Here is a 275,699-nt window from a genome sequence, read left to right on the forward strand (position 1 = left end):
GCAAGTAATTTGACTCTTTTTCCTTTTTCTGTTGTCTTTTTTATTTGCATTTTAAAATCACCCATTGCAGAAAGTTTGCTTAACCTGTCATCATTAGCAGAAGCAATTGCAGCTCGATTAGAATCTTTCAAACAAATGTCTACATATGGACTGCGAACATTACAAATTTTCCAAAATTCGACAACTTCGGAGATGAAAATACTCTTCCCTTCATTTTCATGCAGGTCTGGATGACTTTTTAATGCTGACAATGTTTCATCGCAAAACACTTACAGACAAGTGATAACATTTTGTCTTTCAATTGGCTTCGGATAAACAGAAACTTCCGTTAATTTAGACATTTAAACAATGTTTTTTGTTTCAAGCTTGTACAAATTAATAATATCAACCTACCTTGCTGTTTTTTTTCTCCATCAATATAGAATTCAAGTTCTTGAGTTTTTTCTGTGATCCAGTTATTACGTATACTTTTTAATAAATGAACATAATCAAATAAAAAAAAATACTGTCCTTAGTACACCATGCTTTTTTTTTTCTAAAAAAGTTATAAAACTTCTGATTGACTCTGTCACCATCACAGACAATAGCAACATGTATTGATAACAGACAATTGTACCATGACACTGTAACATTGGTTTAACATAAACCTCATCAAGAAGTAAAATACATGTTTTTTGTCTATCATCTCTAAGATTAGAGAAAATATGTCTGATATAATGATATCATCTAAAGATTTACATTTAGATGTAATTCTTCCTAAAGTACGTAAACTTGGCAGTTCAAAATCTTCTCTGATGCGATTGTAGGCTGATCGTGAAGAGAAAAATATTCAAATGCTCGCACCATTGTACCAATTGAATACTTTTTTTCCTTAATTCATGTTTTATTCATTAACAAAATTTGTTTAAATGCAACTTCTTTTTTGGGTGTTATTTCACAACAATTTAAAAATCTTAATGTTTTTTGGATATGAGAAACTTTTTTCATAATATAAACTCGGATAGGTGATAAAGCCATAACACTAATTTTAACTCCACAATGAAATGTTTCAAAAGCGAGATCTTTATTTATGCAAAGAAGTCTAGGAATAGCACTTTTCTTTAAAAATTCTGAAGACTAAATATATAATATATCAATGCATAAATGATTAATAATAACAAAATGAATTTCATTATTTTTTTAACTTTTCATATAAAACATTAACACCTTCTACTTTTTCTTGTGAATTAAATATCGCTAACTCATTGTCTTCTTGCCAGCAAACACTATTAAGACTTTTTGATGTTTCTCTAACTGGCATGGGTACAGTAGGAACTAAGCATGGCTTTATACAATCAAGTATTGAAGGAGCACCACGATGTCTCAGCTTCCCATAATCAGAAGCAGTTGAATAGTTTTTAGGCCAATGTCTTTTACATACGACGGTGTTATTAGTATCAGGAACATGATCTCTTGGTATTATAGCAATCCAACGTTTTCGTTCTTTAATGTTTCTTGGAAGTCTAAATGTTTTAACTTTATTCTGAGAATTATAATTCCCTTCGCTATTTGTTACACAACATCGACGAACCATTTTCTAAATACTAAATTAAATCCTTTGCTTAATCCTTCACCTCTCCACTAACTTTTTTATTTAATTTTGAAGTTTGTTAAAATAATGACGGGTGCTTGGTTATTGTAAATTTTATGCAAATATTAAATTTATGTATACATATATATATATATATATATATATATATATATATATATATATATATATATATATATATATATATATATATATATATATATATATATACACTTTTGCATCCCCTCCCTCTTTTTTTTTATTGCAGATTATGAAAGGTCGTTGTGTAAAAAGAAAGAAAATGGTATCCATTTTTATTTTTGACCAACTCAAAGTTCTCTAAATCTATATGGAAAGTTGAAAAAATTATCATTAAAACACTAATATTCGCTAATTTTTTTTACTTAAAAGTTTTTTTTAACTATGACTAATATTCTACGCAAATTGACATGGTTTACACATAAGCCAAAAAGATAAAAAAAAATGCAAGAAAATTTTAAAATCCGTGGAAATTCTTAAATCATTTTCTGATTGATCTCTGGCCCAACCCCTAACCCTGTCCCAAATCATATACGTTTAATCGCGTCAATCTCTATTTATCAGTCGATGCATATACACTTAATTGTGCAATCCCTAGTTGTCAGTTGATTTATGTACATCTAAAAAGCAATATTTTAAATTAATTATTGAAAAATTAATTAAGAATATGTATAATATATATTTATAAAAGCATTTAATTTAAATCAAGTTTAATTTTGACGACAATAAAAACGGGTCGCATGGGTTAAAAAAAGATTTTTTAAACAATCGACTTCAAATTATTAACTTTGATGTAAATCGTTTTTAAAAAATGGCCAATATTAACGTTTTTAAGTGTAATTTTTTAAACTTCAACATTAAACTAGAGCACTTTCTGTTGATTTTTAGACCTATGTTTAAAAATCAACAGAAACTCTCTATCATAATCTTCTGCAATAAAATAAAAAAAAAAGAACGGGGGTGCGAAAGTGCACAAGCGTCATATATATATATATATATATATATATATATATATATATATATATATATATATATATATATATATATATATATATATATATATATATATATATATATATATATATATATATATATATATATATATATATATATATATATATATATATATATATATATATATATATATATATATACATATATATATATATATATATATATATATATATATATATATATATATATATATATATATATATATATATATATATATAATTAATTCTATTAAATCAAATTTTAAATGAAATTTATTTTGTTAATTTTGTCATAACTGTTTATATATGTTATATAATTATTATTGTTACAAAAAAATCACCCCGTATTTATTTTGTAAAACTTCTTTCTAGTTTTTCAAATATAAAACTATTTTGCCTCCAGTTTTTTACGCAAGCAGCGCTTTGGCAAGGCCTGTTTAATAGTAAACCAAGTTCTGTACGCAAAAATGTCGATCAATAACGGACGCTACTTTGGATTAGTCTTAATGACTATTTGTGGCTGTTCCTATGCTAAGCCAACAATATCTTTGGATATGACATTGTATAGAAAAATATAGCATGAAAATTCAAATCAATGAAACAATAAAAAAAAATTTAAAAATGACTAATATTTGATAAAAATATTTCTTTCTTTTTTCTAATATCGATTTTTCTTCATTATCACTGACTCTATGTTCATATATGACAGTATATTCTAATAAACCTGAATAGAAAAGAATATCTTTCCGAAAGTTATAAAACAATAAATTCCAAAAAGGGGTCGTCAATAAAGTACATACGCTTTTATTTCGTCTACCCCCCTCCCCCTCCTTGCATTTTGCAATACGCTTTTTTGAGTACCCACCACCTCCCTAAAAGTACCTATGCTTTTAACCTATTTATCTAACATTTTGTGGTATTTTTTTTAATTTAGCCTTTCCTTTCTTTTATAATTGACCCACTTCCCTCCCATCTCATACACGCCATTTGCAGACCCCCTCTTCTCCTCCGAGAGTACGTACTTTATCAACGATCCCGAATTGAATAACAAGTTTATAGAACATTCTGAGATAATATTCTATTATCTTAGAACTTCAATAGGATACAGCAAAACATTCAGTAGGATATAGTAGAACATTCAATAGGATATAATAGAGCATTCAATAGGATGTAGTAGAAAATTCAATAGGATATCTTAGAACATTCAATAGGATGTTTTAGAGCATTCAATAGGATATAGTAGAACATTTAATAGGAAATAGTAGAAAGATATGATAAGTAATTAAAGAAATACAGGAAAAAAACAGTTATAAAAAACGTTTTGAGTTAACTAAAATTACCCGACTGACTTTTTAGTCTTACTAAAATTAGTCGACTTACTTTTTAGTCTAACTAAAAATAGTCTACTAACTTTTTAGTTAATTCAAATTAGTAGACTAAATTTTTTAGTTTGAATAATACTAGAAAGGGTGCCAATAGCCTTAACGCCGCCTGGGACAGAAAACCAGGTCGGCGCCCCTATTTCTCAAAATTTCGCTATATTTTCAGTAAAAGACCTTTTTGCCTTTTTTTTAGATACCTTCTTTTTCTTTGGCTCCCCTTGGACATCTGCCGCATTGGATAAACTGTCCCTTTTGCCAAACTTGTCCCTTTAATAATTTATTTTATATATTAATAATATGTAACACATATTATTAATATATTAATAAATAAATAATATAATTAATTTATATAATCAAGTTATTAATAACTATATTATATAAATAATTATATTATATATAAAACTAATATATTAATAATATAGTTTTAGCTAAATAAAAAGTCAACTAGTATTCAGGGAAGCCAAAAGGAAAATGGGGGGAAGAGAAAGGGACAGTTTGTCGCAGGTGGCAGATGTCCAAGGGGCGCCAAAGAAAAAGAATTTTTTTCAAAAATTCTGTGTCACCCCATCATTTGACTTTTAGTTCATTAAGTTGGCAAATTTGACTTTTTTTTTGATAAGTCAGTGAGAAAATCACGGCGTTAATTTTTGTTCAAAAATCTCCCGATTGCCAGAATGTGCGTGTTTTCACATTTACAGTCATAGTAAGTGGAAATCATGTAAAAATAACAGTTAAACTTTTGTAGACCAACCAATATCAAAAAATTTTGCGAGTGGTTTCTATCGGTACAGACATTTTGCGGTAAATTTGAATTTTATTTATAAGAAAAGAAAGCGTATGTTTATGTACCTCATCCTACTGTTTTTTAAATTATATCTCGAGATTATACTTCCGTATTGATAACATAATATCAAATTGATATTTGCAGAAAAAATATAACAAAAATTGGACACTCCAATTATAATTGTACTTCTGAATAAAAATTAATAATTAAAAAAGTTTAAATCTATAAGTAAAATAATTTTTAAAACTTAAAATTTTGTAAAACACCAGAATTAAACAATCTCCATAAATAATTTTAAAAAATTATAAAATATAAGTAATCTGATTAGTAAATAAAATAAGGGGAAAGTTCTTCTTAGAAAATGCTGCTATAAAAATTATTTTAAATTGGTTTGTAGTTGAAGGTGCTTTAGATTTTGTTGCAGGAAAGTAAGTCGTCGATTGCAGCCTGCCAATATCTAAAAAACAATAATAAAAAATTACTACTGTCCTTCCAATTAATCATACATGTTCCATTTTCATTCAATTTGTACATTCAATTTCATAAATCTACACACACTGTAATTTGCATAGCTTGTTGAACAGCCTATGTTCAACAAGCTATGATATGTTGTGGATTAAATAGCTAACCTTAACTTAATCTTAAACTAATAAAATAATTTATTCTTAAACCGATATAATAACTTAACCTTAAACCAATGTACATCTACTCCTTATTTAAAAAAAAAACAACATAACATTAGGAAAGGTTCATCTTATTGATATTTTTACAACAGGTAATATTTATAAAAACTAATAAAAATAAATTATTTTCATATTTTGAAGGTTTACTTATTATAATTTATATTTATAAATTATTTTCATATTTTATGAAGGTTATATGAAAATATCTTTAAATGATATAAATAAAATCCAAGTCTTAAAAAATTTATTAACTAATTTGAACAAATATAATTTCTGAAATCAAGATATAATTAAAATGCAAAAGGATTTTTAGAAATAAAATAAAACCATAAAATTTGTTGCCTGTACTTTCTTTTTGATGTTTGCTAGCAATAATTTTTTAATAAAAACCATAAAACTGAACAGCCTTGCAAGTCATTACATCTGTGATACCTATTTTGAAATTCACAATACTTGAAGTAATCTTTTTGCGTCATACAAATCTGGAGTCCTTTGGGACTCTGCATCACTGCTTGGATCATGGCTTTACTTAGATAACCTTAACACAAACATTAAGGTTTTTTGATAACCTGATACCTTGTATCAGATTACTATAACTTCTTACAAAGTATATCTGATACCTTGTATCAGGTGTTTATCAACGTTGAAAAACAAACTGTTTATCAACGTTGAAAAACAAACTTTGTTATTGAACATGCAAAATATAAATGGATATTAATGAATATAAATGAAAGAAACACAGTTTTTTAAGATATACACCAACATTTGTATGAAAAATAATTAATATAAAACATTTAAATATGTAAAAAAAGAATAATTGTGAAAAACTTCAGTTTTTCACAAAATTTATTTTTAACAATAAAAGCATTTTTAAATACTTTTATTGTGAAAAATAAAATTATTAAAAATGCTGAATAAAATCCCGACAATTTTAAAGTTTATTGAACATAACTTTGAAATTTATATATTTCGTATTCATAAAACAGAAAACAAAGCAAAAATATAAGTAATAAAGTGAAAAGAATAATTAATATAAACAATGTTCTAAGTCAATTCATTATTTTAGGTTTTAAGACTTTTTGAAAATCAAAAATGTCAATTTTTACAAAAAAAAATAAGATACCTCAAGATGTATTTATTAACTTTCGAAATCTCTAGCTGAAAAGAAAGATATTAATGCAAGTATTAATTTCAAGTTATAACTGTGTGTATAGAAGAGGTAATATAGTGGTTTATCGAACATCTTTTTGTAGACTTATTTATTATGGTTAAAATAATACGAAGAATGTGTAACAATACATACATTCTTCCATGAACAAAAAACATAACTCATATTTCAACATATTAACACATTAAAACAATTAACTTTTGACCAATTAAGCCATGATCCTTGGTTACTTAACTACATATTTTAAAATTTAGATCTCTGTAAAATTTAGATCAAGTATATACTTATAGTATATACTTAAGTATACATACATAAGTATTTACTTATGTATGTCCTTGTGTTTTAAATTTTTCCATTACAACTTATATAAATAATAACTTTTCCACAATTTAAATGGTCATTTAAATTATTAAGAATGAACCAAGCATTAAAATATCAATACTTATTTATAATGATTGTTTATAATTTACATTATTTTAGAGTTTGTTAACAAACTCTAAAAAATATAAATTATAAACAATAAAAATTATAAATAAATCAAAAAAAAAAAAATCTATAAATTAAATCTATTGTAAACACATCCGGGAGAAATCTGGGGTCAATTCGGGCTAAAGAAAAAAGCAGCCGAAAAGTTTTTCGTTTTTTTTTATTCTGCCCATATGGTTCCCGTGTAGATCCCGCGGCCAAATCCCGTACGGTTCCCGTTTGACATCCCAGATCGTTCCCGTGTGGGTCCCGTATGGTTGTGCTTGCTGGGTACATAAACTCCCTAATTATGACTATTACACAAAAATAATTTTTATAAATCTTGTTATGCGTTAGTTGTGAAGAGGTTAGATCTCCAAGTATTTATCTATTTGCCTTTACGAATTGCTGTAACTTACAATTTACAGTTGTAATTTACTAAAGCGCATGAATTTAAAGGTTTGCTTTTCAGAGTTTTTCAGGTTTTTCAAGAGAAATAGTTTTCAATTTATAATTAAACTATACGTAGTAATAAAAATATTTACGTGAAACAAATTTATAAAAAATAGATAATGCAATATTTTCAAAAGCCGTGCTTTGTGCCAAGGACTATAATCGGATTTCAATCATTTTTTGATGTTAGAACTCGTAAATTAGTTAGTTCGACGTTCTTAAAACGCTAATATATTCATTTACGACAATTAGATTGTAAAGTTTTAACAATTAAAGTTTTTTTTTAAATTTATAGTTTAATTAATTATCATGTTGAACTATTTACTTTTATTTTAAATATTGTAAAAAATAAATTAACTAATTATGTATTTGGTATAGTGGCGGTATTTATTCGGTATAGTGGCGGTAATTAAGTAAATGAGGCAGTTGCTTACCCAGTAAACACACGTCGTCTTAAAGACGTTTAAAAAACGTCTTTTAAATGTCTAGTGGTCTTTAAGACGTGTTTTAGTCGTCTTTAAGACGTCGTGTGTATACTTGGTAAGGCCTGCTTAAAAAAGAATCTCATAATTTTAATCTGAAACAAATGTATAAAATATACAAATATATACTGTATTAAATTAATTAAAAAAAAAATTAAATAGCATATATTAGTTAAATATTTTTGTCACTAATATTTTTTAATATAAGTAATTTTATGATTTAATTTAAACAGAAAAAATGATTTATCATTCTAAAACTTACAAAAAACAACATCTATAACTTTATTTTAAGAAATTAAATTATTAAACAATAATACGTTTTCTCCACATTAAAACGGTGGCGTAACCAGTTTAAGTTTTTCATCCAGTCAAAAAGAAATTGAAATTGATACACAGTCCATTTAGGAAACTACTAAAACGACATACAAATGTTACTCAATTGAGGAGAAAAAATCAACAGGGTATGCAATAAATGAAGCAATAACAGATCTAAAAAGTAGTCAACTAAAACATCAAAAAGTATACTAGATTACCATCTTAAACATGATCACGAAATTATAACGCCGAAAAAGAAACGAAACATGAGTGGTATGTCAAAAGAAAATAGCGATAAGATTGATAAAAGTGTTTTGATATTCATTATTGCATGTTGTCTTCCATTTATATTGGTAGAAACAAATGCCTTTAAAGAATTTGTTTTTTTCTAAAATCCAAAGTGCAAAGTGCCTTGCCGAAAAATGTTAAGATCTCTTTTAACAGATTTATATCGAGAAAAAGTTGATCTTTTGAAGTCTAAATTATGTTCAATTAAAGTTTTATGTATTACTTCTGATGAGTGGACGTCCTGTCAAAACTATAGTTACATATCTGCAACAACACATTTCATTTCTGACAAAACCACTTTCATCAGTTTTTGTTTGGGATTCGCATACCTTAATGGGTGACATGAAGCCGATAATTTAAAAGACGCTTTACTGAAAACTTTAGAAAAATTCAAGGTAGATGATAAAATAATGAGTGCAGTATCCGACAACGCCAGTAAAGTATGCAACTGTTTTAATTCTTTAAAAGTTAGTGTAAACATTCAACCAATAAGATGCATGAGGCATAATTTGCAATTAGTAATAAAAAATGTCATATATTTAGTTGAAGAAGGCGAAAATGATAGTTCATCTAAATTCTTTTATTATTGCAAAAGCATTAACTAATGACTTATTAGAATAAAGTCAAATGCGACAGGTGTTGAAAGAAATCACGCACTTCATTTGATTAAAGATGTGAAAACTCGTTGACACTCCACGTTTCTCATGGCAGAAAGTATGCTTAAGCTTCACTCATTCATAAAAGATATCTTAAATTCTAAACAGCAATACAAAGATGTGAGAAAACGTTTGCTCGACAAAGATGAAATAATTAACTTAAAAGAAACGGTAAAAGCATTAGCAAGCTTTAATCTAGTAAGCGTTTTACTTTAAGGCGATACTTATGCAACATGATCTTTAATTATTCCAAGTATAATGTACCTTGAGAAGCAACTAAATAAGGAAAAAAGTGAAACCCCTCCTTTAATTATGCTTTCAAAAATACATTTATTAGAATCTTTAAAAACTTACAAACGCTCAAATGATTTAGAGAACAATTCGTTTTATTATGTACCGCTTGTTTGGATCCAAACTATAAAAGTTTTCAATTCTTTGAAAACTATGAGAAAAAAAAATACTTAAAATGCGTTAAGTAATTTTTGTCGAATTTTCACCTGTCAAAAAAAGTTTGTGAAATAATTCCAGTTAAAAAGGTGACAATCAAATCAAAAAAATTTAAGTTATCGTTTGACGATGAAGATGATGATTCAGGAAATGATAGTGACAAAACAATAAGTTTAGATATAAAAATAGAAATTAGTGGTTATATAAAATTGTCAGTACATGATCAAAATGTTTTACACTTTTGGCATCAAAATCAACATATGTTTCCAATATTGTGTTGTATTTTAACAATGATTTTATGTACACCTGCTACCAGTGCACCAAGTGAGCGCCTTTTCTCTGACGCATTGAATAATTTGTATAAAACAATACAAACACATAATTTTCTTGCTGTTTGAGTAATAATTTGGTAATTGCTACGTAATAAACTACGTGCATAAACGAAAGGAAAATATACGTCGCTAAAATGACGAAATAATGGGTCATTAAAAATCAGCTCTAGGCAACTTCTAGACCAGCACTGCACTATGAGATAAAATAATAAAAATTGATCACAAAAATCATAAATCACAATTTTTTAATTTTCAATTTAGATTTGATTTTTTATTAACTAGGGATTATAGAGATTTGTAGCTAAACGAACTTTGAAAATATCTCTCGCGGTATTGATATTGTAAGTTATTGAAATCGGTATTTATTAATTTTTTAAAAAAATGAAAATTTTTGATTTTTCTTGCAAAAAATTTGTGCAAGCAAGTAAAAGCGTTTCCCACAACACACATTTAATAGTTACAAATGTGATTCTTAGCGATTGATTGCAACTGATCAGATCTATATTTCTCCACGTATAAAACATTTTAAGAAATATTTAGAGATACGGAATTTTGGGCTATTATCATATTTTTGGCTTTGCAAGACCCACATTCTTTATAGTATTAAAAAGTATCAATTATTTTGGTACCAAATGAAAGGTGAATATTCCAGGTTTCAAAAAGGTTAAAGTTAAATACCCCTCAAAATCCCCGTTTGAGAGTTATAGAATTTCAAACAGAATGATGAAACTTCACAAAAACTTCTAATACATACATGCGATCATCTTTATAATATGCATTAAATATTATTTCAGAAAGTTTAAATGCACAAAATATTTATTTAAGTATAACTCGTTTTTAAGTAAAACTAAGTCATTATGCGTTTTGGGTAGAATTCTTGGTAACGTATGCGTATGTAGCCATGCGCATAGTAAAGGTCAATTAGTATGAGTAAGCAGTAAATTATCTTCTGACATTTTTTATCAATTAAATTCATCTAAACCGATTTTATTAAAGGATCATATAATTAATTTTTATTGCGCATTTCATAACAGTTATTAATGATGACCGAAAATAGTGAAAATACAGCAGCAGTCTGTTGTAATTTGAGTTTAGAAAATTGTTAGTTAAAGAAAATTTTGAAATCAGTTTTTCAAAATGCATTACAAAGATTGAATCATTTTACAATAAAAAAATAATAGAAAGTGGAATTACTGCATTAAAAGAAGATTTGAATAATCTTAAAAGTAATTTCTTTCTTTTAATTCAATCATAATTCCTTAATCTCAAGACATTGGAGATTAAGGAATTATGATTCTACAAATCTAATGCGCCATCATCCCACTTACTTTGAACAATTTGTCATCTCTCATGAGTATTTTGTTCAACCATCCCGAACATCACCATTAAGAAAAAGAGGATGACCATCAAAATCATTGGAAGAATTGTGCGAAAGGAGGCTAAATCAGGCAGCAACTCAAAAAGCCGAAGATTCTGAAGAATGCATTTATGTATTACTAAAAGCTGTTTAAACAGTATCACATAGAAAAGGATGTAAATTCCTGAAACAATTGATTAAGATAGTCATCGATAATATTGATAATGCAGAGGAGCTTCTTAGTAAAATCAGTATACAGAAACCAATTAAGATGACGCCAGATGAGGCATTAAATCTTCTTATTGATAATTCATTATCGAAAAAACATACCAAAATTTACGAGCTGAAATGAAAAGTAGAAATGCCAACATCCTTCCAACATATTTTGAAGTCTCTCTATCATCTGATGTGAAAGCGTCAACTTCAATAAAATCACTATCGCGTCACACAACTTTGAGGATTGTACTATTAGAAAAAGGTCAAATTTTGAATTATATGAAGAAGGTAAATAAAAGTGTTATTAATGCTGAAACGATTTTCGCATACGGTGCTGATGGAACAACTGGTCAAATTGAATATCACCAGGCGTCATCATCTGGTTCAGTAATAGATGACCACTCGTTATTTACAGTTACCATGACACCATTACAGCTAAGAAGTTAGTTAGATGGAGAAATTTCATGGAAAAATCCTACTCCTCAATCTTTTCGATTTGTGTGCCCCTTGTCTCTGGAATTTACTAAAGAAACAATGGAAAATGTTAAGGTAACCTTCCAACGAATTGAAGAGGACATCAAAAACTTGGCTCCATATCAAACAAATACTGGAGAAGAGTGGAAAGTTAATATATCATTGTCGTTCTTTCCAATTTAAATTGATGGGAAAATTTAAAATTTTTTACTTGACAATAAATCTTCTCGAAGCTGCTCTATTTGTAAATCAACACCAAAGCATTTTAACAACTTGCTAAACTTTGATAATGATCAATTTAAGCTTAAAGGTTATTCGTCCCTTATTTATGGTTTCCAGCCTTTGCATGCTACCATCAATACTCTCAATTGTTTGCTTATTTTATCATGCAGAAAAAAGTTAGAATTATGGCAAGTTAAAGGTGAGGAAAATAAAAAAGCTTAAGCTGAAGAGAAGGACAGAGTTCAACATAAAGTAGAGAACTTCTTTAAGATCAAAATTGGTAGACCATGTCAAAGCCGACAGAGAAATACAACAACTGGTAATTTATGTTGCAGACTTTTCAGGAAACCTTATGATCTCGCTAAAATTTTAGAACTAGATGATGAACTTGTATCAAATTTAAGCACCATTCTTGCTGACCTTAATTGTCACGAACATTAGGACTTTGAAAAATTTGGGTCCCTCTGCCATGATACATATTCCTTATTTATTAATAAGTATAAATGGTTCAACATGCCTGCCTCTCTTCATAAAATTATTTATCATTCAAAAACATTATTATGACACTATCATTATCACCTGGATTTTTTGGTGAAGAGGGATCTGAATCTTGTAATAAGTACTATAGGCAGAATCGAAGATATGATTCTCGAAAGTGTTTTCGTAAAAGTAAAATGTTCGATGTGTTTAATCGAGCATTAGATTCATCGGACCTTATAGTGTCTTCAGCAAAACTGGATATGAGAATGAAAAGGATTAAACATCAGGTACCAGGTGCTGTCGAAAATTTCCTATTATTTAAAAATTATGAACAAGTAGCAGAAAGGAACCAACCCACAAAATCCTTTGTCAGGACTAAGTCCAATCTTCATATCTCTAATTTTGGAAATATTCTGATGAAAACCAATATGGAGTTTATGTACTGATATTTACAGGCATAAACAAACAAAATAATTGTCTCAAATATTTTTGTGCAAAATTTGTATACTTTTATCCCATAGTGCGCCGGCCAGAATTTTAGGCGCGATAGCCGCATTTATATAATGACGTGTGCCGAAGAGCCGCAATAAATATGTTGCTATGCCAACTTCATCTTTAAACAAAATAATCAGCGAATGTAAATTTAGATTTTTAAACAACGAAATTTTGATTTTTTAAATGGAAATTTTACTTTTATAAATGAACTTAGTATGTACACAATTTATATTTAGTATTTAGTTTTTTTTCCAATAAAGAAATTAAAAGCTATTCTTTAAATGTAAACTTGGCTACATAAAATCGGATTCCTTTTTCTTCACACTAGAAAACCATTTGTAGAAAAGATTGAGAAAGCATCTCTAAGTCATTATTTTTTTTGGAATTAACACAATTACAACAACCACAAATTTCCTTATAAAAATAATTGTAAGCAAGATATAAAAATCTAAAGATAAAAAGGTTTCTTTGAGAAAAAAAATTATTTTAATGTATTTGAATTAAACTTGCTTTCATTCGAATTGAACTTGCTTATAACCACTTAATAGCATAAAGTACTAAAAACTGCAAAATATCAAATAAATAAACGACTAAACAATAAAAAATTTCAATGAACTTCAATTAAGTTCAAATTACTTTTATTTTTACAATTGAAAAATATCTTTTCATCATTCAGCAAAAAATTAGACATAACAGAGAGAATTCTTTTTACAACAACAATTATTTTTTGTAAAAGACCATTAGAAAATTCTTCTTGTATAATAACTTGCATAATTTACTATAAATTTATTAGGCACTAGAATTTTCAACACTACTGGTAAGTAAATATCTGGTTTCAAGCTTATAGTTGATATTCTAAGCAACTGTAACAAATGTTCACTAGTTAGATTGGTACGATACTTTGATTTAATAAAGTATCGTTTTTCATAGTCAAAAATAAAGATTCACATGTATATGTTAAACCAAAAATTGAAACAAGATTTATACCAATACTTTTTAGTTGAGGATACTTAACTTCAGGAACCATTTTCCAAAAATCTAATAATGCCAGTGTTTTATGCAGCATTTGAAGCTTTTGATCTTCTTGGAGATCTAGTAACTCAATTTCAAATTGATATGTTTCTTCAAGTATATATTCTGGTATTGGACAACCATCACTAATAATATCAATTAAAAAAGGGTTTACTAAAAATGCTAATATTGATTTAAGGGCATACAAATCTTTAAACCAGTTTTGAAAGTCTTCGAAAAAATTCTGTAGTTTTTCCCGGTATGATTCAATCTTATGATCGTCACTAAAAATATTCTTGAATATTTAAAAAAAAAAACAACAGCTTAAAATGCAAACCCATAATAGTTGTAAAGATATATATACATTTTATAAAAGCTACATCTTTAAGATACAAAATTGTGTGGTTAAATGTCATGTTTGAATTTTTTTTTTTTACTTTTGTCCACCACATGGCCGGGCTTGCCAGATTCTTTTCGGTATGCGGTAGCCATATATACATAATGAAGCGAGCGTCAAAACAATAAGGATCGCTTTAATAGGCTATAAAGTAAAAGAGCCTTTCATCAGAAATACCAGAAGTTACGTGGATTATCTTAATTTACCATTTAATCTTTTACAGCAGCTTTGTAGAGTTTTGTGGATGCGCATAAGAGATATTACGTTATTATGTATTTTTTGAAAAACTAGTAAAAGGTTGTAGAATACCAAATGTTTCTGCTGCATTGTTTCTGTTTTTCATATTTTAGAGTATTTTTCACCATACTTTATTTTGCCTAATTTTTTCGGTTATTATTCTTTTTTTTTTATGCGTGTATTTTAGGATTTTGGGGTGGTTATAAATTGTTCGGAGGGGTTGGTGTTTCGGGGGAAAAAGCGTATATTGGGTGGAAAGAAAATAATTGAAATCGAAGAGATTTTCGGTAAAAATTAGAGGTTTATTCCAACCTTGCAAAAAGCCAGGGGAGACTAGTCATGATGTGCGATTATTATTGTACACTACCTATAGAACGTAGCACATAAAAAAATAAGTAAATTAGACGGTAAATAAACGTACCAAATTTAATTTAATTGTCTAAATGGCGTCTTATTTACATTCCGCGCCGATTGGGTGTTTTTAAACACAGTTGCAACAACCTCATGGGCATTTATCTCCGAGGTGGGGAAAAATTCAAATATTCAAATTTAGTTTAAAACGATTTATTTTAATAACAATTTTATTTGACAAAAATTTTATTTGAACTAAAATGTTAGTCGGGTAATTTAAGTTAACTGAAAAGTTAGTCGGGTAATTTTAGTTAAACTAAAAAGTTAGTTGACTAATTTTAGTTAGAATAAAACTAACCTTAACTCCCACCCCCACTAAAACCTTTTTTTTTTTGATGTTATTAAATTACGTTTTGTTTTTATAATCAATCTTTCACTAAGAACTGATATTTTTCCTTGTCAATTAAAAAAAGGAGCAGTAGTCCCTGTATACAAAAATGGCAATGATTCTATACCATATAACTGCACACCTATATCTATTCTTTCCTGTTTTTAAAAGTTGCTCAAGCGTATACTTTATAACAGGCTATATAACTTTCCTAACAAAAATTATACTTTTGGTTTTTTCATCGACTTGTCAAAAGCTTTTGTCACTGTTGATTATGAAATCCTCCTGCATAAACCATAAACATATAGAGTAGAAAAAAGCAACCTAAACTGGCAACAAAGTTATCTTAAAAATAGAAGACATGGAACATCTTATTATTCAACATGTACTAAGTTAGAAACAATAACCTGTGGAGTTCTTCAAGGCTCTTTTCTTGAACCCTTACTGGTTCCGATACATGGAAATGATATCTACCTATCAGTGGCAGATTAAGACTTTTTGGGGCATGGGGCTATTTTAAAGCAGAAAACTATTTTCCATGTCATTATTCAAAGAATTTATTTCTTTCTTTTTTTTTTTTTTTTTTTGTTATGTATTTTTTGTTCCATAATATACATTTTTGTGATTACATAATAAAGATTCGTTAAGATTGAATATACATATAAATATAAAAAAAATAAAAAATAAAATCACAAACATAAATAATAAACAAACTTCTGTAATACGAACTGTAAGAAGAACGCGGGAAACTTGCAGAAGACCAAAAGGTCTTATCATCAAGAACCGCTTTACATTGTCATACATATATATATATATACGTATAGAAAAACTAAAATATTTACAAAATTTTTACGTTAAATTGTTACATTATAATTTTATTAAAGTGTAAGATAACAATTATACAAACATGTATCGTTACTTTTTCTTAATATTACCACGTTTATTGCTAACGCAATGTTTGAAATATATATTAAAGTATATTAAAAAATAAGAGTTTATATAAGAAGCTAGCAGTGAACAAATTTAGAAAAAATCAGTAAGTAAATTTTTATACTTTAAAATACTCTTTTTAATAGTTTTTTTAAAGCCATTTAAGTTTTCAAGGTTAATAATATTTTGATTAAGTAATAAAAACTTATTCCAGATATGAGGTGCACGATAAGTAATTTTAAATTGCACAAGCTTAGTTTTGCATGAAGGCTCAAAAAGGGTACTATTTGTGCGCAACAGGTATTTGTACTCGGGCTTTTGTTTATAAAGACTATAGAAAATTGAAGGAGTTTTTTGCATTTTACTATTATACATAAGACTTAGAACATTATATATATTTAGTTCAAACAATGTTAGTAAAGACATCTGTTCAAAAAGAGGCTTTGTGTGTTCGTTTTTATTTTTAAAATTAATTACTCGTATAGCATGCTTCTGTTTACGATAGAGAGGTTCTAGTTTGCTTTTATAGGTACTACCCCATGCTGTATTACCGTAATTTAAATAACTTTGAACAAAGCTATAGTAGATTTGTTTGAGTAGCGGCTTTTTCAATAAATGGCGTGATCGGTATATTATTCCGATACTTTTAGATATTTTACGACTTAAATAGGCGATATGTTTATTCCAATTTAGATTTTCGTCAATAAAAACACCTAAAAATTTAGTAACATTATCCCTACTTATTTCTCTATTTTCAATAAACAATTTTGGACGAGAAAATTCAACTTCTTTTTTTTTATAAGAAGGATGAAATAAAGAAAACTTCGTTTTACTAAAGTTAATAGAAAGTTTATTTGCCCTAAACCATCCAGAAATTTTTTCTTATTCTTGATTCATTTCTACGCACAGTTCGTTTGTAATTTTTCCGGAGATAAAAAAGTTGCTATCATCAGCGAACATTGTAGTTGAAATTCTTTTTGATGCCCGATAGAGATCGTTAACGTAGATTAAAAAAAGCAAAGGCCCAAGTATTGAACCCTGAGGAACACCACACTTTAATATGGAAGGATTAGAGAGTTTATTATCTCCATAGTATATAGATTGCACACGTTTATCTAAGTAGCTTTCTATCCATTTGTTCGTTCTACCCCTTATGCCATATATGTTAAGCTTTGATAATAATATTTTGTGGTCGACTGTATCAAAAGCCTTAGAGAGATCTATGAATACACCTAATGTAACTTCTCCGTTTGTAAAAGAGTTTTTTATTTCATCAACTAGGTGAAGGATTGCGTGTTCAGCTGATGTATTTTTTTGAAAGCCGAATTGCTTGGAGTAAATAAAATTATTTTCTTTAAAAAAAGTATGTACTCTATTGTGCATAATTCTCTCAAGTATCTTAGAGAATGTAGAAAGTATTGATATTGGTCTGTAATTGCCTATTTCACTTGTATCTCCTGATTTAAAAATAGGTTTTACTTTCGCAGTTTTCAGTTTTTCAGGAAAGATACCTTCCTCTAAGGAGTGTTTAAATATTTTAAATAAAGGAACTTTAAGCTCGTTTTGGCAATTAATTATAATGTTGCTATTGATGTCGTCGATTCCGGTTGCTTTGTTTCTTTTTAGGCTTTTAAAAGCATTGTTGAACACGATCTAAATATTTATCAAAAGATTTATTTGCACTAGGAACTTGGGAAGCAAGTTTAGATCCTATATTAACAAAGAAGTTGTTAAACTCATTTGCAATGACGTTTTCATCATCAATTGTTTTGTGGTTGATTTTTATAGTTTTAGGAAAGCACGGTTTATTAATTTTTGGTTTACCAATAATTTCATTTAATAATTGCCATGTTTTCCTAGAATCTGTTTGACACTTATCAAGTAGTTTATTATAATAATTAGCTTTAGCGGTTTTTTTAATTTTCTCAAAGAGACTTGCATAACTCTTGTATTCCGATTTTGTTTTACCGCATTTTTTTTTTAAGGTACTTTATATATAATCGTTGTTTCCGCTTAGATGATTTTTTAAGACCTTTACTTAACCAAGGTGAATTTATGTCTTTAAATTTAATTGTTTTTACTACTTTGGGGAAGTGTTTATCATAAAGAAATACAAAAACATCTATAAACGTATCATACATTAAATTAGTATCATTTGAGGATTCTAAATTTGACCAATCAATATTGGCTAACTCATTTTTAAAGTTAACCTGGCTATCCAAAGAAAATTGTCGCCTTGTGATTGTTTTTTTTTTCATTTATTTTAATTTTATTTGAGGTACTTATTGAAATAAATATCGGAAAGTGATCCGATATAGATGTTTTAATTACTCCTTTCTTTAAGGAGATTTCAAATAAAGAATTTGTTAGTATATTATCTATTAGTGTTGCCGAATTTTTTGTAATTCGGGTTGGTTTATTGATAAGAGGAATTACACCAAATTGAAATAAATTATTGTAAAAACTTTGTGTTTCTATATTATTTTCATAATTTAGAGCATTAAGATTAAAATCTCCTAGGATAAATAAATTTTTTTTTTTTTGTAAGCTTTTCAAAATAATATTTTGAAGATGATTTGAGAATATTTCTGTTGATGTTTGTGGCGGTTTATAACAGCATGATATTAAGGTATTTTTAGAGTCATTTTTAATGATTTCAATAGAAACAAATTCCCTGTCGTAATCAGATGTGCATAGGTCGTTTCGTAATTTATACCGGAAACTATTTTTGATGTAAATTACAACACCCCCGCCTCTTTTTTTCGATTTGCTCTGCAAATGCACTCCTTCATAGTTATTTAATTGAATAAGCGTGCTTTCGTTAAATTCGTCATCAGTTAACCATTAAACAAATAATATTAAAAATAAAATTGCTTTCCTCTAAGAATATTTTAAAGTTTTCAAAATTTGCTTTAGCACTTCTAATATTAAGATGAACAAGAGAAAGGCTCTCATAAGGTTTAACATCTTTTAAATACTTATTTATTTCATCTGGAAACATGTAAGCTGTTTCCATATTCATTAATGAAAAGTTATCAATAAAGGTTTTGTCAAGGTCATATTTATTAAAAGTATTTTGATCATTTATTTTAAAAACCTTATCTGAAATGTTTTCAAAAAGACTTTCGAATTCAAACGTTTTCGGATTCATTTTAAAGGGTTTCGTTATTGATATATTATTAATAAAAATATCCAAAAAAATAAATAAGAATTAAATAAACCTTAAATAAAATAAGTAAAAAATTACTTTTTATTTGTCTTCTACTCGCGTACAATAAGCTTGTCGTATGATATGTAAGCAAATTTTCCCAACTTTCTTTCAATTTTCATTTTTTCACGCAATTCCTTTCTTATTTTATTCGTTTCCATGCAGTAATCTTCGTTAATATATATATTTTTTCCTTTTAACTTTGAGGCATTTTTTAAAATTTCCTCCTTATCTTTAAAGTCCAATAATTTCAGAACAATTGTTCTGTTCTCTTTTACACCTTTTTTACCAGCTCTATGTGCTCTTTCAATTTTTACATTTTCTACACCCAAATACTCATTAAATATTTCTTTTACTTTTTGTTCGCTTTCCAGCCAGGTTTCATAATCATCTTCTTTAATTCCGTCAACTCTTAGATTGTTCCTCCTTGTTCTATCTTCAATTTCTCTTAGCTTACTGTTAATTTTTTTGAGGTCAGTGATGTTATTTTGTATTTCATTATGGTTAGATTTATTTTTTATGAAAATATCTAACGAATTTTTTTTTTTTTTATCAATAAATTTCTCATGAAAATTTAGACTAACCTTTATTTCTTCAACTTCTGCTCCCAGTGTTAAAATTATTTTAGCGTTCTCTTAAATATTTTTTTCTACTTTGTCTAATCTTTCGTTTAAGATTTTGGTATTTGAACTAACGATACTTATAAAGTTGCATTCTTGTTGCTTTAGCGCTGCTTCCGTCTCCACTTTGTAGTTTGTAAACAAGTCTTTAATCATTTTTTTAATTTCAACAAGTGTAACTGCCATAATATCAATAATATTTATTACCACTTTTAATTTAAAAGTTTTTTGTTAATATATATAAAACAATTTATTGTCCGAAGTTATTATTACTTTTTTTTTTTTTTTTGAAAAATAAAGACTTCAAAACTCGATGTAAAGTCATGAAGTTAACTACTCTTGAATACAGACGGAAAAGCGGTGATCTTATTCAACTATATAAGCTTCTCAACAATTAAAACCTAAATTATTGGCAAGAAAAGCTTTAAGCATAGCATCCAGAGCTCAATATCAAATCAGATTTCATTGCGAGATTGTCAGGAACTGCGAAGTTAGGTATAAGTTTTTCAACAACCGTATAATCAATGACTAGAATGTTTTGCCAGATAATGTCATCGAGGCAACATTATTTGATAAATTTAAACAACTACTGGAAACTTTTAAGTCATCGTAGTTACTACAGCTAATCATTTACGGTTCCACACATAAATGGCCGACATACGAGTTGGGTATAGACGCGTATACTCAGCTGATGATGAGTTTAAAAGCCTGTGGCTTTGTGTAACTTAATTAACTAACAACATAAACTACGAAAAGGAAAAAGAAAAAAAGATATCTAAAATTTTAAACACTTTTATTTAATTGATCCATTCTTAAATATAGCAAACAATATTTATTTATTTTGTTAAAAAAAAATGAAATAACAAATTTGTAGGAAAAATAGTTATAAACCAATAAATATATAAAAATAAATTTGTACAACATATAACTTGCAATAAAATACGTTCAAACTTTTCTTTTGAAAAAATAAAATAAAAAGTTACAAAATAAAATAAAATTAAAATGTCGATGAAATAAAAAAAATACTAATTAAAATTATTAGTCAAAAGCAAAATTGACAAGGACCTTAATCTCACGATATAATATATATATATATATGTATATATATGTATATATATATATATATATATATATATATATATATATATATATATATAATATATATATATATCATTTTTTTCAAGCAATCGCAATTTGTATTCTTTATTTGATGGTATAGGTATATTTTTTATTGAATAATTGAAGTTAACTTTCTACATTTTTAACGACTTGAGAAGAGTGCTCAACAGGAGGAGCAATAAATTGATTGATAAATGTTGTATACTGCTGGAAATATAACTCTCGTCTGTTTAAGAGCGATCAATATCTTTTAGAAAAAAATAGTTCAAATAATATTAAAATATTTTAAATGAAAAAATACAACTTTATAATGGAACTTGAAGTTTCATGCTATTCGGCAATCATCAGCCATATTATTCAAATATAAAATAAAACCGTTATAAAAAATACAAATTTAGCGTTGCAACGGCGTCTGACGTCAAGTGAACTTGTTTCGATATTTGCTAGTCTTTAAAAATGGAGAAAGTTAACTTCAGTTATTCAATAAAAAATATACCTATACCATCAAATAAAGAATATATATATATATATATATATATATATATATATATATATATATATATATATATATATATATATATATATTAAAGCATGATTCAACAAAAGGGACACGAGGTTGATAAAGACAAACATTAAAATAAATAAAAAAGGTTATCTGCACCACCCAAATAAATTCAGAATAAGTCTGGGGCTCCGTCACTAACCAGAAGCATTTGCTTTAATTTTGCTTTGAGTTCGTTAAGAGTTTCAAGAGTTTTAAGTTTTTTAGGTAGAATTTTATTCTATATTATTGGTCCCCATATAGATATTAAAAACCGGAAAACTTTTGGGCTGATTATAATTGTTGTTTGAGTATCTGGTTAAGTATCTGTGCTTATTTATTATGAATAACGAATTAAAAATGTTAACTGTTATTTTTGTATTAATTTTAGACATAAAAACTAAAAGATGATAAATGTTTGGTTCGTGGACATTGAGTATATTTAGCTTTATAAATAGTTCTATGGAGTGTGTAAAACGGCCTACATTAGATAATATTCTAACAGCATGTTTTTGTTTATTAAAGAGTTTTTTAATTTTGATTTTATTTTTTCTACACCAAGCTGTGTTTGCCTAATTCAGATAACAATGAATAAACGAGAAATATAGCAATGTTAAACGAGTTTGGTTTAATAAAGGTCTTGCTTTATAAAATACGCCAATATTTCTTGAGTTTTTAGGGTCAAGATAATGTACATGATCTGTCCAAGTTTTGTTTTTGTCCAGGAGTATGCCAAGGATTTTTAATGAGTGTTCTCTTTTTATAGCTTGACTGCCAATACAAAGTATTAAAAGTTTTAAGAGTATTTTACCTCGTTCCTGAAAGCGATGAAAAAGTATATTTTATTTTAGTTAAATTAATTAATAACTTATTTGCATAAAATCATTCTGTAAGCTTTAAGAGTTTCATGTTAACTGAATTAAGTAACATTTTTATATTATGATGAAGATGAAACAAATTTGTATCATCAGCGTACAAAATTATGTCTAATAAATTACAATAAGATTTGCTTAAATCATCAATATAAATTAATAATAAGAAAGATCCTAAAATTGATCCTTGGGGAACCCCGCTATTGTATTAGGAGTTTTTTGAGGAGATTTTTGTAAAATCTAAAGCTTTCTCCGTAATAACGTGTTCACCAATTGGTATATTTTATTCACGTGCGTTCATAAACCATTTATAGCTTTATCAACGGAATTATGCTTTCCAAAGCATATCTTTTGCCTCTTTACTCCAAATCTACTAGATTTTTAATGATTATGTATTCTTTATGCTTAATCCAGTAAGTTAAAATGTTTGGAGGAGCACTAAACTTTTTGGCTGCATTTTTTTCAGTTTGACATTTTTCCAAATCATTATAATCAAGACATTTATCTTGGATTGTCAGTACTTCCTTCTTTCGCGTCTTTCGCGCTATGCACAGTGCGCCATATTATAACAAAAATTAGCAAAAATAGAAAATGTCTAAATATAGTCGTATGTGGTCAGGGGGAATCCATTTTTGACATCAAAATTACGTTTTGACCACTCCAAACAACGGGCTGTTTAGTGGGGCAAATTTGATTTTTTGGTTTTGCAGATTTGACACTTTCAGACTTTATGCAAACTCCAAACATAAGTATAATAAGTTTATTTTTATGTCAAATAATAACCTTTTGCAAGAAATTGCGTTGGTTGGAACCTGGGAACAAAAATACCGTAAAAAGTTATTCCTCTCACCCCAAAAGTGAGGGCAATGAGTTAACGATTTAATTTTTCATTATGCTAGATTTAACTAAATTAGCAGGTTTTAAACCTCATGGAATAATCTTTCAGAGATAAAAGTTTTGACCGTATAAAATTTACAACCCCCTCACTATGGAGAGGGTTAAAAAATTATTTAGTCATAACTTTCAAAATCTAAAATATTATTCCATGAAATATAAAACATACCAACGTAGTCAAGTTTAGTATAATAAAATTAACAAACTCATTCATTAAGTAATTGCCCTCACTGTTGAGGTAAGGGGAATAACATTTTGGGGTATTTTTGTACCCAGGCTCCAATCACCGCAATATTTGGAAAGTATTATCATTTGACATTAGCATAAATATACTAAAGTTTGGAGTTTGCGCAACGTTTGAAAATAAGCACAGCAAGTTCATACAAACTACAAGTTTTCTGCAAGTAGAAGTTTAACTTCTTCGGGAAGAAGCAATTCCACTTTCTTTCTGTTTTGCAGCAAGCTGATCACTAGTGTGATCAATGAAAATTAATAAGGCATTAAAAAAATATATCTAATTCTTTCTAGAAGAGCATAATATCTTCATGATTAGACACTCAGTTATAATTTCTTGGGTAGGAGTTGCCGGAGGTGGGACATCATTTTAATACATATCATAATAATCATGGCACTTGATCTTATGCAGTTATTTAATACTCTCGACTTTAAAAGAATTTTAATAACTATTATACAGTCTTGCTAAAAAAGAGCTTGTGGGTAAAAAAGAGGGTTTGTTGGTAAAAAAGAGGGTTTGTGGGTAAAATGTAATACTTTTGAGGATGCGTAATTTCATACGTCTTCCAATCCATTCATGTTAAAGAAAACTGTAAACATTTAGTTATTGACATAATAAAGGCAACATTCAAATACTGGCGTTGATAACATTACATTTGCATAGAAGACATATAACACTAAGCGATTATTATATACATTTATTATTATTTAATAACCAGGATTAACAGGTGGATCTGAAGTCAACATTTTCTACAGGCTGGACATTGCCATCTAACCAGTTCTGGTTCTAAGCCTCAAACCGTGCACTAGTTCTGTTTTTCTTCTTCCATTTCCTTCTAAGATCGTTTATAAAATCCCTTTCAATCTCATCCGATATATTCAAATCCTTCAAAATTATGCGATAATTAAAATTCAATATTAATTATTAAAAGTGGGTTTTGTAGTTTATTTATTTTGATCACAAAGCGTTACAGCGTGCTGAAACGGTTTATGGTCAACGCTGCAACGACTTGAGGTCAATTAAAATTAGTTGATCATCGCGTTAGTAGCGGTATTTATTATTTATTAAATTTCTAAAAACAATGACTATAATGAATATAACATTTTTAGCACATTATTCATACATTTGTAAAGTAATTTTTTTGTTAAATTTTCAAAATTTGGTCAAATCAACATTTGACAACATAAGGTGACAGGGGGGCAAATGGTGATAGAAAATCTCTTGTGTTGGTTAAAGGAATAAAGTATGCATTTAAATTAATTTTATCTTAATGTATTATAACGTGTGGTGAATCTATTACCGCAAATTTTAATTACATGAAAAATTGTAAAAAATTATGTTCTAATAATGTATGAAAACCTGCTAAAAAGTTAAAAAATTCTGTTATTTTAAATAACAGAAGTTTTTGATTAACAAATAAAATTTTATTGTGCAAATCTTGTTAACTAGGTGGTTTTTTAAAACAAATTAAATATGCTGATTTCAAATATGCAAACCATTTTTCACCATCACGTTAAGTTGTAAAGATATTTGGGTTCAAATCTTTAGTATTTAAGGTAAAGTCCCTAATATTGTCGAAAAAAAAGTTATTCAAAAGTATGTCAAACCTGGCTCTCAAAAGAAGCGTATTTTCATAGAGATTTTAAAAATGGTATTTGTTTGTAATAAAAATAAATACTTTTTGTATTATTGCTGAGAAACATTTTGTTAAAATTTTTTTTAAAGTCTTTAGCATTTTTTCACATAATTTTTTTTGTCAATAAATTTTAAGTAAAAATATTTATCTATTCTAAAATCTCTATGAAAGTACGCTTTTTTTGAGACCCAGGTTGACATACTTTTGAATAACTTTTTTTTCGGCAATATTAGGGACTTTACCTTAAATACTAAAGATTTGAACCCAAATATCTTTACAACTTAACGTGATGATGAAAAATGGTTTGCATATTTGAAATCAGCATATTTAATTTGTTTTAAAAAACCACCTAGTTAACAAGATTTGCACTATAAAATTTTATTTGTTTATCAGTGTAAATATAGAATCAGTGTAAATATAGAAATATAGTTTATAATATATATATATATATATATATATATATATATAAATATTATATATATAATATTAAATATATATATAATATTAAATATTAAATATATATATAAATATTATATATATAATATTATATATATAAATATAGTTTATCAGTGTAAATATAGAAATATAGTTTATCAGTGTAAATATAGAATCATAGGTAAATATGTATAAATAATTTCAAATTCCATAAGGATAGATTATTTCTAAATGTCACATATGTATTTAAATTTTTCTCATTTTAACAACTTTTTGACTTTGAAGCATCCTAAAGGGTTTACAAAATTGATCAAGTGCATTATAGAATAAATATTTATTGACAATAACATAAGCATGTTAATTGCAAATGATTAAAAAAAGTCAATTTACGACATTTCGTTTTGACCTTTTTGCTAAACTCTGGCCCAATGTGCATGTTAAAATTTTCGATGCGCTACGTTTAATGTGTTTAACTTTTTTTTTTTTTTTGATAACGTTATTTTTTTTACATGTATATACTTTGATTACATTTGATAGAGTTAAATTAAGTTAAAACATCTGCTTTTAGTATATAAACTTATCTTTATAAAAATGTTTTTAATCAATACATTATTTCTAAGGGTTATATATACCTTCTTTATTCAACTCGATTACTTAAATAACTAGAGTATATATAATCCCTAAAATATTGTATTAAATTAAAAGAATTTTATATGGATAAGTTTATATACAATAAAGAGATGATTTAACCTAATTCCACTCTATCGAATGTAATCAAAATATTTTTATGTATATTTTTATGTAAAAAAGTACTTTTAAGTCATTGCTGGAAAGGTTTAAAAGTGGAGATATCAGCTAGTCTAAATATTTTGATCTTCCAAAGGAAAGTTCCATTGACTACACTTTTTGTATTATCAACAATCAATAAATTATACAAAAATCTTTTTACAATTGTCGTGAACTACTTATAGTTTTAACTTATAACAATGAACATTTATTTACTCTTTCACTATTCTAGGTTCAAGAAACGTTTCCCTCAATTGTCATCAGATCAACAAGCAAGGTATTATACCCTCATATGATGTCTATAGAAGAAAAACGTCTGCAAGAGATGGCTGAATTATTTTGTGACTCTCTTACTCAATAATTCACACGATGTGTTCATAAAGAGCTGGTTTAGCTTTGTTTGCTCTTAATAACTAAAGAACCTGAACCAAATGACTTCAAGGTGCTTTTTCCTGGTGCCCTTTGCAATGTAAGGTGGATGCGTACACTGCTTTATACTCTAGTGATTGTGCTTAGACAGATCAAAGAACATTTTCCCAAAGCTGAAATTGTAACCAACAACTAAATAAAATAATTGGAACGATTTGTTGCGTTTTCAGTTTCAGTTTATGTGTAGTGGTGGTTTGTTTGTCTTGTCCCAATAGCACACCAATGAATGACTTGACTTTCGTGGAAAACCTGACGAAATTTGCAGAGCGTGACCCAATTTTAGTTGAAAATGCTCCCATGGCATTCAGTTGGTACATTTGGTTCTTATCTGAGGAATCGATTCTGTAAGTTCTGTTCTTATCTATGATAGCAGTAAAACCGAAGAGGAAAGTGAGGAAATTGACTTTTACCTTTGTAAAAAAACACTTTTGTTACAAAGAGAGTTGGACTAAACCTTAGGTAATATGGCAAGCCCTACCTTCCTCCTACAACAAAATATAGTACCTCTAGTTGACCTAATTTAGACAGATTTATTCTGATTTTTATTATATTAAAGGGCATACATTTTTGAAATACCCTATAAATTCTTCCAAATTTACCGCATGATTAGATTAATAGGCAAAACTATCAAAACATTAAACTGCTTGTTGACAAACTTCAGATGGTAAATTAGGCAACAGAGCGTGGTGTGAAGGTTTACCACAACTTTCTAGGTACAACTAGGGCTGAGAAGTATTTTTGAGATGTTCTCTAAGACAACGGATTCTAAATAAGCTCAAGCCATTTGGGGCACAAAAAGAAAAATCATGTTTTCAATTTCTAAAAAACAAGTAATTTCATTTGGCACTATTATACTCTATTACACACTGGGAATAAAATTTTTCTTATTTATATATTATCTTGTACTCTAGATGGCTGTATTTAGTAAAATAAACTTAATAAAAGAAATCAGCTTGTTATAGCGCAAGTAATTTTAAGACTAATTTTTGTATTTTCAATTTGCTGGTGCAATTGTGGATGAATCTTCAAGAAAACTTTCTTAATTTTATTTTTATGTCTAAATACAATGACAAAAGTATGAACAGCATCATACAACAAAGTTGGGGCAAATGTCACAACCTAATATATATATATATATATATATATATATATATATATATATATATATATATATATATATATATATATATATATATATATATATATATATATATATATATATATATATATATATAAATATATATATACAACCGTAGTACAATACGCAAGTAAGAAAAACCGTTTAGGTTTGTTTTATATTCAATTTATATGAAAATTCAGACTTAAAATTTACCGATTTCTTTTAAATAACAACTATTATTAGATTTATTATATTAATATCAGTTTTATTTAATTTACTGAAAAGGATAAATTTTGTTTAAAACACATTTAAAGAAATTTTGTTACTTACAAACCACTCATTAAATATATCATGTGGTTTATCAGCGATTATTGAGAAGACGGGATAACAGAGCTCGAGACTCCGCAGTTGTTGGGGGAGCTCCAATTCAAAACAAAAGATTTTTTTAAAAGCGAAATAAATTTTTTTTTTAATTTCTTATTTTAGGTGCCTCAAAAAGACTTTGTGGTCTTATCACAGAGCACCGCGGAGAGCATTTGAAAGGAAATTCACGCCAACTTCCTTACCGATGTTATTAAACTTGCCCAGAGGTGAAACCTCTTCTTACTGACAGTGAAAGCTGCTTACTGACAGTGAAAGGAGCTTTTTGCTTTAAAATTGAGGCGTGCCTCGAAAAGTTTTCATCTGCTTTTGTTGTTCATTAACAAATATGATAATTTTTTAATTTAATATTTAACTGTACTTAACAAATTCTTTTTAATCATTGCACATTGCTTTCTGTTTATTAGTTTATTCCAAATTAAACATTAATCAAAAGTAAACTCTTATCTTTAACACAAAAAGTTCATTTTTATTTAGCAGTATATCATTTTATTTTTATAACAAATAATCGGCATATTTGATATTTAATCTATAGGTGGAAAGTCATGGTAGAAAACATTTTCACTGCTTGATGATAGCAAATCATTGGGGATTCCTCATAAATTATTCATACTTCCAAAAAGCCATTCATTATGTACACTGACAAATAGTAAGAACTCAAGAGAAACGTATTATATAACATAGAAACGTATTATCCAACTCTATAAAAACGTATTGCAATACGTTTCTTTACCATTAATAATGTTAATTAGGATATTAATAATAATTAAGTTAGTACAACTGTGTTAATCTAATTAATAGAATATAGAATCTTACTCGGACTTTGAACAAAATAAAAATATCCTGTTAAACTATTAAATGAATGGGACTTTTTACATTTTGACATTAAAAAATACATAAACAGAATTAATATACACTTGTGGCAGAATTAATATACACTATAATTTTTACCATTTTTCTTAGAAAAGTTGACATATCATGTATTTTTTGGATCTAATTATTTCTTTTTATATTCAAACCAGGTCATCTATTATTTGACTTATAGGAAATCACAAATTTAAATCGTTTATATGAATTTTAAACATAATTATGGAACATTAATTTAATTGCCGTCAAAAATGAGTCATTGCTATGCTAATGGGTTTCTCTGGTAAAAGGTGAATGTCTCATTATTTTTGTGCTTTTATGAAAATTATTCTATTTATTGTGATGACTAATAGTTAATTACGTTATTATTTAACATTTTTATCGATATATCTTTTAAGCTATAAATACAAGATCATCATTTGGTAGTCATTTAGTTGAGTTTTAACAATTGCTAGTGAAAAGTCGACAGAGCTCTTAAAAATTTGGTGTGTTTTTTAAAATTGTACTTTTATTTACAATAGCGAAAGAATATTGGTTATCTACAAAGCGATGCAAAGCTGTTACATTACGTGGAGAAGGTTATTCGTACATGGAAATCACCAAAAAGTTGGGAAATGGAGCGACAAAATCTGGAGTGAGAAAGGTGTGCGAAAGGTTTTAAGGCAACCAATACCTTCAAAAATATGCCAAAAAATGGAAAAATTAAGAAGACAATTGCCAACGATGACAGAATGATAATGAGACTTGCACTTAAGAACCGAAGAGCAACTTCAGCTGAAATTAAAAATGATTTAGATGAGTTTTAGTTAGTTCAAAAACAATTCGCCAAAGGCTTTTTGAAAATGGTTTAAAAGCAAGAAGACCCAGAAAAAAACCATATTTAAACAAAAAACAACGAAAGAATTGTTTGATTTGGGCAAAAGAACACAAGGAGTGGACAAAGGAAGACTGGGCAAGAGTTATTTGGAGTGATGAAAGCAAGATTTCCATTTTGGAAGTGATGGAATCAATTATGTGAGAAGAAGGTACGGTGAAGATCTTTTTCCTGAGTGCACATAGGTTACAATGAAGCATCCCATAAGTGCAATAGTGTATGGATGTGGGTCGTATCCACATTGGGGACGGTATTTTAAATGCCAAAAAATACCAAGAAAACATATTATAAGCCAAATTACTCCCATTGATTTATGATTTGTTTGAGGGCAAAACAGAAACCTGTGTGTTCTAGCAGGACAGTGCTACATGCTACACCGCAAAAACTGTCAAATATTGGTTTAAAGCCAAAAAGATAAACGTTTTAAAGTGGCCTGGAAACAGTCCGGACCTGAATCCGATAGATAATCTGTGGTTTTGAACGAAAAAACTTGTAAGGAAAGAAAAACCTGGGAACAAGCAACAATTAATAGATGCCATAATCAAGTCCTGGTTTCACGTAATCAGCACTAAAGATTTGGGCAATTTAGTGAACTCAATGCCTCGTAGGATTGCTGCAGTAATAAAAAATAACGGAAATCCAACAAAATATTAAGTTTTTTTTTTATTGTAGTAATATAAGTATTGTAGTTTAATATAAGCCATATTTTTAATAACATTTTTGTAAGCTGTAAAACGTAAATTTACCATAATTTGCCACTTTAACATTGAATTGTTATATTTTTATATTAAAAGTCTGAATTTTAATCGAAATTTTAGTTTTTTTTTATCTAAACACATCAAAAAATAATAATCAATAAAGAAAACCGCATAAATATGGTTATTTTCTATTAAAAAACACACATTAAAGTGAAGTTTTCATATATTTTGAAGGGGTGTCCATTCCTATAGCAATTAGTGTAACAATGGAAACATTTGAATAATGCTTTACTTACAAAAAGAACTTCTTTATTAAGTCATTTATAAACTTTGAAAGATGTTTAAAAAAAAAAATTTTATCTCAAAAGTGATTAAAATATCTTGAATATTTTTTTAAAATAACAAGTTTAGACCAACTTTGCGCAAAATTATTTAAAAATAGCACAATATTTAAATATTTTAAAATCACAAAACTTTAACACTGTCTCTATGATTACTATAACAAAAATTATTTTTCAAAGCCGTTGTTTGCGTACACCATTGAGTTTGCAACTTTAGGATTTTGTGAGGTATTATGTATTACTGATGTATTGCTTTGTCAGTATACGATTTTTTTTATTTTCTTCAACGTGTTTTTGCCACTGCTGCGCGCTATTTTTTAACACATTTTTCTGTTTTTCCTTCCACCCTCTGAATTTATAATAAAGGACTTCAAATATAACAATGATTAAACCTCCTCCAATTCCAACAGCAACCATTATAAACACACCTGTTTATTGTAAAAACAGGTTGAACTTAAACATGAACAAAAATATCATTCTTGCTGTATTCATTTTATAATTTAACTAAAATGTTAAAAACAAAAATTAATAACTAAAATAAACCTAGTATGTGACTAAGCTCTAATGTGGTTGGTTTACTGATATCATCAATGCTGCCACATGTTCCAAAGTTTATCCATCTTGTTTCGAGTTCTTCCATTATACCGCGCTCTTGGAAGTAAAGAATGGATAACGATATATCATCACTCCAAGGAGAACCTTTTGGTATACCAATACCATAACCTGAACGACCAAATTGATCACCCACTGTAAGTAGATTGCTATCTTTAGATGTCTCGTGATATAATACAGGACTGTTCCATATAAAAGCATCTAATTCTCTAAGTAAAACAAAGAATAAGCTAATCTAACAATGAAAAAGTATTACAACATTAAATTCAAGTTGAATTCTATTAACATTATTTACATTATTAAACTACAAATTACCCGCTTTTAACTTTTAAAATACCATCGCCTTCAGATTGAACATTGTAGTTTTTCATAAAATTGTACATACTCGACATTTCCACTTGACGCCGAAAATATGCTTCAACACTACTGTCCTTGACAGTGCCGTATTTAAAGCTTGATGATGGATTTCGAAGCTATACAATAAAGTGATTTATGATTTTTATTTTGTTTTTATATCTCATTTTAACAAAAAATTTTAAAAATTTACAGGCTTGACCAAAAGAAAACCTACCACTGGATCATTAATTCCTTAAATTTTATTTTTTGGTTTATCAAGAACTAAAAATGCGACCAGCATTTTTAGTTTTAGGTTAGCAGTATAACTTGCAATTATCATAAAAAAGCCAGCCCACACCATAGCAAGAATTCGGGCGCTTCTAGGAATACCTAAAATAATAATATTTTGAAATATATTGTATCATTAATAACGTATCCTAATTATTTATATAATTTTATAAATATTGTAAACCTAATTGAGTTTAATAGTTCAAAATTTTAGTCTTAAATATGTAAACACTTCTTTTTAAAGTTAATGTAGTAATCTTCTCCTACTCCAATATTTATTAAAACTCCCCATGCAAACCACATTGTGGAGAATAGGTCTAAAGGGCGTTCGTTATTGAAATCCTTTTCGCCAAATGGACTGAACTTGTCAAATAGGTAGAGTGTTACAGCACCTACATGCACTGACAATAAAACTAACCACCAAAGTTCTGGTTTAAATGGTCTTAGGCATGAGAGGAGATCATCAACTGGCATTGTCTTTTTAATAAGAATAGATATCGCTAAAATAAATTATTAAAATTTATACAAACATTTTAATTATATAATAGTTATACAATTTTATTAATATAAAAACAGTTTTGAAGCTCCTGAATAAACAATATTTAAATTACCTTAAACTTACCTTGATATTTGAAAGGTTTTAAAAACTCAATATACTGAGCTCTTTCATTATTTATAGTTAATGATGCGACAGCGATATCTGCTTTCCCCTCAACAATTTCTCCTATAATACCATTCTATCTTTTAAAATTGGAACCATTTTCCTATTAAAAAAAATAACTTTTTGAGGTTCAATAATGTTTGGCGTTGTTAAGTCTCAAATGTTCTGCAAAAATGTTTTTTTTAAGCGTATTTAAATTTTATTGTATTGGATTTAATATATTTATGAAAACAATTGAACTTATAACATTGCAATTTTATTACGACATGTAGCTATCTGAATCTTGCACTAATAGCTTGTAAATATGTATAACAATAATAACAACAATAATAATATTAGGGTAGATTAGGGTAATATGACCACCTTAAGCGAAAATTGGAATATTTTCAAAAATAATTATGCTGGATCCCAATTTTTTGCAAATAAACAATTTTTAGGGATTCCTACTCATGATCCGCCTAGATATTTGGGCACCCGTTATTTTTTCATACAAACACAGGGGTTTTCAAAAAGTAGCAAAAGTGCTCATATTACCCAGATCACTTGGTAATATGAGCACTTTAAATTAGCTCAAAAAAAAAAACATTAAGTAAAAAAATACCAACCTGACAATTAGAACTAGTTTTTGGATCTAATGATTCGTTATTAACAAAACTTTTAACATTAAAGATCAAATTTTAAGCCAGTTTTTGTTGAAACAATACTATTATGTTTTCCGCAACAAAAAAATTTTTCGATTTTATTAACTCAAACCTTAGAACAATAAAAATCAAAATTTTTTGAATTTAAATTACAGAAAAATACTTAGTATTGTTGAAATATTACCATTTTTTACTGTTTCGTTTTAATTCAAAAAGCAACAAACCACTGCTATTTTAAGACTTTAATCTAGGTAATTCCTAGAAAAACACTGGGTAAATTTAAGCATGCTCATATTAAACAAAAAAGGCAGCTTTAATGAAAGTCAAAACTAAATGATTCCATGCATTGTCTTTCAAACAAAAATGGAACGAATTATTAGCTTACATATTTTCCTTTATGAAAAGGTTAAGGTGGCCATGCACTATAATTCTGAAAATAACTATATTTTTTTCTATTGTCTACCAAATCTTTAACAATATGTTTAAGACAATGAAATTTTCAGAGATGATTTAAAAATATTTGAATTATAATTATTTAAAGAAAAATTTTAAATTGAACCAGGGGGTCGCTTAAAAAAGTAAATCCTTAAAGTATAGTGCAGAACATTGGTTAAAATTGGCTGTGATTATCTTCAAAATAATTGTATACAGCAATCAATAATGTGGTTATAAATGAGATGTAGGACTATTTTTTTGAATATTTATGTTTCACGTGGTAATATCTTAAAAAGTGGTTTTTTATGAATAAATTCATTTATTACAGAAAAATAAAAATCTGCTTCCTATATCCCATGCTATATATCTATGTGGATGTAAGTTCAAAATTTCAATCAAAAGGGGAAAATACTTTAGTCAGGGTCTTCTGCACAGTGATGCTACGCACAAAAATTTTTTAAATTGAGAAAAACAGTGTTTTATTTTTAAAAACTTGCAAAAACATCCTTCCCCCACTGAAACTTAATTAAAATTTTGACAGCATACTTATTGATTCATGCTTCATTAAAAAAGCAATCAAGAACATAACATATATGATTAACAGCTCAAAAATGTAGAGTGTGGCATACACCTTTAGTATGCAATAGCTTATAACATTGGAATTTTTTTTTTTTTGATAATTTCTACATAAAAAAAAAAAGTATATTGAAATATAGATGTACGAGGGTGGTCTGAAAAGTATCCGACCTCGACGTGAAAATGGCAGCACTCGTGAATAAAAACAATTGAATTTTGTTTGTTTATATGTTGATAGTTATTCACTAAAGTTTGAGCCATTTTGAACGCGCAGTTATTATGTAACAGTCGTTTGAGTGAGTTGATGTGAGTAATTTTGTGAAAATGGACAAAATCGATGATCGAGCTGTCATTAAATATTTGTTTTTGAAAAACAATACCCTACGCAAATCAAAGATGAGATGGATTCTATGTATGGGGACTCTGCACCATCATTTACCACATTGAAATATTGGGCAGCTGAATTCAAACGTTGCCGTCAGAGCTTTGGAGACGATGAACGTTCAGGACGTCCAAAATCTGCAACTACCGATGAAAATATCAAAGTTTATCAAATGGTACTAAACAATCGCCGAATTAAAATGAGAGAGATAGCAGATGTTATGAACATATCAAAAGAAAGGGCATGAGAAAGTGTCCGCCCATTGGATGCCGCGCTTGCTCACGTTGGATCAAAAACGTGTTCGAATGAACATTTCCAACGCTTTGTTGGCGCTATTTAGGCGCGATAAATCCAAGTTTTGGCTACGATTAATTACTATAGATGAGACTTGGATACACCAATATACGCCCGAAACAAAAATACAGTCCAAGCAGTGGGTTGCAAATGGGAACTGGCTCAAAAAAAACAAAAAAAAATTTTTGCTGGAAAAGTGATGGCAACTCTTTGGGATAGTCGTGGAGTTATTTTAATCGATTATCTTCAAAAAAGAAAAACCATTAAAGAAGCATACTACGCATCATTGCTTGACAAGCTAAAGGAACATCTTGCGGAAAAACGGCCACATTTGGAGAAAAAGAAAATCCTGTTTCACCAAGACAACGCACTGTCTTACGCCTCAGCGGTTGCCATAGCGAAAATCCACAAATAACGGTTTGAACGGTTTGACCATCCGCCTTACTCACCAGATCTGGCCCCAAGCGACTACTTTTTGCTTCCTTATTTAAAAATTGCGCTCGGAGGTCAGAGATTTTGATCAAATGAAGAGGCAATCACCTTCGTGAACAATTATTTTGCAGAGAAAATCGCCAAGCACTATTTGAACGGGTTACAGAGATGACAGCATCACTGGAAAAATTGTGTAGAGATACAAGGAGATTATGTTGAAAGATAAAAAATTAAATTTTGAAAAAATGACTTTTATCTTTGTTAGGTCGGAAACTTTTCAGACCACCCTCGTATATATGTTATATAGAAGATATATATACTAATGATTTCTTTTTGAATATATTATTACCACCAAAAATATTTATAAATTTATCAAGGTACAAATTAAAATACATTTGCAAAACAAACTTTATCTTTTTAAGCACCTTTTTAATAATAAATAAAAAAATTTAAATTTTGTTTATATACACTATATAACATTTGTATGTAAACACTTTATCACACCCAAAGCAAAATGAAAACTCTTTGAAATGTTAAATGCCTTTGAAAACAAACTCAATGGCATTTTCATCAACAAACACTACGTTAACATTTCCTTATGTTAAAACAGGAGCACCTGATAAAAACAAAGGGGTTGTTTGTCTTTTGACAGCTTTCTTTTTACTAATTGTTACTGACAAATCTTCTGGCTCCGTAGACAATCCAAAACTACCTGCAAGATAAACTGTTTCATCAATTTAAATTTTTTTTGAGCTCGCAGCTTACATCGCCTAATTCTAGTTTTTTCAAGTATTTTTTTGGCTGCAAAATTAATCCAAATACTATCATATCGCCGGACAACAATAGCCATATTTCTGAAAAATGGTAATCCAATAAATTTTAAAAGTTCAAAACTTGACTTTGCTCTAGCATTATACTGCTGCACTGTTTCTGAAATTGCAATTTCAACTTTGGTTCGCCCGCAAAACTTAGTTTTAGAACATTTGGACCAAAGAACCCCATTCACAGATTCATTTTAATTTTGTGTCAGGCTTTGCAAACAGCGATTAAGAAGCTCACTGTTTGTAAGATTTGTCTTAAAAGGTCAACAAATGAATTTGGAAGTTGTTTAATACTACATGGAAGTTAATTAATACTACAAAACTGTAATTTGTTTCTCCAATATGTACACCAAGTATCAATATGCTTAGGACAGAGAGAATTTTGTTCATCTAAAGATTTTGAATTGTCTTCAATCATATGTTCAAAAATAGCCCACACTGCTTTTTGCATTAAATCAAGATTCCCACTGTTGTTACGGATAGCTTCCCCATAATAATTTTGCATTTAATCAATCATTTTGTCTGTAAACCTATTGCAACCTCAACTGTCCTTTGTTCTTTGCTACCTTTTTAATTCCCAAAGGCCTTTGTCCTTCCTTTTTAATTCCCTTAGACCAGTACCCATTCTCTTCTGAACATGTCCAACACATTCCTTATTTTAAACTTCATATCTGTTTCTGAAAACTTCACTACATCGATTTTTAACTTTTCCAAAACTGCCTGTGTCTCCGTCTCCAACAAACTTAACATACTTAAGTGCTCCTACTTCCACTGACCGCAAAAAAATCTCATAAGCACCATTGTTCTCCATGCTATTTGCTGAACCTTTGTGGTTAACCAAGCAAACACTTTTGTGTATTACATACCACTCATTAAAAAACTCCGTACCAACGCCAAATTTGTTTTTTTGTTTCATGCATGTATGACGTACCAAACTCTTGGTAATAGCATCAAGGATTTCGTCTGTCCATACAAAAATAACTAAGATAACATCAAGTTTTGAAGTATGTCCGCGACGTTGCCATGTTCCATCAACTGTAACAGCTACTCAAGCAATAATTCCACTTAAAACATTGTTTATTAGCTCAATATTTTCAGGATTTTCACGTTGTGTAAGTTTTAGCAAACATTGACATGCTTGATTCATTATTTCCTCCACTTTTTTTTTTGATTTAGCATGGAGATATTTTAAAATTTTGTTGTATGGTGAAGTATTTATAGGAGTTGATAAATCTAAATCAGCACAAAATTTTTTAAGACCAGCATGACCAATAGTTAAACTGGCTTATGCAGAGCCAGCATTGACAGCAAACGGTTTTTTAGATTTTGAAGGGTGCAATTTGACAAATGAACTAGTTTCAAATGAACTTTCTTTTAAACAACTTGAGCATTTAAAAATAAATGTTTCGGCAAGTCCATATTTATGTGACGGCTTTTCTAGAAGACTAATAGAAGATTTATTTCAAAGACTACTCAGTGAAACATCTTTAAGTTTTTCATGTAAGAATTTTCTGTCAACTAATTTATAACCACTTGCAGCTATATGTACTCTTTGAGTTACAGGAAATAAACCGAGATGGATAGCAGAGTTTCTTGTAACAGGATTATTTCTAATTAAACTTGGATTGGCCTTTGTTTTGTCAGCACTTGTATTGTCAATGTTTTATAAATTTTGATTGGAGCAACCTGTTGCTCCAATCAAATTTTATTAAATCGAATTTTATTTTTTTAAAACAGTCATTAGAAGATTCAAAAAACACTGTTTCACTACTAGATATCCGATCACAAAAAGCTGTTGTTGTAAACTGAGTTGAAACTGGCTGTAAAACTGAGAAACTAGACAAAGATTGGTTAGAATCTTTGGGTTTTGATATAGTTAGAGAATTACATTAAAAGTTATTTGTACAATTTTTCTTTGATTTTTGATATCGAAGTTGAGTAGATCTTTTTTTCATGTTATTCTTTTAATAAAACCTTTTAAACATACTTTAAATACAATAAGAAAGAAATAATACGCGACAATAATATCAATAACGTTATAAAAGATAAATTAATGTAAGGAAATGGTAAAATATTATAATTTACAAAAGCGATGATTAAAGGTTAAAAACTTGTATTAATCATATTATACGATCATATAAAATCATATTTTATCCTGTTTTTTAAACATCTTTATGATAAGTATGATATTGATGGTGATTTCTGCTCATTATATTATTAAAAACTCAATTTTTTAAACAAAACTTTTATAGAACTACTTTTGAACTACTAGGTAGTCTTTCTAACTTAAGCGCGTTGTGTAACAAGAGTTTACGTTTTAACCTTAAATCCTAACCTTTTAAGAATATAGCAAAAAGCCAATTTGTCATGTACATGATTTTACATGATAAGAAAGCTTTCAGGGGAAGAAAGTAACTGTATAATAGATCAAATAAAAAATAAATACCCTTAGTAACTAAAACATAAAATGGTAATTAAGAAGAAAAAAATATAGGAAAAATAGGCTCCCAAAAATATTACATGCTGTTAAAATTTCAACAAAAAAAATTTACATGTTTCCTCCTTAATAGTTTGACTAAATATACGCTAATTGTACTGATTCCTGATATCAACACATAAAGTCGATTCAAAAAATACAAACCAAGTTTAACTTCACTGCTTACATCTAAGAAATCTTTATGTATGCTCATGTTACCATGGTGCTCATATTACCATGGTGCTCATATAACCCTAATTACCCTAATAGTAGTTTAGCATTATATGAACAAGTAATTCAATAATGTGATAAAAGTTTTTTCTAGCTTATTTTGCTAGCGATCCTCGAGGCTAAATTTTCATGTTTTTATCGCTACTAATATTGCTAGCTAGTCGCTACCCATTTTCTACGCCGGCGTACTACAAATATAGTTGACATATTACTAACGTTTACTAAAAATTTTGTTGACGCACTCACGTGCTACAAATATATTACTAATGTTTACTAAAAATGTAGTTTACATGCTACTGTTGTTGCTCAATATTTTTTTCCTAAATGTTTTTAAAATATTTTTTTATATAAATAGCAATGAAGTTAGCAAAAATGGAATCTTCTTTAATTTCTACCCGATCAATAAAAACTTTAGAAAATTTTTTTGGTAAAAGACGTTTTTTTGTTGAGAAATGGAAATGCAATAAGTTAACCTTAAATTTTGAACATTTTGTTTTGTTAATATTTAAAGTTAATTTATTGCATTTGAGCAAAACTTCGATAAAAACACGAGTACTGCGATTTACCAAGAGAGTTTGAATCTTCACAGGTAGTTGTATGTCTTGTCATTCAATTTTTTCTAAACTTTTTTGAATAGTAGAGATAAGGCAATAATTAAATACATTTGATTTTTAACCGTCTTTGTGAATTGGGATAGCATTGATGATTATTAGTTGGCCAGGAAAAAACCCTTGTTGTAGGGTAGAGCGAGGCATATCGGGACTGTAGGGCATAATGGGACAGTTATGTTTGAAGTCTTAATTCTCAGCAAAAAAGTTATTTTTTTAAAAATGTTTGTAGATAAAACTTTTTAAATTATTACGCTTCATTATGGTAAAAAACCTAATTTTAGAAATATCAAAATACAATAAAAGTACCAAAATGCATCAGCAAGTTTGCAAAAAACAAAATTTGCGTATTTTCAACGATGCAACGACAAGATTTATCTTGAACTAATGCTAATCCCAGCCGGCATCTCTACGTTGTTTCAACGTTAAAATTTGGTTGAAGCGTTGTTTCAACGTTGTTAAACTATGTCTCAACATTAAAACAACGTTACGATTTAAACGTAGTTTATTTTACGTTGTTTCAACGTTAAATCAACGTTGACAAAAAAAACTTAATTATAAAGAAACCGTCCGTTGAATTGGTGCTTAAAGTAAAAATAGTTAAAGCAAAAAAGTAATAAAGCTATATTTTAGTATAATGTGCAAAACAGAGGTGTTTATGTGTGAAATTTTGAATTTTCAAAAACGTTTTATTTAGTATTCAAATTTCTACTTGTTCTTACGACAAAAGAAATTAATGGCTTATTTAAGAAAATGCCAATCTAATGTTGTAGCTCTGGCAGAATCATCTTCTAGTAGTGAAGAAGAGAAAGTCGACAAATATAATGACAATTCAAAATTTACGCAAAATATCAGTTAAGTAGAAGAAGACAAAAATTCGGAAAACGATTTTGAAAGTGAAGAATTTCTTTATGATTATTTGTCTCAAAGTGACAATGACATTGTGTTTTTTTCAGAAGAAATTGAAAAAAACGATGTTTCTTTTAATCATAAACTGGCAAAATAGTAGTAGAGAACTGCTTTTCACGTGAATAAATAAACGAGCTGTTAGCTATACTGATAGCAGAAGCCTTTAGCTATCTGCAGAAACAGCTTTTTGTATACCAGTCTCAAGACCAAAATAACAGTGTTGACCACCACACTTACTTTCGACAGTAACTGATTTTGGAGCCTGAAGCAAAGATCTTTTATCTTTTAGTGAAGATAAGAAAAAAGGAAATAAAGTACGAAATTTAGATAACGTTGATAAGTTCTCGATGGCTGAAGGCAGTATGTTATTTATTATTTTTTCGTGAATTTTTGTTTAGTTTTATTAGATTTGTAAAAGTATTCAACAAAAGTTGTTTTGTGAAACTATTTTAAATTATAGAGTTTCTAAAGAGAGTGTTATATTTTCATACTGATATAAGAAATCCCAAAACACAATAACAAAGCCTGATTATAATAATGAATTTATAAGCCAAATAAGTTTTATTTTATTTTAATAGACGGCATTTTGTCTGACGATATATATATATATATATATATATATAATATATATATATATATATATATATATATATATATATATAAATATATATATATATATATATGCATATATACATATATATATGTATATGTATATATATATACATATATATATATATGTATATATATATATACATATATATATGTATATATATACATATATATATACATATATATATGTATATATATATACATATATATATGTATATAAATATGTATATATATATATATATATATATATATATATATATATATTTATATATATATATATATATATATAGATATATATATATATATATATATATATATATATATATATATATATATATGTATATATATATATATATATTTACCTATTGATTTGATCAATGAACAACTGGAGGTCAGGTGCATTGACACTTCATCTAAATCTTTGATAACTGAACCTGTAAAATATAATTACTAATTTATGGTATAAATTACAAAATCATTTTTATTTTTAGGTATAAAAATTGAAATTTATAAAATCCAAGCACATAAAGCTAATACCTACATGGGAAATTCTCTTTGTTTATGTTTTCTTTTTCGTAAATAGACATTCTCATTATAACATTTTTTTTTTGTAGTTTTAAATTCAAATTTTTCACAATCCTGTTTGCTTTCTGTGGAATTGAAATAGTTATATGAATAGTTATATATTTTGTATCAACAAAATAACTCTTTCTAACAAAGTTATTTAAAAAATAGTAATTATAATATATAGATATAATACCTGAAGAGAATTTAGGTTTAATTTGTGAAAACTTAAGCCGATTCTTTTCAGCATTTTAGTGCAGTCAATGCTTTGGTACCTTGAGGGCAATAAACAGTTTTATTAGAAATCCAATTAGATGGAATTACACCTTCTTCTCCTTGTAAATCTTCATTCCAAACAGCTCCTTTCCACATATTTGATTTTGAAAATATTATATGAACTAATAAAAAAATGAAAAAACATAATACAAGTGTACTAACAGGCCTAGTTAAACTAGCTAAATCTTGACATTTTATAACCATGATACTTGCTAAACAATAATATTAGTAGACATTATTAGCAAAGATAAGATTTTTTTTATTTTATAAATTTATTATATTTTAAATTCATTTTTATTGATATATTTATTATTCTATTAAACTGCATAGTTCTGAATATATTATTTTTAAATAACTCAAGGCATCAAAAGAAAATAATGAAAGAATCCCAGGTTGCTAAAACATAATTAACTACGTAAGAGTAATATGGAATATTGAACAAAAATACATAATATTCATTATTAATACAAAATATAATATAAAGTTTATTATAAAATATCCCGCAACAAAAGCTTAGTTTGACCGATAATATAAAAGCAACAAAAATTGAAAAAGAAAACATCTCAATAAATAATAAACTATCATTCAAACAATTTTAAAAACCAAATAATAACTTGTAACTTATTTTTTACACATCTTGATCTAATAAACATTAATATTAATACCAATTTTTAATACCACATCATTATTATTTTGTTTTTATTAAAAATAAAAATATTATATCAGTTAAGCTTTTTATATTTTACTTAAAACATCAACTCAATCCAACGTTTTTTCATAACTGAAAAATTTTTTTGGCAATGTTGAATTAACACTGTAAACAAAATATTAGTAGACAACAAGAAAATATTTCTTTATTGAAATATATGTAAATATTTATAACAATCAATCTAATTTCCTTTCTTTTCCACCACCTTTTCGAAATGGAGAGTATTTTAAGAAGTCAGACAAAATGCCGTCAATTAAAGTTTCAGTCGCTTCATCGTATTCAATAGAAGAGTCTGTAAATAAAAATAAAAAAAGTTTTATATATCTTATAAAGGTATACCTTTCATAACACTATATAGCCTGGTAAACTTCTGTTAGTATAATAAGAAAAAAATAATCAGTCCTGATCTGAATAACAAGTTAGCACCAGGAATAGCATCTGGTTGTAAAAATTGCCTAACCTCGCTCATAATGTATTATACTCATATTAATGAAAATAAAACTATAGACATTAAACATTAATTGTCCTTAAACCATCGAAATTATACTACCAAATAAGAAGCCATTGTTTTAATATATACACTTATAAGTTTTTATAAGTTTTGACATAAAGCTGTAGACATAAAATAAAAAAAAGTTCTGAAACTAAATGATATAACTATTTAATAAAATACTTATTAAAACTCACCTTTGATGATTGTGTTTTTATGTCATCTAATATCTTGTCCACTTCAACAAATTTAGCTACTGACAAAATAAAACTTATTTGGCTTATAAATTCATTATTATAATCAGGCTTTGTCACTGGGTAAGTTATTTATTAAAAAATCTTGAATAGAGATATCAGTTGAAGAAATCCTATTAGCATGATTACTTCCGATATCAGTAAAGTATTTAAAATATTTATTTGCTAATACATTCGGTTTACATATACGTACGTTGTTTGATTTTAATTATTTTTGGTAGGATGTTGGAGCAGATTTTCTGTTTTCTGATTAGATTAGATTATTTTACGAGTTTATACAAATTACGAACTTTAAATAGAAGTTTGTGGCTTTAGATTTGTATTGGATTTTGTTTTTAAGTATTTTGTATATAATTTGTTCTATAATAATATATAAATTGTTTTATGTAATAATATACAACTAGTTCTTGGAGGACAAAGTCCCTTTGTTCTCCAACTAAATATGCATCGTACACAGTGTAGAATGTATTAAAGAATTCAATATAGATAATATTTATATCATCACTAAAGTTTATATGCTTAATTAATTTCTTCTTCTTCTTCTTCTTCTTGTTTTTTTTTCTTCTTTTTGTTCTGCTTCTTTTTGTTCTGTTTCTTCTTCTTTTTCTTTTACTGCTTCTTCTTGTGCTTCTTCTCCCTCTTCTTTTGCTTTTACTTTTTCTCCTTCTTCTTCTCCTTTTTTTCTTAATTTTAATTCTATGTGCAGCAGAATTTTTTGCTTCTGATGTAATCTAAGCAAAGTTTGAGCCATTTGAAGGTGGAGGATGTTTTTTCAGCAAGAAAGGGAAACAACTTGTTCCTAAAAAACATCTATAGCCACTTGTTTTACGAGCTAAAGCAGGTCGTAAATTAGTTAAAACAAGTTTAAACTAAAACAAGTTTAGCTGGTAAATCAAGTTAGTCCAATAAAGTACTGGAATCTTTTTACAGCTCTGCAACTATGGAGTTTGATTTAACAAATGGCAACACACATAATAGAGGTATTTAGAATTCTTCATTTTTTAATTGCTTTAATTTTTTTGATCAGTAAAATAATTTTATTATTTAAATTTGTTTTATTAACAAAGTGCATCAAATGTGATTTTCCGTGAGATTAATGTAAGATCAAAGCAGACATTAATTGAGGCAATGAGTTTCTAAAAGTCTCTTTCAGCTATACTTACTTTGGGCCAACGTCGCAAAAACTTTAAAAGTGTTGGACAATTTTATTAAAGCACCAACGTCAAACTATAGACTGGACAAATCCAACGGCACCGTTTTTTGAATTGGGAGGAATGAGAGGAGGAAGGGGAAGGGGGGGAGCTTAAACGTAAACTTTCTAAAAAAGTCTTTTAAATTTTGAAATATAAAAAAAGTCCTTTAGTATAATAATATGTATAAAGGTGGGTGGGGGTCATTGGGAGAGCGGAGAATATGTCTACTGCCCGCCCCCTTGCTTAACTTCCTCCCGTCCCTCCGCGTTGTTACACCACGATTAATTTTGTGCATTTGCAAATGTGTACAGCGTTACAGGTTTTTGTTACAGTTGAAAAATTTTCCGACCAACTTAGAAGTTGTTGAAGCGCAACTTTATATTTAAAGATTTAAATGCTTTAAATTTTAAATTATTATTATTAATTTAGGATGTAACAAATTATGTTAGAAACATGCAGCAGACATGTTGAGTTTCTTATATTGTTAAATAAAATAGTTGAAGTTTTGGAAAAATTAATTAATTTTCTTTTTTTATACAAAAAGTTTTAAGCATTTCTTACATTCGAAGAAACTATTTATTATCTTTTTTCTACATTTTTAATCTACTGTTTTAATCTAGTGTTTTAAATTGTCTCATTATTTCCATGATGTATGACATAACCGTTTAGTTTCTGTAATTATCTTTTAGTATTTATTTTTTAATTTTTTTTCTTTAAATAAGGGAAAAGTTGCCTAACTAAAGAATTAAGTTAAGAGAAGTTTTCAAAGTTATATTTTAAAGAAACCAAAAATAAAACTAATGTACGTCAAAATAAACATATTCATTAATATTATAAAAAAATGTTTAACTGGTAATATATATGTATACATATATATAATAAAAGTATACCTTAATCTTATATATTATTTAAGAAAGTGATACAACTATTCCAAGTTTGGCATACACATAGATATGTGTATGGCAAAGAATTCTGAATTCAGAATAGTATCAAAATTTTGTGTCACTTTCTTTTAAATCTTGCATTTGTTGTACTGCATAAAAACAGTTCCATAAAAAATTTTTAAAACAGTAGATAATTTTTGCTATTGTGTATTTCAAAGCTGAAAGTTTAGTTTTAGGCAGAATCCAAGATATGTTTCTGACCACCATATATTGCATCAAGACTAAAGCGGTTAAAGAAAGACAAAAATTAACAATTGATTGGGTGTGTATTGATAATGTTTATCTGTTGACACGTGTTGACTACCAAACTTTTATCATTTTATCATGTTGATATTTAACATTTACCATACCATTTTATCATAGTAGAATTGTCGTCATGTAGTAGCTAGCGATAAAGCGATGACATGTAACTATCAATATGTTGTAGCAACATCGCTAGCTAAAATACAGCAAAAAAAAACAATAACCATAATCTAAACTAATGTAACCATTTATTAGTTTATCGTTATGCTTTAGTTAGCAACACATCTACAATCTGTACCTATCAATATATTGTAATAATGTCGCTGGCTGCGTAAGTGCAATATGCAGCAAACTACTAGCAACAGATTTGGCATTATGTTGTAGCTAACTATAATGCTACGATTTGTAGCTAACGATATATTGTTGTAATATTGTTAGTTACGAAGCTGCGATATCTAGATATCGACATTTCGTAACAAAATCGCAACGTTATAAGTTATCTTATTATCATAAATAATAGATCCAGTACAAACAACTTTTTTTTTTATATATTGGATCTATTATTCTTTTGTATTGGATCTATTATTTATAAGGACTTCTTGGGCGCCCCAAGAAGTCCTTACGGTCTTATCACAGAGCACTGCGAATGAGCATTTAATTGAAAGTTCACGCCTCCTTCCTAACCAATGTCGTAAAACTTGCACAGAGGTAGGTTTGAACCACGGATCTTTTGTTTCTGAGGTAAGTGCGTTACCACTGCGCTACGGCTGCTCAAATAGAAACTTTTAGGACGTAAAAGACGAAATGAAACAATGTGTGAAAAAAAAAATCGTTTTGTTACTACTTACAATGCTTAAATATTGCTCAATCGTTATAAATCTAGCTGTTTGTTAGGCGATATTTTATCTGACTTTAAATGGGCTTAGTATTGGAATTCAAAAGAGAATACTTTGGTTAAGGAACCATGCAGTAAAATGATTGTCAAACATTTTTAATGATAGGGGTACTAAACTGCATTTTTAAAAAGTTAAATAAAATGTAGGAATAAAAAAAAACTTAATTTATTTCCTTCTCTAAAACATCTTTCTTTTTATTATAACAAAACTGCAAAAACCTTATTTAAACTAAATCTAAATTTTTTATAAAAAGTAGAAAACAAATAAAAAAAAACCCCTAAAACTACGCAATTTCCATTCTTATTTTCTAACATCAATGTAAAGCCGGAGAAATGTATTTGTTCCGGGAGATTGTATAATGCAATAGCGCTAAAACCAAAGTTCTCATCTGACTTTTCAAAGTTCCCCAAGTTTAATACATGACATGTAAAATACGTGTTAACAGTTCGTCTTCTATAAGCCTAAAACCTATGTAGGTACAAACTTTCGTGCTAGGAAAAAGAGTTAAAAATTTAATTAATATGTTGTCTTATTAAACTAAGATATATTGTTCATAAATAATGATTAATTGAACTTGATAATATGCTTAGAAGTTTAATCAACCAATATTGCTTTCTTTAAAACGCCAAAGTTTCATATTTTTAGCTTGTTAATACTAATGATCAGGATAAACTAAGATCAAGTTAAGTTAAAATTCTTTTTTGACAACAATAAAATCTTTATTAAAAATAAATTGTAAAAAGTTAATGATTGCACTGAAATTTTGCGTCAGCTATTATGTCCAGCTTAACTTGAGTCCAATAAGTGAAAACTATAAAAAATAAAAGATGCTAAAACAAAAATTTCTTTTGACTTACGAAAGAGAGGTTGGAAGAGAGGTTGGAAGAGAGGTTGGAAGATTTAAACTGTGAAGAAAATTTGAAGCTAAGCTTAAATGTAGCAACAAAAAAAATGTTACGCAATTAGTTATTTTATTTGTTTATTAACGTTATATCACAATTGGCCAGTTTATTCAAATTAAACGAGGTTGTTTTAGCTAGCCAATCCTATGCTTTACTCCAAATCAATTTATTTCTTCGTTGTCGTTTCACCGTTATAACGCTAACATGCATATATCAATTATTATTATATTAAATATATTTCAAATGACACTTCAAAAATAACACTTCAAAATTCTAACTGTTTTCAAAAAAAATTATTAAAAAAAAGTTAAACCTGAAAAAAAAATCTTATACGAATTAGTGAACCAAAGTTTCCATCATCAACTAAATGTAAGCTATATGTGATATTTAGTCTTTCTGAGATACGCTTTAATAAATCAATGCAATATCCTTTTAAGAAAAGGTTGTTTCGTTTAAATCGTAAAACGATTTCAAAGAAACTTAAAATATATTTTATATTTTGATACACAATTTTTAAGAAATTGTGTATCAAAATATAAAATATTTTGATACACAATTTCTTAAAAAATTAATAAAAATATTTGTAAATACTTTTGTTAAATAAATAAATTTGTAAAATAATATTGTGAAAGATAGTATATATATACACATATATATATATATATATATATATATATATATATATATATATATATATATATATATATATATATATATATATATATATATATATATATATATATATATATATATATATATATATATATATATATATATATATATATATATATATATATATATAAATATCGGTCGGATAATTTTTTGGATAATCCAATTCAAATCCTATAATATATATTATTACAAAAGAAAACTTGCTGTGATAAAAATTAAAAATGGCAAATTTTGTTTGAAAGCATTTCAAAATTAGTTATAGCTGTGGTTCCACAGCAAAATGCATTTTATGTGGAAAGCAGATAAGTAGAAGATGTAATTGATATAGTCAGAAGTCATTTTTTGCAACTCCACTGCATATTCACCCAAAAAAAAATTTATTATCAATTCTATCGAGAGGAACAAAAAATTAATATTGGATCTTCTTCAGCTGCACAAGAGAGTTCAAAATTGAATTCGGATAAAGTCTTCCTTTTAATAGCTGCTCAAGAGATTTTTTCTTTAATCAATCGATTATAGAAAAAAATAATGACGTTTTAAATTATCGAAAACACGAAGAGAAGTTTCCACGGCAAAAGAGTTTGCATTTAAGTTACTCCCACCACCTGCATCCAATGTATTTTTGGAAAGATTATTTTCAGAATATAGAAATATTTATGAGAAAAAGCAATCACGGCTGTAAATTCAACGTGGAAAAATGTTATTATTTATACATCATAATGCAAATAATTTTATAAATGAGTGATAAACTAATACGTTTTTTGCGCATTATAATTTTAATAGTGTTTTAAAAATAATAATAATAACAATATCGAATAGAAACCATTAACATTAGACTATTTAAAAGTATAACATTTCTAGAGTTTTTAAACCTTTCAATTTTCAAACGACATTAACATGAAATATCCGTTATATCAAAAACCACATAAAGTTATTGTCCGGCCTGGATATCAAATAATTGCAGGATATCAAATAATGATTCTATCCGATTATTAATCAATAGACATAGCCAGGTCACCCCTACATATAATAATCAGATTAGTTACTTAGTTGATTAAATATAATAACCTTTTTTTACTTAGTTTAAAAAAAAGTGAATTTCTTTAAACAAATAAGTAGAATTTCTTACGATTAATTATCACCAGTATCAAATATTTTTACTAATAAGTAATCAAAATAAATTGACTCATTATTCGGATAGATAGAAGTAAATTTATTTTAAAATTATCAAACTAGAATTAGCATTAAAGTAAACATTATTTATATCAAGTAATTCATAAGTGAGATTATTTTCTAGATACAGCAAAACTAGATTTTTTTAAACTCAGTAAAACTTTTTTGTATAAAACAAAATTTAGAATAATAACACTATTAACAATAAACGTTTAAGTTTCTTGAAATAACAAGACTTTTGGGGACTTGCGTTTGATTTCCTGCCCAAACAATCTTAGACATATTTATTTTAACACTTGAACCAGTGACACAGCCAACATTTGTTAATGTGCTCTTATCATAAGTATTAGTTAATAAGTATTATTTAGTATTATTTGCTGTTTTTTCGATTACCGTACCAATCAAAATTCACTATCCCAGTGTAGCAAACAAGCGACGTATTTACCAAAGTCCTTCAAAAATATTTAGATATATAATAAATATCAGTAAATCTCATTACTTAGTGGAGTTGTTTTGATGTGGTGTCATTGTGTCATGTATATAAGACGTTGTTTATGTATATTTGTGGTTTAATACATGCATTGTCAATTTTAATTCTACACTCTTTAAAATCTTAAATTAAATAATATCTCAAGCTAAAAAAATAACTTCACGTAAATAGAAACTCCACAAGAATACAAACTTTAAACAAATACAAACCTTAACCAAATTTCTCACAATACGTAACTTAAAAAGACTTGAAACTGTTCAATCCTATTCTGATAGAAAGTACCCAGGTTGTCCAACATTCTGGATTGGAGAAAAGGAAGCCAAATTAACGAGACTTTTCAATATTTGAAAAGGAGTCAGTCAGAGAAAAATAGGTCTTAAACTCGGTGACAAATCAATTGAAAAGTTGTGAACTAAAAAAATGAATATTAAATATAGAAAGCGTGAAAAGACTCTATATTACACAATTGAATAACAATAAAAGGCAATAAAAAGAAGCAGGAAACTTGTTAACAAGCTGTATAACACGAAATCATTTTTGGTCATCGATGATGAAAAATACTTTTGTTTTGCAGGTGAAAACATGCCTGGAAATTATAGCTATTACACAATCAACAAAAAAAATGCCCAGTAAGTGTTCGTTTTATATTAGTATTTTAATTTATTGTGTTTTTATGTTTTCTTTCGGTGGAATGGTAAGTGATTTATTTAGGTGTTTTAATTTTCGTTTGTTTTGAAGATCTATACTTTTTATATCATATCATCAAAATAATATTAGTGTTTTATAAATTTAGTTATGGTTAGGTTTTGGCTATTTGTAGTGATACCTTCTTTACTCCAGTATGGATTAAGCGTAAGTCGTGGGGTAAAGCATTAGTGGTGATGACATTTGTCTGATGGGATAAACTAGTTATTAGTGCTGACCCTCATCGAAACCCCAGTAATATTAGATGCGACTCTGAGGAGATGTTTTTTACTTCATCATTACACAAGTTGTATTTACAGAATAGCATTAATGTTTTTTTTTCATTCTGAGGCCTTTCATCGTTGTATGCATACTTTTTATTTTTGTAACCAATCATTTGCTTTATTTATTTTCTGTTCGGTGATATATATTTTTTGTATATTTTCGATCATATTAGTGTTTATAAATCAATTTATTGTTTATTTATTTTTGAAATATTTCTCGATTAATCTTTATTTTTGCTTTGATAACTGTCAAAATATGCTTTGTTTGAAAAATAATTCTCCTTTATTCTAATGTACTCCATTTCTTCCCTTTGGCATTCACTTCTCGCATGTGACCATTCGGCAAATTTTTTTTTATTTTTTTATTTTTTTTTTTTTTATTTTTTTTATGTATATATTTCGCCGTTTAAAAAAATGCTACAATACCAAAATGTATAAATAAATAGTTCATGGCCGGGGCAAGATGAAGACAAAAATAGTCTTATCACTAAGCCCCGTAGTTTACATCGTATTTTTACATTATAAAGCAGTAGTTTTATAGGATAAATATTTTATTATACCGTTAAAAATTAATTGAAATATATTTTTATTTAATTAACAAAAACCAAAAAACAAAAATAAAAATAAAAATAAAAAAAATATGACACGATTTGATAAGAGACAATAAAAACCTCAAGGTGTACAAAAAACAAAACAAAACAAAATTATGTATAAGAGCTGATTTGAAATAAAGTTATAAAAAGAATTATTCATTGAAAAACCTTATTGATTGTTAATCAATAATTATTAATAGGATTAAATGTTATTTTTTACACTGTTTAAGTTAATAATATCAAGAACCGAAAAAAGCAAACCAGGTGGCTTGTTCGCATAAGGAAATTAAAAAGATAAATAAAGAAAATAAAAAGCAGAAAATAATAAAAAAGAAGATAAAAATAAAGTTAAAAAAAAAAATTAAAAAATAAAAAATTTTAGAAATAGCTTCATTCATTTTCAATAGTAAGAAATTTTTGCCTAAGTTTTATTTTTAAATTTGTGAAAAGAAGTAATAGTTTTGATGTCGTTTTTAAATTTAGAATTCCATAACTTGGGTCCTCTATTTGCAATAAAGAATTTGGTGGCCGTATAATAGGTTTTGGGTTGAATGAGGTTTTGATTTGAAAATCAAAATGTGTAAACATGATTTATTTTGTTTAAAAAGGTATTAAATATTAGAGTTGTCATTTTATTATTAATTTTGTACATAAAAGTAAGTATCTGATAAATGTTTAGTTGATAAAAATTGAGTATATTTAGTTTATTAAATAAACCTTTTGAGGGCGTTAAACTGTTTACGTTTGAAATAGTTCGTATAGCATGTTTTTGTCTACTGAGTAGTTTTTTTATCTTGGTTGCGTTGGTGCTGCACCAAGCAATGTTCCCATAATTAAAGTATCTGTGAATAAAAGTAATATATATGTTTTTTAAACAGTTTTGGTCAAAAAATCTTTTAGCTTTATATAATGAGCCAATATTTTTTGATATTTTGTTTTCTATTATACTTATGTGTTCACGTTATGAAAGATTTTCGTCTAGAAGTACTCCTAAGAACGAGCACGAGTGCTCTCTTTTTATAATATAATTATCAACGCAAAGATAGGGAAGTTTTAATGGAATAATTTTTTTTTCGTGGAAAAAGAGTGTATTTGGTTTTAATTATATTTAAGGATAGTTTATTCGACTTGAACCATTCAGTTTAAATTTGTGAATTTTATATGCCAAAGTTTTTAAATAACATTCAGGTCAATAACTGGGCTTTTGTTACTGATATGGAAAAAAAATATTATAAAAGTTTATAGGCTGTGGAATAGTAATTTATTAACGTGTATTTTCGGCTGCGTGTTTAAACACCACAATTAAGTAATTTAAAAAAAAAAAAAAATAGTAAATATAACACAAGAGAAGCAGGAATCTTCATTACATGATGCAAAAAAATTCTCCATTTTCTTTTTCATATAGTAACATCTACTTATATAACACATATAACAATATATACTTATATGATAATAACTGGCAAAAAACTGAACGAAAAATAGAAAACAAAAGTCACGAGCGGCGACCTTTAAAATATTTTTCTCTAAATTATTTTCTTACGGCAGCTTCTAATGGCTTCCATTTCCTAATTTTGGACAAAGCATTCTTCCTCTGCTATTTCTCATGTACATAAATATAAATGGTATCCATTTATCCTTTAAATGGTATTCATTTATCTTCTAAACGATATCTATTTATTCTCTAAATTCGTAGACTTTATTCTTTTTGCAGATGATACTAGTGTTTTCTTTTCTGGTAATTATTTAAAAGTCAATTTTTCTACTATTAAAACTGAACTAATAAATCTCAACGACTAGTTTACAGCTAATAAACTTTCCTTAACAAAAATCTTTCCGTTCACAAAATCTTCAAAATGTGATATCTAACCCCTTAAATTCCAGATTTAATAATAACCAATAATAAAATAAAAAAGTCAATTCAAAGAAAATTTAAGGTATATTATTTGATGAACACTTAAATTGGAAAAATCATATTTAATTATTAGAAAAAAAATCTCTTAACCCTAGTATGCCGTCGCTAGTTGACTTGTAATTGTAACGTAGGGGTCCATACGGACCCCAACTAAATAATTATGCTTTTAATAAAATAATTCGTTGTTTAAAAAGATTACCCAAGATAGTTTTATTCTGTTTTACCAAGAATAATACATTACTTTGTTATTAAAAAAAAATCTAAACAAATATATATATATATATATATATATAAATGCATGTATGGTTTACTTTGCACAGTGTTCACAAAGAATTTTGCTGTGTGTACAGCATACAAAATTGTTACATTTATCACACTTACTTTCTTATCAAGTGATATAACACAGAACTTGCATCTACCTCGTTTTCTTTTCACACTATAATTACTATTATATTTTGCTTTATTTTCATCATTGCTCCTTTTTGTGTTATTTTGTCGATCGTTGAACGACATAGAAGAACTTAATTCAACATTTCGTGATGAAATATTTGCAAGTGATTCACAAATAGAATCATGTAGCTTTAAAGATAAATTTGAAAGTAACAGTCTTTGAATGGAGTTGGTTTACTACCAGAGATTTACCGAGCTCTTTTAAAAACAATCTTCTGCAATGCGTCTTCTGTTTATTCCATGTATGATTTAAATGCATCCAAATTACAAAAGTATTAACAGCAGATATGTCTAAGATGTTGTAAAAGATTACCCTAGGTCACCTGAATTATAAAAAATAGACTAATAAATAATAGATTTCATAAACTAATTTGGAGTATTGCTTTATTTATAATGTGCTGATCGGTAAACACCTGCTAAAAAAAAAAGTTTAAGAAACCCATTTAGTTCATCCTCAGATATTGGTGCCCACTTCTCTTTAAAAACAATTTCACCTTCTTTGTTTGAATTAGTTAGAACTATCTTGAAGATCTTTGGGATAAAAAAAAGTTGAAAAGCATCATTTATTGAATTTGTCATACGTATTGCATATGGTGTTAATCCTGGTTTTAATTTCATAACATTTTGTGCTGCAAATTTTTTAGAATTGTTTACTCTTTGTTTTTGCCATATTTCATTACTTTTTGGGCACTTATAAACGTTTGTTGTACAGCTAACTTCCACTTCAGTTTCAACTATTTCATTAGTTTTACCTGGACTTATTTCCTCAGCTCAATCATTATGTATATTTCCTCTATCTAACACCTAATTTGCATAACTAATTCTCCTTTAACTATTTAAGCCATAAATACTGCTAGTGTCTCTGACTCCACCACGAATTCTACATCTTCTAGCTCCTAATACTGGTGTTGACCGATTCTCTACTTTTGAAATTGCAGGAGTATCTACTTCAAAATCAGCATCATCTGACTCAGTATATTCTGAGCTGTCTGTTGTTACTTCAATATCTTCTTCTTCCTCTTCATCATCATCAGATGTTAGCTCTTCTTCACTTGATGGATCTCTATCAAGCGATGCAAACAATAGTTCCTGAGCCTGTTCAGCAGTGTATCTAATACAAACTCTTTATTTTCAGCCATAATTTTTAATACTTTAATGAAATCTATATTTATCTAATTTATCTAAAAATATCAAAGAAAAAAGTTGAGTCACAAATAAAAAAATAAAAACAGTTTTTAAAAGCATAAGTTATGAAAAACAACTAACTTTATAAGAGAACTATGTTGGGGTCCATATGGACCCCATCATCATTGATGTATATTTTGAAAATAACTAAAAAAAGGAAGCAATTTTTAGAAAATATTTTTTTGGTCTTTGTACACTTTGTGATATTTAACAGATACATAAAATTTTGAAAAAAAATACTAGCTACATAAATATATAATGCATAAACAAACTACTCGTGGGGTCCGTTTGGACCCCAACATAATAGTAGGGTTAAACTCTTTGAATCATGTTCAAAAAGAGGTACCTTTTGAATAATACGTGGTTAAAAAGTACTTTTAATAAATCCATATCTATATTGATTATTGAAATATAGCTTGGACAAGTAACCACTCATCTTCATATCAATTTATATTTATAAATTAAAGTGCTAGGTGCTTCGTTGTAGTTCCACTGTGAAATAAATAAAGAAATTGGTCGATTTCTGAATTACGGAGCCAGTGACTACACAGCCACGCTGCATCATTTCAATGTAGATGAAATAAACATTTTGAAATGCTTTGTACATTAAATTCTGGACGGGGATGTGAGCAAACATGTGAACAAGTTTTGAAATCGGAGCAAAAAGTCGGTGTGCAGAAACTAATATATTTATATTAATACAGTGAACGCTCTAAATAAGCAACCTCTCTATAAGCAATATTCTTCATAAGCAACCTCTATACAACCAACTTTTTTTAGTTCAAGTTTTCTGTATCAGCAACTTATTTTTTAAAGCTAGATATTTGAGTTAAGTTTAGGCTAGCTCAGAAGTAAAACCAGCTGTTCACAACAACATAACCTCATATTGTAATAAACTCTGTTATTGGAATATGTTTGTGTTTTGTGCTACCAGTAATGAAGTGAATTTCTGTTAAATAGAATTGTTTCTTGAATTCTTTTAGTTTCTGTTAATTAATAAATAAATTAATTGATATTTTTGTGTTTTAACTTTAAGCATGAAATATGAATCAGAAAAAAGAAAGACGTTCAATTTCGTTAAAAGATAAATTATCCATTTTAAAGGACATTGAAAATGGTAAGAAAACAAAGGACATTTGTAATGAATATAATGTTGCTAAATCTACAATAAGTAGAGTAAAAGAAAATAAAGAAAATTTAGAAGAATATGCAACCAGAACGAATGCCAATCAGAGAATGGGTAAGCGAATGAAGACAATAAAATATAGTAAAATCGAAGATACAGTGTTTTCTTAGTTCTACGAGGGGCTACAATTAAACTATTTCGTTTAAAATAAAATGATAAAATTAGAAGCACTCGAAGTAAATAGAATAATAATGGACCTGAAACATTTTTAGCAAGTGCGGACTTCTGTTTGTGGAGAGAGAATGTCTTGCAATGTGGATCTAGCTAAATCATTTTAAAATAAACTTAAAAAATATATTGCTGAAAATGGCTTTTTTGCTAAACAAATATATAATTGCGATGAAACTGGTATCGTCTATAAAAACTCGCCCATCAAAACTAACGTTACAAATTTTGAAAAATCCGCTGCTGGAAGAAAAGCAATGAAGGAAAGAGTAACAATTATGCCATGCGTAAACGCATTATACCGACTGGTATAATAATATATTCATACCTTCAGTAACTCGATATTTGGAATCTAACTACCTTCCCATAACAGCCCTTCTCTTAGAAGATCATGCAACTTGCCATGAGTCCGAGAATAATTTTACTGGTAACCCGAATTTTAAAGTTATGTTTTTTCCCCCTAATAACACACCATTATTGCAGGCACTAAATCAAAATATGATCAAATCCCATTAAAAAAAATAAAATCACAACGCTATCGCAAACATTTACTTGTATGTCTCGCAGCCTTAGGTGCAGAATATGGAATAGTTTCAGCACTGAAAAATATAAATTTGAAAGATGGTGTCTATTTAGTGGTGCAGGCATAGAATGAAATTCCCGTGTCAGTTATACAAAACTCAATTAAACATCTTTTTCCGTCAAGTGATGAAATTCAATACAATATTCCTTTCGATCACTTTTCAGAAGAACATGATATTTCCTTGGGAAGATTTCATAATTCGATATTTAATGATTCTAATTAAGCAGATACTGAAATTATGGATTGGGCAAGTGGAACAAGCGAGGCAAATAATCCATTTAACCTTTAAGAAAGTTCTAAGAAAAAAGTAGAAAGTAAAACTACTCCTGTTGAAGAAAATGAAAAAACGTTGGATGACTCCAATAAAAATATCAATGACGTTATGAATTCTTTTAATTTGGTGATAGAATGGGCCAGGGCCGTGCAGAGGGCGAGTCATCCGAGCAAATTGCTCGGGGCCCCGGCTCCAATGGGGCCCCCACCAGTGGTTGACTTTAAATTTACCCGCAGAAATACAACAAACTTCCGGGGTTTTTTTTTCCATCCCTTTATCCTTACGCCCCAAACCAAATAAATTATAACTTTTCACACAAATATGCAGCACAAACGTTCAATGCCGCCATCAATAAAGCAAGCAAGTTTTATCATAGCCAATAGAAATAACCCTGGTCTTAAAAAGCTATTGTTTAAATTTTATTTCTAAGCTGATCTTGAATATTAAGAAAATGTTGTCATGCGATCAAACCCACCACGCCCCTGGTAGTACCGCGCTCAACTTGTTTCTCCGCGCAGCGGCCTTGTTCGTCGAGGTTCGTGTTTCGGAGTTATAGAGTTGAGAGAGGATTATAACCACTATTGAGTAGCCTCCTCATCTGTAGTAGCCTTCATGGCCTTGAGGAGGTGATTAACAATAAAAAAAAAATAAAAAAATAAAAAAAAAAAACCTTGTGCTAGACAAACTAAAAAGTGACGTATTATGAAAAGTTGTTTTTAGGCGATTTGCTTGATTATATAATTTAATTCAATTTATAAATTAATAATGATAAACACGCTATATTATATGTAATATATCATATTGATATATTACATATAGCATGCTAATATATTATATATAATATAAAAATAACAAATGGCTGCTTTTCTGCAGCCATTTGACATTGGTGACTATAAAATAAAATTTTTTCCTTTTTTTTTTACTTAGCTGGATAGGTTTGTCAGGCCTGGTTACGTTCCCTTTCCACTGGATATGCCAAAAGATATTTGAAATCATATATTTCTAATGTCTGTTTTAAAAATTAGAATGCTAAATGAAGAATCCTTTTCACGAGACTGGCTTGTATTTAGCCCAGCAAAGACAGCAGTACTTTGTTTTCTAATTCAATTGTTTTCACCTGGAAATGAAGTTTCACATTTTCACATTTTTTGAATCGCCAAGTCCTCAATGAATGGAGAAAAACTATTGAACAAGTCTTGGATGTGATAGTTTTTCTATGTGAACGTGGATTGGCTTTTTGTGGAAAATCTAACCTAATTGGAGATTCTCAAATGGAAACTTCTTAGGGTTGCTGAAACTAATTTCACATTATGACCAATTCTCAAAAAACATGTGATGAAAGTTAAACAATCACGGGAAGAGGGTCAATGGTTTCAGGTGCATTAAATCAGTCATTGTTTTCAAAATGAATTTATTGGTCTTTTTGCAGCTGAGGTTCGCAGGCGAATTGTATAAGAATGCAAGTCTAAGAAAGTATTTTTCAATTATGGTTAATGCTTTTACTGATGTAAGCCTTACTGAACATACTACGTTTATCATTCGAAATGTACATGAAGAAGAACCTGGAAAATTTTCAATTGAAGAACGGTTTTTTATCTTTGAAGACTGTCCAAAGAAGAATGAATCTGATTTTGCAGGATTATTTCTGGAAATTTAGGAAACTTTAGAAATTTATTTTGAAAACTGCCGTGACCAAGACTATGGCAATGGGGCCAACATGTTAAGGGTGTTCAAGCAATCCTACAAATAAAGAACCCATTGTCTATATTCTCAAACTGTTGTTGTCATTAATTGAATTTATTTGAACAGAATGCTGCCTCAAGCTGTACAGATGCTGAAACTTTTTTTAAAACTGTTTAAAATTTATTTGCCTAAAACAAAAACTGAGATAAGAGGTACCTTGAGATATTTTATATCTCACGGGGCCCCCAAAATCTGTGCACGGCCCTGGAATGGGCAAAAGAAAATAATTTACCCTACAATGAGGTTCTTTTATTACTAAAAATAAGAGAAAAAGCTATCATGAACAAATATATTTAACTGTTTTTGCTTGTTTTAGCAATTAGCAATTTCAAAACTAATTCAAATTTGATTACTTAATTTTTTTTTTTTTATAAAATTAATAACTACGCTTATATATGCATAATAAAATTAAAATATTTTCTTTTTTAAAATAAAACTGAATTTAGTATTTTTAAGGTAAGTATTTTTGTACTCCTTTTTTCCCTATAAGCAACTTTTCCTAATAAGAAACTTTTTTATTGAAATTGGTTTAAATGAGTTGTTTATATAGAGCGTTCACTGTATTTACATTAGTATCTGTATTAATATAATACGTTATATTAATATAGTTGGTATATTAATATATCTGTTTAAATATATTACTATAATTCTTAGTTAATATTTATATTAATATAGTACATTAAAAATGACCGTTTATAGACGGCTCCGTCTTTACTGGGATACATACATACATTCCCAGTGGGCATGAGACAAGTTTTAGACACATAAAACTTGTTAATACGTTATAATACGTGTTTACATACATGTAAACGTTTTTACATACATACAAACACGCATACAAACATACATACATACATACATACATACATACATACATACATACATACATACATACATACATACATACATACATACATACATACCTACATACATACATACATACATACATACATACAGACATACATACATACATACATACATACATACATACATACATACATACATACATACATACATACATACATACATACATACATACATACATACATACATACATACATACATACATACATACATACATACATACATACATACATACATACATACATACCAGTAGCGTAGAGACGGGCCGCAGCCGCAGGAGGGCCCAGAATTATTAAGAGCCCAAACAAATTTTTCAAATTTTTTATTTAAAATTTTTCATTCTTAAAAATAATACGCATGTATATAAACATAGGAGCATTAGCAGTTTTTGCTATTATTATATAGCTAAGAACTAAAAACTCTTCAGACCATTTTTTTAGCTTTAATAACAATCTTGACTAATACTTCAAATAGCGAGCTTTTTATTTATATCTAAAAAATTAAAACAAACTGTATTAACTCATAAATATACAATTTAGTGGTAAGTATGATGTCGTAAGGATTTAAAGCAAAGTACAATAGTGAAGCTATTGTATTAAAACAATAAATCACTTAAAAAAAGATTGATAAGACGGATGTCGAGGAGGCAGTGTGGCTATCTTCTTACTGATGTATTTATCTCTTATGAGGTTAATTAGTTCTATTAAACTTTTCTCAAACAAGTTTTGGTATCTATAAAAATACCAATAAACATTTATCTAGGTTATACATAGATCAAATGGTGCTAATTTAATATAATAAGACATGTACCAGAAAAAATCTGCGCAGACTTTTTAAAGAATATTTATTTAACTATTGTATTTCTATATTAAATGCTATATATATTTCGAAAGTACATACATTAATATTCTTAAATTTCACTTGAGAAAGTTTGTGAAGTTTTGTACGTGAGAACGCACGCACTTTGCGTTTCACACTCGACATAAGCTTTTGCAAAGCCTTCGGCTGAACTTTCTTGGTAGTTTCATTTATTTTTGAAATCTTTTATGTTTTGACTTTTATGTTTTGACTTTTCATTGAACCTTAGTTTTCTTTTGACAAGAGCCCAATATCTTTTGATTGGACGTGGTTCGGGGTAATTTAGTGGATTGCAGTGTTTTTCAACGAAACATACTTTATGTTCTCAAAGCCAGTTTAAAGTTGTCCCAGAATAGTGACATGATGCTAAACTGGACCAAAATGACGGTTTACGCGAGCGCGTTCTTAAAAACGGTACGTTTCTTGAGGCACTCTTTTATGTATATTTTGGTGTTAATTGTTCTCATAGTCACAAAACAAGAGTTTCTTTCACTATATTTACAAATTGCTTGCCAAACTAAGAATTTTTTTGAAAATTTTTGAATTCCAATGCATTTATAATCGGAATTCAGTTTCTTGCGATTAATGGCTAAATAATATTGGTGTCTTGGAACAGTTCGGAAATATGCAGCAGAATAAGTTTCATCCTCAATAATCAGACAAGATTTTTTGACACATAACTTTTTATAGAGCAGTTTTGAACAACAGTTGCGACATTTTCTTGCTTATTTTTACAACGAGTAACTTTTTTCTTTTTATAAGATTTATAGCCACAATTTCTCTTCACTCTTTATATAGTCGAAGCGCTGGTTTTAAATTTATTCGCTAAAGTTCGAACAGAAATCTCCGGTTTTCATTCTAAGGCAATTTTCACTTTCTTACCAAGATCTTGTCTAACAAAACCTTTTTTTCTTTCACTTCCTGATTTTCCTTTTGATTGTACTAGTGTCCTGATATCGTTTCACAACGCTCTACATTGTTCTCAAAGCAATCTGCAACTCTTTAAAAATTGTTTTGTTTGATACATCATTTTTTCAACAAGAAAAGGCAAAATTTTTTCTCGCTTCTTATCTTGATTTGATGACATTTCAATTAAAACTAATTGTTTTGATAACAGAGTTGTTTAAATTTTTAAAAACACTAATACAATGACATTTTAAAACAATTAGCTATTTAAAATGATGCACATCACATCAGAACATGCGCAGACTTTTTCTGGTACATGCCTTATATCGCTGAACTCCTCGAATTAGCTCAAAGCTTAATTAGGGAGCTATATGATAGCTCTTTTGTTGTCGGTAATTTTAACATATCCCATTTCCTAACGCTACATTAGATAATAATACTGAGGGCAACTTTAGTATCGCTTGAGGAATTTTTGCTTCAAACCTTTTTCCGAAAGTGAATTTTAATTTTTTATTTGCAGCAAAGGTGATTACAATTCAATACTAAACTTTATTGTATCAATCAAGAGGAATATTTTATTTCTGCATAAAACCGTGGAACAATTGTTCAATTGTTCAATTTTTACAATTGTAGTGTTTGCGAATATTTTATCCCCAAGATTAACAAAATAAAAAAAAGTATGATCCTTGGGTTTCTCCACATATTAAAAACCTAATCCGAGCAAAAAAATCAGCTTGGTAACTGCTCAACTAAATGAAAGAATAATAATCTTAAAATAAACTGCTATCTTCTAAATTGATCTGTAAAAGCTGAAATATTAAAAGCAAAAAGAGCACATAAAAAAGAAAAATTTTGACATCCCTCTGAATTATTTCCATCGTTAAAAAAGTGATACTAACCTGAATGTACTTATAATGATAACTTGGGTTTTTATATTTCAAACATTATTAACTTAACAATCTAAACCCCTATAGATATAAATTTTTCCATTTACAAAACGCTTTCATAAATTTTTCAATTCTGGAATACTAGTCACTATCTAGAAATTAGCAAATTTAGATAGTTTAAGATAAATTACTTGGTGAAAACTATCGACCTATTTTCCTAAACTCTGTTACCTTCAAAATAGTCAAAATACTTGTTGAGAACAAAGTCTTTAAGCACATAACGATAACAAATTGCTCTCTGCAAATCAACATGGTTTTCTTAGGCATAAATTATGCGTGACTAATTTAATAGAGACTTTTAATATTTTTTCATCTTCTATAACATTTCACCAGTTTATTGATGTAATCTCAATTTCGCCAAAGCGTTGATTCTCTACCTCAAAACAGACTTATGTTAAAATTAAGATATTTTAGAATAAATGGGAAACAAAGTAAAAAGATATAATAAATTAATCCCTAAAAAGCTCTACTAAAATGCGTAATTTAGGAGTCATTATTATAGACAAATTCTTGGTATGCAAAAAGAAATTTACTTTCATTTAATAAAATATGACTTTCAAGTTATATAAAGTGTTTGACCACACCATAATTATATAGTGTCTATTTGGGCTTCTTATTTAAAAACAGATAAAACCTTGGTTGAATCTATTCAATGCAAAGCAACAAAATGGACTTCCAGCTTAAGACATCTTTAATACTGCGAACGACTAAGAAGATTGAATTTAATATCATAGACTAAGTGTTTTGGTTGGGACAGCAATTTTCGGCACTTTTTTCCCGCATTTTAGACATTGAAAATTTCCGCATTTTTGCATTTTAACCGCCTCCACAATAACATACTATGATATAAGTTGCTCATTTACAAATATAATAGCAGCGTTTATATTTGACATTACCCATTAGCGTAGGAACTGCAAAAAGATCCTTAAGCACATTAAAACCCATTTAAGGACAACAAGGGTGAAAATCATTTTGTCTGCACTAGACCTAATAGCTACTGAAGCAGAAATAGCAGCTCAATTAAATTTAAAAGGTGTTATACACCAATTTGCAGCCATAAAGACAAGAAAAAAACTTTAATTAGATTTTCTACTTCATTAATAGCTACTACCTCATTTTTTACATCATTTTCTACTTACTAGATTTGCATTCTGGTTTCTATTTAATTAAATCAAAATTTTTTTTAAAAATAAGTTTTTCATTTTCATTTATAATTTTAGTCAAGAAACGGTAAGGAATGGGGGAAGCGGAAAAGTAATTTAAGGGCCTGGATTAAAATTTTGCGAGGAGGCCTACATTTTGTCGCTAATCTACTGATACATATATACATATATACATACATTTTTATTTTCTGTTTTCACTTTAACTATGCTACAGTTATTGTTTATATTTATGCAATATATAAAATATATACAATTGAATATATCAATAAAAATAAGGAATAGAGAATACGGAAACTCAAAGAAGACCGTGATGTCTTGTCGCAGAGAACCGTTTGGATTTGAAATTTTAATATTAAACTTTTTTAAATTTTTTGTATTTGGGTGTTTATGGTGATATAGGTGCTTGGAATAATCTAATGGTTGAGTTTATTCTATTGATTTTCTTGTTTAGTTATAAGAAGTTTATTTCTTTGACTATATATCCATGTCCATAGTTTTTTAAATACATATTTTTTCTTCTTTACTTTTTATTCATTTATTCCGTATTACAGAATTTTCATTTTTTCTGTCATAATACCTTCGCTTTTTTTTTCTTTATTGTTGGCACACTCTTTCTTCTTTCATATTACACACTTATGCATACAGTCGTTCTATTTTGTGGGTAAACATTTTCAATATCGCAAATTGAATTTCATATAAATAAAAGTATTTGTCTGTTTGAACTGATTTGGTTTGTCGTAAAAGTACTTTCTTGTCTTTCATTTCGTTTTCGACTTAGTAATATGTAAATGCATGTATATGTGAGTATATGTTGCATATACTCACATATACATGCATATACATACTCATACATACAAAAATACAGGTACACACACGCATATATATACGTACACGCATTTACATAGACTTACGTACAAGCATATGCGATACAGTATAAATTGTACACGTAATTTTTTTTTTTTTTTATTAATACTATATTATTTTTCGTTTTACAATTGAAATATAAGTTAAAAAACAGTATTATAATAATAAATATTAAGCATGATATATGCTTTCATGAGAAAGTAAAAATCTACAACGAAAAAAATATAAAACATTCAGTCTGAATGATTCATGATATATATAAAAACTCGTGTGGGTAGAAAAACTATTTTTTAATAAGTAAAAATATAAAAGTATATTATCAATATATAAAATGATTTTCTTAAGTTTTTTTTTTAAATGAATTAAAATTCTATTCATGAGAAAAGTCAAAATATTTCAAAACTATTTTATTCGAAAGAAAAGCTCCTCGAAATGAAACACAAGATTTGCCAAATTTAAGAAAAATCAAGAAGTTTCTTAAATGTTTATTTAAGAAACTTCTTGATTTGTATAATATTTTATAGTTCTAGCAATTTTGTTATTTAGATTTTTAACGTGATTTTTTCCTTTTTTTTCCAATTTTAATCATTATAAATGCCTATAGTTTTGTAATTTTTGTTCGCTTTATTTCGATATTGTCAACAAAAATAAGAGGCGTAATACTTGGAATTAATTTTTTTTGAAGTTGAGTAGCAAAGCATCCATGAAGTTTTTTATATATTAATCGATAGTTTGTTTGATGTAAACCGGTTAGAAACTTTTATAAGCTCAACTTTCATATTGCTAAATAATGTTGTAAGGTCATTGCTTGTTAAAAAAAGATTAGTGTCATGGGCAAACATAATTTTTATTAGGTTCGAGGCCTGGTAGAGATCATTGATATATATTAGGAAAAGTAAAGGGCCTAGTATTGAGCCTTGTGGCACTCCACAAGTTATATCTAATAGTTTTGATGATAATAATGAGTCTATTTGAATAAACTGTTTACGATTAATTAAATAGTTCTTTAGTAATAATAAAATATTTCCACTGATTCCATAATGCTCTAGTTTGTTATAAAGAATTTCATGAGTTTCTATAGTATCGAAAGTTTTCGATAAATCTATGAAAATACCTAATGTGTATTGCGATGTTACAAATGAATCAGCAATATTTCTTGTTAGTTGAAGAGTTACATGTTCAGCATACATACATACATACATACATACAATACATACATACATACATACATACATACATACATACATACATACATACATACATACATACATACATACATACATACATACATACATACATACATACATACATACATACATACATACATACATACATACATACATACATACATACATACATACATACATACATACATACATACATACATACATACATACATACATACATACATACATACATACATACATACATACATACATACATACATACATACATACATACATACATACATACATACATACATACATACATACATACATACATACATACATACATACATACATACATACATACATACATACATACATACATACATACATACATACATACATACATACATACATACATACATACATACATACATACACACATACATACATAAATACACACTGTGGAACCCGCGATACTCTTTATTTTACTTGGTATATGTATATTAATTTATTTTACTTAGTATATGTATATATTATAACAACAAAGAAATAGACAAAATATTTTTAAAAATCTTATGCAGTAAGTAACACCTGTTACAAAACGTCTTTTGTAATTTTATATAAAATTCAAAGATATATTTTATCTTTTTTTAAAAAAAACGTATTCAAAGAAATGCACAATCAGTAAATGTTAATCAATAAATTGTAAAAAAGAATAATATTTTAAAAGTAGCGGTTTTAAGAAAAGTAAAATTACACATCGGAATGGAATTAACTTTTATATTTCTGCTTGTTGTTTTTATTTTTATTCCATCTACTTCAAAAGTAGTAAATATTGGTTTTCTTTTTGACGATTTTAATTTAGAGAGAATAGCAAAGAATGAAATCGAGTCAATAAATTTAATCGAGCCAAAAAATTTAAATCTTCAAAATGAGATTTTTCTAAATTATACATGGCACAAAGCTGTGCCAAATCCAACACAAATGTTTCGTGAAATCTGCTTTAATATCATTTCTAATAATATCTTCGTTATTGTAAGTGCTGATTCAAAAACGAATGCGCCACAAATAGTCTCTTGTTTCGGATCTTTATACAATATACCAGTAATTGGTTTACAGACAAGAAATATTGAGTTCTCCGACATGGTAGGACCAAATTAATTTTTATTACCAAATATTTTAATTACAGTTTTGACTTAAGTCTTTTTTGGAGAAAAAGTCCCAAGTCCTGATGACATAGAACTTTATATTTTTAACAACAAAATTAATGTCAATAAAAAAATGTCTATAGAGGTAATTCAATTTATTTGAAACTCCAACAAAACTTATAAGCATTTTAAAGAATCAAGTTTTTTTTAAAAAAAGAAAACAATCCAGTTGTTTCTTTTTAAAAAAAAGCGACCTAATTTAAAAAAAAAAAAAATTCACAAACAATGCGCAAGCAAGTAATCGGGATGGTATTTTTAATTTACCGAATACCATCCATTTACTTTTTTTTTTCCACTTCGAGCACTGCCGCTGATTTAATTCTCAAGCATATATTACTAAACTACTTCAGCGATCTACAGTCGTCTCGAATGGAGACTTAAAAAAATCTAAGTTTAAACTCAAAATATTTTATATTTCGTTAAGTAACTTGTTTTACATTAGCCATTAGTAAACCAAAAATTTAGACAAAATGCTAGCATTTTTTGATGTTTGAGATTTTTTTTGAGCTTTCAGACACGGAGCAAACTCCAAACACTTATATGTTTATACTTTTGTCAAATAAAAATGCTTTACAAAAAATTGCGATGATTCGAGCCTGAGAACTAAAAACCTTGAGATTTTGGGTACAACTGGCCCAAACCTGAAAGCAACAAATTGATAAACTAAGTTTATATTTACCGATAATTTTTACACAGTAATTTTTTAGTTTTCAAAAAGTTATGAACTTATAAAACTTGTAACCTTCTCAAATGGGGTTTTTATATCTTTAAATTTAGAAACCGGTAAATTTCAAAATTCTTAAAAAAAAAATTTTATCTCACCAAACCGAAAAAAACATTATTTTTTTATGTAAGTGGACTTTTGAAATTGATGTCGGCAGTTTTTTTGGCCCTAGTCACAAATGTTTCACGGCGTATTTTATTTTAAGTACCAACCTTTTACCTCTAATGATTACATGGTCTAGTCAGTTACACGGGCAGTACAAAGATAAGAGGTTTATGAAGGTTTCCGCTTGCTTACGCAGCTGATTAGAGTTCATTTTGTGTGCTATTCAAAACGCCGAGCTTTGAACTTTTCTCCATATTCTGCCGGCGGGCATATTTACATACTCCACAAGGCGATAGCACACATGCGTAAAAATCAAAATGCAAGACCGGAATTTTTTTTTTTTAATAATGATAGACTGCCTGCCCCAACCAAACCCTCAGTCGATGTAGCAGCACTCCCTTGCGGGTCAGGCTATTTGTCAGTCGATGTAGCAGCACTCCCTTGCGGGTCAGGCTATTTGTCAGTCGATGTAGCAGCACTCCCTTTCGAGTCATTTGTTCCATTTTTCGTACTTTTTTATAAAGAAACATATTTTTAAATTTGAGCCTGACTCGAAAGGGAGTGCTGCTACATCGACTGACAAATAGCCTGACCCGCAAGGGAGTGCTGCTACATCGACTGAGGGTTTGGTTGGGGCAGGCAGTCTATCATTATTAAAAAAAAAAAATTCCGGTCTTGCATTTTGATTTTTACGCATGTGTGCTATCGCCTTGTGGAGTATGTAAATATGCTGCCGGCGGTATTCTATAGTACAACGTTTGCATCCAAAATTTATTTGTTAAGTAGCGCATATTTAATCTCGAATTGCTTTTGATTAGATACTCTTGCATTGTTTTTCAAAATATAAGTTGATTTCACTTTATACACCGAACTCTGACCTTTATTATTTTTAATAAATTTTAATTTATTATTAGGACTAAATTCACTTAATTTAACAGGTTATTTTTTTATATTGTTGCTATGGATATCTAACTATGCTTAGCAACAACCTTGTTTTGGCATTTGCAGATACGAGTGTTCTATTCACTAAATTTGGCATGAGTAACAATATTATATTATATATTTATTATATTAGCTTCCGTATTTTTTCGTTTATTTTGTTCTATAATTGACGCGTTTAGGTTGATTAGTTGTGTTTCACTTTTTTCCACGAACAATAACACCTGCCCACGAGGGGGCAGAAATTGTTTTTGCCTCCAATGCCTCAATTCTATTTAATAACTTTTCTGTTATTTCTTGTTGAGCACACACTATTACGGTTAGATCAATAGTTTTTAAAGTTTCATTTCTTTTTAATTTATCCATTGTTGTTAAAAATAGTTGAAAATATTAACGATGCAAACGGTTTTAACGATGTACTCTGACGTAAATAACAAGTTTTAGTTTCAATAATGTAAATTTTTTAACTTAATTTTTAAGATTCCCACTTAAAAAAATTGTATTTTGTAATTTTTTCCACCACCAAAAACAATTTAAAAAAAAAAAGTGTATATTAAGTTAAATTAGGCACCACCGATTCGGTTCGTAAAATCCGCAAAAAGTCAATCCGACTTATTTTGCGGATTAAAACAATCCGATCGTTAAATATTTTACATCGCATAATCCGAAAATTAATTTACATCCCATCAACATTTACGTTAAATATTTTACATCCCATAATCCGAAAATTAATTTACGAACTGATTGCAATTTTTTTTTATTCAATCATCCGATTGAACCCATGCATGGAGACTGAAATCATATTTGAATTCTCTGTGAGTATAATCTGTATTAAGAATATCAGCACTATTCATATTTTTTGGAGAAACACCACACCTTGAACAACATTTGAATGTTCCAGATAATATCCTTTGAACCTTCCCATCAATCATTGTATGTTCAATAATGCAATTCACTTCATTATAAAACCTACAAGCGTCTAATAAAACCATATCCAAGCTTTCTATCTCACTTTTAATGAACTGATCTCGTTTGAGCACAAATTCCTTGGACTCATTTTTGAATGCAAAATCTTAAGGGTCGGCAGCAGGCTGTTTATGATGACTTTTGATTTTTCTAAATAGACATTTTGTTATTACTGTTGTTAAATCCAATCAAATCCAATTAAAAAATAATAATTCTTCACGTTTTTAATTTCTGTTCATTTCAGCTTATGATAAAACTTGTTTATATATTCTTTGACCTGTAGCAACATCAAAACCAACCTTGTGAGACACACGTGAGAATTATTATTTATATTGTTTTTTATTCCAATACCAAGTGCCTCAGCACAGGTTCCTGAACTGCATAGATTCTTTATAAAGTATGAATTATAAAATCTTTTAAAGGAACTGAAGCTGAACAGTTCTCCTCTATTCTATTTACAAGATAAAGTTTTAACTTTGCATCCCTGAAATCATTGTAAGTGCAGTAAATTTAAAACTATTTCTCCAAGGCTCCGCTTCGAATCAATTAATAGAAAGCTTTTGTTAAAAAATAAAAAGCGTGAATCTCATTTTAATACACAAGCCCTATATAGTGTACATAGCGCCAATAAAAAACTGTTTAAATAACGTCAATGTTGAAATAGGTTATTGGAATGCAAAATTAGGTACCATAGCAACCATATTGAAACATATATTAATTCAGAACAGTGAATTAAGAAAACATGCGATCAATGGAAACTTGATTAAAACATTAGCTCAAATAAATATTAGACAGCACATCGCAAACTGTGTCAATTATTAGTTATAGTGCAGCAAAAAAATATTTTTTAAATACGTTTTTTTTAAACCTGTTTACTTATATATCATCATAATATATATAAATAAAACGCCAATAAGTTTCTCTTATATAAACAGAAACTAAAATTAAATAAATTTTATAGATTAGAGGACTAAAATTTTTTCCATGTGCTGGTCACTGTGTACTAGATTGTTCGTACTTTTGATCTTTTGCTACATCCTTTTTTGCTACTATCTTTGTCACACCCTTTTTGCAATGATCTTTTGCTATACCCTTTTAGTATTTCTTCCATTTTTATACTAAACTACTTAATTAGTTCTTTATTATACTGATAAGTTTAATAGTTCATTAAGTTTGCTACCGCTTATCACTTATCACTTATCACCGCTTATCACTTTGCTGTTGAATCAAATTAAAAAAACTACGTTCATTTTTTTTTTTGATTTATTGAAACAAATTGCTATAATAATAAACAAATTTAATGCATAAATCATAATTTTTTTTAATTCAAACTTTCAAAGTTTGTGACTATTTTGTTCTATTTTAAAAAACTACTTTGTTCATCTTTTAAACAAACTACCTATTTTTTTCTAAACCACCGACAGAAAAACGTTTATTTCATTATTAAAATCATTAATGATATGACAATATTTTAACTTTCTCTCAAAACATCGTTCTCAAAACTTCACTGGGTCTCAAAACGCTGCTTTAATTATTAGGGAGATAAATCGATGAATTTAATTTTTTTGGTGCAGGTGAATTTTTACAAGAAAAGTTAAGTTTTAAAAAGATGTTTATCTCTTCTGAGGAGATCCTGTACATCAGGATCAAAGTTAGGACCAGAAAATATCTTGGGGTTCCTGAAAGCAATCGAAGAGATTGCACAGGATCGCTCATAATAAGTAGATAATGGAAGTGGTTCTGCACCACATTAATTCTAGATATTTTGCATGTATAATTGAGTCTTGCATTTTTTATATGGCTTTAATTTGTGCTTCCTGAGCTTCCACAGAATAAGCTCCAATCAGGGCGGCCAAGAGGGGGACGAAAATGAGAGCTTGTCCTGGGCGCAGATATCCAAAGGGCGTCAAACAAAAAAAGGTATCTAAAAGGAAAAATTAAAAAAAAAATGATCCTTTATCTATAATATAGGAAAAATTTGATAAATAAGGGCGCCAATTAGGGTTGCTGTCCCAAGCGGCGTGACGGTTCTCGCGGCCTGGCTCCAATAGAATGACTTAAATGCTCAGTTATTAAAAATCCTTGCTCCAGAACTTTGTGAAGTGTAGGTGGCATAATGTACCAAGGATAAGTTTCCGCTATCAGCTCTGAGGTTTTATTGCAGTGTGCTTTAAAAGCATAGAAGTTCAGGTAGAATTCAATGCAAATGGCACGTAAAGTTTACAAACCCTCATTTAGGGGTATATATATTTTACAAGGATTTATATTTTTTATACTTATGCCCTTAGGCCCACAAATCCAATTCGGATAATTTGGGGCAGCTGATTTTTTTTTGGTTATCCATGACAACATCTCCAAGGATAAGAAATTCATTTTTATTTATTTTTATATTATTTAATTGCTGCGGTGAGCAATTGCTCACTGAGTGGTAATCTCTTCTCATAGATAAGTTTGATAAAAATTAAGTCTATTTAATCTTAAAGAAGCTCTGAATATCCTGGAATTAGTCTTGTTGCTCTATGTTGTACTCCTTCAACAAGATTAATGTCTTTTTTAAAAATGGCATCCAAATAGAAGACGCATATTCTAGATGAGGTCGTGCTAGCAAAACATATAACAATTTAAGTATATCAGCATTTAAAAACAAAAATGTATGTCGGATAAGACCTAAAATCCTTTTTGCTTCAGAAACACACACAGATATATGATGAACATATTTCAGATTGCTTTTAAAGATGATACCAAGATCATTTACACAATCCACAGTACTCAATTGATAACCAGAAATGTAATATTTATTGATATTTTAATTTAATTTATTACTTTTATTGACATTCATTATTTTATATTTTCTTATATTTAGTTGCATACTCCAGTCATTGGACCAATTAAAAATAGAATTTATGTCATCGGGTAGATCATAACTACTGTTATAACGGATTATGTGGAAAACCTTTTAATCATCAGCATATAGCTTGCATTTATTTTTTAGTTTATCTAGAAGATCATTGATATAAATTGAAAATAAAATTGCAAAAAATTGTAAAGCAAGATTTACCTGGTAAAAAACCACTGATTCTTATTTACCAAATTTATTTTCTAAAAAATGCTGATTAATAGTTTCTTTTAATATCTTTTTTAAAATTTTGCATATAACTGACGAAAGAGAAACAGGTCTATAACTGGAAGGATCAAGCTTATCGCAATTTTTCAAAATTGTAACTATGAGTCTTTCCATGCTTTTAGTACCACTACCGATTTAAGTGATAGCTTAAAAATGTGTTCAATAGGAATACTCAGACTTAAAGAACAGGTACTCAGTACATACGGATGTACTCCATTGTTCCCACAGGATTTGTATTTATCCAATGATTTTAATTGTACAAGAATGTTTTTAAACTGATTATTTTGTTTATATCATTTTCCCAGTGAACATGAGTAACAGGATCAAAGTTCGGTAAGGCTTTGTTGTCGTCTTCAGTAAATACAGATTGAAAATATGTGTTTAACAAATTTGTAATATCTAAAAGGTTATCACTCACAGTTTCATGTGGAAACCTTAAAGTGCGAATTCCTTCTTTATACTTATGTTTGCTGTTCACGGGTGCATAAAATCTCTAGGATCTGATTTAGAACTTTTAGCTAAGTCAAGTTCAAATTGTTTCAAAGCTAATTCAATAGAATGGCGAGTCTTAGTTTTAATAAGTTTATATTTTGCTAATAGTATTATAATAATATTTTAAGGTGGAACTCTGCGGAACTTTTGAGATATTATATTTTCAAAAACAATATTTATCGAAAAATTTTCGCTTGATATTTTATTAACTCATTTGGCAATATTCAAAATTTCAAAAAAAAAAACAGCAAAATTAAAAAGTATTAAAAGTGCGCGAATTTCAGCAAACTTTTTTTTACCCTCTACCAGGAAAAATGTTTCTCTGAGTAGAACACTGGGCATGAGAGAACATCCATTTTTTTTCTAAAAAAAGATTGATTTCTAAATAAAGATTGATTTCTAAAAATTGATGAGAACGGTGCATTAAAAGAAAATCCACTTATGGCCACTATTTGAACTTCCAGTGCATATTTTGACAGAACTATTTAATTTCAATGATATTGAGAAGTTATTTTTATCCAACAATTGCATCTTGTTATTTGTGTGGACAATTTATAAAGATAAGCTTGCAAAATTGTTGCGTAGAAGCAAATCGTAAAATGTATGAGAACTGCATGTTGGGGATCAGGGCAAAACTAGAGTGCAGTAATTCACTTGCAAATACTGCATAAGAACTCTTTAATAATTTGCTTAGACGTATTTTTTATTTTTTTGTAAAGTTTTAATAATTTAGATACATGTGGTTTATTTAAGAAGTTACAAAAATCAATTCTTAAATATTTGTACAAAATTAGAAAGCATGTTGTATGTTAATATTAATGCAAAATTTCTTGCATTCCAATTTATACAATTAATAAATTGTTATAGGTTACAGGTTGATACAGGGAGAAAAAAGCGCCATGAAGTTTGATACTTAGCAGCAACTGATAGAACACTCAAAAACTACTTTTTTTGAACCCACAAAACGTTTATTAGGTGCCTCAAATTGTTTATCCATACAATCCTTCGTTGCCACGTACCACACAGATCCATGTAGCATTGCCACATACCACACATATCCATGCTCTCTGTTCCAACTCCGACTAAAAATGATCATTTATTTTTAAAAGAAAGCAACAAGTTACGCAGCAAGGAAGTAATTGAAATAAAAGTTGTAGTTTTGAAAGTGCAGTTAAATAGAGGAGGCCAATCGAAAAAACGTAATGACTCTAATCAAAGACCTAGAACTTACCAACTTATAGTATAGAGGCTCAAACAGCTGAGTTAGTTCAATAAATACGAGCAAATTACAGGTAATAGAAATCGTCACCAAATATTTTCCAGCTTCGTCAGTCAGAAAAATGTTAGAAAGCGCTGTTCTACGACAATGTGGCCAGTCTTTTTGAGCCTATTGGTATCATATGTTCACCTTTTCAGTTGTGTAGGTTTTAGCCAAACTAAAATAACACGTTATCGGAAAAATCTTTTTCAACCTATTTTAATTAGTATAAAGTTATTTAAAAAATGTTAAAAAAGTTTTTTGTTGAACATTTTTATAGTTCCGCACTTGTTTTCCTTAACAATATTTCAATAATACAGTTTTCCTTAACAATATTTCTTTAATAAAAAGATACTGCATAAAATGTGTAGCAAACTTTCAGAACTGGATGCTTTTTCACAAAAAAGTAATAGTTTCACAATAAAATACTTTCACGTTGGTAAGCCGACTTACATCGAAGAAAAAGTTTTACTTTTTCTAAGTGACTTGCCGTCGCCACAGCAAACAGTCTTTTTTGTTGCAAGTTTCTTTATTAAACTTGTATTTAAAATCAATGGTTTCAAAAATATATATAAATTATTATTTTTAAATGAAAAACTCAACACTTTTTCTTTTTTGTTCCTAATGACTACTCCATTGATTTTTTTCTGTTCTTCCGCTCATTGTCAAAATAAAAGTATTGTACCGCCAGGTACAATACTTTTATTTTAACTTTCAACTTTTTGTTTAGTACGTATTGAAATTTTAGTAAATTGTTTTAGTAAGTAATTTAAGTAAGTATTGTTACTAACTTATTAACTTTCTCGTAAGTATTGAAAAATTACAAATATCCTAAGCTTATTTAGTTCTAAATTTATTAATAAAATATGTAATTTTTCTGAAAGTTCTACATTAGACAGTTTTTCGTTGGTAAGCATTTGTGTCTAAAATGACTTAAACACATGCATGAATAATACCAACATCAGTAATTAGCATGGTTGTTATCGACTTCAGTAATTATATTTCTACGTCTATATCTTTATATACTTAATGAAAAACAAATAGGATACTTGTATTATTTTAAAGATGCACTCTTATTAATAAAAATGTTCTGAATGCAATCCAGTTTTTTTTGACTTCTTTTTTCCTTCTTTTAAAAGTTTTGTGTTTTTTTTTTGTGCGTGTTTTTGTTTCTTAATTGAAAAGTTAAAAGTATTAAAATGATAAAACTTTTGTTATTCTACGTTATTTCATTTTCGTTATTTCATTACACTTGAAAATAAAATAATGAAATAGAAACACAAACGTTTCATGATTTTTACTATATATGTATATAAATTATTCAATGTTTGTAAAGTAAAAATATTTCCATAAGACTATATGTTTTTTTTTCTAAGCATTCTATTAATACTCGAATGGTCAAAAAATATTAAAACTTCATTTTCCAAAAAGTACTAATTTGTAAAGGTGGATAAATTTTGTCGCTAAAGAATATTAGGTTTCATAAAAATACTCAGCTATTTCTATAACTATAAAAGATTTAACAAATGTGAAAATAGGAAGCTCCATACAATTAAATCTTGGGAAAAAAAAGTGGATCATCAACCAATGTTGCTCAATGATCAAAGTGTACCAATGATAACCCAAAAACAAGCAACTTTAGTATCTTTTGAAAAATGTCAAAAAAACTTTCCAAACGTTGGTAAAACAATTTTAATCAAAAGTTTATTAAAAAACAGATAGTTTCAAAGTGTTCAAAATCACCAATCGTCAAATGATAAATATTAGTATATTATAAAAATTTTCCGGTCTCTGTAAGCAATAAAGCAAAAAAATATTTTTGACATAATGAAATTAAATGGCATATACTAAACATCATAGTAGAACTCCTCCATCTAGAACTTTCACAATTTTGCTGTAAAAAGCTCTAACAAACCCATATTTTACATAGATAGTTGAATACGTGAGCTTTACATTAATCAAATAAACTTTTTATACTTTAATCATTAGGTTTTAATGTTGTTATGACAGCATTATAAACAATTGTATCTTTTAGAGGTAACTTTTTTAAAGAAGGCATTTTACATTTGTTCTTTTACGTAAAAAAAATTTGCTAATTTGTAAAAGAGAAAATTTTCAAAAAGAATTTATAAATTTTTTTAGCTTTGTATCTTTTTGTTAAACAATATAGGTGTCAACTAATGAAAGCCTTATAGGAGATCGTATTTAATAAAACAGAAAACTAGTCATGCAACGGACCATAGTTCTTTCATTACCTAAATTGTTTATTTTATCATGTAGAAGTTTTTTTTATAGTATATTGTAGAATGAGGAAATAGTCTTAATGATGTATTGTTTCTGATTTGTGAATGTGATCAATTTTTGGTTGTCCCCCAATATAAACTAGAGTCACTGTGGTTTAAATGGTAAGATTAGCTGGCCTGTTGCTTTATGCTCTGTAGGATTTAGTCACATGCTTATCTCAAAGAATGAGCAATTAATTTCTAAGTATAGGCACTTATACTGTGAAACTTCGAATGGCTCATGAAATCAGTTTTTTTTTATTTTGTTTGTGCCTTAATACATGAGTATCAGCGGTAATAGGGTGGTCCAAAATTAAGTTAAACTTTTTTCAGAATAGAGTCATAAGATGCGCAGACCCTTGCTTTATTTACAAGTTTTTTTTTTCAACAAAAATTAAAAAACGTAACACAATATAAAACGTTTTTCTGAAGACTTCATAAAATAAAAATCACAGGTTTATTCATGAATAAAACATTTTTTTTTTTAATATTAAACGATATTTTATATTCTTGACATGTTTCGTAATATAATTATGTTTGATTAGTAGTATCTAAATTTTCAAACGAATTACAATTAGACAGTTTTTAACAATTAATCGATGCATTTAAATGTTTATATACATTTGAAAAACATCAATTAAAGCGTTCCACATTAAATGGGAAAACTTCCCATTACACACTTAACATATTTATTTAATTAAAATAACAGTTTACTTTATTTTTATTAATTTAATTAATTAAATTAAGGTTAATTACTGAGTCATTTTTGTAATTGTGTTTATTGGTTTAACTTTTTGTTTTTGTGTTTGTTAATAAAAATTCAAAAAAAAGAAAAAAAAAGTAACTTTTACAAAGAAACTATATTACTAAAAAGCATGCAAGCAAATATGCATAATCCTGAAGCTTTCCTTTTAGACCAGCATATACACCATGAAATATGTGAATAATTCTTTTAAACCATAATTTTTTATATATTAAAAAAAAAAATAAAAATAAAATAAAAAAGAATTGAAGTAATAACAAGTGGTACAATCTTTTTCTAAAATCGTCAAGCCGATAATGACAAACCTCCAATTGTTGGGTAAGTTTAACAATCGCAATCATTAAAACTTCAGAAAAAGTTGAGCTCTACGTCGTACATCAGTAGTTTTTGCTTCAATTTGTTCTTAAACTCATTAAGCGTAACAATTGTTTTAAGTTTATAAGTTATTCTTAAGTTATTATTAAGTTTATATTTTATTCCATAATTTTGGTCCTCTAGTAGAAATTGAAAATTCAGTCGCCGCAAAAAAACCATTGATTTATTTTGAATAATGGGTAAAATATTTTAGGAGATATATGTTTATTAATTTTGAACATAAATATAAGAATTTGATAGACATTTAATTGATAAACATTCATTATAATTGAATTAACAAATAATATCTTGGGAGGGTTTATAAGGACATTGGAAATGATTCTGATTGAATGTTTGATTTAACAATTCAGCATGTCAGACTCAACTGATGCTCTTACTAGAGTAGGATTGGAAGCATTTGATTTTTCCAGCGATTCTACCGAAAGTTTTCGACATTTAAATAAAGAAGGCACTGTAATTATTTCTTCATCGACTTCAACGGGGCTTCAACCGTTATGCAGGTATTGCAGAAGTCCACTCATATCGGTTCGGCGTTCATGCATGCAAGTCATTAAAGATCTACGCATTTCTTTACTTGTATTATTGTCAGCATCTTTTAATTTTGTAAGCATGAAATTAATAGCAATTTTGGCTGTAATCAGGTCAGAACCTCGACGACATATTGCTTCAACCGTTGCTTTAATGGGAACTAAAGTTGTAATAATCTCTGATAATATTGTCACTTCATTGTGTGACAGAGCTATGGAATTATCCTGCACTGTCTAAATATCAATTAATGATTTTTGTATACAATTTTTTACTTTGTAAAATTTTTTAAGCATTAACAGAAGGCTGCTCCATCGTGTCTTGCTGTCCATTATTAAAGATGTCGTTCTTAGTAGACGATCGTCTAAATTTTAGTATTAGTTTGCGTACTTTTTTAATGACTGGCCCATAATGAACTTCATTTAGTTCAATTTTAGGTCTTACATTTTCATGATTTTAGTCCAACAAATCTTCCTCAATGTCCTCATTCTCGGATGAATCACTGCCAGAAAATTCATCATTAAAATCTGGCTGATTTGCATCGAATTCTCTCTTTTTATAAAGAACATCAATTAAAGCAAGTTTTAAGGGGTTTAGATTTCTTTTTTGGTGGTTTTTCTGGTGTGTATTCTCCGGTAATATTAGGTTGGGTTGGAATTTCGACCTTTACATTATGCACCAACAACATATGTGTATGGAGTCCTTTTTTTGAGCCACCACTAATTTTTAAAATCTTCTTGTAGTTTGGCAATTTACTCATCGCTGTTTCGCCTTTTTCATCCCGTAGAAAATATATCCAAACAGCTGACTTACTTTTAATTGTAAAATCCACATAAGGGTCATCCATAAAGGACGTCACTTTAAGTTTAACTAATGGCAAGAAGTAGGAGAACGTTGGCTCTAGTGCGCAGAGACTTTAGGAGTAAGATGGCGTCATATGTTCAATGAAAATCTCTGCGGAAGGGACCTAATAAACTTCTACTTCTGGTTAATAATTAAATTCTGAATGACGTCCTTTATGGACTAACCCATACGATATGTCGATTTAATTTTTAATTTTAAGGTTCTACGTTATAAGAAAAGCGCTATTTTTCAGTTTGAAAAAACTGACAATAGTAACTAAACTATTAAAATTACTAGCAATAGCAATTAAGGTATTAAAAAATCTAACTAATTTAACGCTAATAATTTAAAAGTGTTTACGTAAATAACTTTTTAGAAACAACGTAAATTTGTATTATACACATATATATACATATATATATATATATATATATATATATATATATATATATATATATATATATATATATATATATATATATATATATATATATATATAGACGTTACATATATATATATATATATATATATATATATATATATATATATATATATATATATATATATATATATATATATATATATATATATATATATATATATATAGACGTTACATATATATATATATATATATATATATATATATATAAACATATATATATATATATATATAACGAATTATTATAAAATAAATATAAACCGTAATATATAATGATACAAAGTGTGGGTATCGCAAGCAATCATATTATAACAATATTTTTCATTCCTTACAAATCTATTATTTAAATCAGATCGTATTCATTTTTTAAATAGTGTATATGCTAACCAACATGATATAGTACGAAGATTTTCACTTTTGCTCTTCTCTAAATCAATCCTTTACGATATCGTACTTTATTTTACAACTGAAAGTACAATACCTTTTACAATTTTATACCAAATAAAAATTATTTTATTGATACGCAAAAATTTTTGTTATTTTTATATATTTTTTCATTACGCTTTGTTTTGTTTGATCTTATAGGGAATCCCGGGATTGATGTTAGACAATCCCGGGATTTCGGGCTTATAAAAAAGGCCGGGATCCCGGAATTGCAATCACTATTTTAGACACTTTTTCAGTCAAGTTTTTCAAAATTATTTAGTTTGAAAAGTTATTAGGGGAGGGGGGAAATGCCCCTGCTGCCAACCCGGTTGCTACGGGCCTGACATATATATATATATATATATATATATATATATATATATATATATATATATATATATATATATATATATATATATATATATATATATATATATATATATACGCAAAAATCCGCGGTGTTCTGTGACAAAACCGTAAGGACTTCTTGGGGCATCTAAAAAAAAAAAAAAAGAATATATATATATATTTATATATATAGATATTTATATATTTATACATACATACATTCATACATACATACATACATACATACATACATACATACATACATACATACATACATACATACATACATACATACATACATACATACATACATACATACATACATACATACATACATACATACATACATACATACATACATACATACATACATACATACATACATACATACATACATATATATATATATATATATATATATATATATATATATAGATAGATATATATATATATATATATATATATATATATATATATATATATATATATATATATATATATATATATATATATATATATATATATATATATATATATATATATATATATATATATATAGATAGATAGATATATAGATATATATATATATATAGATAGATAGATTGATAGATAGATAGATAGATATGGCCTTACCATTTATTGTAAAATGTTGACATATATATATTAACTTTTTACAATAAATGGTAAAGCCATATGAATTTTAAATGTGTTGGCCCTTATGTAAAACTTTTTTAGGTTTTCAAATTTGAAACTCAAAAACCGAGGTTTTGGATAAAAAATGCGATATACGTGGTTTGCCGCAACTTTTAACCGGTTATTCCGATTGACTCAAAAATATCTTCAATTTAGTCCTCGATCCCAAATACCCATTTTAAGGCACCTTGACAGTCATTTTAGGTTAAAAACTTATGATTTTTAAAGTTTACAAAGACCCTTATATTTGCCATGCTTTGCTTTAGTATATTGCGTTGTTACGAAAAAATATTTTATTTAATGTTGAATTTATTTAATTAGTAATATGAAATAACTTAAGAAATATCATTCATAAGAAGATGCATTTGAAATTCACAACAAATATTGTTTTTAAACTAGTGTTAACATTGAGTTCTTTATTGATGGCTAAACGAACTCATAAAAATGTTGCAAATTAAGTGTTATGATTGGTTTTGCAAGTGAGTTTTTAAATTCTGAATTACCAACATTAAGGGATGTTATTAAATACGGTCTGCTTCTAAGAAGAGATGATAACTGTAAAGCAAATGTAAAACTTAAAGATACATACAAAAAAACTAAAGTGCCAATTGAAAATAGTGAGAATACTGACGATGAAGATGTTGTTTCCAAAAAAAGTTCTAAGTACATAAGCAGGCAAGTTCCTAAAAAGTCATTGAATTTGAAAGAAGTTGCATTAGCATCATTAAGATATGGTGTATCAAATAGAGCAACTGCTGCAATTTTAACATCAACACTGAAAGCAGCTAAAGAGGCGGGCTTTTTTAAAACGAATGTGACTTGCAGTAAAACAGTGACAGATCACAAGAAAATTGAACGCTCTAAATTGAATGTGATTAAACAGTTAAAATCTGAAAATGATGGTAAAAAGAAGTGGACTTGAAGATGGAAATCTTCACCACAGACTTAAGACGACCATTATTTGATTTGTGCAGAGCCAGGTGGTTTACATCTGTACCATTTTACAAATGACAAAGAAAACATATCTGAGTTTATTACCCCAGCAGAGCATGTAGCTGAACATATATATAAATAGATTATAGAACATGGTTTAGAATCCACTCTAGTTGCTATTGGCTGTGATTCAACCAATCTTAATACAGGTAAATGTTTGATAATAAATACCGGTAAGTATTTAATGTTAAATTTATATGAGTAGTTTTGAGAATGGAAAGGAATTAAATAGAAAAAGTTCTAAATAAAAACAATGCTGAGAGTTTAAAACACCTTTTACAGTTCTGTGTTGGTGTATACTCTGTATAATGGTTTGAAATTAAGGTAAGAACTTTTTTTATTTATTTTGATAACTTATATTTGTGTGTGTATGGATAATTTTATTAATAAAAATTGTTTAGGTAAAACAAAAAATAGACTTACGGACCATACCATATTATCAAGCAGCTGGAACTTGTCCAAAAAAAGAACTTAAACATTCAAAAACTGTTTTACCCTATATTTGTTGCTCTGTCTGGAATGTTCACAGAGAATCCATGCTTCAAGCACTCTTTTTTTAGCAAAGATAAAGAAGATAGAATGTTTGCAGTGAAGAAAATACTTTCAATAAAAAATTTAAGTTCTCTGGAAAATACTGCTGTTAGATCAAGAAAAATTCCAAAAATTAACACCGATGCTGAAACTATCGAATTGATTGATTGGAGTACTGATACTTACGAACCTTTGCTCACATGCAAGATTAGTAAAGAAGAACTTATTAAGTTGTTAGAAACGGAAGATCCAGAGTTTTTTAAACACGGGCAATCCATGGAAAGAATTGTGAAGGAAGTTACAAGAGCTTTTGGCATAGTTTTTACGGACTAGAAAGACGGGATGGGTTTATGAAAGACGAGAAGGGCAACAATGAAAGACGAGATGGGCAACAATGGCTCACAGAGAACTTCTTCCTGTATTAGAATCTAAACAAAATTGGCTTGAGCTTTTTTAAGTAATAAGTTCTAACTTTGTTGTATTATTAATATAATCGAGTAAGTTCATAAAAATTACTTATAAATGTTTTTTTATGTTTCTAATTGGTAGTATTTGGGGTGTTGGTTGAGGAATCTTTTAAAAATTTATTTTCTACATTACAGTCCTATTTTATTGTTATGCAAGATATTACAGCAAATTATAACGAAAATAACGATCTTCGTAAACTTTTAAATTAATAAATTTTTCAGCCAAAATGACTGTCTAAGGTATTTGGGATTAAGGATTTGATTAAAGATGTTTTTGAGTCAATCGGAATAACCGTTTATAAGCTGCGGTAAACCGCGTGTATCGCATTTTTATCCAAAATTTGACCTCAAAAAACTTTGGTTTTTGAGGTCAAAATTTGAAAACCTAAAAATTAAAATTTTTCATTGTTTTTTTTTTTTGTATTAGTTTTACATAAAGACCAACCCATTTAAAATTCAAATGGCCAAAGCATTTATTGTTAAAAGATGAAAAATTACCCGCCCTAATATATTTACAAACATTATTAATATTTACTCTACAACATTTTAAACTAATAAAATTAACACTCGTTGATTCAAAGCTAAATATTAATAAGAGTTGCAATTGAACGGTTTTAGATTGAAAACTCTTTGGTATTTCCAAGTGGCACTATAAATGTATTTCCCTACATAAATCTTTTAAATGGTACTCAATCCCGAGTACTCTACGTGATTTGCAGGTGATAATCATGTTTAGCATTTGTAGTACTTTTGGGCTCATTTAGTATTTTATCTATTTTCTTCTATTTTATTATCTATTATCTATATCATTATCTTTTATCACAGTGCGTATGATGCAAAAAATGCTTTTGTACGTGCAAAAAAGCTTCAGTTAACCGGTGAAGGATACACTTGGTTGACTAACGAAGAAACTGTAGATGAAAATACTCTCAAATATGTACCTCAAGGTAAACATTATAATTGGTTTAATTAGTTTTGTTTATAAATCTTAAATATAATTTTATAAAGTTAAAATCAAACAATTGATTTGTAGGTACCCTTTCTAATAGATTATCAACAAATTTCCAGAAAGAAGTTTATTTAAAAGATGTAATAATTGTTATAATGAATGCTTTAAATAAAATGGAAAAACTGAATACTTCGCGACCAAGCTCATGCAGTGAACCGTTAGGAAACTGGATCACAGGAAAAAAATTTTACAAGTATAATTTTAAGGCATACTAACAATGAAATAATATAAAAGCTACACACACATGCATAGATAGAACCGTGCGGCCCGGGTCTGAATATTATTTATATTTTTTATATTATTTCAACATTATCATACTTTTTATTCATAAATATTTATACATGTATTATATTCACAATTCAAACCCAAACAACAATATAGTTTTTATTTTAACTTTGAAAACAAGTTTAAAGAAATAATAAAATAGACTACTTGAATTAAAACTAACTTTTTTAACAAGAGTCGGTGATTAGTTTTTTTAAACTTTTGTATAGTTCTTTAAAAAATCATTTTCGATTGAACTCTTTTGTATACCTAGGGCCTCCTTGTACCTAGAGGCACCTCACGTTATTTGAAAACTTCTAAGTAATGCTTCTCAGTCAGATGATTAGTTATAAAAAATTTTATATTTCAATCCTATTTTGATTTTCAGAGAGCATTGCTACGGCAAGTTATAATCGGAAAACCCTTTTTGATGGTCTAAAGTAAGTTTTTGCCAATGGAATCTTAGATTTACAATACTGGAGGATATGCTTTTCTATAAGTTCTTGTATATTATATTGTTTGTTACTTAAGTACTAGATGCGATGTTCAATAGGTTTCCTCTCAACCAGGGTTTGTTAATAGATGACGTTTTGAAGGTACATGAAATGAAGCTATCATTTCATGTACCTAGGGCTATATTGTTTGCTTGTACCTTGGGCTTTATGTGCGTAGAGAATTTTCTTGATAAGTAGATATAAATTATGATTGGTGTAGTATTTTATTTTCTCGTGGATGTTTTCGGACTACCATTTTACGTTTGGACTTATTTGTCAATTCAGTCATTTATTTAAGTATTGCAATTAAGTTAATACTGGATAAATTTTTTGAAAATAATCTAGGATTAATCAAAATTTTAAATTAAGTTCAATTTTACGGAGATAAACCTAATTTAAAACAGCTAGTGGCTCTAGGTACATTAAAATAAAAGCTTATTGTATCTAGGGCCACTAGTTTTTAAACATTTTTACATAACTTTTATAGTTTAAGTCACACCTCTGACTACAAAACAGCTAAAAGTAAGACAAAAATTTTTTTAAAAAATTATTTAGACGTGACAGATTTTAGATTTTAATAATAATTAAAGGAAGTGCACTTCTTTTAGCCTTTGTTTAGAAAAAAATCCCACATGGCAGCAGGATATGGTAAAGGTTGCACTGGACTACATGTTACAGTAGCAGAGTGATTATAATGATCATACGCCTGAACTGACACTAAATAGTGTCACTAATATTTGTATGTCTGACCTGACACTTTCACATAATAGACATATTTACGCTTATAAAATTGTTTTTATAAACTAAATACCTATAAAAAATATTTTCAATTAGCAAAAAAGTTAAAGGCTTAAACAATACTAAAATAAATAACAAAATAATTAAATAAATAACAATTAAAAAATAAATTACATTGCAATGACTGGCAAGAAAATACTTAAAATAATGTGTTAAAAGCACAGCTTTAATAGCCAAAGACCTAGAACTTACTAAAACTTACTTAGTAAAAAATTAGAAAAATTTATGAGAAAAAATAAAATATACAAAACACCAGCATACTTTATTTTACACAATAAAACTTAGAGTGTAAGCTGTAGCTGTACACAATAAATGCATAGAACAACTAAAGTCTAAAGTGTAGAACAGTTCAAAAGACGAACAACACAACAACGTTACATAAACAACGTAAAAAGATATTCCCATATTAAATATTACAATAGTTTAATGCAAATAGATAGAAAAATATTTTAAAAAGTTGCAATAAGGTTGCATAAGGGTTGCAAATTCTCTTATTTAAATTGAAACAAAAAAAAAATTAAAGCAACGACAAAAAGCTTTCTATTAAAATTTTGCTGCAAGTATTCCATAATCTATTTTATTATTATAAATTGCTATCTAATATAGTACCTAAAAATACAAACTTACTTAAGAGAAGTGGTTGGCCTAAAAATCTAACTCAAGAATGGAATAGTGCAATCGATTAGTGCAATTTTTGCGACCTCAAAATAAATAAAGGATTTGCAGTAAAATGTTTTTTTTTAATGATTATTGGTCTCTCATCTATCGTATTTAAAAAAATAAAAAATTCCTATGAGATATTGCAATACTAAGAAAAAATAGATTTAACATTAATTTTATTTATAGAAAAAATAGAAACATTAATTTAACGTTAATTTCTTTTTTGATTGAGAGCCCTCATCTTAAAGGAATTAGGCAGAGTTAATTAGTGACCTCTCTTCAAAAAATTTAATATGTTGTTGCTATTTGTACTAGAAAATCAATTTCAAACTATATTTCAAAAAAAATGATTATTTAAATATTGCACTTTCTAAATTTGGCAAATATTTTCGGATTTTTGACCCAATGGTGTCAAACTCATTTTCAAACTTAAAATTAAAACAAACACACTTTCCTAGTGTTTACTGTTACTGTTATCTTTCCTACTGTTATCTTTCCTACTGTTATTTTTCCTATTGTTATTTTATTTCATTATTATGTACTAGCTAGTTGAGACCAATAAAAAGAATAAAATATATATGACAGACATATTGTTTCTATAAGTACATGCTCTTCAAAAATACGTAATAGTTGATTTTTTAATTGTTTATAATTTTAATTTTCATATCGAACCTCGTATATAGAAGGTTCTTAAGTTATATAAGGATATAAATTGTTTTTAATTATAATTCTTCATCTAGTAAGTTAGCTAAATATGTAAACATAACGTAATTTATGAGCAGCCTTTTAGTTTCAAAATCCAAATGATTAATAAATAAATTCGGCAAATATTATTTTTAATCTAATAGTAAAAAGAACTATGCTCAGGTTTTTCTTATATAACAATTTTTAAAAACTAAGGACTCAAAACTCAGGGTTTATATTATATCACGCTTTGTTTAGAGCTATTTGAACCCTTCCCCTTTCTGTCACAAAGCGTCGTAAAACACCTGCGCCCTTCCCCCTCCCTCATCCTTCCACAGTGTGACGTAAATAAAAATGCATTTTCTTTTTTGTTTATCTTAAAAACAATAGGTTTTTTATGATTTTTTATTTAAAAATGTAAAATGCAATATTATGAATTTACGTACTAGCCAATTAAAAGTTTGAAGTTATTCCACCTTTAATTTTAATTTAAGCATACTATTAATCTATATTCAAAATAAGCCTAGAACATACAACGTCCGCATCTCTTTTTTTGAAAAGAATAGTAGTTTTGTAACGTTTGTGTAAAAATAATCAAAAATTAAACTAATGACGTTTGGTTGTAAAGAGTTTAGGCTTGTATTTAGAAATGAGAGATCAGATCCACTACCTTTTTATTAGATCAGATCCTTATAGATCAAGCATTTCGTTTGTAAAGCATAAGAAATATCAAAGAAAAAGCATTGCCAACAACTGCGCTTAACTTGTTAGTATCTTAAGATGTAAAAAACATTTAATACCTAACTTTTTTTTTTTGCGAGTTAAAATGGTTTTACGCGTGCAAACGTGCACATTTGGCGCGCAGAATTACACCATTATTAATGATGATATATTTTGGTTCATAAAACCTTAACTTTAAAATATAAATAGTGGTTACAGTTGTTAAAGTTATTGAAAGCGCCTTTAAACGCGTAAGTGCGCGATATGCGTATGTTAATTGCATGCGACAAACAAAATTTCACTTCTGTATTTAAATTTCTTGGCCCAAAAGACTTTTTTTTATGTAAAATATCTATTTAACTCACGCTTATCCAAAATATTTAATAGTTTGGCATTTTTTTTCGTTTTTAACTTAATCAACCTCACTGTGTGTTGGGTTAAGATTGTAACAAACAATTCCGAAATTGTCCTGACATTCGCCCGACGTAATTTGGTGCTCGTGTTGATTCGCCCGACGTAATGTGATGCTCATGTTGATTCGCCCGACGTAATTTGATGCTTGTGTTGATTTTAATAGTTGCTACTTTAGTAGTTTTTCAGTGTACACCAAAGGTTGTTTAAAGTTTTTTAGTCTCTTATTTTTTCAGTGTACACCAAAGGTTGTTTAAAGTTTTTTAGTCTCTTATTTTTTCAGTGTACACCAAAGGTTGTTTAAAGTTTTTTAGTCTCTTATCCTTTCAGTGTTCACCAAAGGTTGTTTACAGTTTTTTAGTCTCTTATTTTTTCAGTGAACACCAAAGGTTGTTTACAGTTTTTTAGTCTCTTATTTAGTAACTTATTTCTTTAATTTGTCAATGATTTTAATAAAATAATTGTTGAAGTTATACAAAATATTATAAAGTTTTTTTGAAAACATGCATTCGTTTAGAAAAGTTGTCTCTTGAATTTGCAAAAAAAGAGGGCAACGTCATTATTAAACAACATTAAAAAAAAAATGCTCATTTTTTGGATAACTTAATATTGGTAATTTTTACTTTTGTGAAATTCAAAGATAATTTTAAGATAAATTTACTTATATATGAAGGTGGTAACGGGTGATACGTAAGTTATCGGACAAAATAAAAACGACAATATTTTATTTATAAATGTAGCAAAACTGTTCGTTTTTTTTTAGATAAAATATTTATCTTTTAATGAAAATCAGTTATTTGTTATATGAAAAAAACTTTCATGTGTAGTTGAAAACACCTTTAGGTGCAACTGAAAACACCTCTATGTGCGGTTGAAAACACCTTCATGTGCGGTTGAAAACACCTTCATGTGCAGTTAGTTTTGTTTTGACACTTTTTTATAAGAGGCTATAGCAAATTTGAGTAATATTCTTATAGTTTTAGTTTAATGCGATCAAAACTTGCTCTGTTGAATCCAATCTCCTTAATAAACCTTTTGTGCCCCCAAAAAACTATTTCCCAAAAGTTATCAATTGGTCATGCTTGAAGCACTTTTGGAAAGTATGATTCTTTATCAATATAATTGCCATATTCATCCATTTCATCTAGAAAATCTTTATAATTATGAGAACTTGCTAAATCTGTCCAATATAAATAGTTAAAGTCACCGTGATACTTGTGAATGAACGGAAGAAGTCGTTTTTCTAAACATTCATTAATAAAAATTAATGTATCAATTGCTACAACCTTGGAAGAACGAAACAATGGTTCGGACATACCTAGCTTATCTAGCTATGGCTATCCTCATTAAAAATTTTTTTCCAAATTTCTCTTTTTCTATAAAACGAACACTTACTGGGCATTTTTTTTGTTGATTGTGTAATACCCAGAATATCCAGGCATGTTGTCACCTGCAAAACAAAAGTATTTTCATCATTGATGACCAAAACTGATTTCGTGTTATACAGCTTGTTAACAAGTTTCCTGCTTCTTTTTATTGCCTTTTATTGTTATTCAATTGTGTAATTTAGTCTTTTCACGTTTTCTATATTTAATATTCATTTTTTCAATTCACAACTTTTCAATAGATTTGTCACCGAATTTAAGACCTATTTTTCTCTGACTGACCCCTTTTCAAATATTGAAAAGTCTCATTAATTTGGCTTTCTTTTCTCCAATCCAGAATGTTGGACAACCTGGGTACTTTCTATCAGAATAGGATTGAACAGTTTCAAGTCTTTTTAAGTTACGTATTGTGAGAAATTTGGTTAAGGTTTGTATTTGTTTAAAGTTTGTATTCTTGTGGAGTTTCTATTTATGTGAAGTTATTTTTTCAGCCTACGATATTATTTAATTTAAGATTTTAAAGAGTGTAGAATTAAAATTGACAATGCATGTATTAAACCACAAATATACATAAACAACGTCTTATATACATGACACAATGACACCACATCAAAACAACTCCACTAAGTAATGAGATTTACTGATATTTATTATATATCTAAATATTTTTGAAGGACTTTGGTAAATACGTCGCTTGTTGGCTACACTGGGATAGTGAATTTTGATTGGTACGGTAATCGAAAAAACAGCAAATAATACTAAATAATACTTATTAACTAATACTTATGATAAGAGCACATTAACAAATGTTGGCTGTGTCACTGGTTCAAGTGTTAAAATAAATATGTCTAAGATTGTTTGGGCAGGAAATCAAACGCAAGTCCCCAAAAGTCTTGTTATTTCAAGAAACTTAAAGGTTTATTGTTAATAGTGTTATTATTCTAAATTTTGTTTTATACAAAAAAGTTTTACTGAGTTTAAAAAAATCTAGTTTTGCTGTATCTAGAAAATAATCTCACTTATGAAGTACTTGATATAAATAATGTTTACTTTAATGCTAATTCTAGTTTGATAATTTTAAAATAAATTTACTTCTATCTATCCGAATAATGAGTCAATTTATTTTGATTACTTATTAGTAAAAATACTTAATACTGGTGATTTTTAATCGTAAGAAATTCATATAATTTGTTTAAAGAAATTCTCTTATTTTTTAACTAAGTAAAAAAAGATAATTATATTTAATTAACTAAGTAACTAATCTGATTATTATATTTAGGGGTGTCCTGGATATGCTTTCCGACCGGATATCCGGGTCGGATAGGATCATTATTTGATATCCTCTAATTATTTAATATCCTAGCCGGACAATAACTTTATCCGGTTTTTGATATAACGGATATTTCATGTTAATGTCGTTTGAAAATTGAAAGGTTTAAAAACTCTAGAAATGTTGTACTTTCAAATAGTCTAATGTTAATGGTTTCTATTCAATATCGTTAATATTCAATATCGTTAATATTATTATTATTAAAATACTAGTAAAGTTATATATTATATATAAAATCAATTATAAATTATCTACTTATCTGCTTTCCACATGAAATACTAATTGCTGTGGAACAACAGCTATAACTAACTTTGAAAAGCTTTCAAACAAAATTCGCCATTTTGAAGGTTTATCACGGCAATATTTTTTTGTAATAATATATATTATAAGATTTGAATTGGATTATCCAAAAAATTATCCGACCGGATTTCCAAATAATTTGAATACTTGAATAATTTTTAAATATCCGGGTATTCGATATCCGGTTGGATACTTAAAAAATGTTATCCAGGACACCTCTAGTTATATTTAACTAAGTAACTAATGTGATTATTATATTTAATTAACTAAGTAACTAACGTGATTGTTACTTTTAATTAACTAAGTAACCAACTGCCGTGATTATTATATTTGATTAACTAAGTAAACAACGCAATTGTTATATTCAACTCAGTAACTAACGGGATAATTATACTTAATTGGTCGGTATTGTAGATTAATTTTTTTAAGGTGGTAAGTATCGAAAGTAATCCTTTTGTAATTATAAAAGAAATGCATCCATCAAACAATTGTTCTAATTACAACGACGGAAGTTATTATCTATTATGCACTATACCTACGCTATATGATAAAGATAAAAAAAGATCATTGCTGCCAAGGTAAACTGTTTTTATATATTTAATTTAAAATCATTTATTTAAAACTTAAAATATTATTTTAGAGCAATCAAAAACCTTATGTATATCAAAAACCTTATATATATATATATATATATATATATATATATAATATATATATATATATATATATATATATATATATATATATATATATATATATATATATATATATATATATGTATATATATATATATATATATATATATATATATATATATTTATATATATATATATATATATATTTATATATATATATATGTATATATATATATATATATATATGTATATATATATAATATATATGTGTATATATATATATATATATATATATATATATATATATATATGTATATATATATATATATATATATATATATATATGTGTGTATATATATATAATATATATGTGTATATATATATGTGTGTGTGTGTGTGTGTGTGTGTGTGTGTGTGTGTGTGTGTGTGTGTGTGTGTGTGTGTGTGTGTGTGTGTGTGTGTGTGTGTGTGTGTGTGTGTGTGTGTGTGTGTGTATATAGATATACATGTATATATACAGCGGTGGCCAAAAATTAAAAACCACTCATTTTTTAGTTGGTTTCTTAATCCTTAAATTAAAATTAAGAAGATTTTAATTGACATATTAAATTTTTTTTTTAAATATCTTGTTAATTAAAACATACGGATTAAAGTGGTATAATTTTTTTAATCTAATTCTAGCTAAATAGCGTTTAACTTATTAAAAAACTGATAAGTACTTATAAATCTTCATTAAATAAATTGGACAAAATTTAACGACCACTTTCAAAATCTTTAATTTGCACTTATTAAAAATAATAATCCTTTTTTTTTTTAACTGTCTTAATTGCTTATTACGTTGGGTATAAAATAAGATGTCGAAACCTGAGTTTCGATATCAAATAAACATTTATTTTTTGAATTGCAATAAGGATATAAAAATATTGCAAAAATGCGTGCAAAGATCGAAGAAAAAAACAGATACGCGGCTGTTGTATTAAAAGAAGAAGGCTATAGCATCAGACAAATAACAGAAAAGCTCGGAAGGTCTCACTCTTGCATTATTAACATAATTCAACGATACAAAGAGACCCGGTCAATTAATGATCGTCATAGGACTGGACGCAATAAAATTTCAAATGACAGTGATGTTCGCTCGTTAGTGAGATTAATGAAAGAAAACAGACAAGCATCATCTACAGACTTGTCTACGAAATGGACACTGTCAAATGGTCTGAAATCAAGCCCTAGAACTGTGCAAAGGGTCCTCCATAATTTAAATTATTTATGGCGTGCTGCTGCAAAAAAAGGCAGTGGTTCAATAGGCATTTGAGCCTGTATGAGTGCCAGTGAAGTTGGCGTTTTTCATTTATTCGATAGTAGACAACAAAGAAAGGTACATCAAAATTTTGGAAAACTCGCTTATTTCTAGCATTGATTTATGACAGTTGCAAGATGGATTTATTTTCCAGCAAGATAATGCGCCGTGTCATAAAGCGCATGTTGTTAGCGATTGGTTCAATTCTAATAAAATTCAAGTGCTTCCATGGCCTGCCAATAGTCCAGACTTGAATCCAATAGAGAATTTATGGTCGTGGCTTGATCACAAGCTTGGTAAAGAACAACTTTACATTTGGAAGATTTGAAATCTTCTATCTCTCATCATTGAAAAATGTGCCTGATGAAGTAATCAAAACTTTAATGAATTCAATGCCAGAACGAGTACAAGAGTGCTTGAAAACAAATGAAGGAACAACACGTTTCTAAATTATTTTTTTATTGCTTTTTGAAATATTTTTGAAACTGGTCTTTTGTCCAGTTTCAAATATAAATGGGAAAAAAAATTTTGTCCAATTTTTTTTCCCATTTATATTTTTTACTAGTCAGTTTTTTAATTTTTTAACATTTTTTTGTAAAAAAATTATAAATTCTTTTATAATAAATATGAAATACAATAAAAATTCTTTCTAAAAATGTTTTTCTTTTTTTGATACTTTTTTCCAAAATAAAATTATACTAAGGTTAAAAAAAAATTTTGAAAAAAAAATGAGTCGTCTTTAATTTTTGGCCACCGCTGTATATATATATATATATATATATATATATATATATATATATATATATAATATATATATATATATATATATATATATATATATATATATATATATATATATATATATATATATATATATATATTATCTTTTACAATATTATTTTACAAAGTTATTCATTTAACAAAGGTATTTACAAATATTTTTTTTTATTTTTTAAGAAATTGTGTATCAAAATATTTTATATTGTTTTACGATTTAAGATGGTAGCAGGGGAAAAACACTTTTTTTTCAAAAAACTAAACAAAGTAAAAATATTTTATTTTAATGGTATATACTATTAAAAAAAAAAGCAATTAACACTGGTTGCATAAAAATTTAATGATGACGTCATTAACTATACACGTCATAAATAGATTTTTGACCTATTTTGATATGTTTATTTCAACAAGGATAACTTAGTGAAAAATAATCAGAATTTCTTAAAATTTTAAAATTGCAATCTTTATTAGTAATGTTCTGAGCAGCTAGAAAATAATAATTATTTTTCAATCGCGCCAGGTTCACTGTCAAACTTTAAATTTCATATAAAAGAAATATATTTTTATGTAAAAGTCATATTGCTGGCCTTGTTTTTATAAAATTTTAATATCCTTGTTGAGAGACCACAAGCATCGTAAAAAATTAAAGTCAAGAAAAACCTAATCAAAAAATCAAATAAAAGAAAATAAAACATTAAAACTCAAGAAAACAAACTAAAATGCTCCACTAGCATATGTCTCTCCTTTCTCAAGTTCATTTTTATCATTAAAACCTTTTCTGATGACAAGAAGTTTTTTTCTTCTTTGTTTTACTGAGCTGGTTGACTTTTTTTCAAACTGCTTGACACGCTAAATATCAGATTCTCTTAAACCTTCTATAGTAAAATATCTATTTTTTATGCCTAGTTTTTTAAAAACTGGAAGCAATCCTTGGGCACAATCATTGTATGCAATTACTGCAGGTGCAACTGCAGTTTTAAAAACATCATTTCCAATGTATACTCTTGTTGGGCACCGTGTTCATATCAAATTGTTCAAGGACTCATTGACATTCTGTGTCTCACCGTGTAAACATTTTGTCATCACTACCAAGACCTCTGTGAGAAAATATTGGAGCAATAACATGTGAAACAGCTTTATGAATATTAATTTTTTCTTTATATATTTTTGCTCCTGTAATTTTATTACTTTGGTATTTGCACCAAGAATCAGAGCTTCGTGGACAGAATTGATGTTGGATTTCTAAATTTGGCTCATCTGTTGTATGATGTAAAACTGCAGCAACAGCCTTTTTCATCCCATAAAGATTGCTGCTATTTTGTCGTATGGCCATTCCAACATAGTTTTGAAGAGTTTCATCACTTTATTAGTTAAACGACCTTTCCCTCCCCCAATGCTTTTACCATCCATCAACTTTTTACCCTTGCAATCGGCTTTAAGTTTACGAAGACGCGTTCCAACACGCTTTTGGGGATGTCCTATACATTCTCCATTGGTGATAGTATAACCTGGATATGGATCTGATTTACAAATTTCATCAAAAGATTTTGTATCACCATCTCCAATAAAGAATGTGTATCTTAGGCAATAAAGACGTACAGATCGAGCAAACATTTTTTTCATTCCAACAACTTCCATATATTCAGCACTTCCAACATGATATATTGAGCAAACGTGAGTTTCTTTCCAGTTGTTATATGCATCTTAATTACCGTTTTTCAGTTCCCACATTTCACACTGTTTACATTTTTTAGATAAAACTTCTGTGTCAATGCATTTTCCTTCTGAAATTAGCGTAACAACACCATTCAAGAAAGAGTACCCTCTTTTTTGCCAAGCACCATCACCACTAACTTTAGCATCAATAACAACAGAGTCATCTACAGTTTTATTATTATGTATTTGCTTGGCAGCTTCTTTCATTGACTCTTGTGCTGTTTGCACATAAGCATTGTGCAACTCACTATTAATTTCATTATATGTTGTTTTGGCCATCGGTGGTGGCATATTCATGCAAGAACAAAATCTTTTTACTGCACTAAAACCTTGACCAATTTCTCTAAATCCAGCAATTGTTTGAATATTTATTTCAAAACTCTTTCTCCCTGAAGTAGACTGCAGTCTACTGCATTCTTTTGAAGAACAAAATGTTATTTTGCAATCACATTCAGTGCATGAAACATTAAAAAACGAGGCAAGATCCATTTTCTTTGATAAGAGATGTTCAATGTTTATAGCTGCAATACAAACTGGGCATCCTCCAACTATATTTATAAGAGATAAAAAAAGATCACTGTTTATAAAAAAATTGCATCCAGGGGTAAAAATCGGAGGGTCACTTTTAGAAAATGAAAGATTTAATTTTTTTCAGAAGCTGATTTGTTTTGACTCAATTCATTGTTTACTATTGTTGATGTATTGGCATTTAAAGGTTTTGTAGCAAACTCTTTTCTTTTCCGTGATCGTAATTTATTTGATCTTTTTTCAGAACCCATTTCAAGTAATGATAGCTTTATTAATTGAAAATATTCTGGTTTTTTTAACTGAAGAAAAATAAGAATCAATAACACAACCTTTATTTAGAAGCTCTGAATTTAGAACGGTTTTAGGGGCTTCAGTGTAGAGCTTACAGACTGAATAAAGAAAAAACGTTTAAAAAAACAAAAAGAAGCTTTAAGGTGAATACTAGATGTCTAAATCTGGTTTCCATCCTGAAATACATCAAAAATTGTTGTTGCTAAGGTGGTTGCTATGGCGATAGAACTTAAACAGTGTTATCTAGAAGGGCAAGTTTTGCTTGAATGCATAAGATTTTTTATATGACACCAAGTTTCCATGAAAAAAGACAGCCTAATGTTTTCAAAATTATAATTTTTGAAATTTTCAAAAAATTTCAAAAATGCCTCTTTTTTCCCCTACTTTTCCCCTACTTTTCCTCTACTTTTCCCCTACTTTTCCCCTACTTTTCCCCTACCACCTTAAAAGAAACAACCTTTTCTTTAAAGGATATTGCATCGATTTAGCGCCTCTCAGAAAGACAAAATATCACATATAGTTTACATTTAGTTGATGATGGAAACTTTAACTTACTAATTCGTGTAAGATTTTTTTTTCAGGTTTTACTTGTTTTCAGTAATTTTTTTTTTAAATAGTTAGAATTTTAAAGTGTTATTTTTGAAGTGTCATTTGAAATATATTTAATATAATAATAATTGATATATGCATGTTAGCGTTGTAACGCTGAAACGACAACAAAGAAATAAATTGATTTGGAGTAAAGCTTAGGATTGGCTAGCTAAAACTACTTCGTTTATTTCGAATAAACTCGCTAATTGTGCATTAACGTTAATAAACAAATAAAATAACTAATTGCGTATCTTATTTTTTGTTGCTACATTAAAGCTTGACTTCAAATTTTCTTTACGACTAAAATTTTCCAATCTCTCTTTCGTAAGTCAAAAGAAATTTTTGTTTGAGCATCTTTTAATTTTTGATAGAATTCACTTATTGGGCACAAGTTAAGATGGACATAATAGCAGGCACAAAAATATCGGTACAATCATAAACTTCTTGCAATTTACTTTTAATAAAGATTTTAATGTTGTCAAAAAAGAATTTAACTTAACCTGATCTTAGTTTATCCTGATCATTAGTATTAACAAGCTAAAAATATGAAACTTTGGCATTTTAAAGAAAACAATATTGGTTGATTTAACTTCTAACCATTTTATCAAGTGCAATTAATCATTATTTATGAATAATATACTTAAGTTTAATATGACAACATATTTAACTTAAGTATATTTTTACATTAAATTTTTAACTCTTTTTCCTAGCACGAAAGTTTGTACCTACATAGGCTTTAGGCTTATAGAAAACGAACTGTTAACACGTATTTTACATGTCATGTATTAAACTTGGGGAACTTTGAAAAGTCAGATGAGAACTTTGGTTTTAGCGCTATTGCATTTTACAATCTACCGGAGCAAATACATTTCTGCGGCTTTGCACTGATGTTAAAAAATAACAATGAATATTGCGTAGTTTTAGGGGGTTTTTTAATATTATTTGTTTTCTAGTTTTTATAAAAAATTTAGATTTAGTTCAAATAGATTTTTGCAGTTTTGTTATAATAAAAAGAAAGATGTTTTAGAGTAAGAAAGAAATATTGTAATAAAATGTAGGAATAAATTTTTTTTTTATTCCTACATTTTATTTAACTTTTTACAAATGCGGTTTAGTACCCCTATCATTAAAAATGTTTGATAATTATTTTTCTGCATGATTCCTTAACCAAAGTATTCTCTTTCGAATTCCAATACTAAGCCCATTTAAAATCAGACAAAATATCGTCTAACGAACAGCTAGATTTATAACGATTGAGCAATATTTAAGCATTGTAAGTAGTAACAAAACGATTTTTTTTCATCGTTTCATTTCGTCTTTTAGGTCCTAAAAGTTTCTATTTGAGCAGCCGTAGCGCAGTGGTAGTTCACTTGCCTCAGAAACAAAAGATCCGTGGTTCAAACCCGCCTTTGTGCAAATATTGCGACATCGGTTAGGAAGGAGGCGTGAACTTCCAATTAAATGCTCATTCGCAGTGCTCTGTGATAAGACCGTAAGGACTTCTTGGGGCGCCCAAGAAGTCCTTATAAATAATAGATCCAATACAAAAGAATAATAGATCCAATATATAAAAAAAAAAGTTGTTTGTACTGGATCTATTATTTATGATAATAAGATAACTTATAACGTTGCGATTTTGTTACGAAATGTCGATATCTAGATATCGCAGCTTCGTAACTAACAATATTACAACAATATATCGTTAGCTACAAATCGTAGCATTATAGTTAGCTACAACATAATGCCAAATCTGTTGCTAGTAGTTTGCTGCATATTGCACTTACGCAGCCAGCGACATTATTACAATATATTGATAGGTACAGATTGTAGATGTGTTGCTAACTAAAGCATAACGATAAACTAATAAATGGTTACTTTAGTTTAGATTATGGTTATTGTTTTTTTTGCTGTATTTTAGCTAGCAATGTTGCTACAACATATTGATAGTTACATGTCATCGCTTTATCGCTTGCTACTACATGACGACAATTCTACTATGATAAAATGGTATGGTAAATGTTAAATATCAACATGATAAAATGATAAAAGTTTGGTAGTCAACACGTGTCAACAGATAAACATTATCAATACACTCCTAATCAATTGTTAATTTTTCTCTTTCTTTAACCGCTTTAGTCTTGATGCAATATATGGTGGTCAGAAACATATCTTGGATTCTGCCTAAAACTAAACTTTCAGCTTTGAAATACACAATAGCAAAAATCATCTACTGTTTTTTAAAATTTTTTATGGAACTGTTTTTATGCAGTACAACAAATACAAGATTTAAAAGAAAGTGACACAGATTTTTGATATTATTCTGAATTCAGAATTCTTTGCCATAGGCTTATCTATGTGTATGCCAAACTTGGAATAGTTGTATCACTTTCTTAAATAATATATGGGATAAAGGTATACATTTTTTTGTGGTGGTGTATACTAGAAAAGAAATAATATTCTCTACCTTTAAATGGCTCAAATTGTGCTTAAATTACATCAAAAGCAAAAACTTCATAGAATTAAAATTAAAAAAAAAAAGGAGACGAAGAATGAGAAAAAGAAGTAGTAACAAAAGAAGAGGAAGAAGCAGAGCAAGAAGAGGAAGCAGAAGAAGAAGAAGAAGAAGAAGAAGAAGAAGAAGAAGAAGAAGAAGAAGAAGAAGAAGAAGAACAAGAAGAACAAGAAGAACAAGAAGAACAAGAAGAACAAGAAGTACAAGAAGAACAAGAAGAACAAGAAGAAGAAGAAGAAGAAGAAGAAGAAGAAGAAGAAGAAGAAGAAGAAGAAGAAGAAGAAGAAGAACAAGAACAAGAAGAACAAGAAGAAGAAGAAGAACAAGAAGAACAAGAAGAACAAGAAGAACAAGAAGAAGAAGAAGAAGAAGAAGAAGAAGAAGAAGAAGAAGAAGAAGAAGAAGAAGAAGAACAAGAACAAGAACAAGAACAAGAACAAGAACAAGAAGAAGAAGAAGAAGAAGAAGAAGAAGAAGAAGAAGAAGAAGAAGAAGAAGAAGAAGAAGAAGAAGAAGAAGAACAAGAACAAGAACAAGAAGAAGAACAAGAAGAAGAAGAAGAACAAGAACAAGAAGAAGAACAAGAAGAAGAAGAAGAACAAGAAGAAGAAGAACAAGAACAAGAACAAGAACAAGAACAAGAACAAGAACAAGAACAAGAACAAGAACAAGAACAAGAAGAAGAACAAGAACAAGAACAAGAAGAAGAACAAGAAGAAGAACAAGAAGAAGAACAAGAAGAAGAACAAGAAGAAGAACAAGAAGAAGAAGAAGAAGAAGAAGAAGAAGAAGAAGAAGAAGAAGAAGAAGAAGAAGAAGAAGAAGAAGAAGAAGAAGAAGAAGAAGAAGAAGAAGAAGAAGAAGAAGAAGAAGAAGAAGAAGAAGAAGAAGAAGAAGAAGAAGAAGAAGAAGAAGAAGAAGAAGAACAAGAACAAGAACAAGAAGAAGAACAAGAAGAAGAAGAAGAACAAGAACAAGAAGAAGAACAAGAAGAAGAAGAAGAACAAGAAGAAGAAGAACAAGAACAAGAACAAGAACAAGAACAAGAACAAGAACAAGAACAAGAACAAGAACAAGAACAAGAAGAAGAACAAGAAGAAGAACAAGAAGAAGAACAAGAAGAAGAACAAGAAGAAGAACAAGAAGAAGAACAAGAAGAAGAACAAGAAGAAGAAGAAGAAGAAGAAGAAGAAGAAGAAGAAGAAGAAGAAGAAGAAGAAGAAGAAGAAGAAGAAGAAGAAGAAGAAGAAGAAGAAGAAGAAGAAGAAGAAGAAGAAGAAGAAGAAGAAGAAGAAGAAGAAGAAGAAGAAGAAGAAGAAGAACAAGAACAAGAAGAAGAAGGAGAAATTAGTTAAGCATATCAAAAAATTTATATATTATTATAGAAAAATTAAATTCAAAGAACTTAAAAGCAAAATCCAATGCAAATCTAAAGCCACAAACTTTTATTTAAAGTTCGTAATTCGTATAAATTCTTAAAATAATGTAATCTAATCAGAAAACAGTAAATCTGCTCCAATATCTTACCAAAAATGATTAAAATTAAACAACGTATTTATACGTGAACCGAATGAATTAGCAAATGAATATATTAAATACTTTACTGATATCGGAAGTAAACATGCTAATAGGATTTCTTCAACTGATATCTAATTCATTAAAATACTAATAAACTAAAAAAGAGTCTATAAAACGATATTTTAAAGAAAATATTTTGTCAAAGTTATTTTATGTTAACTTATATAATTTCCGAAAAAAAAAACGCTACACACCTGTCCGTTAATCAAGAAAAATAAAAAAAGAACCAATAAGTAATTTTTTTTTTTTTAATAAACATTTCAAACTTTTGTTAATATTGTTTGTACAATTTTTATGTTTGTGCTAACTTCATTGTTATTTATATAAAAAAATGTTTTAAAAACATTTAGGAAAAAAACATTGAGCAACAACAGTAGTATATAAACAACATTTTTAGTAAACATTAGTAATATATTTTTAGTACGTGAGTGCATCAACAAAACTTTTAGTAAACGTTAGTATAATGTCAACTACATTTGTAGTACGCCGGTGTAGAAATTGGGTAGCAACTAGCTAGCAATATTCGTAGCGGTAAAAACATGAAGATTTGACCTCGAGGATTGCTAGCAAAATAAGCTGGGAAAAACTTTTATCACATTATTGAATTACTTGTTCATATTATGCTAAACTACTATTAGGGTAGATTAGGGTAATATGAGCACCATGGTAATATGAGCACCATGGTAAGATAAACATACATAAAGATTTCTTAGACGTAAGCAGTGAAGTTAAAGTTACTTTGTATTTTTTGAATCGACTTTATGTGTTGATAACAGGAATCAGTACAATTAGCGTATATTTACATGCAGTAATTAGCGGCTATCATCTAATTAAAACGCTGTTAAATTTTTTGCGTTGTTAAAATAATATCATCGCGCATGAATAAATCGGTGGCGCGAAATTTCGCTGCGAAAACAATGAAATTAAGGTGGTAATCGTTTTATAAAAAGTAAAAAAAAAGATTTGTTTTTGGCTTTAAATTTAGTCAAACTATTCAGGAGGAAACATGTAAATTTTTTTGTTTTGAAATTCTAACAGCAAGTAATATTTTTGTGAGTTTTTTGGGAGCCTGTTTTTCCTATACTTTTTTCCTTAGTTACCATTTTGTATTTTAGTTACTAAGGGTATTTATTTTTTTATTTGACATGTTATACAGATGCTTTCTTCCCCTAAAAGCTTTCTTATTATGTAAAATCAAGTTTATGACGGATTGGTTTTTTGTTATATTCTTAAAAGGTTAGGATTTAAGGTAATAACGTAAACTTGTTGTACAACATGCTTAAGTTAATTAGACTACCTAATAGTTCAAAAGTAGTTCTATAAAAGTTTTGTTTAAAAAAATTGAGTTTTTGATAATATAATGAGCAGAAATCACCATCAATATCATACTTATCATAAAGATGTTTAAAAAACAGGATAAAATATGGTTTTACATGATCGTATAATATGATTAATTCAACAAACAGGATAAAATATGATTTTATATGATCGTATAATATGATTATTACAAGTTTTTAACCTTTAATCATCGCTTTTGTAAATTATAATGCTTTACTATTTCCTAACATTAATTTATCTTTTATTATGTTATTGATATTATTGTCGCGTATTATTTCTTTCTTATTGTATTTAAAGTATGTTTAAAAGGTTTTATTAAAAGAACAACATGAAAAAAAGATCTACTCAACTTCGATATCAAAAATCAAAGAAAAATTGTACAAATAACTTTTAATGTAATTCTCTAACTATATCAAAACCCAAAGACTCTAACCAATCTTTGTCTAGTTTCTCAGTTTTACAGCCAGTTTCAACTCAGTTCACAACAACAGCTTTTTGTGATCGAATTGCTCTTGCTCCAATCAAAATTTATAAAACATTGACAAATATAAGTGCTGACAAAATAAATGCCAATCCAAATTTAATTAGTAATAATCCTGTTACAAGAAACTCTGCTATCCATCTTGGTTTATCTCCTGTAACTCAAGGAGTACATTTAGCTGCAAGCGGTTATAAATTAATTGACAGAAAGTTGTTACATGAAAAACTTAAAGATGTTTCACTGTGTAGTCTTTGTAAAAAATTTTCTCTTAGTCTTCTAGAAAAGCCGTCACACAAATATGGACTTGCTGAAACATTTATTTTTAAATGCTTAAGCTAATTAAAAGAAAGTTCATTTGAAACTAGTTCACGTGTCAAATTGGACCCTTCAAAATCTAAAAAACCATTTGCTGTCAATGCTCGCTCTGTATATGACAGTTTAACTATTGTTCATGCTGGTCTTAAAAAATTTTGTGCTGATATGGGTTTATCATCTCCTATAAATACTTCACCATACAACAAAATTTTAAAATATCTCCATGCTAAATCAAAAGAAAAAGTGGAGGAAATAATGAATCAAGCACGTCAACGTTTGCTAAAAATTACGCAAATTGAAGATCCTGAAAATACGGAGCTAATAAACGATGTTTTAAGTTATTGCTTGAGTAGCTGTTACAGTTGATGGAACATGGCAACATCACGGACATACTTTAAAAATTGGTATTGTCTTTGTTATTTTTGTATGGACAGGCGAAATCCTTGATGCTATTACCAAGAGTTTGGTATGTCATACATGCATGAAACAAAAAAACAAATTTGGCGTTGGTACTGAGTTTTCTAATGAGTGGTATGTAATACACAAAAGTGTTTCCTTAGTTAACCACAAAGGTTCAGCAGATAGCATGGAGAACAATGGTGCATATGAGATTTTTTTGCTGTCAGTGGAAGTAGGAGTACTTAAGTATGTTAAGTTTGTTGGAGACGGAGACACAGGCAGTTTTGGAAAAGTTAAAAATCGATGTAGTGAAGTTTTCAGAAACAGATATGAAGTTGAAATGGAGAAATGTGTTGGACATGTTCAGAAGAGGATGGGTACTGGTCAAAAAGCTGTATGGGCTATTTTTAAACATATGATTGAAGACCATTCAAAATCTTTAGATGAACAACATTCTCTCTGTCCTAAGTATATTGATACTTGGTATACATTTGGAGAAACAAATCACAGTTTTGTAGTATTAAACAACTTCCATGTAGTATTAAACAACTTCCAAATACATTTTTTGACCTTTTGTGGGCAAACCAAAGTTGAAGTTTTGCGGGCGAACCAAAGTTGAAATTGCAATTTCAGAAACAGTGCAGCAGTTTAATGCTGGAGCAAAGTCAAGCTTAGAACTTTTAAAATTTATTGGATTACCATTTTTCAGAAATATGGCTATTGTTGTCCGGCGACAAGATAGTATTTGGATTAATTTTGCAGCCAAAAAAATATTTGAAAAAACTAGAATTAGGCAATGTAAGCTGCAAGCTCAAAAAAAATTTAAGATTGATGAAACACTTTATCTTGCAGGTAGTTTTGGATTGTTTACGGAGCCAGAAGATTTGTCAGTAACAATTAATAAAAGGAAAACTGTCAAAAGACAAACAACCCCTTTGTTTTTATCTGGTGCTCCTATTTTTACATGTGGAAATGTTAACGTAGTGTTTGTTGATGAAAATGCCATTGAGTTGGTTTTCAAAGGCGTTTAACATTTTTAGGAGTTTTCACTTTGCTTTGGTTGTGAAAGTGTTTATATACAAATGTTATATAGTGTATATAGACAAAATTTAAATTTCTTTATTTATTCTTAAAAAGGTGCTTAAAAAGATAAAATTTGTTTTGCAAATTTATTTTAATTCGTACCTTGATAAATTTATGAATATTTTTGGTGGTTATTATATATTCAAAAAGAAATCAATAGTATATATATCTTCTAATAACATATATACGAGGGTGGTCTAAAAAGTTCCCGATCTAACAAAGATATAAGACATTTTTTCGAAATTTTATTTTTTATTTTTCAACATAATTTCCTTGTAACTCTACACTTTTCCCAGCGATGCTCCCTCTTTATAACCCGTCCAAACAGTACTCGGCAATTTTCTGAAAATTGAATGAAAACCTCTGACCTCCGATCGCAATTTTTAAATGAGGAAACAAAAAGTAGTCGCTTGGGGCCAGATCTGGTGAGTAAGGCGGATGGTCAAACCGTTCAAAACGTAATTTCTGGATTTTCGCCATGGCAACCGCTGAGGTGTGAGACAGTGCGTTGTTTTGGTGAAATAAGATTTTTTTTTTTTTTCTGCAAATGTGGCCGTTTTTCCGCAAGTTGTTCCTTTAGCAAGTCAAGCAATGATGCGTAGTATGCTCCTGTAATGGTTTTTCCTTTTTGAAGATAATCGATTAAAATAACTCCACGACTCAAAAAAAAGTTGCCATCACTTTTCCAGCCGAAAAAACAGTTTTTGCTTTTTTTGGAGCCAGTTTCCCATTTGCAACTCACTGTTTGGACTGTATATTTGTTTCAGGCGTATAATGGTGTATCCAAGTTTCATCTACAGTAATTAATCGTCGCCAAAACTCGGATTCATTGCGCCTAAACAGCGCCAACAGAGAGTTGGAAATGTTTATTCGAACTCGTTTTTGATCCAACGTGAACTAATGCAACACCCTATGCGCGGACAGCTTTCTCATGTCTAAAATTTCATGTAATGTATGACAAACACGTTCTTTTGATATGTTCATAACCTCTGCTATCTCTCGTTTTATTTTGGCGATCCGCTAGCACCATTTGGTGAACTTTGGCTATGTTTTCATTGGTAGTTGCAGTTTTTGGACGTCCTGAACGTTCATCGTCTCCCAAGCTCTGACAACCACGTTTGAATTCAGCTGCCCAAAATTTCACAGTGGTAAATGATGGTGCAGAGTCCCCATACACAGAATCCATTTCATCTTTGATTTCCGTTGGCGTATTGACGTTCAAAATTTCAATAAAGTTTCAGTGGTGGAAAGATATTTTTGCAAGTTTTTAAAAGTAAAACACTGTTTTTTTCAATTTAAACATTTTTGTGCGTAGCATCACTGTGCAGAAGACCCTGACTAAAGTATTTTCCCCTTTTGATTGAAATTTTGAACATACATCCACATAGATATTTAGCATGGGGTATTGGAAGCAGATTTTTATTTTTTTGTAATAAATGATATTTATTTATAAAAAACCACTTTTTAAGATATTACCCCCTGGAACATAAGTATTCAAAAAAATAATCCTACATCCCATTTATAACCACATTATTGACTGCTTTATACAATTATTTTGAAGATAATCATAGCCAATTTTAACTAATATTAAAAGAATTAATATATAAATGAAATGCTGTTTTCTTGTTTTACCAAGAAAAATTAGTCTAACGACAGTAGATGTGAGACTATAACAGCCGTTTTTCATTAAAACGTTTTAGTTTGTTTTTAAAATCATTTACAGAAGTTGCATTAATAACATCTTGATCAAGGATATTCCAAGCTTCTACAACACGGTTAGTGAAGAAATTATGCCTAGAAAGTGAGTTTCTTACATATTGTCTTCTTAATTTCTGATCATGCTCTCTCGTAGTATTAGTTATTCTTTCAGGTTCGTTATGCCAGTTTATTTTATCTATATTGTTTTGAAATCTAAACATCTGAATTAGTTCACCTCGCAACCTTCTATCAACCAATTTTGAAAGTTCCATATTTTGTAACCTATGTTCATAGTTAATATCTTTTGAGAAACAAATTTTAGTTGCTCGTTTTTGGACTCTTCCTATAAGAATAATATCTTTAGCGTAGTATGGGTTCCATATTTGAAATGCATACTCTAAGTGAGGTCGCACGAGTGATATTTATAATAGTTTCATAGTATTTTTGTTGATATAGTTGAACGCGAGTTTTATTAACCCCAACTTACTATTAGCTTTGTTAACAATATACTCAATATGATGTTCCCATTTTAAATCATTTGTAATATATACACCTTAGTCTCGTTCTAACGATGTCTGTTTAAGATTTTTTTCAGAGGTTCCTCATTCTTCAGTATTGCATTTTAGTGTGCATTTATTTTTTGGGTTATTATGACCTATGTGCATATTTCTTGCATTTATCACTATTAAAACTTAATAGTAGTTTAATAGTAAAACTTAATTTAGTTGACCATTCTAAAAGTTAAGCCAAGTCATCTTGAAGGGTAGTAGTATGCGAATTTTTATCATTTTAATCTATTTTTGCTATCACTTTTGTGTCATCTGCATATAATTTAGCTTTGTTATTTAAATCCTGTGTTAAATCATTGATGAAAATTACAAAAAGTAAAGGACCAAGAACTGATCCTTGCGGTACTCCACTTTTTACAGTTTCCCATTCTGATACATATTTCCCTAGAATTACTCTCTGTTTTCTGTTATTCAAAAACGACACGCACCAATTAAGTAATAACCCCTTTATACCACTTGACTCCAATTTTAGAATTAATCTTCTATGTGCAACCGAGTCAAAAGCTTTTGCGAAATCTAAGAAGGCAATATCAGCACAGATACCTTTTTCTTTAAGATCAGTAAGCATATCTAAGGTTTCTAGCAGGTTTGTAATGCAGCTTTTTGTTTTTATAAAACCATGTTGATCTTTGGTTATTAAAATGTTATCAACAAGGTGTTTCATTATTGTATCTCTGACAAAACTTTCCATTAGCTTGCATACTATTGAGGTTAAAGAGATGGGTGTGTAGTTATCAGCCTTTAGGCGACCTCCAATTTTAAACAACGGTGTAATGTTTGCTTTGAGCCAAAGTTCTGGTAGTGTTCCCAATTCTAGCAATCGATTGAAAATAATGCATAACTCGTTTTTATTGGTAATAAGTTCAGGCGTATAATGGTGTATCCAAGTTTCATCTACAGTAATTAATCGTCGCCAAAACTCAGATTTATTGCGCCTAAACAGCGCCAACAGAGCGTTGGAAATGTTCATTCGAACACGTTTTTGATCCGACGTGAGCAAACGCGGCAGCCAATGCGCGGACAGCTGTCTGATGCCTAAATTTTCAAAATGGCTGAAACTTTGATGAATAATTATCAACATATGAACAAACAAAATTTAATTGTTTTTTTACGAGTGCTGCCATCTTCACGTCAAGGTCGGAAACTTTTTAGACCACCCTCGTACATCTATATTTCAATATACTTTTATTTTTATGGAAAAACTATTAAAAAAAAAATTCAAATATTATATGCTCTTGCATACTAAAGGTGTATGCCAAACTCTATGCTTTTGAGCACTTAATCATATATATTATGTTCTTTTTTAATAAAGCATGTATCAATAAGTATTCTGTCAAAGTTTCAATTAAGTTTCAGTGGGGGAAGGATGTTTTTGCAAGTTTTTAAAAATAAAACACTGTTTTTCTCAATTTAAACATTCTTGTGCGTAGCATCACTGTGCAGAAGACCCTGACTAAAGTATTTTCCCCTTTTGATTGAAATTTCGAACATACATCCACATATATATTTAGCATAAGATGTAGGAAGCAGCTTTTTATTTTTTTTAATAAATGATATTTATTTATAAAAAACCACTTTTTAAGATATTACCACCTGGAACATAAATATTTAAAAAAAATAATCCTACATCCTGTTAATAACCACATTATTGATTGCTGTGTACAATTATTTTGAAGATAATCATTGCCAATTTTAACCAATATTCTGCACTATATTTTGAGCATTTACTTTTCGTAAAACATATTGTAAAAGATTTGCTAAACAATAAAAAAAAATATAGTTATTTTCAGAATTATAGTGCATGGCCACCTTAACTTTTTCATAAAGAAAAATATGTTAGCTAATAATCCGTTCCATTTTTGTTTGAAAGGCAATGCATAAAAACATTTAGTTTTGACTTTATTAAAAGCTGCCATTATTGTTTAATATGAGCATGCTTAAATTTACTTAGTGTTTTTCTTGAAATTACCTAGATTAAAGTCTTAAAATAGCAGTGGTTTGTTGCTTTTTGAATTAAAACGAAACAGTAAAAAATGGTAATATTCAACAATACTAAGTATTTTTCTGTAACTTAAATTAAAAAAATTTTGATTTTTATTGTTCTAAGGTTTGAGTTGATAAAATTGAAAAAATAACAAACCAATTTTTTTTTGGCGGAAAACATAGTAGTATTGTTTCAACAAAAACTGGCTTAAAATTTGATCTTTTAATGTTAAGTTTTGTTAATAACGAATCATTAGATCCAAAAACTAGTTCTAATTGTCAGGTTGGTATTTTTTTACTTAATGTTAGTTTTTTTGAGCTAATTTAAAGTGCTTATATTACCAAGTGGTCTGGGTAATATGAGCACTTTTGCTACTTTTTTAAAACCGCTGTGTTTTTATGAAAAAATAACGGGTGTCCAAATATCTGGGCGGATCATGAGTAGGGATCCCTAAAAATTGCTTATTTGCAAAAAATTGGGATCCAGCATAATTATTTTTGAAAATATTCCAATTTTCGCTTAAGGTGGTCATATTACCCTAATCTACCCTAATATTATTATTGTTGTTATTATTGTTATACATATTTACAAGTTATTAGTGCAAGATTCAGATAGCCACATGTTGTAATAAAATTGCAATGTTATAAGTTTAATTGTTTTCATAAATATATTAGATCCAATACAATAAAATTTAAATAGGTTTAAAAAAAAACATTTTTGCAGAACATTTGAGACTTAACAACGCCAAACATTATTGAACCTCAAAAAGTTATTTTTTTGATTAGGAAAATGGTTCCAATTTTATAAGATGGAATGGTATTATAGGAGAAATTGTTGAGGGGAAAGCAAATATCGCTGTCGCGTTATTAACTATAAATAGTGAAAGAGCTCAGTATATTTAGTTTTCAAAATCTTTAAAATATCAAGGTAAGTTAAGGTAATTTAAATATTGTTTATTCAGGAGCTATAAAAATTGTTTTTTATAATAATATAATGATATAACTATCATATAATTAAATTAAAAAGTTTGTATCATTTTTAAAAATTTTAGGGATATCTATTCTTTTTAAAAAGACAATGCCAGATGATGATCTCCTCTCATTCTTAAGACTATTTAAACCAGAACTTTGGTGGTTAGTTTTATTATCAGTGCATGTAGTTGCTGTATTACTCTACCTATTTGACAAGTTCAGTCCATTTGGCGAAAAAGATTCCAATAACGAACACCCTGTAAACCTATTCTCTACAATGTGGTTTGCATGGGGAGTTTTAATAAATAGTGGAGTAGGAGAAGGTTACTACGTTAGCTTTAAAAAGAAGTGTTTACCATTTTAAGACTAAAACTTTGAACTATTAAACTCAATTAGGTTTACAATATTTATAAAATTATATAAATAATTAAGATACGTTATTAATGATGCAATATATTTCAAAATATTATTATTTTAGGTATTCCTAGAAGCGCCCGAATTCTTGCTATGGTGTGGGCTGGCTTTTTTATGATAATTGCAAGTTATACTGCTAACCTAAAACTATAAAAATATATATAAAAACAAAATAAAAATCATAAATCACTTTATTGTATAGCTTGGAAATCCATCATTAAGCCATAAATATCGCACTGTCAAGGACAGTAGTGTTGAAGCATATTTTCGCCGTCAAGTGGAAATGTCGAGTACGTACAATTTTATGAAAAACTACAATGTTTAATATGAAGGCGAAGGTATTTCAAAAGTTAAAACCGGGTAAGTTGTAGTTTAATAATGTAAATAATGTTAATATAATTCATCATGAATTAATGTTGTAATTATTTTTCATTGTTAGATTAGGTTATTCTTTGTTTTACTTAGGGAATTAGATGCTTTTATATCGGACAGTCCTGTATTATACCACGAGACATCTAAAGATAGCAATCTACTTACAGTGGGTGATCAGTTTGGTCGCTCAGATTACCGCATTGGTATACCAAAAGGTTCTCCTAGGAGTGATGATATATCGTTATCCATTCTTTACTTCCAAGAGCGCGGTATTATGGAAGAACTCGAAACAAGATGGATAAACTTTGGAACATGTGGCAGCATTGATGATATCAGTAAACCAACCACATTAGAGCTTAGTCACATGCTAGGTTTATTTTAATTAATAATTTTTGTTTTTAACATTTATTTAAATTGTTAAATGAATACAACAAGATTAATAATTTTGTTCATGTTTGAGTTCAACCTGTTTTTACAATAAACAGGTGTGTTTATAATGGTAGCAACTGGAACTGAAGGAGATTGAATCATTGTTATATTTGAAGTCATTTATTATAAATACAGAGGGTGGAAGGAAAAACAGAAAAATGTGTTTAAAAAAATTACACAACATTGGCAAAAACACGTTGAAGAAAATAAAAAAAATCGTATACTGACAAAGCAATACATAAGTTCATCACAAAATCCTACAATTGCAAACTCAATGGTGAACAAAAACAACGGCTTTGAAAAATAATTTTTGTTATAGTAATCATAGAGACTGTACGTGTTAAAGTTTTGTGATTTTAAAATATTTAAATATTGTGCTATTTTTAAATAACTTTGCACAAAGTTGCTCTAAACTTTTTATTTTAAAAAATTACTCAAGGTTTATCACTTTTTAATCACTTTTATGAGATAAAATTTTTTTTTGTAAAACATCTTTTAAAGTTTTCAAATCACTTAATAAAGAAATTCTTTTTGTAAGTAAAGCTTTATTCAAGTGTTTCCATTGCTATATTAATACTGTTTATGCATTTTTTATTGTCAAAATGTAAAAAGTCACATTCATTTAATAGTTTAACAGGATATTTTTATTTTGTTCAAAGTCCGAGCAAGATTCTATATACTATTAATTAGATTAACACAGTTGTGCTAACCTAATTAATAGTAATATCCTAATTAATAGTAACCTAACTAATGGTAAACAAACGTATTGCAATACATTTTTATAGAGTTGGAAAATACGTTTTTATGTTATATAATTCGTTTCTCTTGAGTTCTTACTATTTTTCAGTGTACATAATGAATGGCTTTTTGGAAGTATGAATAAATTATGAGGAATTCCCAATGATTTGCAATCATCAAACGGTGAATATGTTTTCTACCATAACTTTCCACCTATAGATTAAGTATCAAATATGCCGATTATTTGTTAAAAAAAAATTAAATGATATACTGCTAAATAAAAATGAATTTTTTGTGTTAAAGATAAGAGTTTACTTTCGATTAATGTTTAATTTGGATTAAACTAACAAACAGAAAGCAATATGCAATGATTAAAAAGAATTCGTTAAGTACAGTTAAAAATTATATTAAAAAATTTTCATATTTGTTAATGAACAACAGTGGCAGATGAAAACTTTTCGAGGCACTCCACAATTTTAAAGCAAAAAGCTCCTTTTACTGTCAGTAAGCAGCTTTCACTGTCAGTAAGAAGAGGTTTCACCTCTGGGCAAGTTTAATAACATCGGTAAGGAAGTTGGCGTGAATTTCCTTTCAAATGCTCTCCGCGGTGCTCTGTGATAAGACCACAAAGTCTTTTTGAGGCACCTAAAATAAGAAATTAAAAAAAAAATTTATTTCGCTTTTAAAAAAATCTTTTGTTTTGAATTGGAGCCCCCCACAACTTCGGAATCTCGGGCTATGTCATCCCGTCTATATATATATATATATATATATATATATATATATATATATATATATATATATATAGTTCTATAGTTTGTTGGCTTTAGGAAGAGCGGAAGGAAAAAAGTGATTCTTACGCCAACACATACGTCACTTTTAATTACTTTTGACTTTCGTCCAACATTTCCGTGTTGGACGAAAGTAAAAACCATTAATTTAATTACAAATTAATCGTTTTTTAAAAAAACCACAAAAACGCAAATTTAATTGACCAGAATGTTTTTAAAAACATTCTGAATGTTTTTATAACATTTTGAATGTTTTTAACAATATAAACAATGTTTTTATTTTTATTTTTTTTAATAAAATGTTTTTATTTTTATTTTTTTTAATAAAATGTTTTTATTTTTATTTTTTTTACTGTAAATCATGCGCGGAGTGTTGCTACATCGACTATCTTATAGCCTGACTCGCAAGGGAGTGCTGCTACATGGACTGACAAATAGCCTGACTCGCAAGGGAGTGCTGCTACATCGACTGACAAATAGCCTGACTCGCTAGGGAGTGCTGCTACATCGACTGAGGGTTTGGTTGGGGCAGGCAGTCTATCATTATTAAAAAAAAAAAAATTCCGGTCTTGCATTTTAATTTTTACTTTTTGTCAACAAAATATCGAAAAAACTTTCGGACAACATCTAAGGGTTCTATATATATATATATATATATATATATATATATATAGAACCCTTAGATGTTGTCCGAAAGTTTTTTCGATATTTTGTTGACAAAAAGTAAAAATTAAAATGCAAGACCGGAATTTTTTTTTTTTAATAATGATAGACTGCCTGCCCCAACCAAACCCTCAGTCGATGTAGCAGCACTCCCTTGCGGGTCAGGCTATTTGTCAGTCGATGTAGCAGCACTCCCTTGCGAGTCAGGCTATTTGTCAGTCGATGTAGCAGCACTCCCTTGCGAGTCAGGCTATTTGTCAGTCGATGTAGCAGCACTCCCTTGCGAGTCAGGCTATAAGATAGTCGATGTAGCAACACTCCGCGCATGATTTACAGTAAAAAAAATAAAAATAAAAACGTTTTATTAAAAAAAATAAAAATAAAAACATTTTATTAAAAAAAATAAAAATAAAAACATTGTTTATATTGTTAAAAACATTCAAAATGTTATAAAAACATTCAGAATGTTTTTAAAAACATTCTGGTCAATTAAATTTGCGTTTTTGTGGTTTTTTTAAAAAACGATTAATTTGTAATTAAATTAATGGTTTTTACTTTCGTCCAACACGGAAATGTTGGACGAAAGTCAAAAGTAATTAAAAGTGACGGCGTAAGAATCACTTTTTTCCTTCCGCTCTTCCTAAAGCCAACAAACTATAGAACTATATATATATATATATATATATATATATATATATATATATATATATATATATATTAGGTTATGACATTTGCCCTAACTTTGTTGTATGATGCTGTTCATAATTTTGGTATTTTATTTAGACATAAAAATGAAACTAACAAAGGTTTCTTGATCCACAATTGAATGAGCACCGGTATATTGAAAATACAAAATTTAGTCGTAAAACTACTTGCGTTACAACGGCTGATTTCTTTTATTAAATTTATTTTACAAAATACAGCAATCTAGTGTACAAGATAATATATAGATAAGAAAAATTTTATTCCCAGTGTGTAATAGAGTATAATAGTGCCAAATGAAATTACTTGTTTTTCAGGAACTGAAAACATGATTTCTTTTTTTGTGCCTCAAATGGCTTGAGCTTATTTAGAATTTGTAGTCTGCTACTTAGAGAACATCTCAAAAATACTTCTCAGCCCTAGTTGCACCTAAAAAGTTGTGGTAAATCTTCACACCCCGTTCTGTTGCCTAATTTACCACCTGAAGTTTGTCAACAAGCAGTTTCATGTTTTGATAGTTTTCCCTATTAATCTAATCATGCGCTAAAATTTGGAAGAATTTATAGGGCATTACAATAATGTATGCCCCATAATATAATAAAAATCTGAATAAATCTGTCTTAATTAGGTCAACTAAAGGTACTATATTTTGTTTTAGTAGGAAGATACTTTGTTACAAAGAGACTATACCTTAGGTAATATTACCATATTACCTAAGGTATAGTCTCTTGGTAACAAAAGTGTGTTTTTACAAAGATAAGAATCAATTTCCTCACTTTCCTCTTCGGTTTTACTGCTATCATAGATAAGAACAGACTTACAGAATCGATTCCTCAGATAAGAACCAAATGTACCAACTGAATGCCATGGGAGCATTTTCAACTAATGTTGGGTCACGCTCTGCAAATTTTGTCAGTTTTTCCACTAAAGTCAAGTCATTCAATAGTATGTTAACTGGTATAAGACAAACAAACCACCACTTCACATAAACTGAAACTGTAAAAACAGCAAATCGTTCCAATTTTTTTATTTAGTTGTTGGTAATAATTTCAGCGTTTGGAAAATGTTCTTTGATCTGTCTAAGCACAATCACTAGAGTAAAAAGTAGTTTACACATCCACCTTGCATTGCAAAGGGCACCAGGAAAAAGCACTTTAAGTTTTTTGGTTCAGATTCTTTAGTTATTACAAGCAAACAAAGCAAAACCAGCTCTTTGCAAACACCATCAAAATGGATTTCGATCTTCTCAATCTACAGCTGATTTGTAAACAGTAATAACCGATAGGTTTTATCGTGCATTAGATGAAGGTGGAGAGGTTAAGGTCATTGCTGTTAACATTTCAAAAGCTTTTGATAAAGTTAGGCATCCTGGTCTTCTCCATAAGCTTTCTTCTTATGGTGTATCTGGCAACATCTTTAAGATTATTGAATCCTTCCTTTCCAATCGTATAATAAAAGTTGTCCTCGATGGACAGCACTCTTCTTCTTATTCTATAACTTCAGGGGTTCCTCAAGGTTCTATCATTGGCCCTATACTATTTTTAATTTACATTAATGTCTTCCAGATATTCTCGCATCTAAGGTGGCATTGTTTGCTTATGATACTACCATTTATTCTTATCGTGATAAGAAACCAACACTCTCTGATTGCTTGGAGGGGGCATTTGAGCTTGAAAAGGATCTCACTTCTGCTAAAGCATGGGGCTCACAGTGGCTGGTGAACTTCAATACAGATAAAACTCAATTTTTTACAGCCAATCGTTATCGCAATAATTTAGATCTTCGTATATTTATGAACTGTGATGTACTCGATGAGTCATCTACTCTTCATCTTCTAGGATTAACTCTTTCTTCCGATCTTTCTTGGAAACCATATACCAAATCAGTTGCAAAATTAGCATCTGTTAAGTTTGCATCTCTTTATCAAGCTCGACACTTTTTTACTTCGGATTCTATTTTCTATCTCTATAAATCTCAAACCCGGCCTTGTATGGAATACTGTTGCCAAATCTGGGGCGGATCTTCTAATGATGTCCTTTCTCTTTTAGACAAGGTGCAAAAACGCATTGTAAACACAGTTGGACCTGCTCTTGCAGCCAAACTCCAACGATTATCACATTATCATAATGTTGCTTCTCTTTCTCTTTTCTACAAATACTATAATGGGCACTGCTCTAAAGAGCTAGCGTCTCTTGTGTCATCTACTAAATTTCATTCTCGTCTTACTTGTCATTCAATTAAGTGTCATCTTTTTTCTGTGACTGTTCCTAAGTACTCCAAAAACTCTTATTTTTCTAGTTTTTTCCTCGAACATCAGCTCTTTAGAATTCGCTTCCTTCATCTTGCTCTCCTAATTCATATAATTTGCAATCCTTTAAGTTGTCCGTCAATCTTTATCTTGCTCTACAATCTTTATCTGTTCTCTTCCAGCAACTTCCAACTTTAATTAGTGGTTGCTAGCAGCCTTGTTGAAAGCAAAGATGTTTAAAAAAAAAGTTAAAACTATAAGTAGTTCACGACAATTGTAAAAAGATTTTTGGATAATTTATTGATTGTTGATAATACAAAAAGTATTGCCAATTGAACTTTCCTTCGGAAGATCAAAATATTTCGACAAGCTGATATCTCCACTTTTAAACCTTTCCAGCATTGACTCAAAAATTTTTTTTTACATAAAAATATTTTGATTACATTCGATCGAGTTAAATTAGGTTAAAATATCTCTTTATTGTATATAAACTTATCCTTGTAAAATTCTTTTAATTTAATACAATATTTCTAGGGATTATATACTCTTTATATATATCTATTTAATTATATATATTTATTTATTATATACATTTATTTAAGTAATCAAGTTACTTGAATAAAGAGGGTATATATAACCCTTAGAAATAATGTATTGATCAAAAACAATTTTGTAAGGATAATTTTATATACTAAAAGCAGATGTTTTAACTCAATTTAACTCCATCAAATTTAATCAAAGTATATACATGCAAATAAAAATGACGTTATCAAAAAAATAAAAAAATTAAACACATTAAACGTAGCGCATCGAAAATTTCAACATGCAAAGTGGGCCAGAGTTTAACAAAAAGGTCAAAGCGAAATGTCGTAAATTGGCTTTTTCAATCATATACAATTAACATGCTTATGTTATTGGCAATAAATATTTATTTTATAATGCAGTTGATCAATTTTGTAAACCCTTAAGGATGCTTCAAAGTCAAAAAGTTATTAAAATGTGAAAAATATGAATACATCTGTGACATTTAGAAATAATCTTTCCTTATGGAATTTGAAATTATTTATACATATTTACCTATGATTTTATAATTATTTAGAAAAACAGATATTTTTAATTTTTTAGCATGTTTTCTTACATTATTAGAACATAAATTTTACGATTTTTCATGTAAAAAAAACTTTGCGGTAATCGATTTACAACACGTTATAAAACGTTAAGATGAAATTGATTTAAATGCATACTTTATTCCTTTAACCAACACTTCATATAAAGATTTTCTACCCCCACTTGCCCCCCGGTCGCCTTAAGTTGTCAAATGTTGATTTGACCAAATTTTAAAAATTTAACAAAAAAATTACTTTCCAAAAATGTATATGAATAATGTGCCTAAAATTTTATATTCATTATAGTCATTGTTTTTAGAAATTTAATAAATAATAAACACCGCTATCAACGCGATGATCAATTAATTTTAATTGACCTCAAGTTGTTGCAACGTTAACCATAAACCGTTTCAGCGCGATGTCACGGTTTGTGATCAAAATAAATAAACTACAAAACCCACTTTTAATAATTAATATTGAATTTTAATTGTCACATAATTTTGAAGGGTTTGAATATATCGGATGAGATTAAAAGGGATTTTATGAACAATCTTAGAAGGAAATGGAAGAAGAAAAAAAGAACTAGGACACGGTTTGAGGCTTAGAACCAGAACTGGTTAGATAGCAATGTCAAGCCTGTAGAGAATGTTCAACCTTCAGATCCACCTGTTAATCCTGGTTATTAAATAATAATAAATGTATATAATAATCGCTTAGTGTTATATGTCTTCTATGCAAATGTAATGTTGTCAACGCCAGTATTTGAATGTTGCCTATATTATGTCAATATTTAAATGTTTACAGTTTTCTTTAACATGAATGGATTGGAAAACGTATGAAATTACGCATCCTCAAAAGTATTATATTTTAGATTTCAAAGACTGCCAACCCTCTTTTTTACCCACAAACCCTCTTTTTTTACCCACAAACCCACTTTTTTACCCAAAAACTGTTTTTTACCCACAAACTCTTTTTTACCCACAAACTCTTTTTTACCCACAAACCCTCTTTTTTTACCCATAAACTCCTTTTTAGCAAGACTGTATAATAGTTATTAAAATTCTTTTAAAGTCGAGAGTATTAAAGAATTGCATAAGATCAAGTGCCATGATTATTATCATATGTATAAAAATGATGTCTCACCTGCGGCAACTCCTACCCAAGAATATATAGCTGAGTGTCTAATCATGAATGTATTATGCTTTTCTAGTAAGAATTAGATAAACTACCTAATGCCTCATTAATTTTCATTGATCACTGCAGTGATCAGCTTGGTGCAAAACAGAAAGAAAGTGGAATTGCTTCTTCCCGAAGAAGTTAAACTTTTACTTGCAGAAAACTTGTAACTTGTATGAACTTGCTTTGCTTATATGATTTCACAATTCAAAACATTTTTATTTTTTATATGGGATGCTAATTAAATGTAATTTGACCCTTAAAAATAATATAGTTCCAGCGCAAAATGGATTTTTTTGTTGTTACAGATTTAACACTTTCAAACGTTGCGCAAATTCCAAACTTAAGTATGCTTATGCTAATGTCAAATGATAATACTTTCGAAAAAATTGCGGTGATTGGAGCCTGGGTACAAAAATACCCCAAAATGTTATTCCCTTTACCTCAACAGTGAGGGCAATGACTTAATGAATGAGTTTGTTAATTGTATTATACTAAGTTTGACTACGTTCGCATGTTTTAAATTTCATGGAATAATATTTTAGAATAATAATTTTTCCAAAGTGAGGGGGTTGTAAATTTTATATGGTCATAACTTTTTATCTCTGAAAGATTATTCCATGAAAATTAAAACCTGCTAATTTAGTTAAATTTAGTATAAAGTTATAAGAAAAATTAAATCATTAACTCATTGCTCTCACTTTTGGGGAAAAAGGAATAACTTTTTATGGTATTTTTGTTCCGAGGCTCCAATCAACGCAATTTTTTGCAAAAGGTTGTTATTTGACATAACCATACACATACATAAGTTTGCATAAAGTCTGGAAGTGCCGATTCTGCAAAACCAAAAAATCAAATTTGCCCCACTAAACAGCCTGTTGATTAGAGTAGACAAAACCTAATTTTGATGTCAAAAATGGATTCCCCCTGACCCCATATGATTATATTTACACGTTTTCTATTTTTCCTAATTTTTGTTATAGACTGGCGCACTGAGCATGGCGCAAAAAGACGCCAAAGAAGGCAGTACTGACAATCCAAGATAAATATTTTGATTTTAAAGATTTGGAAAAATGTCAAACTAAAAAAAATGCAGCGAAAAGGTTTAGTGCTCCAAACATTTTAACTTACTGTATTAAGCATAAAGAATACATAATTATTAAATGTCTAGTCAATTTGGAGTAAAGAGGCAAAAGTTAACCTTTGGAAAGCATAATTCTGTTGATAAAACTATAAATGGTTTATGAACGCACGTGAATAAAATATACCAATTAGTGAACACGTCATTAGGGAGAATGCTTTAGATTTTACAAAAGAACTCAACATAACGAATTTTAAGACATCAAAAGGGTGGCTAGATTGATGGAAAAATGACAAAATGTTATTTTTCGAACCTTTTCTGGCAAGAAAAGGTTGTGCACAGAGAAAATGACAGCAAGCATACCAATGCTCCTAATACATATGCGGGGTTCCCCAAGGATCAATTTTACCTTTATTAAATCAAACTCGTTCAACATTGCTATATTTCTCCTTTATTCATTGTATCTGAATTAGGCAAATTTAGCTTGGTGTAGAAAAAATCAAATCAAAATTAAAGAACTCTTTAATTAACAAAAACATGCTGTTAGAATATTATCTAATGTAGGCCGTTTTACACACTCCAAAAAACTATTTATAAAACTAAATATACTCAATGTCTACCAACGAAACATTTATCATCTTTTTTGTGTCTAAAGTTAATACAAAAATAACGCTTAACATTTTTAACTCGTTATTCATAATAAATAAGCACAGATACTTAACCAGATACTCAAATAGCACTTATAATCAGTCCATAAGTTTTCTGGTTTTCAATATCTATTTGGGGACCAAAAGTATAGAATAAAATTTTACCTAAAAAACTTAAAACTCTTGAAACTCTTAACGAATTCAAAGCAAAATTAAAGCAAATGCTTCTGGTTAGTGACGGAGTCCGTGACTTCATCTGAATTTATCTTGGTGGTACAGATAAGCTTTTTCATTTGTTTTAAAGTTTGCCTTTGTCAACCTGGTGTCCCTTTAGTTGAATCATGCTTTAATATATATATATATATATATATATATATATATATATATATATATATATATATATATATATATATATATATATATATATATATATATATATATATATATATATATATATATATATATATATATATAAGGGTAGGTTGATTTTGGAATGTAAGTACCGTTAAACAATATAAAGTTGGATATTTATTCGTAAGTAACAAAAATAGCAAACTTAAGTCTTTTAACTGAATATTTTTTTGCGGAACTTCGATGGAGTTAATGGATTTGCATACTTGCAACTTTTATTTTTCTTCGTTTCTTTAAGCACGCATGTATAGACGGGTTGCTTTGTTTACATTTTTAAGCGCACGCGCAAAAAACGACAGGCAAAACATGTTCAAATTTAACTTAAATTCCTGCGTATTTCCAAAACAATGCAGTTACTTTCTCTAAATATAAGTTCCCTTTTTCAAATCATGCCTGATAATAAATTTTACATAAATAAATAAATATATATATATTTGTTTATAAAATTATACATAATAAACCAATATATTTATTACAAAATAACTCGGTAAATAACCAATAAAAATAACCAACTGTCAAAAAAAAAAAAGGTATATATATATAAATAAACTGACAGTAAAATTAAATAGATAAGTTTATAGTATAATGTAAAGCTTGTTTATTAAGTGAGGGACTTTCCCATTTAATGTGGAGGGCTTCTTTTATCTTTAGTTTGTGTTTGTTTGGGGTATTATCCAAAATCTCAAAAGAATCACAGTTAGCCAAATTTTTGCAATTAAGAGATAAATTTAAGTGTTTAAATATATGAGATTGTTTATCAAGTAATTAGTAAAAAGTATTTAGTAATAAGACTAAATTTAAAGAATTAAAAGAGGATCCAACTATAAAAAGAGAAATATCTTTATAAGGGTATCTTAGAAAACTTTATAAGCTTAAATGTTTTGAAAAAGGCATTTACACTAAAATCTATCCTGTAGGATCTCAACCTGCAAGAGCTTACGCGTTACCTAAGATGCACAATGTTAGTAAAGATAGTTCTCTTCCAACATTTCGACCTATCATCTCAACAATCGGAACATATAACTACAACCTTGCCAAACATCTCTCTCATTTATTGTCTCCATATATACATAAACAATTTTGCACTTTAGACTCATTTTCTTTTGTTGAAGAATTAAAACAAATTAATGTAACTAATAAATTTATTGTTTCATATGATGTTGAAAGTTTGTTCACGAGTATTCCTCTTAAAGAAACCATCAACATTGCAACTGATTTATTTTTTAAAGATAAAACTAACTCAAAACGTTTTTCAAAAGTTCAATTTAAAAAATTACTTCAGATTTCCACATCCGGTTCACATTTTCTATTTGGCGGTAAATATTACGATCAAACAGATGGCGTTGCTATGGGTTCTCCTTTAGCGCCCATCTTAGCTAATATTTTCGTCGTTTATCATGAACAAACATGGGTCAATAACTGCTCTTTTACAGCACTATTTTTTTATAAACGGTATGTCGATGACATAATTGCTATTTTTAATTCTGAATATGAAGCTCAAGAATTTTTCAAACACCTCAATAAACAACATAAAAATCTGAAATTTACTATGAAAAAAGAAGAAGATAACCAGATTGCTTTTTTAGATGTACTTATTAAAAAATCTAACTCGTTTACGACTTCAGTTTATCACAAAAAAACGTATACAGGTCTTTTACAAAAATTTTTTAGTTTTATTCCCTCTTGCTTCAAATTTGGACTTGTTCGGTGTTTGATTGATCGTACATTTAAAATTAATAATTCTTGGTTTGGTTTTGATAAAGATATTAAGAATCTATCATTAATTTTACAAAATAATAAATTTCCACAAAAAATTATTGACTATGAAATTAAATCTATATATTATATAGATTTATATAAATAAATATATTGGTTTATTATGTATAATTTTTTGTCCGTTAATATTTCTCTGTAAAGACTTCTATTTTTTAATATATATTTCAGAGTTTTTTATTACTGTAAAATAATCTTTTGAAAATGTAAATAAAATTTTACGAAACATGTCAAGAATAAAAAACATCGTGTTATTTTTAAAAATAGTTATATATATATATATATATATATATATATATATATATATATATATATATATATATATATATATATATGTATATATATATATATATATATATATATATATATATATATATATATATATATTATATACTAAGTAGTATAATATTTATTTAAATAATAATTATTTGTGTATACACAAAATATATATATATAAAAATATATATATTATATACTACTACATATTTATATATATATATATATATTATATACTACTGTATATTTATATACACATATAAACAATATTTATATGTAAATATAAATATACAGTACTGTATATTTATATACACATTTAAATATTGTTTATATGTGTATATAAATATAAAGTAGTATATAGTATATATATAAATATGTAGTAGTATATAATATATATATATTTATATATATATTTTGTATATACACAAATAAATATTATTTATATGTGTATACATATATATATATATATATATATATTATATATATACGTAAATATATATATATTTATATATATATATATATATATATATATATATATATATATATATATATATATATATATATATATATATATTTATATACATTAATGGATCAGAAAAAATAATCTACAATATTTTAAAAATTTTGGATATTTATTAGGTTTATAAAATGTTTTATGAAATAAATTTTGTCAATGAATCATTTTGGTCATCTTTCCACAACTCTAAGCTGTTTCTATATTTATAGAGAATTTCATTTAAAAAATACCCATTCCATAACAATTTTATTTTTTAATTCCATCTGGATTTGCACTTAGGATAATCAACATCAATGTACAAATCTGAGACAGAAATGGAAAGATTTATTTGTTGTAGAGACATCGCATTCAAAAATTTATATTTTGCAATTACTTTCCATTTTAAGAATATAGTCTGTTGGAATATAGCAAACAATTTCAGAATATTACACTATTTGATTTATAAAGACTTGTGAGGGGTTATCAATATTTGCATTGTACCCCATTATATGAACAGTTTCAGTATTTTATAAACAGATGCAGTCCAGCCCTGTGGATTTTTCAAGAGTGTTTTTCCTTTAAGTTTTAGAAAAAAATTAGTATTAAGTTGATTTTGATGAGATTTCATAAACAATTTGAATAAAACTTTTGATTCTTCTGTAATTTTATCTTGGCTTTCGTTAATAAGCAATGGCTCATAATGAGCAGAAATTGGTTTAGCCTGAACTTTAGAAGCAAAGTAAAGCTCATTTTCATATGCAGCGTCTGTTTCATTACAGTCTCTGTTTCATCAATTTACCAACTAATAATTTTAAAAACAACAGCTTTCAATGCTAATTTATGTAAACTTTTTTTTACAATTTTTTTCTATAACTTAGCTGGGACCCAGCCTGGGTTGATAGAAGTATAAATTATTAGAAGTATATCTTGTTAATTTTAAATTTATTTTACTTTTAAAAATTGGAAAAGTATTTTTTGATACTCGTTAACAAAATTTAACACATTTTAACGCGCTAGTTCCACTATAGTGCGAGACTTTTTCTATTCACATAGTTTACTTGTACAAACTTCACTCTATAACTTTTGCTTACTTTGCTTTAGCTCCAATGTTTTGCCTGTCGTTTTTTGCGCACGCGCTTTAGAATATAAACAAAGCAACCCGTCTATTGTATTTTGTTTTTAAACAACAATTAACTTCGTAGTTTCAAGTAGTCTTTCGTAAAGTCTCTGACTGCTTTTAACTTCGCGTCAAAAATCAAATTTATAGGCGGCTAATAAATATTTCTTAAAATATACCTTTTAATTCTCCAGAGAACTAGATTTACATGCTTAACTGGTTTATATTTTATAAATGTTACTTTTGCAGAATGATATAATGTAGTTATAATAGATTAAAGTGAACAATAAGCACGTTTTACTAGTAAATTAGTAAACTAATTGAAAAAAAAATTATTATCAAGTAAGTTATTATTTTTTGCAAAATTTAAATAGTTTAGTACTTTAATAAAGTGTTACTAATTTATTGCAAACAATTTATGTCTCTTAAAATTTTAATTTTCTTAGTATATATTTAACGCTTATTTATAATAAAATAACTCATCATAAGTATTTTAAATTTTTTACTTAAGCAACAGGATGAATGGAAAACAAGTAAAAGAACTCAGGCAGATAGTATTCAAAAGTTTCCATGATATGCAATGGAGCTGGTCAGAGGCGGATGTTCTTCAAATCTCGGCGCTGCTCTTGGAAACGCTTTACTCCATGATATCAAGCATCTATTGCTACCGGAAGTTGACATCAATAATATTCTAATGGATAAGTGTAAATTAGACAGAGCTAAAAGTAAAACTAATTTCAAAAAACGCAATAACAGAAGAGAAGACACAACTATTTTGCATTGGTTTAGATGAAAAGATAGATAAAAACACGAAAATGTACTTTAATACAAATAGTTCTGAAGGAAAAAATTTCATAACAAAATGTGTTGCTTCACCTTACTTTTACACATGAGGATGGTAAATTTTACGGGATCTACTTGACACACTGAACAATACCCGTTGTTAGTGCTACTGGAGATGTTCTTGCTCTTGAGACATTTAGTGTACTTAAAGAATATAACAGACTGGTGAGCATCCGTGCTATTCTTTTAGACAATACTGCATCAAACACAGGTTGGATGAGAGGCTTGGTGGTTAATTTAGAAGATTTAATAGGAAGGAAACTTCACACAATAGGTTGTAGTCTTCATCAGAATGAACTCCCACTAATAGCCTTTTTTTAAAAGTTAGATGGAAAAACAACCGGTCCACAAAATTTGAGTGAACCGATTGGGAAAATATGCTCTGAAGGCATTCATAGACAACCTCAAGTAGAGTTTGAAGCAATTCAAACTTCTATCACTGAAGTATATATTTCGCATGAGATTTTAAAAGATATTAGTCATGATCAAAGGCTTCTTTACAAATATTCTAAAGGTATTGGATTAGGTAAAGTAGACGACAAATGGGCTAATTGTAAAATAGGTCCAATGTATCAAGCTCGATGGTTAACCCTTTCTATATGAGTTCTTTGTTTATACACTTGAGATATTTCTCCAAACGCAAGTCTGAAAAAGTTTACCCATTATATTGTTAAAGTTTATGCTCTATCGTGGTTTCAAATAAAGAAGTCTTCCAAATTGCAAGATTCCCCCAGATTCTGTTTTTCACTATTAATCAATTGAATCTTTTTAAGTTTGATGATGTAAAAAGAATTGCAAAAAAAAACATTCAAGATAATGCTTTCTGTTTGATACCTGCAAATTTTCTCTATCCAATGGTTAAAAATAATGGTGAACAGATCAGGACTCTCGGATTTGAGACAGTACTCACTCTCAGGAAACAATAAACTTTTTAAAATTAGTTTTTCTATTTATAATTTATCAGGCATCTGTATACAAAGCTTTTTTAAAAATGTATTGTGCTTTATTTTATAATATTAGGTTTTTATTAGGGTTATTAATTTTTTTTGTTTTTCGCAAGTTTTTTAAAAGTAGCGATGTTTTTATTTTCTGAAACAAAAGCAGTTATGGAATAGAAAAGAAAATCCCTCAACTAAATTAGAGCTGGATATCTCTTATTGATATTGCTGATCTGCTTATATCGAAATTGAGCCACCAACTACAAAATAGTTTTTTGATGAAGATATCTACACGCTCAATAAAAATAAAATAAAGCCTAATATTCAAGACCTTCCCTCTCATTCCCAGAGCGTTGAGAGCCTTCCTTCTCATTCCCAGAGCGTCAAATTAGTTTCTGAAGCTTTTAAGACCGTATATGAATTTGAAGCCAGACATAAATCCATACTAACAAAACTACTTAGCAGAAAAATGCGTCAAAGGTTTTTTTGTCAAAAGGACATTATTCTTAGTCTTACGATGATTTATATGCTTAACTTGCTTGTTACATTCTTGAAATAAATTTTAATAATAGTTTAATATTGCTTTTTAAATAACTTATTAAACTAATAATGATTATTTATTGGATTTTATTGAGCGTTTAATTAGATAATCGATGTAATACAACAAGTAAAAAATTCATACTTAAATGTGAATTGGAATTGTAACATTTTTGCTGAATAAAACGAAACAATATAAATGATTTTAAATACAAATATTTGAGTTATTCATTGGTGTATCAAACTTTTTTGATTGAAATTATGTCTGAACGTATTGAAAAGTATGAAACTGCAAGCAAAAAGTTAATACTTTTATACCAAATGTTGATGAGGGTACGTTTAAATTTTGATCGCAAATCCGCAAGCCCCCGTTTGACTAAACACCTTTCATTCTTTATTTTTTTTGTTTTATATATATAAATACAACTTTCAGTATCTTAGCCGTTACGGTTTAAAAAAAAAAGTGAAAAATCGACCTACCCTAATATATATATATATATATATATATATATATATATATATATATATATATATATATAGATACATATATATATATATATATAGATACATATATATATATATATATATATATATATATATATATATATATATATATATATATATATATATATATATATATATATATATATATATATATATATATATATATATATATATATATATATATATATATATATATGCGGTGAGATTAAGGTCCTTGTCAATTTTGCTTTTGACTAATAATTTTAATTAGTATTTTTTTTTTTTAATTCATCGACATTTTAATTTTTTTTTTTATTTGTAACTGTTTATTTTTTCAAAAGAAAAGTTTGAACATATAAGTTTTATTGCAAGTTATATGTAGTACAAATTTATTTTTATATATTTATTGGTTTATTACTATTTTTCCTTCAAATTTGTTATTTCATTTTTTTTTAACAAAATAAATAAATATTGTTTGCTATATTTAAGAATGGATCAATTAAATAAAAGTGTTTAAAATTTTTGATATTTACATAGTCTTAACCTTAATTTTTCTTTAACTTCTTCTTTTCTTTTTCCTTTTCGTAGTTTATGTTGTTAGTTAATCAAGTTACACAAACCCACAGGCTTTTAAACTCATCATCAGCTGAGTATACGCGTCTATACCCAACTCGTATGTCGGCCATTTATGTGTGGCACGGTAAATGATTAGCTGTAGTAACTACGATGACTTAAAAGTTTCCAGTAGTTGTTTAAATTTATCAAATAATGTTGCCTCGATGACATTATCTGGCAAAACATTCCAGTCATTGATTATACAGTTGTTGAAAAACTTATACCTCATGACAATCTCGCAATGAAATCTGATTTGATATTGAGCTCTGGATGCTATGCTTAAAGCTTTTCTTGCCAATCATTTAGGTTTTAATTGTTGAGAAGCTTATATAGTTGAATAAGATCACCGCTTTTCCGTCTGTATTCAAGAGTAGTTAACTTTATGACTTTACATCGAGTTTTGAAGTCTTTATTTTTCAAAGCCTGAGGAACTTTTGTGGTGTTACCTTTTCAATTTTTTTATGTCACTAACAAGGTAAGGGTTCCAAGCTTGTATGGCAAACTCCAGATGTGGTCTCAATATTTTTCCAAATGTCAGTGTCTCTTGATATGAATGTAACTTCTTTTACTGAAACATACTTTATGCTTTTGTTAAAATAACGGTGTATATTTAATGTTTATACTTTAGAATTGAATCAAGAAGAATTGCCTTTACAGCGCCGACAACACGGGTTTCAAAGTGGAAGGGGGTGGGGGGCATACTTTAAAATTTTAAAAAAAGTCCTATATATTATGAAATTTCTAATAAAAATAAAGTTCAACTTAATGGAAATTCGCTTTAATCAGACATTCGACGTCGAACCATGTACCTTAGTCCCAAAGAGGTTTGATTTATCGGGAATTAACTGCATAATTCTACTGACTTGCTTTTGTTTGATATATACATTTTTTAATGCTGAAGAGTATCCACTTGCTCAAGCAATATTGCTATAGCTAATGTAGCAACGGATAATAGAGTATAATATAAATCTTTTAAAAACTGTGTTTCTTTCATTTATATTCATTAATATCCATTTATTTTTCATACAAGTGTTGGTGTATATCTTAAAAAACTGTGTTTCTTTCATTTATATTCATTAATATCCATTTATTTTTCATACAAGTGTTGGTGTATATCTTAAAAAACTGTGTTTCTTTCATTTATATTCATTAATATCCATTTATTTTTCATACAAGTGTTGGTGTATATCTTAAAAAACTGTGTTTCTTTTATTTATATTAATTAATATCCATTTATTTTTCATACAAATGTTGGTGTATATCTTAAAAAACTGTGTTTCTTTCATTTATATTCATTAATATCCATTTATATTTTGCATGTTCAATAACAAAAACAATTTGTAGTTTGTTTTTCAAAGTTGATAAAAATCTGATACAAGGTATCAGATATACTTTGTATGAAGTTATAGTAATCTGATACAAGGTGTCAGATTATTAAAAACCTTAATGTTTGTGTTAAGGTTATCTAAGTAAAGCCATGATCCAAGCAGTGATGCGGAGTCCCAAAAGGACTCCAGATTTGTATGTCAAAAAAAGATTACTTCAAGTATTGTGAATTTCAAAATAGGTATCACAGATGTAATGACTTGCAAGGCTGTTCAGTTTATGGTTTTTTATTAAAAAATTTGTGCTAGCAAACATCAAAAAGAATGTACAAGCAACAAATTTTTTGGTTTTATTTTATTTCTGAAAATCCTTTTGCATTTTGATAATATCTTAATTTCAGAAATTATATTTTTTCAAATTAATTAATATATTTATTTAGACTTGGATTTTATTTATATCATTTCACGATATTTTCATATAACCTTCATAAAATATGAAAATAATTTATAAATATAAGTTATAATAAATAAACCTTCAAAATATGAAAATAATTTTTTTTCTACTAGTTTTTATAAATACTACCTATTATAAAAATATCAATAAGATGAACCTTTCTTAATGTTATGTTGTTTTTTTTTTAAATAAATTAAGGTGTAGATGTATATTGGTTTATGGTTAAGTTATTATATTGGTTTAAGAATAAATTATTCTATTGGTTTAAGATTAAGTTAAGGTTAACAATTTAATCCACAACATATCATAGCTTGTTGAACATAGGCTGTTCAACAAGCTATGCAAATTACAGTGTGTGTAGATTTATGAAATAGAATGTACAAATTGAATGAAAATAGAACATGTATGATAAATTGGAAGGACAGTAGTAGTTTTTTATTTTTGTTTTTTAGGTATTGGCAGGCTGCACTCGACGACTTACTTTCCTGCAACAATATCTAAAGAACCTTTAACTACAAACCAATTTAAAATAATTTTTATAGCAGCATTTTCTAAGAAGAATTTTCCCTTTATTTTATTTACTAATTAGATTACTTATATTATATAATTTATTTAAATTATTTTTGGAGATTGTTTAATTCTAGTGTTTGAAAAATTTTAAGTTTAAAAAATTATTTTACATATAATTTTAAAGTTTTTTGATATTATATTATCAATGCGGAAGTATAATCCCGAGATATAATTTAAAACGGTAGGATAAGGTACATAAACACGCGCTTTGTTTTCTTAAAAATAAAATTCAAGTTTAGCGCAAAATGTCTGTACTCGCAAAAATTTTTGATATTGATTGGTCTACTAATATTTAACTGTTAATTTTACATGCTTTCCGCTTACTATGACTGTAAGTGTGAAAACACGCGCAAACTGGCAATCGGGAGATTTTTGAACAAAAATTTACGCCGTGATTTCCTGACCGTCAAATTTGCCAACTAAATGAACTAAAAGTTAAACGATGGGGTGTCACACACCTTCACAACCAACCACCCCACTTCTTCACGCTGGCATCTCGTTAAATTTCTGGAACCGAAAAAAAAGTATTTTGATATTTTTTTATTTTTGCGGTATTTTGCGGTACAACGATTATTGTATTAACAAACTTTTTTGGAAAATTTTGATAGAATTCTAATTATAGTTCATGATGTCGTTTCGTAACTTCTTTAATTACTTATCATATCTTTCTACTATTTCCTATTAAATGTTTTAAGATATCCTATTGAATGCTCTAAAATATCATACTGAATGTTCTACTATATCCTATTAAATGTTCTAAGATATTAGAATATTATCTCAGAGTATTGTATAAACTTGTTATTCAAGTTATTGGAATTGATTGTTTTATAACTCTCGGAAAGATATTTTTTGTATTCAGGTTTATCAGAACATACTTTCATATATGAACATAGAGTCAGTGATAATGAAGAAAAATTTATATTAGAAAAAACAGAGAAATGTTTTAAGCAAATATTTTAATTTTTTAATTTCTATTGTTTTATTGATTTGAATTTTCATGCTATATTTTTCTATACAGAGTTAAATCCAAAGATATTGTTGGCTTAATATAGGAACAGCCACAAATAGTCAGAACGACTAATCTAAAGTAGTGTCCGTTATTGATCAACATTTTAGCGTACAGAAATAAGCGCTGTGTTGACAGTGGCAAGATTTAAATCTGTATCGTACAAAAGTCCGGGTTTCGACTTTTTTTGTTTGACGCTCTAACCAACTAAGCTATCCAGCCACACTGAGCAACTGAGCTATCCAGTAATGTTGCCACTGTCAAATTTAGTGTGTCATGGACCGTAACTGGTACTGTTATTTATAGTCTGCAACAAATAACAAGGCAACAAAACATGTTGAAGATTAAAAAAAAACTTATTTGTGAAAATATGAAATTTTTTCGTGCCATAAAGTGCGCTATGATATACCCGTATAACTTAATTTATTTTTACCTAATTTATTAAGAAATAAATTATATATATTTATTTTATATACATTTTCCCCCGACTTCACTTTACTTTTCAATATAATAGTATTAGTATAGTTCTGAGTATAATAGTACAAAAGTTCTCAAAAGTGAAATCAAAAGTACAGAATTTTCTCAAAATAAATAAAATTTATATTTGGTTGCTTTTAACGAGCGCTACGGCCGCCCGTATATCAGCAACAAAGTTATATCAACAACATATATTGAATACTTTATATTAAAATATTATTCAATGTTGAAAATGTTATATACCTATATTATAAAATATTATGTTAAAACTTGCTTAACATCTGAAGAGTATTATAACGTATTTGTAATTTTTTAATGTACGAATTTTTTGTATATAGATTGTAAAGGGCTTCATGATAAGATCATGTGATCTTCTGGAAGTCCTACCAGTAATATATTCATTGTAAATTTACCTTGTTCGTATTATTCTGGAAAATGAATTACAAAAAAAAAAAAAAATATTAATGATATGTAAAAACGGGCACCACGACCATTTGAATATCATCAACAAAATTATGACGTGTACCACACATTTGACGCAAGTTTTGTTTTATACGTTGCCATGACTGTTTAAACCTTATGTTTTTTGCAAGTGCTTTAACTTTAAATTTTTATTTATTTTTTCTTAGCCTTATAAGAATATGAAATCGACAAGTGAAACTTTTCTAGGTTGCTTGTAAAAGTTAGATTTAATTTTTGGCAGAAATATATGTTTATGTTTCGGCTACACATCTATACCTTCAATAGTAAATACTAGAATGTGAACATGGCTCAAAAATCTCTGAAGAATAGTCAAATGACCAGACTGCAAAATTTTGAAGAACCATTAGATTATACATTTATGTGTCTCACTACAATCGGTGGTAAGTAGCATTTTTTTTTTTAATAATATATTTTTCCACTTAAGTGCTTGATATTCTTAAAAGACCAAAACAATTATAAATAAGTAGTTATCCAAATTAGCATGTTGTTCTTATTAAGGCGTAAACACTGCACTATGAATAGGAACACTAAATAAAAAAAATTTTATGAAAAAGAATTGTGATACTCAGTGTATAATAATTAATACACAAATTTGTCGTACAACACTTAGCCAATATTATTGGTTTTTGTTATTGATTATAATAGTAACTTATAAGTATTTTGGCAATAGTTTATTAGAGTGTTAATGCGATTTGTAAAATTTTTTCCTGTAAATTGCAATCAAGTAAAGTGATAGATTGGATTAATACGGTATTTTCAAGGTTAGTTAATTACAGATGCATCATTTTTGTAAGCAGACTTTAGTTTTTTATAAAGTAAAAGAGATGAATGGCTTTGTTGACCTTAAATAGTTAAATAATTTCCAAATATGATGGTAAACTTTAACACATAATGGATCCTTAGCACACACGCTAAAAAAGGAAGAATTGGTGGCAAAAGTCAGCGCATTTATGTTAAACTTAAAATTCCAAATTTATATATGATAAAAATATAAAGTAACTATTTTTTTAAATCTTGCTCAAAAAGACAAGATAACTCAAGAGTGTATTAAATTACTAGGAAACCATTCCTAGCAGTTCAAATGCTAGTATTTATGTAAGACATTGGCTTAAAGGCTATATACCAGTTATCGTTTATCAACATAAAACATTTATTGTTTATAGACCAAAATTTAATAAAGTTTGTCTTGATTGTTACAACTAAATTCAGATAACAAATCAGGATTATTTTGTGAATTTATTAGAAACTGAAATAAATTTCAAATAAAATTGATTAAAATCCTGACAATTGAATTTTGAAACACATTTAAAAAATAAATAAAGTAATGACAAGTTTAAAATGTCCAATTATTTTTACTGGTTTTGATAAAAAATTACTTTATTTTGTGAAGGTATAGCAAACTTTTTATTGAAGATTTAAAAATATTTCTTTGTTTTACTCATTATAATAAGTGTAATGTTGATATTAAATGCACGATTTAAACATTGAAAAAATACAATTTTTTTACTAAAAGTCACATCAAAAATTTACTTACAATGTTCTATTCCTGGTCATAAAGATCCATGCTGGGACACAAGACTTTCAGAAGAAAAATAATTTATGCGTGGGTTCCTCTTTTTTAATTATTTAAATGTTATTAAACATTTATATGTTGTGCAACAACAACAACCATTGTAGTTGTAGTACAAACATTTAAATATTTAATCTATTTACACATATATGTGCAGTATATTTGTATATATACACACATATATTTATATTTTAAAACTTATTATAATTATATTTATAAAATGTTTTTTGTTTGTTTTTGTTATATTCAAGTGCTTTGTTATTATTTTATTCTAACTTTATTTTTATCACTGTATCTTGTATTATATAAGACACAGTTATATATTAGGCTGTGAACCATGATGCATATATATATATATATATATATATATATATATATATATATATATATATATATATATATATATATATATATTCCTACAGTTAGACATCTAAACTCACCAATTGTGGTAATAAATAGCTCTTAACGACTCTGTGTTATAAGAAGACAAACTCAAGTACACTTTATGTAAAAACCATTAAATTTAAAAGAGGAAACTAAATAAATTTTATCAATTTTTTAAGAAATTGCAAGAAGTTAACCCTATAGACTGTAACGCTTTTTATTTATTTAATAAAAGTTCTGAAAAATACTCTAAATGTTTTTGTTTCTATTTTTTACTGCTTATATGCATCGATTTGATTCCCATCACATCCACCATGCTCAACTTTTTTCTCCGTACAGCAGCCTTGCTTGTCAAGGTTTGCACTTAAGGGTTGTAACCATAACTAATGTTTCCTCCTCAATTGAATGGCCTTCGTGGCCTTGGAGAGATGAATTAAATTAAAATTAAATAAATCACCTAAATACTTAAAGTTGTTGGTTGTATGAGTAAGGAAAACATAAAGATTGGTGAGAGTTTTAAAATTTTGTTGATGTGCGAGGAAAAAAACTAGACAGATAACAAATTTTTATATCATGGAGGAAAAAGTCAAGCAACAATGAGTTTTGGTTAAATTTTTTGATTGAACTTTGGATAATTATTTCTACCAATCATGATTCAAGCTCATTTGAGCAGCAATCATGATTGGTAGAGAAAAAAAAGAAAAGAAAAAGAGAAGAAAAAGATACAACCTTATGATGATGATAGAGTGGCTCAAGTTTGGCCTTGTCTGAGAGTGAGAGGGTTGTTATATATAAGAATTTCAACAATATTGTGATACATTTAATTCTGGTAAGTTGAATATCTGGTAATTTGAGCTTTTGTTATCTTGAACTGTATTATTTGGTCTCTTGAAATCATTTTATTGGTTATTAATAAAAATCTTTTATTGGTTGTTAATAAAAATCTGGTGAAGTCAAACCTTGGATAACTTGAACTTTGTTTAGTGGAACCATTTTTTCATCCTCCTTCAGCAAATTTCTTCTGTTGACTCAAACTTTTTGTATGTGAAATTAAGATATCAAAATAACTTGATTAAATTTATTATTAAGTCATTATTTTTAAGTCATTTTTAAGTCATTAAAACATCAATAAAAGTAGCCAAATTTTTTTTATATTTTTTGATTGCATTTAGATCTGAATAGAATAGTAATAAGATCTGAATAGAATAGATTGTTATCTGCTAAAAAATAGTGTTAAAATAAAACTGTAACAAAATAAATCAAAATAGAATGATTTAAAAAAAAAATTACTTTAATGTTCCAATAAATTATTTGCCAGTTTTTTGACACAGTTTTATGACCAAATAGTAAGGAAGTCATAGTGTTGCTAAACTTTTTTCAATGTTATCTTTCAAGAGCAAAGAGTAAATACAATACGCAACATCTTTTACTGAAACATTTACGTTTTTGTTGGTATAATGGTAGATATTTAATGTTTATACTTTAGCATTGAATAAGGAAAAATCACTTTAACTTGAACTAATACCTCAAATCAGCCAAAGTTCAACTTAATAGAAGTTTGCTTTAGTTACATTCGTTTTCTTGAAAAGTTTAAGCATTTTCAATTTGTTTGCAGTAAATAACTGAGTTATTTAGAATTAAAACCATAAGCTACTACAAAAAAGTGATCAGAGTAAAGATCGGCTGATTCTAAACAATCAATAGGAGAAGACTTTTTGTCAAGACAAGAGTAGAAAGTTGAGTTGTCAGCAAATAGAGCTACTTTTGATGTAAGATTGTCAGAGAGATTGTTATTGTATATAAGAAACAAAACAGGAGCATAGATAGAACGTTGAGATTGTAACCATCCTCTTTTCCAGTAATTTTTAAAGTTACTTTTCTTTGTTTCTAGTAACCCTTAAAGTTACTGGAAATAAAGACAAGCTGAAGCTTTTGAGAATGAAATTGAAGGAAATTTGGATAGGTCAGTGTGCTTTCTCGAGTTTTTTAAAATTGAAATAACTTATTATTTATTATTATTTATATGTTATTATTTAGCACTTGTTAATAGTTTAATTGAAAAAAGTTCTGAAGAACACTTTTGACTGTTATGGAAATGTTATGTGAACCGCAAACCATACAAATGATTAACTAAGTTTTGACATTGGAAGCCAAAGTGATTTGGATGTCTAACAATGGGTTAGTCTGTTTAACTGAAATACCAGGAAGAATATGGCCATTAGATTCAATAGTTAAATTAGTGGAAAAGTTCCTTGCAAATAACTCTGCTTTATTTTGGGGAGAAGTAACAAGATCATACCCATGAATTAGAGATAGAATGTTAGACTTACTTTAGTTAATGACACTGTTGAAGAATTGCCTTGTCTTTAGAATCTAACATCTAAAAATAGATACAAAATTTAGTAAATTGAGAAAAATGGAGCTTAACATAAGACATCGTATAATAAAAATGACTCATATAATAAAAAGACATTTGTTCTCAAGAGAGATGTTCTTGTAAAAAAGATTTAAAAAAATGATTATGGTTTAATATAGCAACTGCTCAAGAAGTTGAAAAATGTGGAGTTGCAAGCTTGACTTGAAATCAACAAGAAAGTATAAGAGCTTAAATACCTGCTTGGATCCAGTTGAATCGGTAAGAGGCGTATTTATGCATACATAATATGAATATATATAGACATTAGAAAAAAACTTATATCAAACAATAATTTTCAGAGAAGATTAAAATGATTTGGGTATTAGCATGTAGAGAGGTAGCAGTTTCAGGAGAAAATAGTAGATGTAGAAGTAGAAAACCTATAGAGAATGCATTACATATGGTATGAACAAAATTTAGTAAAGGAAAAAAGATTCGTTTATATTTGAAAAATAGCATAAAAGGAAGGCTAAAACCTGATGATGATTATGATAGTCATGTTGATCATAATGATGTTATATATAAATATAAATGAATATATCTATATATATATATATATATATATATATATATATATATATATATATATATATATATATATATATATATATATATATATATATATATATATGTATGTATATATATATATATATATATATATATATATATATATATATATATATATATATATATATATATATATATATATATATATATATATAACATAAAATAAATTTCAAATAAAAAAAAAATTAGGATGTATTGAAGTTTATACAGGCCTTTTAATTTTTTACAAAAACTGTAAAAAATTAAAATTTTCATTCATAAAAAATAACTGTTATAAATAAAAGTTAATTTTTTTTAAATGCTGTTAATGTGGGAAATAGCCATTAATGGCCAATTTGTTTCATACAAAATTTTCTTCAATATCTTTAAATTTTTGTATTTTTCAGACTTAATTTTTTTTCAATTTCTATACAAGGTTTTTTTTATCTATCAGTTTGAATAGTTTGTATTATATAGTTTTTGCAGGAAGACAAGAAAATTATAAACATCATCTACAAATGGATTGCTTTCTATTGACCTGGGTAAATATGTTTTCATATAATCTCACTTTAGAGAAGTAAACAAAGATTTTTATGGCTGTCTTCTTTACTTACAGTGATGTAATCATTTGATAAATATATATCTATTCTTGAATATAATTTTGATAAAATGGTAGAATGAGATCACCTACATTTTCAAATATTTTTGCATGATGTTTACTTGCTTATTAATGGCTAGTTTTATAAATGTATTAGATTAATAACATTTTTGTTTTAGTAACCATATTCATTGTTGTGTATTATTGCTTGCTTGATTTTCAATAAATGCTACTTATTGACTTGGAAAGATTTTTGCTTCTAAACTATCCTGAGTTTTATTTGAAAGATGGTAAATCACATTCTTATTGTATAAATTATAAATCAAAAGTAGCATGTTTAGAATCCATATTTTTTTTTCCCCTCTTGCTTGTCTTTAATAAGCATCCCAAAATACTTCTTATAAACTTTCTAATACTTTGTGAAATGTTCAGATATTGCTTAACATCTGTGATACTAATTAAAAGTTAGATGACTCATTTTATAGATGAAATAAAAGTTGTTTGAGTTTATTAACTATACTTTTTTTGACACCTAATAACTCAATATTTCATTCAATTACTTCTTTAATTGGTATAAGCACTGAGAATTTGTCATGCTAACTAAAAAAATAATTTTAATTTTATAAAACTATATTTTAATTGGTAAAAATTGTCAAATATTATCTGATAATTTCAAATTTTGATTTAAGTATAAATGAGTTGAAAATCAAATTTACTGGCAAATTATTGAATCAAACAACACATCTTTTTCACATCTTGAATCAAACAACACAACAGTTCTTTAAGAAGGGGCTCCAGCTACAAAGTTATAGTATAACACAATGTTTCAGCATAAAAAAAAAATTTGTTGCTTTGCTGTCCTAGATCAGCAAATCTTAATCCTATTACAGGGTTATTAATTTTTATATGCATGTCTACTCATTTTTATATGCGTGTTTATTCATTCTTATATGCACATTTATATATTCTTATATGTGCATTTATTCATTCTTATATGTGCATTTATTCATTGTTATATGCGCATTTATTCATTCTTATATGCGTATTTATTCATTTTTGTATGCGTGTTTATATGCGAGTCAACCACCCAAAAAATCTCTAATATATTTTTATATAAACAATAAATAGCCTTTTATGTTTTTGTATAGATATTTAAAATATAAATTAGGTTGTTTATATATATATATATATATATTTATATATATATATATATATATATATATATATATATATATATATATATATATATATATATATATATATATATATATATATGTATACACATAATATATGTATACAATTAATATATATATACAAATAATAGAGAATACATAATATTTACAACAACTTTCTATTATATGTTTGCAACAACAACATTCCATTTGGTAGGAAAGTCATTTTTTTTGGCGCTGAGAGCTGAAGTTGTAGAAGCATGTATAAAATGTTTACTACATAGGCAATAGTGCAAAAGTTTGCATTAACTGAAAAATGTGAGTACATGATGGGTAAGGAGAGTTTTCACAATGGGTATTGCAAATTATATGAATCAGGAAAGCAAGATGAAGGAAGCAAATTCAAAAGAGCTGATGTTCAAGGAAAAAAACTAGACAAATAAGCGCTTTTGGAGTACTTAGGAACAGTCACAGAAAAAGGATGAGACTTAATTGAATGACGAGTAACACGAGAATGAATTTTAGTTGATGGCACAAGAGACACTAACTTTTTAGAGCAGTGGCCATTATAGTATTTGTAGAAAAGAGAAGCAACATTACGACGGTGTAATAATGGTTGGAGTTTGGCTGCAAGAGCAGATCCAACTATGTTCACAATGTGTTTTTGCACCTTGTCTAAAAGAGAAAGGGCATCATTAGAAGAACCGCCCCAGATATGGCAACAGTATTCCATACAAGGCCGGATTTGAGATTTATAGAGATAGAGAATAGAATCCAAAGTAAGAATGTGATGAGCTCGATAAAGACATGCAACCTTAGCAGATGTTTATTTTGCAATTGATTTGATATATGGTTTCCAAGAAAGATTGGAAGTAAGAGTTAATCCTAGATGATGAAGTGTAGATGACTCATCGAGTACGAAGGTTCTTTTAAAGAGTATATTGAAACACCAAATCAGTGCATTAATAGAGAAACGGCTTAATTGTCAAAGAGATATTTGAAGATTATGAAAGAGATGGTTATGCTAAACGAGTTATTTTAACACTTACTAATGTGGATTCACTGTCAATCATTGAGAAAGTGCTCAAGCATTTACCGGGAGATCAATGCATTTTTAAGTGGTGATTAAATTGAGATTTACAATCCAAATAAAAGAAACAACTTTCCTGTTCAGTTTTTTAAACAAGTTTATTTCTACTGTTTTGCCACTTCATTGTTTAAAATGTAAAATTAATTATGTTATTGAGAAATTTATTAAAACTTGCGATGCAATGGTATTCGAATGAAAGTTAGTGCTCTTCAAAATAACTTTATTGATGCTGAGGTTTTAACAGTTTTTTCTGGTGATAAATGGGTATTTGTTTATCTAGTTTTGTTGACTTTATCAGATTCTTTTTTTTTTTTGTTCTAAAAAGTCATCAGGTCAAACGTTTGATGGAGTTGGTGTATAATAAAAAAAATTGTGTTTCTCTCATTGCCAACAATATGTTGCGTGTTAAGAGCATTAAAAATTTTTTTTTTTCAAAATTGATAAACATACCATTCAAGGAATGATAAACATACCATTCAAAATTGATAAACATACCATTCAATTGATAAACATACCATTTAAAATTGATAAACATACCATTCAATTGATAAACATCCCATTCAAAATTGATAAACATACCATTCAAGGAATGATAAACATACCATTCAAAATTGATAAACATACCATTCAAAATTGATAAACATACCATTTAAAATTGATAAACATACCATTCAAAATTGATAAACATACCATTCAAGGAATGATAGGCAAAAAGTGTTTCACAAATAATGTTATATTTTCTAATCTTTTGAAGTTATTATCTTTAGGTTTTTCATTTTGAAAATTCATAGTTCGCAAGCACAAGTTGAACTTCTGTTGACTTTAGTTACTATTTGTACTTTTTACTTATTATTTATACTTTTTATTTATTTTATTATTTTAATGCATTATTTAACCAAATTTGTAAGAAACTCATAAATTGCATGTTTTTTATAAGTATTAATATTGTTTTAAACATTGAATGTAAAATTCCAAAAGTTGGATTTACGAAATGACATAACTTTTGCATAATTCAATAAATGATTTACAAACTGTGTTTCTTTTTTTTCGAATATATACCTAATTGATTAATGATTATTGTTTTACAATTACAAAAAAATTAATATTTAACTTAAGGTATTATGTTCATAACCAATTGTGTAGAGCTAGAGCTAGGTTGTGAAATTAGCCAAGCAAGTGTTGTGACTTGCAGTGCATGCAGAGCGAGGCTTTTAGACAAGCCAAGCAAGTGGTTTGCAGTATTTTTAGAGCTAGGCTGTTATGCTAGCCAGCTATTTTTTTATAATTAAAGTTCTATTTAAAAAAAAAATGTTTAAAGGTGTAGAGCAAGATTACTGACCTTGCCAGCCAAGCGGTTTATTAAGTAGAGATATGATACCATTTAGTCCCAAGAGGTTTTACTGTTGTATATCATGGTTCTGTTGTCTAGCCTCTCATAATTATTTAGAAAAAACATGTTTCTGGTAATATTTAGTGTAATGTAATGTGAACCTACAAATATCTTATGCTAAGTGCTATTTCTTTTGCATAACTGTAGTGATTTTATTGTTTTAATATTTTGTGTTGATAGACAGCTAAGCTTACCTTCCTATTGGTGTCTGTTGTTAAAAATGATTATGGTTAGTTTCATTACTCTACTGAACTACTGTTAATCATAAAAGGCAATACAACATTTGCTATTACCATAATAAAATCTGTTTAAATCACTAAATCTTTAGTGTTGTTAATAATTTTGCTCTTTGAATAAGATTTTATAGTTGCCTTTTTTTTTTAAGATTGATCCCATTGCAAAAATGATATTATGATAAAGTAATTTTTGTCAATGTCATTATTTTAATACATGTTTAATCAAGTTTCAAAGCTTGTAGTTAAAAAAAATACACACACACCCAAGGAAACAAAGGCTTTTATGTTATCAGAGCCGATGACACCAGGGGACCAGGCTTCTCCCCCCCCTCCCCAATCACTTTTTTTTCTAAAGGACTTTTTTTTTTATGATTCAGACTTATCATGATCCATTTTATGGGTTCGGATTTTCTAGTATATATAAATGCCTTTGCTTTGTACACCTAATATATTTTTTTACTATCTGTGGCCAAAATTTTGCATACATTTTTGGTGTTTTTTTATATAATTTTTGGTGTTTTTTAGTATTAATATTAAATCTAATTTTCAAGATATTGATATCTTGAAAATTAGATTTTTAAAATTTAATTTTCAAGATATCAATATTTCCTATAAATAAGTATATTTTTGTACACTGTACAGTTTGTGACATATACAAAGGCTAGTCAGGGCTGTGCAGTGTTTTCAAGATTGTAAAATATGAATTAACTTTGCAGAAACACAGGTCTACAACATAAAAATGTTTCAAATTAAAAAGTGATTTTTATAGTATTTTCAATGCTGATTTCGGGAAAAATAGTGAAAAAACTCCATCACGTACAGTTATTTCACAAACTGCTTGTCTAGTTTTAGCTTTTTCGATATTTTTTATAAATAGTTCAGTACTCTAGTAAGTTTGAATTTTGGTTTTTAAGATCTCAACAAACTGTTATTTAGCCTAAAGTACAAGTTTTTTTATGGACAATGGCTACCAGAGGATGTATAAACTCACCAGATTGCTTCTGCTACATTTGTGGTAACTATACCATTAAAAAGCGACAGAGAAACATCTCCGATTTTATTGAAAAGGTACATTTTGCCTATTTTGGGATAAAGTTAGGCAATCAAGATAAGTTTTGGGCTCGACACGAAGTTTGTTCAGTATGTGTTGAAGAACTGAGGCAATGGTTTCAAGGTAAAAAGCAGTCCTTACGTTATGGAATGGTTTAGAGGGAGCCCAAAAGTCATAGTGATGACTGTTATTTTTGTTCTTGCAGCGTACAAGGTTTCAATTTGAAAAATTGAAATCTTGTACGTTGAAAACCTTGTACGTTGAAAATACAATCCTGGCACAACCAATCCCATTCCATTCTCACAATCTGAACTGAACAATTTAGTTAGAGACCTAGGTCTTCCTAAAGACTCGGCAGAAGTTTTAGAATCTAGATTGAAAGATAAAAGTATGTTGGCTCCGGGTACATCCTATTCTTGGTATCGATCAAGGGAAAAGGAATTTGTATCTTCCTTCTCTCAAGAAGGTGACGTGGTATTTTGCAGTGATGTTCCTGGACTTATGGCATTTTTCAAAATAGAATATGCTCCTGATGAGTGGAGACTTTTTATCGATTCCTCAAAAAAAAGCCTAAAAACAGTACTTCTGCACAATGGCAATAAGTATGCCTCTATGCTAGTAGGACACTGGGTGCACTTAAAAGAATGTTACAAAATCCTTGAACTGGTTTTAAACAAACTCAGACCACAAATGGACATTGTGCAGGGTTTTAAAAGTTATTTCAATGCTGCTTGGTCAACAAAGTGACTACACAAAGTTCCCTTGCTTTCTCTATGAATGGGACAATCAAGACAGTAAGCAGCACTACATAAAAAAAGTTTGGCCACCGAGAAAAACCTTAGAAGTAGGGGTTAAAAATGTTGAGAGGAAAAGTCTTATAGATCCCAAAAAGGTGTTACGTCCACCACTTCACATTAAGTTGGGGCTGATGAAACAACTTGGTAAGGCATTGCCAAAAGAAGGGAAGACTTTCAAATATCTTAGTGGGCAGTTTCCTGGTTTATCCAAGGCAAAGCTAAAGGAAGGAATCTTTATCAGACCAGACATTAGAAAACTTATGAGAAATTCTAATTTTTTGGACAAAATGGAAACAAAAGGTAAAGCAGCATGGATATCCTTTAAATTAGTTGTTACCGGTTTCCTAGGAAACAACAAAGATCCAAACTACAAGACTTCACATCTCGATTACTTCCAAACCTTGGTGATGTAAGTGAAGAGCAAGGTGAAAGATTTCACCAAGACATCAAGGAAATGGAAAAAAGATATCGGGGTAGATGGAACATCAACATAATAACGGACTAGTGCTGGATGTTGAAGAGAGATAATTCTGAACGAGTCCTCAGCTGTAAAAGCAATAAAAGAAGCTTTGACAAAAAGCAAAAACGTTATTATAAGCACTAATAAGCTGAAAGAGAAATGTAAGTGTTCTTGAAATATAGTTTAGAAGATGATTTATACATAAAATAAAACTCTATAACATTTGAAAAAAGTGAAAAATTGGTCAAATTTTGTTATTTTACCCAAAAATAATCCCTTTTTTATGAGAAAACATGGCGTGACGAGAAAAAAATAGGTTGCATTTTCGAAATCAGCGCTTAGAAATACATAAAAAACAGTTATTAAATTTCAAACAACTTTTTAAAAAAATTTTTTGCAGACCTGTGTAATTATTCTAATTATTGTGTTACTAATTACAAAAATACTTTATTTGATTAATAAGCAGTAATATCAATACAAAGTTACTGTTCTTAGATTGTTTAGAAGAAGAATCTCGGAATCACAATTTTAAAAAGATCAAACCATCTGCAGTAAGTTTTTTTTCTTTTAAAGGAAATTTTTTCGTATGCATACAGATTTTTAATATGATATGCCCACTGTTTTTCTATTACATTATTTATACAACACTTTTTTTTGGATTACATATTGGCTTCTGAAGAAGTCCTGACAAAAATACATTATCTAAACCAGAATAAAATTTCTAAAATAAAAACAAACAGGTTTAAAACTATTTTTAGACACTACAATAAAAGCTTTTCTAAATCATAGCAAAGGAATTGTTCGTTTCTCATCCCATTAAAATCACAACAAATATTAGGCTATTATAATATTTTCATAATATATCAAATTGTGGCAATATAGATTTGCAGTGTTATTCACTTTTTCTCGTATGCTAGACCACTTATTATTACAGAGTATTTGACAAATTAAAGTTTCTATTAAATGCCATAACCCGATTCCCCCTGTAAGTAGATAGCAATTTAAAATCGTTTTACTTTCAGATTCCTCTTTACTCATTGAATCCACTCTCCTATGTTTGGGCTACCTCCATTAATGAGTTACAGTATTTAACAATGCGTTTGTCGAGACACTTGTAAATAAAAAATATTTTTTTTAAAAACTGCTAATTATCATTGTTTATTTTTATTGTAAAATTGATTCGTCTCAATTAGTTAATTATTTTTTTCAACTAACTTGTCACAAAAAAAATTAAGTTTCAATTTGCAAAGTTACATCTCAATTATCTTTTTTAAAGTTATAAATTTTTTTAAAAAGTGTAAACTGTCAAATCTATATTTAAGGCATATTTTAACTACGTCTCATATCTAGATTTTATTATGTTACATAACATTTTTTTTGGTCAATAATACAAGCATAATACTTCACCAGGTTTTATAAACCTACAAACAAAAATGTATATAAAATGTCAACCTTTCTTATGTTTTAATACTTAAATCAAATACATTAGTTAGTTGTAGCTGATTAAATGTATAGTTTGCATTGCTTCTCAGCCTAATGGCTAGGATCAAGTGTAGTAACTTCTTATTTCGGCTCCAGACCACCTTTTACTTGGTTTTGTGTTGTTAGAAAGTAGAAACAGCATAAAATCAAAACCATGACAGTTGATAAGAGGCACTTGATGTAGTCATTTTATCGTTGTCTCCTTCAACATCCAGAAATCTCAAAGCAATCCATCCACTCCAGATGTTATATAGAGATAAACCATTAAGTTGGCGCTGCTTGGCTTCGGCTAAGTGGTAAATAAACCCTTAATAAGGCCAAACAGAGTCTTGGCTGCCTAATAACACTGTCTTCTAAGGACCTGTGCCTTATATATATATATATATATATATGTATATATATATATATATATATATATATATATATATATATATATATATATATATATATATATATACATATATATATATATATATATATATATATATATATATATATATATATATATATGTATATACATGCATATGTATATACATATATATATATATATATATATATATATATATATATATATAACATATATATATATATATATATATATATATATATATATGTATATACATACATATATATATACATATATATATATATATATATATATATATATATATATATACATATATATATATATATATATATATATATATATATATGTATATACATACATATATATATACATATATATATATATATAATATATATATATATATATATATATATATATATATATATATATATATATGTATGTATTTATTTAGTTAGTATTAAAATGAAAAAAATACAAAAAACTGTTAAAAATGCAAATAAGGCAATGTAATGGGATCTGACATCAAAAAATCAATTGCATGAAGTCTACCTTTACCCTGTGTCAAATTGACAAAGAAGGAATTTATTTCTATGCCGACATTTTGATATAATTTTAGTTTTCTTATTTAATAAACTCTTGTCATTGTTTGAAATAATTTCATACTTTTCATTAGGGCATAATTTGCACAATTTTGTTGTCAGGTTATACACTTGGCATCTTCTAATTATTTTCCAACTAACCACATGGTTTTTATTATTATCTTATAAGTTCCAAACCTCCTTTGACAGCTCTGTATCATTTTTACATTTAGGTATGTTAAATGATTTTAAATGGTTGGCATATCTCAGTTTAAAAGGTGTTACACTAATACCAATGTATGCTTTTTTTATCGAAGGGTTATCCGAAGTGATGGTTGCTTGGTATACAATGTTGTTGGTCAAAAGGTTATTAAGTAAAGGACAATTGTTTTCATTAAGGCAGTTGCAGTTATTTTTATTAATGGTTGGATTTTTGTTTAGGATGTGCTTGTTGTGTAAATTTATTACTGATTTCATGTTCGGCATGCAACTGTAGCTGATTTTTACAGTGTTCTTATTGAAAATTTTATTTAGTTTGTTGTTAATTGGGTTGTTAATTGGAAAATGTTTGGCAACCAAGTTTTTTAATTTCTTGATTTAAAAAATATATGGCTGATGATTGATTATGGCTGATATTACTAATTTCATGTTCGGCATGCAACTGTAGCTGATTTTTACAGTGTTCATATTGAAAATTTTATGTAGCTTGCTGTTAATTGGAATTGTTTGGCAATCAAGTTTAAAAAGCATATTCCTATATTTGTGGTAACGTTTATGCTAAAAGGAGTTGTACCAGATTATTTTGAATGTACGGTTTTTCTTTTGTTGTTGTTTTAAGTTAGGTTGGTAAGATAGATTATGTTTATAAACAGAGTTTCGTAGTGCTTCATTATAAATAGATACAGATTTCTTAAACATTATTTTGCTGCTAGAATTTCTGGACAATCTCAGTTCAACATTTTGAGGTAGTTTTTTTAGTATACTAGGAGGGTGGTTAGATTGAGCATGTATGTAGTTTAAAGTATTATCAGGTTTGCAATATGCAGGGGCTTTTCCAGGAAAAAAATATGGGCGGATTACCCCCTGTCCCAGAGAAATTTAGCTGAAATATCGGTGTTTTATCGTGAAAAAAAAAATTTTTGCAGTAAAAAATAAGGTCCTAAATTTTAAATTTGGCATCGCCCAAATACGGTAGACGTTATCAAAAAACGGTCTAGAATAGCCTCTTGTATGGCTGGTATGGCTGGTCACAGAGGTTAAGAGTTACATCAAGGCAGTTCACAATTTTGAGGTTGCACTGTATAGATATGCTAAGATCATTACATTTGATTAAGTGCATGATATGCTTTTAAATTTTTTCATTTGCTGACCAGTAGCATTTTTAAAAGCTGCTAATCCGTCATTGTGGTATAAGCCAAAGTCATATTTATTATAAAAACTTGAAACTTGAAAAAGAATGAATATCCCAACAAACTCACCATTAAAATCTCTGCACTATGAAACACACCGATTGTAACATGAAATAAACCTCTTGATTTTTTTATCCAAACCTGGTTATTATTAAACAGTTAGGATTTCCTTGCATGAATAATAATTGACTTATGTTCTATGCTTATAGTGACATGATTTTCCATAAAAACTGATAGTTAAGGAGTTTTTCACTAATTGAAGGGTAGAAATTGTTGATATCAAAAATGAAGAATTTATAAAGGTGTTTATCTTTTATATTTTTAAACCAATTAATAATATTTTGAGTGCTTTTCCACTGATTAAGATGCAAAATATTTTTTAATTCAAAATAAGTTTAATTTTGAGAGAATGCCTTTGTTAATTCTACCAATTTCATTTTTTGCCGGATTTATTAATCTAACTGTTGGATTGTTTGTAAAATTAGCTTTATGATGTTTCAACATTATGAAGCAATTAGAAGATGCATTAATGTCAATTTTCTTAAAAATAGCATTACCCTTTAAAATTTTTTACCTTCTTTGTTTACTTTATCTTTTATTTTTAATTAGTTTGTTTGTAGGTAGAGGTAATAGCGTTTGTCAACAAGTGGTTATAACTGTCTGTTGATAAATAATACAGATTATTTTATAGTCTTTGATAGGTGGAATTGGAACATTCTTGACTGAATATTTCAAGTTTGTTTTCTCCATCTATTTATATGACTTGAGTAGAGTGCTCAACCATTGGAACAAATATTTTTGTATAATAATGTACAAAAAAATCTCTTATTTGTTTAACAGTGATCAATATTATAAAAACAAATTTTTTTATATAATAGATCTGAAATATTAAATATTAAAATGAAAAAAATACAACTTTTTGTTGGTACTCAGAGTTTCATGTCAGGCAGCAATCATCAGGCATATATTTTTTAAATCAAGAAACTAAAAACTTGGTTGCCAAACATTTTCCAGTTAACAACAAACTAAATAAAATTTTCAATAAGGACACTGTAAAATCAGCTACAGTTGCGTGCCGAACATGAAATCAGTAATAAATTTACACAACAAGCACATCCTAAACAAAAATCCAACCGTTAATAAAAATAACTGCAACTGCCTTAATGAAGACAACTGTCCTTTACTCAATAACTGCTTGACCAACAACATTGTATACCAAGCAACCATCACTTTGGATAACCCTTCGATAAAAAAAGCATACAGTGGTATTAGTTAAAAAAAGCATACATTGGTATTACCTTTTAAACTGAGATATGCCAACCATTTAAAATCATTTAACATACCTAAATATTAAAATGATACAGAGCTGTCAAAGGAGGTTTGGAACTTATAAGATAATAATAAAAATCATGTGGTTAGTTGAAAAATTAATGTTAATTTTCTTATTAACTTTCTAATTTAACGTTATTTTTTCTCTATTATATATATATAATAGAGAAAAAACAACATTAAATTAGAAAGATACCTATCTATGACTACAATCTTATGTCTTATTAGGGCAAAATGTTATGTATTGTTAAATAATATGTTATGTTTCGATTGCATAATAATAATGGACATTTTGCATGTAGTGTTATGTATCAATATGTTACAATGTTACGTCAAAAATAACTGACATTTTGCACGTAACATTACGTTACAATGTTACATATTGTTACGTAAAATGTTGTCTCAGTTATTTAAAAATAACGGACATTTTGCACATAACGTAACAAATCTCATTTATGTTACAATATGTAATGTAACTTTAAAATGTTATAGGGGTTTATCTTACTATATACAAGAAAAACGAATATATCGTTCTATATTCAACTTTGTAATCTTAAAAAATAAAAAAATTATTTGAGTGGTAGGTGAAAAAATAAAAGTTTGGGAGTTAGGTTAAAAAGGCAGTCTTTTTTTTGCTGTTTTCTATCATTTTTAGTATCTTATATAGTTTCTGGTGTTTCATATAGTTCTTAGTGTTTTGTGTGGTTCCTGTTATATTATATGGTTTTAAATATTTTGTGTAGTTTCTGATGTTTTATGTGATTTCTGATATTTTACGTGATTCCTGATATTTTATATGGTTCTTAGTATTTTATATAGTTCAAGTTGTCTTTTGTAGTTCATCATGTTTTGCATAGATCTTGTTATATCTTTTAGTTGCTGATTTTTTATTTGGTCCTGGTGTTTTAGGTAATTTTTAGTGTTTTTATAAATCCTGATGTTTTTTGTAATTTCTGATATTTATTGGTTTATGTTTGAGTGAAGGCTAGCAATGGCATTTCACTAAAAATTGGTGCTTCATTAAAAATACTTATCTTGGGAAGAAATCTCAACTGTCTTGTAGACCTCTTAGACAAAGATTTTAGGGTTACAGAATATTTCTTAACTAGCATTTTACCTCTTTTTTCATCTTCTTGTCTCGCCTTATAAGTTTTTTTTTGTGCTACTTTTCTAGTAGCTTTGCAACTTTTTATCTCCTAATATTGGTACAGCTCTAAAATTTATTTTAGTTTTAGAGTACCAGTTTCATGTCTTTTATTCCCACTACAACTTGTATTAAGCACGCTAGAGTAATATAGTGACTTATTTTCCAAACAATATAAATTGATTTTCTTTTCTCCTCAATATGTATTTTGTATCTGTCTCTATAGGGTGGCCACAAAATTTGGTGATCAAATCTCCTACTTTAACTTTTTTTTTTTTTTTTTTCAGGTTCACAAATTTTTTTTTTTTTTTTTAAATAGTGTTGTTATTGTTCTGATCAGCAGATTTTTATATTAATTACAGTAGTTGCATTTTTGACTTTTACTTATTCTTATAACAATATTAGAGAGTTGAACCAATTTTACAAATTGGTTTGAATGTAGTTATTTTTATCTACCATAAAGAGTTTTTTTATTTTGTTTAGAACAATAGAAATAATATCTAAGTATATAAGTAAATTTCAAGACTTGTAGTTGATTGGCGATAAATTTAAGTGCCGGTTGCAAGGAGATAAAAAGGATGAAACAGAATCTTTAAAGTCTTTCAGCATTGCAAATAGCAGAATAGAGAATACAAAACAGCATGCTAAAGGGAAGAAACATGTGGCAAGATGCCATCTGATAGCAGTAAGACAAAAATTTTTAAAAAAGCTATCTAAAGTAACTAATTCACCGGTACAGAAATAACTTGAAAGCAAACTAATTTGATTGATATGATAACAAGAGATCAGACATTAAATGCAGAGATAATTTTCTTCACATTTCATCTGTGGAAAAAAAAATGCAGTTACAGTGTCACAGTGTCACTTCTTTTGCTAAAGACATGATGCTAAAAAAATTGAACAAAGTCCTTCATTACATCAACTTATTTGATAAATTTTATAACAAAATTTCTAAAAAAAGTCAAATGGATCTACATGTTTGCTTTTTGGGATGACAGACAATCGAGTAAAACATCTCATTGAAATTCTGAGTGTTTAGGTAAAGCATCAGCTAGTGGCATCAATATAAATATAATAGTTGTTCAAGTTCTTTGGATTATCATAAAGTCCTCCAAGTTTCTTCTGATGGTCTTAATGTAAATGTATTGTTTTTAAATCTGATAAATGAAAGTAGAGATAAAGATTTATTTGATCTTTTTATTTATATTGGGACATGTAGTCTCCATACCCTTCATCCTATTTCCAAAGTGGAGAAAAGGCATTAAGAGAAAAAAAACATTAAGAAATTACTTTATATGTATAAAATATTTGATGCTTCTTTCCTGCAAAGCTGACTATGAATGCCTAACAACTACTTTTTCAAACTATCCTTTTAAGTTATCCTGCTCACTCCAATAAAAAAATAGTAAAAAAAAAATGTTGAAAATTCTTCAAATAGTTTGGCTTAAGATAATTGAAGTTGTAAAATTTTGGAAAAGCTTATCAAAATTAAAGCAACCTGGAAACGAAAAGTCTGGGCAAAACCCCAGTTTTGATTGTCTTGCTAATGCTTTGGAAGATCCCTCCATTCCACTTAGTTTTTTTGAGGAAATTGCAACATCAGTAAATCATATAATAATTTCTTTTCAAACCGACAATCCAATGGTGCCTTTTCTTACTTGAGTAGCTGCTTTTTGAAGAAAAATATTTTAGAAAGGACAAAAGCTGCTCAAAGTTACTTTACCAATGAAGTAAATCAAGTGTTATTGGAGTCAGTTGGTTTTAACTTTGCTATAAAACATGGTATCAAAATTTGAAAAAATGGATGGTTGAGCCATAAACATTTATGCAATCTTCTGTCTGGTACTTTACAGTTCTTGTCTAGTTTATGTATGCATTTTACAGAAAAAAATTTATAGAGAAATAATCTTGTTCAAAGTACAAAGTATTTTGGAAACACTTGAGTTAAAAATCATTGAAATTCTTCTTGTTTGACTTTCATTGCAGTTTCAAAATTGACTTTTGAAACTGCAATGAAAGTCAAACAAGAGTATTCAAAATTTTTGTCAAATGTTATTAAGGTTAACACAAACTATTCAGAGAGTTTAAAGAACATTGGTTCAGATCCAACTTGAAATCCCTTTGGACTGTATCCCAAACAGTTTTAGTTTTATCTTATAATCAGGCTTTTGTTTCAGGCTAGCAAGGATTCACTTAAAACAAAATGAAAATCTTGACACGGAAAGCCTTTTCTTAGCAATTAATTTGCAACTATATGGAACGAAAAAACTTTGAACCTTACAGTAAATCTAAAATGAAATTGAGCAAAAAGAGGAATTAAAATGATATTAAAATTGCTTTTGAATTTCAAGAAATAAATAATAAAGTTGTGACTTTGGAAAAAAACTATTACTGAGCTTGATAAAGATGCAGATAACTTTGATATTTGCAGCAGAAAAAAAAACAATAAAACAATCCAAATTAAAATGAGCTGCAATTGAAAGAGTATTCTCAGTGAAATAAAATGCCAGAAAATAAAGGTAGAACTTAAGGATCAAGTTTATTAATCACAAATTTATGAGTTGTTTTTTTTTATTTCATGTAATAAAGTTTTATTTCTTGATTGTAATATAATGTTAAAAATATCCATTCTTGACACTCTTGACATTATAAACCACACAAGTACAGAAATATGGATGTTAAACCTAATTAAAACAAATCCTCTAAAATCCTCTTTTTTTATTCAAAATATTGAAATTTTGAAAAAAAAAATCCTCAAAATTAGATGCAAAATCTCCAATAAAATCCTTCTCTCTGAAATTTTACTAATCTTTTACAAGTATGATTTACCAGATCTTGTAATAGAATATCAACTGAATAATCACTAATGAATATGTTATTAGGATAGCATAGTTCTTTTGCAGCTCTGATGTTATTATGTGTTGGGTATATACAAATTTTGTATTGATAAGTTACAATCTAAAAGTAGTGCTAAAGCCCCAGTCGGAGTCATTGTTGTTGGTTTACTATTTGTTTCCAAAATGTTATGAACAATTTCACCTTCATCTTTCCTTTTATAATTATTTAATTTGACTTTAGCAGCAAATAATATTTGATTAGTTGTACAACTATCTGTAATTATACTAATTTTTCTATATTTAGTTCTTAAAGAACAATTATCAAAGTCTACAATTGGTCTACCAATAATATTGTTTAATGGTGTAACAAGACTTTCTGAATTGGAAAGAATATCTTTAGTCACTCTTCCAAAATCAATTTATCCTTTGTCAAGCAATTCACTATACTTATGCTCAAATTTAACAGCTATTTGTCTGCATTCAATTCAACGTTTTTTAAAATTTTTTAAAACAGTTCATCAATTTTTCCTTTATCTCCTCGACTTTCTCTTGTACAATGTCTCATTCAAATTAGATATATTTTGACAATATAGTACGGAAGACTATTCATGCATCGAGAACTGATATTCCTGATAAATTTGTAAATTTCAAAATATTTTATTATACAGCTAAAAAAATGTAAACAATATAACGCAAATGAAAATAAGTTATAATTCAATAACAAAAGTAACCCAAACTTAAGTGACAACCCTAACGTTAGTTATTTCCGTACAAGGGAGGATGAGGTAGTTTAAATTTAAAAATAACATATTTTTATCATCCTCATTTTATCAAAATTAATAGAATTCATCAATAAATCTTTCAGTATTTTTGAGTTACATCAATATCAAATATTAAAACCCCCTCAAAGTGAGGGGTTGTTCAAAATGTATTCATCTTTAGAGCTTGGCAGTGCTCAAAGTAGCAGCCAAAACTAATTTTACCTCAAAGTAAACATCTTAATCATTTATCGTATATACTCATAGATGTTTTCGTTTGTGTTCCAAAAAGTACTGGGTTATATATATACTTTTATGATAACTGTATTAAAGATTTTTTACACATCATTTTAAACAATAAAATAAAAAAGGTAACTTAAATTCATAGATTGTAATTATTGCAAGAAAATAATAAGCTAAAATATATTTTAAAATTTACTAAAAAAAGCGCCACAAATAAGATTAGTTTAAAATTTGTGAAGAAATAAAGTTGAACATTTTTATTGAATTTTTAGTTGTTAATATCTAAACAAGCTACTTTAATTTGTAAAAATGGTTTTTGATGCTATACATTTATCTAAAAAAAAAAATTTTAAGAATATGAGAATTTTGAATTTTGTCACAGCCTGGCCCACTGTGCATAGTTAGGTAGTTCAATTTTGATTATAATAACAGAAAGGTTCTATTGTATATGAGATAGAGACAGTGAGGCAAGCGCTATTGTTCTTGACTTATCAAAGGTTTTCAATAAAGTTTGACAAGCTAACTTTTTCTATAAGCTCTCTTTATATGGAAAGGTTCCATTCTTCGTTTTTATTTTCAATACATCAAGTTTTTACATTTTTAGGGATGCAGCTGTATTGCAAAAATATCTCGTTTTTATTAGTATTTTTCATTGTTCATGAATTTTCCTCGATCTTACAAACGTATGGATTATTTCATTGGATATTATTTTTTATTATATTAATTGTATAAAAATTTGCCAATATTTTTCTTTAGGGTTCAAAAGGTCATGAAATAATAAAAAAGAGAACAAATGCTATACGTCTGAGTAATAATGTCCTTATTGACTGGAAAGATTTTTTAAATACAGTTAGTAAACTAGTCGAGTCTTTGCATCATATTGAATGGATAGACCTATCTTTTAATGATATTTCTAATATTGATAAGGTAACTTTTATTTAACATATTTAGGATTCTTTTGTATTGTATATTTGTATGTATACTGTATATTTAATGACTGTATATTCATGTTGAGCTATTATATATTTTATTGTATTTTTATTTTAACACTGTGTTTGTAAAAGTGAAAATTAAAAATTATATTATAAAAATTATAAACTGTATGTTCTGAATTATTTTATTTGTCACTTCATATTATTGATCTTCCTTTATTGATAAATATTAACACTTTATTCATTTGATTGCAAAGTTATTAGATGCCCTCTTTTTAACAGGCTTACTATTTTTACTCCTGGTTACATTTTCTACCTCTAAATTTCTTTAGAAATTTATAGAGGTAGAAAAATGAAAAAGCTTTTGTTAAATTTCTATTCCATTATAAAAAATTACTTCAAACTAATTTTCCAAACTTAAGAAAATTCAAGGTTCTTACTTCTGTTGTTCTTTTTTAATCCTGTTTTTTTCTTCAGACAAGTTTTTTTTCATTATTTTTTATATTTCTTTTATATACTTTAGCCACAGTTATTAAATTATTGAACCTTATTTTACTTTTGTAACATTTTGATAAAAGTTTAATGGTATGAAACCAAGTGCTTTTGATAAAAAGTTATCAAATAATGTTTACAAGATTGAAAACTCTGTTTGTTGTGTAATAAAATATAACTGAGTTATAAAACTTTATGAGTATTAGATTCTATATAATTTTTTTAATTTCTTATTTGTTATCCTAATGTTTTACATTTTCTGCATTTGACATCCGGGTATTCATTAACGATAATTAAAAATTTTACACCAAAGTAATATATGGGTTTTACTCCAAAAGGGGGTTACTGGGTCATAATATTAAACAATTTATAGATCAAAATAAAAAATAGATTACTCTCCTGTTTATTACAAATCAGGCTTAACTACGATATTATTTTCTTCTCTTAACAACGACAATGTTTTGCAACGTTCTGTATGTTATGAGAATTTAAATAAATTTGTTGTTCAAGTTTCATTAATTTAAAACACACACAAGCAAAAAGTGTGCTTATTGTTTTTTAATAATAGACAACGCATTTATAAGTAAATAAAATATAATAAAAGCAATCTTTTTGAACATTTAAGTTAGTTACTTTATGTCCAGTACTTATAACTAGGTGAAGAATTTATTTCCGTAACTTTAAAGCATTCCTTTAATAAATTAATGAGGTTTAAATTTTAAAAAGTTTACATCTCATTTAGTGTGTACTGGAGTTCCGAAACTTAAAAATTTTGTATCTGCACGGAAATAATATTGAGAAAATTTCTGAAGTAGACAAGCTTTCATCATTAGAGCATTTACGAAGCTTAACACTTCACGGGAACCCAATTGAAGATTGTAATCCCAGTTATCGACATTATGTCTTATTTCGCTTGCCGAATTTAAAATGCCTTGATTTTAGTGGTGTGACGGAATCTGATCTGGCGAATTCTAGAGTTTATTGTCGCTCAAAAAAAAAGGGAAAAGAAACGTAGTTTTTACTTTAGAGTTTTTTTCAAATAAAATATTATTTTTTATATAAAATATTTTGTATTATCAATTTTGGAGAATATATTTTTTGCAAGCATTTAAAGAATTAAATCTTCATCGGTACTCGAATCAAGTTTGTTCGTACCCAACACATTTTTATTTATACCCAATCCATTTTTATTGATATTTAGTCCATTTCTACTAATGCTAAGCTTGTTCTCTTGTTCTTTAGACATCATAATGTTTATACGGTCGTCGCGCAAAGATGATTGCAAATCAAACACACTTTCCTCAACTTCATTATCATTAAAATAGTCTGTACACCGTTTAAATTCGCATCGGACTGTGCTTTCTGTTGTTAATGGCATTTTAGATGAATTAAGTATATCACACGGAAAACTAGGAGCACGAACTACATGTTCGTGTGAAAATAACACAAATTCTTCGTTATAGTTTTCTTTATGGGATGATTTTTCTGAAAACGAATTACTTTTACGCACTGATTGTTTTTGTCTAATAGATCTTGATTTGTTTCGATCTCTTAACGACACAGCAAAAAGGATTCCTGCGTCGTTAACAATTGGTTCCGCGCTACCTTTTTGAACTTTAATGCTTTCCTTAAAAATTGATTTAATTCCTGATAGTAACTTATTTCTTCGTTTCCTTGGCTTTTCGTGATTTCCGTAGTTACTATACGTGTTTGTAGTTGTCGCCGGGTAGTATTGAGAACTAGGGTAACCTGTAGCTCTCCCATTATTGAAAGAATAACTAAATCTAGAGAACTCTTCTCTATTAACAGCTGTTTCTTGAACTTGAACTAATTTTCGTCCCGTAACTCGAATGTCTGGAGAAAAAGCGTATCCCATTTTTTTGCAATTTGGACAATTGCAAAATTCATTGGCATTATCAAAGTTATCAAATCGCACGTTTCGAATTTGATTATTCGAACTACGATTGTTGCAGTTTTCTTCTGGTTTTAAAATTAATAAACTTGTTTCTTGACTGGCTGGACTTATTTCTGGGTCATCTTCGTCGTCTTCAGCACTATTTGTGTAATCAATATGTAATTCAAGCTTGCTTGGATTACGTTGTATTGTTTGTGAGTGTGCCCTCATACTTGCCGTTCTTCTTAAAGTATCGCTGTTTCCATACATTTCAGATTCATCACAAAAAGAGGCTTGCTGCTCTTCATTTTTATGAATCGGAGAGTTGTTGACAGAACACGATTTCACGCCCATTTTAATAAATTCATCTTTGTTTTTATCAAACATCATTTCAGATACATATCCACTTGACGAAGACAAATACTTCATTTTTTCTTGATCAACTTGCCAAAAATTTTTATTTTCGTTACACTCATTATTAAAGAAAGGAACTGTTTCACAATCAGTAAAAACTTCTTCATGTTCGTATTTAATATTTCGAATTACATAGGGATAGGTATTATTGCTATCGTAGTTGTCATCGCAAGCCATATCAAGAAGTGTATCTGTAGATAAAACGTATAACATCCCTTCTTGAGCTGCTAACTTTCTCATGTACCATTGCGCTAACTCCGAATAACCAATTCTAGACATCTCTTTTGCTAATTTAATTTTTATATCATTTGTGGCAGCTAAATCAATGGGTAACTCTTCATTTTTTGTTAAAGCAATTAAATCAGCGCAATGCCCAATCAGAGTTATTAGCATATCTAAGTCTCCAATAGCTGCAGCTATATGTAAACATGTCCAGCCATTTGATGTTTTAGCTTCAATATCTGCACCACCCTCAAGTAATATTACTGCCATTCGAGTATGACCATCAAGAACTGCTTGTTGCAAAGCGGTAAGGCCGTGGACATTTCTTTCGTTTCGTTTTGGATGTATTCCAAATTTTAATAAAAGCTTTACTACGGCAAAATCGTTTCTGGCCACAGCCTCTTGAAAGATTTGGTTTGTGTAAGGGTTAGCATAATCAACATTTAGTCCAACTGACATCTAAAATACATTAGTTTACATGTATATGTATATATGTATATATATATATATATATATATATATATATATATATATATATATATATATATATATATATATATATTTAAATGATTTTGGTTACTTTAATTATCATTTTATTCCAAAATTGAAATTTAATAACAACAAACAATGCTGGTGTATTTTCATTGTAAACATTACACCTCAAAGCCTAGTTAGACAACAAAAAAAAGTAAGCTTTTGATTAAGGATTACTTTTTTTTTACGAAGGGTAAGTATTTTTTGAATACTTGAAGGAGAGAGTTTTTTCATTTTGCATTTTTTTTTTTTTTTTTTTTTTTCATTTCAAGTAAAAATATCAAAAAATTGTATTCTGTCTTCCAAAACTGAAGCAAATTTCTATAAGAACTTTCTGGTTAGAGTCTGGGAGACCAAGAATTGCAAAAAATCTATAAAAATATATAAGCTAGATTTGTTTCTTCTTGCAAAAATTGGACAGTAAAGCTGAGGAGTTATATTTCAAGGAGTAAAAAGTAAAAATTTAACTTACGGTCAGATAAAAAAAGAAATTTAAGACATTTAAGCTGCAAGCAATTAAACCCGAAGTATTAGAGAAAGCAAAGGAGTGACAAGGCGGATGCAGCATTTTTTGATGTTTGAAATAACCAACTTCCAGACATGAGCACAAACTCCAAACATTTATATGTTTATAGTTATGTCAAATAAGTATGCTAAATTAATCAACGTTATTATAGAGTGATTTGTTTATAAAAATGTTTTGGGAAATAAAATGATTCTGATTGCTAATGATAATATCTTTAAGATAGCGTAATAATTATACAACAAATTGTATATGCACAAAATATTGCTCTCATAAAAAATGCTTCGATGTACTTTGAAGATTTTAGCACATCTAATTGATATTAACGTCTGATTAAAAGTTATTCCTGTATTGTTCTGTCCTAGATCACTCCATGATCATGGATTATACTCGACGGCTTAAAAATAAACAGAAATTTTATTGTTTTTGAGTAAAATAGCATATGATTACGTAAATGGTTTTATAAAATTCAAGATTATGAAGATGGTTCTGAAAAAATCAAGATTATGTAGGTGGTTTCAAAAAATTCAAAACTATGTAAAAGGTTTTAAAAAGTTCAAGATTATGTAGGTAGTTTTAAAAAATTCAAGATTGTGTAGATGGCTTTTAAAAAATTTATGTCGTTTTAAAAAAGTTTTTTTATTAGGAAAATATACATAGTTGGTTTTAATGAAGCTTATATTCGTCTACTATAAAGTTATCAACGTTTTTTGCTGTTAACTCAAAGAATCCCTAAACAACACAAACTAAACAACACAAACAACAACAGTAAAACAACACAAAAACTTAAATTTGGTAGAAATATATATCTTTTCCAGATAAAAAGATATTAATTTTTTATTTAGTTTTTATTTTTTTAAATAGTATTTATTTAATACTTTAAATTTCTATTAAGTATAAAAAAGAAAGAAAGAAAGAAAATATAAAAGATAATAGTAACAAAAACAATAATAAACCAATTTAATAAGATTTTTAACTGTTTATTTGTGCTTTATACTTTTATACAAATTTATTATTTTTTATACAAATTTATTATTAGTTTATTAGTCATGTTAATTATAAAACTTCATAAAACTTTATTTTTGATAAATTAAATAATTTAATTAAATGATTTTGGATAAAATAATAAGACAACTGACTGTGCACCTCAACTGTGATGATTTCTGTTTTGTAAAATGAAAAAAATTATTTTTTAGATTCATTTACAAAATATATTTGATCCCTATTTACGTGATATATTCACTCTTCACTAGATCTTTTTGTTTGTAAAATAAAACTAAACAACCAACGCCTTACGGCAGTTTCATCGCCCAAGTTTTGAGATCTGTGGCGCAGAGCTTGAGACCTGTGCCACTAACAGTTTTTTTGTACTCACTTTACTCCTATAAAAATTTACTGTAAAAACGCGCGCTTTGAACTGCCCATTGATTTTTTTAATCTGCTATACTCTTTTAATATTCATATTTAATTCCACGTCCCTGCAAATTGATTGTGTAACTTAAAAAAGTTATTAATTTATTTGTAGCTTTCTTTTTTAAATTTCTTTTTTTTTTAAAGTTCTATTATTAGAGAACTTAATTGAAAGTTTTTTTTAATCTTTATTTTAAAAGCCACCATTGGACAATTACCTACTCATTAGCCACAACTGAACCATTACCTATACGTAAATAATTATTCGTTCATCTGATTGTCATTACTAGTAATTCATTAATAGTCACTCATTTAAAAAAAATTTCTGACAAACCTGGGTCAGTTTTCCTGATAGCACTTGACCGTTACTAAGTCAAACACGGAGTGTTTGACTTAGTTACGGTCAAGTACTATTGTGGCCGGCTGTAGTTGTGGCAACAGTATGATTGTGACCACTTCTGGCAATTTTTGAACTAATCGATAAATAGTAAATTACATACCAGAGTATGTTGCTTGCCATTTTAATCTAGCAATTTTTATAACTGTCTGATCCACCAGGGTCAATTACCGCGCAATTATATTAAGGTAACTGTACTTTATAAAACAAGATAATTGACCTCAGAGGTCCAAACAACCAAATTGACCTCAGAGAATAGGTAAGAAAGTTTTTTCAAATCAAACTTTTGATTAAAAATATAAAAGGTAGCTTTTATTTGATGTTGACTCGCGCTTTGATGGTCTTGTGAATCTAACTGCAACTTGCCCCTGTATTTAATGCAAATTAGACACACCAAAAAACAACCAGCAAATTACAAAAGATCAAATTAAATTTTTACAATTAGTAGAAATAGCTTCAATGTAGACAAAGATAATCCAACTTTGTACTACACCATTAAAATTACCCACAATGCTGTGTAGTAAACCATTTATTTATCAGATTAGATAAGGTTATAAAAACAATTATTATTAAGACAATATAAATTGGTATCAAGCTTGAAGATTGCTTTTGCAAAAGTGTATATTTTTATATAGTTTGTCGTTACTATTTAAAAAGACTGTCAGAAACCCGGCTTCGATGAAATGTGCTATATCACATATAACTTCTATATTACGACAACTAAATAAAGTTTTCTATTATACTGATTTCAAATTATTTCTTTTATAAATAACATTAGTATAGTAACGTATATAAAACTATTTTCAAAATTATGTTTTATATTTGTTTGCATTAAATAAGTTAAGCACCTATTTCATAAATATCACATATTACATATATTACTTATGTCTTGATTAATAAAATATTTGTGAATCAAAAAAATATATTTTTGGTTACAATTGTAACTTTCAATACTGCAAGTTTTAACGCTTAATATGGGCAGCTGTGAGTTCTTGTAATGAAAGTTTTTTGTTTTTAGCAGACGTAAGAAACAAACAAATTTTAGTAATTACAACCTTACACTTTTCAATTGAAGGCAAACACTGACAAACATAAAAATGGAATTTACCTTTTTCTTCGTTATCAGCTACTGTATAATATAGTTTATGGTAAGATTATTTTAACTTAAATAATTTTCTTTTATATAAATAGACTTTTTTTATTCAAAGGAAAGCTTTATTTCGTATTTTTTGTTCGTTTGAAAACAACACCACGTGTTTTTTTAACATGAGCGTTTATATAGAAGACATTTTTCTTTTGTGACATAAACAAAACAGCTGTGAAATTAATTATTTATTACTGAAGGAAAAACCAATTGTAATTTTATCTACCACAGAATCTTGGAAAAAAAATTTTAAGGAAGTGACATATGGTATTAAGAGATGGTTTATTTTGATTTATAGAGTCATATGTGAGTATCATTGTGTTTGCTTGTCCCCTTTAAAGAACTTCATTGGCGTTGGAATTATCATTATAAAAAAAACACTACCACTACGTATATATTACAAAAAAAACTATATATAATCTTTTTAGTAAAACAATCTATACTTTTTATCACGATTTTCTTATTTTATTGTTGTTTAAAAACGGTAAAAAAAAGTCAATAAAGTTTGTCTTCACTTTTTTATAATCTTTTCTTTCATTTGATATAATTCTTTTTTTAACTTTTTTTGTCGTCCTTGATGCGACCTTTTATATAGAAATTAGCTACTGTATTGCCCTCGGGTTTGTTATGAAGTAACTTTATTTACAGCAAATCTATTCATTTTTAAAATAGCCTTATATTGCTTGTCGGTTTGTGATTTTTTTTAAATTAAAATAGTTTTCTTTTATAATTGCATTTTTTTATTTTGAAAATTGGCTAATATTGCTTGTGGGTTTGTTATTCTTTTTTTTAATAAAAAACTTTCTTCTTGTTTATTTTCTTTTCAATTTTAAAATTGGCTAAGACTGCTTGTGGGTTTGTATTTTTTTTAAATCTTTTAAAAATACTTCTTTTTTTTAAAAAGTTTTAGTTTAATATTAATATCTCGTAATCTTTTGTAAAGACTAAAAAGTAGAAAATAAAATATAACAAAAACATTTGCTTAAAATTATAATCTTTTTTGTACTAAAATGTAGAAAATAAACTTTTTAATTTAAATTTAATAGTTCAGTAAACTAAAGTTTTACAGGTATATTTCTATATAAACCTTGTGCACACCTGTCAATTTTTATTTTACTGAACTATTTAAATTGATTAACTATTTAAAATTATATTTAAATTAAAAAGTTTATTATCTACTTTTTAGTAAAAAAAAGATTATATTTTTGAGCAAATGTTTTTGCTATACTTTATTTTTATTCACTAGAACTGGTGTTTATTTTCATTTTAGCACAGAAAAAATATTTATTCTCGTTTTATATTTGTATTTAAAAAATATTTATTTAAATTAACATACTTGAACGAGTATAATATTTATATTTAACAAAAAAGTGTAACAAGAGTAGTGTACTGCTACAAATAAAGTTTGATACAACAAAAACTAAAACACTAAAAGCTTGATGCCACAAACTAAAGCTTGATACAACAAACTAAAGCTTGATGCAACAAACTAAAGCTTGATGCAACAAACTAAAGCTTGATACAACAAACTAAAGCTTGATGCAACAAACTAAAGCTTGATGCAACAAACTAAAGCTTGATGCAACAAACTAAAGCATGATGCAATAAACTAAAGTTTGATGTAATGCTACAAAATAAGGTTAGTGTGATGCAACAAAGTTGATGTTTTACGTATCAGCATCAAATGTTTGATGTTTTGCATATAAACTTAATGTTGAGTTGGCGCGTGAAAGTAATGCATTGAGGAGGTGACATGTCTTTATCCCACGTCCTAATAATGTAGGATAAAGAGAAATCACTTCTAAGAAATACAACCTCTAATAGAGCATCGTTGTTATCTTTATTTTTTTTGTTTCTACTTTTTAAAACCCATACTCATTTTTCTGATCTAAAATTTAGTTTTGATTTTAGTTTTTTTTTTTCAATTTATTTGAAAATGTCTTAGTGATACAATTGACACAAGTATTATATATATTAGGTATGCAATATATCATTTTTAGTTAAAAAAAAGTTTCTTATTAAACTGTTAATCCAATACGCAAAATAAGATTTTTTTTTTTAAATAAGAATATTTATCTTATTTTACGTCCTTGATCCAAATAACTTTATAATAGAAAATACGCGGGTCAACACATGTTTGGTGCCGCAGCTGTAATCTTTGTTTCTGGGCAATTTTGGTTGACGCTGAATCAAAAAACTATATTTTTCTAAAATAGCTTTAGTTTTGCAGCTATGCAACATGATTTTAGAAAAACTCTTTTTTTCTTTGTTAATGGTAAAACCCAAAAGAAAATTCTTTTAAATTTATAATACATTTAAATATCATTCTATTAAGGTGTGCATTTTATTTTTTTGATTGATTGATGTAGAAAGCTGATAAAAGTGTAAAACAGAGGAGGAGATACAACTTAATAGCATTCCAATGATGTTACTGACGATTAACGTGGTCAAGGTTACTAGTGTGCTTCTACCCAACCAGTACCATTTAACCAAGAATGTTTAAGTGAATCTTGGGAAACCTCTGAAAATATTTTTTATTCCAAAATTGTTAAAATTTTAAGATATGTATAATTTTAGTATGTATGATGAGTATGATTTTATTTCATGTATGTTTTTGTATATTTAGTATGATGTATGATTTAGTAAGATGAGTATGATTTTATTTTAACGAATACATTTAGAGATATTACGACACAATTTGTAAAAACTGTTGTTTCACAATGCACCGATATAATATCAATACGGTGTAAAACATGAATACAGTGTAATAACCAATTTTTCTCTTTTTTTAATATTTCAATCTATATTGCTTAGATCGTCATTGGATGTAAAATATAATTACAAAAACTGTGTATAAAACATGTATTAATTTATATGTATTAAAACCAGTTTACGAAATTTTTTTCTGTCTATTACTCCACAGTTTACATTGTGTGTAAACTTCTTAAGGTTACTAAATATATATATATATATATATATATATATATATATATATATATATATATATATATATATATATATATATATATATATAAAATATATATATATATATATATATATATATATATATATATATATATATATATATATATATATATATATTCTTTAAAACACCCAAGAATTACATAAATTATAGGTAAAAAAAACAAATAAAGAAAATGCTATGTGTGTTCTTGTATTGTTCTTGGAATGTTTTCTTCCATCAAAGTTCTAAATATAAGTCTTTGTTCCTTTAAATTCCAAAGACTTATATATACATATTAACCAAAGAGTGAACATTTCGTAACGGTAAGAAAATCACAACGTTTTCTATAGAAAAGAAGTCATGGAATTGCTTTGTATTTGCTGTCATTATAATGTCTTCAAATAAACTAAAATCAGGTCAATTTACATAGAAACCATAATTAAAAACGAGTTTGTGAAAAGACATAGTAGCATATGTAATTAGATGTCTAAAAAACAAGTTAATACAGGTAATGGGGTGGTATAATATTTAGTTATTGTTGCGCGACATTTCCGCTATTTATACATGTTTGTTTAACTTTTTTTATTAAATAACTACAGAAAGTTCATATACACATGTATATTGTTTAAATAATATTGAGTTATATAATATAATCAATTAAATTTATCAAAATCAAAGTATAGTTTACTGTCAATTACTGTTATCTATCTAACTATATATATATATATATATATATATATATATATATATATATATATATATATATATATATATATATATATATATATATATATATAATATATATATATATATATATATATATATATATATATATATATATATATTGATAATAATCAATATTGTAAACCTTTAACCAACGTTTAATAAACGTTTAAATTAAATAGATTGAAGCGTGCGCTTTAAAATATTATTATACATAAAATTATTATAGTTTGCATAAAATAAATGCATATATATATATATATATATATGTGTGTGTGTGTGTGTGTGTGTGTGTGTGTATATATATACATATATATATATATATATATATATATATATATATATATATATATATATATATACATATATATATATATATATATATATATATACATATATATATATATATATATATATATATATATATATATATATATATATACATATATATGTATACGTATTTTGGCTTGCATATATCTTCAGGAGAATACTCATTGAATTAAAGTAAATTAAAATAAATTAAGTTAAAACAGAGCTGTATTTATATATTTTTTCAAATAATAAAAAATAAAAAATATGTATTTTTTTAATTATATATATATATATATATATATATATATATATATATATATATATATATATATATATATATATATATATATATATATATATATATATATATATATATATATATATATATACACCTTGTACAGAAAGCTTAAACGCACTTGTTTCTTAACGTATGTAATACTTTTAAGAAATGATAACCCAATAAATTGATGAGATGTACTCTGTATTTTTATGTTTATTTATACTAAGGCTATAATTTATTAATTTAGAGAGAAAAAAAATTGAATAGATATTGTAAAGGAGGTGGAGGGTGGTAAGAAAATTAACGGAGCAATTAACTCTTTTCGATTTTTTAAAATAACTTTTTAACGCACCTTGATGAGAAAACTCATAACACTCGTTTATTTAGAGATTTTTTATTGAAGTTTTTTACATTTTTATCACTCAACAGCTTGTTAGCGTTAGGATATTTCATTTGGATCCCTATTCTTATTTTATTTTGAATAAAAACCGCAACTAAGATTTGATTCAAAATTCAGCAATTTTCTACTGATCCAACCTTGTCAAAATATCATATTTTCATGGAGAAAGGAAGTGTTTCGTCGAAAACAAAATGGCAAATCATTGGAATGCATAAAATGAAAATAAGCAATAGAGAAATTGGCAGACGCCTAAATATTTCAGAATTCAGCGTTTGTACAACAATAAAAATTTATTTATCAACTGGTAGTGTCAATGATAAACCTCGTACTAGGCATCCGAAAAAACTGACAGCACGCAATGAAAACATGCTTTAATCGCTAAGCAGACGTAACCCAAAAACTGGAGTATCAACTTTAAGGGCAGAAATCGATAGTTCGGTGGTAGACAAAACAGTTAGTCGAATGACAATAAGTTATTACGCAAGAAAGAACTAAATTCGTTTCATGGTGGAAGAAAGCCTTTGTTGACGTGAACCGATCCCGAAAGACAAAAAAAATGGTGCAAAGAGCGTTTAAATTATTCAGTGGAACAATGGAAAATGATTATCTTTAGTGATGAATCTAATTTCGAAATTATTAACAGAAAAAACAAGAGATTTGTTCGTCACAAAAATACGGAAAAATATTTGAAGCAACACCTTCTAAGCCGTATTCAAAATTCTGTCGGCATATGGGGATGTATATCAGGCCTTGGCATTGGCTGTCATAAAATATACGATTGAAGATTAAACCAGTACGAGTATCGCGACATTTTGAAAAACGCGCTTATTGCTAGTCGCGATTTGTTCCAGGCTAATCAAAACTGGTTAATATATTTATTTAAATTTAATATAATATAGTTATTCAACAAGACAATGCTCCGTGCCATGCAGCACATTCAATCACTGATTATTTCCTTAAAAGTAATATTTGACTCATGCCTTGGCCAGCATGATCACCAGACTTAAACCCGATCGAAAATTTATGGAGCTGAATGGATTATCAACTAACAAAAAAGCAAATAACTAGTCACAAAATGCTCAAACAAGAACCAAACTGTGGCTTGAAACACCAACCAAGATAATGGAAAACTTAATTGAATCAATGCCAAGGCGAATACAAGCATGTATTAAAAACAACGGGGGTCATATCTTATGATAATATATACCGATTAAAAAGTTGTAGGTGCGTTTAAACTTTATTGCACTTTTTTCTAAGTAATCTTTTGATTACTTGAGTTTGTTATTTAATTTCGGAAAAGATTTTGTGTTTTTTTTTAGTTAAAGTTGTGTTTTTTTCTTAATTAGAAATCGGCTAAGAAAAAGAAAAGAAAAACCTGGACCCTGTCTCATGTTTTCTCTCTGTACCACTCGAAACTTACCTTAACTTTTAAAAAAACAAGTGCGTTTAAAATTCTGTATAAGGTGTGTGTGTGTGTGTATATATAATATATATATATATATATATATATATATATATATATATATATATATATATATATATATATATATATATATATATATATATATATATGTGTGTATATATATATATATATATATATATATATATATATATATATATATATATATATATATATATATATATATATATATATATATATATATATATATATATATATATGTGTATATATATATATATAAAACTACTCTTAGTGAAAAAAAGGTTTTGCCCCTATTGTGAGACACAACCGCACCCTCACAAAAATCGTTGGCGGTACACTTTTCTTGAACATTTTCTATACAATCGTCACAGCTCAGATTATTTGCTGATTTTGTCGCACGTTTGAATACTGTTCCGGCATTCTTTGTATTTACAGTCTGCGTTTTCTCATTCGATATACTCTTAGCTTTATATTTTATACAAAAACTCATTTATAAAAATTAAATAAAAAAATACGAAATCTAATTTCCAACATCTCAAAACAATAGTATTTCTATTCAAGTTTTTACATGAACGCATTCAATTTTTTACATGAATGCATTATTGTTATTCGTAATTACCTAACTTTGATAAATATCAAAAGTATGCGGTTCTGCCTCCTGTGCGTCTATGCGGTTCTGCCCCTGAGGACAGTTTTTAGAAAGAATACAGTTTAATAGCTTGCTTATTAGGTTATTTTAATATCAAAAATGTTTTTCACTTGATGAAATAACGCTGATAACACATATCCTTCACACTAAAATCAAATATTGCTTAATACTCAAAAGAAAGGTCTGGAAAAATATGATGTAAATATAATATTTTTATCAAAATAAACATTATTATGCACAACTTCTCAGAAACGTAACAGGCATTCTTTTAGACATAAGCGAAATTAAGGAAACTGTTTTACTAACGCGTGGTATGTTTTTTGTCATATTAGATAACATCTTTCAAAGGGAAATGTTAAAAAGTGGTTGTACCTCCATATGCGGTTATGCCCCAACTTCCTCTATATAAAGTTAGAACATATTTTTTTTAATTTATTGCACTTCAAATCATTTTGTAGTACGTTTAATCTTGTGGTTATTTTTGTGATATTTGAAATAATTTAAAACGTCTATATTATAAACAACTTTATGTCTTGTTTCTGATCCTAGTCAGTGCTCAGTTTCTCCGCATTCACCCTTAGGTTCTTCTGATCACAGTTTGATCTCTCTAAAACTAATATCTCATTCTTCTTCATCACCTGAATCCCCCTATTACCGAACCTCTTTCAACTACAGTAAAGCTGACTGGGATTCTTTCCGTGACTTTCTTCGTGATGGCCCTTGGGTAGAAATCTTTCAACTTCCTGTCGACAAATGTGCTTCTTACATAACTTCGTGGATTCAGGCTGGCATGGAATCTTTTATTCCCTCTCGACGATTCCAGGTCAAGCCTCACTCTCCTCCATGGTTTTCCTCACACTGTGCTGCTGCGATTGCCAATCGAAACCATTACTTCCATATCTATCAGCAAAACAATTCTCCAGAAAACAGACGTCTGTTTATTACTGCTAGAAACAACTGTAAAAAGGTTTTGTCTAACGCCAAAACCCGCTATTCTCAGGTCATGAAATCTCGTATCTCATCTCAAAAATTAGGCTCTCGTGACTTCTGGAGAATCTTTAATAATATCAATAATAAGGGCAAATCTATAATTCCACCTCTCTTGTATGGTTCAGACTTTGTCACCTCACCTAAAGACAAAGCCGAACTGTTTGCTAAAAACTTTTCATCAATATCATCTCTTGATTCCACTAATTGCGTTCTACCTGATATTGCCAACAAACAGGTTGATCCATTGCTTGACATTCATATCACTCCAGCATCTGTATCTAAAGTGATTTCCTACTTAGACTCTTCTACAGCTTGTGGCCCAGACAACATACCTGTTATTGTCTTGCAGAAGTGTTCTCCGGAGCTGTCGTCTATACTCTCAAAACTATTCAACAAGTGCTTATCAGAGTCTTGTTTTCCAGCCTGCTGGAAAGCCGCATCTGTTATCCCTATCTTCAAAAATTCTGGAGAGCGATCCGATTCATCTAACTACCGTCCCATAAGTCTTCTTCCTATCATAAGCAAGGTTTTTGAATCTTTAATTAACAAACACTTAATTTCTCATCTTGAATCTAATAACTTACTTTCTGACCATCAATATGGATTTCGATCTTCTCGTTCTACAGCTGATTTGCTAACAGTAATAACTGACAGGTTTTATCGTGCATTAGATGAAGGTGGAGAGGTTAAGGCCATCGCTCTTGACATTTCAAAAGCGTTTGATAAAGTTTGGCATGCTGGTCTTCTCCATAAGCTTTCTTCTTATGGTGTATCCGGCAACATCTTCAAGATCATTGAATCCTTCCTTTTCAATCGTAGCATAAAAGTTGTCCTCGATGGACAACACTCTTCTTCTTATTCTGTAACTTCAGGGGCTCCTCAAGGTTCTATCCTTGGCCCTATACTCTTTTTAATTTACATTAACGATCTTCCAGATATTCTCACATCTAAGGTGGCATTGTTTGCTGATGATACTACCATTTATTCTTGTCGTGATAAGAAACCAACACCCTCTGATTGCTTGGAGGGGGCATTTGAGCTTGAAAAGGATCTCACTTCCGCTACAGCATGGGGCTCACAGTGGCTGGTGAACTTTAATTCAGATAAAACTCAATTTTTTTCAGCCAATCGTTATCGCAATAATTTAGATCTTCCTATATTTATGAACGGTGATGTACTCGATGAGTCACCTACTCTTCGTCTTCTAGGATTAACTCTTACTTCCAATCTTTCTTGGAAACCATATATCAAATCGGTTGCAAAATTAGCATCTGCTAAGGTTGCATCTCTTTATCGAGCTCGCCACTTTCTTACTCTGGATTCTATTCTCTATCTCTATAAATCTCAAATCCGGCCTTGTATGGAATACTGTTGCCATATCTGGGGCGGATCTTCTAATGATGCCCTTTCTCTTTTAGACAGGGTTCAAAAACGCATTGTAAACATAGTTGGACCTGCTCTTGCAGCCAACCTTCAACCGTTATCACATCGTCGTAATGTTGCTTCTCTTTCTCTTTTCTACAAATACTATAATGGACACTGCTCTAAAGAGCTAGCGTCTCTTGTGCCATCTACTAAAATTCATTCTCGTGTTACTCGTCATTCAATTAAGTGTCATCCTTTTTCTGTGACTGTTCCTAAGTGCTCCAAAAACGCTTATTCGTCTAGTTTTTTTCCTCGAACATCAGCTCTTTGGAATTCGCTTCCTTCATCTTGCTTTCCTGATTCATATAATTTGCAATTTTTTAAGTCGTCCGTCAATCGTTATCTTGCTCTACAATCTTCATCTTTTCTCTTACAGTAACTTCCAACTTTAATTAGTGGCTGCTTGCAGCCTTGTTGGAAGCGAAGATGTTTAAAAAAAAAAAAAAAAAAAAAAGTTGCAATACAAATACATTAACATGTTGCAGCTAATTAATAATATGAATTACACATTCTAATATCCAGTGCAATTATCTGTTCGCTTACTTTATGCTATCTTTCTAACTCAACATCTTCTTACTTTCACTCTATAATTTTTCGTTCTCCTTAAACTCACTTACGTGAGTACGTAACTAAAGAGCATCATAAACCGCTTAAACGGGCGTTTGGTCCGTTTTAGCGGTTTATTATGCTCTTTAGTGAGCTATCTTTCTAACACGAGTTCGTGTTTTTACTTAACTTTTGTTCTTCACAAAATTCATTTACTCTAAGTCCGTCGAGGTGGATAATGATGCTTTGTAAAGAGCTGAACCTGCTTTCCACGGACTTTGGTATATGGTCTCCATATGGGAATTAGCAGGGCGTTAATAGACCACAATACCATAAGTTGCGCAATAAATATACAAAGCACTACATACGTCAAGTAAGACAACAAAATCAGTTTTCTCGCTTGAAAATGCAAATTTATTGGAGAAAATCCCGATTTAAGCTGCTGTTTACACCCACGCAAACCATCAAGAGTGCACGCTTAACTAAAAGCTTGTTATATAGTTGGTTAAATAAATCAATGTAAATGGCAAAATAAATCAATCAATGTACTTACTCTATATTGCTCCTGTCCCTATAAACCCCACTTCATAGAAACTCCAACATTTGTGAATGACGCAAAAATGAAGTTTTCCTATTTTACCACACACTTGGCAGGCCCGCAGGAACAAAAATTATATTGGGGGCGGTGCTGGATTAAGGGGCCCCGAAATAGTTTTACGGACCTTTTTTTTTTTTTTTATCAGTAATTTTATCAGTCAATTTTTTCAAAATTATTTATTTGAAAAATTATTACGCGGTAATGCCCCTGCTGCCCCTTCCCCCCAGTTGCCCATAGCAACTGGGGGAGGGGGGCAGTACCTCGTACGAAACCGAGATAAAACTTTAATTTTTTCAAAAATGTAAAAACTATGAAAATAAACTGAAATTTTCTATTATTATTGTATTAATGAACCATAAGTTATATCTTTTTATGCGATAAATCTCATTATCAACAGAATTATAAATGAGAAAACATTGCAGTTGCAATTGTTGTTCAATGTTTTCAAACTTTAATTCTCGTAATGTATTTTGCGGAACTATTAAATTGCGCCAAATTTTAGTCTTTAGTTTTCAAATATTTCAATAATAAAATAGTTTAAGAATTTATAAACATGTTTTCAATATCATTTAAAAGAAAGCTCATTGAAAAATATAACCCAGTATATTAATAATATACTTTACTAATTTAGAAATTTCATGTCATTTACCTTATATAATATTAGGTAATTGACATGAAATTTTGAAATGTTTAAAATATTTGATATCAAAGGGAAGTCTTTGAATGCAGTATTCTAGAGGTAAAAATTTTATCAAAGTTATATAACTTTTTTTTATCTTTCTATCTATCTTAAAAATTTATGGAATTTTTTGTACATAAACTTATAGCCACATAAACTTTACAGTTTATGACATAAACTGTAAAGTTAATGTGGCTGTGAGTTAATGTTTAAAAAATTGCATAAATTTTTAAGAAATAAATTTTTAAGACATAAATTATGTGGCTGTAAAGTTTATGTGGATGAAAATAAGAGTATTTGATTGAGACTAAATGAATATATATATATTTTTTTTATATATATTTTTATTTTATGAGTTTTATACTCATATATTATATATTTAATAAAAATTTAGTTATATAGAATAACTGAAAGGGGACAATTGCATAAATGATAGTTCTTTAATTATTTTTATTGAGACTAATATTTTTTACATAGGTTATAAAGGCATTTCTATTTTTCATTTTGGAGAATTTTTTTTTTTAGTTTTAGGAATAGAGTTCCAACAGTGAATTCATTGATCTAATGCCATACTTCTGTGTTAATTTTAATGACATTAAGTAGGTACGTGGAAATCGCGATTTACGGAACCGATTTTTATGCTAAAATTTTGGTTCTCGTTTTTTTAACTCTTTTTTAGACAGCATGAGACAGACGTAGTTTTGTGAAGTTTCTTTTTAGAAACACATATACACATAGATACTTTTTGGAAAGAAGAAAAGCTAATCTTGATCTTTTAAATATTTTTATGCATGGTTACTAACTTTTTAATGGGATATTTTGCTCCTGAATATTAGGTTGATGTTCTCTCATAAATTTGTGGTCGAAGAAATGTAGAGTCCGCCTATTTTATTATTAAAATAGTTTGCTTCATGCATTTTCTATGCACATGCCAAATTTCAACGAAAAATAATGATAAGCAATTAGTTTAATTAGTGTTATACCAAGTATACCACTTTTTTCAGGTAGCCTTAGGCAAACGGTTTTTTGATGTGGTTCTTTTTAGAAACATATATAAACCTTGACGACTTTTGTAAAGAAGAAAGGTTTGGCTTGATTTTTATATAAATATTGTGTATCGCTACCATACTTTTTTATGGAGTATTTTGCTGAGAATTTTGCATGAAAATTTGGTTGATGTTGTCACTTGGATTTGTGGTCGAAGAAATGTAGAGTCCGCTTTTTTTATTATTAAAATAGTTTGCTTCATGCATTTTCTATAAACATGCCAAATTTCAACGAAAAATAATTATAAGCAATTAGTCTAATTAGTGTTGGACTTTAGGTACCAAATTTCAGTTTTTCTGTTTGTTTATTTTTTGCTAAGCGAAATCCGGGTGGGACCGAAATCCGGATAAGGGGGCGATTCAAATAAAAATCTTATTTTAAATTATTTTAATTTATATTATTAGATTTAATTTAATATGAACAAGCTTAATAAAACTGTTTTAGATGCACTAACAGATAGTAAGTTCAATTTTTTTTATTCATGATAATAGTATTAATAACTATTTTCAAATCCAAAATATAATGATTAATGTAAAAAGTTCTTTATGTAACATATAAAAAAAAGATTAATGTTTCAGATTAAAACTGTTGGTATTCAATTGCAACAGTTTTAATATTTTAAAACACTAACATTTAATATTTTAAAAACACTAAGAAGTTTTTTGTTAAGATTAAATTAATGAAGTATGTAGTATACTTATTTATATGTGGTTTATAATAGCCTATTAAACTATTGAATTGATTGTTAATAGTTAGTACCAGTTGACAATTTTATTAAGATATCACATATTAATAAAAATATTTCATACTTCATTAGTTTAATCTTAACAAAAAACTTCTTCGTGTTTTTAAAATATAACAAAAGATATCATTATTATTGTCTTTTATTATTTTTGGATTATATACTTCTTTATCTTTGGGTTATTGTTTAAATCATTATATAAGCATGTCTAATATTTATTTCTTTTTTAGTAGATCCTACCTGGCTTTTTGTTGATTTTTTGAGATTTCATTAGTATAAATTACATAAATTTTGGGTTTATTCATTAAAAAAACATTAACATAATCACAAAGAGAAAATAGTATACAATGAGTTAATGTAAACATTTGTAATATAATGTAAACATAATGTAAACATAAATAGTAAACATTTATATGTAACATGTAATATAATGTATTCTTGATTTATGTAATATAATGTATAATTATATGTAACATGTAATATAATGTAAACATAATGTAAACATAAATAGTAAACCATATAGTAGTATAGTAAAATAGTAAAATAATGTAAACATAAATAGTAAGTGATTATGTAATATAATGTATAATTATATGTAACATGTAATATAATGTAAACATAATGTAAACATAAATAGTAAACATTTATAATATCTTTTTTATATAGAAACACTTAAAAAACTTAAGTTAAAGTTTTTTACTTATTGTATAGTATCTTTATCTGTGTTTATTGTTTACATAAATTTATAACTATTCCTAATGTTATCTTGTTGCTTATAAATATATTATCTTTATATTTTAATAGTTATATTTTCATTGCTTATTTTCATTTCATTAGTATAGTTGTTGCACCTTAAGCTTTGACAATTGTTACATTTGTAACTTACTGTTAATAATTTCAAATTATTTTGTGTACAACTATTTTTGTTACTTTTAATCGAATCTACACAGCATATCGCTGGTAAGTTTGTATCAGTTTGTATATGTTAATGATTATAGAATTTGCTAAAACTTTTTAATCTGTGAATAGATTTTAAAGATTACTAATTTCAAAGTCATTATTTGCAATATTTATTTTTTATTACAAATTTTGAATTTTAATTACATCTTTGTCTTCAACGAATCGTAAGTTTACCAATTATTACTTTTTAATATGTGTATATATTTTCGACAACTGAAATATAAATTTTTTTTAAGTATTTTTTAACCTCAGCTCTTTCTACATCTACTATAAGTGGTATGTTTACAAATTTTTACTTTTTAATATGTTTATGCATATCTTGGCAGTTACAGTATTTATTTTTAATTACAACTTTGAAATCATTAGTTACATCTTCAGCGACTACTATGACTAGTAAGTTTAAAAACTATTATTTGCAAACATGTACACACCTTTCTTATCAATTACAAATTTTTATAAAATGTTTAGTTCCATGTGCACAACCTTCTGCTTGTAAATTTATGATTTAGAAATGTTTCTGAATGATTATTGAATTTATGTTTCTATTTATATACATTATTTAATGCATTAGTATTGTGTTATCCCTCAAAGTGCAGTGGAGTTTTTACTCTCATTAACATTTTTTAAGCTATCATTGATTAATACGTTGTTCATATTATTTATTCAGTCTATCACTTTCACAATTAATTGTTTTATATTAAATTTTATATAAAATTGTTTTATATTAAATTGTTTTATATTACATTTTAAAGCAGAACAGCTTTGACGATTGTTAAATTTGTAACTTACTGTTGACAATTTCAAATTATTTTGTGTACAATTTTTTTGTTATTTTTAGTTGAATCTACACAGCCTATCACTGGTAAGTTTGTATCAGTTTGTATATGTTAATGATTTTAGAATATAGAATATTTCAAATGTCAATAAATGTGAAGAGTATTTTGCATACTTATTTAATATTCTTGTTTTAGTTTGTTTAAACTGTTGACTTTGTTAATAGTTATTTGATTTTAAATTAGTTTACCTTATGTTTACAGTTCCTAAAAATTATATTTGCATTATTGATGTTGAAATAATAGTTTATTTTTTTACATTATTTATAATGTTATTAATTTCTAATAAATTATTATATATTATTTCTTTGTTTAGTGTAATGTGGTGAGATTTGTAAAGTTATTTCTCCCTTTTCAAATAAACACAATTAAAAAATTTTTTTTTAATTTTCATTGACATTTTTTTCAAGTTTGAATAAGAAAGGGGGGGGTCATTGGGCGTGGCACACGCCCCTCCTCTAGTAAAATAATTTCGAATACTTTTTTCTCTTTTTCAATAAACTCAATTTAAAACCTTTTTTCGAATATCTTTCAAATTTTTTTTTTAAGTTGGATAAGACTGGGAGGGGAGGGGGGGTCGTTGGGTGCGGCCGTTGGGCGTGGCACATGTCCCACCTCTAATGTCAATTTATACACCACTTATATATGATGTAAAATAAGAAAATGTAATTTAAACTTTTTAACACAAAATATAATCAATGTTTTTTAGGTTAAAATATTTATCAAAATGTAACATTTCACTACGAGGGTGTTTAAACGTAACAAAGACATCCACCCTTTAATCTAAAATAGACCACTAATATTTGGGAATGGAATGGAAGCAAATCAGATTAACTTTTTATGTATAAAGATAACATATTTTTCAGAAAAACACTCTTTCGTGTGAAAAACTTGTATTTTTTTAAAGTTATGATGGTTTTCCGGTACCCCCTCTGGCCCTCTAAACACCCCTTTTATCTATAGAGTTATGTGAACTTATAGCCTACTCTTACATCTATCTTTTGATACCAAGGTATAGGCATTTGGATAAGATTTGACAAAGTTATAACAATTTTAGTGGAAAAAAAAAATTTTTTGGAACCAGTTTCTTCAATAAATCCATATATCGAAAATTTGCTACTAAAAACGTCATAACTTTTTTTTAAATTGTTCGTTTTTAATAATTTTTTCATCTTTAAAATACTGTACTGAAGGGCTTTCTAATGATATATAACATTCTAGGATATGCTCAATCTAAAAAAATCAGTCCACGTACCTACATTAAGAGACTACATTAAGATACAGACCTAAGTTTTTAACTATGAATATTATTTGTGAATTTAAAATAGCTAGTGAAGTAGCTGGTCATATTATTGTAGATAATGTCCCATACAAGTACACAATTTAATAAGTAGATAAGTTTGCCAAGCTCTAAAATTTCAGAAAGATTATATTGTATTTCAGAACTAAAACTGTTTAGTGTTGAAAGTGAATTATTCCTAATCATTTATTCTGGAGATTTATATGTTTTTTTTTAATAAATAGATAAACTTTGTCTCCATACCTGACAACCATAGCATAAATGGAAATTAAAAATAGCATGCTAAATATTTACAAGGGTTTCATAATTCACAAAATGCCTTATTTTGGTAAGCATTCCATTTGCGCGAATTAGTTTGTTTAGTATGGATTTAATTTGTTGAATGAACAAAAGATTTCATCCAATAATATGATGATTTTTTTATTTTATCAACAATATTTAGTTTTTGATCACTAATACTAAAATTAAGTTTTTTAGTAATTTTGCCTTGAGGTTTAAATAGAACTAAATTTTTTTGACATTTAAAGATGTTTTGTTTGATCGCAATTATTTAACCAGTGATGCCAGATCATAATTTAGATATTTATATAGCTTTTATAAAGATTTATCTACTATCAGGAGGTTGGTGCCATAAGCAAAATTATACATTTTTGAGTACTTAACGTTTGTGTTTAAATCATTTATATAGATAAGAAAAAGAAGGGGACCCAGAGTTGAACCCTGAGGATTACCTATAGGCATGAACTTAGTAGTGGATGACATCTTTTGAATTGTTCAGAACAATTCAAAAGATGTCATCATATTAAGAGAGCTAATATCATATCAAGAGAGTAAATCACTTTCTAACCTATCAAATAAATGCTTCTTAAATTAAATTTTTTATGATAATTTTAATTGTTAATTTTTTTTGTGTAAGGTTTTTATAATTTTCTACTTAGTCAGCAAAGTATTGGTGATCTCTAAGTTGCAGTAGTTATGATGATGCTTTTGCTACACAAAATATTAAAGAATTTTTAATTCCAGAAGTTTTTATTTAAATAAAACTATTGAAATTATTCAGAAAAGCCTAAAACTTTTTACTAGTGTACCAAATAAATTAACAATGTAATCATTAACTGGGGTAAGAAGTAAGAAATGACTGGGGCCCTGGCTAAAAATGAGACTTTTTGCCAACTTGGCCCTGGCAAAATTATAAGATTTAGCAGGGGTTGATAGTTGGAGCTAGAAAAAAATTTATAATCTTTATATATTATAAATTTATACTTATATTTACTATTTATTAAATACTGCCATATATTTATATATTTTTAAACTCTAATTTATTTCCAAAAAGATTGCAAGCAACAACTATCAAATTATGAGTTACTTTAAAATAGAGAATAATTTAAAATACTAAGAAACAGTTTACTGAAGAATCAAAAAGTTGTAGGCTGTATAAAAAAAGGAAAACATAAAGATGGGTAAGAGTTATAAGAGTTTTTTGATGTGTAAGGAAAAAAAACTGGAATAACAAAAGTTTTTATAGCATGAAGGGAGAAATTCAGTTAAATGATGTAATTTGTTGAATAAGAAGCCAAGCAACAATAAGTTTTGATTTATCGTAATAGAGATAATATCTCCTTTGAGCATTAACCATGATAGTATTTGTAGAAAAAAGAAAAAAATTGATAGCACATTTGTTGCAATCAAATTAAATTCAGATTGAACCTACAAAAATATTTTTTTTTCGTTATTTAATCTTTTTGTTTATATAAAAACTACAAAAATGTTAATTATATTGAATAAATGCGTATAGTAAAAATTGTATTTTAGCAAAAAAAATCTAAAAACTGAAGAGAATTAAAAAAATAAAGTTATTTAATTTCATTCTTACCACACAAAAGAAAAAATTCTTTCTTTTAATAAGTTTTTTTATATTTGTTCAACTATACTTTTATAACTTCATATTAAAAGTTATAATAATGTTCATCAATTTCATTCCCAGAATTTAGTATTGGCTGATTATTGATTAATTCTAGAGTGACAAACAAAAGACTGTTAAAGTTGTTGTAAATATTAATTCACATAATTGTTCTGTTGAAGCATCCTTTTATCTGAGCTTAAATACTTTTTTAAAGTGAAATTATAAATAGTAATTCAATAGCTAATAATACTATTAAATCTTATACCTGAGCTATTGGAAGTCTTTGGTGGTAGTTTTACCTCTGCAACTTTGTCTCAGCTTGTTAAAGTTTACTTTATCTGGGTTAAATAGGTATAAGCTAAAGCACTCAAATGCTTTTTTTATGACTTGAGCATTTATTTAAACAATAGTCTTTATTGTCATGGCAGGAAACTTGTCACTTGTTATGGCAGCTCTTGTTTGCCTCATTCTGTAAATCTGCACTTCACATGCCCAGTAACCTTGAAATGAGTTCATTATGCTAACATTAGCTGGTTGCTACACATATGTGGCATTTTGATACAAGTAGTATAGTATAATTCCTTACTCTTCATAATACTTAGATGTATCAAAGGGTTGTAAAAAGAATAAATTTCTGATTTTTGTCTTATATTTTGTGATCTGATTTTAAGCCTTTACCCAGTAAATATGGTATAAAACTCTTTCAAATAATGAAGAATACTTTCCCTCCTTATCGATCTACTAGAGCTCCTCTAGACTTTCATATGTGGAACACACTGTTGAAGGTGTTATGACAATTTCTCCTGCAGCTGAAAAGTTATTCACAACTGATATTTTCTTTTTACTTGTAATTCAAATATCTTGCAAACATTCATGCTTGCTACCAATCCCTATAAGATTTTAAAGTTATGTTACGTGTTGTAATGTAATCGAGGTTCATTACGTTATGTGCAAAATGTCTGTTATTTTTACCCAACCGATACATAACATGGTAACATAACGTGCAATATATCTGTTATATTTATGTAACTGAGATGTAACATTATATAATGATATATAACGTTTTGACCTAATAAGGCGTAACTTTGTAACCTATGGTATCTTTCTAACTTAATATTTTTTTTTATTTATTAGATATATACATATGATATATCTGTGCGTGTGTGTGTGTATATATATATATATATATATATATATATATATATATATATATATATATATATATATATATATATATATATATATATATATATATATATATATAATATATATATATATATATATATATATATATATATATATATATATATATATATATATATATATATATATATATATATATATATATATATATATATATATATATATATATATAGAACCCTTAGATGTTGTCCGAAAGTTTTTTCCATATTTTGTTGACAAAAAGTAAAAATTAAAATGCAAGACCGGAATTTTTTTTTTTTAATAATGATAGACTGCCTGCCCCAACCAAACCCTCAGTCGATGTAGCAGCACTCCCTTGCGGGTCAGGCTATTTGTCAGTCGATGTAGCAGCACTCCCTTGCGAATCAGGCTATTTGTCAGTCGATGTAGCAGCACTCCCTTCCGAGTCAGGCTATAAGATAGTTGATGTAGCAACACTCCGCGCATGATTTACAGTAAAAAAAATAAAAATAAAAACATTTTATTAAAAATATTAAAAATAAAAACATTGTTTATATTGTTAAAAACATTCTGAATGTTTTAAAAACATTCAGAATGTTTTTAAAAACATTCTGGTCAATTAAATTTGCGTTTTTGTGGTTTTTTTATATAACAATTAATTTGTAATTAAATTAATGGTTTTGACTTTCGTCCAACACAAAAATGTTGGACGAAAGTCAAAAGTAATTAAAAGTGACGTATGTGTTGGCGGAAGAATCACTTTTTTCCTCACAGTCTTCCCAAACCCAAAAATCTCTATATATATATATATATATATATATATATATATATATATATATATATTGATCGGACAATCCCAAGTTTTAGCCGGACATTATCTGATGTCCGACTGTTAAATTGAGCCCTATATATATATATATATATATATATATATTTAAATATATATATATATATATATATATATATATGAATATAGGGCTCAATTTAACAGTCCGACATCAGATAATGTCCGGCTAAAACTTGGGATTGTCCGATCAATTTGCAAAGTAATCAGACATTTTGACAAACAGGAAATAAATTCTACAAAATAAAGTTAGACAGCAATGGTGTGCGGTTGAACGCTATTGCTGACCGCGCAAATGATTTGTTTACAACTTGATCTCACTGTTTAGATGTTACACATAATACATTTATTTTAAACGATCATTATAATTACTTTTTGATTTTATTTAAAGCCTTTGTGTTAAATAAAAATTTTTAAAAAGATAAATTGTTAAAAGTAATCATTTAAAAATTATAAAGTAACGATTTTTTTTATTGCCTTTAAATTGTTAAAACATCAAAACAGCTGTTGTCAAATTGTAAAGAAAAAAAATAAATAAATAACTGTTTTCAGTTACAGTGTAAAAATTTAAGTCTATCTAAAAAAAATGCAATATTAAATTGAAACAATTTTATTAAAAAACAAAAATCTGCAATGAAATATTCTAAATACTAAGGAAAGAAACTAAAACTTCACTAGACTAACATTAAATAAACAGAATAACATGACAAAGGTTTAGCTTGTATAACTCGGTTTTGTAAAACGGTACAAATTAAATTTTAATAATTTGATTGGACACTATCCGACCCAAACAAGTTTTTATCAGACATTTTGTCCGGGACTTTATAAAAAATTCAATTAGGCCCTGATATATATATGTATGTATATATATATATATATATATATATATATATATATATATATATATATATATATATATATATATAATGTATATATAGATTGTTGCATTTAGGAGTATGGAAGGAAAAAAATGATTCTTACGCCAACAAATGTCACTTTTAATTACTTTTGACTTTTGTCCAGCATTTGCGTTTTGTCAGAAATAAAAACCATTAATTTAATTACAAGTTAATAGTTTTTTTAAAAAACCGCAAAAACGTAAATTTAATTGACCAGAATGTTTTTAAAAACATTCTGAATGTTTTTAATAATATAAACAATATTTTTATTTTTTTTAATAAAATGTTTTTATTTTTATTTTTTTTACTGTAAATCATGCATTTGGATAGACTGCCTATCAAGTAATAAAAAAAAATTTTTGTCTTGCATTTCAATTTTAACTTTTTGTCAAAAAAATATGGAAAAACTTTCTGACAACCAGTTAGGGGTTATATATATTTATATATATATATATTTACATATGCATACATATATATATATATATATATATATATATATATATATATATATATATATATATATATATATATATATATATATATATATATATATATATATATATATATATATATAGAACCCTTAGATGTTGTCCGAAAGTTTTTTCCATATTTTGTTGACAAAAAGTAAAAATTAAAATGCAAGACCGGAATTTTTTTTTTTAATAATAATAGACTGCCTGCCCCAACCAAACCCTCAGTCTATGTAGCAGCACTCCCTTGCAAGTCAGGCTATTTGTCAGTCGATGTAGTAGCACTCCCTTGCGAGCCAGGCTATTTGTCAGTCGATGTAGCAGCACTTCCTTGCGAGTCAGGCTATAAGATAGTCGATGTAGCAACATTCCGCGCATGATTTACAGTAAAAAAAATAAAGATAAAAACATTTTATTAAAAAAATTAAAAATAAAAACATTTTATTAAAAAAAATAAAAATAAAAACATTGTTTATATTGTTAAAAACATTCAGAATGTTTTTAAAAACATTCTGGTCAATTTAATTTGCGTTTTTGTGGTTTTTTTAAAAAACGATTTATTTGTAATTAAATTAATGGTTTTTACTTTCGTCCAACACGCAAATGTTGGACCAAAGTCAAAAGTAATTAAAAGTGACGTATTTTTTGACAAAAGAATCATTTTTTACCTTCCGTACTCCCAAATGCAACAGAAATAGAATTATATGTATTATATATTATATTAATGCTCCCAAATAGAACTATATGTATATATAATATATATATATATATAAATATGTATATATAAATATGTGTATATATATGTGTATAAATATGTATATATAAATGTATATATATATCTATATATTAGTAGAAAATCACTTTACAAAAATTTTTTCATTTTACACTGTGTTTCATCAACAAAGATTCATCAGAAATTTCTGATCAATCTTTGTTGATGAAACACAGTGTAAAATGAAGAAATTTCTGATGAATCTTTGCTGATGAAACGCAGTGTAAAATAAAAAAAATTTTTGTAAAGTGATTTTCTACTAATATATAGTTGCTCTGTTCTTTTAAGAGCATTGAGCACTCAATTGTGTAGAATACATTTTAAAGTTCTTTAAATATATATATATATGTGACACATCGCTCAATAAGTCCGTAGGATGACATATAGATGGCAACACAAATACCGAATCCGTATTGTTTTTAGAAAGTACCAACCTTCAAACGATATCTGTCAAAGTTTCATGACAATCGGACCATTATTTACCAAGTTAGTGTGTGAACGATTGAATCAACTTTTGTGAATTGAAAAAAATGGAAAAATCAGAATTTCGTGTGCTCATTAAGCATTGCTTTTTGATGGGAAAAAACACGGTGCAGACCAAACAATGGCTTGATAAGTGTTATTCGGACTCCTCTCCATCGAGGCAAATGGTTGAAAAGTGGTTTGCTGACTTTAAACGTGGTCGTACAAACACCGATGATGCTGAACGCTCCGGTTGCCCAAATTCGGCAGTTACTGAGGAAAACATCAAAAAAATCCATAAAATCGTCTTATCCGACCGCAAATTGAAATTGAAGGAGATTGCCGAGGCCATAAAGATATCAGAAGGCAGTGTGTTTACAATATTACACGAACATTTGGGTATGAGAAAGCTTTGTTCGAAATGGGTGCCGCGTTTGCTAACACCGAACCATAAACAACAACGAATCGATGATTCTGAAGCATGTCTGGCACTATTTCACCGAGATAAAAAGGATTTTTTGCGTCGCTACGTCACAATAGATGAAACATGGATCCACCATTTCACTCCTGAGTCAAATCGACAGTCGGCTGAGTGGACACAAGCGGGTGAAAGCCGCCCAAAGCGCCCAAAGGTTCAAACTTCTGCTGGCAAGGTTATGGCCTCCATATTTTGGGATAGCCATGGTATATTGTTCATTGATTATCTTGAGAAAGGTAAAACGATCAACAGCGAATATTACATGGCATTATTGGAACGATTGAAGGCTGTAATTGACGAAAAGCGACCGCACATGAAGAAGAAAGAAATTCTCTTTCATCAAGACAATGCACCGTGTCACAAGTCAATGAAAACAATGGTAAAAATGAATGAATTACACTTCGAATTGTTGCCCCACCCACCATACTCGCATACATACTTGTCAAAATGTTGTTGTTTTATTAGCTATCCTACGGACTTATTGAGCGATGTGTTATATATATAAATAAATATATAGATCTATAGTTTGTTGGCTTTGGGAAGAGCGGAAGGAAAAAAGTGATTCTTACGCCAACACATACGTCACTTTTAATTACTTTTGACTTTCGTCCAACATTTTTGTGTTGGACGAAAGTCAAAACCATTAATTTAATTACAAATAATTGTTATATAAAAAAACCACAAAAACACAAATTTAATTGACCAGAATGTTTTTAAAAACATTCTGAATATTTTTAAAACATTCTGAATGTTTTTAACAATATAAACAATGTTTTTATTTTTAATATTTTTAATAAAATGTTTTTATTTTTATTTTTTTTAATAAAATGTTTTAATTTTAATTTTTTTTACTGTAAATCATGCGCGGAGTGTTGCTACATCGACTATCTTATAGCCTGACTCGGAAGGGAGTGCTGCTACATTGACTGACAAATAGCCTGACTCGCAAGGGAGTGCTGCTACATCGACTAACAAATAGCCTGACCCGCAAGAAGAAATCGAATTAGAAAGATAGCTTAAAAAAAACAGAGATATTGTGTGTAAAACATACATTTAATTAACTGCAACTAATTAATATTTTAAAGATATTAGTAAAACATAAGAAATATTGACATTTTATATCCATTTTTGCTTGTGGGTTTATAAAAATTTGCGAAGTAATACACTTGTATTATTGACCAAAAAAATTGTAATGTAACAAAATCTCGCTATGAAACATTTTAAATATGTCTTAAATATAGATTTTTTCACGTTGCATTATGTCTCAGTTTACATTTTTTAAAAGTTGCACTTTTATAAGTTTAAAAATGAAAACAATTGAGACGTAACTTTGCAAAATGAAACTTAATTTTTTTTTTTCTTGACAAAAAAAATTAAGTTGACGAATGACGTTAGTAACAAAAAAAAAAGTAACTAATTATGATGAATCGTTTATTTTACAATAAAAATAAGTGATGATGATTAAGGTTAAAAAAAATATCTTTTTAGTTACAAATATCTCTACAAATGCATGTTAAATAACAAAAAGTTTTATGAACACTATTATTTGTTAACAATATTGTAAACGCATAATACGTTTATAAAAACTGTTGTAATTAAAGAAGTTTTTTTTAAAAACTAACCCGCAAACTTGTGGGTTAGTTTTAAAAAAAGACTTAAAAGTTACATAAGACTTTTGAAGCTTCGAAAGTAATGTAACGTAAAACATAAAAAATGTACTTTTAAAAGTTAAAGTAACTTAAAGTGCTTAAGCAATCTAAGGTTCTAAAATAATCTTATCATTTGTTTTATTAACTTTAAAGTGTAACCAATCAAGATGTAATGTAACATAAAACATTTAAGAATTAAAATATTATTTAAATCTGTCACAAATGTAAATTTTTTATGTTCCATTATGTCTTTATTTTTTTTAAAGTATAACCAATTAAGATGTAATGTAACGTTAAAACATCTAGATTTGAGACGTATTTTAGTTAAATTTCAAATTTAGTTTTTCAGAGGCGTAACATTGCAAATTGAAACTTAATTTTTTTTTCATAACAAAGTAACCAATTGAGACAAAGCTATTTTTTAATAAAAATAAAAAAAAGATGATAGTTAGCAATACTGCAATGATAAACAAACATTTACTGCCTTATCAAGTTTATTTATTTAATATTTAATTGAAAATTAACTATGTAACCTTTGTTACCAATCGTAGTCAATTGAAATGTAACTTTAAAATTTTATAGGGGCAATGGTTTTACCACTGTTTAAATTTATATAATTTTTAATATATTTAGATAATGATTTTTTAATTTTTAATTAGAAATTGTCATAAATTTTTAATAGAAAATAAAAAGTGCCAATAATTGAGTCATGCCAATTACTGCGACACTGTTATATATGGTTTCCATAAGAGTTCAGTAAAGAAAAATAAACAGAGAAAATGTAAAATAGAGAACTCCTTAAAAATGTTATCATTCATTAAAATATGAGTATCAACTATATTGCAGTAAAATTGAGCAGTAAACAACTGTTTTCTACAGTTTGACAGTGCCATGTTGACAGTGCCACATTTTGCATGAATGGTGTTCTTGTTAGTACTTTAGTGTTTATTGTTGAAGCTACATAAGAAACCCTTAGTTACAACTTTTACAATAAGGTTCATAACTGCATAGTTTATGATTGAGTCAAGTTCTCTGATATTTTAAAACATGACTCAGTCTTTTACAGGAAGGCGTAGGATCACACGTCATTGTATGACCAGGCAAATCATATTTTGTTTTGATGATATGGCTGTGGCTTTTTCAAAAAAGTCTTTTTAATGAAGTAACAAAACACTTCTAATAAATCTTTATAATAAGTATTAATAAACTATTGTTTTGTTATTTATATAATTACGTATTTTTAATGATAAATGTTAATCTTTTGAAACAAATTAAAAATAGTACATATGTTAAAACAAAGAATTAAATTGTTTTTTTATGTATAATTATTTACTTGTTTACATTTACATAAAAACTGATATTTTTAAATTAGTAAAAAGAAACACTAATTTAAATAAAGTGTGAGTATATTTTAAACAATCATTAAAAATAAATTGTTCATTGTTTATCAATGTTTAATATTGTTCTAAACATTAATAGAGATAAAAAATTATTGTGAATGTAATTAAAAACATCATCGCCACTTAGGCTTTACCCCGTGACTTTTGCCTATACCATACTGCAGTAAAAAAAGACTCACTACAAATAGCCGAAACCCAACCATCCCCAAATTTGTAAAGCACCAATATTTTTTTTGATGGTATGATATTAAAAGCGTAGATCTACTAAAAAAATAAAAATAAAAATAAATAAATCACTTACCATACCACCGAAAGAAAACATGAAAACACAATAAATTAAAATTCTAATAGAAACACAAAAATACTAATAAATTTTTTTTAAGACATATTAAACCAAATAGGTACTTTTAGCATAACTGAACCCAAGACAATCAGAAAGCAGTAAACCTTGTTGAGGTTTTTTAAAAAATCAACAAATCAACAATAGTCTTCAATAAACTCTATCGCTGTCATAGATACTGTCATAGGATAAAATTTCGGTATATGTTCTGTTGTTTCATCTTTGGACCTTAGTGTTTGTTATTAAGTTTAATTCATAAGGACTCCAATAGTTATATGCTTGGTTTAGGCATTTACTTGAGTATGAACTTACAAGACTATGTACAATAAGGTTTTTCTCTAAATCATTTATTGTATGTAATGAGCGTACTCTTCCTGTAATCACAGAGAAACAGGTTAATCAATTGTTAGACACTCAAATTATCCAAGCTTTTGTTGCTGAAGTTATTTTTTACTCAAAATCTTTATAGCTTATTCCCATAGAGATATTAAAACACTTTTTTAAACAGCTAACGAACAGTTGGGTAAAGTTAATGAGTGAGAATAAACTCTCTCTAAATGTGAATATAATCGAGTTTACTTTATTCTATAAAGTAAATAAATTAGAAAATATTCTCATTAAACTGCCAAATCTAATAATCAATAACGCTAATACCAAAAGATAAAACGTCAGTAAACTTTTTGGGTGCAATCTTAGATTTACGATGAAGTTTACATATAAACAGTACGTTGGAGTGTACATATAAACATTAGATTGGAGTGTACATATAAACAATATGTTGGAGTGTACATATAAATAATACATTAGAGTCTATGTATAAACAATACGTTAAAGTTTACATAGAAACAATATTGAGAAATATATATCAAAAAACAATGCAATGATATATAGGGCTAAACCATTTTTAAACAATTAGTCTTTAAGTTTATTTTTTTATTTTATTCATTGTTATTTGATTTATTGCAACTTGCTTGGACATGTACAAATCATACAAAATTTAAATAATTTTACAGTAAAGAAAAATGTGTGTACAGAATATAATGTGGAGCTGATAGAGCTGTACCATGCAAGCCTCATCTGCATATTTTTGGTGCATTAAATGTCTATAAAATCAACTTATGCCAAGTTTTAATGTTCATTTATAAAACGAAGATGGGACTATCTCCTAAAATATTTTAATTTTTATGTAAGAAAGTTAAGCGCTAAAGTAATTTATTAAAATTACTTTAGCGCTCCACTCTCCTACGTAAAAACAGGACAATGGTCACCCTATATGTATATATTACCACAATTGGCTGAAATTTGGACAATTTTAAATTAAGTTTTTTCAAAAACCACTTAATTGTAAAGATTTTTTTTTATAATGCTTACTTAATTAGCTTTTTTGTGAGTGGGTATAGTTTTGTTTACTTCTTATTAGTTTTTGCAATGTCAAATAAAAAGTTTGAAAATCGAAAAATGTACATACTCCGCCCCATCTGCATACATACACAGGGAAGGGGGGGGAGATAAAGTGTTTAAAAATACAGTTGTGTAAATAGGGGAAGGGATGAGTCTTAAATCAGTGGTTTTACTGCGTACGCATTTTATGGATGCCCTCCAGGGAAGTAAAAAAATTTATTCAAGCATTTTTTATATATATCTTAGAGTGTATAGAAAAGAGTTCTGAAGAACACTATAACATGAATGTTGTCTAGACCACGAAAAGATTGGAATAAGCTGCAAAAAGAATATAATTCAATAAGTCTGTAGTCAAGTTTGAACCTTTTATATACACTAGGAATAACAACGATCCTAATATAGAGCCCTGGGAAATCCCACAAGTTATGTCATACAGAAATGTTTATTTTTGCTCATATTATTCTTTTTATAAGTATATTGTGGTTTACAGTATCAAAAGCTTTTGACAGATCAATAAAACTCCTAATGTAAAGTAGTAAGTACTTAATGCATTTGTTATTTGGTTGACTATTTCAATCACTGCATGTTTAATTAAACTTTTTTTTTGAGACCAAGCTGTTTTAAATGCAGCATATTATTTTCTGATAAATTATTAAAGAGCCTGTTATACATTATTCTTTTAAGCTGTTATACATTATTCTTTTAAAAAACATGGTAAAGTAGATATAGGTCTATAATTAGAAATAATTGACACATCTCTAGTTTTAAAAACCGGCATTATTTAATTTGATTTATTTATGTTGCATAGCATAATATTGATTTTTTAAAATTCTGTGATTTTTTTTTAAGAAAAGAAATCAAGTTTTAGGAAAAATGAAAAACAAGAAATAGTCAAACCATGTGTGTACTCGCTATCTTTAAACCTGTCTCCTCCTTGTATGAATCTGAACATTTTGGGACCCTTCCCCTCCCCACTGTACCTGCATATGTACTTTATGGAAGACCCCCTCCTAAAAAATGGCATCTGTGGCCGCAATTTTTAAAAATTGTGGATTCCTCCCTATATTCCGATCAGTCTTTTAGCAAGATATTTCAGTCTTTGACAAACTTCTAATATATCAATTTGGGTGTAGCAAAATCTTTGCTATATATGGTGTATCTGTAATGTTTTTCAAGTTATTGAATCTTTCCTTACTAACCAAATTTAAGTATTAAAGTTATTCTTGTTATTCCTAATTTCTTATATTTAGGTTTATAGTGTATATATATATATATATATATATATATATATATATATATATATATATATATATATATATATATATATATATATATATATATATATATATATATATATATATAAGTAAACCGTAAGTTTATTAATGTATGTTTGTGTTCTGTCTGTTTATGTTTAAATGTATGTTTGTGTTCTGTCTGAACCTCTGGCGTAATGTTTACTCACCTGTAAGTTGCTTTATGTATGTTTGTGTTCTTTTAAATGTTTAAATCTGATTTGATGAAGTGTGAGCTCAGTAGCTAACTAGTTACACTAACTCATAAAACCTACGCTCACCCTAATATCTAGCATTTTGCTAGATGTAATGTTTTTCCTAATGCATTTCCAATGTCATTCCATATCATGCCTAATGTTTTAAAGTACTGTTTGCAGGAAGTAGCTCCTTTTAATTATTCCAGGTCAGATCAGGTTCAAGATCTTCACTATCACCCTGCTACTGGTATCATATAACCCAGTACTTCCTGCTCCATGTCCTGCTGCCTTGAAGGGTGTGCTTTAGGCAAAGACAAGGAAAAATAAACTTTAACTTAAAACTCCCCTACCTTGGGGCTCTTGTTTGAATAAAGGCTAGAGATAGTGTATCAATAAAAGTACTTATCTTAACTGCATCCAGCTACTGTCTTGTAGGAGGCCTCCTAAGGAAAGACTTTAAGGGTAAGTAGAATAACTCTGCATAATCAGCCTCAAACCTACTTCCTCTATTAGACTGGCGTAGATGTAAACCTGTGTTACATTGTTCCCTGCCTAGGATGATGAATTCTGGGTCTTCTTGACTCTTCTTATTGGTTTTTGCTTGTGCCTCCTTGATAGTGGCTATGCAAAACTATGAATGAGTCAAGTTCTCTTTAAACTTAAATTATGCTAAAAGTAATTATTTTAATATGTTTTTTACAAATATTTGTGGTCTGCAAAGCAACCTTCCATCAGTTGAATCTTACCTCTTGAAAAAATTCACCAGACCAATTTAAATTCTTCTATTCCTTCTATCAGATCTCAGTGTTGATGGGTGCTATTAATTTACAATCTTGTGACTATTAATTAACAAGCTTGTGACTATTGAAGTAAAGACTTCAATAGTCACAAGCTTGGCTTGGGTGTACACATTGCATCAATTCACCTATTTGTTGTGAAATCAGGTTCGAATTCTTTGACGATTTTTTTATGTGCTTTCGCTTAGCACCTATTCACTCTATTACCATTCTCTTTCAAATATTTGTTTACCAGTAGGGCCTTTATAGATTTTAGGATAATTGATTTTTCTATTTCCAATATAACATGATGAAGAGGTAACTCACCATGGTGAAGTAAGCAAACCACTATATGAATGTTACATTTTAAAATCTTTTCTAATTCGACAGCTAAATCATTGTTAACATCAGTGTTAGAGCTTGTATTATCTAGAGCAATTGCTTCTAACCATTCAATAGTATCATATTCAGTAAGAACATTAAGTGTTGCTGAAGCCATACTGTTTACTGTATTTTTTCCTGCTTCAACATGTGTCAGATATTTTTGAGAAAAAGTCTACTTTAAGAAGTAAAATTGATGTGATGTTTATCTTAAATTGTTCTATATAATACCTATTACTCTTGTATTTCATCACATAGACTAACAGATTTTTGTCGTTCTTGCCATCCACACCAATTAATTTTAGCTGTGAAACCTATGGACAATACTTAGTTTAAATTGAACTAGCCACTTGCTTTTTAATAAAACACTTTATATTCTGTTATCTGAGATTTGTTGTTCTTAGTTACTACTCAATTGTTAATTAAAGTAGCTGTTGCTATTGCAGCTGTAACAGCATCATTAATCTTAAATCTTATTGCAGCTTTGGCTAAATTAGTAATCATCATCATTGTCATTATCATCTTTATCATCGTCATTGTTTTATCTTCTTTGTTTCTGTACTTGCACGGTGATCCAATTGTGTCTCCAAGATAACAAAATTTACAAAAACACAGTACTTTTCTCCACTTTTTATTTCAATCTCTTTTTTAACTTCCTCTCTATACTCACCAAAAGTTTTCTACACTCAAAACCAACAATCTTTAGAGAACTTCTCTTCAATATCTACATCTCTTATGAAACCATCGCATACAAACTGTACAAACTATGGAGTTAGCTCCAACTCTCTTCCTACGCACTCCACATGGCCACTTCTCAGTATTTTCTGCTTGCTCATTCTTGACTTTACAATGCATAACTTTTGTCTTATTCATGTTTATCTCTAGCCTTTTTGCTTCAATTCCATCTTTCCAAGTCTCAAACCTTAATACTAATTCTTCTGTTTCAGTAATCTCTGAGTTATTGCTTTTGCTAATTATTTGCTCCTCAAACTCTTTACTTAATTTAAAAATGTAAATAACTAATTATATGGTTTACCTTTTAAAATTTTTATTTATTTATATAGTATAAATGACAACACAGGGCCCGAGCTAGTGAGGGGACCCAAGCTAATGAGTGTCTCCAAAAGGGCCGATCATGTTATGTAATTTCTTAAACATTGTTTGATAATACTTGTGTTACATTTTAAAAATGAAATTTATAAGATACCTCTAGACTCTTAGGCTTAGGGCCTTAAATGGTTAGGGCCTCCACTTGTCATGATTCACAATTGATTGCATAAATAACACAATTAAATGTAATTAATAATGTTATGTATCCAATTAAAAACAGGAGTGTGTAATTTATTACAAAACAGCGGTACGGTAAAAAAAATTTTTATCAAGATATCTAGTAAACTAATTCATTTTTAAATCAATGTTTCATACAAATTCAATAAAAACTAATTAATTTACATATTGACTTAAATAGTTTTTTATTCACCGCAGAACTTTGTAGTTTTTTTGTAAATGGCTTTAATTAATAACTGTTTATCGTCTGAAAAGAAAATTTGCCCATTTTTCTTTTGTTTCCCAAAAAGATTACATTCTTTTTGCTTTCTTTTTTTTGTTGCAAATAATTTCAATATATAGAATACATAAATCCCGTACTGAGCCAAGAGCTATCTGATACATGACAGTGGCTTAATTTATATATGTATGTATGTACAGTAGCATGCAAAAGTTTAGAAACACCGCCTTTTTTTTCAGTTTTTAATGCATAACTTTTTTACAAGTTTTTTTTCTTATTTTGTTATCAGTTGTACTTTATAGCATTTTAATTCAAAATACAAAGCACAAAAATTTAATTGTTTTTTTAAAATGGTTTCCGCGTAAAAATTTAAAAACAAAACTGAAATTTAATTAATATTTGTTTTAAAAAAGCTTAAATTTTTACTAAAACTTACAAAATTACAATATTTCGATTAAATAGTTTCAATTAGACAGTATTTGGTGGCATATCCATATGGGACATAATATTTTCTCCTTTCTTTTCGTCTTCATATTTATAGTTCATAGTTTCTTAACTGGGTGGTGACCATAGAGATTATTTTGTTGTAATCAATATTTAGTTGTATTGATCTACTGTTAGTGCCATAAAACTGATGGATAATTGATTTAAGTTTGTCAGCAATCTTGGAAGGATTATTTTTGAAATACCTTACTAATAATCATCATTTTCAGTTGTATCTTTAGGTCTTCCAAAGTGAACTTGTATTTTTAGGTCTTCCAAAGTGAACTTGTGTTTTTACGTCTTCCAAAGTGAACTTGTATCTTTAGGTCTTTCAGAGTGAACTTGTATATTCAGGTCTTCCAAAGTGAAGTTGTATCTTTAGGTCTTCCAAAGTAAACTTGTATCTTTAGATCTTCCAGAGTGAGTCTTGCTTTTAATAGTTTTACACTGATGAAATCTTTTTATAATGTGACTTATTCCTGGGTTAAAAACATTGCAAAGTTCATTGTAATCTTTCTGTAAGTCATTTTTTCCCACAGCTTTTAAAATTATTATTATTATTTTTTTAATTTCATAGCCTTTCCCATGCTTTTAAAACCTCACTAAGTAAATTATAAAATTTTACAAATATTTTGACAACTAGTTATACTTCACTGCTTTTAAAGTCTCAAAGTAAATGAATTATCAAATTTCACAAATATTCTGGCCTTTAATTTTGCTTTTGTTTACCACAAACTTGATTTAATTGTGGAAGATATTACTAATTTTAAACTTTTGCACTGAAGCTTTTTCAAAAAAGCTGTTGAATTTTATAATTTTTGTGGTTGCATTTTGAATTGAAATAATATATAGTAATGCAGCTTATTTGAGAAAGTTTCTAAAAAGCTATGCTTTAAAAACTAAAACTCTGTATATATGTATGCATGTATATGTATACATACATGTATGTGTGTATGTATGTATTTATGTATGTATGTATGTTAGTAGGGATGTATGTTAGTATGTATGTATGTATATATGTAGGTAGGTAGGTATGTATGTATGTAATTTGATAGGTTTAAATTTTTGTGATTATCTTTAATGTGGTAATAACTTATTTATTTTAAGGCAGCTCAAATAATCATGTGCTTATTCCAAATAAAAGAAATCAAATTGAAGATCATAAAGTAGTAAAAAAGGTTTTGTTATATGAAGATGGTGTTGATAATACTATTGTAAATGCGATAAATAACATTGAAATAAATTTCTCTCTCAAAGTACTTAAAGAACAAAAACCCTTAAATAATCAGAAAGATTTTTTCAGGGAAAGTAAAGATAATAAATCTTCAATTAGTACCTTTACTAAAAGTGATATTGGAAAAAATCCCCAAATTAAAGATTTTTGTGAAAATGATTCTATAAGGTTAAGTGTTGATAAAAGATGCATTGAAGCAAATAAATACAGTGTTGTTAGTCAAGAATATCAATGTGGTATCAACAGTGTAACAAATTGTGTTGATAATGACATTAATGAAATCTTTTTTAAAAAAAAAAAAAAATACATACCAAAATGCATTCAAAAAGATAATGATGAGAAAACACTATTACTAATCGAAAAGAATGATGGTGAAAATAACTTATACAATTGGAAACATAAAGGAAAAGTTTCTCAACAATTTAACATGAATTTTGAAAATAAACAAGGAGTAATTAATGAACAAGTACAAAAAAATGTTTTTAACAAAAATCAAGAACATTTGACAGTTAATGATTCAACAAAGAACTCTGAGTTAAAAGAATATCATAAAAAGCAAGATAATAAAGAATTAGAAAATGTTTTAAATAATAATTATAAAAGTCAGTTATGCAATAAATTAGAAAATAATCAAATAGAGGTATTACATTTTTAATAATTATAAATAGCACACACACACTCACACACACACACACACACACACACACACACACACACACACACACACACACACACACACACACACACACACACACAAAGGAGTGTTTTATTTGAGAAAAAGAATAATTTCTTTTTTCAAATAAAACATAAATCTTTCTAAAAGTGATTTTCTATGGTTTTTTTGTTTATCCTCATAAATTTACTCCTAGCTAACAAATTTGATTAAATTTAATTACATAAATGACTGGAAGTATGTCCGCCACAGATCTAAAGTTGCATCTTTTTGCAAACACTCTACTTTTATTTTGAATAAGTTTTATTTCTCTTTTGGATGAATCTTTGACCATATCAACAGATTTGACAAAGTTATAGCTAATCGATAAAGTTAAAGCTCAAAATTACCTGATAATTCTTTGTAAAAGATTATGGAAGTTTTATCCTTGCTTTTTTCTGTACTGTACCTCAGAATTGTAAAGTTTAACCATGAGTTTTTAAAAACATAAGAAGTCAGAGATAAGAGAACATCTTTATACTGTAAAAAATTGGAAACAGCTGGAAGAACTGCTCTGATTTTCTTAACTGCTTCATAGTTGTGTTCTCTATCTTTTAAATAAACTTTGCCATTACTTTTATGTCTCTATAGTGGCCACTGTCAGACAAGACTAACATCATTAATAGACAAGACCAACATCATTACAACTGTAAATGAATCAATATAGTCAGCCATATCAATTTCTTAATGATGTCTTCACTCAGAGTAATGACCTTTCTGATCCTTAGCAGCAGTAGCTCTAACTTTAGAAAGTAAAAGGCTTTTCCTATGATTCTTGCATATGAGATAGTTTTGTGAATTCTGTATTTGTTGACATGATCTTTATTAAGACACATAATCGTAATTCATTTGCTATTAAGACACATAATTAGAATTCATTTAATTGCTCAGGCATTTCTCAGTAGTCACAGTGTGAAAATTAAAATTAAGTTTATAGGTTTGTTAATGTTGTTAGCCATTTTAATTAACTTGTAGATGTTCCTGTATGGTTTTGTTAAAGGTTCTGTGACCAGAGCTGAGGGACAAAGTAATATCATCAATATTTCTACTAACATTAGCAACAAAAGAATTTTTAAATGAATTTGTCTGATTGTTGGAAATGTCCATTTCAATATCAGTTCTGGCAGTTTTTGACAGGATATACTTGTTAAGAGTAAATACCTGAACATTATCAGCCTTCTTCCTCATAGGCAGATGAATCCCAAAATCTTCATTATTAAAACTTCACTGTACTCTAATACACAATCATCAAAACATCACAATAGTCATTTCCGACTTTTAGATACTTAAGCACACACTTCTCAGCTTGAACTTCCAGTTTTTTATAAGTTAGTACCCAAAAGCCAGTTTTTCTTCATGGAACCAGAATACAATCAAATTCATAAAAAACACTATCTTCAATGCATAACAAAGAACTTTTTTTTATGAGTAGATCTCATATAAACCTTTGGTTTCCTTGTGCTTTCCTTTAGTTCTTGACTGGCAAAATTCCTCATTCCTTGTTGTAAAAAATATATGCATTATAAAAATATTGAAACCTCAAATTTTTACACTATTATTGGTTCACGAAAATACAAAATAGTTTATAAAACCTGGCTAAGATGATTATTAAATATTTGTTTTTAATTAAATGGAATGTCTATAACTAAAGTTTTTTTTTTTAAGAAAAAAAAAACTATTCACAAAATAAAGGAATAACTTTGAAAATATTTGCTGAAAAAACTTCGAACTAATGAATAAATAGTTTTATAACTTGACAAACTATCTTTTCACTATTATCTTTGCAAATTAAATACTTTTTATGCTAAGATCCAATTCTTGGCCTTTTTTGAATTCATTATGGCAGACCAGCTTTTTTTTACTTGTTGATTTTGATATGGCAAACCAGCTTCCATTTGTTGAATTTATTATAGCTGACCATCTTCAATTTGTTAAATTTATTATGGCAGACAAGTTTCTATTTGTTGAAAATCTTTATTGATTTTACTTTGCTTTTTAATCAGTACATTGATTCCTACTTTTCATAAGTTTTATTGTCAATTAAAAATTCAAAGATTTAATTTGCTCTTTAATTGATGATTTAATTTCTCTTGCTTCTTCAGTTCTTTTAATGTTGGCTATATTATACTGAGTTTATGAGTGGATTGGTTAGAAAAATTTTTGAAACTAGATTTGCCTGAGTTGCAAATTGTTGTCCTTTATTTAAAAAATTACCTCAAAGCTTATTAAGGTCCCTCCCCTCGCCTCTCCTCCTCTTTCCTTCTCATTAATTAATTTTTACATGTTGGCAACAAAAACTTTATATCTGATAATTTAAAAAAAAAAAAATCAGTTAAATCAGCCTTAAAAATTAGAAACTTTTTTCAGTCACTGATAAAAACAAAAACTTCGCCGACCTAGTAAATCTTGATTTGTCAAAAATTAGCTTTTGGTTTATTTCTCACCAAAGTATAAAATGTATCAGCATGTTAAATCCTATTAAAATTATGATAAAGCAGCTGTTCGAAAATGCACATTTGACCACAAGCCACACTAGAATTAAATAGTTTTAAGTGTGTTTTGGAAAAATAATATTACAGATTTATAAACTCAACTTTTTTTTATTAAAAATACTTATATTGTAACATAAAAAACTCCCTCCCCCTCCCCCTTTTTATTAAACCCCTCCCCCATCAATTGTTCATTTCAGTTTCAGCTTTTTTTCTGTTTAGGTCAATCACTAGTGCCTGAGGTTTCTCTAGAATCCAAGATTTTTGACAGGTCCTAATTTAAGTGAAATTTTTTTTATAAATTTTTTTACCCTGGGACTGAAAGAAGTGGAATAAAATTCTTGATTTTAAAATAATATTTAAATAAAAAATTTATTTAAATGAAAAATTTTATTAAAAAAGAAATAAAAATGTACATAAAAAAGTTGTTTTATTTTAAATTTTATTAAATATTTTAATTTAATCATTAAAACTTTCATATATACTAGCACCCGTCAAAATTGCTGGGTCTCAAGAAACTCAGTAACTCATCTAAATCCAAAAATACTTTTTTACTTTTCTGTTATAACTAATATAACCATATGCGTCTCAGGAATATTTCAAACATATTTTAGCTATGAAAATCACATCACTCTATTCCTTACTATTGTTACATTAGTAAGCTTTGTTCAGTAAATTGTTGGAATATACTTATCTACTATGAACTAAAGCTAAGGCACTTTGAAAAATAATATTGTTTTGTTTTCTATCTTATGAAGCTGGTACTACAGCCTGATCCTGGCTAAAGTTCACCTTTCTATCAAACTCAGACCCAGTCTTTTAATGTAATTCAGCTATATTTATAATATGTATGTTTTTTTTCTATCTAAACCTCAGGGGCAGTATTTGTTCACTCATAAGTTGCTATATGTATATTTGTGTGAACTTATGGTGCAGTGTTACTTTACCCTTAAATTACTATATGTATGTTTGTGTTATGCTTGAATCTCTGATGTAGTGTTAGTGATGTAGTGTTAGGTCAGTTACTAACTAATGCCTACAACTATATAAAGTAGATTTACCTTAATTTCAAGTTTTCCTTAAGATAAAATATTTTTCTTAAAGTATATGTTTTATATAAACATATTTTCTTAAAGCAAATATTTTATATAAACCTGTACCTGTAGAGGTAGAGAATGGAATCAGGAGAGAGAAAATGATGAGCACGATAAAGAGAAGCAACCTTAGCAGATGCTAATTTAGCAATCAAATAGTATATATGGTTTCCATGAAAGGTCAGTAGTAAACAATAATCCAAGAAGGTGTAAAGAAGACGACTCTGTGAGAAGTTTGCCATTCATTAATATAGTAATGTTGTTGGTACTGTGATTGAGCAAGTAAATTCCTCTCGTTCTACGGTTGAATTCTTAACTGCTGTGACTCAAAGATTTTATTGTGCATTAGATGGAGGAGGGAGGCTAGGGCTATTGCTCTTGACATACCTAAGGCTTTTGAAAAAAGTTTGGCATGCTAGTCTTCTCCATAAGCTTGTTTCATATGTTGTATCTGGGAAAGTTTTTAAGATTATCAAATCATTTCTTTTTAACCACTTTAATAAAGTCATCCTCTAGGCCAACACTCTTCTATATTTCCAGCAAATTCTGGGGTATCTCAAGGTTCTATCCTTGGTCCTGTTTTGTTTCTTATCTACATTAATGATCTTCCTGACTACCTTACATCTAAAGTAGCTCCTTTTGCTGATGACTCAATTTTATACTCTTGTCTGGACAAAAAGTCTTCTCTTTTTAATCCCTTAAAACAGGCAGCCGATCTTGGATTTGATCTCACTTCTGTAACAGATTGGGGCTCACATTGGCTTGTAAATTTTAATTTCAACAAAATTCAGTTTTTTCTGCAAACAACTACATTACTATATTAATGAATATATATATATATATATATATATATATATATATATATATATATATATATATATATATATATATATATATATATATATATATATAAATGGGTTAAATGATCAGTATTGCATTCCTAAATTATTTTCAGCTTTCAATGGAAAGTACTCCTCAATGAAAGTTAATGAAATACTTATTTTCTTTTCATCTTTAACAAGTTTTGTAAAATCTCAATTAATGGAGAGAGAGCGTGAAACTATTTAAGCTGAAATGGGCAGTCTTGAATTTAAAATATTAAATGATAAACATCAATCTAATTATATTTCTGAAGGAAATTTTGAATATTATCTTATAATTTTCTCGTTTGGCAGAGTTTAAAATAGCGTAAGTTACTGTTATAATTTACAGCTTAAGTTATAATTTAAAATTTAAGTTCCAATTATAGTGTAATAATCAAGTTTCCAGGCCTTGAGAGTAAACCCTCAAACATGTATTATACTGGTCTTAAAATTGGAGTTTTTTATGCATCTTTGTAAAGGTTATGACAATGATCAACTAATAAGCAAAGAAAATATGGAGAACCAAGTAATATTAACGATTGTTAACTTGTACCATAATATTACTTTTAAAATGTTTGTTATCTCCGACTTTTATTTAAATGACATCTATGTATATATTTCCTATAAAAAGTATGGTATCTATGGGTTGTTTAATTTTAGAATAAATTAATTTTTTAATGGAGTTACGTATGAAACAGAAAAAAGCAACAAAAGAAATAATAAATGAACCTTATTTTCTCCAAAAATGTATCAGTGACAGGTGCTTTATTTTTTATAGGTAATTATACAAGCATTCTTAAAAATTATTATATAGTTACAGCACTCTACAATGTATCTTTGTTCCACAATAGTAGTTTAAACCAAAATCATGCACAGACAAAAAAAAAGTAACAAATGAAACATGCAAACATTAGTCATTTTTGGATTGTATTTTTGGAAATAAATTGATTATGACTATCATAAATAACGTATCAATATATCAATACTAATTATAATAAGTATACATTTAATTAAAAAACGATATTTTAATGTATTATATTAAAGATAAATTATGTATTATGTAGGTAATACATTATATTTATAATAAGAAAGTTATAATATCAAATTTTTTACAATAAGTTTAGTTGTAACGCTTGGACTCAATAGTAATGTGTCCATGGTTATCAAAGTGTGGTTGCAGTATTAACAATTTTAACTCACACAAGTCATGCCAGGAGAAGTCGTCTACAGATGGATATTTATAAAAAGAGTTCATTTTGTTCTTTTAGAAATTTAATATGTGCCATAATATCTACTATTTCTAATACTTCGGTAAGGTATGTCTTTGCTCTACCAGCAGAATGCAATTCTACAAAGACAAATATACCTGGGGAAATAGTATTAAATTTTTATCTTTCAGATGGTGATGATACTGCATTTACCAATAATGAAGATGATGGTTTCATAACAATGTTTACCATTTCTGATTGGTTACAAATTGCCATAAAAGGACTATCAATATTAATAAGAAGAGAGTGGTGGCAACAAATATCCGTTTTTTTAAAGGGCATTCATTAACAACCTGAAATTTTCATGATATATGCAAAGGCAAACATTGTGGGGATGATCACTTACCAACTTGACATAAAATAGCCGCAGATTTTAAAACTTAAATTTCCCTGCTTTTAAATTAATATGTTCACTTTTAAAAAGTGAATATGCTTCTCCTATGGTCATCAGCATGTGACAAATTTGTTTCTGAAAAAAAACAAAAATTATTTTAAAAAACTGAAAACCTTATTAAATAAAGTGTGATTCCTACATATACATGTGTCATACCTTCTCTTTTGTTTACATGTGTCATACCTTCTCTTTTGTTTTCTCATTAATAGCAACATCTTTGCAACCTGGAGCCATTTTACTGATATCTTCTGACAAATAAAAATCAAGAACTTTGCAAATAATGTTGTCCAATCCGACATAGTCAGAGCCTGATTCTGAAATATCAGAAAGTAGTATATTTTCACGTTAACTAACTTCTTTCAAAAGGTATTTTCTTTTGTTGGAATCGGCAGGTAATGCTGAATTAATTTTTTTTAGTGCCTTTCCAAATGTAGATGTAGATTGTTTTACCTCTCGCTTTCGTTTCTTTCACAATTTTTTGACATACTTTCCCCTTTTCATTTATTTAGTTTCAGCAATCTGATATTCTAGATGTTTCTTTCTAAAAAAATTTTTGAACTATTGAATGCTTAACTTTGTTAATTTTAATTCTAAATTCTTTTAGGCAACTATTTTCAATCCAACTAAACTATTCAAACTAATTAATCAGCAAGTTTGTAATTTAAATCTGGGCCATAAAATCAACATGAAAATAAACATCATAAGCACATGTAATAAGAATTCTTGTTTTTTGTCTCGAAAAATTTTTTTTATTTAATGCAAAGTTTGAATAATTAAAAAATAGAGAAAAACTTGTGTCCGATATTTTTTTTATTTTTTTTTTTTTTGGATAATCAAAATATCACATATCTTATTTTGAATTCCATCTTCCAAATTGAAAAAATAATTGTTTTTAAATTTCACTTTTTTTAACTCACTGGAATGGAAATGCCCATATGTAGAATTCAATAAATACGGCTGCATTTATACTTTTTGAAAATAAATATATTTGTTTTTATTTTGATGATATTGTTCAATATTTTGCTGATCTATGATCAGCATCATCTAGTATAATTTAAAAATATATATATATCACAATAGATCAGCAAAATATTAAACAATATATATTAAAATAAAAACAAATATATATTTTTTCAAAAAGTTTATTGCCATATTTATTGAATTCTAAATATATTTTATCTTTCGAAGATTTTATATTTATATTTATATATATATACATATATATATTTATATATATATATATATATATATATATATATATATATATATATATATATATATTTATCTATTTATTAATGTAGGAGATATTTTTGCAACAAAACACATTTGCAAATCAGGTGGTTAATGATGTTTGGATGGGCAAGGCTTTAACTGTGCAGGTCTGCTGTTGTGTGTTATTAAACTTATTTGCTGTTTTAAAATTAAATTGATTTTTTTAAATTTTATTTAGGGTACGCATACTGAGATATCAGATAATTTTGAAATAAACTACTTCATCTTTAGATCAATGTGGTAATTTGTTTTTTAAAATTATTTATATATAGATATATAATTTTTAAAGGTCTGCATTATATTATTGCTTGAAAATTACTACCGGGGTAACTATGCTTCACCAATACTTACATATACTCAACTAGTTCCTTGTTAGTTCCTAGTTGCCCTCTACCAAGTACCTTGTTGTTTTCTTCTATACCTTGCACCTAGCTAACCCTAACTACTAATTACTATTAAATAATTATTGCTGATCCACTAATGACCAATTTCTTCTGACAACTCCTGACTACTTAACATCCATAAAATAAAAATCTGAATATTTTGTACTATATGATAATATTGGAATGCGTGAATAGGAAAAAATGTTTTAATATTATGCATGTGAATAAATTTTGAATTTCAACATAAGCATATGTTTTTTAAGTCTTAGTACATTTTTAACCTTGAGAGTCCTTGTTTCGAATATTTATAATTGTCTGCAAATAATTTTTAAAGTTAAAATTATGAATATTATTAATGTTTTATAATTTTCTTACAAAATGTATGATAAATGTTAAATGTATGTTGTATTGAGTGATAACCCTAGTACTCGAACATGGCTGCTACCCAATGAAATAAGTTAAGCATAGTACTAACATGGCTGTGATGGGAACTAATCTTGGTATTTCTTGCTTACAAAGCAAGTGTTTTTTTACTATACCACAATATGGAAAAATTTGAAAAATATATAAAAATATGGAAATACTTTTAATGGGTTTTAAGTAAGAATTAGAAAATTATATTTTAAGTTTTTTTTTTTAACTTTTATTTATTTTATTATATTATTACTGAGTAGAGTCAAGAAGATCCAGTATTCATCATAAAAAAAGTTTGACATTAAAAAAAAATTTAAAAATAAGACAAGAAATTTTTTTTAATAAAAAGATTGCCAAGCCAATACCCTGAGTCAATGTAGTTGTAGTCCTTGCATCTTCTACCTATTTAAGTCAGTCTATGTATGCACATTCCGCTGTGCCAAATTCTAAATAAATTTGTAAAACAAAATTGAAAAAAATATGATAAAACAAATAAAATTAAATAATAAAAAATAGTATAAAACATTAAAAAATAAAAACAAACACATTCTACATTTAAAAAAAAGATTCAAGTCAATTAAGTCTGCGATTTTGTTGTAATTTTAAAATGTTTATTTTATATGCATTCACAATTAATTTAATGCATATTTAATATCACTTATCAAATTTTACAGTGTTTCATCAATAAAGACTCATCAGAAAAAAAAAGTTTTAATTGCTCTGTTTTTTTAAGAAGATTGAACACCCTATTTTGTGTAATACAGTCGACTCTCGATATCTCGAATACTTGATATCTCGAACTTTTGAGTATCTCGAACTTTTTTAGCGGTCCCATGGACATAACGTACTAGTTTAGGCTAAAATCCTCTCGATATCTCGAACCTTATTATCTCGAACTTTTTGGTATCTCGAACAATATTTTCTGTCCACAGGGCAATTTTCTCTCGTTATCTCGAACTTTTCAACATTTTTTTTTTCAAAAATGTTTTAATAAAATTTAATTTTTTTAAATTCCAATTTTCGAAAAAAAAAAATTTTTAATGCGATTTTTAAATTCGATTTTTTTTAAGAATCGAATTTCTGAAAAGTTTTCCTTTAATATATAATTTATTCTTTTTGTCAAACGCAGCAACATGCCGCTCGTTAAACGAAAACTCACGAACAAATCTATAATAGAAAAATGCAAGGCATTAAAAGACCTAGAGACTGGGATGTCTATCAAAGAGGTTGCCAAAAAGTATGGAGTCCCAAAGAACACATTATCAACCTGGATTAAAAATAAAACCAAGTTAGTAACCTCACTGGAAAAAAATGGCACAAAATCTAAACGGAAGAAACTTCGTAGTGGTAATTTCAAAAATGTAGACAAGGCCATATACACGTGGTTCGTTGCAAAAAGAAGTCAACAAGTACCAATTGATGGTACCATACTAAAAGAAAAGGCACTAAAATTTGCAGAAGCATTAGGAGAGTTGGATTTTAAAGCATCTGATTGTTGGTTTCATAATTGGAAAGAAAGGTCAGTTAAATTTTGTCAAATCTTGTTCAATTTTAATATAAACAAATAACATGTATCTGTTTATATTTAATTTATTTAGTTTTTAAACGTGTAGTTAAAATTCAATTATTCTGTTCCTATTTTTAGGAACGGCATCAGCTTTAAAATAATCTCAGGCAAAAGTGCCGCCGTGACGAATAATATGACTGCTTCGTGGAATGAAACTACACTTCCAACATTGCTTTTGAATTACAAGCTTGAAAACATTTTCAATGCCGATGAGTTTGGACTATTTTACCAGTGCCTACCAAACAAAACATACCATTTATCACGAGAAAAATGTTTTGGGGGAAAAAATAGTAAAGTCAGACTAACAGGCCTAGCAGCAGGGAGTGCAACAGGAGAAAAATTACCTATGTTTGTTATTGGAAAATCTAAAAACCCACGGTGTTTTAAGCACATTAAACAACTTCCTTGCGCATATAAAAATCAGCTAAAAAGTTGGATGACCGGAGACCTTTTTACAGAATGGGTAATGAAACTTGACTCATTTTTTCGTGCTCAAGACAGGAAAGTAGCACTCCTGGTGGATAACTGTTCTGCCCACCCACACATTGAAGGGCTAAGCAACATCAACCTAATATTTTTCCCCCCTAACACCACATCTGTCCTTCAGCCAATGGATCAAGGCGTAATATGAAGTCTTAAAGCTCATTATCGTCACAAAATTGTGCGTTTGTATATCAAGGCTGTCGATAATAACGAACCCATGCCAAAAATTTCTATACTTCAAGCAATGAAAGATCTTGTTTCTTCGTGGAATGCTGTGTCGAAGGAGACTGTCATCAACTGCTTTAAAAAAGCTGGTATCAGCAAAACAAACAAGAGTATTGAAGAAGCTGATGATGATCATTCTTTTAAATTTTTGACAGAAGAACTTAACCGTTTGCGAGAGTTAGATCCTCGTGCCGTCCAAGAAGATCTCTCAGCGGAATCTTACATTGGTTTAGATTGCGATGTAGTAACCACCGGTTCACTTGCTACTGATGCTGAAATCATTGCTCAGATTTTAGACCCTAATTTTGAAAACGACGATAATGAAGTTGAAGATAGCATTGACAAAGCTATTGACGTCGAAGCCCCGCCATGCCCATCTGATATTCAATTAGAAATTCCTTTTGAAACAATTCAAAATGCTTCGCTATACAGCTCAAAATACGGAAATGAAATACAATCCCAAGCACTAAAACTTGAGGATTTAATGAAGATGGAAAAGATGGATAATTTAAAGCAATATCAGATAACAGATTTTTTCCAAAAGTTGTAGTTTTTGTTGTTAATGATTTTTGTCAGAAAAATAACTTGTTTTAATGAAAATCGGGCAATTTTATTTATTTTCAACCCTTTTCTTGATATCTCAAACTCTCGATATCTCGAACTTTTTTTCCGGTCCCCTTAGTGTTCGAGATATCGAGAGTCGACTGTACTTTTAAAATTAATTGTGTTGTGCACACACATACACACACGCATATGTATGTATATATATATTAACATCTTTGCTTTCGACGAAGCTTCGAGCAGCCACTATTGGAGTTAGAAGTTACTGGAAAAGAAAAGATGAAGTTTATAGATTAAGATAACAATTAACAAACGACTTAAAAGATTGCAAGTTATGTGAATCATGAAAACAAGATAAAGGAAGCAAATTCCAAAGTACTGATGTTCAAGGAAAAAAACTAAATGAATAAAAATTTTTGGTCTTCTTATCAACACAAGAATAAATGGTAGTATCATCAGGGAACAATGCCGCCTTATATGTGAGAATTCCTGGGAGATTGTTAATGTAAGTTAAAAAAAGTATAGGGCCAAGGATAGAACCTTGAAGATCCCCTTAAGTTACAGTATATGAAGAAGAGTGCTATCTATAGAGGACAACTTTTATACTACAATTGGTAAGGAAGAATTCAATAATCTTAAAGATGTTACCTGATACACTAAAAAAAAGAACTTATGGAGAAAACCAGCATTTAATACTGTTAACAAATCAACAGTAGTAGAGAAGATAAAAATACATATTGATGATCAGAAAGTAAGTTATTAGATTCAAGATAAGAAATAAAATGTTTGTTAATTAAAGACTCAAAAAACTTGCTTATGATAGTAAGAAGGCTAATAGGACAGTAGTTAGGCGAGTCAGATTGCTATCCAGAATTTTGGAAAATAGGGATAACAGATGCTGTTTTCCAGCAGGCTGGAAAAACAAGACTCTGATAAGCACTTGTTAAATAGTTGTGAAAGTATAGATGACAGTTCCGGAGAACACTTCTGCAAGACCATAACAGGTATGTTGCCTGTTAATAAAAAGATTGCCTGTTCTTGCTGAATCTTCAGTCGATGTAGCAGCACCTCTATGTACACTAAAATAAAAATTAAACAAGAAAAATAAAAAGAGTATAAAGTAATAAAAAAAGAAAAATATATTCTGCATTAAAAAAAAAAGTTCTAGTCAATTAAGTTTGCGTTTTTGCAATAATTTAAAAACTATTAATTTTCAATTAAATTTATGGTTTTAATTTTTAGATAACACGAAAGTGTTAGACAATCAAAAGTAATTAAAAGTGGCATAGTTTGTTGATTTTTTACCTTCCATTCTTTATATATATATATATATTAGGGCTGGTACTGATTAATTTTTTTTTGTTCGATTAATCGTCTAAAATTTTAATCGATTAATCGATTAATTTCGATTAATTCTGAAGTCGACAGAATAACCTGCTTTTCACCACTGGTGAGGTGAAGTTGTTATCGGTAAACGTTAACTAACTACAGTATCCACAAACGTTAACAAACAAGACACTTAATCCCTGCTATACTGTATTCAGTTTAATTGACAAGTACAAGTAGGCATCACTTTAGCCAGTCACGTAAACGAACAAGGGCGTTAACGTTTTCTGGAAGTAGATAAGATCGCAGTTTGTTGACAATGTACCCTGACAAACTAAACAGTCTTTCACAAGGAACAGAAGTGGCAGGTACACACAGAATTGTCTGCACAAAACTGCTCAGGTTAGGGTAACGATGCCTGTTCAGTTGCCACCACATAATGGGGATTCTCAGTTTCTGGAATTACACCTTCTTCTTGATATCGTGTAAGCTCAGCCAGAGAGCCATTTACTGTTTGTGATTCATCTGATGAGGATTGCGATTCCGAGTCGCTGACCAACAGAGTAAGTTTCAGTTTCTTACGCACAGGTTCTGATGCCTCGCCAGTGCTGGTAGTAGTTTCACGTTCAGCTCTCTGTCTTTGGTTACAGTACACCCGAAATGCATTAGAAAGTATTGTCCAAACTGCTTCACGTTTCTCTCTTGAGAGACAGCCGAGTTTCTTGTAACGTGGGTCTAATGCCACAGCCATTTGCAACGTTGGCAATGCATCAATGTTTTCAATGCGACCTGAGAAGTCATTTAGTGTTGCAGATTTGAAACGTGCTATATACCCTGGATCGTCATCATTAACCCGCAGAAGTTTGCGCAAAAATGCTGTTCACTACCAATATACTCATATAGAAACTGGCAACATTATCAGCAGTGTGCCTTTCTTCAACATTTATGCAAGCTAAAGCGACAGATGTCAGTTTCCACTCAGAATCAATCTAATGACCTGTTATCCCACAGTACGATTCATTGTTGGTGGAGGTCCAAAAGTCAGTAGTTAGAGCAATACTATGAATGCATTCTAGAGCTTTCTTGTGCTCATTCAACTTCTCATTGTACATCTCTCCAATGACAGTGTCGATTGTACGGCGACTGGGCAAAGTATAAGTCTGGTTTTGAAGGGCAATACGAAGCACCGCCTCTAGTCCAGCATCTTCTACAATTGCTGTTGAACGTCCAGAACTGGCAATCCAATGAGCTATTGCCACCTTCAGGTCCGCTGAGACCTTTTCACTGACAGGCTTGTTTGACTAACACGTAAATAAATTGGTGATTGATTTTATCTGAGGGATCATCTTACGTTTACTGTCGACAACCTGTTGATATTTCAGAGGATGCTTGTGCTGAAGGTGATAAGTCAGTGATGTGTTTGAGCCACGGAAAGCAAACTGTTTATTGCAGTGAACGCAGTTTATTTTATCACCTTCGTCTACTTTACCATCAGCATTCAACTTGAAAACAAAATGCTTGCTTAACTTTCCAGTTAAATGTTTGACAGAAACGTTGCCGCAGCCATATTTGCAAAACAAACTTTGTTTACTTTAGAAACGGATATAGAAATGTAAGATAATGTTCCCAGGTCAGTAAGTATTTTAAAATATGACAAAATTTTTAGTCGAGATTTTCAAGGTACGCGCTTTCAAAATTAATTTTATATTTATCGAATTCTATTGAAAAATTCTAAATTTAATACTCTTTTTCGTCATGGCTAATGACTTTGAAACAATTGATTTTGAAAAGTTGCGTTTAGACGTTTTTAAAACTTTTAAAACTGAAAATAACTTCTTTGCAAATGATTTATATGAAAACAATATATTTTTTTTATAAATTTTTATGCTTAACATTTATCAAATTAACAGATATCAAAATATATTGTTCATGCTAAAATTTAAATTAGGCCAAGTACCATACCACTTCACAAATAATTTCTTTATAAATAACGTTAATAAATATAATATGAGAGAAACAGGTAATCTTGAGTTTATTCTAATTGAAGAATATTAAAGTTAACTTTAATATTCGAGTAGTTTTAATACAACTAGTTGTACTTAGTATATAATATATTACCTATATTGAACATAATATATATTATTCACTTGTAAGGGCTTCGTGATAAGATCAGTACGATCTTCTTGAAGTCCTGTCTGTACTATTTTAATTATAATTATAATCTCGTTTATATATTTTGACTAAGGAAACTTGTAAATATTACTATTATAATATACGAAACTTGTAAATATATATATGTACGGCAAAAAAAAAAAAAAAAAAATAAGTAACGGAAAACCGGCAAAAATTAATCGAAATATTACTGATTAAAGAAATTTTAATTGATTAATTAAATTAGCGATTAATCGATTAATTAATCGTTAATTTCCGCAGCCCTAATATATATATATAAATATATATATATATATATATATATATATATATATATATATATATATATATATATATATATATATATATATATATATATATATCGGAATTAGGATCAGCATTCAGCAATGGCGACCTAAAAATGTTTGAGGTGGGTGAAAAATTGCCAACCTCATTTCAATGTTTTATGGTAGAGCCTTTGTATTAATATATATATATATTAATATATATTTATTTATATATATATATATATATATATATATATATATATATATATATATATATATATATATATATATATATATATATATATATATATATATATATATATATATATATATATATATATATATATAAAGAGAGAGAGGTAGTTATATATAGAGATATATATAGATATATATTTAGTACAGTTTTATGTATATTATATCATGTTACAGTATGAGATATACATATTATATTATATCCACTTTTCATTAATGATCTACCAGATCAAGATCGAAAAACCCTAAACTTTACGTTAATGACAGTAAAATAGTAAACATAAAAAATCATAATGATTTAATAAGACTTCAAAATAATATAAATAATTCATATAATGAAGTCATGATCATTTATTTGGCTCAAAAAATTTAATTATGAAAAGTTCAAGATGATGCATTTCAAAAATAAAATCTAAATACCACATTTATAATTGGCTTATATTTATAATGTCTTATATTGATTGCAATTATAATTATATTTTAAGTAACACAGATACTGAATTTTACTATAGTCAACTTGTGACTCTAGTAACTTTAGGCTCTAGCAGCCTTAGTTATGCTAGCTATTAGCTAGCATAACTAAGGCTATTAGTAATGCAATTTAAATTACTGCTATTAGTAATGCAATTTAAATTACTGCTATTAGTAATGCAATTTAAATTATTAGTAAAAAATTATGGTTAAGCAAGGTTAGATGTTATGAAATTAACTACACTAGAAAAACATAAAATACATGGAGATTTTTGCAGAAATACAACCAGGTATCACTTTTTCTAAAATCAGGTTGTAAATTCATGGAACAACTTACTGACTGATATAATAGAAGCTGATTTGAAGAAGTTTCGATAAGAAACTAGAAAACTTTGCAGAAATCAAAACAAACAAAAAACTAAATAACCATTTCACAGCTATTAACATTAGTTTTTATGATTATACTATTATTATTATTATTTATTATTATTATTATTAATATCCCTCATCTTCGTTTTTAAAGACACTGGAGAACACTTTGAACACTCTAACTATTGACCAATCATCTGACCATTATTAGTAAAGTCTTTGAAACCTTTTTTTTATTTTTTTATTAGCAAGTTTCTAATATCTATTTTTGAGTCTAACATCTTACTCTTTGACAATCGATACAAATTTCTATCCTCTTGTTGTAGTGTTGACTTGTTTATCTTTAATAAGTATTAGATATAAGCGGTGAAACACCCAAAAGCAGTGAGACAAGGGCTATTGCTTTTGATATATATCATTGGCTGGCATGTCGGTCTTCTTCATAAGCTTGCTTCTTTTGGTGTATCTGGGAAACTTTTTGAAATTATTGAATCATCTCTTTTTTTTCTTTTTTTTCTTTTATTTTATTTTAATTTTTTTTTTTTTTTTTGTTATTCACCTCCTCAAGGCCGAGAAGGCCACTACAGAGAGGAGGCTACTTAATAGTGGTTATAACCCTCTCTCAACTCTATAACTCCTAAACACAAACCTTGACGAACAAGGCTGCTGCGCGGAGAAACAAGTTCTAACCACAGTATTTAAGTTGTAGTTGATTACCAACACTCTACTTTATTTCCAGTAATTTCTACGGTAGCACAAGGTTTCAACATTGGTCCTGTTTTATTCTTCCTCAATATTAATGATCCTTCTAATAATCTTTAAAGTAGCTCTACTGATGATGCAACTGGATATCCCAGTTTTGACAAAAAAGTCATTACTTTTTTATTGCAGTTGATCTTGAATCTGGCCTCTCTTTTGTGACAACTTAGAGCTTGCAGTTGCTGGTGAATTTTAACTCAAACAAAACTATATATATATATATATATATATATATATATATATATATATATATATATATATATTTTATATATATATATATATATATATATATATATATATATATATATATATATATATATATATATATATATACATATATATATATATATATATATATATATATATATATATATATATATATATATATATATATATATATATATATATATATATATATATATATATATATAGGGAAAACTAGGGTATAATAGGGTACTTAAGGAAAAGTCATCAAAAAACTGGCAAAAATATTTAAATAAAAACATTTTTTTTTTAATGGCAAAATACAACGTAAACTACTACCTGACCTACTAAAACTACTAAACTGACTAAAACTACTAAACTGACAAAAGAAAATGTCAATAGCATTAAATAAAAAAAATTGTTTAACATTTAAAAATCTTTGGAAAAAACCATTTTGCCCCATGCTAGAGGCAAAATGGGGTATACAATGTAACAATAACATATGTTATAGACTTTAGGCATAGTTCACAAGTAAAACTTGACCTTTTATCTTTTTCTTCTTAACCAGCACACAAATAATGTGCCCAGCTGTGGCAATCACTTTAAGAAAACTAACTTTCAACACTAGTCAAGTAATTTTCTTAACAAAAGAGACAGGAAGTGTCTTCCTCTAAAATTTTTACCATTTTCCTCTTTTTAGATAAAGTGTATTATGTATTATCCACCTACTTTAGCAATTTCATTTTTTATATATATGCATAACCATTTTTGTTTGTCATTTTGAGCCTTTTTCCTTTTTTTGATGGATTTTGCTCATTTTCACTCATGGTGTCTAATAGCAAGGCTCTATATGGAGAGGAGGTCAGGATTGCAATTTTTCCTCTCTGTCTTGGTAGTCTCCTTTGTAGTGACTGCTTTGGTATTGGAATGATAAACCTTGGAGATACATTTTGAAATGATGTGGTATTAACATTGCTCATAGAAGTGGTTAAAATGCTGGAAGAAGTGGACATAATGCTGGTAAAATCAGATGATTGGCTTGTAGAAGCATTTGTATGGATGTTAGAAACATTCAGATTCCTACTGAAAGCAGATACTTGGGTTGTAGGTACCATTGGATGACTGGTACTTACAGATAGATGGCTGACAGAAGCACAGAGGTGGCTAGTAACAGTCATGTCACATGTATTAGCAACAGGGTTTGCTTTAATTAAATTAATATCAGTAGTTTCTGCTGCCAGAAAGTCTGCTTCAGAACAAACATTTCTATTAACTGGCCATATCCTGCTTTTTAAAAGCCATTTATGGCATATGTCATTGTGGCAGCTTCCAAGTAGGCTGAGCCAAAAAGTAGTTTCTATTTGAAATTTAGTAACCACACCCCAAGGATTTTTTCTCAACCGTTTCTTGATATTGTGGTCATAGTAAGAGTTAAGTAGCTTCATATAAGCCAAATCCAAGGGCTGCATTTAATGTGTGCGATGAGGAGGCAAATACAGAAGAGTTATACCATTCTCTCTCACAATGTTAATCAGTTCAATATTCTATTGTGAGGTTTATGTTCATCTAAAATAAGTAGAACTAGAGAGCTTATTTTGGCCGCTGAATATTGAATAAAATTTTTTAACCACAAAATAAACAATTCTTTTTGTATCCATCTGCTTGAGTGGCATTTAGCCCAGGCACCATCCATTAATTCTGGCTTCATTTAAGTAAAGATCATTATTGCTAGCATGTACCTCCCATACCTGTTTTGTCACAATTCCAGATGTTTTTAACATGTTGCTTGTTTATATTCACAACATCTTCCAGTAAAGAAAGTCTAAGAAAAGTTCACACATTTCAAAATTCAAAAATTTTGATAATACCTAGTTTATATTAAAAGTTTATATAAATATAGTTTATATAATTAAATGCAATATGAGCTTTCACGTATCACAAGAAATAATAAATTTCTGCATCATATAATATAACACAGTTAAATTAGATCGAAGTTAATTTTAAGTCATATTTACTTAGTCAAGACAAGTTTTGCTAAAATTTTAAAGTAATGCAACTGTTGGTGGCATTTTTTACTATGATTCAAAATTCAAAATCAATCACTATTTAGATGTTTCCACACTCAGAACAAGGTCTACTTGCAAACAAACATTTTGCCCCAGTACCTCATTTTGCACCAGTTTCCCCTATATATATATATATATATATATATATATATATATATATATATATATATATATATATATATATATATATATATATATATATATATATATTTATATATATATATATTTATATATATATATATATTTATATATATATATATATATATATTTATATATATATATATATATATATATATATATATATATATATATATATATATATATATATCTATGTATATATATATATATATCTATGTATATATATCTATGTATATATATATATATCTATGTAGTAGTAGTAGTAGTAGTAGTAGTAGTAGTAGTAGTAGTAGTAGTAGTAGTAGTAGTAGTAGTAGTAGATGCTGTAGCCGCCCGAAGACGACGAGTGTGTGTATTAATAACACACTTAGACAGCCGTGTCAGTATTAATTTTATTTAAAAGGAGCCAATTGTCTAATTGTGCTTTAAAACTGTTTACTGATTTTGCATTAACTACATCTTTAGGTAGTTTATTCCATGGTTTTGTTATTCTGTTAGTAAAGAATGAGTGTCCTAAGTTGCACTTTGTTTTTTCGCGTTCAAACCTGACACCGTTTCCTCTAGATATTTGAAAATCATTAGGCTTGAAACCGTTTAAAAAGTCCACATTTTCAATCTTATTTAATAACTTATAAGTCTGGATCAAATCTCCACGAAGTCTGCGTTCACATAATGGGCTGAGGCCAAGAATCTCCAGTCTTTCCTCGTATTTCGTATTTGCCAGAGTCGGATTGAGTCTCGTAGCCCTGTGTTGAACTTTCTCGAGCAGTTCTATTTCTCCTTTAAGCTGAGGGGACCACACTGGAACCGCGAATTCAATTATTGGGCGAACAAACGTCACATATAAGACTTTAAGAGTCTGCACATCCAGTTTCACAAATGTGTTTTTAATCATTCCCAGCATTTTATTTGCCTTCGAGCTGCAAGATATAATTTGCTGTCTCCATTTCATGTTTGCTGAGAATAATACGCCTAGATCTTTTTGAATAGTAGTTTGTCCTAGGACAACATTATCCATAGAATAATCGTGTTTTAAATTGTTACTTCCATAATGTATTATTTCGCATTTTTCTTTATTGAATTTCACTAACCATTCTTTAGACCAGTCTTTAGACAGTCAAAGTCTAAATAAACCACATCTACCGGACGATTCAGTGCGATATTTTCTGTCAAATAATCCACAGTTTCCATGAGATTTGTCGTGCATGATCTAGATTTAACAAATCCATGTTGGCACTTCGATAAAAATTTATTGTTCGTAAAATGTGCCAAAAGTGAGTCTTTTATTATGCTTTCCAGAATTTTACATGGCACAGAAGTCAGTGATACTGGTCGATAATTATTCGCTTCTAGCTTACTGCCTTTGTTCTTAAAGATTGGGGTAATGTTCGCAAATTTCCATTGCTTAGGTAGTTTGCTCTTATCAATCGAAGACATAAATATCAATGTGATTGGCATTGCTAGTCCTTCAGCGCAATTTTTTAAAATGATAGTACTCAATTGATCAACTCCACATGATTTCTCAATGGATAATTTGCTTAATCTTGTTTCTACGTCACTGTAATTAATTGCACTCTCGTCAAAATCTAAATATTTACCCCCACATCTCGATCCGAATTCTGGTAATACTTGGTCGCCCTCTCTAGTGAAAGAGTTTTTAAAATTTTCGTTTAAAATGTCAACAATCTCACTAGTCGTATTTGTAACATTTCCTTCGACATTTTTTATCGCTTTAATTGAGCTCTTTACATTTTGTTGATCGTTCATATATTTAAATAGTACTTCTTGTTTCTAATCGATTTGTAGACCAGTTTGCGTTTGTATTTTTTTCTGGCTTTTCTCGTTTCAATTTTAACTGTTTTACACAATGCTTTGTATTCGTTTACCATATTTTTGTTTTTCCAATTTGTGCAACAGTTTAAATGTCTCATTCGTCTTTTGTTCTTCACAAGTTCTTTTAGTTCATTGTCAATCCAAAAAATTCTTTTAAGAGTCCTGTTTTTCGAGCTGTGATACGGTATATATTTTTGACAAGCTTCGTTAACATAAAAAATGAGCGTGTCGTACATCTCCTGGACATTAATTGCATCAAAAATGTTTACCCAGTCTGTATTTGTAAAAAATTTGTTCATTCCTGCGAAGTCGGCTTTTTTTAAAATATATTTCGGATTGCTAGCTACAGTTTTTGTCTCATGGTGATTGAGTGCATATTTAAAGCAAATTACAAGATGTCCTTTGCTTATATTCCCTAATACCGCATTTGTCTCAACTTGAAATAATCTTTGTTCGTTTACTGTGAACAGTAAGTCCAATGTATTCTCGTACGTTGATTCGTTTAGTTGAAAAGTAGGTATCGCGACGTGCTGAATTAGAAATTCGTCGTTTATTATTTCCGAGAAATGATGTTCTATCGAGTGTTCACTGGAATTTATTGCATGAACTGCTCCATCTGACCATTCAATTTTCGGAAAATTAAAGTCACCCATTATTAAAAGATCTTTAAAACCCCGTTTGTCCACATATTCTCTTGCAGTTCTGAAAACATTTCTGAACAGTTCCATATCTACCACATCGTTTGGTCGGTATATGCATCCTACCAAATATTTGTCGTTCCCAAAAACTAGTACAGTCCAGATTTGTTCTAAGTCAGTCGTCAATAGCCATTTTTCATTTACTTCATAAGACGTTATTTCGCTATTCACGTAAAAACAAACTCCTCCGCCCACGCGGCCATCTTTTCTGTCGCTACGATATAAGCAAAAATTTTCCACACACGTAATTGAAGTTTCACTAAACCATGTTTCCGTTACTCCGATTATGTTTGGTTCATTCAGGTGACACAATACTTTAAATTCCTCAAACTTGTTGTTTAGTGAAGTGGCATTCAAATATATACAGGATAAATACGATAAATTTTCGCTTTTTTTCGCTTTCATTTTTTTTTCTCTATAGTTGTTTTTTAAGTCGCACAATCTCGTTTCCACGAATCGCATATCGAAAGGGCGAGTTGGCGTCAAGCTTCGAATTTAAGTCGTTTCGTTTCTTCCTCAACTCAAAGTCCTGTAATCTCTCGGCCTCTGTCAAGTCTGGGCATATATAAACTTCTTTAAAATCTTGCTTTTCTCTTAGCTTTTTTGACGCGAGTAAGAGAGGATTTCTTTCGCCTTCGGATAACTCGAGTAGAATCGGGCCTGGTTTGGCAGCGTTTTTTTATTTGAATCTCCTTAAATGTATCGGTTTAACATTTTCTTTTCCTATTGTTTTTAGTAAGTCCTCAATTGCTTTCTTGTCTTCTTCAATTTTATCTTTGCTCTCAGTTTTGCTCGACTCTTTAATTCCATATATAATGACGTTCTTTTCACGTTTCTTTCGCTCCTCCTGCTCATTAATTGCTGCGTTAACCACAACTAGTTGTTCTTTCGGTTTTTTTGCGTTTTGCGACACCACATTAACCCAATCATTTCCAATGTTCACTGTTGAAGTCACAGCATTTGTTGTTTTGTCCTCCAGCGTTTTAACTCTTTTCTCTAATTCCACAATTTGATTATCTTTTACAACAATCGCTGTTTCAAGAACAGATATTCTCTTGATTAGCGCTTCTATTTCCGTCTTGGTTACCATTTTTTGTGGTGACGGTATCCAAGCAGCCAATTTTATTTTTATTTTTTACGATATTTGTTTTTAATTGAGATAAGATTTAAATTGTCCCTCGGGAGTATATACTTCAGAGTTGATACGGTTGGTTGAATATATTAATATATATTCAACCAACCGTATCCGTATAGTGATATTAGATTAAATAAAGCTAAGTTGAAACTAAATTTATAACTTGAGTTTACTAGTTCTGTTAAAAATCACAGCGTGAAAGCAGAAAAGTATACCAAAACCAGTAGACCAGTATTAGTAACCGATAAATCTGCTCCAAACGGTGAAAACAATATACAAAGTATTTTGTATACATATACCAAAAAACTGAATAACTTTATTAAGCTCCAATAACACGTCCGATCTCTTTAATTACTTTTTTTAATATAATAAATTTATACATATATAACTCACTAATATTAGCAATTTGATTACAGATATAAGTAAATATATAGTGATAATTTTTCCGTAAATATATTTATTAATTGATAATAAGTTTTGGATTTTGTCAAGGCACAAAAATTGCGGAAAAAAAATTTAGAAAAAGGTTAAAAATTTATTCAAAACTTATTTGAATAGAACAATAGATTAGAAAATCGTTTACACGCTTAAACGTTGGCGGTAAAACAACGAGCAAAAATTGAAAAGTTTACAAAACTCTTTAAAACAAGAAAAAAAAAAAAAATTTTTAAACTCTGTAAAAATATAAGCGAACTAAAGCGTAAATAAAATCTTAGTCACAACTATTTTTATAATAAAAATATATAGATAAAAATATATATAATAAAATATAAGTATATAATTATAGGTATATATAAATATAGGTGTGCGAAGTACGACTAAACTGTTATTTTAGACACGAATATAGGCAATATAATATACTATGATTTAAAAGTAGAAAATAATTTATAAGCTAATAAGATAAAGCAATAATAGAGAAGAAATAATGTTAGAAAAAAGAGAATATGAGGAAAAGGAAATAAAAAGAATATGAAAAAAATATATATATATAAAATCCTGAAACTTACACTCGAACAAAAACACGTCTTATCGACTCAATGGCTAAAGCGCAAAAAAAATGTATATATATATATCTATGTATATATATATATCTATGTATATATATATATCTATGTATATATATATATATCTATGTATATATATATATATATATCTATGTATATATATATATATATATATATATATATATATATATATATATATATATATATAAAACTCTTATATGTTGTCCGAAAGTTTTTTCCATATTTTGTTGACAAAAAGTAAAAATTAAAATGCAAGACCGAAATTTATTTTTTTTATTAATTGACAGACTGCCTGCCCCAACCAAACTCTCAGTCGATGTAGCAGCACTCTCTTGCGAGTCAGGCTATTTGTCAGTCAATATAGCAGCACTCCCTTGCGAGTCAGGCTATAAGATAGTCGATGTAGCAACACTCTGCGCATGATTTACAGTAATAAAAATAAAAACATTTTATTAAAAAAAATAAAAAATAAAAACATTTTATTAAAAAAAATAAAAATAAAAACATTGTTTATATTGTTAAAAACATTCAGAATGTTTTAAAAACATTCTGGTCAATTAAATTTGCGTTTTTGTGGTTTTTTTAAAAAACGATTAATTTGTAATTAAATTAATGGTTTTGACTTTCGTCCAACACGCAAATGTTGGACGAAAGTCAAACATTTGCGTGTTGGACCACGGAAGGAAAAAAGTGCCAACATTGCGTTGGCAATGTTGGCACTTTTTTCCTTCCGTGCTTCCCAAATGCAACAAACCATAGAACTATATATATATATATATATATATATATATATATATATATATATATATATATATATATATATATATATATATATATATATATATATATATATATATATATACACACACACACACATATATATACATACTATGAACGATGGAAGATTAGGGCCACTCTATATTAGAAAACAGTGGAGCATATCTTTTAGCGAAAAACAGCTTTAGTGCCATTTTCTGTAGCCCTAAACCCGCTGTCATACAGACATATATATATATCATATTTATACATTTATATATATATATCATATTTATATCATATATATTTATATGTATGTATCATATATCATATACATATGTGTGTGTGTGTGTACTTATATATATATACATATATATATATATATATATATATATATATATATATATATATATATATATATATATATATATATATATATATATATACACATACAGGGGCCAAATTGACCCAAAAAAATCGTAAAAATTCTTTTTAACTTCACTCCCCCTTCCTTTTACTCCCAATAGATGTATTTTTTAAACGAATTCCTAAAATCAATTTGCGTATTTATAGAAAATGTTTAATCTTGATATTGCAACAAATAAAGTAAAAGTATATAAAAAATGGTTTTGCGTTTTTTGCCTTCTATTCAAAACTTCTTGTTAAAATAGTTTTTAGATAAAAGCTTAATATGTGTTAACAACTTACAAGAAAGAAATAGAAACATTTCTATGGCTAACCATTGCAAGTAAATGTCTTAGAGCATGTTGAGTATATTTAAAAGTTAAGTAACTTAATTGTAGCAGCTTAACTAGTTGTTTCAATTTAGTTTATAGGTAAATTTACTTGTGATATACTTTACCCAATAAAAAAATCACATTAAATTTAACTTTAAAATAGATTTTGAGAATTTTTATTAAAATTGAGATTTAAAGTAAATAAAAATTCAAAAGCGTTTTATGTTAAATGAAAATATTTCCGCGCAAAAAAGCAAATGGTCTATTTAATAGTGAAGGGAATTAGCATAACAATTGTGCAAATGCGGATAAAAGCATGAAACTTTCTTTACCAGATTGTTAAATAAATTTTGTCATTTGATAAGAAAACCTCAATTTTATTATTTGAAATATAGTTTATTATTAAATATGATCTCCCTGAACTTCAATACACTTGTTCCAGTGATCTTCTAATTTATGGACTCCATCTCTGAAGTGAAAATCCAGACTGTCAAAATAGGCTTCCACGGCTGCTATTACCTCTTTGTTCAATGAAAATCGTTCTCCACGCATGAATTTTTTCAGATGTGAGAACAATCAGAAGTCAGATGAAACCAGATCTGGAGAATAGGGTGGATGTTGCAAAAATTTGTACTTTAATTCACTGATTTTTGCAATGTTTTTTTGAGCTGTGTGAGGAGGCACATTATCTTGATAAAAAATGATTTTTTTCTTCTGTAAACCAGGTCTTTTCTTACGTTTCAATTTCTACAACCAGCTGGTCTAAAAGTCTTCAATAATAATCTGATTTTATTGTTTTACCAGTTTAAGGGTAATTTACAAACAATTCCTTTTGCATTCTAAAAACTGATGCTAGCACCTTCTTGGCTGATTTCTTGGACCCTAACTCGCTTTGGAGCCAAAGTACTGAGTTCACACCACTCCTTAGCCTCTTGTTTTGATTCAGAATCATGATGGTAGACCCAAGTTTTATCCATAGTGATGAAATGATGCACAAAATCCTTTTTATCTTTTCTAAAATGTTTTAAATGTTGTTGAGAAAATCGTATTCGAATGTGTTTTTGTTCCATCATTAACAAATGCTGCACTTATTGTGCACACAGCTTTTTGAAAGCCAAAACTTTAGCCAAAATGTTGTTTACGCTACCTAATGGGATGCCTAGAGCTTCTACTAAATTTCTCTCTGTTAATTGAAGATTTTTCAAAATCACACCCTGTATTTTTGCTGTGATTTCTTGTGTTGATGCACTTTTTGGACGTTCTTTAAGTGGATCATATTCAAGACTTGTACAACCACACTTCAATTCAGCAACCCATCTTTCTAACATGTACCATTTTCAACATGTACCAGGTTGTTTAACTTTTTGAACAACCTGGTACATGTTGAAAATAAGTATATAAATCATTTAAGATATGTAGCACATTCCGTTTACCCAAAGAGATATAATATAGAGCCCTGTTAGCAGAAGACGTGTTTAAGACATAAAATATCCAGGTCCACTGTATATGTATATACAGTGGACCTGGATATTAAAGTATGTGAATGTGTCATTACCTTGTGTTATTCTACATTATTGACCAAGTTAAGCAACAAAAACTTGATTACTCAAGAGGCTAAGTATCATAATTAGTGATCTGTACAAAAAAAATGTGTTTTTGATAGATTCATGAAATGCTTGCTGAAACCTACTACACAGATAATGAAACCAACTGTGTAACATGTGTGTACATATTTTTTTTTACTTAGTTATTAGCTTGCATCGGAAAAAAAGAGGTAAGGCATAAATATTACACCTGTCTTCAAACTAGCTGATATAGCTAGACTGTATGTTGATTCCTTGTCCCAGCTAACTGAAGTTACATACACTAACTCAAGACTTCAAGCCCATTTTCCTAACATACTTAAGCAACAAGATGTTTGAGATATTTTTAATAAAGATTTTGAATGTTTACTTGTTATTAATTATAACAATTGATCCAATTCTTCTTAAAGCCTGTCAATGTTGTAATTGTAATGCAGTGTATTTGTCAAATGCTGCACAGATTATACAGCATACCATCTTTGACATTGCTAAGTCTTTTACAATTTCTACCAGAATGTCAGGAAAGGTCAGTATCAAAAAACCTCGCACTCATTACTATGATATTCGAAGGTCAAAGCATTGAAATGCAAGCCAAGACAATTTACACTCTAGCTGCACTCACTATAGACCAGCAACTTACTTCTAATAGCGTGAAGCACAAGCGATCAGGGAAATATAACTCTTCTGTTGATTGCATTAGACATATCCTATCGCAAAAAAACTCAATTACTCCTATATGCTTGTTTGCCTGTTTGCTTGCTTGTTCATATGCTAATTCATCTTGGTTTGAGTGTATCATATGGATGTATACTTGCACTGACAAATGAACTAGGTAATAAAGTGTGTGATTAATATAACAATGATCAAGTTGTGTGTCATCTGAAACTGCAAAAATAACTGTTTACTGTTAATATTGACTACAACCCCCACAGCATCATCAGCTCATGGAGCATTACATAGCACAGCTATTTAATTAGCTCAGCAGCCTGACAATTTTTAGGTCTGGAATTTCATGCAAAGTTTGGTTGATTTTTAACTCTTATGTTAGTAAGAAAGTAAATTGAAATCATACTCAGATGTTACCCCAGTGAAAAAAAAAGATCAACGAGCTATACTGGTCAACAGTGATCTATTCATAGGTAGAGGTGTTTTGTGGAAATATTAAATCTACAATGCGATTCGTATTGTTTTGTTATTTTTCAGATTATATGTTGGTTGCCAAACTAGTGGTAAAGATTTTTGGAAAACTTTGGAAATATTTTATGAGCATGAAAGTCAGTCATATCCCCCCATCAATCTATTAGTAAGCTTTTCGTTTTAGAGCTGTCTGATTTGAAATGTTCTGTCCTCAAGCTCTTGTGCTTTTGAAAATCTTAAATCATGTTCTCACAAAAAGACTGACACTTTACATGCATATCATGATGCAAATGTTGATTGCAAAATTAATGCAATACGTTCAGTTGATACAGATGTTTTCTTTTCATGACAATATCTGTTGTGTCAGCTTCAGCTGTGGATTGCATTTGGACTGGCAAGCATTTCCATTACATTGCAGTGCAAGAAATAGCCAAGTCTTAGACCATTAAAATCAAAAGCTGTACCAGCTTTCCAAGCATTTACTGGTAACAATACAACCTAAGTTTTTTGCAAAGATAAAAATACTGCATGGTTTACATGATCCTCTTTTGATGATGTAACTGATGCATTTCTATCAATTTCTGCAGCTTATGATCTAATGACAGACAAAACAATGCTGCTGTTAGAAAAATTTGTCATTATGTTTTATGTTCAAACGGCTGTGTAAACAAATGTAAATACTGCTTAGAAGTATTTTTTTACTCAAAAACTGACATATTGGCAACATTCCACCCAGGCATGATGCAATAATGCAGCATGTGAAGCATAAAGCGTATTAAGCTTATGTTTGAAGTCAAACGTAGATAGCATCGCCATCTTTACCTAGCCTAAATGACTTGGAAGCTAGAAGGAAGTGATTGTCATTGTTTAGTTGATGATTGTCATTAGTTAGAGCGCTTGTTTTAGAAGTAAGAGATCCAGGGTTTAAAGCAAGCTCTGAGCATATTTAGCATCATTGTTGAAGAAGGAGGCGTAAACTATCTATTTAAATGCTCCTCCGCAGTTCTCTGTGATTGTCTTCTTAGGGCACCTAAACCAAAAATTTCAAAAGAATGTCCTATATGAATGACACTTCCTGAAGTTGATAGATACTGTCCTGAATTAATTTGGTGCGGATGTCAGATAGGTTTTATAACACTCCACTGTAAAATTTTGCTGCATTTTATACTTTAGTACACTTCACTGTTCTTTGCAGCAGTGAAGTGTACTAAAGTACACTTCACTGCTGCAAAGAACAGTGAAGTGTACTAAAGTATAAAATGCAGCAAAATTTTATTAAAAAAAAAATTTCATTTTTATTATATTTATTAAAAGTTGTTTAACTTGTAACTTGTTAGCTACTGAAAATATGTTCAGATTGTTAAAAATAGTTATTAAAAATTTTACTCCACCAAAACCATAGTCCACAGCCCAATTGTAAAAAGAGGATGGCTGTTAATATGCATTTATTTACAAAATCTCAAAGATTTAAAGTGAAGATTAGTGAAGAGCGGTTTAGAATTTATTAAGGTTTCAATAAATCCAATATGGTTGTAACCACCATTTTGAATTTCAGCCAGTTATGGTTATGCCATGCTTTGCCACCATATCTCAAAATGATCAGCATAATTTTTTAAGTAATTAGTGAAATTTTTATGCTTTTATCCACTTGTGCACAATTTTGGTCATTTTTAATGCTTATTTGCTACACTATAAAAGTTAAGTTTAAACTTCTATTTAAAAGTTAAATTTAATGTGACATATTTTATGTATGACCCCTTAAAAATGAAGAAAAATGCTAAATTCAAAAAGAAAAAAATCGCAAAAATATTTTTTTAAAGATAAAATTAATCACGAAGGTGCGATAAGCAATCTTAATTCACATTTGCGATACGTTTAATTTGAGCCATGTAGAGTAGTTAATGTATTCCCTTACTTCATTATTTGTTTGTTATGCATCTACAGGAAACATTTCTAATCAGAACAACAACTCTATATCAGAAGTGAGATCCCACATCTATACTCCAAATATCAACTTCTAACTTTTTTTTTTTTTTTTTTTGTCTTTCTTTAAAGATGGAGATAGGAAATTGCATTCCTTTCGATCTCTTGAAAAACAGGTTTTGAAAGATTTCCATTTAAATTATAGTTGTTTAATTAGCATCTGGTATTTATTTTCATACATTTCATATTTGTTTCATAGAGCAGAATTGTTACAAATATTTTTTGTTTTTGCATCAAAATCGTTTTTATATTGTTGTTGGTCATTGGTTTACAAATATTTTTTCTTCTAAATATTGATGACATTTTATAGGAGTTATTGATGTTATTTTGTGGAAGTTATTGGTGTTATTGACAAACTTTTGGCTAATTCTCAATTCATTAATGTCATATTTATCTTTTTATCATTGAACTGTAAAGGACTGTTAACAAAATTAAACTGAAAAGAAATATTAACAGAATTAAACTATAAATAAATATTAACAGAGTTAAACTATAAATAAATATTAACAGAATTAAACTATAAATAATTATTAACAGAATTAAACTATAAATAAATATTAACAGAACTAAACTATAAATAAATATTAACAGAATTAAACTATAAATAAATATTAACAGAATTAAACTATAAATAATTATTAACAGAATTAAACTATAAATAAATATTAACAGAATTAAACTATAAATAAATATTAACAGAATTAAACTGTAAAGGAATATTTACAAAATTAAACTATAAGTAAATATTAAAAGAGTTAAACTATAAAGAAATATTAACAAAATTAAACTATAAAGAAATATTAACAGAGTTAAGCTGTAACAAAATTCAACAACTTGCTTGAGTTTATCTTTAATTATTTTTTTTATTTATATTATTTTTGACCAACTAATAAAATCATCAAAATAATCAATAAAATCAACCAATAAAATAATTTTTTTACTTTTGCCTTAAAATTTCTACTTTAGTAATATTTCTAGATAATTGATTTCTTTGTTTTTCTAAAGAAAATCTTATATATCAGTATATTTGTAACATTTTTTTCATCCTAGTACAATCGCTACACAGTGCACACTAGTCATTGTATATACTAATACATAATACCTATATTATGTATACTTGTACTATGTATACTTGTATATATTATGTATACTTAGTATGTAAGAATTATAGTATATACATGTATTACTGTATATTTTTATTATGTACTTTCTCAAAAGAGGCTAAATATTGTTTTACAACAAAATTAATTGAATATTGAATTTACTTAGAATGAAAAATGTTACAGCAAGCTTAATAATTAGAAAAATTGGTTTTTTGACTTCAATCAAGTTTTAATTTAATCAAAATAATATCCCAGTGGGCACAGGATAGACGTCTTTTAAATGTCTTATGAACGTTTTGAAGGTCTTTTGAACATTTTGGATCTCTTTTTAATGTTCAAAGATGTCTTTTTTAGGTCCTGTGCCCACTCGGGTATGTATATTTTTTTATATCTTCATTCAGCTTTATGTAGCATTGTGATATTGAAAAAATGTATCACACTTTAATATTTTATAGGTCTCCTTTACTTGAAGATTTCAATTTTTGGATAAATTTGAGTCACAGTTTTCACAAAAATAATAGTATGTGTTTATTATTCATGATTTTCTAATATTTATTACTAACCATGATTTTCTAATTTTTATATAAATGCATGTCTATATTGATATAAAATGTTACCTAATATATACATCATTATCCCATCATCATCTTCATCATTCATCGTTCATTTATACTCTTTACCATTGGCATGTCGGGCTTTGGAAATTAGCTGTTTTGCTTGGGATTTTCAACTTTTTTTAAAAAGATATAAACTTTTTAGGCAGTTAGCTTTAAAAAAAACATGACAGGTATTACAAACTTTACAGATAAAGCTATTACAGTCAATATGTTTACAGCTGTATAAAGATTTAGCAACACCTTTTTAACTGGTATTATCTTACGCTAACTTTTACTATTTTAACCTAAAATAGAAGAGAGATTTTGATTAAGAAGTTTCATTTTTAAAGTACATTTTCGCTGTTTACTTTTTTCTGCAATAGTGACTTTTATTGATTAACTAAATTTCAAAACACATTTTTATAATAAAGTTGTAAATAAGAAACATAAAATGTAATTGAGAATAGGAAAGTTGTGGTTGAGAAAAGTAAGGTGAAATTGAGAACACAGAAGTTGTAATAATGATACGTAAGATGTAATTGAGAACATTATAGTTGTTTACAATATGGATACCCAAAACAAAGTTCTTTGTATTTTTAATTTTTTAGCCTTAATTTGCTTTGTAATTTAAGGCTGGATCCGCCTCTTGCCAAGTTGGTCAATGGGTTTGTTTTAATAAATAATTATATATTATCAATAATTATATATTATCAATTAAATTTTTATTATCAATAAAATGACAATAAAAATGATAAAAGTAAACTTTTGGAAATGTGTTAGAAACTGGAAAAAAAACATTGTCAATTGGAATTGTCATTTTTTTTAGTCCAATTAAGAATTCAGGTGAATAATAAATAAAACATAATTTTTTTACAAAAAAATTAAGATAAGATTTAAATTAAATTTAAATAATATTAAAAATCACCGCAATGTCCAATTAAACATCAACATGGGCGTCTTCCAATTTTAAAATCATTTCTCAATGTGTGGTCTTATGTTGTACAGCACATGCACAATCACCACCCATTATTGCATTTTCTGCCACAGTAATAATACTTTCTAAACATTGCATTTATTGTTCCACAATACACAGCACCTAATACAGGTGGAATACAATTTGCATTTTAAAAATTTTTTTTTTTAATTTTGGACCAAATTGTTTCCACAAGGTTTTACATTGAGCTGTAGAGCCCCAAATGGAACAACTCATCTGGTGAGTTTTCAAACACCCTTTCCAAACGAGTGTGAGGATTGTCTGCTACAGTGACCAAATCCTCTAAATGATTCCCAAATGTAACCCACTGGTGAAATAGCCAACATCCACTCCTTAAATGAATCTGCATAAAATGAGCCTTTGCAAGTTTCTATTATGACGATTGACATGCAATTAAATGTATGTTTGAACCTTTTAGAGCAGTTATTTTCATTATTGCTCTTCTTCCTTATTTAGTATGTCTTTGCATTTTTTTTTTTAAAAAAGGTTATTTGTTTCATCCAACTAGGCTGACAACCATTAATGATATGTTCGTTGATGTTCCTAACATATTCATCTCTTTTTTTTTTGTAAAGAGTAAAATTGTAAAGAGTTTCTTGTGCACTTTTTAATGAAAACAATCTGCCTTCGAGGTAATGATTGTAGTTGTGCTGACACACAGTTATATTAAATTTTCTTAAGTCTTTCATTTGATGTTCGGTCAATTTTTCAGCTTAAAAACCACCTTTTCTGAAAAATATTTTATTTCTGCTATGAACCCAATTGTATACTGTTCTATATTTGACACCTAAAGTTTGCGCTACAGTACTCAATTGTCATTTCGCTTAGCACATTCAATAACTCTTCTGTCATTTAATAAAGATAAAACATGTTTTCTCTCAACTTTTTTCATTGTATGTGTTTCATGCCGACCAATTATTAACTATAACAAAAAATTAAAAAATTAATTAGACAAGTTTGATTAAATAAATGTTGACATGGATTTATTTTAATAACAGACTTTCGGGTCATAGTGTACATTTTTACGTCATCAAAGAAGGCAAATATCACTCAGTATTTTCTTAATATTTGTTTGAGGAGTTCAATATGAATTAAAAAAGACATAGTAGCGTTTTATTTTCGAAACATAGTTTTCTAGAAATTACTGCATATAAATAAAGATGCAAAATTTTTTTTGCGTGTTTTGTTATTAATTTTAAATTCATACATTTGTTCCGAATTTTTGTTGGCGCCTTTTTCAAAATGCGGAGGCTATGGGCAACGGCTATATAGAAAAATCTCTAGTTATGGTTCTGTATATATGTATATGTACACCAAAGTTTATATATTTTAAAGTGTAAGCATAATTATATCTATAAAGATAAAAAAAAGTTATTGAATATACAAACTGCTTTAGCACGTCACATAGTGTATCGCTTCATACAAGCTAGGTGGACAAAAGTCATATCAAGAATTCGACTAATTGATAATATTTTCACAATAACAGTCCTACATTAGTAATAACTTGTGGTGTTAATTATGAAAAACATTCTAGAGCAATGAGTCATGTAATTTCATTTTTGAAAAAAATTAATTTAAAATTTACAATGGTTGCATTAACATTTAACAAAAATTAAAGAAAGCAATCATTTTAATGCAGCGATGAGTTTTACATTTGAGGGTAAGTACTATTTAATTACATTAAATATTTTATTTAAAAGTTAAGCGATATGTGTTAAAATATGGTTCAAAAACTGGGTTAAAATTGTAAAATATTTTTTGGTTTTTAATTTTTAAATTTATACAACTTTTTGTATTCACATGTATCCAAGCTAATTTAATAACAGTGTATAGTTAAAGTCCTACGGTGTACAACAAAGAAAAAATTTTCACCGCATAAATCCACAATTTTTTGTTATTAAGTTTCATTTAGATCATGTGCGCTCTTTTTCAAAAATGGAGTTATTTAAAGAATGGCGAAGACATAATTAAGAAGAAAGAAATTCTTGTTTATTGGATTTTATTTTGCAAAGATTTTGTGTTACTGATGTGACTAGAGATTCTGAGAGGTCTTTGCAGTTAAAAATTTCATGTATGGCTTCAAAATTCGCAATAAAATGGTCTGCAGCACATAAGATGATGGACCATTTTTTAAACAAAAATAAAATTTGGTTAAAGGGGGCAAATGTAGAATTTAAAGTAAGTATATACCAGCAATTTACTTTTTTATCATCTGGAGAAATTCAAGGACGCCAAAAAAGAACTTTGAAGACTCGTCCTTTAAAACCAAAAAACGAAGGGTTGAAAACTTAGTAAAATTGCAAAGTGCAACTGAGTTGACCACAGCTGCTGAAGTAACATGCCTTGTGTTGGGGCACAGAAACCAAGCTACTTTAATCAGAAAAAGTCTGGAATCATCAGAAAAAATTAAATCAAAAGACTTTATTTGTGGTGGCAGGCAGTTAATTTGTGACGAGGCATTAGCTTATTACATTGACTCTAAATGTACAAGTCATTCTCATAAACAGACGAGAAAGTGGTCTTTAAAGGCAGGGCATATATTATTTCCATCTTATTATAGTCTATGCAAGTCGATAAAGTTATGTTATCCATTAGATGAGCATATTTCTGTTACAGAAACACGTGCCGAAATTAGCCTACAAGCTATACTTGATAAAACTACTGAACGCCTAATTGAAGCCCAATGCGAAGTTCTTAAAAGTATTACTTTTTCTACGCCATTCACACTAATTAGCAAATGGGGATGTGATGGGAGCTCCGGTCACAGCACATACAAACAGAGATTTAAAAATTCTGATGCTACTGATGAGTTTCTGTTTGTATTTTCATTTGTTCCGTTGAGACTGAGTGACGGTCAAAACATTATTTGGCAAAATCCACGATCTTCATCCACGCTTTTTTGCCGACCAATTAAATTTATTTTTTCAAAAGAAACAAATCTTTTAATTACAACAGAAACTAACCAAGTTTTAAAAGAAGTTTCTCAACTTGTTCCAACATCTATAAGACTCAACAAATCTCAAATTACTGTTAAACACGACCTAATACTATCAATGATAGATGGAAAAGTTTGCAATGCTTTGACTGACACAAGTTCTCAACAAAAATGTTACATATATGGTGGGACTCCTAAAATGATGAACGGTGAACTAAAAGACTTAGTTGTTAAAAAAAAACATTATGGTTTTGGTCTGTCTACTTTGCATGCGTGGATTCATTTTTTTGAGTACATGCTACACATTAGCTATTGTTTAGGTATAAAAAAGTGGCAAGTTAGAAGCGATGAAAATAAATCTAGTGTCCAAAAACGTTCAGAAGATATCAAACAAAAATTTAAAAAGCTTATTGTAGATAAACCAAAACCTGGCTTTGTGAATACAAATGATGGGAACACAGCTCGCAGGTTTTTTATGAAGCCAGAGTTGAGTGGCGAAATTACGGGTTTAGACATCAATCTCATTAAAAATTTCAGGTTTTTATTAAGAACACTTTCCTCTGGCTATGATATTAACTATTATGAATTTGAAAAGCTTTGTTCTGAAACCAATACTCTTTATATTAATCTGTATCCGTGGTACTATATGTCTGTTACTGTGCACAAAATACTTGTACATAACACCGAAGTTATAAAAACATGCCTTTATCCAATAGGACAACTGTCGGAAGAGTCTCAAGAAGCCTGCAATAAAGGTTTTCGTCGATTCCGCGAACACCATACAAGAAAAAATTCACGTATTTGCACAAATATAGATTTGCTCAATATGCTTTTGGTAACATTAGATCCTGTCATCAACTCACACAGAGAATTGTCAAGTAAGAAAACTGGTAACTACCGTTGGATGTTTTGAATTTAATTATCCCACCTATAATACCACCACAGCTTGTTGAAAATAGAATTATGTGTGACGATGAAGATTATTTAGAGTCCGATTCATCGGGTAGTGAAAATAGCAATGATTCATCCGATAATAATTAATTATTAATAAAATATTTTTTTATTTTACGTAGTGTAGTGAGTATATTTTTATTTTAGGCAAAATTTTATTACATTATTTATGTGTTGAAATTTAGTATTTATTTTTATTACTTAATTATCTTTTTCAAGACAAAAACTTTTAAAAACTTAAAAGTAATTAAAATATCGCCTTTTTTACAAGAAAATATATACTTTTTATAGTAAAATTGACTTTTTGGCGCCCCTTTAAGCTTAAACGCACGGGGTAATTGCCCCCTCCCACCCTCCCCCAGGCTACCCTACTGCGTAACTAATCAATAAAACACCAAAATATTGTTAACTACATTCTTAGGAATGAATTTACAAAACAAAATATTTTTGTCCACCTAGCTTGTATGAAGCGATACACTTTGCATCGGTTAAACTTCAGTTTGATAATAAACAAAAAGTTGAAATGAAAAATTAATTGAAAAATTGAATATACTTCATAATTTTATAAATAGTTTATACTTTAAAAAATAATTAATGGTAAACTTTAAAAAAGTTTTTTATTTATTATTTTTTCAGTTTAGTGTGATTATATTGCTAAAATGTTAAGTCTAAGGTACCTTAATGCTTTGCACTTTACTGCATTTTACTTAGGTATGCGATTTGTACCGTCACGTACGAGTTACTGTAGAGTAGGGCAGGTCGATTTTGGAATCAGGGGTTTGGTAATAAAGAGATTTGATTAATAGGTGAAAAAAATGTGCTTGGTAAAATTTTTTTTGTTTTAATGAAGTTTAAGTTGAGCTAAGATGATTTTAAATATTGGTATATTTAATTAAAAAATTTTTTGCAACGCCATCTTTATCACTTACATTTTTATACAAATTAAAGATTGCCGCACTTACGCAAAATAAACAAATGTTATAATTGTGTGGGAAAAAGAAAGTTTTGTGGACGAAAAATAATGTTTTCAAACAAGCGTAAAACACGAAATTGCACAAAAAGCAAGTTTGGTGGAAGTCCTAACCCTCTTGCAAATACAGAACCACCCACAAACAGACAGATTATTCAAGAATTTTATTTTCTTAACAATACTTATCCAAGTTATTGCTTTAGCGTAATTGTAAAACTGATAGCTGAAAAAGTAATCATGATTTGGAAAAAAGTTAACACTCGGCTACCATTAATGTCCACATATTGTGTCGAAAAAAAAGTTGGAGTACTTCTAAACATATCCAGGTTAATTAACCGAAGAAAATGCAAAGTATTAACAGAAAAAAACACTTCTAAAAAATTGGATAGGCTTTTTGATATCAGTTCCTGCACATGTGACCTTAAAGTTGTACTTTGTAATGATAAAAATATCAAATGTAGTCAAGATAATTGTCCTAATACTCATATTTTATGCACATGTAGTCCAGATAAAAAAGTACTATGTTATTTTTTAATAATAGATAAAGAAAATAAAAGTTTTTTTTAAATAAAATGAACACAAGTATATTACTAGAGTGATAAAGTTTAATACTATGAAATTCATATGCAATTTCTCAATATTATCAAATAATATTTAGGTTCCTGTAGAAGAAAGGTTATATTTAAAAAACCAGAGAGATAAGTCAGGCCCTAAAGGATCATTTCAACTTGGCTTAGTTGATTGTGAAAGGTCTAGAAAAGGATCTTTAAAGAAACATAAAACTGAACATAAAAATTGATCCAGCAATTATATCAAGTTTAGTTTTAGACAAATCCAAAATAGACAGACAAAAAAAGTCAGTTAAAGTATTGTCAGACTTAAAATCCTTTGAGAATAACAGAGAGTTTGTTTGCCTTGGTGTTGATGGTAAAATTGATAATGAAACTTTAGTTATAAGAGAAATAAAAAGAGAAGATGGTGAGGTTGTGTTAAAGAGATCAATAGAGAAAGAACATCACATGACTGTGACTAAAGAACTTCTCCCTAACCTTTACACTGGGGAGTATCTTACTCACAAAGTTTTACCTCTTGTTGGAGCAACAGGAAAAAAGCAAGCTCAGTGCCTATACGAAGTTCTTGAAGCGTATGATTCTTTAAACACTCTAAAAGCAGTTTTGGCAAACAATACTTCCACAAACACAGGTCATAAAGCAGGAATGGTTGTGGAGTTAGAGAAAAAACTAGGACGAAAACTTCAGACTATAGGCTGCAATCTTCATCAGAATGAGCTTCCCTTTAGATCTTTGTTTAATAAAATTGATGGAGTAACTAATTCACCAAACCATTTTGCTGGACCTTTAGGTAAAATGGCAAATATCAATAATGAGCTTAATTTAGTTGTTAATTTTGGTGTTATCAAGTCTCCAATTATTGTTTTAGAAAAAGAAATTTTAGATGATTTAAGTAGTGACCAGAGGCTTTTATATGAATATTGCATTGCAATTGCCACTGGAAATATGAGTGTTAAATATTCAAGTTGGAAAATTGGTCCCCTTAATCATTCTCGTTGGTTAACATTGGCAATACGGTTGATGTCTTTATATGTCCGAGTACTAGTTCCTGATTCTAAATTAATTATTTTGGTAACCTATATTGTCCAAGTCTATGATCCTACATGGTTCCTCCATAAAAAGAGCAATAAGTTACACAAAGCTCCATCAATTATATATTTTATGATTAACCAAATCAAGCTCCAAGGAAAAGAGGTGCAAGATATTTGCTTAGCAAACTTAAGGTTCAATACTTTTTGCCTACTTCCTGAGAATATTTTGTACTCAATGTTAAAGTCAGAGGAAATATATATAAGATCAATAGCAATGCAGAGATTACTTGATATTAGAAATCGTAAAAAAGATGGCCAAGTTATAAACAGAATTAATAAAATTCCAGAAATTAACATTGATGCTCATATATGGTATGAGCTCATAAACATTTTTGATGAAGACATAGATGAACCAGCAACAACTCAAGATATTACTGATGAAGAGATAGTAGAAAAGTTATTATCTGGAGAATTATCTGGAAAATTGACCTCCCAGGTCTTCCTTCACATTTACAGAGTGTTGAGAGATCTGTACAACTTGTTTCCATGGCTTCTCGTACTGTTTTTGGAAAGGAAGCACGTCATAAGCATATTTTAGCAAAAATTCTAAGCAAAAAGCATAGAAAGAGTTTTATGTCTAAACGTTATTACGGTGAGACATATGATGATATTTTTTGTTAATTTAAAAACTAATTTATTGCTACATGTACATGTAAAATTAAACTTTAATAAAAATGTATAATACTTTTTGAGTTAGTCATTACCTCGCGTGGTTCTTAATAAATAAAAAGATCTGAATGCAATTTTTTTTATGGAATCCTTTATATAATTTAAAATTTTGACAGTTATTTCAAAGGTTTTTAATAATCGTTAATAAAATTTAACTTATTGGATAAATTTAACTTATCTGAAATAATTAAGATAGTTTTCTATTTTACAAATATTCTATTATATAACCCAGGCGTCGGCAACCTATTTAAGGTTGAGAGGTTTTTCATTAAATAGTTAAAATAAATATTCATTAAATAATTTTAAAAAAAGAGCCGCAGGATTACAGTTTTAGACCCCTGATATAACCATTAAACAAATTTTCAACATTTTAAATTTGCGTTTTTTTTATAAAATCCGGACCAGAATTTACAAAAGAATTTTGTTAAAGTATGAATATCTTAGAGTTAAAGTATGAATATCTTAAAGTATGAATATCTAACTTAGAAAAAAAAAATATTTTTTTGACTTAGAGTACTTTATTTTGTTTTTCTTTATTTCTAAGTAACTGTCAGTCCTTTTGCTTTTTATTTATTTTATTTTATATATAAATTAGTTGGGTCCTGAATTTATAATACAATGCCGCAGTAAATGTTGCGCGGAAAGCCTTAGGACCCAACTTCAAAGCTAAAATCGCTCATGAAGAAACTATTTTAATTTCATAAAATTTTCCAGGATGTGTTTTTGGACTGTTTAGAAATTATCTCCATAATGCCAAACACTGAAATCGAAAAAAAGTTGTAATTCCACCTGCCCTACTGTAGAGTGATCCGTACCGATTAAGCATTTTGTATCTTTTACTCCGATTTAAATAGAACTTCTCAAAAGTCTTAACTAACCATGTTCTGCGAGAATCGGGTTTTCTCAGAGAGTTGACGAACTTATTTTTTTTTTTATTTTGGTTATTAAGGTGCTCTACCAGAAGTACTTACGGTCTTATCATAGCGCACAGCGGAAGAGCATTTAACGAGGAGCTTCCTTACCAATGTAGCTTATTGGGCTAAAACCGGCGTCAAACCTCGGACCTCTTGGTTCGAGTAAAAGAATATTTAACTCGAACGCGTACACATGGTGAAAATACGTTTTCTAAAATTTAAAGATCTGGTGGAGACGCAATAAAAGCGGGAGGAATTAGGGGAAAGTTTTAAAGAATAACAATTTATAGTATGATTACCAATTTAGTAAGCGTCAATAAATAATAATGAATTAATTTTTAGATTTTCCTCTACTCAACGTAGTCGAAATCCCAGAATCATTAAAAACATCGGATAATTGTGGAAAAGATTGTTATTTTGGTAATGGTAGAAAACTTTATTTTTAGGAATCTAGTTTTTTTAAAGTAGTGAAAGTTTTTCAAAATATATTATATATGTACTATATTTATTTTTATGGAACATTTTTTTAAATCTATATCATTTTTGTACAATTTTCTAGAAATCTGTTAAAATTTATTGGATTTCATTATTTTACATAAATATTTATTTCAATTTATAAAATCCAGACTTTTAAATCCAGACTATTTTTTAATTGAAATAAGTTGAACTTATTTCAATTAAAAAATTTTTCATAAGTTTAATTTATTACTTTTATTACTATCTTTTAAACTTTAAAATTATTATTATTTTTTTAAATATTAATTCCGTTTAAAAATACATTTAATTATTTTTAAATTAATTTTTATTTTATTTATTTTCACGTGACATATATACGGATGATGATTTTATGCGGCATAGTATATTAAAAAAAACGATTTGAGATTGTAAATATTTTTTTTAGCTGTGGTGGAAACAATTTTTGAAAAGTATTTTAAGTTTTTTTCAGTGTTTTCAATTCGTGACTGAATCAGCTTCATTTATCCAAAAGACTCGCTTATGCAATGACTTTGATACCCGCAGACATGCAACATATTTGTTTTTGTCTCCTTTCATATATTTTTTTGTTTGTGAGTCTATGCTATGTAGAATAGGGTGTAGTGAAAAAACTTTTTTTCCGAAATTGAAAGTTTAAATACTACTCTCAGATGTCCATAGACATTTTAAGATATACTATAAATTCTTTTTTCCCATATCTTCAAAATAAATTACCAAAATGAAGTTTTAAATATTTTATAATGATTAAATTAAATAAAGTTACTATTTTTGGTCGGAAGAAAAATAAACGGAGACATTGAATAAAAATCAAAATACAGGTTTACATAAATTAAATTAATAACACTTATTTTTTAACTACTAAACCAATTTTTATATTATCAAAACAATTTATTTTATCTTTGTGAAATATTTTACTATAAAAAACAATATTAAATATTTTCATAAAAAAACAAAAATCTTTAACTCTAATTTTAATGGTATGTAAAGTTACTTTTTATATATTATGCGTTATTTACCTTTATAATGCAAGTGTTTTCTAGATTCTGATGTGCAAAGGTTAAAGATTTTAACTAGAATTATAAATATGTTTAGGGACATAAATAATTAAGTTCAATAAATAAATCAATTTTAGGATAACTAATTAACTTTTGTTATATGTTTATGTATTTTTGTTAATTTTTATGATTTAAAGAATCACAAAAAATTTAAAGTTTATGTATATATTATATATATATATATATAAAGATATAATTTTTATAGATTAGTACATGTTATGAATAAAATAAAAAGGACACAGTAATTCTTGCCCAGGTAGCATAAAAGTTAAAGAATTCATTGGTCTTGGTGCTGATTTGTTACCCTCTGAATTACCAACCCTCAGAAATGTTTTACAATTACTGTTGTTAGAAATGGAGTCCTTAGACACCAATCTTCAGTATGTGTCAAAAGAAATTATTCACGAAGCTGCCAAAAAATCATCTTGTAAAGTTAGCAAAGTCTAATATTTTAAGAAAATTATTATACATTATATTTGTTTTCTACTCTTTGATTATTATAGCTATTTTAAATATATATATTTTTTATTTAGGTTGTTGTACAGTATAAAAAAGTGAATATCAATATTCAAATTCAACCTAATCACTATATCGTTCAGAAAATTGAAAAAGAGAGGAAAAGAGTTACTCGAACTGTTTGGGGAGGAGTGACTAATACTCAAAAAGATAAGTTATATAATGAAATGGACACGCTATTTGATATTCTTCGTTGCAAACATAGTATTAAATGCAAGGAAGATCCAACTTGTTCTGACCCAAAATGTTCTCATTGTGCTTTTCTTCCAATTTGCAATTGTCCATTAGGTTTGAAAATTCCTGAAATAAAGCTGAAGTTTATCAGAGCTCAGAGATTGAAAGTTGGAATGAAAAGTGTGTACCAAATACATTGTAGAGATAAAAAAGAACATACTCGGCTGGCTAAGCAATGCAAAAAGAAAGAAAAACCTTTAATGTTTAAAAAATTAGAGGAGAAGAAAGTAGAGTTGAGTAATAATAAGTTTTTTAATGAAGAAATAGAGGTAGATGTGATTGAGAAAGCAAATGAATCTTCTAGCCAGTTAATGGACACCAAAATTGACAACGGATCAAAGCAATCTGTCATCAATACAAATCACTTTCCTCTTCTTGCTCAAACAGTTTTAAGATACAGAACAAGTAACAGAGAAGCTGCTGCTATTTCTTCTGCAGTTCTTATAGATATTGGGATTGTTAATAAAAAAGATAATAAACTGATTATTGACCATCACAAAATTCATAGGGAAAAAAAAAAGTAATGAAAAAGCTCCAGACAGAAGATTTACAGTTGTATCAGAAGAAATTAAAGCATTATTTTTTGACGGTAGAAACAATTTAACTCTTTAATAATCAAGATAAAACAACATCAAAATATTATTCTAAAACAATAAAAATGGACTTCTACACTGTCACTAGTGAACCAGGTGGAAAATATGTATTCCATTTCTCCCCTCTTAAGCCTGGAGTAGGCGAAAAATCTGCGTTAATGATAGCCAAACCTATAGCAGATTGGTGTAGAAAATTTGATTTAAACTTACAGTATATTGGAGCAGACTCTACAGCTATTAGCACTGGAAGATTAGGCGGGGTGCACTGGAAGATTAGGCGGGGTTATGAAAACAATTGAGGATCTTTTATATAAAAAGTTAACATGGATTATATGTATGCTGCATACTAATGAGCTTCCGCTTAGGTATCTTATTCAGAAACTAGATGGTAAAACAACTTCTAGTAATGGGTTTAGCGGAGTCGTGGGTAAGCTATTGAATTGTGCTACATTACTTCCATTAGCTCAGGCATTTCTAACAATAACCATTGGTAAAAGACCAATTGAATTAAATCAAGATGTGATCGATGATCTTTCAACTGTTCAGCTCTATGGGTATAAAATGATTTTGGCTATACGTTCAGGTAACATACCTATAGATCTTATAAAGATGGAGTGTGGTCCTGTTAATCACAGCAGATGGTTGACCACTGCAAATAGACTGATGCGAATTTGGGTATCACTTCATGGACTGTCTGGGGAAAACTTTATTACTTTAAGTCGTTTAGTTGAATATGTTGTTGGTGTTTACTATCCAATGTGATTTGATATAAAGGTAAGGTGGTCTTTTATTGAGGGTCCAAGACATCTTTTAGAAACCTTACGATTAGTAAAAATGCAAAACCAGGTTACCAGGGATATTGTTGAAAAATATGTCATATCAGGAGCCTGGTTTTCTCACAGTGAAGCTGTTCTAGCCACTTTGCTTTGCAGTTCTGAAGTGGAAGAACGGTTTTTTGCAGTGGATCGTATTCTACAGATCAGAAAAGGTTTCGACAAAGGAGAAACATCTTTCCGAGAAAAAATTCATTCTTCTTATTTAAACATAGATGCTAAGAATCTCACTGAGTTATGTTCTTGGACTCTAATAATAATGTATTTGAGCCAATTCAAACATGTAGCTTTACTACTGAGACAATAGTTGATTTTAAGGTAAATCCCATGGTTGTTGACTCCATACCATGCCACACACAAAGTGTTGAGCGGGCTGTTAAACAAACAACAAGAGCTTGTGCTGCTGTCTATCGACATGATTCAAGAGATGGTTTTATCCGAGCAGGTTGCCATCACCGTAAACTTTTACCTAAAAACAATACAAAAAAAAACCTAAAAAGATGATTATATAATTTTTATATTTTGAAATTGAGTATATATATTTCTAAACTTATTTGATCTTCACGAATTTACATTTTAATTTATACTAAACAGGGTCCATAATCCATAAAAGGCTCATTTTTGCAGTTCTAATCTTCATATAGTTTTTTTATTTTTTGAAAAGGTTGGGCCAAAATTTTTGATATTTTATTCCCGCTATAAATGTGGCAAATAAGGGTAGTAAACAAAAAAAAAATTATTATCTAGCTTTGGTCTCAAAGCTCAATCCCCCCCCCCCCCTGTCACCGCCCCTCTTCCTTTAAAAAGTCACTAATACTAATTTTTTTAATTTTTTTTTTCAATTATTATTTTGAAATAGATAAAAATTTAATGACAGTTTTTGAATTTTAACAAAAATATGTTGTGTTTAATAGTTATGACTGTTTATTGTTAATAACTCCTCCCTTTACCCCATTTTGGTAATTTATTTTGAAGTTATGGAAAAAAAATTTTATAGTATATCTTAAAATGTCTATGGACATCTGAAAATAATATTTAAATTTTATATTTTAGAAAAAAAATTTTTTCACTACACCCTAATGTAGAAACTAGTTTCTTTTTTACGCTTTGTATAAAGTAGCAGGTTGTTGGACTAAAGTTCTTTATTTTTACAATAACTTCCTTCATAGATGTGTTGGATGATATATATAAGATTCGAAATTTGCGGCATTTTTTGGAATTTTATAATCAACCTATGTCAAGAAAAAAAAAGAGCTTTTCAGCTATGGCTTCTTCATTATAAATTGCACATGTACATTTTAATTAGTAAATTGTAATTTTTATAAGTTTCAAATTGAGCAAATGTTTAATACCACCCAATCACTCGCCAAATTAAAAGTGCCACAGAAGTGACAAGTCAACCTCCAGAACCACTCAGTAACTCAACATTATCACAAGAATGTATATATTTTTATTAATTGGTTGTTTTTTTTATCACGCGTTGACTTGCTAAATGTAAAGGTAGAATAAAACAATTTATTTTTCAATTAAATAAAGTCTTTTTTTAATAAAAACTTTTTCATTAGATTTGCATATATTCAAATATATACAAAATATGCTCCAAGTTTTCTACAAAAAAAAGAGTAAATTTTAACACATTCTTTATTTGTAAATAAGAATTTATTAAAACTTTCTTAACTAATTCATTTAATCCAACTTTGTCGTAGGGTCAAACGAAATTTTTTGCATTTATTATTTTTGTTTAGAAAATTTCAGACTCATAATCTAGTTATACAGAAATGTTTTTAATGAAATGTTGAAATGTTTGTATTAATATACAGAAATGTTGCTTGCACTTTTTTTATTAATATACAGAAATGTTGCTTGCACTTTTTGCACTTTAGTCACTTTAATTAGTTAATACTGCATGTACATAAAAATATTTTTTCTAAAGATTATGGCACTCTCTCTGCAACACTTGTCATAAAAATATAACTGTTAATCAAAAAGCCATCCAATGTGATCTGTGTAACTCATGGGTCCATGCAAAGTGTACCCATATTGATGCGTATTCTTATAATCTTCTTTTAAATGACTTGTCAGATTTTTATTGTCATAGTTGTTTATCTAAGAGTATGGCCTTCAGCTCGATTTCCAACTTGGAGCTTAAGTCAACATTATAATGCAAGAATATACCTACTAGTTCATTAAACTCTTTTGAGACTCCAAGTAATCATAAAAAGATCTTTAAAGATCTAAATAAATTTCCCAGTTCTGTTAATTGCAAATATTATGACGTTATTGATCTCAATAAAACTATGCTTCCCAATTCAGAACTATATATTCATCTTAACATCGCTTCTCTACCATTCCACATTGACGAACTCTGTAGTCTTATCAGCTCTCTTAATAATTTTCCCTTAGCAATAGGTATTACAGAATCTAATTTATATATAAACGATACAAATATAACTGATATATACATAAACGGGTTTAATATTGAGCATTGTCCTACTGAGGCTAAAAAAGGAGGAGCACTTTTATACTTACGCTCAAATTTAAACTACGTAGTTCGCAATGATCTTATGATTTGCTCATCTAAATATTTAGAGTCTATTTTTGTTGAAATCGAAAAACCTTGTGAATCAAACATAATAATTGGCTGCATTTATCGTCATCCCTCAATAAATCAACATGAGTTTACTTCCCATTTAACTCCTCTACTTGAAAAGTTAATTAACGAAAAAAAAAGATCTTTCTAATGGGTGATTTTAATATAGATCTATTAAGTCACAATGAATCTAATCCTGTTTCTACATATCTTGATTCTTTAACATCTTACTCACTAAGCCCTTCTATAATTTTACCATCACGCATAACGGCTACATCTAAAACGCTAATTGATAACATATTCACAAACTTTCATTCAACTGATCAATACTCAGGTAACCTTATGATTTCAATTTCAGACCACATGGCACAATTTATTTGCATTCCTGGCATACCCAAACACCCCAAAAAAGTAAAAACTTACAGACGATGCTTCAAAAAATTTAATAAAAGTTTATTTATTGAAGAAATTTCTAATATCAACTGGGAACTCTCCATTAAAAAAGATGATGATGTTAATAAGTCTATGATTTTTATTTTTAAAAAATTTGATGAAATCTTAGACCGACATGCTCCTTACAAAATACTAACCAACCAACAAATTAAACTAAAATCAAAACCTTGGATAACGTATGGAATACTTAAACCTTGGCAAGTTTGCAATAATATCTTACGATAAACTAATCGTTCGAGAGTGGATTCGAAAGGAATAGTAATTATTATTTTTTTTTTTTTTATTTATATTTGTTATCTTAAATTTATATTTTTAAAATGGAAACTAATCGATTATTTAGGAATAATTTTGATAATAGCGCTTTGAATAATATTGACATAAATAATCTTGAACCTTTCCTAATAAACAAATATATACCGTTAAAAAATCAATCAGATATAAATATTAAATTTTATAATGATGAGGAGGGATTATTAAATATAAGTCCTTATTACTATAGTTCAGATATCTCATGTATTACTGCTGACATAAATTTAACTGCATTATCTATCCTACACCTTAATATAAGGAGCCTCCAAAAAAATTTTGAGAAATTTTAGCAATTTTTATTCAGTGTCAAAATTAACTTTCAAATTATATGTCTAACCGAAACATGGTGCCGCGATAAGGAAATTGAAAACAATTCTAATTTTCAACTTAATAATTATAAAGTTTTGCATCAAATTAGAGACTCTGAAAAAACAGGCGGAGGATTATGCATTTTTATCCACAACTCCTTAGATTTCAAACTACGCAAAAGTTATTTTGCTGTTACGCATGATTTTGAATTGTTATCAATAGAAGTTGTAAACAAAACTTGCAAGAACGCAGTTGTACACGTCATATACAGACCGCCTTCTGGTAATAAAAAAGCATTTAACAAACAAATTAAAAGCCTAATTATAAGCGAAAAATTATGTGGCAAATGCGTTTACTTCGTAGGCGATCTGAATTTAGATTTACTTGAATACAACAAAAACAAAGACGTCAGAACTTTATTCAATATTATGTTTCAAAATGGATTTATTCCTACTATAAATAAACCTACTCGAATTACAAAAAATACTGCTTCTTCAATTGATCAAATTATAATTAATAATTTCAAAAACATAAAAATTAAAACTGGAATATTTATTACAGACATATCTGATCATTTTCCGGTTTTTATAACAGCACAAAAATCGTTAAATCAACCTTCTAAAAAAGTAAAAACTAAAAAACGAGTAATTAAGGACGCTTCTCTTGTGACATTTATTAGCCTTTTATCGACAACAAACTGGGAATCCGTTTTGAAAACAAAAAATGTTAATGATGCTTATGATAAATTTTATCATATATTTGAATGTCACTACAATAAAGCATTCCCAATAACAACTAAATTTATTAAAACAAAAACTCTACAAAATCCCTGGATAACACCCGGAATCATAAAATCTTCGAAAAAAAAGCAACGATTGTACGAGAAGTTCATTAAAAAAAGAACTTTTAAAAATGAAACAAACTATAAAAGCTATAATCGCCTTTTTGTGACGATTGTAAAGCGCTCAAAAAATTTTTACTATAGTAGCCAATTGCTAAAATACAAAAATGATTTACAAAAAACTTGGAACATAATAAAAGAGGTTATAGGTAAAAAAGATATGAGTATTAGTCGTTTACCAAAAAAACTAATTATAAATGACTGTGAAATTATTAACGACACAATAATTGCTAATTCGTTTAACCATGCATACCAACCATAGCACAGGTCCAAGTTTAGCATCAAAAATAAATAAAAGTAAAACTTGCTTCAAATCATACCTAAACTCTAATAATAATATAATGGACAATGATATGCTAACAGAAACAGAATTGCTAGATGCCATGTACTTACTTAAACCAAATAAAGGTAATGGAGTTGATGATGTAAGCAGTAATGTAGTAATTAAATCAATGCCTTATTTAAAAATTCCGCTTTTGCATATATTTACGCTCTCTTTAAACCAAGGAATCTTTCCCGATAAACTAAAAATTGCAAGGGTAATACCTATACTAAAATCAGGAGATGAGACTAGTGTCTCCAATTACAAGCCTATCTCCATACTATCATGCTTTTCAAAGTTATTAGAACACATTATGTATAAAAGATTGTATTACTTTTTAGATGTAAACAATATTCTCTATAGTAAGCAATTTGGGTTTAAAAAGAGCCACTCTACTGATCAGGCTATTGTTCATCTTGTTAATGATATTTTTAAATCATTTGATGAAAATAAATATACATTAGGTGTATTTATTGATCTCAGTAAGGCTTTTGACACTGTCGATCATTACATTTTATTAACAAAATTAGAAAACTATGGTATTAAACGTATAAATATTGCGTGGTTTAAAAGCTATTTGTCAAATAGAAAACAATACATTTCTTATAATGAAGGTAAAACAACTAATATGAACATAACATGTGGGGTTCCTCAGGGATCTATATTAGGGCCACTCCTATTTCTCATTTTTATTAATGATTTAAGCAAAGCTTGTACTGAACTAGATACAATTTTATTTGCAGATGACACAAATCTATTTTATGCACATAATGATATAAATATTCTGTTTAAGTCAGTAAACAAAGAGCTGTTAAATCTTACTGAATGGTTTAATGCAAACAAATTATCTCTAAATGTAACCAAAACAAAATATTCTTTTTTCCATCGTTTTCATGACCGAGATAAAATTCCCTTGAAACTTCCAAAACTTTGTATTGCCAATCAGGACATAAAAAGAGAAACCACTTTAAAATTTCTCGGCGTGTTTCTTGATGAAAATGTGACGTGGAGAGATCACATACAATATCTCGAAAATACAATCTCAAGGAACATAGGCCTGCTATGCAGAGCTAAGCCTTTTTTAAATCCAACTTGCTTAAAGTTTTTATATTTCTCGTTCATTCATTGCCATCTTAATTATGCAAATATTGCTTGGTGCAGTACAAATAAAAATAAAATAAAAAAACTATTTAATAAACAAAAGCATGCAATCAGAATCATTTCCAATGTGGGCCGTTATACACACTCCCAAGCATTATTTGTTAATTTAAATATAATGAATGTTTATCAATTAAATGTCTATCAATTTCTTATATTTATGTTCAAAATTAATAAAAATATATCTCCTAAAATATTTTACCCATTATTTAAAATAAATCAGAATAGATATCTCACCAGATTTTCAAATAACAGTTATATTCAACCCAAAAGTTATTTTGCGGCGACCGAATTTTCAATTTCTACTAGAGGGCCGAAATTATGGAATAAAATATTAACTAATGAACTTAAAACAATTTCTATGCTAAATGAGTTTAAGAATAAATTAAAGCAAAAACTACAGATGATCGACGTAGCGCTCAGCTTTTTCTGAAGTTTTAATGAGGTAAAAAAAAAATATATATATATATATATATATATATATATATATATATATATATATATATATATATATATATATATAATTATGGTTTATAAGAATTATTCACATATTTAAAGTACATGCTGGTGTAAAAGGAATGCTTCAGGATTATGCGTATTTACTTGCTTGCTTTTTAGTAATATAGTTTCTTTGTACAAATTCTTTTTTCTCTTTTTTTTCAATTTTTCTTAACCAACACAAAAACAAAAAGTTAAAGTAGGACTTTAACTTTTTGTTAAAGATTAATTTTTATTCTATTAAGTCTTTAGAAAAACGTTTTATATTATATAGTGTTGCGTTTTTTAATTTTTATTGTCTTATATTTACGGTATAGACTAAGGGGCTTGGTGATAAGACCAATTATGTCTTCTTCTTGCCCCTGCTATTTGTATTTATATTATGCTTTACGACTTTAATAAATTTATATGGCAAAAAAAAAAAAAAAAAAAAAAAAAAACCTATCTCTGCTAAAAACAAACTTTATAAAAAGTTTATAAAATCAAAAAATATTTATAAGAAAAATGAATTATTTACAAAATTTAAATTTTATAGAAGCAAAATTTCCAATTTATTAAAATTTAGCAAAAAAACACTTTATTACGTATTTTAATAATAATCTGAATAGTGTTAAAAACACCTGGAAGGGAATAAAAGAAATCATTAATATTAGACCTTCTACATACAATACATCTTTTAAACTTAAATTGAACGAAAATCTTATCACTGATCACACTACCTTATCTAATATATTTAACAATTTTTTTAACACTATACATAGCAAACTACTTAGCAAAGCCATACCCCCAAAACGCGTATTTAGTGACTTTCTTAACATTCCAAATGCTAAATCGTTTTTTATTAATCCTGTAACTGAAAATGAAATATCTGGTCTCATTACAAACACGCTCAAAACTGAAAAAAGTCTTGGTCCTAATAGCGCAACTACATTCCTCCTTAAACTAGTCCCACACATTATTTCAAAGCCTCTCTGCACTGTTATAAATAATCATTTAAAAGTGGTATTTTCCCAGATATTTTTAAAGTTGTCAAAGTTATTCCAATATTTAAAAAAGGCTCTTTACTAGATTTCACAAATTATCAACCCATCTCCTTGCTTTCTAATATAGGTAAACTATTTGAGAAGGCAATGCATATTAAGCTCTATGGTTTTCTTGAAAAATTTAAATGTTTTTACACCCATCAGTATGGATTTCGTGCCAATCACTCCACAACTCATGCTCTCATTGAAATGACTGAACTGATTAGAAAAGAAATCGATGATAAATATTTTGCATGCGGTGTATTTGTCGATTTACAGAAAGTGTTTGATACAGTAGATCATTCAATTTTGTTAAAAAAATTAGAATATTATGGAATGAGAGGGGTACCCCTTAAATGGTTTACTTCATACTTAAACAATAGAACACAATTTGTTCCTCAGGGTTCAGTATTGGGACCACTGCTTTTCCTTCTTTATATTAATGATCTTCATACGTCCATTAAGTTTGCTACTGTTTACCACTTTGCTGATGACACTAACCTAATGCTAATTAATAAATCCTTAAAAAAAATTAACAAACACACTAACCATGATCATGCCAATCTAGTTCAGTAGCTTCGCTCCAACAAACTTTTTCTAAACTCTAATAAAACTGAACTTATTATCTTTAAATCAAATAAAACAGAAATCTATAAACATATGAACTTTAGATTAAGTGGAAAAAAAATTGAACCTGTTAACTCAATTAAATATCTTGGTATAAAAATTGATTCAAATCTTTCCTTTTTATCCCACTGTGAAGACTTAGCAATGAAACTAAGTAGATCTAATGGTATGTTGGCCAAAGTTCGCCATTATGTTAATCAAACACTTTTGAACATATACCATGCTATTTTTGGCTCACATCTTATATATGCATGCCAAGTATAGGGGCAGTCTCATCAACAAGCTCTTATTAGATTATCCCACCTCCAAAACAAGGCTTTAAAAATTATTTATTTTCAGAATATTAAACTTAATTCTAATGTGCTCTATCTAACTTCTAAAGTATTAAAACTATGAGACTATATTCAATTTTCAAACTGCCAATTTGTCTGGAACCACCAACACAATAACCTACCTTTAACTTTCATCGATTTCTTTTCCAAAAGTGCCAACACTCGTTATCACCTTCGTTCCAATAGTAATTTAAACCTGTCTGTCTCTAAACACTGCTCTCATAAATACGGGCATAAATCTATAAAGTATCAAAGCATTAAAACTTGGAACAACCTTCCTTATGAACTAAAAGCTCTCAATTCATTCTCAACCTTTAAAACTAGATTATTCTACTTTTTATTAAAAAAATATAGTTAATGTTTATAATTTCTATAATAAATTTTTGTTGTCTTCAGTATTTTTTTTTTTTTTTTAAATTTCTATTATATATTTTGTTGTCATTACTATTGCTTATTGTTATTTTTATAAATATTTACATTACTATTATTAACTACTTTTAACTATTACTACTAATATTAATATTGTTATTATTATTATTGTTATTAATACTATTATTATTATTGTTATTATAATTATTATTATTATTGTTGTTGTTGTTATTGTTGTTGTTATTATTATTGTTATTATTACTAAAAACATATGTTTTTAATAATAATAATAATAGTTATTATATATATATATATATATATATATATATATATATATATATATATAATAATAATAATAATAATAATAATAATAATAATATATATATATATATATATACTGTTATTATTATTTTTATTATTATTGTTATTAAAAACATATGTTTTTAAAAGTAATAATAGTAACAATAATAACAATAATAATAATAATAATAATAATAAGAATATATATATATATATATATATAATTTATGTTAGTGTATTCTACAAACAGAGTGCTCAATGTTCTAAAAGAACAGAGCAATAATAAATAAGTAGAAACACTTATCTAATTTTTGATTACTTCAACACTGTGTTTCACTATCAGTGTTGAAGTAATCAAAAATTAGATAAGTGTTTTTACTAATTTATATATATATATAAACTTGTATATATATATATATATATATATATATATATATATATATATATATATATATATATATATATATATATATATATATATATATATATATATATATATATATATATATATATATATATATATATATTTATATATACATGATAAAACTGATAATTACCAGAATTCCTTAGGAGAACTTGTTTTCTCATTAGCATTATATTAGCCCTAACTTCAAGTCACATGAACTTTAAGTGAGAATTGTGATGAGCAAAAATCATTCTATCTGTAAAAACACGAAATGTTTACACAGCTAAACTACTAAATCTTTGGTCTCTTACATCTTATATTTTGTTTTTTAACTAAAAAGTTATATAAAATAAAAATAAAATCTTATTTTCAGTTTTAGAATTAACATTTTATTGGTTTCAGGTCAGACCGCAAACGTGGTTATCAAATTAAAAAATACTTGAATGCACTTAAAAGAACTCTTTTAACTTGATTATTTAAAAGAAATACACATAAATAAAATTTATATATAAACTTATACTAAAAAAGTTACCACTGTTTAGCTCTGGATACAATTTTATAAAATGTTTCCAGAGCCAAACAATGGTAAAAAAAATTCTAGGTTATAAGATCAAAAGAATGAAAAAAGTACTTTTAAAACATTAGGTTTATCCTGCTACTGGTAACATGTAATCCAGTACAAGTAAGTAGTGATGAAGTAACATGTAATCCAGTACAAGTAACACTGATGAAGAGATAAATTTATCATCTTCATATAGAACTTTTTATCACAAATTGAACAATAACAATCGTACTTTATATTACTGTTTTTTTTTCTCTTTGGTACATGATCAGCCTCAAATCAATTTAAAGTTTATTTTTCTTTGTAATTGTGTTGGTTTGTTTATGCGTTTTTGACGTCTTGTTTCTGTGAATCCTACAGATCAAATCAGCACTAATGGAGAAAATTTTTTGAGGTCAAGAAAAGGAAACTAGAAATTATTTGCCACACAATCCCCTAGTAAACCCTGTCAACAAAAGCAGGTAAACGTTGTTTCACTGGTTTTATGATCAATTTATTTTAGTTTTTGCTTTTGCTATTTATAAAAAGTTTATTAAGTTTATAGTTTAATTAAACGCATTAACAATGGAAAAAAGTTAAAAACAACCGAAAAAACGGAAACCATTTTAACCCTTTTTACAAAATATTCCTAAATCTTTTTTGATACAAAAAGTGCAAGCAACATTTCTGTATATTATTACAAAAAGTGCAAGCAACATTTCTGTATATTAATACAAAAAGTGCAAGCAACATTTCTGTATATTAATACAAAATCAATCAATAATCAATCAATAATTTATTTCTGAAATAAGATTTTACATTCAAGGATATTTACAAATAGTAAATTTACTAATATAAAGTAAACACCTGCTAATGTTAATAATATCTAATTCAAATAAATATAATGCTAATTTTCATAATATATAATAAATATAATAAACTTTATAACATAAAAATAACGGTGTTAATAATAACTTTATAACATAAAAATAACGGTGTTAATAATACTACTAATAATAATAACAATAATAACAATAATAATAACAATAATAATTATAATAATAATAATAATAATAATAATATATATATATATATATATATATATATATATATATATATATATATATATATATATATATATATATATATATATATATATACAAGTTTAGGAACTATCTAAATGCTATTTATATATATAAATAGTCTTTTAAAGACAAAGACATTTTTGCAAAGTCGACTTCAAGACTTTTTAAATAAGACAACTTTAAGACGTCTTGAAAACACGTCTTACAGTGTTTTATTTTAGACCAGTTTAAAGCGTTTTAAAGATGTCTTAAGTTATTATTCAATGTTAGGTGGGATTGCAATATTACCTTCATTCTAATAACTTTTTATACAACTGTTAATTCAGTGGCGTAACTAGGGGGAGCACAACCCCACAAGGCGGGAGGGCCCCGGAGCTTAGAGGGCCCCGCGGAGATTTTTCACGTATTCTTAAATGAAAAACAGATTATTTTCTATAATAGAAACTCTATTTTAGAATTTAATTTCAATAGAAATTCTATTTTAGAATTTAATTTCAATAGAAATTCTATTTTAGAATTTAATTTCAATAGAAATTCTATTAAAGATTTAGTTTTAACAGAAGTACTATTGGAGAATTAAATTTCAATAGAGATTCTGTTACATAATTTAATTTCAATAGCAAATCCATTATAGTATTTCTATCGAATATTAGTGAACATTAGTGAATATTAACGTTGTCTATTATAAAAATACCGCTGATATAATTTAGTACTTTCGTATTTGTCGATAAAGTTAGGTGATTTATAAGTGGAAAATTAAGTATAAATTAATATTATTATATTTAGAAGGTAAGTGCTTTTCTTTTTATATGCATTCATGCAAAGCAGTAAAAATCATAGAACTATAATTTTCATTACAATAAGTTAAGTTATCAAAATGTCTAGCTAATAGGTAATAAACTAGTTATATTTATAACTTTGGTAATATTTTTTAACTGCTTGTTAAAAAAAACTTGCAATTTTATTCTAGCGATTTAAAATTTGATTTAAAATTACATTTTAAAATTTAAAATTTTTAAATTAAAAAATGTATATAAACGCGATACAGGTAGAACAATGTTTTTGTGTTAAGTACGCACTAGGTTTTGTTATAGTACGAGGATAGTACGAATTAACAAAGAAACGCAAATTATGTGTACATATCTGATATAAAATTAAAAGGGCGGAGTCAAAATACAAATTAAAGAATAAATACAAATTAAGTCTATTATTTATTCAAAGATATTTAGCTATATATATTTATATCTATAGGGTTAAAACATAGATATAATTGTTCTGATAAAATATTTTTCTTACAATAGCATGGACTCAAAAAGAACTTTTATGAGTAGAGCCAGAAAAAGGAAATTAAAAAAGGAGACTGATGATAGATTACGTAAAAACAATAAAAAGATATCCTTATTTTTTTCATCAGTAGAACAGAAACCTAGTGAAGTAGTTGTAGATAAAAAATATCATGATATGTCGAATACTCAATATCAAATATGTCGTTACTAGTACTTCTCAAGCAACCCAACAAGAAAAAATGTTATCTGTTTCAATTATCTTAGAACACAATGAAATTTCGAAAGATCATAATGAATCTCGTTATAAAAGTAATGCAGACATTTTTGCAAATCCTAATAATCTTACTACTGCAATGCAAGTTGAAGAAACAGATCCAGAACCGAATATATTTCAGTAATTAAATACATTAACAACATATATGGGATATTTTAAAGGAAAATTTCTTGATGACAAAAAGGTTTATTATTTCCTCTGAAAGATGTAAACCACAAGGACCATTTAAAAAAGATCCTTCATAAAATGTAGACATTTTCCCACAATTTATTATTATTGTGCATATAAATTTGGTCGAACACAGCGATTTTGGCTCACTATAAAACATCTTAGTTCAGCTATCCAAAATGAAGTGATTCAATATTTAAGCCAAAATTTAGAAAAAACAATATTTATTGGAAATAAATGAATCTGCCTTTTTTCAATTATAGTTGACACAACTAGTAACAACAAAGACGTATCTAGAAAAGAACAACTAAGTTTAATTTTTCGATACGTTCACATAATTCGCAAACAGGGCACTCAACCTTGTCAAATAGAGATTAAAGAAACATTTTTGGATTTTATGAAATAAAAGATCATTCGGCAGTAATTTTGACCAATCAATTGTTATTATTGCTCAAAAATAAAGGAATAGATTTAAAAAAGTGCCGTGCCGATGATCGGCATTTATTCAGAAAAAAATAAATAATATTCAGCCATCTGCACAATATGTTCATTGTGCGAGTCCCAATTTAAACCAGGTTATAAATGACGCTGTTTCTGGTTGTAGAGAAGTAAACAATTTTTTACAATTTTACAAGAAATTTTCTCTTTTTTTGGCAACAGTATTAAAAGGTGGGATTTGTTATCAAATTTTAGCGGGGAGCCGGAACACATTAAAAAAATTAAACATTAAAAAAATTAAACATTAAAAAATTAAACATTAAAAAAATTAAACCCAACAAGATGGTCTTTAAGAATTAATTCTTTATTAGCTATAAAATTACGATTTTTAGATATAGTTTAAAACTTTAACTGAAATTTTTTTTAAATATTCGAAAAGAGTCGAACAAACTGAAGCTCTAAAAATTAAGGGACAAAATATGAAACTTTAAATTTGTTTTTATTTGCGTCATTATGTATCACATATTAACGAATGTAAACTATACTGAGTTAAGAAAGTATAGCTATTATGAAAATAAAAATTCTGCCATAAAAATAAGTGAGGTATAGTTAGTTTTTGCTATTAAGTATGCATCTCTTAAACATAATTTTCAATGTTCGTTCTTTTTTATAATTATTTTGAGAAAAGATTCTTGATTATTTCTCAAATTTATAAAATAAATATTTTTTATATACTTAATCGTGTTATATTAACTCAATATAACAATCAAATATTGGATATTTCATTTGTAAATATATATTGAAAAAATTTAAAGTGGGAGGGCCCTTTTACACTTTTGGCGGGGGGGCCCCAAATTTATAGTTACGCCACTGTATTAATTCGGCTTTAAAAGAAATAATTCCACAGAACATGCAGTTATCCAATTTGTACGTGAAATCTCTAATTTTTTTGAAAAGTCTAAATATACATTAGGTGTTTTCATCGACCTTTCGAAAGCATTCGATACTGTGGATCATAAAATTTTACAACACAAGCCAAATATTATAAAATGAATTACAAAGTTATAAAATGGTTCAAAAGTTATCTATCCAACCGTAAACAATTAGTTTTCAGTAATAATGATCATCCAAATAAGTTTCTAAATATTTCATGTGGCGTTTCACAAGGTTCCATTTTGGGACCACTACTGTTCTTGATTTATATAAAAGACCTAAACAAAAAGAATTTAATGAGTATTATGTTTGCACTAACTTATTCTTTTCCGATAATAACATTTACAAACTCTTCTATACTATGGATGATGAACTTAAAAGTCCAAATGGTTTAAATGCAACAAATTTACTCTTAACATTAAAAAAAACAAAACTGGATTCTTTTCCACTCAGTCTCAAACAAAGTTTATTTACCCCGAAGTTTGCCTAAAATTTTTATTGATAATATTGAAATAAAAAGACATAATGTAACAAAGTTCTTAGGTGTTTTTCTTGATGAAAACATCACATGGAAAACGCATATCGACTATATTGGTACAAAAATTTCTAAAAATATTGGAATTTTATATAAAAACAAGAACATATTTATGTAAAAAAAGTCTAACTCAACTTTATTACTCATTAATTCATAGTTATTTCATCTATGCTAATGTTGCATGGGGAAGCACTGAAAAAAGTAAGTTGAAATGCCTTAATCGCCGTCAGAAATATGCGATCCGTTTAATAAATTTTGCTGATCGATACACTTATTCCAAACCATTTTTTAATGAAATGAAAGTTGTCAATATTTATGAGCTTAATGTCTTTCATGTTTTGTGCTTTGTGTTTATGTGGAAAAATGACATATCTTTTTCAAAGATTCTTTTGTTTGAAACCAATAAATAAATATACACTTAGAAACAATTTTACATATGAGCCCTTTTGTCGAACCAAGTTTAATCCGTTTTGTATTGCATATCATGCACCCTATCTTTGGTATAAAATTGTTATGTCTGTTATGATTTAGTCAGGTTTTTTTAATTGTAATTTTATATTTTCTTTAGAACTTTGATTGTTAATTACTTTTTATTTTGTTGATTATATTTTAATGTAGTTTATATAGATACGCTTGCAATAGTTCTGATGATAAGATCAGTACGATCTTTTTTCAGAAACCTTGTTTGTGTTTGTGAAAGTAATTTATTTACTACGATTACATATGTAAATTAAAAAAAAAATCTATCACTTTTTTGTAAAATGGAAATGTTAAGCACATCTTGACAAGCCATAACTAACATTGTATTTTATTTGACATAACTAACATGAAACTAAATCCAGGAGTTAAAAAAGTTTATACTGAAAAAAAAGCAGTTTTTATATTTACTCTGTTGATTCTTCAAAAGGGGAAAAAAGTCTCATTGTTAACTAATATTTTTCTTCCGATGGACTAATGTTTCGACCACAAATCATATCTAAAAATTCTTTCAATCGTGTGCAAGATGTTGTTTATTCTTACAAATATAAGAAGAATTAAAAAAATTAAGTTTAAAAAAGCATATTTCAGATAAAACGCAATTTAGTAATGTAGATTTAACGCAATTTATCTACTTATTGCGTACGCAAGTTAAATACACGTTCCCTATTAGAAACAAAAAATTTTCAAATAACTTTAAACAAATGGCAAAAATATAAGCTATTCTATAAGTTCTGATAACTGAAAAAAAAAGATAATTCCACACATACTAGATGCCCTTCTTATTAATCACTAATTAGAAAATTGGTGAATAAGAGAAAATTTTTTTTAGTTGGCAAAAACCCTAAGACACTTTCCCGCTTACCAGCTTCTCGTATCAACCCTATTCTGGATTCAACTATGGAATGACTTCATATTATTAATCTAAAGGTTTGCAATGGTTTATTGTAAGTTGGCCCAATGTTTTTGTGCTTGCTGGTTAAGTATTTGGAATATATTCTCCTTCAAGTAAGGAGTTTTGTCACGAGACATTTTATCGCGGGAAAAAAATACTTCGTTTGTTAGTGAAAAACTTCGTCCAAAAAAAGCATGAAATGATTTTATGCAGGTGTCGAAGAATAAAAACCCACCCATGAAAATCAATAGTATATACGTATATATAGATGTTATTTTCTTCAGAAAAGGATGTACTACAATAATTTCTTTGGGGACGACGTTTTACTTTAAAATTTGTAATGTTATTTAATTTTAAATGTTTCAGTTTTTTTAAAGTACAAGTCAATTAAGATAATTCTTTCGTCCCCATAAAATAGACTCTGCAAATATAAAAATAAAAATAATTTACTATGTGAATAAGCTTTTTTTTGTTGTTGTTGTTTGATAAGGTGGGTCTTTAGATATTTTTGAGTGCAATCGAAACTTGATAATATAAACTTGCTGTTTTCTTTAACAAGTCTAAGGATTTTTTCACACATTGAATTTTATTTTGTATATAGCTGAGATTTTGTTACAAATTTTTACTTTTATTGCAAGTTTTATTTTAAGCGGGTTTATTTCATGTTGTTGATGTTGTTGTTGTTGTTATTATTGCTAAACAATAAGTAATTTAATTACAACAGTTTATCAGTAAGTCTTATTTATAACTTACCATTTACTTTTTTTACAATTTACCTATTTCTAAAATTATATATACCCAGATAGCACATAGACGTTGGCCCAATGTCGGATCAACGTCGAAAAATTCGTCGGCCGATGGTCGGCAACCGACATCGAGCCAACGTGGATTTGATAGTCAGCGCGACGTCGCAACCAACCGTTGGGCTAACGTTGGCCCAACGTCGGATTTCGACGTTAGGCGAGCGTCGCATGCTGACGTTGGTCCAACGTATAACTCAAATAATATTAGTTTTACTTGTTTGCAAAAACTTTGATTTTGATTCAAAAAGTGTGCTCATCTTTTCAATCAAAAAAAAAGCTTCAAATGCAATCAAATTAAAACTATTTATTTGACTTAATTGTAACTTTTTTCAACTAAAGGGTAACTATTTCTTTAAAAAAAGCGTAACTATTTCTTTGTAATGTTGAACAAAATGTAATGTCCAAATAAGTTTGAATAAAATTTGACGCTGATGAACGAAAATAAAACATTGATTAATGAACCAATTTAAATTACACAAATACTTAGAGAAAATCAATATTTGTTGTAATAAACAATATAATTATGTCAAAATATTTGTACACATGTTCTGACAAAATAATGTTCTTCTCGACTGCTAAGCATCTTTACGAATCTTGCATCTTTACTTCTCTTGAAACTAACAACGTTCGAATGCTCCTCATTATAAAATTTGGTAGAAATCTTTGAATTTCCATCTTTTGTTTGATGAGCTTTAGGTGTTGCCATAACTACTGCTGAAATTATAGGTATTCATATATTTTTGTGTTTATATATATTATTACCAAACACTTATCAGTTTTTATTTTTTTACACAAAGTTTCGTCAATAAAGACTGTTCAGAAATCTGGAGGGGGAGGAGAGTGTGTATATATATATATATATATATATATATATATATATATATATATATATATATATATATATATATATATATATATATATATATATATATATATATATATATATATATATATATATATATATATATATATATATATATATACATATATATATATATATATATATACACACATAAAATATAAAATCTATACTTAAGTAATAAAATAGTTAATAACATGTTAAATATAAGCACAATATACAAATAAAATGTCCATAAATAAAAACATAAATATGTTTTTTGGATATATTACCTGCATAAACATGACGACAAAATAAATTTTTTTAAAATAATTACTATATTCGTTGATATTTCGCTTTCATTTTTTAATACCACATCTAAACAAAAAATTATTGAAAACTATTAAAATAGTATCAGTATTTTACTGCAAAAACTAGATGTAATATGCTTCAAAATTCTCATATACAAATAATATATGAATTCCAATCACCATTAAAATGCTGCAAATGCATATAAAATACAATACCATATCCCTCTTTAACAGCTGTTAAAGAGGGATATGGTAACAAATGACGAATTACAAAACAAATGCTTCACTAGACATAACTGAAAAAAAAAATTAAACTAAAGTTTCATTCAGTAAATAATGACACGTGTTAGTAAATAAGAATGAAACAATGAAAAATCAAAACATACGAAAGAAACATACTATACAGAGACAACAAGTTATATAATATATTACAATTTAAAAAAAAATAAAAAAATGGTAAGCACGGAAAGTACGGTCTTAGTAACAAAAGAAGTGCTCCAACAGCTACCAAAGAAATTTTAAAATTAACACACCACTCAGCTAAAGATGTGATAATACCTTTTTCATCAGGATTGCTATCCAGATCACTTTTATTTTCACTCTTCTTCTGTTTGTTGCATAGGAAGCAGCCTTCTAAACAATTATCAGTTAAATTATAACGTATAATATTAGTAGCATAATATTATTAATCATTGTTACTACAAAAAAACAAAATTTTAAAAAGATTTAACTTAACTACTTTAAAAATAAGAAGAGCAAGAGGTGATTTGATTTAATTTTATAAAATAAGTAGAAATATGGATAAAGTTAAATGGAATCATCCTCCTAAAATAATTACATATGACAATAACAAAAGGTCGTACTCAGAAAATGCAAAAGCAATTCACACATTCTACCGCATTCTACCAGATTTAACTTCTACACAAACAGAACAGTGAACAATTGGAATAATTAAACAGGAGAGATATTCAAGATATTTAAGTCCTGATTATCTTTTTTCAGTTTTGATTTAGTACATTTGATATCCTAGTTTTTCATGCATTAAGGTAATTAATTTACATCTTAAATTGACCTAATACCATTGCTAATCTTAGGTTGAAACTACTAGTTGAGGCAACATTCATATATATTTACTAATTGCAAATTAGTGATGAAGTTTTCAATATTTTAAGTTATCCTTCTCAACTTTGTTCAACTTCGTTCAACTTTGTTCAACTTCGTTCAACTTTGTTCAACTTCGTTCAACTTTGTTCAACTTCGTTCAACTTTGTTCAACTTCGTTGAATTATTTTTTCGTTACGTTCAATTTTGGTTTTTGGGAAGATGAAGTCTGACTACGTTACGTTTCGTTACGGTCACAAAAATGAAGCTAACACTGGTGCTTATTAATTTCTAAATGTAGGCACGAAAATAAATACCTCTTAAAAAATTATAAAAACAAATGACCAAATTAAACTATCCCCATTCCAAAGAAAATTATTTCATAATTAACTTCTGTAACTTCCCGTTAACAAAAAAATATAGTAATTAAAAATTTTTTATAATAATTTATAACTTCCTGTAAAATATTTTTTTCTATAAATTGAATTTTTTTTTTAGATTTAGTAACTCTTCCTGATGATCCAGCAATGGTGAAACTTCAAGTCGAAGATAAAAGTTAGATAAGTGTTTTTTACTAATTATATATATATATATATATATATATATATATATATATATATATATATATATATATATATATATATATATATATATATTTACATATACTTTTTTTTTTTAAACATCTTCGCTTCAAACAAGGCTGCAAGCAGCCACTAATTAAAGTTGGAAGTTACTGAAAGAGAAAAGATGAAGATTGTAGAGCAAGATAACGATTGGCGCACGACTTAAAAGATTGCAAATTATATGAATCAGGAAAGCAAGATGAAGGAAGCGAATTCCAAAGAACTGATGTTCGAGGAAAAAAACTAGACGAATAGGCGTTTTTGGAGCACTTAGGAACAGTCACAGAAAAGGGATGACACTTAATTGAATGACGAGTAACACGAGAATGAATTTTAGTAGATGGCACTAGAGACGTTAGCTCTTTAGAGCAGTGCCCATTATAGAATTTGTAGAAAAGAGAAAGAGAAGCGACATTACGACGATGTGACAATGGTTGGAGGTTAGCTGCAAGAGCAGGTCCAACTATGTTTACAATGCATTTTTGCACCTTGTCTAAAAGAGAAAAGGCAACATTAGAAGAACCGTCCCAGTGGCAACAGTATTGAATACAAGGCCGGATTTGAGATTTATAGAGATAGAGAATAGAATGCAAAGTAAGAAAGTGACGAGCTCGATAAAGAGATGCAACCTTAGCAGTTGCTAATTTTGCAACTGACTTGATATATGGTTTCCAAGAAAGATTGGAAGTAAGAGTTAATCCTAGAAGATGAAGAGTAGGTGACTCATCGAGGACATCACCGTTTATAAATATAGGAAGATCTAAATTATTGCGATAACGATTGGCTGAAAAAAATTGAGTTTTATCTAAATTAAAGTTCACCAGCCACTGTGAGCCCATGCTGTAGCAGAAGTGAGATCCTTTTCAAGCTCAAATGCCCCCTCCAAGCAATCAGAGGGTGTTGGTTTCTTATCACGACAAGAACAAATGGTAGTATCATCAGCAAACAATGCCACCTTAGATGTGAGAATATCTGGAAGATCGTTAATGTAAATTAAAAAGAGTATAGGGCCAAGGATAGAACCTTGAGGAACCCCTGAAGTAACAGAATAAAAAGAAGAGTGTTGTCCATCGAGGACAACTTTTATGCTACGATTGGAAAGGAAGGATTCAATGATCTTAAAGATGTTGGCGGATACACCATTAGAAGAAAGCTTATAGAGAAGACCAGCATGCCAAACTTTATCAAAAGCTTTTGAAATGTCAAAAGCGATGGCCTTAACCTCTCCACCTTCATCTAATGCACGATAAAACCTGTCAGTTATTACTGTTAGCAAATCAGCTGTTGAACGAGAAGATCAAAATCCATATTGAGATTCAAGATGAGAAATTAGGTGTTTGTTAATTAAAGATTCAAAAACCTTACTTATGATAGGAAGTAGACTTATGGGACGGTAGTTAGACGAATCAGATCGCTCTCCAGAATTTTTGAAGATAGGGATAGCAGATACCGCTTTCCAGCAGGCTGGAAAACAAGACTCTGATAAGCATTTGTTGAATAGTTTTGAGAGTATAGACGACAGCTCCGGAGAACACTTCTGCAAGACAATAATAGGTATGTTGTCCGGGCCACAAGCTGTAGAAGAGTCTAGGCAAGAAATCACTTTAGATACAGATGCTGGAGTGATATGAATGTCAAGCAATGGATCAACCTGTTTGTTGGCAATATCAGGTAGAATGCAACTAATGGAATCAAGAGATGATATTGATGAAAAGTTTTTAGCAAAAAATTCGGCTTTGTCTTTAGGTGGGGTGACAAAGTCTGAACCATACAAGAGAGGTGGAATTATAGATTTGCCCTTATTATTGATATTATTAAAGATTCTCCAGAAGTCACGAGAGCCTAATTTTTGAGATGAGATACGAGATTTCATGACCTGAGAATAGTGGGTTTTGGCGTTAAACAAAACCTTTTTACAATTGCTTCTAGCAGTAATAAACAGACGTCTGTTTTCTGGAGAATTGTTTTGCTGATAATATATATATATATATATATATATATATATATATATATATATATATATATATATATATATATATATATATATATATATATATATATATATATATATATATATATATATATATCAGGGGCGGATCTAGGGTACGTCTAATACGTCTTAAGACGTACCCAAAAATATCAAAAATATAAATTATACTATATTCGATTATTAATTGAATTTTAAAAAAGTAAATATCCTTTTTACTGAACTGTCAACTCAATAAGATTTACGCACTATGCTTGCGTTTTACATTTACGGGCAATTGTGAAAAAAAATACCAATGGTTCTTGTTTAAAGCGATTTTTAAAACGTATATAAAAGTATCTTAACCGGAGGTTTAAGCAATTCTTGATAAATAATATTTACCTTAACAGATCAATAGACGTACCCAATTTTATTTTAATATATAATTAAGAATTCTTTTAAATTTTTATTTAGCTTGTTAAAAAAATAATTGAAAATTTTCTTTACTTATAACAATTTTTGGACGTACCTAATCCATAACACCCTTAATAAATTTTTGACGAAATCTATTGTTTTGCATTCATCAGGAGGTAAAAATAATAATAATATTCTATAAGTGATAAAATACATCAATAGACGTACCCAGTATTATTTCATTATATTATTTATCTTTATATTTAATTTCGTTTTCATTATTTATTTTTTAAATATTCTGTTTTTTTATAAAAAAAACACTGTCGGACGTACCATTGCACATACACCCTAATATACATACGAATAATTCAAAATATTCAAAATTTGTTTAATTTTACGAAGTCATTATTTGTACGCGCGTACAAATAAGAAAAAAAGTTATTTGTACGCGCGTACAACTAATTTTTTCTTATTTGTACGCGCGTACAAATAACTTTTTTTCTTATTTGTACGCGCGTAGAAATAATGCCTACCTTAATTTTAAATGTTCAAGCATTAATTTGTCTGTCCGAGTATTAATTTAAAATGTCAATCAATCAAGAAATTAAAAACATTATGTTACAAAATGATAAAAAAAAATTGACTTCTTTGAAAGATATGTTAGAAAAAAATATTAGTTCTAGTAAAGATATTATTATTGTCGACTCTTGCAAAGCAGAAAAAACTCTTAAAATTTTTGAAATCTATCTTCCAAAAAGTTTTAAAGAAAAACATAATGGCATTTTTGTTGTTTTAAGGTAAAGATGTTTGTTCAGGTTCCATAATTTTCTAAATAACTATTTGGTTAATTGTAATGTTATATTGACTGCTAGCTAGTTAAAAATATTTATAAATTTTTCATATAAATACATTAATTATTATATTTTATGTATATCTCAGGTCTCAATCAACTGGAAACTGTCTGTACAGTTCTATCTCCTTGTGTCTAACTGGAAATAACTGTATGGCTAATGATTTAAGATTACAGACCTCAATTGAATTATTCTTAAATGCCGAATTTTATTCTAATCATCCAACTTTTCATAATGCTTTTGTTAATAATACTAGCTCTTTTCTATGCTTTGATAACATTTTTCCTTTATCAGTATCACTAAATTCTTTGGATTCAGGAAAAAAAAGTATAGATTTAGTTCAAGAAGAAGCTATTAATAATTGTAACAATGAAAACTGGTTTTCTTTGTATTCTTGCATTATCAAGTGTTTGCAATAAGAAAATAGAATGTTTATATCCAGATTTTGGTCTACATAAGTTTAAAACTTTATTCAGCTCTACTATTGTACCTCGTATAACCTCTTTAAACAATATTGAGTCTTTTTATCTCCTTTTTTGTTATGAAGGTGTTTTATATGATTTTTCTGCTCCTTTCCAACACAACCATTATACCCCTGTGATAATAAAAAAAAACTTAAAACGAAAAATTTCAAATGAAAGCACCAAAATGTCGCAGACTAAAATAAAATTTTATTTCGAGGCCAAACATCAAGATAGTAGTCTTTTATTGGATAATATAAAAAGGAAACCAATGGAAGTCTCTATTCAACCACCATTATCATTATCAAAATTTAGTAAAATTACATGTTGTGAATCATTTTCTTTACCGTCCAATAATTATGATATTGATTATTTGGTTTCTAACTATACTAGTTATTCAAATGTTGCAAAAACCTTAAGTAATTCTGAACTTCAACATTTAGTTAAATCTGTTTTTGTACCTTGTAAAACATATTTTTTTTCTAAAAATCTGAATGGGCGAAGTTTTCAATTTATGTGGATGGAAAAATTCCCATGGCTCACATATTCGAAAATGTTTGATGGAGCCTTCTGTTTGCCATGTGTACTTTTTGGGTGCATTTTTTCATCTGAATGTAGTTTAGTCAAAAGATTATTTAGTAAGCCTTTTGATCGCTGGAATGAAGCTTCTCGTTACTTTCAGATACATGCATTTGGCAAAACCAATGATAGGTCTGTCTGCAGAAATAAAAGCTTACATGTAAAAAATGCTGAAGTTTTATTTTCACTGTCGTCCATTTGGTCTTGTAAAACAGAATCAATAGATATTACATCTCAAAAAATAGTTCAATCACAGATTTCTAAAAACCGACAGTTATTACAACCTATTATTGAAACAATTATTCTCTGTGGACGTCTTGGTCTTTCCTTACGAGGCCATAGAGATGATTCGGAGTTTCATCCTGAAAATGGTGAGTTTTCTAATCATACTGTAGGTAATTTTATTGAATTGTTACATTTTCGTGTTAAAGCTGGTGATAAAGTTCTTGAAGATCATCTTAAATATCATCAACAAAATGCATCTTATATATCTAAGACATCACAAAATCAGTTAGTAAGGTGTTGTGGAGATGTTATTACTGACACAATAATAGCAGAAATTAAAAATTCTAAATATTTTTCTATTATTGCTGATGAAGCTTCTGACAGTTCAAATAAAGAACAGCTATCATTAGTTATACGATTTGTCGATTCGAAGTTTAATATAAGAGAAGAATTTATCAGTTTTTTACATTGCACAAATGGTGTTACTGGTGAAGGATTATTTGATATTTTGTTAAAAAGTATTTCATATTTTTCTTTAGATATCATGAATTGCCGAGGACAGTCATATGATGGTGCTGGAGCAATGGCTGGTCATACCAAAGGATTGTCCTCTCGCATTTTAAATCTAAATGAAAAAGCTTCATTTGTTCATTGCTATAGCCATAGGCTAAATTTAGCTATTTGTGCCTCGTGCAACGTACAATATGTTAAGAATCTTCTGACACATGTTAAAGAAGTATCATATTTTTTTAATCTTTCACCTACGAGACAACAAAAGTTAGAGGAGCATATCGAAAGTACTGTTCCATCGGCTGTTAAAAAAAAGTTAAAAGATGTTTGCAGGACACGTTGGGTGGAAAAAGTAAATGGATTAGACACTTTTCAAGAACTTTTTATTCCTTTGGTCTCTTGTCTTGAAGAGATGTCTTTAAATGTCAGTAAGAGTTTTAATCACTCAACATCTTCAAGTGCATCGTCTCTTCTGAAACTAATTACAGGTTTTGATTTTATTGTTGCTATGTGCATAACAAGAAATGTGTTTGACTTAACTCTTCCCATAACGCGAATGTTGCAGTCAAAGAGTAATGATATTTATGATGGTTTAAATCTTATTCAGGCGTTGAAAGATGTTGTATCTTCACTTAGAAATGTAGTTGATCAGCACCATCAAATGTGTTATGAACAGGCTTTAAAAATTGCACAAAATATTAATGTAGCCGAAACAAAGCCAACAACTCTCTTTATTTCCAAAAACAGAGATAATACACCTTCTGAATCTATTTCTGATTATTTTAAGTTTGTTATCACGATTCCTTTGTTAGACCATCTCAGTGTTGAACTAGACACAAGGTTTGATGATACTACCTTAAAATGTTATAAAGCACTTGTGCTAGTTCCTAGAAAAATGATTTCAGTAGTGCAATGTTCTCGTGACACCAGTTGGAAAGACTCCATCATATCTTTCAGTGACTTTTATGGAACAGATTTACCGAATCCGCTTGCTTTGTCTGGTGAGCTTGATTTATGGGAAGCCTTCTGGTTAAATTTTAATGGAGATATCCCTTCTAATATTTCTGGGACTTTAAAAGCGATAAATTTTCCTGGTTTTGAAAACATAAAAGTTTGTCTAAAGTTACATGCTACCTTTCCATTAACTTCATGTGAGTGTGAGCGGTCATTTTCTTCGCTTCGGCGCCTAAAAAATTACATGCGAAGCACCATGGTTCAGGACCGCCTAAATGGTTTAGCATTAATGAATATTCATACAGAGATAGTTATAGATATAAAAAAAGTCATTGATAAGTTTGCTACTATTAATCGTAGATTAACTTTTAAATAAAATTGAAATAAATATAAAATATATTTAAAAAAAATTTAAAAATATAAAGTTTAAAAAAATACAAATTACTAAAAATAAAAACAGAACAAAAAAAGTCATCTTTATTTGCGACTGGTAAAAAAGAACCGGCTATTTTCATAGCCACAAATCTTTTTAAAACATTATTTGGCATAAAGAAATTATTGGCATACATCGCGTTACATACGTTGGTTTCAGATATATCGTTGTTGCTGTTATCATTCTTTGTAAATGCTATGTTGTAATAATTATAGTGTAAACGTTTTTATTTTTTGAAGTTTTATGTATTATGCAAGTTTAAATAGAATAAAGATTTTAAAACTTACTTTTGCTATGCAAAATGTAAAACTAAGATTGCGGCATCTAATTTCTTTATATAAAATTCAATATTTATTATTATAATAAGTAATTATTTTGTTATATTTATATTTTTTATGTTTGTTACAATATAAACATAATATATAATTATTTACGATAAAAATATAAGATGTGTAAAATGTGTAAGATTATAATTTAAAAATGGAATGTGAAAATATTAAGCTAATTTGTGAGTATAAATAAATCTAACTTGCCAATATAAATAAATTTCTAAATTTTATGTAAATATACGATTTTACTATGGTAAGATGTCCTAGTAATATCATTGCGTATTTTTTTTATAAATACAGAGTTGTCACTAGGGAAGAGCGGTGTCCAACCCCCCACCCCCTACAAAAACTTTATTGAAAAATTAGTCGGCAAATTTAGACTTGTATTAGGCAAGTTTTTAACTATAGTCAGCAAATGTCAGTAAACGATGACTTTTTTTTTTTAGAAGTAACTCGGCAAAAACATACGTTATTTCCTCCCCCCCCCCCTCCTCCTCCTTGAAGATCTTTTCGGAATGGCCCTGTGTATATATATGGTGTATTAATCCTTCCCCTCCAACTCCGGAATTGTGTGGGGGGGGGGGAGAAAAATTGCTCGTGGAAAAATCAGATGTACCCAAAAAATTTCCTGGATCCGCCCCTATATATATATATATATATATATATATATATATATATATATATATATATATATATATATATATATATATATAATATATATATATATATATATATATAAATTCTTCCTGATGATCCAGCAATGGTGAAACTTAAAGTAGAAGATAAAAGTTAGATAAGTGTTTTTTACTAATTTATTATTGCTCTGTTCTTTAAGAACATTGAGCACTCTATTTGTAAAATACACTAACATAATTTATATATATATATATATATAATATATATATATATATATATATATATATATATATATATATATATATATATATATACATATACATATATATATATACATATATATATATACATATATATATATATATATATATATATATATATATATATATATATATATATATATATATATATATATATATATATATATATATATATATATATATATATATATATATTTGTCCTGAAATATTAATTTAAAGTTTTGTTACGCTTAACGTTTTATAAATTAAACCATTTAAAAATTTACGTTAAAAAAGTCTAAAACATTCTATTGTTACAAAAAGTTGTATTTAAAAATTGTTCAAATAATTTTGATTTACGATTTATTTCTAACAAAATTTTATTAAAAGTTTTACGCTTGAGAAAATAATTATAAAAAAGTTTTTTTTTTAAGTGCCAAAAATTTAACGCGATACTTTAAGAAAATATTTCATTAAATCTCATTGAATTGAAAATATTAAAACACGTATATTTTTGGAATTAAATAAGCTACAGAAGTGATTGAAACTTTTTTGGAAATGACATATATCAAGCAATCCAATGCATTTAAAATAAAAAATATTTACATATGGTATAAAAGTTGCTAAACTCCCTACTTCAAGACCTTAATCTGAAAAGGATGTTATACATGATTTTAATAAATATATTTTGCTATTTTGCTAATGAAATATAAAATGCATAAAACCGGATTTATATTTATTTCAGTTTTTATGTGGTTTTGCATAAGGTATTCCAAAAAGACCTAATGATCTAATGAAGGATCATTGCGGAATAACATTTTTATGCAGCTGCATTTCGTTACTTTGACAAATGAAAAGTTTTATCTCAAGACTTTCAATACAAACAACAATGCCAGATTAGATATAACTACAAAACATTTTTTGGAGGAAAGAAGAAACTGTATTTTTAGATGTAGAGAAACGTTCGTAAAATCTAAGTCTTTTAAAAACTAATAAAAAAAACTTGTTTTTTATGGAACTTATTTCAAATATAAACGTTTTTTTTTTGGGCCTATTCAAGTATACGAAAAGGTACAAAAAAAAAACGTTTATATTTGAAATAAGTTTCAATAATTCAAACATGGTACACTTACCTCAATGGTATAGTGGATTTGGAGACGAATGTAACCGTTTCACAACATTCTTGCATTTATACTGTCTTGTTGGCGATATGTGCGTTGATGTATTATTTGGTTTAGACGTACTTGTCAATGGAAATTACTCAAGCCTCTCTATGCTCTGTTTGTAATGTTATTATAACAAAAATTTATTTCTGATGTTAAGTTGTAAAGTTTTTGTTGTTAAGTTGTAAAGTGTAAAAAGTAAAATAATAAATTTAAGTTTCATATATCAATTATTTTCTTTTCATGATGCAAAAAGATGATAGTTTAAATTTATTTTTATTAATTGATTATAAGTAAGCTTTAGATTAAGAATTAAAATGAAAAACTTTTTTTAATACGCTTACATTTAGAATTAAATTAAAGGTATCTAATAATGCTTCCTCTAATGTGTAGAACATTATGAAAGCTCCGCTTTGCAAAAACAAAAATAAACAATAAATTAAAAAGTAGTCAAAACCAAATCCCAAATGTCAATTTAACTGCATATTTCAATTGACAATTGATTGCAAAGTATTTCAAATCAAAAATTTGAGCCATACGTTTAAATACAGACAATAAATGGTTGTTAAAGCAGAAATTAACACCTTCTTAGATCGTGGCTATTACTTAAAAACAAGTTGTATTAATATTCCCGAGACATTTGATTTGTTATTCCACTTTGTCTTCTAATTAATTGCGTGATTTGCAATCGGACAGTCTAAAACAAGTCATGAAGAACTTACGTAAGTGTTTGAGTTTTATTTAATGTTTATGTTAACTTAAAATTTAAATTATTAATTAATATTATATACAGAAAAGTTTGTTTATTTATGGTATACTTTTAAAATTTTAAGATATTGAAAAAATAAATTTAAGTAAGGAGACACACCCTACTTTTTAAATAATGATTTGAAAATTTATTGTTTCTGCAGATACATCCCTAAATATATTAACCACAGCTGTTTATATATGTTTATAAAGTGAGATATTAAAAGAAAATAATTTTTTATTAAATACAATAAAGATAACTTTAACTAAACAAGATATACAAAATAACTGTAGCTTTACCCCCGGATCAAAGAAAAAAAGGGTAAAAATAAAAGGGGAAAAGATGAAAAATTACATTTCAAAAGCAATTTGTGTTTCTGACGATTTTTTGTATTACACTTCATTGCTATTACTGAATAAAAATCAAATGTTTACCAAATTTTTAACGACCCATTTTATTCAATTCATTTTTTATAAATTAATATCTAGTAAATACTTGCTAGTGGATGCGGGCCGCATCGGGTGACACCATCACGACGTGACACAAAGGGGCGACACCAAAATGAATAAAATGCAAATATGCCAGAATTTTTTTAAAGAAACTTTTATATATATATACATATATAAATTTCACCTCTTAGTCTAGAAAGGTGACCCCAAAAATTTACCGCCCTGGGTACACCAACTTCAGCGACGCTACTACTAACATCTCTTTATTCTAAAAACGGAAAATTGATATGAAAAATTGTTTCCCATAGTGTGAAATTTGCATGAAACTTATTATCTGAACTATTATGACAATTAGGTATTACAACATATTATTTCTATTTAAATTAAAAACAAATAAATCTAAGAAAAGCATAACTATTTTATTAAAATTAAATGATATAAATTAAAGTTTAGGTAAAGTAATTAGTTTAAAAACGAGAACATGTTGTAATTACAAAACATCATTAAAAAAAGAGTAAATTATTGTGATTTTATTAACAGAAAATAGTTTCTTTAAAACAAAAATGATCTCTTTTTTTGTGTGAAAAAAATGCTATTCATTGGAAAAGTATGTGAACTTACCCTGCGCGTGTTATGCCCCTTATCAACCTGTTAAAAGAAAGAATCATGGGAATTAATTTTTTTTTTTTTGCTAATCGAAATAAAAAATTTAAGGGAATAATATAAATACCAAGTTTTTTGCATGTTTATTATAACGTGAAATTAATTGAATTGATGGTTAGAAACTTAAAGATCCTTAAATATCTGATCTTTCAGGTCATTTGTAATAAAATAGGAAATAGAAAATAGTTTTTATTTTTTTAAACTTAAAACTACTAAAATTGAAATTTTAAACAAAATTAAAACTTAGTTCAAAAATTTTAGGCTTTTTAACTTGTTTATATTAGTCCACTGAAATTCCGATATAGAATGTTTTCTCGGTAGTAGATTTTAATAAATTTTTGAATTCGTTAACAACTTTTACAATTCTTTAGTTTTTTAAAAGTAAAAGTAATTTCTTTTTTTAAAAAGCTTCTTAGAAATGAGGGGGTGGTGGGTGAAACTACCCGTGACTGTAATATTCCTGGGCTGCCCAATATAAAAAATATATAATCCTTTTGAATAGGATGGGGGGGGGGGGAGGGTGTTAGCTTTAGAATTTTTTTTTTTTATTTGTCTTTTATGACCGTGATTATTTTAGAAACATCCTTAGTTCACATTTTTATGAACATACAAAAAATTCGGTCTGGATAATGTTTTGTCGGTAAAATAATCAATATAATAAATTCACGCTCGTGTTTGACTATGTTGAGGTACGACCTGATATTTAAATAATAATTGATCAGTTTTGAAACGCATTTTAAATTTGAAATTCGTCATTATTTTTAAAAGAGAATAAAATAATTCATAAATTAGGTACTTTCAAGAGCAGGATATTAAAAAAAAAAATTAACTAAGTAAAAAAATTTAGTAAACTTTTCAAGTAGAAAAGCGTTTTAGTTGCCAAATAATTTAAACAAGTCCTCTTTTTTTCGATTGTATATACCTCGATATAAGTTATTTCTTTTTTTTATTAGTGTCCTTTTTCTGGGTACCGATAAATAATTTCATTAGAGATTTACTTTAACTTTGTTCAATGGGAGAATCAAATCAACTCTGCAAAGTGCACCAAAACCATTTGCTAAATATAGCGCGAAATTAAAAATAATATATGTATTAACATTATATCATTTATATTTGTATAAGCATTATTATTATGTATTTTTACGATAGCTCTTGTTTAAGTGCTATAGTCCATAAAACAGCTAACTGCTAAAACTTTTATGAATTCTTTATACTTTATGTAAAACTTTATTCGTATTTTGAGAAAAACGCAATTAAAAAAATTTATAGGAAAAACTCTTTGTAAAAGTTTTTGAAACTAACAATTTTATGAATTTTTTGATAATTCTTCAAAAATATTTATTCAAAAATGTTTGTTGGCATCTAAATTAGAGATGCTACGAATTTATATATATGCTATAATTTATATAGATGCTACGAAACGACAACACTTAATTATATTGAGGACTCCGACCTGCGTTGTTGTAGTGTATAAGTCAACTATTATGAGGGCATTTATAAATAGGTTGTGTTAGAGCATGCATTATTTGTTGACTGTTACACCAAATATTTTAACTACAGTTTTGCATAAAACTTTCATACTCTTCAAACCATTCAGAAAAGTTCAAAAATAACCAGCTCATGTATATCTTGCACTTCTGAGGTAATTTCAGAAAATGCTATAGACTGAATTAGCATAAAAAACTCTTAACTTATTAAAAATGTTATTTTCATTACAACCTGAACTTAAAGCATGGTTTAACTTTAATGGGAAAGAAGATTAAACGATTGCCTTTTTTATTAAGTCGCCGAATATTCGTGACATCACTAATCTAAATCAGTCAACTTTAATTTTTTTTACCTTATAGCGTTTTGAAAAACGGCTGTATATACAGCCGTATACAGTATAAAGTAAACAGTATAAGGTATACAGTTAAATATACGTATACTTAACTGTATACTTAACGGCTGAATATTTAACTGCAAACCTACTTTAACAAAGTTAAGCGGACTAAAATGATTTAATTTTTCGTTTTTGATAATGATAATTATTATTTATAATGATTATTTATTATTATTTATAATGATAATTTTCTTAAGGACTTTTTTTTTATTACAATTTTTTTTTAAAGAAAATTCTAGATATAAAAGACTTTTTTTAAGAATTGACGGTTGTGTCCCCCCCCCCCCCCACTTCGAAAGCCGTGCCGTAGTATTGTAGCCCTGTATTGTTATTATTATATTATTATATTATTATATTATATTATTATTAGTAGCCCTGCATTGTTATTATTATTTTAAATAAATTTTTCATTAATGATAACTATTATTGTTATAAATATACAAATAATCATATAAATAATAGTTATCATTTAATATTATTAATTTTTTGATATGTGTTTTTACACCCTTTACCGTTTTTTAATAAATAAAAATAAAATTATTTTAGGCCGCTTAACTGTAGGACTACTGGTTACCGTTAAATAGTTATAATTGTTTGAGTTATTATCGTTAAAGTAGTTATAATTTGTTGAATAGTTGAAAACCATAAAAAATAAGATAGATTATCAGCTTTTTAAACCACTATAGAAATAAATGGTTAGATTTTAAAGATGTTTGGTTACACTTATAGTATAAAAAGAATAATCAAAAAATAATTACTTCAATTAAACTAGAATCAAGTTTAATTACTTCAATTAAACTTGAATCAAGTTTAATTACTTCAATTAAACTTGAATCAAGTTTAATTACTTCAATTAAACTTGAATCAAGTTTAATTGAAATAATTTTTTTTAATTTTTTTTTAATTTTTTTTTTATAATTCACCTCCCCAAGGCCGAGAAGGCCACTACAAATGAGGAGGTTACTTGTGGTTATAACCCTCTCTCAACTCTATAACTCCGAAACACGAACCTTGACGAGCAAGGCCGCTGCGCGGAACAAGTTTAGCGCGATACTACCGGGGACGTGGTGGGAATCGTATTGCAAACCTCTCGCTTCAGAGGCGAGCGCTCTACCACTACACCACTACCGCAACTAATCAATTCATTTAAAAATAATAATATACTACTAATAATATTAATATATTAACAATAACTAACAATTAGTTTAACTAAAATAAAAATCGATATCAGATTTCTGGTGCAATGAAGTTAACAATTGTCTTTTTATCTCAATATTTTGTTAAAATATATGCTAGGGAACCTTATTTTTGTTTTAATTTTTAAATTTATATTAAGTTATGTAGAGTCAGGCAATTAGATACATTGTTTAGTTATTTATAAGAAAAAAAAAGTTGTTTTTACAATTTGCATGCTTTGTTTTGATTAATTATTGTGGCAATCCGATTTTAAGTTAAATTTTCTATCTTTAAAGACTAAAATTTAGTCTTTAAAGATAGAAAATAACAAAAAGAAAGTAACAAAAAGATAAAAGTTTGCCTGTTCTAAAGCCATCCTATCATTAAATGTTATCTATTTAGTCTAAATAGATAACATTTAATGATAGGATGGCTTTAGAACAGGCAAACTTTTATCTTTTTGTTACTAAAATGTTTTAGTAACAAAAAGATAAAA

General features: G+C 28.0%; 8 protein-coding genes, 1 long non-coding RNA gene and 1 pseudogene across 12 annotated transcripts in view; 8 read left to right on the top strand and 2 right to left on the bottom strand.

Annotated features, from left to right (window-relative positions):
• Positions 1-85,195: 85,195 nt before the first annotated feature.
• Positions 85,196-92,701, top strand: LOC136088531 (uncharacterized). Its single transcript, XR_010642240.1, has 3 exons — positions 85,196-85,317; positions 91,215-91,456; positions 92,600-92,701. It is a non-coding gene; the product is annotated as an uncharacterized LOC136088531 (long non-coding RNA).
• Positions 92,702-93,736: 1,035 nt separating this feature from the next.
• LOC136088385 (uncharacterized) lies at positions 93,737-94,117 on the top strand. Its single transcript, XM_065812092.1, has one exon. It carries the CDS (start codon positions 93,737-93,739, stop codon positions 94,115-94,117), a length of 381 nt encoding a protein of 126 aa, XP_065668164.1.
• Positions 94,118-96,583: 2,466 nt separating this feature from the next.
• On the bottom strand, positions 96,584-101,865 carry LOC136088386 (uncharacterized protein DDB_G0271670-like; the record flags this gene model as incomplete). Its single annotated transcript, XM_065812093.1, has 4 exons — positions 96,584-97,143; positions 97,269-97,422; positions 100,576-101,039; positions 101,592-101,865. Coding segments are annotated over 4 exons (1,452 nt in total), but the record flags the coding sequence as incomplete, so codon positions are not given.
• An 8,322-nt stretch (positions 101,866-110,187) lies between these two features.
• Positions 110,188-112,484, top strand: LOC136088387 (glutamate [NMDA] receptor subunit 1-like; annotated as a pseudogene).
• A 10,179-nt stretch (positions 112,485-122,663) lies between these two features.
• On the top strand, positions 122,664-123,575 carry LOC136088388 (uncharacterized). The gene has a single exon (XM_065812094.1). It carries the CDS (start codon positions 122,664-122,666, stop codon positions 123,573-123,575), a length of 912 nt encoding a protein of 303 aa, XP_065668166.1.
• Positions 123,576-133,185: 9,610 nt separating this feature from the next.
• On the top strand, positions 133,186-157,492 carry LOC100202386 (leucine-rich repeat-containing protein 51). The gene is made up of 4 exons (XM_065814586.1): positions 133,186-133,484; positions 145,310-145,365; positions 155,718-155,888; positions 157,128-157,492. The coding sequence occupies exons 1-4, from the start codon at positions 133,388-133,390 to the stop codon at positions 157,398-157,400; spliced, it is 597 nt and encodes a 198-aa protein (XP_065670658.1). The 5' UTR covers positions 133,186-133,387; the 3' UTR covers positions 157,401-157,492.
• On the bottom strand, positions 157,401-163,036 carry LOC101235895 (uncharacterized). Of its 2 annotated transcripts, none has more exons than XM_065814585.1 (2): positions 162,888-163,036; positions 157,401-159,374 (listed from the first exon to the last, which is right to left on the bottom strand). In XM_065814585.1, the coding sequence occupies exon 2, from the start codon at positions 159,372-159,374 to the stop codon at positions 157,494-157,496; it is 1,881 nt and encodes a 626-aa protein (XP_065670657.1). In that variant the 5' UTR covers positions 162,888-163,036; the 3' UTR covers positions 157,401-157,493. The 2 variants fall into 2 exon arrangements, with proteins under 2 accessions (XP_065670657.1, XP_065670656.1); XM_065814584.1 differs by lacking the exon at positions 162,888-163,036 and adding an exon at positions 159,922-160,125.
• A 3,220-nt stretch (positions 163,037-166,256) lies between these two features.
• On the top strand, positions 166,257-238,530 carry LOC105843114 (putative uncharacterized protein DDB_G0267716). Of its 3 annotated transcripts, XM_065814589.1 has the most exons (8): positions 166,257-166,396; positions 177,519-177,542; positions 196,339-197,105; positions 204,587-204,664; positions 204,736-204,797; positions 228,659-228,723; positions 234,391-234,485; positions 238,238-238,530. In XM_065814589.1, exons 1-7 carry the CDS (start codon positions 166,372-166,374, stop codon positions 234,480-234,482), a joined length of 1,113 nt encoding a protein of 370 aa, XP_065670661.1. In that variant the 5' UTR covers positions 166,257-166,371; the 3' UTR covers positions 234,483-234,485; positions 238,238-238,530. The 3 variants fall into 3 exon arrangements, with proteins under 3 accessions (XP_065670661.1, XP_065670659.1, XP_065670660.1); XM_065814587.1 differs by lacking the exon at positions 234,391-234,485 and having other exon boundaries at positions 166,258-166,396; XM_065814588.1 differs by lacking the exons at positions 166,257-166,396; positions 234,391-234,485 and adding an exon at positions 173,762-173,991.
• Positions 238,531-239,654: 1,124 nt separating this feature from the next.
• On the top strand, positions 239,655-242,406 carry LOC136089050 (uncharacterized). Its single transcript, XM_065814590.1, has 2 exons — positions 239,655-239,877; positions 239,979-242,406. Exons 1-2 carry the CDS (start codon positions 239,800-239,802, stop codon positions 240,717-240,719), a joined length of 819 nt encoding a protein of 272 aa, XP_065670662.1. The 5' UTR covers positions 239,655-239,799; the 3' UTR covers positions 240,720-242,406.
• Positions 242,407-270,797: 28,391 nt separating this feature from the next.
• Positions 270,798-275,699, top strand: part of LOC101236068 (uncharacterized) — a 29,142-nt gene continuing 24,240 nt past the window's right edge. The window contains exon 1 of the mRNA XM_065814591.1: positions 270,798-271,007. Coding sequence (XP_065670663.1) covers positions 270,995-271,007 — 13 coding nt within the window. The 5' untranslated portion in view covers positions 270,798-270,994. The remainder of the gene's footprint in view (positions 271,008-275,699) is intronic.

This window comes from Hydra vulgaris, chromosome 12 (assembly GCF_038396675.1).
Source record: "Hydra vulgaris chromosome 12, alternate assembly HydraT2T_AEP".
NCBI classification, from domain to species: Eukaryota; Metazoa; Cnidaria; class Hydrozoa; order Anthoathecata; family Hydridae; genus Hydra; species Hydra vulgaris.

Coding starts and splice junctions, on each gene's coding strand:
- LOC136088388 (XM_065812094.1), top strand. CDS start 122,664: ATGCACAATGTTAGTAAAGATAGTTCTCTTCCAACATTTCGACCTATC.
- LOC136089050 (XM_065814590.1), top strand. CDS start 239,800: ATGGAGTCCTTAGACACCAATCTTCAGTATGTGTCAAAAGAAATTATT. Junction 239,878..239,978: donor CCAAAAAATCATCTTGTAAA/GTTAGCAAAGTC, acceptor TTTTTTATTTAG/GTTGTTGTACAGTATAAAAA.
- LOC100202386 (XM_065814586.1), top strand. CDS start 133,388: ATGGCTCAAAAATCTCTGAAGAATAGTCAAATGACCAGACTGCAAAAT. Junction 133,485..145,309: donor GTGTCTCACTACAATCGGTG/GTAAGTAGCATT, acceptor TACTGTTCTTAG/ATTGTTTAGAAGAAGAATCT. Junction 145,366..155,717: donor AAAAGATCAAACCATCTGCA/GTAAGTTTTTTT, acceptor ATTTTTCTTTAG/GGTTCAAAAGGTCATGAAAT.
- LOC105843114 (XM_065814587.1), top strand. CDS start 166,372: ATGTCTAAAAAACAAGTTAATACAG. Junction 177,543..196,338: donor ATCTACACAGCCTATCACTG/GTAAGTTTGTAT, acceptor ATTTATTTTAAG/GCAGCTCAAATAATCATGTG. Junction 204,798..228,658: donor TTCATCTTTAGATCAATGTG/GTAATTTGTTTT, acceptor AATATTTTATAG/GTCTCCTTTACTTGAAGATT.
- LOC136088385 (XM_065812092.1), top strand. CDS start 93,737: ATGCGTGCAAAGATCGAAGAAAAAAACAGATACGCGGCTGTTGTATTA.
- LOC101235895 (XM_065814584.1), bottom strand. CDS start 160,017: ATGCTGCATCCGCCTTGTCACTCCTTTGCTTTCTCTAATACTTCGGGT. Junction 159,375..159,921: donor ATTTCTTTTTTTATCTGACC/GTAAGTTAAATT, acceptor AATGTATTTTAG/ATGTCAGTTGGACTAAATGT.